Raw genomic sequence first — 288,358 nt, 5'->3', positions numbered from 1 at the left:
ACATGGGCTGGTGTTCCACAGGGATCAGTCTTAGGTCCTATGTTGTTTGAAGTATATATAAATAATCAGAGGAAAATGAAGGGAGTCTGATTAGTAAGTTTGCAAATCACACAAAGATTGGTGGAGTTGTTGATAGTGCCATCAATTGTGAAAGGATACAATAGGAAAGAGATTGGCGGCTTGGGTACAGAAATGGCAGATGGAGTTTAAGCCAGATATATGCAAGGTGATGCATTTTGGAGGATCAAACTTAAATGTGAATACCACTGTAAATGTCAAACTCCTTAGGAACATTAACATACAGATGAATCTGGGCATGCACGAGAATGACACTGTGACACGGAGAATGACACTGCGACACGGGGAATGACACTGCGACAGGGAGAATGACACTGCGACACAGAGTAACACAGGTGTTAACACAGTGGTAACACAGGTGACCAAGGTGATTAAGAAGGCAGATGGCATGCTTGCCTTCATTGGATTGGGCGTATAGTACAAGAATTGACAAACCATGTTACAGCTATATAAAACTCTTGTTAGGCTGCATTCGGAGTACTGTGTTCAGTTTTGGTCACCATACTACCAGAAGGAAGTGGAAGCTTTGGAGAGAGTGCTGAAAAGGTTCACCAGGATATTGCCTGGTTTCAAGGATATTGGCATTGAGTAAAGGTTAAAAAGACTAGGATTTTTTTTCACTGGAAAGACAGTGCCTGACAGAAAACCTGATAGAGGTCTACAAAATTATGAGAGGCATAGATAGGGTGGATAGTCAGAAACCTTTCTGTGGGGTTGAAATTTCAATTACAGTGGGGGTGAGGGGTGGTGGTTGGGGCACAGGTTCAAGGTGAGAGGGCGAAAGTTTAAGGGAGACGTGCAAGGGAAGTTTGTTCATGCAGAGAGTGTTAGGGGCTGGAACGCACTGCCAGAAGAGGTGGTAAAACCAGGCATGTTGGCGACATTTAAGAGGCACTTGGATTGTTCCATCAAATGGGAGGGAATAGAGGAATACAGACCGAATAAGGATAGAAGGTTGTTTTTAGATTGGTTAGGGCATGATAATCAGCACAGGCTTGGAGGGCCGAAGGGCCTGTTCCTGTGCTGCACTTCTCTTTTGTTCTTTGTTCTTCTTTTGTGTCCCAGTACTCAAAGTTCTGAGCAATGAAGGTAAGAATGCTAAACACCTTCTTAATCATCCTATCTATATCTTCCTACCAAAACAGATAAACAAGGAGTAATTACTTGTTACAGCTATGCCTGTCAATAAAAAAGCTAGATTTTATTTGCTTTTGTTTTAGTCAGTAACATAACATTTGGGAGCAGGAGTAGGCTGTATAACTGCTTGATCTTGCTTTGCTATGGATTTAGCAAGTGGTCTCACACACTCAAGTTCTTTCAAATGAATATTCATAATTGGAAATTGCTCTATTGTTACCAAGTAAGAAGGAACCAGCTGCCCTCTTGTTAACCCCTCTCATTTAGTGGCAAAAATATATTTGATTTCCTTTCAGCATATAGTTATCATACTTCAATCAACATATACATTGTTTGAAAATCAAGGAGTCAATTACCTTGGTATTTGAAAAATAGGTGAATTTTGGGACATACAAACCTTTATAAGATTATGACAAGAATCATACATGCAACAAATGCAGGTTATAAATTTAAAAGAGAGAGTGTCTGGCACAGATCGGGAAATGAATAGGGTACAGAAGGATGTACAGTGCTGGTCTGAGGTAATAGATGAACTCCTATGTGACTGCTTGAAGTTGGTGGCCTGATCCATATTCAAGAACTCAGCGGCTAACCTAAATGAACATGCCATTCCCATCACAGACTTCATCAGTAAGTGTATAGAAGACTGTGTGCCAAAGAAGTCAATCCAAGTGTTCCTCATTCAGAAACCATGGATGAACAGAAAGATCCAATCCCTACTGAAGCCCAGGTCTGTGGTGTATCAGACCTATAGAGGAAACCATATTTGCAAAGCCATCATGGACACCAAGTGACAATACCAGACTTAACCAGAATCACAGACTAACCATATGAACACATGTCAACTGTGGCTAGGCCTACATTACATAACAGGTTACAAAGTGAAGCAGAATCACTGACAACAATGCATCCCTTTCTGTTAAGCTCAATGCATTGTATGCTCATTCTGAACAGAAGGTCAGTTAAATGTCACCTGTCGCATCAGCCTCAGGTGCACCTATACTACAGACACCGCTATAGGAGTCAGATTGGCCTTCCTGAGAGTGAGCCCACAAAAAGCAACTCACGTGGATGCTGTCCCTATCCGTGCACTCAGATCCTGGGCTGACCAGCTGGCAGGAGTATTTGTAAACATCTGTAACCTCTAATCTTCAACCAATTTGGGTTAGTAAATTTGCGGATGACACTAAAGTGGATAGAGTTGTGGACAGTGCGGAAGGGTGTTGCAGGTTACAGAAGGGCATAAATCAGCTGCAGAACTGGGCTGAGAAGTGGCAAATGGAGTTTAAAGTGGAAAAGTGTGAGGTGATTTAGTTTAGAAGGAGTTTTAGGAATATAGAGTGCTGGAATAATGGTAGTGTGGATGAGCAGAGAGATCTTGGTGTCCATGTGGATAGATTCTTGAAAGTTTCCACCCAGGTTGATAGGGTTGTTAAGAAGACATACGGTGTGCTAGCTTTTATTGGTAGAGGAATTGAGTTTCAAAGCCATGAGGTCATGTTGCAGCTGTACAAAACTCTGATGTGGTCACACTTGGAGTATTGAGTACAGTTATGCTCACTGCATTATAGGAAGGATGTTGAATCATTGGAAAGGGTGCAGAGGAGATTTACCAGGATGTTGCCTTGTATGGAGGGAAGGTCTTATGAAGAAAGGCTGGGTGACTTGAGGCAGTTTTCATTAAAGAGAAGGTTAAGAGGTGACTTAATAGCGGTATACAAGATGATCAGAGAGTTAGATAGGGTGGGCAGTGAGAGCTTTTTTCCTTGGATGGTGGTGTCTAGTACGAGGAGACATAGCTTAAAATTGAGAGGTGATAGATATAGGACAGATGTCAAAGGTAGATTCTTTACTCAGAGAGTAGTAAGGGTGTGGAATGCCCTCCCTGCAACAGTAGTGGACTTGCTGATATTAAGGGCATTTAAATGGCCATTGGATAAGCATATCGATAATAATGGAATAGTGTAGGCTAGATGGGCTTTAGATTGGTTTCACAGATTGACACAACATCGAGGGCCAAAGGGCCTGTACTTCGCTAGAATGTTCTATGTTTTCTCCTTACTCCAATGTGACGTTCCCATCTGTTTTAAGATGACCACTATCTTCTTGGCGCCAAGGAAAAATCAGGCAACATGTCTTAATGACTATTGCCCAGGCTAACATCCATAAGTTTCAAGAGATTAGTAATGGCACACATCAACCCCAGCCTCACAGATTGCCTTGACCCACTATAATTTTCCTACCATCACAACTCTTCCAAGGCAGACACTATTTCCCTGGCTCTACTCTCATCCTTGGAACATCTGGATACAAGGAAATCCAGGTCAACCTACTATTTATTGACTTAAGTTCCGCCTTCAACACCATAATTCCAATAAAAACCTTCATCAAGTTCTGAAACCAAGGAGACTGCTCTTCCCTCTGCAACTGAATCCTGATCTACAGACTACAATCAGTAAGGATAGACAACACCATCTCTTCCACAAGAACCCACAACACCAATGCACTGCAAGACTGCTTGCTCAGCCTCTTACTATTCTCCTCTGTGACTGTGACCAAATTCAGCTCCAACTCTATTTACAAATTTACAAAAATTACATGACAATAGTGGGTTGAATCTCAAACAATGATGAGACAGAATACAGGAAGGAGCTAGTCAACTTACTGGCATAGTGTAAAGACAACAATCTCTCACTCAATATCAGCAAAATAAAGGAGCTGGTCATTGGCTTCAGGAACAGAGTAGAGGACATGCTGAGGTGGAGATAATCCTATTTTTTTAGGAGTAAATATCACCAACAACTTCTCCTAGTCCATCCATGTCAACATTACAATCAAGAAAGTACACCAATGCCTGTATTTCCTCAGAAGGCTAATAAATTTTGGCATTCCACAATTTTTACAGACATATCATAAAAACCAGTCTAATCAGACATATCACAGCTAAAATGGCAACTGTTCTGCAGAAGACTGCAAGAGACTACAGAGGGTTGTGAACACACCTCAGCCCATCATGACAATCAGCTTTCTTTCCATTGACTGTCAATACTTCTATCTGCCTCTGCAAAACAGCCAACATAACCACAGACCTCTCCCACAGCAGTTATACTCTCTTCCACCATCTTTCATCATGTGGAAGATATAAAAGTTTGAAAAAATGTACCAAAAGAAGTTTCTTTTAATCTTCAAACAATTTTTAAGAAACAACTTGTTTCCCTCATTCCAAATTGTATTGTTCACTTCTGGGAATATCATGGCTGAACCCCGAAATTTGTTATAAACAAGTATGCTAGAGAAATCAACTCACTTCATTTTTAACTCCACATGGTCAGTCGTAAGAATTATTTTTGCTTCTTTTTAGCACACAACTATCAGACTTCAATAAAAATGTTGTTTACTCGAAAATAAAGTTAATTATATACTTTTCTGCAAAATTATCATGCCAAAGTGTATTAATATAGTGGATACAAATTTCTTGATGTTAGTTCAATCGGCTGGTTTGGATATGTTTGGATAAAAGTGGTAATTCCATGCAGAAAGTTTATTCCATGGTTCTCCTAAAGCTTGCCATAATCTGTGATCAGGTGACAACTACAGCCATTTCTGACCAAGTTCTTTCCTTTTCAAAAACATTCTGGTTCATGAAAGAGCTCGAGTATAACAATTACATGATGGTCCACATTTACCATCACTATATTAAGGAGCTGAGCTCTAATCATTGCTACTTTTGTGTGATTGATATCATACTAATCATTAGTTTGCAAATTCTGAAGACTTCAAGGATGCCACAGGCATCCTGCTTATTCATAGATTTCTATATTGTATCCAAAATCATTTGAACTTTTAATACCTGGAAACATAGGAATTAGGAGCAGAAGTAGATCATTTGACACTTGGAGCCTTTTCTACTTTTCAGTAAGACCATGGCTAACCTGATTGTGGTCTCAAATCTATCTGCTAGTCTATCCACTGTCATAACCATTGACTCCTTGTCTAAGAAAAATTTATCGAACTAAACCCTGAATAAATTCAATGGCCAAGCCTCCATTAATTTCTGGCAAAGAAAATCACATGGACAAATGACCCACTGAAAGGAAGGAGATTTATCCTTGATTCGCTCTAAAAATACTCATTTATAAACTACATCTCTGAGTTTTAATCTTGCCCATGCCATGAGGAAGCATTCTCTTGGTAGCCACTCTAACAAGTTCTCTCAGGTTCTTTATCTTATTTATTTAAGAAAAAAAAACATATGGATAACAAGCAGAATTAGAACATTCAGTTTGCTGGCTGGCTCCTTCACTGAGTGTGATTAATCATGTTTTTGGGTGGTGCTGGGATTTTCTTCGGGGAGGTGTCCTGTGCATTCCTAAGAAAGTTAGAGGTATTGTTGACTCTTTTAATTAGAGAAACAAGATTAGTCTTTTTTTCTGTAAACCAGGAATAAATATCTTTCTTTACAATATTAGACTTAAAACAGATAGAACATGAATAGCAGCTTTGAAATCAGCGATACCAGGATTTTCTGAAATTAGTTTGACCTTATGAGAAAGATAGAACATTGAGAAACACCTCTAACGTAAATGCAAAACAGTTTTCTTTGGGAGTGTTATACCTGAGTCATATCTAGATTCGGACCTTGAAGGGATCGTTCTGAGCCTCCTGAAAAAGTCAGTTGTAGTTTTGCTTGAATGTCATGGATTGCAAGCCCAGTAAGATGTCAAAAAGGGGTGTAAAAAGCGGTTGTGCCAACTGCAGACTTTCTTGAATACTTTATAACTTCACTGAGTGTTTAGTTTAAAGATGAGAGCTTTTTCAGTGACATTCACAAAATGTGTGCAATGAGAGATTCTGTGCGCATGCATTCTCTCCTAGATAGTCCTGACTGTAGTTGTCCATTAAAATATTGTATTCAAAGCTGCTGAGCTTCAATGACAACACATAAAACTGTTTTGTTTTAATTGTTCTAGGTTGATAAGTGCAGCATTTATTTCAGCAGATATACAACTTAGGAAAATGACTCAAAATTAGTCAGCATTGAAACTTGGTGAAGAAAAAAAACCCACTCCCAAGGCATTTTGGGTGTGGATTTGACTTTGTGGCCATTGTAAAGATTGCACCTATTATTTATTACACACTGAACCTAAATTACCTTCAATGGACAAAGTAAGGTGTGGTTTTTGGAAAAGTCAGACATGTCAAAACACATCACATTTAGAGATGTAATTTACTTCAAACAAGAAAGGTTTCAAATACTCCTGCATCATTTTCCTTGAGACAGTGCATTCTCACTTATTGCGACCATAATCCTACACCTTCTGGAAAATGAAACGTAAAAAAGTAATATTATTTGTGCATTTAATTATGCTTTGCCTCCATGTGTCAGGTAAGAATTTAAAATAAATGATAATTTAGCTAATACTTGCAATATGTGAATTTATTATTATATTCTTCATTAGTAGTTTGTGAAAATTATTATTACCCTTTTGCAAAAAAGCAAAGTCAATTGGATAATGTTGGAAATTGGTTTAAATGTATTAGATTACAGGTAAACTTTCAGGAACAGAACGATATAACAAAGGGAGTTATGCAGTTGGCATTTGGTTAAAAGTAACATGAGACCTGATACCCAGAAGGTGTGTTCATTGTGAATGTAACTCAATCTATTTTATTCAGTGTTGTCGGTGTTTAGTCAATAAAATGAACTGTCACATTATTGCTCAAGTATTCCCTGTGGGAATCTAGTGAATTGTAAATATTCCTTAATTGTTGAGGTAAATTAGGGGTCATTAAGCATGCTAGACTGCTATTATTTAGTTGAATGGGCATGATTTTTTCTCTTAGATTGCAACAAAATTTCGTTTGGATCCTTACATGTCTAAAATTAGGGATGTATAAATTTTGCAAAGTTTGTTACATCAGCGTGATAAAAATATTAACATCATTGAAAAATTAAGTCAATTACAAAAAGAACAAACATAAAGGCTTCTACAGCTCACTTATGGCATGATTAGTACTGAAGAAGATATTGTAGAACATTGTGCACCATGTACTCTATGTTTGACTAAAGGTATAAAAAGGAATTACAATCATCCTTTTATTTGCATATGATAAAAGCATATGATGCCAGAGAAAATAATTCCAGGTACTCATTTCATCAGCTCAGATTTTTGCACTGGTCATAATGATCAAACTGCGAGTGTTGGCCATCATTATTAATGAAAGCAAATTCTGGAGTTCATTTATACAGTTAAAAGAGAAAATCCAGAGATTGCTGACAGAGATTCTTTCTTTGCTGAAGTGACAAAATAAACCTGTCATTGCACACTGCAAATTTCACTGTAAAATCTCTTGAAAAAGCTGCACTGTGTTGAATGAGATGTTTTAATGGTGTAATAAATTCACAATCCTAATTTTTAATTCTTTAGCTAGCCCTCAGAAAGAGAACATGAAGATCAGAAAGGAGGGGAAATTAACAAACTGCAAGACAACATTTTAATTTTCTGTAGTATTATTAAACATAAAATTCATCATTGATCATTAAGTACTTAGGTTTGGTAATGAGCAATACCAGAAAAAATGATAGAATTGGGCAAAGTGTTTACAAATTAAACCATTACAGTAGTGCTCGAGTACATATGAGTTAAGAACAGGAGAAGGCCATTTGGTAGCTGAATTAATTATTTGAAGAAAGATGTTATGGCAATGGAGGTAGTGCAAGGGAGATTTCCTATGATGATTCCTAGGATGGCAGGACTAACATATGAAGAAAGATTGGATCAGTTCAGAAGAATGAGGAGAGATCTCAGTGAAACCTATAAAATCTGAACAGGACTAGACAGGATAAACACAGGAAGAATGTTCCCAATGACTTGGGAGTCCAGAATTAGAGGTTACTATCTAAGGATATGGGGTAGGCTATTTAGGACTGTGATGAGGAGAATTTTCTTCATCCAAAGAATGGTGACCCTGTGGAATTCTCTGTAACAGAAAGCAGTTGGTGTCAAACTTTTGAATGTTTTCACGGAAGAGTTAAGATATAGCTCTTAGGGCTAAAGGCATCAAAGGTTATGACAAGAAAGCAGGAACAGAGTATTAAGTTGCATGGTGAGCTGCAAACATATTGAATAGCAAAGCGAGCTTGCAAGAGTGAATGGCTGACTCTTGCTCTTTTTCTCGACACTTCTCTAATTATTGCTGTAAAACTCAATTTTTGAAGAAAAATCAGTTTTGATTTGCTAATCAATATGAAATTAACTTAGATGGATAAAGTTTCCTTAAAGTAATAATTCCAAATATAAACTTGTGTTAATCCATTGAGCAAAATGTGTATGATAATTATAGATAATTCTGGTTGACTGACTTTACACGTCAAATTTGTAAAAGAAAAGCCAGTGTTTATAGAAGTGCTATTCATATTGACTAGATCTTTCAAAATGATTTACAGTCAACAAAATACTTTAACAATTGTAAACTTTATTGAACTGGAGGAAAAATAGCAACTGATTCTCTCACACTGTGATATAATAATGTCCAGCTAACTTGTTTTTGTGATGTTGATTGAGGAGTAAGCATAAAATGGAAAGTGGAGATCTGGCTGAAGGAAAATATAACCATCTTAGATGGAATGTAATGCACCTTAAATGTGTTATGTGTCTTCAGCTAGCCCATCAGACATTTGTTAAACATCAGAAATGATGGGCAGGAGGGGGAGGAGTAATTAGCAAGCTGCTAAACTTCACTTTAATTTTCTGCAGTATTGATCAAGTTTAATATTCATCAAAGATGATTAGATGTTCTGGTTTGGTCACGAAAAATTACCAAAAAAATTTTTAGAAATGGGTGAACTGTTTCCAATTAAACCACCGCAGTAGTGCTGGTGGATAAGACCTTAAGACCAGAAGACCTGAAGATATCGGAGCAGAAATTAAAGGCCATTCAGCCCATCAAGTCTGCTCTGCCATTCAATCATGGCTGATAAGTTTCTCAATCCCATTCTCCTGCTTTCTCCCAGTAACCTTTGATTCCCTTGATACTCAAGACCCTATCTATCTGAGTCTTAAATAAATTCAATGACCTGGCCACCACAGCCTTCTGTGGCAATGAATTCCACAGATTCATCACTCTCTGGCTGAAGAAGTTTCTCCTTATCTCCATTTTAAAAAGGTCTTCCCTTTACTCTAAGGCTGTGCCCTTGGGTCCTAGTCTCTCCTACCAATGGAAATATCTTTCCAACATCCACTCTGTTCAGGTCATTCAGTATTTTGCATGTTTCAATTAAATCCCCCTCCTCCTTCTAAACTGCATTGAGTAAAGAGCTAGATTCCTCAAACGTTCCTAATATGTTAAGCTTTTCATTTCTGGGACCATTCTCATGAACTCCTCTGAACATGCTCCAAGGCCAGCACATCCTTCCTGAGATATGTGGCCCAAAAGCGTGGGCTGACCAGAGCCCTATAAAGCCTCAGAAGAATATCGTTGCTTTTAAATTCAAGTCCTTTCAAAATAAATGCCATCATTGCATTTGCCTTCCTAATTCCTGACTCAACCTGCAAGTTTACCTTGAGAAAATCCTGGACTAGAACTCCCAAGTCTCTTTGCATGTCAGACTTCTGAAGTTACTCCCCATTTAGAAAATAATCCATGGTTCTATTCCTTCTACCAAAGTGCATGACCTCATACTTTCTCATGTTGTACTCTATCTGCTACTTCTTTGCCCACTCTCCTAATATGTCCAAATCCTTCTGTAGCCTCTCTGCCTACTCAATGCTACCTGTCACTCTCCCCATCTTTGTATCATCTGCAAACCTAGCCAGCATGCCCTCAGTTCCTTCATCAAGATCATTAATATATAAAGTGAAAAGTTGTGGTCCCAACACTGAGCCTTGCAGAACACCACTTGTCACTGGCTGCCATCCCGAAAAGGACCTTTCCTGTCCCCACTCTCTGCTTTCTGCCAGACAGCCAATCTTTTTTCCATGCCAGCACCTTGCCTCTGGCACCATGGGCCCTTATCTTACTCAGTCGCCTCCTGTGCGGCACCTTGTCAAAGCCCTTCTTGAAGTCTTGTTACTTCCTCAAAGAATTCTAACAGATTTTTCAGGCATGACCTCCCCTGAATGAAACCATGCCTGATTTGAGCATACACTTCAAAGTATTCAGAAGTCTCATCTTTCACAGTGGATTCCAGGATCTTACCCATGACCGAGGTTAGGGCGAATCTGTCTGTAATTTTCCGTCTTTTCCCTTGCTCCCTTTTTAAACAGGGGTGTCACTTTAGCACGTTTCCAGTTCTCTGAACCCTTCCTGATTTTAGCTATATGAGTGTACAAGGATATACGAGTTAGGAGCTGGAGTAGAACATTTGGCCCCTCAAGCCTGTTCCACCATTCAATAAGACCTTGACAGATCTTATCGTAACTTCAATCCTACATTCCTGCATGCCCTTGAAACCCGATAACTCCTTTCTTAGTCAAGAATACGCAATGACTCAGGTTTCATCGTCCTCTTGGGAAGTGACTTCCATAGATTCCTGACCCTGTGAAAGAAATAAGATTTTCCCTCATCCCTGTATTAAATTGGTGATCTCTTAAAACTGTGTTCCAATTCTAGTCTTTTATTGAAGTGAGAAAATTCTTTCTAAATCTACCTGGCACGTTCCCTCAGCTTCTTTCAGGTTTTGCAACAAGATTACCCTTCATTCTCCAAAACTGCAATGATTATTAGTCCAATCTGTCAATGGAACCTTCTCTGAACTGCTTCTAATGCAATTATGGCTTTTCTTTAAGTTGTACACAATATTTGTAGATGTGGTCTTTCCAAAGCCTTGTACACTGTAGTATAACTTGTCTACTTTTATATTCAATTTCCATTGTTTTATACAACAACATTCCATTTACCTTCAAATATCTTGCTATATCTTCATAGTAATTTTTTCTGATGCATGCATTAGGACACAGAGTTCTTCAATCTCTCTCTAATGAAATGATAAGTTGCTTTTGTATCCTTCTGGTCAAAATGCAAAAGTTTCCCACATATAATTATGATTAATAAAATAAACCATTTTGTTCTATATAGCAAAGAAGTGTCACTTTGACTACAGATTAAAGTGAAAGCTCACTTAAATCTGAAAACATGAGTTATGAAACATATTGGTTCTGCGCCAATAGGTGCATTATGCCAATAACTATAAATCTCTTTCCTAATATTATGATTGGACATGCAGACAAAAGAAACTAAAACAAATGTTGATGCCAACAGTGTTATATTTATGTATTATTCTGCGAAATGTGTGTAAAAGCTAATGCCTTCACACATTACGAAAATTCAGCTACAACCCTCCACATTGTTATAAATTACTCTCTTAGGTATTTCCACGAGATGCTAAGTTTTGTAAAGTCATTCTGCACCTGGGTTCCAGAGCTTATGGGAGGACTACATTGTTATATGACTACGTGAATTTTGCACGGCTATAATTGTTCCATCAAACCTCAGGATTAGCAGATTGCAAAATATGACGTGAAGTAAGGCTTGCACTCTTGATTTGTATCATACTTCACTTTATAGCAAACAAAACTTGGAAGAAACAAATTGACTGCTGGGAGACTGAATGAGTCAATTAAAAATATATGAATTAATTACCTCAAATAATTCCCTGGTGTACAGAGAGCAGGGTGACTTTTCTCAGTCCCATGAATGTGGGCTTGGAGTTTGGATTGGGAAATAGCACAATTCCCTGTTTATATGGCTTCCTGACATCATCCTTCTTACAGCAAAGTTTCCTTGCATTGTACTGCCTCAGAAGAGAAGAGCCAATGCAAACAATCAAGGGCCCACAAGAAAGGCTATTTTCCCACAAAGATGTAACTTTTTCAGTGCCACAGAGTCACCCACTGCTGGTCAGGAGTTCAGCAATAATTTAGCACAGGCCATCGGAAGTTGACCAAATGGAAATTACGGCTTCTCAAGGCAATTGACTAAGCCAGGAGCCTGAAAGGTGACAGTTCTATATCATCAAATTACAGCATGAAAATATCCTAAATTGGTGGTGAAATTCATTGCTCAAAAACAAGCTGTGGGCCTATCCAAACCGTTATCCACATCATCGACAATATGGCCATATTGCCTGGGGCTGTCCTGAATATAAAAAGCAGTACTGTCCTAATCTGGCTAGGTTTCATCCTAAAAGACTATTCTTAATCATCAGCAAAGTGATGAAAGGTGTTACTAACAGTGCTATTAAGCCATACTTAGCAATAACCAGCTCATCAATGCTCATATTGAGCTTTACAAAGACCACTTAACTCCAGACCTCATTATAGCCTTGGTCCAAACATAGGCCAAGGAAAAGGTACTGAATTCCAGAACTTAAGTGAGAGCGACTTTCTTTGATATCAATGTAGCACTGAACGAAGTGGAATAGGGAACCCCTGGACTAATTGAAGCAAAAGGGAATGAGGTATAAACCCTTCCTGTTGGGAGTCAAATCTTGAACAAAGAAAAATAGATGTCATTGTTATCAGTCCAAGACATAACTGCAGGAAAGTATCCTTTGGCTCAGCTTATTCACTGGTCATTAAATCTCATTTTTGTTTTAAAATGCCTTCAGAGGTGATGACCTGAAAGCACTCCATATGCTGTGTGGATATGATATTATACCTCTGCCTGGCTGCCAGTTCTGTGCAGTTTTGGGTGTTGCATGCACATGGATCACTTGTTTTACTGTAATGTCAGCTTGATAATTAAAATGTTCATATTTTACATAAACCATGCACTGAGCAGCATTGTGGGCACATTGACAACAGATAAACTGAAACATCTCAAGAGGTTGTCCACTCTCATCTTATGTAATTTGAAACTGACAATAAATGTCAGTGTTTCATTGACACACACATGTGATGAACATGGAAATGATCTCACACAACTGTCAGTCAATGGGTTAACTTTCGAATGCTACGTAATACCAATTACAGTACAACATGTGCAGTATGATAGTGTCAGGCCAATCAATATTTTGCCTGCACAACAGCAATGCTGAGTGTTGTTACACAGTCAACCACAGGAACACAAGCTTGTATATCACCTCCTGCCACCACAACCACAAGTCCTCGAACATCTGCAGGGTGCTCCAGTAAAGCAATTCGCACAACAGTACCTGCACCATACACATTAAAAAAGTTTCACAATGCACCATACCATTTTGTACAACATTTTTCATATATTGATCAATCTATGAATCTGTAGATCTAGGATGATTTTTCATTCATGGTTTTGTGCACCACATTCAGCTCATCAACTTTTCCAGGCAGAACAACAACTAAGAGTGTAATGATACAGGCAACCACAGAAACACAAGTGTGTATATCATCTCCTGCCATCACAATCACAACTCCCCCAATACCTGCAAGACGCTTTATTAAAGTTACAAAAATTCACTCAACAACAGTTCTTGCACCATTCACAACAAGTTTCACAATCGACAACAGCATTTTGTTCAAAGTCTTTCATATCTTGATCAAGCCTCTTCAGTTACCTTAATACTAATGTGACCTTATTCAGCAACAGAAACTTCCACTGCAAGTACGTTGAGCTCAACAACTTCACCGACCTCCACACCAGCTCTTGTCTCAACAAGCACAATACCATCAACATCAACACTGTCCTCGACTGAAGTTTCAACAACTGAAGAATCCACGGTCACTCCAGCGGTTTCTTCAACAACTGGTTTGAAGATTGCTTTTACATAACACTGTTGAACTACTCAAAGATGAAAGCATTGATAGCAAAAGCAACTCTGCAGTCGGGTGCATGTTGCTGCTTGTACTTGCCAGAGGTCTTAATATGCAACATCCTGGGTTGTCTGCTGGTCTTAACAACAGCCCATGTTATCTCTCGTAGTATTTGGCAGTGTACGTAGGAACAATACTTGCAATCAATTCCACATTGATTCCTACAAGTCCATTCCCTAACGTCCATGTAAATTTCTTTTTATCACAGCAACAGAAACATCGACTGTAAGTTCACAGACATCCACAGAAGCTCTGACCTCTACATCGGCTTCTGCTTCAACAACCACAGCAGCAGAGATATCTACCGCAAGCTCCACACAATCATCAACATCTGAAGGAACAACAGTGACATCACTCCCCACGACAAGTGGTGAGTTCGATTGGTCTCTTTTCTATTGCCCCTTTTGGATATTGCTCGATCTCCTGCAAGTCTTACAATGCACAAAGGAGGTGTAGTTGAAGAATATTGATTGTTGACAAGGAGGAGATTTCTGCAGAGTAGATACATGTGCAAATGCAATTTACTGATACCTGCTTTGCAGTATGATCGTGTCAGGCTATTCAGCATGTTGCACGACACCAGAATCGATGAATCTGTCATGTTTAGGTGCTGTTTCATTCATGGTTTAGTGCACCTCATTCAGTTTGTCATCTTTTTCATGGACAACAGCAACTTTCATTGTAATTGTACAACCAACCACTGAAGTACAAGCCTAGACATCATGTCTTGCCACCACAGCCACAGGTCCCCCAACGTCTGCAGGGTGCTCTTGTAAATCACCAACAATTCACACAACAATAGTCCCTGCACCATTCGCAACAAGTTTTGCAGCGTTTTGTACAAAATCCTTCATATCTTGGATCGATTCATTTCAGTTACCTTCATAATAATGTGATCTTTTTCAACTACAGAAACTTCCACTGCAAGTACATTGAGCCCAACAACTTCACCGACCTCCACATCAGCTGGTGTCTCAACAAACACAATATCATCAACACCAACACTGTCCTCGACTGAAGTTTCAACAACTGAAGAAACCACGGTCACTCCAGCGGTTTCTTCAACACCTGGTGGGTATACAAAAGCACACCTTTGAAGATTGCTTTTACAAACATTTTTGAACTACTTGAAGATGAAAGCATCAATACTAAAAGCAACTCTGCATTTAGGTTGCGTATTGCTAGTTGTATTTGACCAGAGACCATATTAGGCAACATCCTGTGTTGTCTGTGTGAGAAACAAAGCTCACACACTTCAATAATTGCAGTCCGAGACAAAATCTGAATCAGCAGTGTCCTTTACTTTTACACTTGCAAGAGGGTGAGATGTCCAGTGCCTATAAGGCAGAGGACATACACACACCAAATTCAATTCATACACAATATTGATATAATTTTTTTTTGTTTTACATTGCTCCTCCCCGCTTACATCGTCCACTTTCCTAAGACCGACCCCCATTACCCCTGTTTATCTCTTGCCTTATCCGGCCTTGTCTGTGACAAAATGCTTATTTCTGGCCTCACAAGGCTGTTTGACCTCATCCTGCTGTAAGTCATTGTTAGGCATATTCTTTCTTCATCATTATCTACCCCCGTCATCTGTGCCGTTCCCGAGGCCGTTCTGATCTCTATGACCCTTTTAATTGGGGTTTTTTCCTGTGTTTCTGTAAAAGTGGGAAACAGATGTTTATACCTACTGTTTGTACAGGCGTATCTCGCTTAACTTCATCCCCTCACAACATCTTATCAATTTGCCCGTAATGTCTACCATTGTTTTGCTGTCACGTTTCATTCTGAAATACAATTTTAGCTAATACAAAAACAATTATATATTTCCTCCACAACGTTTCCATTCTTGTTGACTTAGCTCTTGGCTAAAACAACTACACACTGGTGTGAGCTCATTTACTTTGTAAAATGAAATTGCAGAAGTAACATAATTTCTCCCACATCCCACAATTCCCCCTCTTTCTTTAATTACCATTTGTTATCTTCTGCAAATATTTTGTTTTTAAATCTCACTCATCTCCTCATTATTTAGTCGATAAAGTTCTTCAGCCTGATTCCCTTTTAGGGGCATCTGTTTCATTAAGGCTGTTTCAATCAGTCTTTGGGTGAGCCCTCGTATACAGGGTATGATACAACAGCCAATGGCCACCAATACCCCGACTACTACTATCAGGGAAGTAAGGATAGAAACCACCACTCCCTTCCATTTTCCAAACCATGATTCAAGCCATCCTGTGAGAGATGTATCTACTCCTGAATTCTCAGCCAGTTCCTCTGCTAAGGTAGTCAATCCCCTTAAGGCCCGAGTAATTGTACCATCAGGTGCAGTGTTATTAGGAATAAAGGTACAACAGCTTCCTCCTAACATCACACACACACACCCTTTTTCTGCTAAAATCATATCAAGGGCCATTCTGTTTTCCCATGCCATCCTACTTGTCGCATCAAGCTGTTCTCATATTCCTTTAACCGTATCTCTTGTATAATTTATACATCGCTGTTGATTATAAAAAATGTAATTTATCCAATCTACATTTTTATTAATTGTTACCCACCAAAAGAGAGCTGACCCAAAACCTGCTGCAATCTGGTTACGAGCCGTGAATTCATTAGGTACTCCCCTAGGGACTCCTATCGAATCGAGATAAATCCTGTCATTGAAAGAAGTGTCTAACAGTAATCTCTTACCCCTTCCCTTTTTCACTACTATCTTTTCCTTCTCAAATGCCAGGGTAAATGGAATTGCCAATTGTACAATTGCACATATCCCTCTCCAATCCAGAGGTAGCGTGGGTCTCAATATTTTGCCTCCACAGTCCCACCACAGATCCGTTCGGGGAACCTTTAGTGCTGCGTAGTTCACTCCCTTCTCCATTTCGGTAACATTCTTAATCTCTGTACATAATTTCAGCTCCCCCAAATCTCTCGACCGACTCGTCTATGCACACACGATGTGTGATTTCCAACTGTGGCGGAAAATAGGGGGGGTACTTTTGCATCTTTCTTCTCCAAGGGAGGGAACATCTGAGATAGGGAGGTACAATTCCTATCATTCCATGCAGTCTCATCCTGATACAGGGCTATCATACATCTCATGCCCTTCCTATCTCGCTTCCACCCGAGCGGAAAGGGAACCACCTGGGCCACTGGCCGACCGGAGGCACATACATAGCAATTGCTCTCGTTCAGACTTTTTACAGTATACTTTACCCATTCAACCCAGGCATTTGCATCCCCGTACCCAGTTTCTATTTCAATGGTCTGTTTCAAGTCCTTTACCTCTATAAATTTTACTACTTTAGGATCATCGAGAGGGGTGAAAGATTGTATCTTATTACCCAGTAGTTCTACTCATTTTCCCTGTCCTACAATAATTTGGAAACAACAGCCCAAGAAAACCTTCCCATTTGCTTTCAGTTCTATCCCAAATGTTTCATTTAATATTATCTCATAGGTGCCGCCCCCCAGGATTGTTTCGTGCCATGTGGTTTTCCTTATTGTCAGGTATATTGGGTTACACTTTATATCAGGACAATCGCGAGTTGGTCGGAAGGGGGCCGGGTGTACTGTGACAAGACCATTATACCAAGTACCGGCCCCAAGGCCATCCCCATAGGACTTAAGATGTATCTCTGAGCTGCGGTACTGTCTCTGATTATCTACATCCCCACAATTTACTAAGCTGCATACATCAGCGTCTATTACTTGTGGATTATCAGATTCAGGAACTGTTAATAATACATATGAAAATGATATTTGACGAAATCCCAATACTAAGAGGGCTAGCATCATAACTCTAAGCATCCCCAGCATTCTAAACATCATGCTGAAGCACAAAAAGACTTAATATACAATCCTACAGAAATAATCCCGTGCTCGCGTCGCCACTGTATAATTAGTTACTCAAAGTCTCTTTAGTCTGAGTTTCAGCAGATCTTGCATTGATTCGGCTGTCCAGACTTCTTCCTCCACGGGAGGGTCCACTGGCCCTTTGATCCGAGTGTAGTGAGTCCAGCCTTTCTCTGCTGTCCTTATTGCCGTTTCGGTGGTCAAAAGAGCCTGGTCCGGCCCTTCCCAGTCCGGCTGCAATTTAGTCTCTATCCATGGTTTTACTTAGATCCAATTGCCCGGCTGGATGGGATGAACGGTGAATTCAAAGGGTGGAGTCTTTGCCAATAAACCCTGTTTCCTGAGGAAAGACAAAGAGGAGGACAAGCCCAGTATGTACTTCTTTAAAAACAAATCTTTAGTTTCGGGAATTGGCAATTCTCCATTCGTTCCCAAGTAAGGTAATCCAAATAAGATTTCATAGGGGGATAGTCCCAAGTCTTTCCTTGGGGCTGTTCGTACTCGCAAGAGAGCTCTAGGTAAACATTTGGTCCAAGGGAGTCTGGTTTCTATTATCAATTTAGAGAGTTGTCGTTTGAGTGTTTAGTTCATTCTCTCAACCCTTCCCGATGATGGCGGGTGCCATGGAGTATGGAACTCCCAGGAAATTCCCAACCCTTTCATTACCCTCTGTAACACTTTAGAGGTAAAGTGAGTTCCTTGGTCGGAATCAATATGGTTCACGAGCCCATATCGGGGAATTATGTGCTCCAATATTGTTTTAGACACTCCACTCGCAGTGGCGGTAGCTAGGGGGTATGCCTCAACCCAACCAGATAAATGATCTACTATGGCCAACATATAATTTAGTCTCCCTACCCTGGGGAGTTCAGTATAATCTACTTGTATACTCTGGAAAGGTCTCAGTCCTGGGTCTCTACCTCCCGGGGTCTGTTTTCTCAAGACTTTCTTATTTACCTTTTTGCATATGATACATCCCTCACATATTTGTTTAGCAATTGTATATATTCCTTTACATCCATATTCCCTAAGAACTAAATCACACATTGCTTGTACTCCCCAATGGCTGCCTTGATGTAGGACAGCCATAATCTCTCGCATTATCATTTTGTTTAACATTCTCCTTCCATCAGGTAATCTCCAATGTCTGTCTGCTGTTTTTACAGCCCCTAAATCTCTCAATTCATTTTCTTCGCTTTCAGTAAATATAGGAGCTTCCCTAGGACCTGGGACAGTAGTTATTAGGGAATGAATCACCACTTCTTGCGGGTTCACGGCAGCTTCCCTAGCCACTTCATCGGTTAATCTATTTCCCCTAACTTCTGGTTCATTTCCTTTCTGATGACCATTTACATGCACTACTGTTATTTCTCGGGGGAGTAATAGGGATTCCAAGACCCGTTTAATCAATTCTTCATGTACTAATTCCTTCCCCCGGCTATTGATCAGCCCTCGTTCCTGCCATACCTTGCCGAAAGTGTGCACAACACCAAATGCATATTTAGAGTCGGTGTATACTGTTCCCTCTTTATTTTCTAATGCCCTAAGGGCTCTTTCCAATGCATAGAGTTCGCAAGTCTGAGCTGACCACCCATTTGGCAACCTTCCTGCCTCCACCACACTACCGTTTGTCCCGTCTACGACTGCATACCCATTATGTCTTTTCCCTTCAGTCACCCGGGATGATCCGTCTACAAAAGTCTAGCCCCTGCATGAAGTGGAACATCTCTCAGGTCTATGCGGACCTTAGTTTGGTATTCTATAATGTCAAGGCAGTTGTGCCCTGGATTCTGAGGAGAGTCTCCTTCCCCTTTCCAAAGGAAGACAGCTGGATTTAAACAATTGTCAGTGACCAACACTAGATCATCCTTTTCTATTAATATTGCCTCATATTTCAGAATCCGCAAGTCTGTCAACCATCGCCCAGCTTTTTGGTTTAGGATCGTTCTCACTTGGTGTGGAGTGCTTACTATTAGGGCTCCCCCAAATGTAAGCTTTCTGCTTTCCTCCACCAACAGGGCAGTGGCAGCCACAGCCTGCACACACTCAGGCCATCCCCGGGATACTGGATCCAATAGCTTCGAAAGATATGCTACTGGCTGTCTCATTCTTCCCCACCTCTGGGTTAATACTCCCAAAGCCACTCCCTTATCCACGGTAGCAATGAGGTGGAAAGGTTTATCTAGGGAAGGTAAGGCTAACACGGGGGCATGGATCAGATCTCTTTTGAGTTTCTCAACTAGTTCTTTTTCCTCATCATCCCAACTTAGACATTTTGGTTCCCCCTCTAATAGTTTGAGATATAATTTCTTAGTCTTCTGTGCATAGGAATCAATCCACAATCTGCAATAACCCGTTAGACCCAAAAATATGCGTAACTCCCGTTTAGCGCTGGGCAGCGGCATTCCCACTATTCCCTCTATCCGTTCCGGGCTTATCTTTCGCTTTCCCTCACTAACTAAATGTCCCAAGTATTTCACTTCTTGCTCCACATATTGTAGCTTGTTTTTAGATACCCTCAGTCCCTGCTGGCCCAGGAAATTCAATAATTTGTTAGTGGCTTCTACTACTCTTTCTCTTCTTTTTCATGTTACTAAGAGGTCGTCTACATACTGCAACAGGGTAGTCTCCTTGGGGCTGCTAAATCTCTCCAATATTTGTTCTAACATCTGTCTAAATAAATTCGGGGATTCCGTAAACTCCTGGGGGAGCACAGTACACCGGTATTGCTGTTTCCGTCCTGTCTTGGGGTCTTCCCACTCAAAGGCAAACAAATTCCTACTTTCCTCTGCCAAGGGACAAGCCCAAAAGGCATCCTTTAAATCTATCACACTAAACCATTTGTGGTCATGAGAGATCTTACTTAATAACGTATATGGGTTTGGCACCACTGGGTGCCTGATCTGTACTATTCGATTTAATGTTCTCAAATCCTGCACCAATCGATAAATTCCATTGGATTTTCACACTGGTAGTATTGGGGCATTATAAGAAGACATACATGGCTCCAACAGTCCGTCTCTAATCAATCCTTCAATTACTGGCTGCAGTCCTCGTTTACCTTCTATGGAAATGGGATATTGTCGCTCACAGACAACGTCCCCTTTCCTTTTTAAATTTATTTCAAGGGGAGGGATCTGTAGTTTTCCACGATTCCCTTCTCTAGCCCATACAATAGGGTCTATCTCTCTCTCCACATCTTCTGTCAACATTGCCATTTGGACAACTAATTCTTTTTCCTGAATTCCAATCTCCAATCCTAAGAGGATAATTAAGTCTCTCCCTAGTAAGTTACTTCCTATATCAGGGATATACAGCAGTTCCCCTGTGACTCTATCCTTAGGACCTTCTATCATCATAGGTTCAAATACTGGAACAGTCCCCTTTTACCCCTGAAACAGTAATTGACCGTGTTGACATTTCTACTTTCTTTGGTTTAAAATTCAGCGATGACCATGCTGCCCCCGTATCTACTAGGAAGACTACCTCTTCCCTATAGGGTCCCACCTTCAGGTTTATCAAGGGTTCCTGGTGGGCCCCCGAGGGCAGAAACCCCTGAAACCCCTATTCTTCATCAAAATTCATAAGCGGAATTGCCCTCTCTTCCCCTTTCAGAGCAGGACACTCCCGCTTAAAGTGTCCTATCTTTCTGTAATAATAGCATCCTGCCTGTGGAGACCTCCAGCTCTGCCCCTGTCGCTCGAACCCTCTATCAAACATTCCCCCTTGTCCTCTCCCTCTCCCTCTTCCTCTCTGTCCGACATGCTGCCACCCGCCGCTCCGATTGCTCACTATTGGTTCCATTCTTTTCTTAACTACCTCATCAACCGTAGCTACCATCATTTTCACCTTCTGTTTTTGTCTCTCATCCTCTCTCTTTACAAACACTTTCTGTGCCTCTCTTAACAACTCATCTAATGGCTTTTCACTCCACCCTTCTATCTTCTGTATCTTTCTCTGTATGTCTGGCCATGCCTTTGTCACAAAATGTACTTTCAAAAGACCCTGTGCCACTGGGTCCTCAGGGTTCATTCCAGAATATTTCCGCATTGAGTCTCTTAATCTTTGCAAGAAAGCTGAGGGAGTCTCATCTTTCTCCTGTCTAACTTCAAAGGCTTTAGTCAAATTCTGTGACTTCGAAACTGCCTCTCTTATTCCTTTTAGAATCAGGTCTTTCAATTCCCTCATTTCTTCTCTATGCTCCGGATTTTGATTTTCCCACTGGGGGTCTCTGAGGGGAAACTTCACCTCTCCCTGTCCAGCATCCCCATCTCCAATCGGGTGTTCCCTGTCCCATATTTTAATGGCTGCCCCTCGTATAAGTCCCCTTTCTTCCCCAGTAAATAGTATATTCAAAATAGACATTAAGTCTGCCCAGGTATACAGACTGGGCCCCAAAAATTGATCAATTTGTTCAGACAACCCCACCGGATCCTCAACCAGGACCTTCATTTCTTTTTTAAATGTTCTAACCTCCCCACTGCTGAGGGGGGCACTTTCAAACCCAATCTCTTTGTCCCCTATTGGTACCTCCCGAAAGGGATAAGTCGTTACGTTCTTCCCTTTTTTTTTGTTTTCCCCCCCTTAGGCTTTGGTTTAGATCCTCCGGAGGCCTCCTCTACATCTACTGTAGCGGTCCTTTCTTTGGATTGACGGTCAGGAACAACAACATCCACGTCCACCGCCCCTTCATCCTCCTCTTGTGAATCATCTGTTTCCTGTCCCTGTCTGTCTCTCCTCCTCCCCCATGTTCACCTAACCTGATTTTATGGTACGGGGCGGGGGCAAACAGCCAAGAGGATCCCAGGGACTAGGTGGGGCCAAGGGGGAATCCTTTGACTTTACTACCATCATTCCCAAACTGCCCTTCCAACAGGACGCAAAGTCCGCCTCCTCTTGACTAAAAGGTTGTTTTTTATTCACATACAAACCTAAATACTGACAGACCCAATCCTCGTCCGAACCATACTTTGGCCAGAAGACAGCCGGACGAAGGATTGGGTCTTTGGTCCATACGAAACAACAATATATAATCATTTTCTTTTTATCTTTTGCCCTTGTACAAGTATTACTTGTCCATTCCGCAACATCCTCCCCAACGGACTTTCAGGAGGATTGTTACCAGGGACTATTTCTTCTTCTTGTGCTCCGTGACAGCTACTCTGCCTACCCCCCATTTCCTGGGGCCCTCGCTAGTCCCTCAGCGAGTAAATACCCCTTGTCTCGGCCAACAAGGCAATAATTAAAAGTCAGGTATCTTACCTTGGTCTGTGCACAGAGTTGCCTGGCCCATTTTCGCTGTAGTTTCTATCGAACGCCTATCCCTGTCCGATTCAGATGTCTCTTTTGTGGGATTCGTACTAGTCGCCCAAGGGAGTAGACCAAATCAGGACATGAGACCGCTCCTCAATGGGGGACGGGACCCGTCTGCCCAGTGTCCAAGGCCAGCCACTCCCCCCAGCAATGGAAGAAAATCCCAGACAGCCCCCAATTGTGAGAAACAAAGCTCACACACTTCAAAAATTGCAGTCCAAGACAAAATCTGAATCAGCAGTGTCCTTCACTTTTACATTTGCAAGAGGGTGAGATGTGCAGTGCCAATAAGGCAGAGGACATACACACACCAAATTCAATTCATACATAATATTTATAAAATTTGGGTTCTTTTGTTTTACATTGCTCCTCCCCTGCTTGCATCTTCCACTTCCCGAAGACCGACCCCCATTACCCCTGCTTATCTCTTGCCTTATCTGGCCTTGTCTGCAACAAAATGCTTATTTCTGGCCTCACAAGGCCGTTTGACCTCATCCTGCTGTAGGTCATTGTTAGGCACATTCTTTCTTCATCATTATCTACCCCCGTCATCTGTGCCGTTCCCGAGGCCGTTCTGATCTCTATGACCCTTTTAATTGGGGTTTGTTCCTGTGTTTCTGGAAAAGTGGGAAACAGATGTTTATACCTACTGTATTTACAGGCGTATCTCGCTTAACTTCATCCCCTCACAACATCTTATCAATTTGCCCGTAATGTCTACCATTGTTTTGCTGTCACGTTTCATTCTGAAATACAATTTCAGCCAATACAAAAACAATTATATATTTCCTCCACAACGTTTCCATTCTTGTTGACTTATCCCTTGGCTAAAACAATTACACACTGGTGTGAGCTCATTTACTTTGTAAAATGCAATTGCAGAAGGAACATTATTTCTCCCACAACCCACATCTGTGAGACTTAATAACAGGCCATGTTAACTCTCATGGTATCTGGCAATATAATCTGTGAAAAGTACTTGGAGTACAATATCTGTTCAAATGTTTACACATTGCTTTCCTTAATACTAATGTGACCTTATTCAGCAACAGAAACTTCCACTGCAAGTACGTTGAGCTCAACAACTTCACCGACCTCCATATCAGCTCATGTCTCAACAAGCACAATACCATCAACATCAACACTGTCCTCGACTGAAGTCTCAACAACTGAAGAATCCACGGTCACTCCAGCGGTTTCTTCAACAACTGGTGGGTATACAAAAGCACACCTGTGAAGACTGCATTTACAAACACTGTTGCATTACTCAAAGATGAAAGCATTGATAGCAAAAGCAACTCTGCAGTTAGGAGAATGTTGCTGCTTGTATTTGCCCAGAGGTCATAATATGCAACATCCTGGGTTGTCTGCTGCTCTTAACAACAGCATATGTTATCTCTCGTAGTATTTGGCAATATACGTACGAACAATACTTGCAATCAATTCCACATTGATTTCTACAATTCCGATCCCTAACGTCCATGTAAATTTCTTTTTCTCACAGCAACAGAAACATCCACTGTAAGTTCACAGACATCCACAGAAGCTCTGACCTCTACATCGGCTTCTGCTTCAACAACAACAGCAGCAGAGACATCTACTGCAAGCTCCACACAATCATCAACATCTGAAGGAACAACAGTGACATCACTCCCCACGACAAGTGGTGAGTTCGATTGGCCTCTTCTCTATTGCCCCTTTTGGATATTGCTCGATCTCCTGCAAGTCTTACAATGCAAAAAGGAGGTGTAGTTGAAGAATATTGATCGTTGACAAGGAGGAGATTTCTGCAGAGTAGATACATGTGCAAATGCAATTTACTGATACCTGCTTTGCAGTATGATGGTGTCAGGCTATTCACAATGTTGCACGATACCAGAATCGATGAATCTGTCATGTTTAGGTGCTGTTTCATTCATGGTTTAGTGCACCTCATTCAGTTTGTCAACTTTTTCATGGACAACAGCAACTTTCATTGTAATTGTACAATCAACCACTGAAGTACAAGCCTAGACATCATGTCTTGCCACCACAGCCACAGGTCCCCCAACTTCTGCAGGGTGCTTTTGTAAATCACCAACAATTCACACAACAATAATCCCTGCACCATTCGCAACAAGTTTTGCAGCGTTTTGTACAAAATCCTTCATATCTTGGATCGATTCATTTCAGTTACCTTCATAATAATGTGATCTTTTTCAACTACAGAAACTTCCACTGCAAGTACATTGAGCCCAACAACTTCACCGACCTCCACATCAGCTGGTGTCTCAACAAACACAATATCATCAACACCAACACTGTCCTCGACTGAAGTTTCAACAACTGAAGAAACCACAGTCACTCCAGCGGTTTCTTCAGCACCTGGTGGGTATACAAAAGCACACCTTTGAAGATTGCCTTTACAAACACTTTTGTATTACTTCAAGATGAAAGCTTCAGTAGTAAAAGCAACTCTGCATTTAGGTTGTGTCTTGCTAGTTGTATTTGACCAGAGACCATATTAGGCAACATCCTGGGTTGTCTGTGAGACTTAATAACAGGCCATGTTCTCTCTCATGGTATCTGGCAATATATCTGTGAAAAGCACTTGGAGTACAATCTCTGTTCAAATGTTTACACGTTGCTTCCTCCAAGTCTGTTTCCTAATAACCGTGGAAATATATTTTCATCACAGTGGCAGAAACATCGACTGCAAGTTCACAGACATCCACAGAAGCTCTGACATCTACATCGGCTTCTGCTTCAACAACCACAGCAGCAGAGACATCTGCCGCAAGCTCCATACAATCATCAACATCATCTGAGGGAACAACAGTGACATCACTCCACACGACAAGTGGTGAGTATGATTGCTCTCTTCTCTCGTGCACCTTTTGGACGTCACTCGATCTCCTGCAAGTCTTACAATGCAGAAAGACGGTGTAATTGAGGAATATTGCTTGTTGACAAGGAGGAGATTTCTGCAGAGTAGAAGCATGTGCAAATGCAATTTACTGAGACCTGCTTTGCAGTATGATCGTGTCAGGCTAATCAGCATGTTGCACGACACCAGAATCTATGAATCTGTAATGTCGGGATTCATTTTCATTCATGGTTTTCGGCACCACATTCAGTTCATCAACTTTTCTATGCACCACAGCAACCATGAATGTAATTACACAGTCAACCACAGAAACACAAGTGTGGATATCATCCCCTGCCATCACAATCACAACTCCCCCAACATCTGCAAAACGCTTTCTTAAAGTTACAACAATTCACACAACAACAGTTCTTGCACCATTCACAACAAGTTTCACAATCGACAACAGCATTTTGTTCAAAGTCTTTCATATCTTGATCAAGTCTCTTCAGTTACCTTAATACTAATGTGACCTTATTCAGCAACAGAAACTTCCACTGCAAGTACGTTGAGCTCAACAACTTCACCGACCTCCACATCTGCTCTCGTCTCAACAAGCACAATACCATCAACATCAAAACTGTCATCGACTGAAGTTTCAACAACTGAAGAATCCACGGTCACTCCAGCGGTTTCTTCAACAACTGGTGAGTGTACAAAAGCATACCTGTGAAGACTGCATTTACAAACACTGTTGCATTACTCAAAGATGAAAGCATTGATAGCAAAAGCAACTCTGCAGTTGGCTGCATGTTGCTGCTTGTACTTGCCCAGAGGTCATAATATGCAACATCCTGGGTTGTCTGCTGGTCTTTACAACAGCCCAGGTTATCTCTAGTAGTATTTGGCAGTATACGTACGAACAATACTCGCAATCAATTCCACATTGATTTCTACAAGTCCGTTCCCTAACGTCCATGTAAATTTCTTTTTCTCACAGCGACAGAAACATCGACTGTAAGTTCACAGACATCCACAGAAGCTCTGACCTCGACATCGGCTTCTGCTTCAACAACCACAGCAGCAGAGACATCTACTGCAAGCTCCACACAATCATCAACATCTGAAGGAACAACAGTGACATCACTCCCCACGACAAGTGGTGAGTTCGATTGGTCTCTTCTCTGTTGCCCCTTTTGGAAATTGCTCGATCTCCTGCAAGTCTTACAATGCACAAAGGAGGTGTAGTTGAAGAATATTGATTGTTGACAAGGAGGAGATTTCTGCAGAGTAGATACATGTGCAAATGCAATTTACTGATACCTGCTTTGCAGTATGATGGTGTCAGGCTATTCACAATGTTGCACGATACCAGAATCGATGAATCTGTCATGTTTAGGTGCTGTTTCATTCATGGTTTAGTGCACCTCATTCAGTTTGTCAACTTTTTCATGGACAACAGCAACTTTCATTGTAATTGTACAATCAACCACTGAAGTACAAGCCTAGACATCATGTCTTGCCACCACAGCCACAGGTCCCCCAACGTCTGCAGGGTGCTCTTGTAAATCACCAACAATTCACACAACAATAATCCCTGCACCATTCGCAACAAGTTTTGCAGCGTTTTGTACAAAATCCTTCATATCTTGGATCGATTCATTTCAGTTACCTTCATAATAATGTGATCTTTTTCAACTACAGAAACTTCCACTGCAAGTACATGGAGCCCAACAACTTCACCGACCTCCACATCAGCTGGTGTCTCAACAAACACAATATCATCAACACCAACACTGTCCTCGACTGAAGTTTCAACAACTGAAGAAACCACGGTCACTCCAGCGGTTTCTTCAGCACCTGGTGGGTATACAAAAGCACACCTTTGAAGATTGCCTTTACAAACACTTTTGTATTACTTCAAGATGAAAGCTTCAGTAGTAAAAGCAACTCTGCATTTAGGTTGTGTCTTGCTAGTTGTATTTGACCAGAGACCATATTAGGCAACATCCTGGGTTGTCTGTGAGACTTAATAACAGGCCACGTTCTCTCTCATGGTATCTGGCAATATATCTGTGAAAAGCACTTGGAGTACAATCTCTGTTCAAATGTTTACACGTTGCTTCCTCCAAGTCTGTTTCCTAATAACCGTGGAAATACATTTTCATCACAGTGGCAGAAACATCGACTGCAAGTTCACAGACATCCACAGAAGCTCTGACCTCTACATCGGCTTCTGCTTCAACAACCACAGCAGCAGAGACATCTGCCGCAAGCTCCATACAATCATCAACATCATCTGAGGGAACAACAGTGACATCACTCCACACGACAAGTGGTGAGTATGATTGCTCTCTTCTCTCGTGCACCTTTTGGACGTCACTCGATCTCCTGCAAGTCTTACAATGCAGAAAGACGGTGTAATTGAGGAATATTGCTTGTTGACAAGGAGGAGATTTCTGCAGAGTAGAAGCATGTGCAAATGCAATTTACTGAGACCTGCTTTGCAGTATGATCGTGTCAGGCTAATCAGCATGTTGCACGACACCAGAATCTATGAATCTGTAATGTCGGGATTCATTTTCATTCATGGTTTTCGGAACCACATTCAGTTCATCAACTTTTCTATGCACCACAGCAACCATGAATGTAATTACACAGTCAACCACAGAAACACAAGTGTGGATATCATCCCCTGCCATCACAATCACAACTCCCCCAATATCTGCAAAACGCTTTCTTAAAGTTACAACAATTCACACAACAACAGTTCTTGCACCATTCACAACAAGTTTCACAATCGACAACAGCATTTTGTTCAAAGTCTTTCATATCTTGATCAAGTCTCTTCAGTTACCTTAATACTAATGTGACCTTATTCAGCAACAGAAACTTCCACTGCAAGTACGTTGAGCTCAACAACTTCACCGACCTCCACATCTGCTCTCGTCTCAACAAGCACAATACCATCAACATCAACACTGTCATCGACTGAAGTTTCAACAACTGAAGAATCCACGGTCACTCCAGCGGTTTCTTCAACAACTGGTGAGTGTACAAAAGCATACCTGTGAAGACTGCATTTACAAACACTGTTGCATTACTCAAAGATGAAAGCATTGATAGCAAAAGCAACTCTGCAGTTGGCTGCATGTTGCTGCTTGTACTTGCCCAGAGGTCATAATATGCAACATCCTGGGTTGTCTGCTGGTCTTTACAACAGCCCAGGTTATCTCTAGTAGTATTTGGCAGTATACGTACGAACAATACTCGCAATCAATTCCACATTGATTTCTACAAGTCCGTTCCCTAACGTCCATGTAAATTTCTTTTTCTCACAGCGACAGAAACATCGACTGTAAGTTCACAGACATCCACAGAAGCTCTGACCTCGACATCGGCTTCTGCTTCAACAACCACAGCAGCAGAGACATCTACTGCAAGCTCCACACAATCATCAACATCTGAAGGAACAACAGTGACATCACTCCCCACGACAAGTGGTGAGTTCGATTGGTCTCTTCTCTGTTGCCCCTTTTGGAAATTGCTCGATCTCCTGCAAGTCTTACAATGCACAAAGGAGGTGTAGTTGAAGAATATTGATTGTTGACAAGGAGGAGATTTCTGCAGAGTAGATACATGTGCAAATGCAATTTACTGATACCTGCTTTGCAGTATGATGGTGTCAGGCTATTCACAATGTTGCACGATACCAGAATCGATGAATCTGTCATGTTTAGGTGCTGTTTCATTCATGGTTTAGTGCACCTCATTCAGTTTGTCAACTTTTTCATGGACAACAGCAACTTTCATTGTAATTGTACAATCAACCACTGAAGTACAAGCCTAGACATCATGTCTTGCCACCACAGCCACAGGTCCCCCAACGTCTGCAGGGTGCTCTTGTAAATCACCAACAATTCACACAACAATAATCCCTGCACCATTCGCAACAAGTTTTGCAGCGTTTTGTACAAAATCCTTCATATCTTGGATCGATTCATTTCAGTTACCTTCATAATAATGTGATCTTTTTCAACTACAGAAACTTCCACTGCAAGTACATGGAGCCCAACAACTTCACCGACCTCCACATCAGCTGGTGTCTCAACAAACACAATATCATCAACACCAACACTGTCCTCGACTGAAGTTTCAACAACTGAAGAAACCACGGTCACTCCAGCGGTTTCTTCAGCACCTGGTGGGTATACAAAAGCACACCTTTGAAGATTGCCTTTACAAACACTTTTGTATTACTTCAAGATGAAAGCTTCAGTAGTAAAAGCAACTCTGCATTTAGGTTGTGTCTTGCTAGTTGTATTTGACCAGAGACCATATTAGGGAACATCCTGGGTTGTCTGTGAGACTTAATAACAGGCCACGTTCTCACTTATGGTATCTGGCAATATATCTGTGAAAAGCACTTGGAGTACAATCTCTGTTCAAATGTTTACACGTTGCTTCCTCCAAGTCTGTTTCCTAATAACCGTGGAAATACATTTTCATCACAGTGGCAGAAACATCGACTGCAAGTTCACAGACATCCACAGAAGCTCTGACATCTACATCGGCTTCTGCTTCAACAACCACAGCAGCAGAGACATCTGCCGCAAGCTCCATACAATCATCAACATCATCTGAGGGAACAACAGTGACATCACTCCACACAACAAGTGGTGAGTATGATTGCTCTCTTCTCTCGTGCACCTTTTGGACGTCACTCGATCTCCTGCAAGTCTTACAATGCAGAAAGACGGTGTAATTGAGGAATATTGCTTGTTGACAAGGAGGAGATTTCTGCAGAGTAGAAGCATGTGCAAATGCAATTTACTGAGACCTGCTTTGCAGTATGATCGTGTCAGGCTAATCAGCATGTTGCACGACACCAGAATCTATGAATCTGTAATGTCGGGATTCATTTTCATTCATGGTTTTCGGAACCACATTCAGTTCATCAACTTTTCTATGCACCACAGCAACCATGAATGTAATTACACAGTCAACCACAGAAACACAAGTGTGGATATCATCCCCTGCCATCACAATCACATCTCCCCCAATATCTGCAAAACGCTTTCTTAAAGTTACAACAATTCACACAACAACAGTTCTTGCACCATTCACAACAAGTTTCACAATCGACAACAGCATTTTGTTCAAAGTCTTTCATATCTTGATCAAGTCTCTTCAGTTACCTTAATACTAATGTGACCTTATTCAGCAACAGAAACTTCCACTGCAAGTACGTTGAGCTCAACAACTTCACCGACCTCCACATCTGCTCTCGTCTCAACAAGCACAATACCATCAACATCAACACTGTCCACGACTGAAGTTTCAACAACTGAAGAATCCACGGTCACTACAGCGGTTTCTTCAACAACTGGTGAGTATACAAAAGCACACCTGTGAAGACTGCATTTACAAACACTGTTGCATGACTCAAAGATGAAAGCATTGATAGCAAAAGCAACTCTGCAGTTGGCTGCATGTTGCTGCTTGTACTTGCCCAGAGGTCAAAATATGCAACATCCTGGGTTGTCTGCTGGTCTTTACAACAGCCCAGGTTATCTCTAGTAGTATTTGGCAGTATACGTACGAACAATACTCGCAATCAATTCCACATTGATTTCTACAAGTCCGTTCCCTAACGTCCATGTAAATTTCTTTTTCTCACAGCGACAGAAACATCGACTGTAAGTTCACAGACATCCACAGAAGCTCTGACCTCTACATCGGCTTCTGCTTCAACAACCACAGCAGCAGAGACATCTGCCGCAAGCTCCATACAATCATCAACATCATCTGAGGGAACAACAGTGACATCACTCCACACGACAAGTGGTGAGTATGATTGCTCTCTTCTCTCGTGCACCTTTTGGACGTCACTCGATCTCCTGCAAGTCTTACAATGCAGAAAGACGGTGTAATTGAGGAATATTGCTTGTTGACAAGGAGGAGATTTCTGCAGAGTAGAAGCATGTGCAAATGCAATTTACTGAGACCTGCTTTGCAGTATGATCGTGTCAGGCTAATCAGCATGTTGCACGACACCAGAATCTATGAATCTGTAATGTCGGGATTCATTTTCATTCATGGTTTTCGGAACCACATTCAGTTCATCAACTTTTCTATGCACCACAGCAACCATGAATGTAATTACACAGTCAACCACAGAAACACAAGTGTGGATATCATCCCCTGCCATCACAATCACAACTCCCCCAATATCTGCAAAACGCTTTCTTAAAGTTACAACAATTCACACAACAACAGTTCTTGCACCATTCACAACAAGTTTCACAATCGACAACAGCATTTTGTTCAAAGTCTTTCATATCTTGATCAAGTCTCTTCAGTTACCTTAATACTAATGTGACCTTATTCAGCAACAGAAACTTCCACTGCAAGTACGTTGAGCTCAACAACTTCACCGACCTCCACATCTGCTCTCGTCTCAACAAGCACAATACCATCAACATCAACACTGTCATCGACTGAAGTTTCAACAACTGAAGAATCCACGGTCACTCCAGCGGTTTCTTCAACAACTGGTGAGTGTACAAAAGCATACCTGTGAAGACTGCATTTACAAACACTGTTGCATTACTCAAAGATGAAAGCATTGATAGCAAAAGCAACTCTGCAGTTGGCTGCATGTTGCTGCTTGTACTTGCCCAGAGGTCATAATATGCAACATCCTGGGTTGTCTGCTGGTCTTTACAACAGCCCAGGTTATCTCTAGTAGTATTTGGCAGTATACGTACGAACAATACTCGCAATCAATTCCACATTGATTTCTACAAGTCCGTTCCCTAACGTCCATGTAAATTTCTTTTTCTCACAGCGACAGAAACATCGACTGTAAGTTCACAGACATCCACAGAAGCTCTGACCTCGACATCGGCTTCTGCTTCAACAACCACAGCAGCAGAGACATCTACTGCAAGCTCCACACAATCATCAACATCTGAAGGAACAACAGTGACATCACTCCCCACGACAAGTGGTGAGTTCGATTGGTCTCTTCTCTGTTGCCCCTTTTGGAAATTGCTCGATCTCCTGCAAGTCTTACAATGCACAAAGGAGGTGTAGTTGAAGAATATTGATTGTTGACAAGGAGGAGATTTCTGCAGAGTAGATACATGTGCAAATGCAATTTACTGATACCTGCTTTGCAGTATGATGGTGTCAGGCTATTCACAATGTTGCACGATACCAGAATCGATGAATCTGTCATGTTTAGGTGCTGTTTCATTCATGGTTTAGTGCACCTCATTCAGTTTGTCAACTTTTTCATGGACAACAGCAACTTTCATTGTAATTGTACAATCAACCACTGAAGTACAAGCCTAGACATCATGTCTTGCCACCACAGCCACAGGTCCCCCAACGTCTGCAGGGTGCTCTTGTAAATCACCAACAATTCACACAACAATAATCCCTGCACCATTCGCAACAAGTTTTGCAGCGTTTTGTACAAAATCCTTCATATCTTGGATCGATTCATTTCAGTTACCTTCATAATAATGTGATCTTTTTCAACTACAGAAACTTCCACTGCAAGTACATGGAGCCCAACAACTTCACCGACCTCCACATCAGCTGGTGTCTCAACAAACACAATATCATCAACACCAACACTGTCCTCGACTGAAGTTTCAACAACTGAAGAAACCACGGTCACTCCAGCGGTTTCTTCAGCACCTGGTGGGTATACAAAAGCACACCTTTGAAGATTGCCTTTACAAACACTTTTGTATTACTTCAAGATGAAAGCTTCAGTAGTAAAAGCAACTCTGCATTTAGGTTGTGTCTTGCTAGTTGTATTTGACCAGAGACCATATTAGGGAACATCCTGGGTTGTCTGTGAGACTTAATAACAGGCCACGTTCTCTCTTATGGTATCTGGCAATATATCTGTGAAAAGCACTTGGAGTACAATCTCTGTTCAAATGTTTACACGTTGCTTCCTCCAAGTCTGTTTCCTAATAACCGTGGAAATACATTTTCATCACAGTGGCAGAAACATCGACTGCAAGTTCACAGACATCCACAGAAGCTCTGACATCTACATCGGCTTCTGCTTCAACAACCACAGCAGCAGAGACATCTGCCGCAAGCTCCATACAATCATCAACATCATCTGAGGGAACAACAGTGACATCACTCCACACGACAAGTGGTGAGTATGATTGCTCTCTTCTCTCGTGCACCTTTTGGACGTCACTCGATCTCCTGCAAGTCTTACAATGCAGAAAGATGGTGTAATTGAGGAATATTGCTTGTTGACAAGGAGGAGATTTCTGCAGAGTAGAAGCATGTGCAAATGCAATTTACTGAGACCTGCTTTGCAGTATGATCGTGTCAGGCTAATCAGCATGTTGCACGACACCAGAATCTATGAATCTGTAATGTCGGGATTCATTTTCATTCATGGTTTTCGGCACCACATTCAGTTCATCAACTTTTCTATGCACCACAGCAACCATGAATGTAATTACACAGTCAACCACAGAAACACAAGTGTGGATATCATCCCCTGCCATCACAATCACATCTCCCCCAATATCTGCAAAACGCTTTCTTAAAGTTACAACAATTCACACAACAACAGTTCTTGCACCATTCACAACAAGTTTCACAATCGACAACAGCATTTTGTTCAAAGTCTTTCATATCTTGATCAAGTCTCTTCAGTTACCTTAATACTAATGTGACCTTATTCAGCAACAGAAACTTCCACTGCAAGTACGTTGAGCTCAACAACTTCACCGACCTCCACATCTGCTCTCGTCTCAACAAGCACAATACCATCAACATCAACACTGTCATCGACTGAAGTTTCAACAACTGAAGAATCCACGGTCACTCCAGCGGTTTCTTCAACAACTGGTGAGTATACAAAAGCACACCTGTGAAGACTGCATTTACAAACACTGTTGCATTACTCAAAGATGAAAGCATTGATAGCAAAAGCAACTCTGCAGTTGGCTGCATGTTGCTGCTTGTACTTGCCCAGAGGTCATAATATGCAACATCCTGGGTTGTCTGCTGGTCTTTACAACAGCCCAGGTTATCTCTAGTAGTATTTGGCAGTATACGTACGAACAATACTCGCAATCAATTCCACATTGATTTCTACAAGTCCGTTCCCTAACGTCCATGTAAATTTCTTTTTCTCACAGCGACAGAAACATCGACTGTAAGTTCACAGACATCCACAGAAGCTCTGACCTCGACATCGGCTTCTGCTTCAACAACCACAGCAGCAGAGACATCTACTGCAAGCTCCACACAATCATCAACATCTGAAGGAACAACAGTGACATCACTCCCCACGACAAGTGGTGAGTTCGATTGGTCTCTTCTCTGTTGCCCCTTTTGGAAATTGCTCGATCTCCTGCAAGTCTTACAATGCACAAAGGAGGTGTAGTTGAAGAATATTGATTGTTGACAAGGAGGAGATTTCTGCAGAGTAGATACATGTGCAAATGCAATTTACTGATACCTGCTTTGCAGTATGATGGTGTCAGGCTATTCACAATGTTGCACGATACCAGAATCGATGAATCTGTCATGTTTAGGTGCTGTTTCATTCATGGTTTAGTGCACCTCATTCAGTTTGTCAACTTTTTCATGGACAACAGCAACTTTCATTGTAATTGTACAATCAACCACTGAAGTACAAGCCTAGACATCATGTCTTGCCACCACAGCCACAGGTCCCCCAACGTCTGCAGGGTGCTCTTGTAAATCACCAACAATTCACACAACAATAATCCCTGCACCATTCGCAACAAGTTTTGCAGCGTTTTGTACAAAATCCTTCATATCTTGGATCGATTCATTTCAGTTACCTTCATAATAATGTGATCTTTTTCAACTACAGAAACTTCCACTGCAAGTACATGGAGCCCAACAACTTCACCGACCTCCACATCAGCTGGTGTCTCAACAAACACAATATCATCAACACCAACACTGTCCTCGACTGAAGTTTCAACAACTGAAGAAACCACGGTCACTCCAGCGGTTTCTTCAGCACCTGGTGGGTATACAAAAGCACACCTTTGAAGATTGCCTTTACAAACACTTTTGTATTACTTCAAGATGAAAGCTTCAGTAGTAAAAGCAACTCTGCATTTAGGTTGTGTCTTGCTAGTTGTATTTGACCAGAGACCATATTAGGCAACATCCTGGGTTGTCTGTGAGACTTAATAACAGGCCATGTTCTCTCTCATGGTATCTGGCAATATATCTGTGAAAAGCACTTGGAGTACAATCTCTGTTCAAATGTTTACACGTTGCTTCCTCCAAGTCTGTTTCCTAATAACCGTGGAAATATATTTTCATCACAGTGGCAGAAACATCGACTGCAAGTTCACAGACATCCACAGAAGCTCTGACATCTACATCGGCTTCTGCTTCAACAACCACAGCAGCAGAGACATCTGCCGCAAGCTCCATACAATCATCAACATCATCTGAGGGAACAACAGTGACATCACTCCACACGACAAGTGGTGAGTATGATTGCTCTCTTCTCTCGTGCACCTTTTGGACGTCACTCGATCTCCTGCAAGTCTTACAATGCAGAAAGACGGTGTAATTGAGGAATATTGCTTGTTGACAAGGAGGAGATTTCTGCAGAGTAGAAGCATGTGCAAATGCAATTTACTGAGACCTGCTTTGCAGTATGATCGTGTCAGGCTAATCAGCATGTTGCACGACACCAGAATCTATGAATCTGTAATGTCGGGATTCATTTTCATTCATGGTTTTCGGAACCACATTCAGTTCATCAACTTTTCTATGCACCACAGCAACCATGAATGTAATTACACAGTCAACCACAGAAACACAAGTGTGGATATCATCCCCTGCCATCACAATCACAACTCCCCCAATATCTGCAAAACGCTTTCTTAAAGTTACAACAATTCACACAACAACAGTTCTTGCACCATTCACAACAAGTTTCACAATCGACAACAGCATTTTGTTCAAAGTCTTTCATATCTTGATCAAGTCTCTTCAGTTACCTTAATACTAATGTGACCTTATTCAGCAACAGAAACTTCCACTGCAAGTACGTTGAGCTCAACAACTTCACCGACCTCCACATCTGCTCTCGTCTCAACAAGCACAATACCATCAACATCAACACTGTCATCGACTGAAGTTTCAACAACTGAAGAATCCACGGTCACTCCAGCGGTTTCTTCAACAACTGGTGAGTGTACAAAAGCATACCTGTGAAGACTGCATTTACAAACACTGTTGCATTACTCAAAGATGAAAGCATTGATAGCAAAAGCAACTCTGCAGTTGGCTGCATGTTGCTGCTTGTACTTGCCCAGAGGTCATAATATGCAACATCCTGGGTTGTCTGCTGGTCTTTACAACAGCCCAGGTTATCTCTAGTAGTATTTGGCAGTATACGTACGAACAATACTCGCAATCAATTCCACATTGATTTCTACAAGTCCGTTCCCTAACGTCCATGTAAATTTCTTTTTCTCACAGCGACAGAAACATCGACTGTAAGTTCACAGACATCCACAGAAGCTCTGACCTCGACATCGGCTTCTGCTTCAACAACCACAGCAGCAGAGACATCTACTGCAAGCTCCACACAATCATCAACATCTGAAGGAACAACAGTGACATCACTCCCCACGACAAGTGGTGAGTTCGATTGGTCTCTTCTCTGTTGCCCCTTTTGGAAATTGCTCGATCTCCTGCAAGTCTTACAATGCACAAAGGAGGTGTAGTTGAAGAATATTGATTGTTGACAAGGAGGAGATTTCTGCAGAGTAGATACATGTGCAAATGCAATTTACTGATACCTGCTTTGCAGTATGATGGTGTCAGGCTATTCACAATGTTGCACGATACCAGAATCGATGAATCTGTCATGTTTAGGTGCTGTTTCATTCATGGTTTAGTGCACCTCATTCAGTTTGTCAACTTTTTCATGGACAACAGCAACTTTCATTGTAATTGTACAATCAACCACTGAAGTACAAGCCTAGACATCATGTCTTGCCACCACAGCCACAGGTCCCCCAACGTCTGCAGGGTGCTCTTGTAAATCACCAACAATTCACACAACAATAATCCCTGCACCATTCGCAACAAGTTTTGCAGCGTTTTGTACAAAATCCTTCATATCTTGGATCGATTCATTTCAGTTACCTTCATAATAATGTGATCTTTTTCAACTACAGAAACTTCCACTGCAAGTACATGGAGCCCAACAACTTCACCGACCTCCACATCAGCTGGTGTCTCAACAAACACAATATCATCAACACCAACACTGTCCTCGACTGAAGTTTCAACAACTGAAGAAACCACGGTCACTCCAGCGGTTTCTTCAGCACCTGGTGGGTATACAAAAGCACACCTTTGAAGATTGCCTTTACAAACACTTTTGTATTACTTCAAGATGAAAGCTTCAGTAGTAAAAGCAACTCTGCATTTAGGTTGTGTCTTGCTAGTTGTATTTGACCAGAGACCATATTAGGCAACATCCTGGGTTGTCTGTGAGACTTAATAACAGGCCACGTTCTCTCTCATGGTATCTGGCAATATATCTGTGAAAAGCACTTGGAGTACAATCTCTGTTCAAATGTTTACACGTTGCTTCCTCCAAGTCTGTTTCCTAATAACCGTGGAAATACATTTTCATCACAGTGGCAGAAACATCGACTGCAAGTTCACAGACATCCACAGAAGCTCTGACATCTACATCGGCTTCTGCTTCAACAACCACAGCAGCAGAGACATCTGCCGCAAGCTCCATACAATCATCAACATCATCTGAGGGAACAACAGTGACATCACTCCACACAACAAGTGGTGAGTATGATTGCTCTCTTCTCTCGTGCACCTTTTGGACGTCACTCGATCTCCTGCAAGTCTTACAATGCAGAAAGACGGTGTAATTGAGGAATATTGCTTGTTGACAAGGAGGAGATTTCTGCAGAGTAGAAGCATGTGCAAATGCAATTTACTGAGACCTGCTTTGCAGTATGATCGTGTCAGGCTAATCAGCATGTTGCACGACACCAGAATCTATGAATCTGTAATGTCGGGATTCATTTTCATTCATGGTTTTCGGAACCACATTCAGTTCATCAACTTTTCTATGCACCACAGCAACCATGAATGTAATTACACAGTCAACCACAGAAACACAAGTGTGGATATCATCCCCTGCCATCACAATCACATCTCCCCCAATATCTGCAAAACGCTTTCTTAAAGTTACAACAATTCACACAACAACAGTTCTTGCACCATTCACAACAAGTTTCACAATCGACAACAGCATTTTGTTCAAAGTCTTTCATATCTTGATCAAGTCTCTTCAGTTACCTTAATACTAATGTGACCTTATTCAGCAACAGAAACTTCCACTGCAAGTACGTTGAGCTCAACAACTTCACCGACCTCCACATCTGCTCTCGTCTCAACAAGCACAATACCATCAACATCAACACTGTCCACGACTGAAGTTTCAACAACTGAAGAATCCACGGTCACTACAGCGGTTTCTTCAACAACTGGTGAGTATACAATAGCACACCTGTGAAGACTGCATTTACAAACACTGTTGCATGACTCAAAGATGAAAGCATTGATAGCAAAAGCAACTCTGCAGTTGGCTGCATGTTGCTGCCTGTACTTGCCCAGAGGTCAAAATATGCAACATCCTGGGTTGTCTGCTGGTCTTTACAACAGCCCAGGTTATCTCTAGTAGTATTTGGCAGTATACGTACGAACAATACTCGCAATCAATTCCACATTGATTTCTACAAGTCCGTTCCCTAACGTCCATGTAAATTTCTTTTTCTCACAGCGACAGAAACATCGACTGTAAGTTCACAGACATCCACAGAAGCTCTGACCTCTACATCGGCTTCTGCTTCAACAACCACAGCAGCAGAGACATCTGCCGCAAGCTCCATACAATCATCAACATCATCTGAGGGAACAACAGTGACATCACTCCACACGACAAGTGGTGAGTATGATTGCTCTCTTCTCTCGTGCACCTTTTGGACGTCACTCGATCTCCTGCAAGTCTTACAATGCAGAAAGACGGTGTAATTGAGGAATATTGCTTGTTGACAAGGAGGAGATTTCTGCAGAGTAGAAGCATGTGCAAATGCAATTTACTGAGACCTGCTTTGCAGTATGATCGTGTCAGGCTAATCAGCATGTTGCACGACACCAGAATCTATGAATCTGTAATGTCGGGATTCATTTTCATTCATGGTTTTCGGAACCACATTCAGTTCATCAACTTTTCTATGCACCACAGCAACCATGAATGTAATTACACAGTCAACCACAGAAACACAAGTGTGGATATCATCCCCTGCCATCACAATCACAACTCCCCCAATATCTGCAAAACGCTTTCTTAAAGTTACAACAATTCACACAACAACAGTTCTTGCACCATTCACAACAAGTTTCACAATCGACAACAGCATTTTGTTCAAAGTCTTTCATATCTTGATCAAGTCTCTTCAGTTACCTTAATACTAATGTGACCTTATTCAGCAACAGAAACTTCCACTGCAAGTACGTTGAGCTCAACAACTTCACCGACCTCCACATCTGCTCTCGTCTCAACAAGCACAATACCATCAACATCAACACTGTCATCGACTGAAGTTTCAACAACTGAAGAATCCACGGTCACTCCAGCGGTTTCTTCAACAACTGGTGAGTGTACAAAAGCATACCTGTGAAGACTGCATTTACAAACACTGTTGCATTACTCAAAGATGAAAGCATTGATAGCAAAAGCAACTCTGCAGTTGGCTGCATGTTGCTGCTTGTACTTGCCCAGAGGTCATAATATGCAACATCCTGGGTTGTCTGCTGGTCTTTACAACAGCCCAGGTTATCTCTAGTAGTATTTGGCAGTATACGTACGAACAATACTCGCAATCAATTCCACATTGATTTCTACAAGTCCGTTCCCTAACGTCCATGTAAATTTCTTTTTCTCACAGCGACAGAAACATCGACTGTAAGTTCACAGACATCCACAGAAGCTCTGACCTCGACATCGGCTTCTGCTTCAACAACCACAGCAGCAGAGACATCTACTGCAAGCTCCACACAATCATCAACATCTGAAGGAACAACAGTGACATCACTCCCCACGACAAGTGGTGAGTTCGATTGGTCTCTTCTCTGTTGCCCCTTTTGGAAATTGCTCGATCTCCTGCAAGTCTTACAATGCACAAAGGAGGTGTAGTTGAAGAATATTGATTGTTGACAAGGAGGAGATTTCTGCAGAGTAGATACATGTGCAAATGCAATTTACTGATACCTGCTTTGCAGTATGATGGTGTCAGGCTATTCACAATGTTGCACGATACCAGAATCGATGAATCTGTCATGTTTAGGTGCTGTTTCATTCATGGTTTAGTGCACCTCATTCAGTTTGTCAACTTTTTCATGGACAACAGCAACTTTCATTGTAATTGTACAATCAACCACTGAAGTACAAGCCTAGACATCATGTCTTGCCACCACAGCCACAGGTCCCCCAACGTCTGCAGGGTGCTCTTGTAAATCACCAACAATTCACACAACAATAATCCCTGCACCATTCGCAACAAGTTTTGCAGCGTTTTGTACAAAATCCTTCATATCTTGGATCGATTCATTTCAGTTACCTTCATAATAATGTGATCTTTTTCAACTACAGAAACTTCCACTGCAAGTACATGGAGCCCAACAACTTCACCGACCTCCACATCAGCTGGTGTCTCAACAAACACAATATCATCAACACCAACACTGTCCTCGACTGAAGTTTCAACAACTGAAGAAACCACGGTCACTCCAGCGGTTTCTTCAGCACCTGGTGGGTATACAAAAGCACACCTTTGAAGATTGCCTTTACAAACACTTTTGTATTACTTCAAGATGAAAGCTTCAGTAGTAAAAGCAACTCTGCATTTAGGTTGTGTCTTGCTAGTTGTATTTGACCAGAGACCATATTAGGCAACATCCTGGGTTGTCTGTGAGACTTAATAACAGGCCACGTTCTCTCTTATGGTATCTGGCAATATATCTGTGAAAAGCACTTGGAGTACAATCTCTGTTCAAATGTTTACACGTTGCTTCCTCCAAGTCTGTTTCCTAATAACCGTGGAAATACATTTTCATCACAGTGGCAGAAACATCGACTGCAAGTTCACAGACATCCACAGAAGCTCTGACATCTACATCGGCTTCTGCTTCAACAACCACAGCAGCAGAGACATCTGCCGCAAGCTCCATACAATCATCAACATCATCTGAGGGAACAACAGTGACATCACTCCACACGACAAGTGGTGAGTATGATTGCTCTCTTCTCTCGTGCACCTTTTGGACGTCACTCGATCTCCTGCAAGTCTTACAATGCAGAAAGACGGTGTAATTGAGGAATATTGCTTGTTGACAAGGAGGAGATTTCTGCAGAGTAGAAGCATGTGCAAATGCAATTTACTGAGACCTGCTTTGCAGTATGATCGTGTCAGGCTAATCAGCATGTTGCACGACACCAGAATCTATGAATCTGTAATGTCGGGATTCATTTTCATTCATGGTTTTCGGAACCACATTCAGTTCATCAACTTTTCTATGCACCACAGCAACCATGAATGTAATTACACAGTCAACCACAGAAACACAAGTGTGGATATCATCCCCTGCCATCACAATCACATCTCCCCCAATATCTGCAAAACGCTTTCTTAAAGTTACAACAATTCACACAACAACAGTTCTTGCACCATTCACAACAAGTTTCACAATCGACAACAGCATTTTGTTCAAAGTCTTTCATATCTTGATCAAGTCTCTTCAGTTACCTTAATACTAATGTGACCTTATTCAGCAACAGAAACTTCCACTGCAAGTACGTTGAGCTCAACAACTTCACCGACCTCCACATCTGCTCTCGTCTCAACAAGCACAATACCATCAACATCAACACTGTCCACGACTGAAGTTTCAACAACTGAAGAATCCACGGTCACTACAGCGGTTTCTTCAACAACTGGTGAGTATACAAAAGCACACCTGTGAAGACTGCATTTACAAACACTGTTGCATGACTCAAAGATAAAAGCATTGATAGCAAAAGCAACTCTGCAGTTGGCTGCATGTTGCTGCTTGTACTTGCCCAGAGGTCAAAATATGCAACATCCTGGGTTGTCTGCTGGTCTTTACAACAGCCCAGGTTATCTCTAGTAGTATTTGGCAGTATACGTACGAACAATACTCGCAATCAATTCCACATTGATTTCTACAAGTCCGTTCCCTAACGTCTATGTAAATTTCTTTTTCTCACAGCGACAGAAACATCGACTGTAAGTTCACAGACATCCACAGAAGCTCTGACCTCTACATCGGCTTCTGCTTCAACAACCACAGCAGCAGAGACATCTGCCGCAAGCTCCATACAATCATCAACATCATCTGAGGGAACAACAGTGACATCACTCCACACGACAAGTGGTGAGTATGATTGCTCTCTTCTCTCGTGCACCTTTTGGACGTCACTCGATCTCCTGCAAGTCTTACAATGCAGAAAGACGGTGTAATTGAGGAATATTGCTTGTTGACAAGGAGGAGATTTCTGCAGAGTAGAAGCATGTGCAAATGCAATTTACTGAGACCTGCTTTGCAGTATGATCGTGTCAGGCTAATCAGCATGTTGCACGACACCAGAATCTATGAATCTGTAATGTCGGGATTCATTTTCATTCATGGTTTTCGGAACCACATTCAGTTCATCAACTTTTCTATGCACCACAGCAACCATGAATGTAATTACACAGTCAACCACAGAAACACAAGTGTGGATATCATCCCCTGCCATCACAATCACAACTCCCCCAATATCTGCAAAACGCTTTCTTAAAGTTACAACAATTCACACAACAACAGTTCTTGCACCATTCACAACAAGTTTCACAATCGACAACAGCATTTTGTTCAAAGTCTTTCATATCTTGATCAAGTCTCTTCAGTTACCTTAATACTAATGTGACCTTATTCAGCAACAGAAACTTCCACTGCAAGTACGTTGAGCTCAACAACTTCACCGACCTCCACATCTGCTCTCGTCTCAACAAGCACAATACCATCAACATCAACACTGTCATCGACTGAAGTTTCAACAACTGAAGAATCCACGGTCACTCCAGCGGTTTCTTCAACAACTGGTGAGTGTACAAAAGCATACCTGTGAAGACTGCATTTACAAACACTGTTGCATTACTCAAAGATGAAAGCATTGATAGCAAAAGCAACTCTGCAGTTGGCTGCATGTTGCTGCTTGTACTTGCCCAGAGGTCATAATATGCAACATCCTGGGTTGTCTGCTGGTCTTTACAACAGCCCAGGTTATCTCTAGTAGTATTTGGCAGTATACGTACGAACAATACTCGCAATCAATTCCACATTGATTTCTACAAGTCCGTTCCCTAACGTCCATGTAAATTTCTTTTTCTCACAGCGACAGAAACATCGACTGTAAGTTCACAGACATCCACAGAAGCTCTGACCTCGACATCGGCTTCTGCTTCAACAACCACAGCAGCAGAGACATCTACTGCAAGCTCCACACAATCATCAACATCTGAAGGAACAACAGTGACATCACTCCCCACGACAAGTGGTGAGTTCGATTGGTCTCTTCTCTGTTGCCCCTTTTGGAAATTGCTCGATCTCCTGCAAGTCTTACAATGCACAAAGGAGGTGTAGTTGAAGAATATTGATTGTTGACAAGGAGGAGATTTCTGCAGAGTAGATACATGTGCAAATGCAATTTACTGATACCTGCTTTGCAGTATGATGGTGTCAGGCTATTCACAATGTTGCACGATACCAGAATCGATGAATCTGTCATGTTTAGGTGCTGTTTCATTCATGGTTTAGTGCACCTCATTCAGTTTGTCAACTTTTTCATGGACAACAGCAACTTTCATTGTAATTGTACAATCAACCACTGAAGTACAAGCCTAGACATCATGTCTTGCCACCACAGCCACAGGTCCCCCAACGTCTGCAGGGTGCTCTTGTAAATCACCAACAATTCACACAACAATAATCCCTGCACCATTCGCAACAAGTTTTGCAGCGTTTTGTACAAAATCCTTCATATCTTGGATCGATTCATTTCAGTTACCTTCATAATAATGTGATCTTTTTCAACTACAGAAACTTCCACTGCAAGTACATGGAGCCCAACAACTTCACCGACCTCCACATCAGCTGGTGTCTCAACAAACACAATATCATCAACACCAACACTGTCCTCGACTGAAGTTTCAACAACTGAAGAAACCACGGTCACTCCAGCGGTTTCTTCAGCACCTGGTGGGTATACAAAAGCACACCTTTGAAGATTGCCTTTACAAACACTTTTGTATTACTTCAAGATGAAAGCTTCAGTAGTAAAAGCAACTCTGCATTTAGGTTGTGTCTTGCTAGTTGTATTTGACCAGAGACCATATTAGGCAACATCCTGGGTTGTCTGTGAGACTTAATAACAGGCCACGTTCTCTCTTATGGTATCTGGCAATATATCTGTGAAAAGCACTTGGAGTACAATCTCTGTTCAAATGTTTACACGTTGCTTCCTCCAAGTCTGTTTCCTAATAACCGTGGAAATACATTTTCATCACAGTGGCAGAAACATCGACTGCAAGTTCACAGACATCCACAGAAGCTCTGACATCTACATCGGCTTCTGCTTCAACAACCACAGCAGCAGAGACATCTGCCGCAAGCTCCATACAATCATCAACATCATCTGAGGGAACAACAGTGACATCACTCCACACGACAAGTGGTGAGTATGATTGCTCTCTTCTCTCGTGCACCTTTTGGACGTCACTCGATCTCCTGCAAGTCTTACAATGCAGAAAGATGGTGTAATTGAGGAATATTGCTTGTTGACAAGGAGGAGATTTCTGCAGAGTAGAAGCATGTGCAAATGCAATTTACTGAGACCTGCTTTGCAGTATGATCGTGTCAGGCTAATCAGCATGTTGCACGACACCAGAATCTATGAATCTGTAATGTCGGGATTCATTTTCATTCATGGTTTTCGGCACCACATTCAGTTCATCAACTTTTCTATGCACCACAGCAACCATGAATGTAATTACACAGTCAACCACAGAAACACAAGTGTGGATATCATCCCCTGCCATCACAATCACATCTCCCCCAATATCTGCAAAACGCTTTCTTAAAGTTACAACAATTCACACAACAACAGTTCTTGCACCATTCACAACAAGTTTCACAATCGACAACAGCATTTTGTTCAAAGTCTTTCATATCTTGATCAAGTCTCTTCAGTTACCTTAATACTAATGTGACCTTATTCAGCAACAGAAACTTCCACTGCAAGTACGTTGAGCTCAACAACTTCACCGACCTCCACATCTGCTCTCGTCTCAACAAGCACAATACCATCAACATCAACACTGTCATCGACTGAAGTTTCAACAACTGAAGAATCCACGGTCACTCCAGCGGTTTCTTCAACAACTGGTGAGTATACAAAAGCACACCTGTGAAGACTGCATTTACAAACACTGTTGCATTACTCAAAGATGAAAGCATTGATAGCAAAAGCAACTCTGCAGTTGGCTGCATGTTGCTGCTTGTACTTGCCCAGAGGTCATAATATGCAACATCCTGGGTTGTCTGCTGGTCTTTACAACAGCCCAGGTTATCTCTAGTAGTATTTGGCAGTATACGTACGAACAATACTCGCAATCAATTCCACATTGATTTCTACAAGTCCGTTCCCTAACGTCCATGTAAATTTCTTTTTCTCACAGCGACAGAAACATCGACTGTAAGTTCACAGACATCCACAGAAGCTCTGACCTCGACATCGGCTTCTGCTTCAACAACCACAGCAGCAGAGACATCTACTGCAAGCTCCACACAATCATCAACATCTGAAGGAACAACAGTGACATCACTCCCCACGACAAGTGGTGAGTTCGATTGGTCTCTTCTCTGTTGCCCCTTTTGGAAATTGCTCGATCTCCTGCAAGTCTTACAATGCACAAAGGAGGTGTAGTTGAAGAATATTGATCGTTGACAAGGAGGAGATTTCTGCAGAGTAGATACATGTGCAAATGCAATTTACTGATACCTGCTTTGCAGTATGATGGTGTCAGGCTATTCACAATGTTGCACGATACCAGAATCGATGAATCTGTCATGTTTAGGTGCTGTTTCATTCATGGTTTAGTGCACCTCATTCAGTTTGTCAACTTTTTCATGGACAACAGCAACTTTCATTGTAATTGTACAATCAACCACTGAAGTACAAGCCTAGACATCATGTCTTGCCACCACAGCCACAGGTCCCCCAACGTCTGCAGGGTGCTCTTGTAAATCACCAACAATTCACACAACAATAATCCCTGCACCATTCGCAACAAGTTTTGCAGCGTTTTGTACAAAATCCTTCATATCTTGGATCGATTCATTTCAGTTACCTTCATAATAATGTGATCTTTTTCAACTACAGAAACTTCCACTGCAAGTACATGGAGCCCAACAACTTCACCGACCTCCACATCAGCTGGTGTCTCAACAAACACAATATCATCAACACCAACACTGTCCTCGACTGAAGTTTCAACAACTGAAGAAACCACGGTCACTCCAGCGGTTTCTTCAGCACCTGGTGGGTATACAAAAGCACACCTTTGAAGATTGCCTTTACAAACACTTTTGTATTACTTCAAGATGAAAGCTTCAGTAGTAAAAGCAACTCTGCATTTAGGTTGTGTCTTGCTAGTTGTATTTGACCAGAGACCATATTAGGCAACATCCTGGGTTGTCTGTGAGACTTAATAACAGGCCACGTTCTCTCTCATGGTATCTGGCAATATATCTGTGAAAAGCACTTGGAGTACAATCTCTGTTCAAATGTTTACACGTTGCTTCCTCCAAGTCTGTTTCCTAATAACCGTGGAAATACATTTTCATCACAGTGGCAGAAACATCGACTGCAAGTTCACAGACATCCACAGAAGCTCTGACCTCTACATCGGCTTCTGCTTCAACAACCACAGCAGCAGAGACATCTGCCGCAAGCTCCATACAATCATCAACATCATCTGAGGGAACAACAGTGACATCACTCCACACGACAAGTGGTGAGTATGATTGCTCTCTTCTCTCGTGCACCTTTTGGACGTCACTCGATCTCCTGCAAGTCTTACAATGCAGAAAGACGGTGTAATTGAGGAATATTGCTTGTTGACAAGGAGGAGATTTCTGCAGAGTAGAAGCATGTGCAAATGCAATTTACTGAGACCTGCTTTGCAGTATGATCGTGTCAGGCTAATCAGCATGTTGCACGACACCAGAATCTATGAATCTGTAATGTCGGGATTCATTTTCATTCATGGTTTTCGGAACCACATTCAGTTCATCAACTTTTCTATGCACCACAGCAACCATGAATGTAATTACACAGTCAACCACAGAAACACAAGTGTGGATATCATCCCCTGCCATCACAATCACAACTCCCCCAATATCTGCAAAACGCTTTCTTAAAGTTACAACAATTCACACAACAACAGTTCTTGCACCATTCACAACAAGTTTCACAATCGACAACAGCATTTTGTTCAAAGTCTTTCATATCTTGATCAAGTCTCTTCAGTTACCTTAATACTAATGTGACCTTATTCAGCAACAGAAACTTCCACTGCAAGTACGTTGAGCTCAACAACTTCACCGACCTCCACATCTGCTCTCGTCTCAACAAGCACAATACCATCAACATCAACACTGTCATCGACTGAAGTTTCAACAACTGAAGAATCCACGGTCACTCCAGCGGTTTCTTCAACAACTGGTGAGTGTACAAAAGCATACCTGTGAAGACTGCATTTACAAACACTGTTGCATTACTCAAAGATGAAAGCATTGATAGCAAAAGCAACTCTGCAGTTGGCTGCATGTTGCTGCTTGTACTTGCCCAGAGGTCATAATATGCAACATCCTGGGTTGTCTGCTGGTCTTTACAGCAGCCCAGGTTATCTCTAGTAGTATTTGGCAGTATACGTACGAACAATACTTGCAATCAATTCCACATTGATTCCTACAAGTCCGTTCCCTAACGTCCATGTAAATTTCTTTTTCTCACAGCGACAGAAACATCGAATGTAAGTTCACAGACATCCACAGAAGCTCTGACCTCTACATCGGCTTCTGCTTCAACAACCACAGCAGCAGAGACATCTACTGCAAGCTCCACACAATCATCAACATCTGAAGGAACAACAGTGACATCACTCCCCACGACAAGTGGTGAGTTCGATTGGCCTCTTCTCTATTGCCCCTTTTGGATATTGCTCGATCTCCTGCAAGTCTTACAATGCAAAAAGGAGGTGTAGTTGAAGAATATTGATCGTTGACAAGGAGGAGATTTCTGCAGAGTAGATACATGTGCAAATGCAATTTACTGATACCTGCTTTGCAGTATGATGGTGTCAGGCTATTCACAATGTTGCACGATACCAGAATCGATGAATCTGTCATGTTTAGGTGCTGTTTCATTCATGGTTTAGTGCACCTCATTCAGTTTGTCAACTTTTTCATGGACAACAGCAACTTTCATTGTAATTGTACAATCAACCACTGAAGTACAAGCCTAGACATCATGTCTTGCCACCACAGCCACAGGTCCCCCAACGTCTGCAGGGTGCTCTTGTAAATCACCAACAATTCACACAACAATAATCCCTGCACCATTCGCAACAAGTTTTGCAGCGTATTGTACAAAATCCTTCATATCTTGGATCGATTCATTTCAGTTACCTTCATAATAATGTGATCTTTTTCAACTACAGAAACTTCCACTGCAAGTACATTGAGCCCAACAACTTCACCGACCTCCACATCAGCTGGTGTCTCAACAAACACAATATCATCAACACCAACACTGTCCTCGACTGAAGTTTCAACAACTGAAGAAACCACGGTCACTCCAGCGGTCTCTTCAGCACCTGGTGGGTATACAAAAGCACACCTTTGAAGATTGCCTTTACAAACACTTTTGTATTACTTCAAGATGAAAGCTTCAGTAGTAAAAGCAACTCTGCATTTAGGTTGTGTCTTGCTAGTTGTATTTGACCAGAGACCATATTAGGCAACATCCTGGGTTGTCTGTGAGACTTAATAACAGGCCATGTTCTCTCTCATGGTATCGGGCAATATATCTGTGAAAAGCACTTGGAGTACAATCTCTGTTCAAATGTTTACACGTTGCTTCCTCCAAGTCTGTTTCCTAATAACCGTGGAAATACATTTTCATCACAGTGGCAGAAACATCGACTGCAAGTTCACAGACATCCACAGAAGCTCTGACATCTACATCGGCTTCTGCTTCAACAACCACAGCAGCAGAGACATCTGCCGCAAGCTCCATACAATCATCAACATCATCTGAGGGAACAACAGTGACATCACTCCACACGACAAGTGGTGAGTATGATTGCTCTCTTCTCTCGTGCACCTTTTGGACGTCACTCGATCTCCTGCAAGTCTTACAATGCAGAAAGACGGTGTAATTGAGGAATATTGCTTGTTGACAAGGAGGAGATTTCTGCAGAGTAGAAGCATGTGCAAATGCAATTTACTGAGACCTGCTTTGCAGTATGATCGTGTCAGGCTAATCAGCATGTTGCACGACACCAGAATCTATGAATCTGTAATGTCGGGATTCATTTTCATTCATGGTTTTCGGAACCACATTCAGTTCATCAACTTTTCTATGCACCACAGCAACCATGAATGTAATTACACAGTCAACCACAGAAACACAAGTGTGGATATCATCCCCTGCCATCACAATCACATCTCCCCCAATATCTGCAAAACGCTTTCTTAAAGTTACAACAATTCACACAACAACAGTTCTTGCACCATTCACAACAAGTTTCACAATCGACAACAGCATTTTGTTCAAAGTCTTTCATATCTTGATCAAGTCTCTTCAGTTACCTTAATACTAATGTGACCTTATTCAGCAACAGAAACTTCCACTGCAAGTACGTTGAGCTCAACAACTTCACCGACCTCCACATCTGCTCTCGTCTCAACAAGCACAATACCATCAACATCAACACTGTCCACGACTGAAGTTTCAACAACTGAAGAATCCACGGTCACTACAGCGGTTTCTTCAACAACTGGTGAGTATACAAAAGCACACCTGTGAAGACTGCATTTACAAACACTGTTGCATGACTCAAAGATGAAAGCATTGATAGCAAAAGCAACTCTGCAGTTGGCTGCATGTTGCTGCTTGTACTTGCCCAGAGGTCAAAATATGCAACATCCTGGGTTGTCTGCTGGTCTTTACAACAGCCCAGGTTATCTCTAGTAGTATTTGGCAGTATACGTACGAACAATACTCGCAATCAATTCCACATTGATTTCTACAAGTCCGTTCCCTAACGTCCATGTAAATTTCTTTTTCTCACAGCGACAGAAACATCGACTGTAAGTTCACAGACATCCACAGAAGCTCTGACCTCTACATCGGCTTCTGCTTCAACAACCACAGCAGCAGAGACATCTGCCGCAAGCTCCATACAATCATCAACATCATCTGAGGGAACAACAGTGACATCACTCCACACGACAAGTGGTGAGTATGATTGCTCTCTTCTCTCGTGCACCTTTTGGACGTCACTCGATCTCCTGCAAGTCTTACAATGCAGAAAGACGGTGTAATTGAGGAATATTGCTTGTTGACAAGGAGGAGATTTCTGCAGAGTAGAAGCATGTGCAAATGCAATTTACTGAGACCTGCTTTGCAGTATGATCGTGTCAGGCTAATCAGCATGTTGCACGACACCAGAATCTATGAATCTGTAATGTCGGGATTCATTTTCATTCATGGTTTTCGGAACCACATTCAGTTCATCAACTTTTCTATGCACCACAGCAACCATGAATGTAATTACACAGTCAACCACAGAAACACAAGTGTGGATATCATCCCCTGCCATCACAATCACAACTCCCCCAATATCTGCAAAACGCTTTCTTAAAGTTACAACAATTCACACAACAACAGTTCTTGCACCATTCACAACAAGTTTCACAATCGACAACAGCATTTTGTTCAAAGTCTTTCATATCTTGATCAAGTCTCTTCAGTTACCTTAATACTAATGTGACCTTATTCAGCAACAGAAACTTCCACTGCAAGTACGTTGAGCTCAACAACTTCACCGACCTCCACATCTGCTCTCGTCTCAACAAGCACAATACCATCAACATCAACACTGTCATCGACTGAAGTTTCAACAACTGAAGAATCCACGGTCACTCCAGCGGTTTCTTCAACAACTGGTGAGTGTATAAAAGCATACCTGTGAAGACTGCATTTACAAACACTGTTGCATTACTCAAAGATGAAAGCATTGATAGCAAAAGCAACTCTGCAGTTGGCTGCATGTTGCTGCTTGTACTTGCCCAGAGGTCATAATATGCAACATCCTGGGTTGTCTGCTGGTCTTTACAGCAGCCCAGGTTATCTCTAGTAGTATTTGGCAGTATACGTACGAACAATACTTGCAATCAATTCCACATTGATTCCTACAAGTCCGTTCCCTAACGTCCATGTAAATTTCTTTTTCTCACAGCGACAGAAACATCGACTGTAAGTTCACAGACATCCACAGAAGCTCTGACCTCTACATCGGCTTCTGCTTCAACAACCACAGCAGCAGAGACATCTACTGCAAGCTCCACACAATCATCAACATCTGAAGGAACAACAGTGACATCACTCCCCACGACAAGTGGTGAGTTCGATTGGCCTCTTCTCTATTGCCCCTTTTGGATATTGCTCGATCTCCTGCAAGTCTTACAATGCAAAAAGGAGGTGTAGTTGAAGAATATTGATCGTTGACAAGGAGGAGATTTCTGCAGAGTAGATACATGTGCAAATGCAATTTACTGATACCTGCTTTGCAGTATGATGGTGTCAGGCTATTCACAATGTTGCACGATACCAGAATCGATGAATCTGTCATGTTTAGGTGCTGTTTCATTCATGGTTTAGTGCACCTCATTCAGTTTGTCAACTTTTTCATGGACAACAGCAACTTTCATTGTAATTGTACAATCAACCACTGAAGTACAAGCCTAGACATCATGTCTTGCCACCACAGCCACAGGTCCCCCAACGTCTGCAGGGTGCTCTTGTAAATCACCAACAATTCACACAACAATAATCCCTGCACCATTCGCAACAAGTTTTGCAGCGTATTGTACAAAATCCTTCATATCTTGGATCGATTCATTTCAGTTACCTTCATAATAATGTGATCTTTTTCAACTACAGAAACTTCCACTGCAAGTACATTGAGCCCAACAACTTCACCGACCTCCACATCAGCTGGTGTCTCAACAAACACAATATCATCAACACCAACACTGTCCTCGACTGAAGTTTCAACAACTGAAGAAACCACGGTCACTCCAGCGGTCTCTTCAGCACCTGGTGGGTATACAAAAGCACACCTTTGAAGATTGCCTTTACAAACACTTTTGTATTACTTCAAGATGAAAGCTTCAGTAGTAAAAGCAACTCTGCATTTAGGTTGTGTCTTGCTAGTTGTATTTGACCAGAGACCATATTAGGCAACATCCTGGGTTGTCTGTGAGACTTAATAACAGGCCATGTTCTCTCTCATGGTATCGGGCAATATATCTGTGAAAAGCACTTGGAGTACAATCTCTGTTCAAATGTTTACACGTTGCTTCCTCCAAGTCTGTTTCCTAATAACCGTGGAAATACATTTTCATCACAGTGGCAGAAACATCGACTGCAAGTTCACAGACATCCACAGAAGCTCTGACATCTACATCGGCTTCTGCTTCAACAACCACAGCAGCAGAGACATCTGCCGCAAGCTCCATACAATCATCAACATCATCTGAGGGAACAACAGTGACATCACTCCACACGACAAGTGGTGAGTATGATTGCTCTCTTCTCTCGTGCACCTTTTGGACGTCACTCGATCTCCTGCAAGTCTTACAATGCAGAAAGACGGTGTAATTGAGGAATATTGCTTGTTGACAAGGAGGAGATTTCTGCAGAGTAGAAGCATGTGCAAATGCAATTTACTGAGACCTGCTTTGCAGTATGATCGTGTCAGGCTAATCAGCATGTTGCACGACACCAGAATCTATGAATCTGTAATGTCGGGATTCATTTTCATTCATGGTTTTCGGCACCACATTCAGTTCATCAACTTTTCTATGCACCACAGCAACCATGAATGTAATTACACAGTCAACCACAGAAACACAAGTGTGGATATCATCCCCTGCCATCACAATCACAACTCCCCCAATATCTGCAAAACGCTTTCTTAAAGTTACAACAATTCACACAACAACAGTTCTTGCACCATTCACAACAAGTTTCACAATCGACAACAGCATTTTGTTCAAAGTCTTTCATATCTTGATCAAGTCTCTTCAGTTACCTTAATACTAATGTGACCTTATTCAGCAACAGAAACTTCCACTGCAAGTACGTTGAGCTCAACAACTTCACCGACCTCCACATCTGCTCTCGTCTCAACAAGCACAATACCATCAACATCAACACTGTCCTCGACTGAAGTTTCAACAACTGAAGAATCCACGGTCACTCCAGCGGTTTCTTCAACAACTGGTGAGTATACAAAAGCACACCTGTGAAGACTGCATTTACAAACACTGTTGCATTACTCAAAGATGAAAGCATTGATAGCAAAAGCAACTCTGCAGTTGGCTGCATGTTGCTGCTTGTACTTGCCCAGAGGTCAAAATATGCAACATCCTGGGTTGTCTGCTGGTCTTTACAGCAGCCCAGGTTATCTCTAGTAGTATTTGGCAGTATACGTACGAACAATACTTGCAATCAATTCCACATTGATTCCTACAAGTCCGTTCCCTAACGTCCATGTAAATTTCTTTTTCTCACAGCGACAGAAACATCGACTGTAAGTTCACAGACATCCACAGAAGCTCTGACCTCTACATCGGCTTCTGCTTCAACAACCACAGCAGCAGAGACATCTACTGCAAGCTCCACACAATCATCAACATCTGAAGGAACAACAGTGACATCACTCCCCACGACAAGTGGTGAGTTCGATTGGCCTCTTCTCTATTGCCCCTTTTGGATATTGCTCGATCTCCTGCAAGTCTTACAATGCAAAAAGGAGGTGTAGTTGAAGAATATTGATCGTTGACAAGGAGGAGATTTCTGCAGAGTAGATACATGTGCAAATGCAATTTACTGATACCTGCTTTGCAGTATGATGGTGTCAGGCTTTTCACAATGTTGCACGATACCAGAATCGATGAATCTGTCATGTTTAGGTGCTGTTTCATTTATGGTTTAGTGCACCTCATTCAGTTTGTCAACTTTTTCATGGACAACAGCAACTTTCATTGTAATTGTACAATCAACCACTGAAGTACAAGCCTAGACATCATGTCTTGCCACCACAGCCACAGGTCCCCCAACGTCTGCAGGGTGCTCTTGTAAATCACCAACAATTCACAAAACAATAATCCCTGCACCATTCGCAACAAGTTTTGCAGCGTTTTGTACAAAATCCTTCATATCTTGGATCGATTCATTTCAGTTACCTTCATAATAATGTGATCTTTTTCAACTACAGAAACTTCCACTGCAAGTACATTGAGCCCAACAACTTCACCGACCTCCACATCAGCTGGTGTCTCAACAAACACAATATCATCAACACCAACACTGTCCTCGACTGAAGTTTCAACAACTGAAGAAACCACGGTCACTCCAGCGGTCTCTTCAGCACCTGGTGGGTATACAAAAGCACACCTTTGAAGATTGCCTTTACAAACACTTTTGTATTACTTCAAGATGAAAGCTTCAGTAGTAAAAGCAACTCTGCATTTAGGTTGTGTCTTGCTAGTTGTATTTGACCAGAGACCATATTAGGCAACATCCTGGGTTGTCTGTGAGACTTAATAACAGGCCATGTTCTCTCTCATGGTATCTGGCAATATATCTGTGAAAAGCACTTGGAGTACAATCTCTGTTCAAATGTTTACACGTTGCTTCCTCCAAGTCTGTTTCCTAATAACCGTGGAAATACATTTTCATCACAGTGGCAGAAACATCGACTGCAAGTTCACAGACATCCACAGAAGCTCTGACATCTACATCGGCTTCTGCTTCAACAACCACAGCAGCAGAGACATCTGCCGCAAGCTCCATACAATCATCAACATCATCTGAGGGAACAACAGTGACATCACTCCACACGACAAGTGGTGAGTATGATTGCTCTCTTCTCTCGTGCACCTTTTGGACGTCACTCGATCTCCTGCAAGTCTTACAATGCAGAAAGACGGTGTAATTGAGGAATATTGCTTGTTGACAAGGAGGAGATTTCTGCAGAGTAGAAGCATGTGCAAATGCAATTTACTGAGACCTGCTTTGCAGTATGATCGTGTCAGGCTAATCAGCATGTTGCACGACACCAGAATCTATGAATCTGTAATGTCGGGATTCATTTTCATTCATGGTTTTCGGCACCACATTCAGTTCATCAACTTTTCTATGCACCACAGCAACCATGAATGTAATTACACAGTCAACCACAGAAACACAAGTGTGGATATCATCCCCTGCCATCACAATCACAACTCCCCCAATATCTGCAAAACGCTTTCTTAAAGTTACAACAATTCACACAACAACAGTTCTTGCACCATTCACAACAAGTTTCACAATCGACAACAGCATTTTGTTCAAAGTCTTTCATATCTTGATCAAGTCTCTTCAGTTACCTTAATACTAATGTGACCTTATTCAGCAACAGAAACTTCCACTGCAAGTACGTTGAGCTCAACAACTTCACCGACCTCCACATCTGCTCTCGTCTCAACAAGCACAATACCATCAACATCAACACTGTCCTCGACTGAAGTTTCAACAACTGAAGAATCCACGGTCACTCCAGTGGTTTCTTCAACAACTGGTGAGTATACAAAAGCACACCTGTGAAGACTGCATTTACAAACACTGTTGCATTACTCAAAGATGAAAGCATTGATAGCAAAAGCAACTCTGCAGTTGGCTGCATGTTGCTGCTTGTACTTGCCCAGAGGTCATAATATGCAACATCCTGGGTTGTCTGCTGGTCTTTACAACAGCCCAGGTTATCTCTAGTAGTATTTGGCAGTATACGTACGAACAATACTTGCAATCAATTCCACATTGATTCCTACAAGTCCGTTCCCTAACGTCCATGTAAATTTCTTTTTCTCACAGCGACAGAAACATCGACTGTAAGTTCACAGACATCCACAGAAGGTCTGACCTCTACATCAGCTTCTGCTTCAACAACCACAGCAGCAGAGACATCTACTGCAAGCTCCACACAATCATCAACATCTGAAGGAACAACAGTGACATCACTCCCCACGACAAGTGGTGAGTTCGATTGGCCTCTTCTCTATTGCCCCTTTTGGATATTGCTCGATCTCCTGCAAGTCTTACAATGCAAAAAGGAGGTGTAGTTGAAGAATATTGATCGTTGACAAGGAGGAGATTTCTGCAGAGTAGATACATGTGCAAATGCAATTTACTGATACCTGCTTTGCAGTATGATGGTGTCAGGCTATTCACAATGTTGCACGATACCAGAATCGATGAATCTGTCATGTTTAGGTGCTGTTTCATTCATGGTTTAGTGCACCTCATTCAGTTTGTCAACTTTTTCATGGACAACAGCAACTTTCATTGTAATTGTACAATCAACCACTGAAGTACAAGCCTAGACATCATGTCTTGCCACCACAGCCACAGGTCCCCCAACTTCTGCAGGGTGCTTTTGTAAATCACCAACAATTCACACAACAATAATCCCTGCACCATTCGCAACAAGTTTTGCAGCGTTTTGTACAAAATCCTTCATATCTTGGATCGATTCATTTCAGTTACCTTCATAATAATGTGATCTTTTTCAACTACAGAAACTTCCACTGCAAGTACATTGAGCCCAACAACTTCACCAACCTCCACATCAGCTGGTGTCTCAACAAACACAATATCATCAACACCAACACTGTCCTCGACTGAAGATTCAACAACTGAAGAAACCACGGTCACTCCAGCGGTTTCTTCAGCACCTGGTGGGTATACAAAAGCACACCTTTGAAGATTGCCTTTACAAACACTTTTGTATTACTTCAAGATGAAAGCTTCAGTAGTAAAAGCAACTCTGCATTTAGGTTGCGTCTTGCTAGTTGTATTTGACCAGAGACCATATTAGGCAACATCCTGGGTTGTCTGTGAGACTTAATAACAGGCAATGTTCTCTCTCATGGTATCGGGCAATATATCTGTGAAAAGCACTTGGAGTACAATCTCTGTTCAAATGTTTACACGTTGCTTCCTCCAAGTCTGTTTCCTAATAACCGTGGAAATACATTTTCATCACAGTGGCAGAAACATCGACTGCAAGTTCACAGACATCCACAGAAGCTCTGACATCTACATCGGCTTCTGCTTCAACAACCACAGCAGCAGAGACATCTGCCGCAAGCTCCATACAATCATCAACATCATCTGAGGGAACAACAGTGACATCACTCCACACGACAAGTGGTGAGTATGATTGCTCTCTTCTCTCGTGCACCTTTTGGACGTCACTCGATCTCCTGCAAGTCTTACAATGCAGAAAGACGGTGTAATTGAGGAATATTGCTTGTTGACAAGGAGGAGATTTCTGCAGAGTAGAAGCATGTGCAAATGCAATTTACTGAGACCTGCTTTGCAGTATGATCGTGTCAGGCTAATCAGCATGTTGCACGACACCAGAATCTATGAATCTGTAATGTCGGGATTCATTTTCATTCATGGTTTTCGGCACCACATTCAGTTCATCAACTTTTCTATGCACCACAGCAACCATGAATGTAATTACACAGTCAACCACAGAAACACAAGTGTGGATATCATCCCCTGCCATCACAATCACAACTCCCCCAATATCTGCAAAACGCTTTCTTAAAGTTACAACAATTCACACAACAACAGTTCTTGCACCATTCACAACAAGTTTCACAATCGACAACAGCATTTTGTTCAAAGTCTTTCATATCTTGATCAAGTCTCTTCAGTTACCTTAATACTAATGTGACCTTATTCAGCAACAGAAACTTCCACTGCAAGTACGTTGAGCTCAACAACTTCACCGAACTCCACATCTCCTCTCGTCTCAACAAGCACAATACCATCAACATCAACACTGTCCTCGACTGAAGTTTCAACAACTGAAGAATCCACGGTCACTCCAGCGGTTTCTTCAACAACTGGTGAGAAGACAAAAGCACACCTGTGAAGACTGCATTTACAAACACTGTTGCATTACTCAAAGATGAAAGCATTGATAGCAAAAGCAACTCTGCAGTTGGCTGCATGTTGCTGCTTGTACTTGCCCAGAGGTCAAAATATGCAACATCCTGGGTTGTCTGCTGGTCCTTACAGCAGCCCAGGTTATCTCTAGTAGTATTTGGCAGTATACGTACGAACAATACTTGCAATCAATTCCACATTGATTCCTACAAGTCCGTTCCCTAACGTCCATGTAAATTTCTTTTTCTCACAGTGACAGAAACATCGACTGTAAGTTCACAGACATCCACAGAAGCTCTGACCTCTACATCAGCTTCTGCTTCAACAACCACAGCAGCAGAGACATCTACTGCAAGCTCCACACAATCATCAACATCTGAAGGAACAACAGTGACATCACTCCCCACGACAAGTGGTGAGTTCGATTGGCCTCTTCTCTATTGCCCCTTTTGGATATTGCTCGATCTCCTGCAAGTCTTACAATGCAAAAAGGAGGTGTAGTTGAAGAATATTGATCGTTGACAAGGAGGAGATTTCTGCAGAGTAGATACATGTGCAAATGCAATTTACTGATACCTGCTTTGCAGTATGATGGTGTCAGGCTATTCACAATGTTGCACGATACCAGAATCGATGAATCTGTCATGTTTAGGTGCTGTTTCATTCATGGTTTAGTGCACCTCATTCAGTTTGTCAACTTTTTCATGGACAACAGCAACTTTCATTGTAATTGTACAATCAACTACTGAAGTACAAGCCTAGACATCATGTCTTGCCACCACAGCCACAGGTCCCCCAACGTCTGCAGGGTGCTCTTGTAAATCACCAACAATTCACAAAACAATAATCCCTGCACCATTCGCAACAAGTTTTGCAGCGTTTTGTACAAAATCCTTCATATCTTGGATCGATTCATTTCAGTTACCTTCATAATAATGTGATCTTTTTCAACTACAGAAACTTCCACTGCAAGTACATTGAGCCCAACAACTTCACCGACCTCCACATCAGCTGGTGTCTCAACAAACACAATATCATCAACACCAACACTGTCCTCGACTGAAGTTTCAACAACTGAAGAAACCACGGTCACTCCAGCGGTTTCTTCAGCACCTGGTGGGTATACAAAAGCACACCTTTGAAGATTGCCTTTACAAACACTTTTGTATTACTTCAAGATGAAAGCTTCAGTAGTAAAAGCAACTCTGCATTTAGGTTGCGTCTTGCTAGTTGTATTTGACCAGAGACCATATTAGGCAACATCCTGGGTTGTCTGTGAGACTTAATAACAGGCCATGTTCTCTCTCATGGTATCTGGCAATATATCTGTGAAAAGCACTTGGAGTACAATCTCTGTTCAAATGTTTACACGTTGCTTCCTCCAAGTCTGTTTCCTAATAACCGTGGAAATACATTTTCATCACAGTGGCAGAAACATCGACTGCAAGTTCACAGACATCCACAGAAGCTCTGACATCTACATCGGCTTCTGCTTCAACAACCACAGCAGCAGAGACATCTGCCGCAAGCTCCATACAATCATCAACATCATCTGAGGGAACAACAGTGACATCACTCCACACGACAAGTGGTGAGTATGATTGCTCTCTTCTCTCGTGCACCTTTTGGACGTCACTCGATCTCCTGCAAGTCTTACAATGCAGAAAGACGGTGTAATTGAGGAATATTGCTTGTTGACAAGGAGGAGATTTCTGCAGAGTAGAAGCATGTGCAAATGCAATTTACTGAGACCTGCTTTGCAGTATGATCGTGTCAGGCTAATCAGCATGTTGCACGACACCAGAATCTATGAATCTGTAATGTCGGGATTCATTTTCATTCATGGTTTTCGGCACCACATTCAGTTCATCAACTTTTCTATGCACCACAGCAACCATGAATGTAATTACACAGTCAACCACAGAAACACAAGTGTGGATATCATCCCCTGCCATCACAATCACAACTCCCCCAATATCTGCAAAACGCTTTCTTAAAGTTACAACAATTCACACAACAACAGTTCTTGCACCATTCACAACAAGTTTCACAATCGACAACAGCATTTTGTTCAAAGTCTTTCATATCTTGATCAAGTCTCTTCAGTTACCTTAATACTAATGTGACCTTATTCAGCAACAGAAACTTCCACTGCAAGTACGTTGAGCTCAACAACTTCACCGACCTCCACATCTCCTCTCGTCTCAACAAGCACAATACCATCAACATCAACACTGTCCTCGACTGAAGTTTCAACAACTGAAGAATCCACGGTCACTCCAGCGGTTTCTTCAACAACTGGTGAGAAGACAAAAGCACACCTGTGAAGACTGCATTTACAAACACTGTTGCATTACTCAAAGATGAAAGCATTGATAGCAAAAGCAACTCTGCAGTTGGCTGCATGTTGCTGCTTGTACTTGCCCAGAGGTCAAAATATGCAACATCCTGGGTTGTCTGCTGGTCCTTACAGCAGCCCAGGTTATCTCTAGTAGTATTTGGCAGTATACGTACGAACAATACTTGCAATCAATTCCACATTGATTCCTACAAGTCCGTTCCCTAACGTCCATGTAAATTTCTTTTTCTCACAGTGACAGAAACATCGACTGTAAGTTCACAGACATCCACAGAAGCTCTGACCTCTACATCGGCTTCTGCTTCAACAACCACAGCAGCAGAGACATCTACTGCAAGCTCCACACAATCATCAACATCTGAAGGAACAACAGTGACATCACTCCCCACGACAAGTGGTGAGTTCGATTGGCCTCTTCTCTATTGCCCCTTTTGGATATTGCTCGATCTCCTGCAAGTCTTACAATGCAAAAAGGAGGTGTAGTTGAAGAATATTGATCGTTGACAAGGAGGAGATTTCTGCAGAGTAGATACATGTGCAAATGCAATTTACTGATACCTGCTTTGCAGTATGATGGTGTCAGGCTATTCACAATGTTGCACGATACCAGAATCGATGAATCTGTCATGTTTAGGTGCTGTTTCATTCATGGTTTAGTGCACCTCATTCAGTTTGTCAACTTTTTCATGGACAACAGCAACTTTCATTGTAATTGTACAATCAACTACTGAAATACAAGCCTAGACATCATGTCTTGCCACCACAGCCACAGGTCCCCCAACGTCTGCAGGGTGCTCTTGTAAATCACCAACAATTCACAAAACAATAATCCCTGCACCATTCGCAACAAGTTTTGCAGCGTTTTGTACAAAATCCTTCATATCTTTGATCGATTCATTTCAGTTACCTTCATAATAATGTGATCTTTTTCAACTACAGAAACTTCCACTGCAAGTACATTGAGCCCAACAACTTCACCGACCTCCACATCAGCTGGTGTCTCAACAAACACAATATCATCAACACCAACACTGTCCTCGACTGAAGTTTCAACAACTGAAGAAACCACGGTCACTCCAGCGGTCTCTTCAGCACCTGGTGGGTATACAAAAGCACACCTTTGAAGATTGCCTTTACAAACACTTTTGTATTACTTCAAGATGAAAGCTTCAGTAGTAAAAGCAACTCTGCATTTAGGTTGCGTCTTGCTAGTTGTATTTGACCAGAGACCATATTAGGCAACATCCTGGGTTGTCTGTGAGACTTAATAACAGGCCATGTTCTCTCTCATGGTATCTGGCAATATATCTGTGAAAAGCACTTGGAGTACAATCTCTGTTCAAATGTTTACACGTTGCTTCCTCCAAGTCTGTTTCCTAATAACCGTGGAAATACATTTTCATCACAGTGGCAGAAACATCGACTGCAAGTTCACAGACATCCACAGAAGCTCTGACATCTACATCGGCTTCTGCTTCAACAACCACAGCAGCAGAGACATCTGCCGCAAGCTCCATACAATCATCAACATCATCTGAGGGAACAACAGTGACATCACTCCACACGACAAGTGGTGAGTATGATTGCTCTCTTCTCTCGTGCACCTTTTGGACGTCACTCGATCTCCTGCAAGTCTTACAATGCAGAAAGACGGTGTAATTGAGGAATATTGCTTGTTGACAAGGAGGAGATTTCTGCAGAGTAGAAGCATGTGCAAATGCAATTTACTGAGACCTGCTTTGCAGTATGATCGTGTCAGGCTAATCAGCATGTTGCACGACACCAGAATCTATGAATCTGTAATGTCGGGATTCATTTTCATTCATGGTTTTCGGCACCACATTCAGTTCATCAACTTTTCTATGCACCACAGCAACCATGAATGTAATTACACAGTCAACCACAGAAACACAAGTGTGGATATCATCCCCTGCCATCACAATCACAACTCCCCCAATATCTGCAAAACGCTTTCTTAAAGTTACAACAATTCACACAACAACAGTTCTTGCACCATTCACAACAAGTTTCACAATCGACAACAGCATTTTGTTCAAAGTCTTTCATATCTTGATCAAGTCTCTTCAGTTACCTTAATACTAATGTGACCTTATTCAGCAACAGAAACTTCCACTGCAAGTACGTTGAGCTCAACAACTTCACCGACCTCCACATCTCCTCTCGTCTCAACAAGCACAATACCATCAACATCAACACTGTCCTCGACTGAAGTTTCAACAACTGAAGAATCCACGGTCACTCCAGCGGTTTCTTCAACAACTGGTGAGAAGACAAAAGCACACCTGTGAAGACTGCATTTACAAACACTGTTGCATTACTCAAAGATGAAAGCATTGATAGCAAAAGCAACTCTGCAGTTGGCTGCATGTTGCTGCTTGTACTTGCCCAGAGGTCAAAATATGCAACATCCTGGGTTGTCTGCTGGTCCTTACAGCAGCCCAGGTTATCTCTAGTAGTATTTGGCAGTATACGTACGAACAATACTTGCAATCAATTCCACATTGATTTCTACAAGTCCGTTCCCTAACGTCCATGTAAATTTCTTTTTCTCACAGCGACAGAAACATCGACTGTAAGTTCACAGACATCCACAGAAGCTCTGACCTCTACATCGGCTTCTGCTTCAACAACCACAGCAGCAGAGACATCTACTGCAAGCTCCACACAATCATCAACATCTGAAGGAACAACAGTGACATCACTCCCCACGACAAGTGGTGAGTTCGATTGGCCTCTTCTCTATTGCCCCTTTTGGATATTGCTCGATCTCCTGCAAGTCTTACAATGCAAAAAGGAGGTGTAGTTGAAGAATATTGATCGTTGACAAGGAGGAGATTTCTGCAGAGTAGATACATGTGCAAATGCAATTTACTGATACCTGCTTTGCAGTATGATGGTGTCAGGCTATTCACAATGTTGCACGATACCAGAATCGATGAATCTGTCATGTTTAGGTGCTGTTTCATTCATGGTTTAGTGCACCTCATTCAGTTTGTCAACTTTTTCATGGACAACAGCAACTTTCATTGTAATTGTACAATCAACTACTGAAATACAAGCCTAGACATCATGTCTTGCCACCACAGCCACAGGTCCCCCAACGTCTGCAGGGTGCTCTTGTAAATCACCAACAATTCACAAAACAATAATCCCTGCACCATTCGCAACAAGTTTTGCAGCGTTTTGTACAAAATCCTTCATATCTTGGATCGATTCATTTCAGTTACCTTCATAATAATGTGATCTTTTTCAACTACAGAAACTTCCACTGCAAGTACATTGAGCCCAACAACTTCACCGACCTCCACATCAGCTGGTGTCTCAACAAACACAATATCATCAACACCAACACTGTCCTCGACTGAAGTTTCAACAACTGAAGAAACCACGGTCACTCCAGCGGTTTCTTCAGCACCTGGTGGGTATACAAAAGCACACCTTTGAAGATTGCCTTTACAAACACTTTTGTATTACTTCAAGATGAAAGCTTCAGTAGTAAAAGCAACTCTGCATTTAGGTTGTGTCTTGCTAGTTGTATTTGACCAGAGACCATATTAGGCAACATCCTGGGTTGTCTGTGAGACTTAATAACAGGCCATGTTCTCTCTCATGGTATCTGGCAATATATCTGTGAAAAGCACTTGGAGTACAATCTCTGTTCAAATGTTTACACGTTGCTTCCTCCAAGTCTGTTTCCTAATAACCGTGGAAATACATTTTCATCACAGTGGCAGAAACATCGACTGCAAGTTCACAGACATCTACAGAAGCTCTGACATCTACATCGGCTTCTGCTTCAACAACCACAGCAGCAGAGACATCTGCCGCAAGCTCCATACAATCATCAACATCATCTGAGGGAACAACAGTGACATCACTCCACACGACAAGTGGTGAGTATGATTGCTCTCTTCTCTCGTGCACCTTTTGGACGTCACTCGATCTCCTGCAAGTCTTACAATGCAGAAAGACGGTGTAATTGAGGAATATTGCTTGTTGACAAGGAGGAGATTTCTGCAGAGTAGAAGCATGTGCAAATGCAATTTACTGAGTCCTGCTTTGCAGTATGATCGTGTCAGGCTAATCAGCATGTTGCACGACACCAGAATCTATGAATCTGTAATGTCGGGATTCATTTTCATTCATGGTTTTGGGCACCACATTCAGTTCATCAACTTTTCTATGCACCACAGCAACCATGAATATAATGACACAGTCAACCACAGAAACACAAGTATGGATATCATCCCCTGCCATCACAATCACAACTCCCCCAATATCTGCACAACGCTTTCTTAAAGTTACAACAATTCACACAACAACAGTTCTTGCACCATTCACAACAAGTTTCACAATCGACAACAGCATTTTGTTCAAAGTCTTTCATATCTTGATCAAGTCTCTTCAGTTACCTTAATACTAATGTGACCTTATTCAGCAACAGAAACTTCCACTGCAAGTACGTTGAGCTCAACAACTTCACCGACCTCCACATCTGCTCTCTTCTCAACAAGCACAATACCATCAACATCAACACTGTCCTTGACTGAAGTTTCAACAACTGAAGAATCCACGGTCACTCCAGCGGTTTCTTCAACAACTGGTGAGTATACAAAAGCACACCTGTGAAGACTGCATTTACAAACACTGTTGAATTACTCAAAGATGAAAGCATTGATAGCAAAAGCAACTCTGCAGTTGGCTGCATGTTGCTGCTTGTACTTGCCCAGAGGTCATAATATGCAACATCCTGGGTTGTCTGCTGGTCTTTACAGCAGCCCAGGTTATCTCTAGTAGTATTTGGCAGTATACGTACGAACAATACTTGCAATCAATTCCACATTGATTCCTACAAGTCCGTTCCCTAACGTCCATGTAAATTTCTTTTTCTCACAGCGACAGAAACATCGACTGTAAGTTCACAGACATCCACAGAAGCTCTGACCTCTACATCGGCTTCTGCTTCAACAACCACAGCAGCAGAGACATCTACTGCAAGCTCCACACAATCATCAACATCTGAAGGAACAACAGTGACATCACTCCCCACGACAAGTGGTGAGTTCGATTGGCCTCTTCTCTATTGCCCCTTTTGGATATTGCTCGATCTCCTGCAAGTCTTACAATGCAAAAAGGAGGTGTAGTTGAAGAATATTGATCGTTGACAAGGAGGAGATTTCTGCAGAGTAGATACATGTGCAAATGCAATTTACTGATACCTGCTTTGCAGTATGATGGTGTCAGGCTATTCACAATGTTGCACGATACCAGAATCGATGAATCTGTCATGTTTAGGTGCTGTTTCATTCATGGTTTAGTGCACCTCATTCAGTTTGTCAACTTTTTCATGGACAACAGCAACTTTCATTGTAATTGTACAATCAACTACTGAAATACAAGCCTAGACATCATGTCTTGCCACCACAGCCACAGGTCCCCCAACGTCTGCAGGGTGCTCTTGTAAATCACCAACAATTCACAAAACAATAATCCCTGCACCATTCGCAACAAGTTTTGCAGCGTTTTGTACAAAATCCTTCATATCTTTGATCGATTCATTTCAGTTACCTTCATAATAATGTGATCTTTTTCAACTACAGAAACTTCCACTGCAAGTACATTGAGCCCAACAACTTCACCGACCTCCACATCAGCTGGTGTCTCAACAAACACAATATCATCAACACCAACACTGTCCTCGACTGAAGTTTCAACAACTGAAGAAACCACGGTCACTCCAGCGGTCTCTTCAGCACCTGGTGGGTATACAAAAGCACACCTTTGAAGATTGCCTTTACAAACACTTTTGTATTACTTCAAGATGAAAGCTTCAGTAGTAAAAGCAACTCTGCATTTAGGTTGCGTCTTGCTAGTTGTATTTGACCAGAGACCATATTAGGCAACATCCTGGGTTGTCTGTGAGACTTAATAACAGGCCATGTTCTCTCTCATGGTATCTGGCAATATATCTGTGAAAAGCACTTGGAGTACAATCTCTGTTCAAATGTTTACACGTTGCTTCCTCCAAGTCTGTTTCCTAATAACCGTGGAAATACATTTTCATCACAGTGGCAGAAACATCGACTGCAAGTTCACAGACATCCACAGAAGCTCTGACATCTACATCGGCTTCTGCTTCAACAACCACAGCAGCAGAGACATCTGCCGCAAGCTCCATACAATCATCAACATCATCTGAGGGAACAACAGTGACATCACTCCACACGACAAGTGGTGAGTATGATTGCTCTCTTCTCTCGTGCACCTTTTGGACGTCACTCGATCTCCTGCAAGTCTTACAATGCAGAAAGACGGTGTAATTGAGGAATATTGCTTGTTGACAAGGAGGAGATTTCTGCAGAGTAGAAGCATGTGCAAATGCAATTTACTGAGACCTGCTTTGCAGTATGATCGTGTCAGGCTAATCAGCATGTTGCACGACACCAGAATCTATGAATCTGTAATGTCGGGATTCATTTTCATTCATGGTTTTCGGCACCACATTCAGTTCATCAACTTTTCTATGCACCACAGCAACCATGAATGTAATTACACAGTCAACCACAGAAACACAAGTGTGGATATCATCCCCTGCCATCACAATCACAACTCCCCCAATATCTGCAAAACGCTTTCTTAAAGTTACAACAATTCACACAACAACAGTTCTTGCACCATTCACAACAAGTTTCACAATCGACAACAGCATTTTGTTCAAAGTCTTTCATATCTTGATCAAGTCTCTTCAGTTACCTTAATACTAATGTGACCTTATTCAGCAACAGAAACTTCCACTGCAAGTACGTTGAGCTCAACAACTTCACCGACCTCCACATCTCCTCTCGTCTCAACAAGCACAATACCATCAACATCAACACTGTCCTCGACTGAAGTTTCAACAACTGAAGAATCCACGGTCACTCCAGCGGTTTCTTCAACAACTGGTGAGAAGACAAAAGCACACCTGTGAAGACTGCATTTACAAACACTGTTGCATTACTCAAAGATGAAAGCATTGATAGCAAAAGCAACTCTGCAGTTGGCTGCATGTTGCTGCTTGTACTTGCCCAGAGGTCAAAATATGCAACATCCTGGGTTGTCTGCTGGTCCTTACAGCAGCCCAGGTTATCTCTAGTAGTATTTGGCAGTATACGTACGAACAATACTTGCAATCAATTCCACATTGATTTCTACAAGTCCGTTCCCTAACGTCCATGTAAATTTCTTTTTCTCACAGCGACAGAAACATCGACTGTAAGTTCAAAGACATCCACAGAAGCTCTGACCTCTACATCGGCTTCTGCTTCAACAACCACAGCAGCAGAGACATCTACTGCAAGCTCCACACAATCATCAACATCTGAAGGAACAACAGTGACATCACTCCCCACGACAAGTGGTGAGTTCGATTGGCCTCTTCTCTATTGCCCCTTTTGGATATTGCTCGATCTCCTGCAAGTCTTACAATGCAAAAAGGAGGTGTAGTTGAAGAATATTGATCGTTGACAAGGAGGAGATTTCTGCAGAGTAGATACATGTGCAAATGCAATTTACTGATACCTGCTTTGCAGTATGATGGTGTCAGGCTATTCACAATGTTGCACGATACCAGAATCGATGAATCTGTCATGTTTAGGTGCTGTTTCATTCATGGTTTAGTGCACCTCATTCAGTTTGTCAACTTTTTCATGGACAACAGCAACTTTCATTGTAATTGTACAATCAACTACTGAAATACAAGCCTAGACATCATGTCTTGCCACCACAGCCACAGGTCCCCCAACGTCTGCAGGGTGCTCTTGTAAATCACCAACAATTCACAAAACAATAATCCCTGCACCATTCGCAACAAGTTTTGCAGCGTTTTGTACAAAATCCTTCATATCTTGGATCGATTCATTTCAGTTACCTTCATAATAATGTGATCTTTTTCAACTACAGAAACTTCCACTGCAAGTACATTGAGCCCAACAACTTCACCGACCTCCACATCAGCTGGTGTCTCAACAAACACAATATCATCAACACCAACACTGTCCTCGACTGAAGTTTCAACAACTGAAGAAACCACGGTCACTCCAGCGGTTTCTTCAGCACCTGGTGGGTATACAAAAGCACACCTTTGAAGATTGCCTTTACAAACACTTTTGTATTACTTCAAGATGAAAGCTTCAGTAGTAAAAGCAACTCTGCATTTAGGTTGTGTCTTGCTAGTTGTATTTGACCAGAGACCATATTAGGCAACATCCTGGGTTGTCTGTGAGACTTAATAACAGGCCATGTTCTCTCTCATGGTATCTGGCAATATATCTGTGAAAAGCACTTGGAGTACAATCTCTGTTCAAATGTTTACACGTTGCTTCCTCCAAGTCTGTTTCCTAATAACCGTGGAAATACATTTTCATCACAGTGGCAGAAACATCGACTGCAAGTTCACAGACATCTACAGAAGCTCTGACATCTACATCGGCTTCTGCTTCAACAACCACAGCAGCAGAGACATCTGCCGCAAGCTCCATACAATCATCAACATCATCTGAGGGAACAACAGTGACATCACTCCACACGACAAGTGGTGAGTATGATTGCTCTCTTCTCTCGTGCACCTTTTGGACGTCACTCGATCTCCTGCAAGTCTTACAATGCAGAAAGACGGTGTAATTGAGGAATATTGCTTGTTGACAAGGAGGAGATTTCTGCAGAGTAGAAGCATGTGCAAATGCAATTTACTGAGTCCTGCTTTGCAGTATGATCGTGTCAGGCTAATCAGCATGTTGCACGACACCAGAATCTATGAATCTGTAATGTCGGGATTCATTTTCATTCATGGTTTTGGGCACCACATTCAGTTCATCAACTTTTCTATGCACCACAGCAACCATGAATATAATGACACAGTCAACCACAGAAACACAAGTATGGATATCATCCCCTGCCATCACAATCACAACTCCCCCAATATCTGCACAACGCTTTCTTAAAGTTACAACAATTCACACAACAACAGTTCTTGCACCATTCACAACAAGTTTCACAATCGACAACAGCATTTTGTTCAAAGTCTTTCATATCTTGATCAAGTCTCTTCAGTTACCTTAATACTAATGTGACCTTATTCAGCAACAGAAACTTCCACTGCAAGTACGTTGAGCTCAACAACTTCACCGACCTCCACATCTGCTCTCTTCTCAACAAGCACAATACCATCAACATCAACACTGTCCTTGACTGAAGTTTCAACAACTGAAGAATCCACGGTCACTCCAGCGGTTTCTTCAACAACTGGTGAGTATACAAAAGCACACCTGTGAAGACTGCATTTACAAACACTGTTGAATTACTCAAAGATGAAAGCATTGATAGCAAAAGCAACTCTGCAGTTGGCTGCATGTTGCTGCTTGTACTTGCCCAGAGGTCATAATATGCAACATCCTGGGTTGTCTGCTGGTCTTTACAGCAGCCCAGGTTATCTCTAGTAGTATTTGGCAGTATACGTACGAACAATACTTGCAATCAATTCCACATTGATTCCTACAAGTCCGTTCCCTAACGTCCATGTAAATTTCTTTTTCTCACAGCGACAGAAACATCGACTGTAAGTTCACAGACATCCACAGAAGCTCTGACCTCTACATCGGCTTCTGCTTCAACAACCACAGCAGCAGAGACATCTACTGCAAGCTCCACACAATCATCAACATCTGAAGGAACAACAGTGACATCACTCCCCACGACAAGTGGTGAGTTCGATTGGCCTCTTCTCTATTGCCCCTTTTGGATATTGCTCGATCTCCTGCAAGTCTTACAATGCAAAAAGGAGGTGTAGTTGAAGAATATTGATCGTTGACAAGGAGGAGATTTCTGCAGAGTAGATACATGTGCAAATGCAATTTACTGATACCTGCTTTGCAGTATGATGGTGTCAGGCTATTCACAATGTTGCACGATACCAGAATCGATGAATCTGTCATGTTTAGGTGCTGTTTCATTCATGGTTTAGTGCACCTCATTCAGTTTGTCAACTTTTTCATGGACAACAGCAACTTTCATTGTAATTGTACAATCAACTACTGAAGTACAAGCCTAGACATCATGTCTTGCCACCACAGCCACAGGTCCCCCAACTTCTGCAGGGTGCTTTTGTAAATCACCAACAATTCACAAAACAATAATCCCTGCACCATTCGCAACAAGTTTTGCAGCGTTTTGTACAAAATCCTTCATATCTTGGATCGATTCATTTCAGTTACCTTCATAATAATGTGATCTTTTTCAACTACAGAAACTTCCACTGCAAGTACATTGAGCCCAACAACTTCACCGACCTCCACATCAGCTGGTGTCTCAACAAACACAATATCATCAACACCAACACTGTCCTCGACTGAAGTTTCAACAACTGAAGAAACCACGGTCACTCCAGCGGTTTCTTCAGCACCTGGTGGGTATACAAAAGCACACCTTTGAAGATTGCCTTTACAAACACTTTTGTATTACTTCAAGATGAAAGCTTCAGTAGTAAAAGCAACTCTGCATTTAGGTTGTGTCTTGCTAGTTGTATTTGACCAGAGACCATATTAGGCAACATCCTGGGTTGTCTGTGAGACTTAATAACAGGCCATGTTCTCTCTCATGGTATCTGGCAATATATCTGTGAAAAGCACTTGGAGTACAATCTCTGTTCAAATGTTTACACGTTGCTTCCTCCAAGTCTGTTTCCTAATAACCGTGGAAATACATTTTCATCACAGTGGCAGAAACATCGACTGCAAGTTCACAGACATCCACAGAAGCTCTGACATCTACATCGGCTTCTGCTTCAACAACCACAGCAGCAGAGACATCTGCCGCAAGCTCCATACAATCATCAACATCATCTGAGGGAACAACAGTGACATCACTCCACACGACAAGTGGTGAGTATGATTGCTCTCTTCTCTCGTGCACCTTTTGGACGTCACTCGATCTCCTGCAAGTCTTACAATGCAGAAAGACGGTGTAATTGAGGAATATTGCTTGTTGACAAGGAGGAGATTTCTGCAGAGTAGAAGCATGTGCAAATGCAATTTACTGAGTCCTGCTTTGCAGTATGATCGTGTCAGGCTAATCAGCATGTTGCACGACACCAGAATCTATGAATCTGTAATGTCGGGATTCATTTTCATTCATGGTTTTGGGCACCACATTCAGTTCATCAACTTTTCTATGCACCACAGCAACCATGAATATAATGACACAGTCAACCACAGAAACACAAGTATGGATATCATCCCCTGCCATCACAATCACAACTCCCCCAATATCTGCACAACGCTTTCTTAAAGTTACAACAATTCACACAACAACAGTTCTTGCACCATTCACAACAAGTTTCACAATCGACAACAGCATTTTGTTCAAAGTCTTTCATATCTTGATCAAGTCTCTTCAGTTACCTTAATACTAATGTGACCTTATTCAGCAACAGAAACTTCCACTGCAAGTACGTTGAGCTCAACAACTTCACCGACCTCCACATCTGCTCTCGTCTCAACAAGCACAATACCATCAACATCAACACTGTCCTTGACTGAAGTTTCAACAACTGAAGAATCCACGGTCACTCCAGCGGTTTCTTCAACAACTGGTGAGTATACAAAAGCACACCTGTGAAGACTGCATTTACAAACACTGTTGCATTACTCAAAGATGAAAGCATTGATAGCAAAAGCAACTCTGCAGTTGGCTGCATGTTGCTGCTTGTACTTGCCCAGAGGTCATAATATGCAACATCCTGGGTTGTCTGCTGGTCTTCACAGCAGCCCAGGTTATCTCTAGTAGTATTTGGCAGTATACGTACGAACAATACTTGCAATCAATTCCACATTGATTCCTACAAGTCCGTTCCCTAACGTCCATGTAAATTTCTTTTTCTCACAGCGACAGAAACATCGACTGTAAGTTCACAGACATCCACAGAAGCTCTGACCTCTACATCGGCCTCTGCTTCAACAACCACAGCAGCAGAGACATCTACTGCAAGCTCCACACAATCATCAACATCTGAAGGAACAACAGTGACATCACTCCCCACGACAAGTGGTGAGTTGGATTGGCCTCTTCTCTATTGCCCCTTTTGGATATTGCTCGATCTCCTGCAAGTCTTACAATGCAAAAAGGAGGTGTAGTTGAAGAATATTGATCGTTGACAAGGAGGAGATTTCTGCAGAGTAGATACATGTGCAAATGCAATTTACTGATACCTGCTTTGCAGTATGATGGTGTCAGGCTATTCACAATGTTGCACGATACCAGAATCGATGAATCTGTCATGTTTAGGTGCTGTTTCATTCATGGTTTAGTGCACCTCATTCAGGTTGTCAACTTTTTCATGGACAACAGCAACTTTCATTGTAATTGTACAATCAACCACTGACGTACAAGCCTAGACATCATGTCTTGCCACCACAGCCACACCCCCAACGTCTGCAGGGTGCTCTTGTAAATCACCAACAATTCACACAACAATAATCCCTGCACCATTCGCAACAAGTTTTGCAGCGTTTTGTACAAAATCCTTCATATCTTGGATCGATTCATTTCAGTTACCTTCATAATAATGTGATCTTTTTCAACTACAGAAACTTCCACTGCAAGTACATTGAGCCCAACAACTTCACCGACCTCCACATCAGCTGGTGTCTCAACAAACACAATATCATCAACACCAACACTGTCCTCGACTGAAGTTTCAACAACTGAAGAAACCACGGTCACTCCAGCGGTTTCTTCAGCACCTGGTGGGTATACAAAAGCACACCTTTGAAGATTGCCTTTACAAACACTTTTGTATTACTTCAAGATGAAAGCTTCAGTAGTAAAAGCAACTCTGCATTTAGGTTGTGTCTTGCTAGTTGTATTTGACCAGAGACCATATTAGGCAACATCCTGGGTTGTCTGTGAGACTTAATAACAGGCCATGTTCTCTCTCATGGTATCTGGCAATATATCTGTGAAAAGCACTTGGAGTACAATCTCTGTTCAAATGTTTACACGTTGCTTCCTCCAAGTCTGTTTCCTAATAACCGTGGAAATACATTTTCATCACAGTGGCAGAAACATCGACTGCAAGTTCACAGACATCCACAGAAGCTCTGACATCTACATCGGCTTCTGCTTCAACAACCACAGCAGCAGAGACATCTGCCGCAAGCTCCATACAATCATCAACATCAGCTGAGGGAACAACAGTGACATCACTCCACACGACAAGTGGTGAGTATGATTGCTCTCTTCTCTCGTGCACCTTTTGGACGTCACTCGATCTCCTGCAAGTCTTACAATGCAGAAAGACGGTGTAATTGAGGAATATTGCTTGTTGACAAGGAGGAGATTTCTGCAGAGTAGAAGCATGTGCAAATGCAATTTACTGAGACCTGCTTTGCAGTATGATCGTGTCAGGCTAATCAGCATGTTGCACGACACCAGAATCTATGAATCTGTAATGCCGGGATTCATTTTCATTCATGGTTTTGGGCACCACATTCAGTTCATCAACTTTTCTATGCACCACAGCAACCATGAATATAATGACACAGTCAACCACAGAAACACAAGTATGGATATCATCCCCTGCCATCACAATCACAACTCCCCCAATATCTGCACAACGCTTTCTTAAAGTTACAACAATTCACACAACAACAGTTCTTGCACCATTCACAACAAGTTTCACAATCGACAACAGCATTTTGTTCAAAGTCTTTCATATCTTGATCAAGTCTCTTCAGTTACCTTAATACTAATGTGACCTTATTCAGCAACAGAAACTTCCACTGCAAGTACGTTGAGCTCAACAACTTCACCGACCTCCACATCTGCTCTCGTCTCAACAAGCACAATACCATCAACATCAACACTGTCCACGACTGAAGTTTCAACAACTGAAGAATCCACGGTCACTCCAGCGGTTTCTTCAACAACTGGTGAGTATACAAAAGCACACCTGTGAAGACTGCATTTACAAACACTGTTGAATTACTCAAAGATGAAAGCATTGATAGCAAAAGCAACTCTGCAGTTGGCTGCATGTTGCTGCTTGTACTTGCCCAGAGGTCAAAATATGCAACATCCTGGGTTGTCTGCTGGTCTTTACAACAGCCCAGGTTATCTCTAGTAGTATTTGGCAGTATACGTACGAACAATACTCGCAATCAATTCCACATTGATTTCTACAAGTCCGTTCCCTAACGTCCATGTAAATTTCTTTTTCTCACAGCGACAGAAACATCGACTGTAAGTTCACAGACATCCACAGAAGCTCTGACCTCTACATCGGCTTCTGCTTCAACAACCACAGCAGCAGAGACATCTACTGCAAGCTCCACACAATCATCAACATCTGAAGGAACAACAGTGACATCACTCCCCACGACAAGTGGTGAGTTCGATTGGCCTCTTCTCTATTGCCCCTTTTGGATATTGCTCGATCTCCTGCAAGTCTTACAATGCAAAAAGGAGGTGTAGTTGAAGAATATTGATCGTTGACAAGGAGGAGATTTCTGCAGAGTAGATACATGTGCAAATGCAATTTACTGATACCTGCTTTGCAGTATGATGGTGTCAGGCTATTCACAATGTTGCACGATACCAGAATCGATGAATCTGTCATGTTTAGGTGCTGTTTCATTCATGGTTTAGTGCACCTCATTCAGTTTGTCAACTTTTTCATGGACAACAGCAACTTTCATTGTAATTGTACAATCAAACACTGACGTACAAGCCTAGACATCATGTCTTGCCACCACAGCCACACCCCCAACGTCTGCAGGGTGCTCTTGTAAATCACCAACAATTCACACAACAATAATCCCTGCACCATTCGCAACAAGTTTTGCAGCGTTTTGTACAAAATCCTTCATATCTTGGATCGATTCATTTCAGTTACCTTCATAATAATGTGATCTTTTTCAACTACAGAAACTTCCACTGCAAGTACATTGAGCCCAACAACTTCACCGACCTCCACATCAGCTGGTGTCTCAACAAACACAATATCATCAACACCAACACTGTCCTCGACTGAAGTTTCAACAACTGAAGAAACCACGGTCACTCCAGCGGTTTCTTCAGCACCTGGTGGGTATACAAAAGCACACCTTTGAAGATTGCCTTTACAAACACTTTTGTATTACTTCAAGATGAAAGCTTCAGTAGTAAAAGCAACTCTGCATTTAGGTTGTGTCTTGCTAGTTGTATTTGACCAGAGACCATATTAGGCAACATCCTGGGTTGTCTGTGAGACTTAATAACAGGCCATGTTCTCTCTCATGGTATCTGGCAATATATCTGTGAAAAGCACTTGGAGTACAATCTCTGTTCAAATGTTTACACGTTGCTTCCTCCAAGTCTGTTTCCTAATAACCGTGGAAATACATTTTCTTCACAGTGGCAGAAACACCGACTGCAAGTTCACAGACATCCACAGAAGCTCTGACATCTACATCGGCTTCTGCTTCAACAACCACAGCAGCAGAGACATCTGCCGCAAGCTCCATACAATCATCAACATCATCTGAGGGAACAACAGTGACATCACTCCACACGACAAGTGGTGAGTATGATTGGACGTCACTCGATCTCCTGCAAGTCTTACAATGCAGAAAGACGGTGTAATTGAGGAATATTGCTTGTTGACAAGGAGGAGATTTCTGCAGAGTAGAAGCATGTGCAAATGCAATTTACTGAGACCTGCTTTGCAGTATGATCGTGTCAGGCTAATCAGCATGTTGCACGACACAAGAATCTATGAATCTGTAATGTCGGGATTCATTTTCATTCATGGTTTTGGGCACCACATTCAGTTCATCAACTTTTCTATGCACCACAGCAACCATGAATGTAATTACACAGTCAACCACAGAAACACAAGTGTGGATATCATCCCCTGCCATCACAATCACAACTCCCCCAATATCTGCAAAACGCTTTCTTAAAGTTACAACAATTCACACAACAACAGTTCTTGCACCATTCACAACAAGTTTCACAATCGACAACAGCATTTTGTTCAAAGTCTTTCATATCTTGATCAAGTCTCTTCAGTTACCTTAATACTAATGTGACCTTATTCAGCAACAGAAACTTCCACTGCAAGTACGTTGAGCTCAACAACTTCACCGACCTCCACATCTGCTCTCGTCTCAACAAGCACAATACCATCAACATCAACACTGTCCTCGACTGAAGTTTCAACAACTGAAGAATCCACGGTCACTCCAGCGGTTTCTTCAACAACTGGTGAGTATACAAAAGCACACCTGTGAAGACTGCATTTACAAACACTGTTGCATTACTCAAAGATGAAAGCATTGATAGCAAAAGCAACTCTGCAGTTGGCTGCATGTTGCTGCTTGTACTTGCCCAGAGGTCATAATATGCAACATCCTGGGTTGTCTGCTGGTCTTTACAACAGCCCAGGTTATCTCTAGTAGTATTTGGCAGTATACGTACGAACAATACTTGCAATCAATTCCACATTGATTCCTACAAGTCCGTTCCCTAACGTCCATGTAAATTTCTTTTTCTCACAGCGACAGAAACATCGACTGTAAGTTCACAGACATCCACAGAAGCTCTGACCTCAACATCGGCTTCTGCTTCAACAACCACAGCAGCAGAGACATCTACTGCAAGCTCCACACAATCATCAACATCTGAAGGAACAACAGTGACATCACTCCCCACGACAAGTGGTGAGTTCGATTGGTCCCTTCTCTATTGCCCCTTTTGGATATTGCTCGATCTCCTGCAAGTCTTACAATGCAAAAAGGAGGTGCAGTTGAAGAATATTGATCGTTGACAAGGAGGAGATTTCTGCAGAGTAGATACATGTGCAAATGCAATTTACTGATACCTGCTTTGCAGTATGATGGTGTCAGGCTATTCACAATGTTGCACGATACCAGAATCGATGAATCTGTCATGTTTAGGTGCTGTTTCATTCATGGTTTAGTGCACCTCATTCAGTTTGTAAATTTTTTCATGGACAACAGCAACTTTCATTGTAATTGTACAATCAACCACTGAAGTACAAGCCTAGACATCATGTCTTGCCACCACAGCCACAGGTCCCCCAACGTCTGCAGGGTGCTCTTGTAAATCACCAACAATTCACACAACAATAATCCCTGCACCATTCGCAACAAGTTTTGCAGCGTTTTGTACAAAATCCTTCATATCTTGGATCGATTCATTTCAGTTACCTTCATAATAATGTGATCTTTTTCAACTACAGAAACTTCCACTGCAAGTACATTGAGCCCAACAACTTCACCGACCTCCACATCAGCTGGTGTCTCAACAAACACAATATCATCAACACCAACACTGTCCTCGACTGAAGTTTCAACAACTGAAGAAACCACGGTCACTCCAGCGGTTTCTTCAGCACCTGGTGGGTATACAAAAGCACACCTTTGAAGATTGCCTTTACAAACACTTTTGTATTACTTCAAGATGAAAGCTTCAGTAGTAAAAGCAACTCTGCATTTAGGTTGTGTCTTGCTAGTTGTATTTGACCAGAGACCATATTAGGCAACATCCTGGGTTGTCTGTGAGACTTAATAACAGGCCATGTTCTCTCTCATGGTATCTGGCAATATATCTGTGAAAAGCACTTGGAGTACAATCTCTGTTCAAATGTTTACACGTTGCTTCCTCCAAGTCTGTTTCCTAATAACCGTGGAAATACATTTTCATCACAGTGGCAGAAACATCGACTGCAAGTTCACAGACATCCACAGAAGCTCTGACATCTACATCGGCTTCTGCTTCAACAACCACAGCAGCAGAGACATCTGCCGCAAGCTCCATACAATCATCAACATCATCTGAGGGAACAACAGTGACATCACTCCACACGACAAGTGGTGAGTATGATTGGACGTCACTCGATCTCCTGCAAGTCTTACAATGCAGAAAGACGGTGTAATTGAGGAATATTGCTTGTTGACAAGGAGGAGATTTCTGCAGAGTAGAAGCATGTGCAAATGCAATTTACTGAGACCTGCTTTGCAGTATGATCGTGTCAGGCTAATCAGCATGTTGCACGACACCAGAATCTATGAATCTGTAATGCCGGGATTCATTTTCATTCATGGTTTTGGGCACCACATTCAGTTCAACAACTTTTCTATGCACCACAGCAACCATGAATGTAATTACACAGTCAACCACAGAAACACAAGTGTGGATATCATCCCCTGCCATCACAATCACAACTCCCCCAATATCTGCAAAAGGCTTTCTTAAAGTTACAACAATTCACACAACAACAGTTCTTGCACCATTCACAACAAGTTTCACAATCGACAACAGCATTTTGTTCAAAGTCTTTCATATCTTGATCAAGTCTCTTCAGTTACCTTAATACTAATGTGACCTTATTCAGCAACAGAAACTTCCACTGCAAGTACGTTGAGCTCAGCAACTTCACCGACCTCCACATCTGCTCTCGTCTCAACAATCACAATACCATCAACATCAACACTGTCCTCGACTGAAGTTTCAACAACTGAAGAATCCTCGGTCACTCCAGCGGTTTCTTCAACAACTGGTGAGTATACAAAAGCACACCTGTGAAGACTGCATTTACAAACACTGTTGCATTACTCAAAGATGAAAGCATTGATAGCAAAAGCAACTCTGCAGTTGGCTGCATGTTGCTGCTTGTACTTGCCCAGAGGTCATAATATGCAACATCCTGGGTTGTCTGCTGGTCTTTACAACAGCCCAGGTTATCTCTAGTAGTATTTGGCAGTATACGTACGAACAATACTCGCAATCTATTCCACATTGATTTCTACAAGTCCGTTCCCTAACGTCCATGTAAATTTCTTTTTTTCACAGCGACAGAAACATCGACTGTAAGTTCACAGACATCCACAGAAGCTCTGACCTCTACATCGGCTTCTGCTTCAACAACCACAGCAGCAGAGACATCTACTGCAAGCTCCACACAATCATCAACATCTGAAGGAACAACAGTGACATCACTCCCCACGACAAGTGGTGAGTTCGATTGGTCCCTTCTCTATTGCCCCTTTTGGATATTGCTCGATCTCCTGCAAGTCTTACAATGCAAAAAGGAGGTGTAGTTGAAGAATATTGATCGTTGACAAGGAGGAGATTTCTGCAGAGTAGATACATGTGCAAATGCAATTTACTGATACCTGCTTTGCAGTATGATGGTGTCAGGCTATTCACAATGTTGCACGATACCAGAATCGATGAATCTGTCATGTTTAGGTGCTGTTTCATTCATGGTTTAGTGCACCTCATTCAGTTTGACAACTTTTTCATGGACAATAGCAACTTTCATTGTAATTGTACAATCAACCAGTGAAGTACAAGCCTAGACATCATGTCTTGCCACCACAGCCACAGGTCCCCCAACGTCTGCAGGGTGCTCTTGTAAATCACCAACAATTCACACAACAATAATCCCTGCACCATTCGCAACATGTTTTGCAGCGTTTTGTACAAAATCCTTCATATCTTGGATCGATTCATTTCAGTTACCTTCATAATAATGTGATCTTTTTCAACTACAGAAACTTCCACTGCAAGTACATTGAGCCCAACAACTTCACCGACCTCCACATCAGCTGGTGTCTCAACAAACACAATATCATCAACACCAACACTGTCCTCGACTGAAGTTTCAACAACTGAAGAAACCACGGTCACTCCAGCGGTTTCTTCAGCACCTGGTGGGTATACGAAAGCACACCTTTGAAGATTGCCTTCACAAACACTTTTGTATTACTTCAAGATGAAAGCTTCAGTAGTAAAAGCAACTCTGCATTTAGGTTGTGTCTTGCTAGTTGTATTTGACCAGAGACCATATTAGGCAACATCCTGGGTTGTTTGTGAGACTTAATAACAGGCCATGTTCTCTCTCATGGTATCTGGCAATATATCTGTGAAAAGCACTTGGAGTACAATCTCTGTTCAAATATTTACACGTTGCTTCCTCCAAGTCTGTTTCCTAATAACGGTGGAAATACATTTTCATCACAGTGGCAGAAACATCGACTGCAAATTCACAGACATCCACAGAAGCTCTGACATCTACATCGGCTTCTGCTTCAACAACCACAGCAGCAGAGACATCTGCCGCAAGCTCCATACAATCATCAACATCATCTGAGGGAACAACAGTGACATCACTCCACACGACAAGTGGTGAGTATGATTGCTCTCTTCTCTCGTGCACCTTTTGGACGTCACTCGATCTCCTGCAAGTCTTACAATGCAGAAAGACGGTGTAATTGAGGAATATTGCTTGTTGACAAGGAGTAGATTTCTGCAGAGTAGAAGCATGTGCAAATGCAATTTACTGAGACCTGCTTTGCAGTATGATCGTGTCAGGCTAATCAGCATGTTGCACGACACCAGAATCTATGAATCTGTAATGTCGGGATTCATTTTCATTCATGGTTTTGGGCACCACATTCAGTTCATCAACTTTTCTATGCACCACAGCAACCATGAATGTAATTACACAGTCAACCACAGAAACACAAGTGTGGATATCATCCCCTGCCATCACAATCACAACTCCCCCAATATCTGCAAAACGCTTTCTTAAAGTTACAACAATTCACACAACAACAGTTCTTGCACCATTCACAACAAGTTTCACAATCGACAACAGCATTTTGTTCAAAGTCTTTCATATCTTGATCAAGTCTCTTCAGTTACCTTAATACTAATGTGACCTTATTCAGCAACAGAAACTTCCACTGCAAGTACGTTGAGCTCAACAACTTCACCGACCTCCACATCTGCTCTCGTCTCAACAAGCACAATACCATCAACATCAACACTGTCCTCGACTGAAGTTTCAACAACTGAAGAATCCGCGGTCACTCCAGCGGTTTCTTCAACAACTGGTGAGTATACAAAAGCACACCTGTGAAGACTGCATTTACAAACACTGTTGCATTACTCAAAGATGAAAGCATTGATAGCAAAAGCAACTCTGCAGTTGGCTGCATGTTGCTGCTTGTACTTGCCCAGAGGTCATAATATGCAACATCCTGGGTTGTCTGCTGGTCTTTACAACAGCCCAGGTTATCTCTAGTAGTATTTGGCAGTATACGTACGAACAATACTCGCAATCTATTCCACATTGATTTCTACAAGTCCGTTCCCTAACGTCCATGTAAATTTCTTTTTCTCACAGCGACAGAAACATCGACTGTAAGTTCACAGACATCCACAGAAGCTCTGACCTCTACATCGGCTTCTGCTTCAACAACCACAGCAGCAGAAACATCTACTGCAAGCTCCACACAATCATCAACATCTGAAGGAACAACAGTGACATCACTCCCCACGACAAGTGGTGAGTTCGATTGGTCCCTTCTCTATTGCCCCTTTTGGATATTGCTCGATCTCCTGCAAGTCTTACAATGCAAAAAGGAGGTGTAGTTGAAGAATATTGATCGTTGACAAGGAGGAGATTTCTGCAGAGTAGATACATGTGCAAATGCAATTTAATGATACCTGCTTTGCAGTATGATGGTGTCAGGCTATTCACAATGTTGCACGATACCAGAATTGATGAATCTGTCATGTTTAGGTGCTGTTTCATTCATGGTTTAGTGCACCTCATTCAGTTTGTCAACTTTTTCATGGACAACAGCAACTTTCATTGTAATTGTACAATCAACCACTGAAGTACAAGCCTAGACATCATGTCTTGCCACCACAGCCACAGGTCCCCCAACGTCTGCAGGGTGCTCTTGTAAATCACCAACAATTCACACAACAATAATCCCTGCACCATTCGCAACAAGTTTTGCAGCGTTTTGTACAAAATCCTTCATATCTTGGATCGATTCATTTCAGTTACCTTCATAATAATGTGATCTTTTTCAACTACAGAAACTTCCACTGCAAGTACATTGAGCCCAACAACTTCACCGACCTCCACATCAGCTGGTGTCTCAACAAACACAATATCATCAACACCAACACTGTCCTCGACTGAAGTTTCAACAACTGAAGAAACCACGGTCACTCTAGCGGTTTCTTCAGCACCTGGTGGGTATACGAAAGCACACCTTTGAAGATTGCCTTTACAAACACTTTTGTATTACTTCAAGATGAAAGCTTCAGTAGTAAAAGCAACTCTGCATTTAGGTTGTGTCTTGCTAGTTGTATTTGACCAGAGACCATATTAGGCAACATCCTGGGTTGTCTGTGAGACTTAATAACAGGCCATGTTCTCTCTCATGGTATCTGGCAATATATCTGTGAAAAGCACTTGGAGTACAATCTCTGTTCAAATGTTTACACGTTGCTTCCTCCATGTCTGTTTCCTAATAACCGTGGAAATACATTTTCTTCACAGTGGCAGAAACATCGACTGCAAGTTCACAGACATCCACAGAAGCTCTGACATCTACATCGGCTTCTGCTTCAACAACCACAGCAGCAGAGACATCTGCCGCAAGCTCCATACAATCATCAACATCATCTGAGGGAACAACAGTGACATCACTCCACACGACAAGTGGTGAGTATGAATGCTCTCTTCTCTCGTGCACCTTTTGGACGTCACTCGATCTCCTGCAAGTCTTACAATGCAGAAAGACGGTGTAATTGAGGAATATTGCTTGTTGACAAGGAGGAGATTTCTGCAGAGTAGAAGCATGTGCAAATGCAATTTACTGAGACCTGCTTTGCAGTATGATCGTGTCAGGCTAATCAGCATGTTGCACGACACCAGAATCTATGAATCTGTAATGTCGGGATTCATTTTCATTCATGGTTTTGGGCACCACATTCAGTTCATCAACTTTTCTATGCACCACAGCAACCATGAATGTAATTACACAGTCAACCACAGAAACACAAGTGTGGATATCATCCCCTGCCATCACAATCACAACTCCCCCAATATCTGCAAAACGCTTTCTTAAAGTTACAACAATTCACACAACAACAGTTCTTGCACCATTCACAACAAGTTTCACAATCGACAACAGCATTTTGTTCAAAGTCTTTCATATCTTGATCAAGTCTCTTCAGTTACCTTAATACTAATGTGACCTTATTCAGCAACAGAAACTTCCACTGCAAGTACGTTGAGCTCAACAACTTCACCGACCTCCACATCTGCTCTCGTCTCAACAAGCACAATACCATCAACATCAACACTGTCCTCGACTGAAGTTTCAACAACTGAAGAATCCTCGGTCACTCCAGCGGTTTCTTCAACAACTGGTGAGTATACAAAAGCACACCTGTGAAGACTGCATTTACAAACACTGTTGCATTACTCAAAGATGAAAGCATTGATAGCAAAAGCAACTCTGCAGTTGGCTGCATGTTGCTGCTTGTACTTGCCCAGAGGTCATAATATGCAACATCCTGGGTTGTCTGCTGGTCTTTACAACAGCCCAGGTTATCTCTAGTAGTATTTGGCAGTATACGTACGAACAATACTCGCAATCTATTCCACATTGATTTCTACAAGTCCGTTCCCTAACGTCCATGTAAATTTCTTTTTTTCACAGCGACAGAAACATCGACTGTAAGTTCACAGACATCCACAGAAGCTCTGACCTCTACATCGGCTTCTGCTTCAACAACCACAGCAGCAGAGACATCTACTGCAAGCTCCACACAATCATCAACATCTGAAGGAACAACAGTGACATCACTCCCCACGACAAGTGGTGAGTTCGATTGGTCCCTTCTCTATTGCCCCTTTTGGATATTGCTCGATCTCCTGCAAGTCTTACAATGCAAAAAGGAGGTGTAGTTGAAGAATATTGATCGTTGACAAGGAGGAGATTTCTGCAGAGTAGATACATGTGCAAATGCAATTTACTGATACCTGCTTTGCAGTATGATGGTGTCAGGCTATTCACAATGTTGCACGATACCAGAATCGATGAATCTGTCATGTTTAGGTGCTGTTTCATTCATGGTTTAGTGCACCTCATTCAGTTTGACAACTTTTTCATGGACAATAGCAACTTTCATTGTAATTGTACAATCAACCAGTGAAGTACAAGCCTAGACATCATGTCTTGCCACCACAGCCACAGGTCCCCCAACGTCTGCAGGGTGCTCTTGTAAATCACCAACAATTCACACAACAATAATCCCTGCACCATTCGCAACATGTTTTGCAGCGTTTTGTACAAAATCCTTCATATCTTGGATCGATTCATTTCAGTTACCTTCATAATAATGTGATCTTTTTCAACTACAGAAACTTCCACTGCAAGTACATTGAGCCCAACAACTTCACCGACCTCCACATCAGCTGGTGTCTCAACAAACACAATATCATCAACACCAACACTGTCCTCGACTGAAGTTTCAACAACTGAAGAAACCACGGTCACTCCAGCGGTTTCTTCAGCACCTGGTGGGTATACAAAAGCACACCTTTGAAGATTGCCTTTACAAACACTTTTGTATTACTTCAAGATGAAAGCTTCAGTAGTAAAAGCAACTCTGCATTTAGGTTGTGTCTTGCTAGTTGTATTTGACCAGAGACCATATTAGGCAACATCCTGGGTTGTTTGTGAGACTTAATAACAGGCCATGTTCTCTCTCATGGTATCTGGCAATATATCTGTGAAAAGCACTTGGAGTACAATCTCTGTTCAAATGTTTACACGTTGCTTCCTCCAAGTCTGTTTCCTAATAACGGTGGAAATACATTTTCATCACAGTGGCAGAAACATCGACTGCAAGTTCACAGACATCCACAGAAGCTCTGACATCTACATCGGCTTCTGCTTCAACAACCACAGCAGCAGAGACATCTGCCGCAAGCTCCATACAATCATCAACATCATCTGAGGGAACAACAGTGACATCACTCCACACGACAAGTGGTGAGTATGATTGCTCTCTTCTCTCGTGCACCTTTTGGACGTCACTCGATCTCCTGCAAGTCTTAAAATGCAGAAAGACGGTGTAATTGAGGAATATTGCTTGTTGACAAGGAGGAGATTTCTGCAGAGTAGAAGCATGTGCAAATGCAATTTACTGAGACCTGCTTTGCAGTATGATCGTGTCAGGCTAATCAGCATGTTGCACGACACCAGAATCTATGAATCTGTAATGTCGGGATTCATTTTCATTCATGGTTTTGGGCACCACATTCAGTTCATCAACTTTTCTATGCACCACAGCAACCATGAATGTAATTACACAGTCAACCACAGAAACACAAGTGTGGATATCATCCCCTGCCATCACAATCACAACTCCCCCAATATCTGCAAAACGCTTTCTTAAAGTTACAACAATTCACACAACAACAGTTCTTGCACCATTCACAACAAGTTTCACAATCGACAACAGCATTTTGTTCAAAGTCTTTCATATCTTGATCAAGTCTCTTCAGTTACCTTAATACTAATGTGACCTTATTCAGCAACAGAAACTTCCACTGCAAGTACGTTGAGCTCAACAACTTCACCGACCTCCACATCTGCTCTCGTCTCAACAAGCACAATACCATCAACATCAACACTGTCCTCGACTGAAGTTTCAACAACTGAAGAATCCACGGTCACTCCAGCGGTTTCTTCAACAACTGGTGAGTATACAAAAGCACACCTGTGAAGACTGCATTTACAAACACTGTTGCATTACTCAAAGATGAAAGCATTGATAGCAAAAGCAACTCTGCAGTTGGCTGCATGTTGCTGCTTGTACTTGCCCAGAGGTCATAATATGCAACATCCTGGGTTGTCTGCTGGTCTTTACAACAGCCCAGGTTATCTCTAGTAGTATTTGGCAGTATACGTACGAACAATACTCGCAATCTATTCCACATTGATTTCTACAAGTCCGTTCCCTAACGTCCATGTAAATTTCTTTTTCTCACAGCGACAGAAACATCGACTGTAAGTTCACAGACATCCACAGAAGCTCTGACCTCTACATCGGCTTCTGCTTCAACAACCACAGCAGCAGAGACATCTACTGCAAGCTCCACACAATCATCAACATCTGAAGGAACAACAGTGACATCACTCCCCACGACAAGTGGTGAGTTCGATTGGTCCCTTCTCTATTGCCCCTTTTGGATATTGCTCGATCTCCTGCAAGTCTTACAATGCAAAAAGGAGGTGTAGTTGAAGAATATTGATCGTTGACAAGGAGGAGATTTCTGCAGAGTAGATACATGTGCAAATGCAATTTAATGATACCTGCTTTGCAGTATGATGGTGTCAGGCTATTCACAATGTTGCACGATACCAGAATTGATGAATCTGTCATGTTTAGGTGCTGTTTCATTCATGGTTTAGTGCACCTCATTCAGTTTGTCAACTTTTTCATGGACAACAGCAACTTTCATTGTAATTGTACAATCAACCACTGAAGTACAAGCCTAGACATCATGTCTTGCCACCACAGCCACAGGTCCCCCAACGTCTGCAGGGTGCTCTTGTAAATCACCAACAATTCACACAACAATAATCCCTGCACCATTCGCAACAAGTTTTGCAGCGTTTTGTACAAAATCCTTCATATCTTGGATCGATTCATTTCAGTTACCTTCATAATAATGTGATCTTTTTCAACTACAGAAACTTCCACTGCAAGTACATTGAGCCCAACAACTTCACCGACCTCCACATCAGCTGGTGTCTCAACAAACACAATATCATCAACACCAACACTGTCCTCGACTGAAGTTTCAACAACTGAAGAAACCACGGTCACTCTAGCGGTTTCTTCAGCACCTGGTGGGTATACGAAAGCACACCTTTGAAGATTGCCTTTACAAACACTTTTGTATTACTTCAAGATGAAAGCTTCAGTAGTAAAAGCAACTCTGCATTTAGGTTGTGTCTTGCTAGTTGTATTTGACCAGAGACCATATTAGGCAACATCCTGGGTTGTCTGTGAGACTTAATAACAGGCCATGTTCTCTCTCATGGTATCTGGCAATATATCTGTGAAAAGCACTTGGAGTACAATCTCTGTTCAAATCTTTACACGTTGCTTCCTCCATGTCTGTTTCCTAATAACCGTGGAAATACATTTTCTTCACAGTGGCAGAAACATCGACTGCAAGTTCACAGACATCCACAGAAGCTCTGACATCTACATCGGCTTCTGCTTCAACAACCACAGCAGCAGAGACATCTGCCGCAAGCTCCATACAATCATCAACATCATCTGAGGGAACAACAGTGACATCACTCCACACGACAAGTGGTGAGTATGATTGCTCTCTTCTCTCGTGCACCTTTTGGACGTCACTCGATCTCCTGCAAGTCTTACAATGCAGAAAGACGGTGTAATTGAGGAATATTGCTTGTTGACAAGGAGGAGATTTCTGCAGAGTAGAAGCATGTGCAAATGCAATTTACTGAGACCTGCTTTGCAGTATGATCGTGTCAGGCTAATCAGCATGTTGCACGACACCAGAATCTATGAATCTGTAATGTCGGGATTCAATTTCATTCATGGTTTTGGGCACCACATTCAGTTCATCAACTTTTCTATGCACCACAGCAACCATGAATGTAATTACACAGTCAACCACAGAAACACAAGTGTGGATATCATCCCCTGCCATCACAATCACAACTCCCCCAATATCTGCAAAACGCTTTCTTAAAGTTACAACAATTCACACAACAACAGTTCTTGCACCATTCACAACAAGTTTCACAATCGACAACAGCATTTTGTTCAAAGTCTTTCATATCTTGATCAAGTCTCTTCAGTTACCTTAATACTAATGTGACCTTATTCAGCAACAGAAACTTCCACTGCAAGTACGTTGAGCTCAACAACTTCACCGACCTCCACATCTGCTCTCGTCTCAACAAGCACAATACCATCAACATCAACACTGTCCTCGACTGAAGTTTCAACAACTGAAGAATCCTCGGTCACTCCAGCGGTTTCTTCAACAACTGGTGAGTATACAAAAGCACACCTGTGAAGACTGCATTTACAAACACTGTTGCATTACTCAAAGATGAAAGCATTGATAGCAAAAGAAACTCTGCAGTTGGCTGCATGTTGCTGCTTGTACTTGCCCAGAGGTCATAATATGCAACATCCTGGGTTGTCTCCTGGTCTTTACAACAGCCCAGGTTATCTCTAGTAGTATTCGGCAGTATACGTACGAACAATACTCGCAATCTATTCCACATTGATTTCTACAAGTCCGTTCCCTAACGTCCATGTAAATTTCTTTTTCTCACAGCGACAGAAACATCGACTGTAAGTTCACAGACATCCACAGAAGCTCTGACCTCTACATCGGCTTCTGCTTCAACAACCACAGCAGCAGAGACATCTACTGCAAGCTCCACACAATCATCAACATCTGAAGGAACAACAGTGACATCACTCCCCACGACAAGTGGTGAGTTCGATTGGTCCCTTCTCTATTGCCCCTTTTGGATATTGCTCGATCTCCTGCAAGTCTTACAATGCAAAAAGGAGGTGTAGTTGAAGAATATTGATCGTTGACAAGGAGGAGATTTCTGCAGAGTAGATACATGTGCAAATGCAATTTACTGATACCTGCTTTGCAGTATGATGGTGTCAGGCTATTCACAATGTTGCACGATACCAGAATTGATGAATCTGTCATGTTTAGGTGCTGTTTCATTCATGGTTTAGTGCACCTCATTCAGTTTGTCAACTTTTTCATGGACAACAGCAACTTTCATTGTAATTGTACAATCAACCACTGAAGTACAAGCCTAGACATCATGTCTTGCCACCACAGCCACAGGTCCCCCAACGTCTGCAGGGTGCTCTTGTAAATCACCAACAATTCACACAACAATAATCCCTGCACCATTCGCAACAAGTTTTGCAGCGTTTTGTACAAAACCCTTCATATCTTGGATCGATTCATTTCAGTTACCTTCATAATAATGTGATCTTTTTCAACTACAGAAACTTCCACTGCAAGTACATTGAGCCCAACAACTTCACCGACCTCCACATCAGCTGGTGTCTCAACAAACACAATATCATCAACACCAACACTGTCCTCGACTGAAGTTTCAACAACTGAAGAAACCACGGTCACTCCAGCGGTTTCTTCAGCACCTGGTGGGTATACAAAAGCACACCTTTGAAGATTGCCTTTACAAACACTTTTGTATTACTTCAAGATGAAAGCTTCAGTAGTAAAAGCAACTCTGCATTTAGGTTGTGTCTTGCTAGTTGTATTTGACCAGAGACCATATTAGGCAACATCCTGGGTTGTCTGTGAGACTTAATAACAGGCCATGTTCTCTCTCATGGTATCTGGCAATATATCTGTGAAAAGCACTTGGAGTACAATCTCTGTTCAAATGTTTACACGTTGCTTCCTCCAAGTCTGTTTCCTAATAACCGTGGAAATACATTTTCATCACAGTGGCAGAAACATCGACTGCAAGTTCACAGACATCCACAGAAGCTCTGACATCTACATCGGCTTCTGCTTCAACAACCACAGCAGCAGAGACATCTGCCGCAAGCTCCATACAATCATCAACATCATCTGAGGGAACAACAGTGACATCACTCCACACGACAAGTGGTGAGTATGATTGCTCTCTTCTCTCGTGCACCTTTTGGACGTCACTCGATCTCATGCAAGTCTTACAATGCAGAAAGACGGTGTAATTGAGGAATATTGCTTGTTGACAAGGAGGAGATTTCTGCAGAGTAGAAGCATGTGCAAATGCAATTTACTGGGACCTGCTTTGCAGTATGATCGTGTCAGGCTAATCAGCATGTTGCACGACACTAGAATCTATGAATCTGTAATGTCGGGATTCATTTTCATTCATGGTTTTGGGCACCACATTCAGTTCATCAACTTTTCTATGCACCACAGCAACCATGAATGCAATTACACAGTCAACCACAGAAACACAAGTGTGGATATCATCCCCTGCCATCACAATCACAACTCCCCCAATATCTGCAAAACGCTTTCTTAAAGTTACAACAATTCACACAACAACAGTTCTTGCACCATTCACAACAAGTTTCACAATCGACAACAGCATTTTGTTCAAAGTCTTTCATATCTTGATCAAGTCTCTTCAGTTACCTTAATACTAATGTGACCTTATTCAGCAACAGAAACTTCCACTGCAAGTACGTTGAGCTCAACAACTTCACCGACCTCCACATCTGCTCTCGTCTCAACAAGCACAATACCATCAACATCAACACTGTCCTCGACTGAAGTTTCAACAACTGAAGAATCCTCGGTCACTCCAGCGGTTTCTTCAACAACTGGTGAGTATACAAAAGCACACCTGTGAAGACTGCATTTACAAACACTGTTGCATTACTCAAAGATGAAAGCATTGATAGCAAAAGCAACTCTGCAGTTGGCTGCATGTTGCTGCTTGTACTTGCCCAGAGGTCATAATATGCAACATCCTGGGTTGTCTCCTGGTCTTTACAACAGCCCAGGTTATCTCTAGTAGTATTTGGCAGTATACGTACGAACAATACTCGCAATCTATTCCACATTGATTTCTACAAGTCCGTTCCCTAACGTCCATGTAAATTTCTTTTTTTCACAGCGACAGAAACATCGACTGTAAGTTCACAGACATCCACAGAAGCTCTGACCTCTACATCGGCTTCTGCTTCAACAACCACAGCAGCAGAGACATCTACTGCAAGCTCCACACAATCATCAACATCTGAAGGAACAACAGTGACATCACTCCCCACGACAAGTGGTGAGTTCGATTGGTCCCTTCTCTATTGCCCCTTTTGGATATTGTTCGATCTCCTGCAAGTCTTACAATGCAAAAAGGAGGTGTAGTTGAAGAATATTGATCGTTGACAAGGAGGAGATTTCTGCAGAGTAGATACATGTGCAAATGCAATTTACTGATACCTGCTTTGCAGTATGATGGTGTCAGGCTATTCACAATGTTGCACGATACCAGAATTGATGAATCTGTCATGTTTAGGTGCTGTTTCATTCATGGTTTAGTGCACCTCATTCAGTTTGTCAACTTTTTCATGGACAACAGCAACTTTCATTGTAATTGTACAATCAACCACTGAAGTACAAGCCTAGACATCATGTCTTGCCACCACAGCCACAGGTCCCCCAACGTCTGCAGGGTGCTCTTGTAAATCACCAACAATTCACACAACAATAATCCCTGCACCATTCGCAACAAGTTTTGCAGCATTTTGTACAAAATCCTTCATATCTTGGATCGATTCATTTCAGTTACCTTCATAATAATGTGATCTTTTTCAACTACAGAAACTTCCACTGCAAGTACATTGAGCCCAACAACTTCACCGACCTCCACATCAGCTGGTGTCTCAACAAACACAATATCATCAACACCAACACTGTCCTCGACTGAAGTTTCAACAACTGAAGAAACCACGGTCACTCCAGCGGTTTCTTCAGCACCTGGTGGGTATACAAAAGCACACCTTTGAAGATTGCCTTTACAAACACTTTTGTATTACTTCAAGATGAAAGCTTCAGTAGTAAAAGCAACTCTGCATTTAGGTTGTGTCTTGCTAGTTGTATTTGACCAGAGACCATATTAGGCAACATCCTGGGTTGTCTGTGAGACTTAATAACAGGCCATGCTCTCTCTCATGGTATCTGGCAATATATCTGTGAAAAGCACTTGGAGTACAATCTCTGTTCAAATGTTTACACGTTGCTTCCTCCAAGTCTGTTTCCTAATAACCGTGGAAATACATTTTCATCACAGTGGCAGAAACATCGACTGCAAGTTCACAGACATCCACAGAAGCTCTGACATCTACATCGGCTTCTGCTTCAACAACCACAGCAGCAGAGACATCTGCCGCAAGCTCCATACAATCATCAACATCATCTGAGGGAACAACAGTGACATCACTCCACACGACAAGTGGTGAGTATGATTGCTCTCTTCTCTCGTGCACCTTTTGGACGTCACTCGATCTCCTGCAAGTCTTACAATGCAGAAAGACGGTGTAATTGAGGAATATTGCTTGTTGACAAGGAGGAGATTTCTGCAGAGTAGAAGCATGTGCAAATGCAATTTACTGAGACCTGCTTTGCAGTATGATCGTGTCAGGCTAATCAGCATGTTGCACGACACCAGAATCTATGAATCTGTAATGTCGGGATTCATTTTCATTCATGGTTTTGGGCACCACATTCAGTTCATCAACTTTTCTATGCACCACAGCAACCATGAATGCAATTACACAGTCAACCACAGAAACACAAGTGTGGATATCATCCCCTGCCATCACAATCACAACTCCCCCAATATCTGCAAAACGCTTTCTTAAAGTTACAACAATTCACACAACAACAGTTCTTGCACCATTCACAACAAGTTTCACAATCGACAACAGCATTTTGTTCAAAGTCTTTCATATCTTGATCAAGTCTCTTCAGTTACCTTAATACTAATGTGACCTTATTCAGCAACAGAAACTTCCACTGCAAGTACGTTGAGCTCAACAACTTCACCGACCTCCACATCTGCTCTCGTCTCAACAAGCACAATACCATCAACATCAACACTGTCCTCGACTGAAGTTTCAACAACTGAAGAATCCTCGGTCACTCCAGCGGTTTCTTCAACAACTGGTGAGTATACAAAAGCACACCTGTGAAGACTGCATTTACAAACACTGTTGCATTACTCAAAGATGAAAGCATTGATAGCAAAAGCAACTCTGCAGTTGGCTGCATGTTGCTGCTTGTACTTGCCCAGAGGTCATAATATGCAACATCCTGGGTTGTCTCCTGGTCTTTACAACAGCCCAGGTTATCTCTAGTAGTATTTGGCAGTATACGTACGAACAATACTCGCAATCTATTCCACATTGATTTCTACAAGTCCGTTCCCTAACGTCCATGTAAATTTCTTTTTTTCACATCGACAGAAACATCGACTGTAAGTTCACAGACATCCACAGAAGCTCTGACCTCTACATCGGCTTCTGCTTCAACAACCACAGCAGCAGAGACATCTACTGCAAGCTCCACACAATCATCAACATCTGAAGGAACAACAGTGACATCACTCCCCACGACAAGTGGTGAGTTCGATTGGTCCCTTCTCTATTGCCCCTTTTGGATATTGCTCGATCTCCTGCAAGTCTTACAATGCAAAAAGGAGGTGTAGTTGAAGAATATTGATCGTTGACAAGGAGGAGATTTCTGCAGAGTAGATACATGTGCAAATGCAATTTACTGATACCTGCTTTGCAGTATGATGGTGTCAGGCTATTCACAATGTTGCACGATACCAGAATTGATGAATCTGTCATGTTTAGGTGCTGTTTCATTCATGGTTTAGTGCACCTCATTCAGTTTGTCAACTTTTTCATGGACAACAGCAACTTTCATTGTAATTGTACAATCAACCACTGAAGTACAAGCCTAGACATCATGTCTTGCCACCACAGCCACAGGTCCCCCAACGTCTGCAGGGTGCTCTTGTAAATCACCAACAATTCACACAACAATAATCCCTGCACCATTCGCAACAAGTTTTGCAGCATTTTGTACAAAATCCTTCATATCTTGGATCGATTCATTTCAGTTACCTTCATAATAATGTGATCTTTTTCAACTACAGAAACTTCCACTGCAAGTACATTGAGCCCAACAACTTCACCGACCTCCACATCAGCTGGTGTCTCAACAAACACAATATCATCAACACCAACACTGTCCTCGACTGAAGTTTCAACAACTGAAGAAACCACGGTCACTCCAGCGGTCTCTTCAGCACCTGGTGGGTATACAAAAGCACACCTTTGAAGATTGCCTTTACAAACACTTTTGTATTACTTCAAGATGAAAGCTTCAGTAGTAAAAGCAACTCTGCATTTAGGTTGTGTCTTGCTAGTTGTATTTGACCAGAGACCATATTAGGCAACATCCTGGGTTGTCTGTGAGACTTAATAACAGGCCATGCTCTCTCTCATGGTATCTGGCAATATATCTGTGAAAAGCACTTGGAGTACAATCTCTGTTCAAATGTTTACACGTTGCTTCCTCCAAGTCTGTTTCCTAATAACCGTGGAAATACATTTTCATCACAGTGGCAGAAACATCGACTGCAAGTTCACAGACATCCACAGAAGCTCTGACATCTACATCGGCTTCTGCTTCAACAACCACAGCAGCAGAGACATCTGCCGCAAGCTCCATACAATCATCAACATCATCTGAGGGAACAACAGTGACATCACTCCACACGACAAGTGGTGAGTATGATTGCTCTCTTCTCTCGTGCACCTTTTGGACGTCACTCGATCTCCTGCAAGTCTTACAATGCAGAAAGACGGTGTAATTGAGGAATATTGCTTGTTGACAAGGAGGAGATTTCTGCAGAGTAGAAGCATGTGCAAATGCAATTTACTGAGACCTGCTTTGCAGTATGATCGTGTCAGGCTAATCAGCATGTTGCACGACACCAGAATCTATGAATCTGTAATGTCGGGATTCATTTTCATTCATGGTTTTGGGCACCACATTCAGTTCATCAACTTTTCTATGCACCACAGCAACCATGAATGTAATTACACAGTCAACCACAGAAACACAAGTGTGGATATCATCCCCTGCCATCACAATCACAACTCCCCCAATATCTGCAAAACGCTTTCTTAAAGTTACAACAATTCACACAACAACAGTTCTTGCACCATTCACAACAAGTTTCACAATCGACAACAGCATTTTGTTCAAAGTCTTTCATATCTTGATCAAGTCTCTTCAGTTACCTTAATACTAATGTGACCTTATTCAGCAACAGAAACTTCCACTGCAAATACGTTGAGCTCAACAACTTCACCGACCTCCACATCTGCTCTCGTCTCAACAAGCACAATACCATCAACATCAACACTGTCCTCGACTGAAGTTTCAACAACTGAAGAATCCTCGGTCACTCCAGCGGTTTCTTCAACAACTGGTGAGTATACAAAAGCACACCTGTGAAGACTGCATTTACAAACACTGTTGCATTACTCAAAGATGAAAGCATTGATAGCAAAAGCAACTCTGCAGTTGGCTGCATGTTGCTGCTTGTACTTGCCCAGAGGTCATAATATGCAACATCCTGGGTTGTCTCCTGGTCTTTACAACAGCCCAGGTTATCTCTAGTAGTATTTGGCAGTATACGTACGAACAATACTCGCAATCTATTCCACATTGATTTCTACAAGTCCGTTCCCTAACGTCCATGTAAATTTCTTTTTCTCACAGCGACAGAAACATCGACTGTAAGTTCACAGACATCCACAGAAGCTCTGACCTCTACATCGGCTTCTGCTTCAACAACCACAGCAGCAGAGACATCTACTGCAAGCTCCACACAATCATCAACATCTGAAGGAACAACAGTGACATCACTCCCCACGACAAGTGGTGAGTTCGATTGGTCCCTTCTCTATTGCCCCTTTTGGATATTGCTCGATCTCCTGCAAGTCTTACAATGCAAAAAGGAGGTGTAGTTGAAGAATATTGATCGTTGACAAGGAGGAGATTTCTGCAGAGTAGATACATGTGCAAATGCAATTTAATGATACCTGCTTTGCAGTATGATGGTGTCAGGCTATTCACAATGTTGCACGATACCAGAATTGATGAATCTGTCATGTTTAGGTGCTGTTTCATTCATGGTTTAGTGCACCTCATTCAGTTTGTCAACTTTTTCATGGACAACAGCAACTTTCATTGTAATTGTACAATCAACCACTGAAGTACAAGCCTAGACATCATGTCTTGCCACCACAGCCACAGGTCCCCCAACGTCTGCAGGGTGCTCTTGTAAATCACCAACAATTCACACAACAATAATCCCTGCACCATTCGCAACAAGTTTTGCAGCGTTTTGTACAAAATCCTTCATATCTTGGATCGATTCATTTCAGTTACCTTCATAATAATGTGATCTTTTTCAACTACAGAAACTTCCACTGCAAGTACATTGAGCCCAACAACTTCACCGACCTCCACATCAGCTGGTGTCTCAACAAACACAATATCATCAACACCAACACTGTCCTCGACTGAAGTTTCAACAACTGAAGAAACCACGGTCACTCTAGCGGTTTCTTCAGCACCTGGTGGGTATACGAAAGCACACCTTTGAAGATTGCCTTTACAAACACTTTTGTATTACTTCAAGATGAAAGCTTCAGTAGTAAAAGCAACTCTGCATTTAGGTTGTGTCTTGCTAGTTGTATTTGACCAGAGACCATATTAGGCAACATCCTGGGTTGTCTGTGAGACTTAATAACAGGCCATGTTCTCTCTCATGGTATCTGGCAATATATCTGTGAAAAGCACTTGGAGTACAATCTCTGTTCAAATGTTTACACGTTGCTTCCTCCATGTCTGTTTCCTAATAACCGTGGAAATACATTTTCTTCACAGTGGCAGAAACATCGACTGCAAGTTCACAGACATCCACAGAAGCTCTGACATCTACATCGGCTTCTGCTTCAACAACCACAGCAGCAGAGACATCTGCCGCAAGCTCCATACAATCATCAACATCATCTGAGGGAACAACAGTGACATCACTCCACACGACAAGTGGTGAGTATGATTGCTCTCTTCTCTCGTGCACCTTTTGGACGTCACTCGATCTCCTGCAAGTCTTACAATGCAGAAAGACGGTGTAATTGAGGAATATTGCTTGTTGACAAGGAGGAGATTTCTGCAGAGTAGAAGCATGTGCAAATGCAATTTACTGAGACCTGCTTTGCAGTATGATCGTGTCAGGCTAATCAGCATGTTGCACGACACCAGAATCTATGAATCTGTAATGTCGGGATTCATTTTCATTCATGGTTTTGGGCACCACATTCAGTTCATCAACTTTTCTATGCACCACAGCAACCATGAATGTAATTACACAGTCAACCACAGAAACACAAGTGTGGATATCATCCCCTGCCATCACAATCACAACTCCCCCAATATCTGCAAAACGCTTTCTTAAAGTTACAACAATTCACACAACAACAGTTCTTGCACCATTCACAACAAGTTTCACAATCGACAACAGCATTTTGTTCAAAGTCTTTCATATCTTGATCAAGTCTCTTCAGTTACCTTAATACTAATGTGACCTTATTCAGCAACAGAAACTTCCACTGCAAGTACGTTGAGCTCAACAACTTCACCGACCTCCACATCTGCTCTCGTCTCAACAAGCACAATACCATCAACATCAACACTGTCCTCGACTGAAGTTTCAACAACTGAAGAATCCTCGGTCACTCCAGCGGTTTCTTCAACAACTGGTGAGTATACAAAAGCACACCTGTGAAGACTGCATTTACAAACACTGTTGCATTACTCAAAGATGAAAGCATTGATAGCAAAAGCAACTCTGCAGTTGGCTGCATGTTGCTGCTTGTACTTGCCCAGAGGTCATAATATGCAACATCCTGGGTTGTCTGCTGGTCTTTACAACAGCCCAGGTTATCTCTAGTAGTATTTGGCAGTATACGTACGAACAATACTCGCAATCAATTCCACATTGATTTCTACAAGTCCGTTCCCTAACGTCCATGTAAATTTCTTTTTCTCACAGCGACAGAAACATCGACTGTAAGTTCACAGACATCCACAGAAGCTCTGACCTCTACATCGGCTTCTGCTTCAACAACCACAGCAGCAGAGACATCTACTGCAAGCTCCACACAATCATCAACATCTGAAGGAACAACAGTGACATCACTCCCCACGACAAGTGGTGAGTTCGATTGGTCCCTTCTCTATTGCCCCTTTTGGATATTGCTCGATCTCCTGCAAGTCTTACAATGCAAAAAGGAGGTGTAGTTGAAGAATATTGATCGTTGACAAGGAGGAGATTTCTGCAGAGTAGATACATGTGCAAATGCAATTTACTGATACCTGCTTTGCAGTATGATGGTGTCAGGCTATTCACAATGTTGCACGATACCAGAATTGATGAATCTGTCATGTTTAGGTGCTGTTTCATTCATGGTTTAGTGCACCTCATTCAGTTTGTCAACTTTTTCATGGACAACAGCAACTTTCATTGTAATTGTACAATCAACCACTGAAGTACAAGCCTAGACATCATGTCTTGCCACCACAGCCACAGGTCCCCCAACGTCTGCAGGGTGCTCTTGTAAATCACCAACAATTCACACAACAATAATCCCTGCACCATTCGCAACAAGTTTTGCAGCATTTTGTACAAAATCCTTCATATCTTGGATCGATTCATTTCAGTTACCTTCATAATAATGTGATCTTTTTCAACTACAGAAACTTCCACTGCAAGTACATTGAGCCCAACAACTTCACCGACCTCCACATCAGCTGGTGTCTCAACAAACACAATATCATCAACACCAACACTGTCCTCGACTGAAGTTTCAACAACTGAAGAAACCACGGTCACTCCAGCGGTTTCTTCAGCACCTGGTGGGTATACAAAAGCACACCTTTGAAGATTGCCTTTACAAACACTTTTGTATTACTTCAAGATGAAAGCTTCAGTAGTAAAAGCAACTCTGCATTTAGGTTGTGTCTTGCTAGTTGTATTTGACCAGAGACCATATTAGGCAACATCCTGGGTTGTCTGTGAGACTTAATAACAGGCCATGCTCTCTCTCATGGTATCTGGCAATATATCTGTGAAAAGCACTTGGAGTACAATCTCTGTTCAAATGTTTACACGTTGCTTCCTCCAAGTCTGTTTCCTAATAACCGTGGAAATACATTTTCATCACAGTGGCAGAAACATCGACTGCAAGTTCACAGACATCCACAGAAGCTCTGACATCTACATCGGCTTCTGCTTCAACAACCACAGCAGCAGAGACATCTGCCGCAAGCTCCATACAATCATCAACATCATCTGAGGGAACAACAGTGACATCACTCCACACGACAAGTGGTGAGTATGATTGCTCTCTTCTCTCGTGCACCTTTTGGACGTCACTCGATCTCCTGCAAGTCTTACAATGCAGAAAGACGGTGTAATTGAGGAATATTGCTTGTTGACAAGGAGGAGATTTCTGCAGAGTAGAAGCATGTGCAAATGCAATTTACTGAGACCTGCTTTGCAGTATGATCGTGTCAGGCTAATCAGCATGTTGCACGACACCAGAATCTATGAATCTGTAATGTCGGGATTCATTTTCATTCATGGTTTTGGGCACCACATTCAGTTCATCAACTTTTCTATGCACCACAGCAACCATGAATGCAATTACACAGTCAACCACAGAAACACAAGTGTGGATATCATCCCCTGCCATCACAATCACAACTCCCCCAATATCTGCAAAACGCTTTCTTAAAGTTACAACAATTCACACAACAACAGTTCTTGCACCATTCACAACAAGTTTCACAATCGACAACAGCATTTTGTTCAAAGTCTTTCATATCTTGATCAAGTCTCTTCAGTTACCTTAATACTAATGTGACCTTATTCAGCAACAGAAACTTCCACTGCAAGTACGTTGAGCTCAACAACTTCACCGACCTCCACATCTGCTCTCGTCTCAACAAGCACAATACCATCAACATCAACACTGTCCTCGACTGAAGTTTCAACAACTGAAGAATCCTCGGTCACTCCAGCGGTTTCTTCAACAACTGGTGAGTATACAAAAGCACACCTGTGAAGACTGCATTTACAAACACTGTTGCATTACTCAAAGATGAAAGCATTGATAGCAAAAGCAACTCTGCAGTTGGCTGCATGTTGCTGCTTGTACTTGCCCAGAGGTCATAATATGCAACATCCTGGGTTGTCTCCTGGTCTTTACAACAGCCCAGGTTATCTCTAGTAGTATTTGGCAGTATACGTACGAACAATACTCGCAATCTATTCCACATTGATTTCTACAAGTCCGTTCCCTAACGTCCATGTAAATTTCTTTTTCTCACAGCGACAGAAACATCGACTGTAAGTTCACAGACATCCACAGAAGCTCTGACCTCTACATCGGCTTCTGCTTCAACAACCACAGCAGCAGAGACATCTACTGCAAGCTCCACACAATCATCAACATCTGAAGGAACAACAGTGACATCACTCCCCACGACAAGTGGTGAGTTCGATTGGTCCCTTCTCTATTGCCCCTTTTGGATATTGCTCGATCTCCTGCAAGTCTTACAATGCAAAAAGGAGGTGTAGTTGAAGAATATTGATCGTTGACAAGGAGGAGATTTCTGCAGAGTAGATACATGTGCAAATGCAATTTAATGATACCTGCTTTGCAGTATGATGGTGTCAGGCTATTCACAATGTTGCACGATACCAGAATTGATGAATCTGTCATGTTTAGGTGCTGTTTCATTCATGGTTTAGTGCACCTCATTCAGTTTGTCAACTTTTTCATGGACAACAGCAACTTTCATTGTAATTGTACAATCAACCACTGAAGTACAAGCCTAGACATCATGTCTTGCCACCACAGCCACAGGTCCCCCAACGTCTGCAGGGTGCTCTTGTAAATCACCAACAATTCACACAACAATAATCCCTGCACCATTCGCAACAAGTTTTGCAGCGTTTTGTACAAAATCCTTCATATCTTGGATCGATTCATTTCAGTTACCTTCATAATAATGTGATCTTTTTCAACTACAGAAACTTCCACTGCAAGTACATTGAGCCCAACAACTTCACCGACCTCCACATCAGCTGGTGTCTCAACAAACACAATATCATCAACACCAACACTGTCCTCGACTGAAGTTTCAACAACTGAAGAAACCACGGTCACTCTAGCGGTTTCTTCAGCACCTGGTGGGTATACGAAAGCACACCTTTGAAGATTGCCTTTACAAACACTTTTGTATTACTTCAAGATGAAAGCTTCAGTAGTAAAAGCAACTCTGCATTTAGGTTGTGTCTTGCTAGTTGTATTTGACCAGAGACCATATTAGGCAACATCCTGGGTTGTCTGTGAGACTTAATAACAGGCCATGTTCTCTCTCATGGTATCTGGCAATATATCTGTGAAAAGCACTTGGAGTACAATCTCTGTTCAAATGTTTACACGTTGCTTCCTCCATGTCTGTTTCCTAATAACCGTGGAAATACATTTTCTTCACAGTGGCAGAAACATCGACTGCAAGTTCACAGACATCCACAGAAGCTCTGACATCTACATCGGCTTCTGCTTCAACAACCACAGCAGCAGAGACATCTGCCGCAAGCTCCATACAATCATCAACATCATCTGAGGGAACAACAGTGACATCACTCCACACGACAAGTGGTGAGTATGATTGCTCTCTTCTCTCGTGCACCTTTTGGACGTCACTCGATCTCCTGCAAGTCTTACAATGCAGAAAGACGGTGTAATTGAGGAATATTGCTTGTTGACAAGGAGGAGATTTCTGCAGAGTAGAAGCATGTGCAAATGCAATTTACTGAGACCTGCTTTGCAGTATGATCGTGTCAGGCTAATCAGCATGTTGCACGACACCAGAATCTATGAATCTGTAATGTCGGGATTCATTTTCATTCATGGTTTTGGGCACCACATTCAGTTCATCAACTTTTCTATGCACCACAGCAACCATGAATGTAATTACACAGTCAACCACAGAAACACAAGTGTGGATATCATCCCCTGCCATCACAATCACAACTCCCCCAATATCTGCAAAACGCTTTCTTAAAGTTACAACAATTCACACAAGAACAGTTCTTGCACCATTCACAACAAGTTTCACAATCGACAACAGCATTTTGTTCAAAGTCTTTCATATCTTGATCAAGTCTCTTCAGTTACCTTAATACTAATGTGACCTTATTCAGCAACAGAAACTTCCACTGCAAATACGTTGAGCTCAACAACTTCACCGACCTCCACATCTGCTCTCGTCTCAACAAGCACAATACCATCAACATCAACACTGTCCTCGACTGAAGTTTCAACAACTGAAGAATCCTCGGTCACTCCAGCGGTTTCTTCAACAACTGGTGAGTATACAAAAGCACACCTGTGAAGACTGCATTTACAAACACTGTTGCATTACTCAAAGATGAAAGCATTGATAGCAAAAGCAACTCTGCAGTTGGCTGCATGTTGCTGCTTGTACTTGCCCAGAGGTCATAATATGCAACATCCTGGGTTGTCTCCTGGTCTTTACAACAGCCCAGGTTATCTCTAGTAGTATTTGGCAGTATACGTACGAACAATACTCGCAATCTATTCCACATTGATTTCTACAAGTCCGTTCCCTAACGTCCATGTAAATTTCTTTTTCTCACAGCGACAGAAACATCGACTGTAAGTTCACAGACATCCACAGAAGCTCTGACCTCTACATCGGCTTCTGCTTCAACAACCACAGCAGCAGAGACATCTACTGCAAGCTCCACACAATCATCAACATCTGAAGGAACAACAGTGACATCACTCCCCACGACAAGTGGTGAGTTCGATTGGTCCCTTCTCTATTGCCCCTTTTGGATATTGCTCGATCTCCTGCAAGTCTTACAATGCAAAAAGGAGGTGTAGTTGAAGAATATTGATCGTTGACAAGGAGGAGATTTCTGCAGAGTAGATACATGTGCAAATGCAATTTAATGATACCTGCTTTGCAGTATGATGGTGTCAGGCTATTCACAATGTTGCACGATACCAGAATTGATGAATCTGTCATGTTTAGGTGCTGTTTCATTCATGGTTTAGTGCACCTCATTCAGTTTGTCAACTTTTTCATGGACAACAGCAACTTTCATTGTAATTGTACAATCAACCACTGAAGTACAAGCCTAGACATCATGTCTTGCCACCACAGCCACAGGTCCCCCAACGTCTGCAGGGTGCTCTTGTAAATCACCAACAATTCACACAACAATAATCCCTGCACCATTCGCAACAAGTTTTGCAGCGTTTTGTACAAAATCCTTCATATCTTGGATCGATTCATTTCAGTTACCTTCATAATAATGTGATCTTTTTCAACTACAGAAACTTCCACTGCAAGTACATTGAGCCCAACAACTTCACCGACCTCCACATCAGCTGGTGTCTCAACAAACACAATATCATCAACACCAACACTGTCCTCGACTGAAGTTTCAACAACTGAAGAAACCACGGTCACTCTAGCGGTTTCTTCAGCACCTGGTGGGTATACGAAAGCACACCTTTGAAGATTGCCTTTACAAACACTTTTGTATTACTTCAAGATGAAAGCTTCAGTAGTAAAAGCAACTCTGCATTTAGGTTGTGTCTTGCTAGTTGTATTTGACCAGAGACCATATTAGGCAACATCCTGGGTTGTCTGTGAGACTTAATAACAGGCCATGTTCTCTCTCATGGTATCTGGCAATATATCTGTGAAAAGCACTTGGAGTACAATCTCTGTTCAAATGTTTACACGTTGCTTCCTCCATGTCTGTTTCCTAATAACCGTGGAAATACATTTTCTTCACAGTGGCAGAAACATCGACTGCAAGTTCACAGACATCCACAGAAGCTCTGACATCTACATCGGCTTCTGCTTCAACAACCACAGCAGCAGAGACATCTGCCGCAAGCTCCATACAATCATCAACATCATCTGAGGGAACAACAGTGACATCACTCCACACGACAAGTGGTGAGTATGATTGCTCTCTTCTCTCGTGCACCTTTTGGACGTCACTCGATCTCCTGCAAGTCTTACAATGCAGAAAGACGGTGTAATTGAGGAATATTGCTTGTTGACAAGGAGGAGATTTCTGCAGAGTAGAAGCATGTGCAAATGCAATTTACTGAGACCTGCTTTGCAGTATGATCGTGTCAGGCTAATCAGCATGTTGCACGACACCAGAATCTATGAATCTGTAATGTCGGGATTCATTTTCATTCATGGTTTTGGGCACCACATTCAGTTCATCAACTTTTCTATGCACCACAGCAACCATGAATGTAATTACACAGTCAACCACAGAAACACAAGTGTGGATATCATCCCCTGCCATCACAATCACAACTCCCCCAATATCTGCAAAACGCTTTCTTAAAGTTACAACAATTCACACAACAACAGTTCTTGCACCATTCACAACAAGTTTCACAATCGACAACAGCATTTTGTTCAAAGTCTTTCATATCTTGATCAAGTCTCTTCAGTTACCTTAATACTAATGTGACCTTATTCAGCAACAGAAACTTCCACTGCAAGTACATTGAGCCCAACAACTTCACCGACCTCCACATCAGCTGGTGTCTCAACAAACACAATATCATCAACACCAACACTGTCCTCGACTGAAGTTTCAACAACTGAAGAAACCACGGTCACTCCAGCGGTTTCTTCAGCACCTGGTGGGTATACAAAAGCACACCTTTGAAGATTGCCTTTACAAACACTTTTGTATTACTTCAAGATGAAAGCTTCAGTAGTAAAAGCAACTCTGCATTTAGGTTGTGTCTTGCTAGTTGTATTTGACCAGAGACCATATTAGGCAACATCCTGGGTTGTCTGTGAGACTTAATAACAGGCCATGTTCTCTCTCATGGTATCTGGCAATATATCTGTGAAAAGCACTTGGAGTACAATCTCTGTTCAAATGTTTACACGTTGCTTCCTCCATGCCTGTTTCCTAATAACCGTGGAAATACATTTTCTTCACAGTGGCAGAAACATCGACTGCTAGTTCACAGACATCCACAGAAGCTCTGACATCTACATCGGCTTCTGCTTCAACAACCACAGCAGCAGAGACATCTGCCGCAAGCTCCATACAATCATCAACATCATCTGAGGGAACAACAGTGACATCACTCCACACGACAAGTGGTGAGTATGATTGCTCTCTTCTCTCGTGCACCTTTTGGACGTCACTCGATCTCCTGCAAGTCTTACAATGCAGAAAGACGGTGTAATTGAGGAATATTGCTTGTTGACAAGGAGGAGATTTCTGCAGAGTAGAAGCATGTGCAAATGCAATTTACTGAGACCTGCTTTGCAGTATGATCGTGTCAGGCTAATCAGCATGTTGCACGACACCAGAATCTATGAATCTGTAATGTCGGGATTCATTTTCATTCATGGTTTTGGGCACCACATTCAGTTCATCAACTTTTCTATGCACCACAGCAACCATGAATGTAATTACACAGTCAACCACAGAAACACAAGTGTGGATATCATCCCCTGCCATCACAATCACAACTCCCCCAATATCTGCAAAACGCTTTCTTAAAGTTACAACAATTCACACAACAACAGTTCTTGCACCATTCACAACAAGTTTCACAATCGACAACAGCATTTTGTTCAAAGTCTTTCATATCTTGATCAAGTCTCTTCAGTTACCTTAATACTAATGTGACCTTATTCAGCAACAGAAACTTCCACTGCAAGTACGTTGAGCTCAACAACTTCACCGACCTCCACATCTGCTCTCGTCTCAACAAGCACAATACCATCAACATCAACACTGTCCTCGACTGAAGTTTCAACAACTGAAGAATCCTCGGTCACTCCAGCGGTTTCTTCAACAACTGGTGAGTATACAAAAGCACACCTGTGAAGACTGCATTTACAAACACTGTTGCATTACTCAAAGATGAAAGCATTGATAGCAAAAGCAACTCTGCAGTTGGCTGCATGTTGCTGCTTGTACTTGCCCAGAGGTCATAATATGCAACATCCTGGGTTGTCTGCTGGTCTTTACAACAGCCCAGGTTATCTCTAGTAGTATTTGGCAGTATACGTACGAACAATACTCGCAATCTATTCCACATTGATTTCTACAAGTCCGTTCCCTAACGTCCATGTAAATTTCTTTTTTTCACAGCGACAGAAACATCGACTGTAAGTTCACAGACATCCACAGAAGCTCTGACCTCTACATCGGCTTCTGCTTCAACAACCACAGCAGCAGAGACATCTACTGCAAGCTCCACACAATCATCAACATCTGAAGGAACAACAGTGACATCACTCCCCACGACAAGTGGTGAGTTCGATTGGTCCCTTCTCTATTGCCCCTTTTGGATATTGTTCGATCTCCTGCAAGTCTTACAATGCAAAAATGAGGTGTAGTTGAAGAATATTGATCGTTGACAAGGAGGAGATTTCTGCAGAGTAGATACATGTGCAAATGCAATTTACTGATACCTGCTTTGCAGTATGATGGTGTCAGGCTATTCACAATGTTGCACGATACCAGAATTGATGAATCTGTCATGTTTAGGTGCTGTTTCATTCATGGTTTAGTGCACCTCATTCAGTTTGTCAACTTTTTCATGGACAACAGCAACTTTCATTGTAATTGTACAATCAACCACTGAAGTACAAGCCTAGACATCATGTCTTGCCACCACAGCCACAGGTCCCCCAACGTCTGCAGGGTGCTCTTGTAAATCACCAACAATTCACACAACAATAATCCCTGCACCATTCGCAACAAGTTTTGCAGCGTTTTGTACAAAATCCTTCATATCTTGGATCGATTCATTTTGGTCACCTTCATAATAATTCTCTTATTATCTGACATTATGTGCTGGAAAAATACTTGGAGTCCAGTCTCTGTTCAAACGTTTAGACATTGATTCTTAAATGTCCGTTTCCTAATCAATGTATAAATACATTTTCATCACAGTGGTAGATACATTGACAGCAAGTTCACAGACATCCACAGAAGCTCTGACATCTACTTCGGCTTCTGCTTCAACAACCACAGCAGCAGAGACATCTACTGCAAGCTCCATACAATCATCAACATCTGAAGGAACAACAGTGACATCACTCCCCACGACAAATGGTGAGTTTGATCGGTCTCTTCTCCATTGCACCATTTCGATATTGCTCAGTCTACTGCAAGTCTTACAATGCAGAAAGAAGGTGTAGTTGAAGACTATTTCTTGTTGACAAGGGGGAGATTTCTGCAGAGTAGAAGCACGTGTAAATTCAATTTACTAATACCTGCTTTGCAGTATGATCGTGTCAGGCTCATCTGCATGTTGCTGGACACCAGAATCTATGAATCTGTAATGTCAGGATTCATTTTCATTCATGGTTTTGGGCACCACATTCAGTTCATCAACTTTTCTATGCACCACAGCAACCATGAATGTAATTACACAGTCAACCACAGAAACACAAGTGTGGATATCATCTCCTGCCATCACAATCACAACTCCCCCAATATCTGCAAGACGCTTTGTTAAAATTACAACAATTCACACAACAACAGTTCCTGCACCATTCACAAGTTTCACAATCGACAACAGCATTTTGTTCAAAGTCTTTCATATCTTGATCAAGTCTCTTCAGTTACCTTAATACTAATGTGACCTTATTCAGCAACAGAAACTTCCACTGCAAGTACGTTGAGCTCAACAACTTCACCGACCTCCACATCTGCTCTCGTCTCAACAAGCACAATACCATCAACATCAACACTGTCCTCGACTGAAGTTTCAACAACTGAAGAATCCTCGGTCACTCCAGCGGTTTCTTCAACAACTGGTGAGTGTACAAAAGCACACCTTTGAAGATTGCTTTTACAAACACTGTTGAACTACTTGAAAGTGGAAGCATCGATACTGAAAGCAACTCTGCATTTAGGTTGCGTATTGCTAGCTGTATTTGACCAGAGATCATATTAGGCAACATCTGTGTTGTCTACAAGACTTAATATCAGGCCATGTTATCTCTCATGGTATCTGGCAATATATCTTTGAAAAATACTTGGAGTACAATCTCTGTTCAAATGTTTACACACTACTTCCTACAAGTCCGCTTCCTAATCGCCTTGTAAATACATTTTCATCACAATGGCAGAAGCGTTGACTGCAATTTCACAGACATTCACAGAAGCTCTGACCTCTTCTTCAGCTTATGTCTCAACAACCAGAGCAGCAGAGACATCTACCGCAAGTGATGCGTTTTTAAAATATTCTTTGCATATATTCCTTTCACAGGTCTATCGAACTATTGGAAGTGATGAAATCATCATTTCTGAATTATGGAAGGGTCCCTTGACCCAAAACATTTACTCTGATTTATTTCCACAGATACTGTCTGACGTGCTCAACTGTTCGAGCTTTGTCTGTGTTTGTTTCTGATTTACAGCATCCACAGTAATTTCAGTTATCATTGAGTATAGGAGTATCAGAGTTGGGATATCATGTTATATCTGCACAGGACACTTGTGTGGCCAGTTTTGGTGTTCCACATGCAATTCTGATCATCTTGTGAAAATAAGGATGTTATTAAACTGGGAATTGTGCAAAGAAGATTTATCAGTAAGTCAGCAAGTCTGGAGAGTTTGACTTTTTCAGGGGAAAGTGGATAGGCTGAGGGCACTTCTGGTTAGATACATGAATAGAAAAGGATTTAAGGGATGTCGTGACTAGTTCAGTTTACAAAACCCAGATGAGTTAGAACTAAGTGTCCATTCCTATGCAGTATGATTCAACCAGTCTTTACATGAATGTGTGTGTCGCAGTCTTTAACATTTTGTCTTCTGTGACAGAATCACCAGCTATTCCAACAACAGTAACAAGCTCAGCAACACCAGTGACCACCAGTGAAGCATCCACAACACAAATAACCACCTTACTGACAGGTACAGAAAGATGCATACTTTGTCAAGATTACATCAATTATTTTAATGCTGTCTCTATATTGTACTTTTCACCCGTGGTTTGAAATTATTTTCATCTTTTAACTTTGAAATATTCCCTAATATTTTGATGTATAGAGGGATGGAGTTGGATGTCTCTCCTGAGCTGTCTTAGGGTTGTGAACTAATGGAATTTGTAAATTGACTTTGCTTTGTACCTTTTCTTTTTTAAAGTGGAGCCTCCCATTGTACCTGTGACAGTTAAACCAGATGAAGGAATTCAGGAAAAACAATTTAATATTACCTTCACCGTGCTCAAGCTACCTTTCACACCAGCTCTGCAAAATCTCAATTCCTCATTGTACACAACTGAATCAACCAACATTCGTGATGCAGTAAGTCTGTTATCTAAGTATTCTGGTTAGAAAAAGTTATATTTAATTGCAATCATCACACTGATTGCGACACTTTAATTTTCTACAGCTCAGTAATCTGTATTCCAATCAACAAATGTCAACATTCCTGCATTGTCGGTCTGTGTCCTTCAGGTAAGAAATTAACTATTACTCAGAGTAATCTTTCTCTGAATCCACAACATGCATTGATGCTTAAATGACAGATTCATTACTTAAAACAAAAAAAACCTCTATAAGATTTTTTTCTTCAATGGCACACTCTAATCAGGAAATTTCCTAATTGCACCAACAAACGTAACCTGTATCAACATAATATGACTAAACCCATATGTAAATCACCCAAATTGCCAAAATTGTATGCTATACATCATGGCTCTCACAGAATGGCTTTGTCGAAGTAACTGAATAATGTAACTGTGGACGAACAGGGAATGCAGTGAAACTTCACCTTATAAACTTGCAAATGCTCTGAAACAATAAAGGAGAGAAAGCCGTTTGAATACTGAGCTCAACAGAGCCAAGCCAATACACTTGCTAATTAGATATTATGCCTAGAATTGTATGTGTCCTCCAGCTCTCAAGATGAGTGGGCACTTGAAGGACATGTACTCATGGGTGGAGATGGTGTAAAATTAGTTCCCATAATGGCATAATCCATGACCACTTATATCTTCTAAAAACAGCGGAGACATGTTGGGCAGCCCACTCACCTGTACACCAATATGATTCTTGAGAGCCTACTTAAAGGCCTCTTCCTACCGCTGCTGACATTTTATCAGTGATACAGGGTGACCATGGTAATGACAAGGTAATCCAGAAAACCCAGCAGCATTGTTGGCAGCTAGGTCAGGTTCCTTCCATCCAATCTGGCCCTGGTGGAAACCCAGTTTTATCAGGGTGTCGAGTTCCATGGCTCTTTGCTGCATCTGTCCTCATGGTTCAACTGAAAATCAAGCTGTATCCGATTGTCCAGCAGCTCAGTATGAGCATTAAATAGTTTGACCTTAACTGCATGAATATGTCTCAATCTTTTTTGCCCCCAATAATTTGAGTATTCATTTCCTAGTTGACAGTCTATGAAAACTCTTTAACGTAACTGGCTATGAGGATAATTTGTGATGTTACTGTTGTTTTACTCTGGGAATCAACAGCAAATAATGCTACAATCACCTGACATTGAGAGAGTTAAATACTTCACCATAGCGCTCATGAGAGTTGTCAACAAAACTCGCTATGAAGTCAGTGGCTGGTGCTCTTACTTCGCCATTCACCATCAAATCTCAACCATTCAACTTTGCAATGTAATGGTTAACATTTGAAAATAAATTAATCACTTGGTATTTGTATGTGGCAGGCCTGCAAGTGATGGCAACAGTACGGTTGAGGCAATCTGCACCTTCAAAAAGAGTGCCAATAACCAGCAAGTTGATAAAATTCAAATCTACCGTGAATTCCAAAACAATACAAGGGGTATTACCACTTTAGGAACACATACACTGGACAGCAATAGTCTCTATGTAGATGGTAAATATTCATTTTAATTCAATATTCATTCAATTTTACTTCTACCGTAGATAGTTGAAACATAATTTCAAACACATTCTCTTTCCTGCTGCTGTCATTTTGCCACCAACTATCACAAGCAATGTTCCACCTTTATTCATTTTTTTGCTCAACCTCAAACATTGGATTATTGATTACAAATCAGTTTTCATCTCTTTACTCACCCTTGCTATTGCTTGTTGTCTGCTTATTCATTGGTAAAGCAAATCAAAAAAGGAATCATAGGTTTATTTTTTATATTAAAACAGAAAATGCTGGAGAAACTCAGTAGCTCTGGCAGCATCTATGGACAGAGAAACAGAATTAACGTTTTGAGTCCAATTTGACTCTTTGTCAGTCATATTTTAACTGTTATTCCCTCCACAGATAGTGCCAGACCTGTTCAATTTCTCCACTATGTTCTGTTTTAATTCAAATTTACAGAATCTGCAGTATTTTGCTTTTACTTTTACTTCCATTTGAGAACTTTGCAAAATCAAATTTCTTACAAAATGTGAAACATCTAAGCCATCATATCAATCTGACATTGGTCTAACTTAAATCTAACATGTAATGAATTGAAATTATAAAGGCAAGTGTTTTAACTAGGTTAAGTAATTCTTTCCAAATATATTTGTTTTTCAGGTTACCATGAATCAGCGGTTGTTATCAGTAAGTATGATGACTTTCTTTGTTAAGTTAATGTTGTTAGCATCTCTACAAAGATAGCATCCAATCAGTTTTACATGCAATCTTACAACAGCCAGACTTGTGGCAAGAAGCATGCTTCTCTCTGTGTCAAGCATTGAAAAATTGTATGCTCATTCTTTAACAATCTAAGATTCTGTTAGAACTAGTATGTTGGTCAAACTTCCATTATTGTTTGAGCTATGACTCCACTGGACATACTGTTGCCTCAGAGTCAGAAGCTGTGGTTTCAAGTCTCACCATGGGACTCGAGCTCAATAAGAGAGAATTTTGAGAATTCTAAGCGATATGTAAAACTGAAGCCCAATCTGCTTTCTCAAATAAATATGAAAGATCTCAAACCCTAATTTGAGAAAAAGCAGCAAGTTAACTCTTAACTGATATCACAAAAGCAGATGTCCTGGTCATGATCACATTACTCTCAGTGGGGTTTCTACATTATAACAGTGACTATATTTTAAAAAGTACTTTGTTGTTAATACATTACTTTGGGCCATCCAGTAGTCATGAAACGTGGTATGCAAAAATCCTTCCTTTTTACTATAGTATAAGATTTAAACTAAATGCTACAATTGCCTATAGCACAATAATGTACAGTTGAGATGTGCATTGAGTGACTCAGTTCCATCGTACTTGATTCTAAGGAGTTTACGTTTGGACTAGACTGTTATTATGCTATTCCCTGCATTGGCGCACACAAATTTAAGTCTACCTATTTTAATAATAGCTCCAACAGAAATTTCAACTGCTAATACACAAAGATCTACAACAGCACAAACCTCCACATCAATTCATGTATCAACGAACACAGTAACGCAAAGAACTTCAGGGAGCTCAAGTAAAGCATCAATATCGGGATCAACCACAGTTACTGCACCGCTCTCAACAAGTGGTGAGTATACAGAAGCATGCTTTGGAGCCAGTTCATTTTCAGCCCTCTCAAACTATTAGAAATTAGAAGGACAAACTGGAAATCTAACAAAAAAAAAAGCAGTACACTGACCACAACTATGCATATGTGAGTCATGTGCTGAAGAGTCTGGGTGCTTTCACTCTGTTACAATAAGGCTATGTTACTTTGTAACTTGCAATATATACGAGTGTAAAACACAACCTATGTGCACAAATATTTAACCATTTGTTCCATGCATTTTGATTAACTCAATAAATAATGTAGCCTGTTTCAACAACAGGCACAGAAATGCAGACTACAAATACACAAACATCCAGAGCAGCTCTGACCTCTACATCAGCTCTTGCCCCATCAAATGCAGTAGCAGAAACACCGACAGCAAGCTCAACTGAAGCATCACCTGAAGCAACAACATTGATAACATCACTCCCATCAGCAAGTGGTGAGTACCAGTGTTCTTTTTTCTCAGTTGTGCCATTTTGATTTCTTTCACTCTCCTGCATGTTTAAAAAACTGTCAATGGAAAGTTAGCAAAAAGAATATGTTAAGATATTGGCTACAATTACACAGAACAGAATAATAAATAAATAAAATTTGCCAAACACTATTTTGTAACATAACCAAGTCATTATATACGGAACTACAGAAGCAATATTTCGGCCACACTTTTAGGATGTTGCTCAATGATTTTATTACACACCTCATTAAGTTGTTTGGCTATTTAATAATAGCAGCAACAGAAACTTCAAGTGTAAATGCACAGACATCCACTGCAGCCTCAGCTCTTCCCTCAACAAGTACAATAAGCTCAACAGCAGTATTGACAACAACAAAAACATTAGTCACAACATCACAACCTTCAACAAGTGGTGAGTATGCAAGTTCTCCCTCAATAGTTTTACCACTTGGATCCCTTACCTTGGATTTAGCCACAATTAATAGGATCAGGAGTAGACCATATGATCATATCCAGAGTTTAGATCAGAGTGGTGCTAGAAAAGCACAGCAGGTCAGGCAGCATCCTAGGAGTAGGAAAATCGACGTTTCGGGCAAAAACCCTTCAGCAGGAATAGAGCTCGGATGCTGCCTGACCTCCTGTGCTTTTCCAGCACCACTCTGAACTAAACTCTGGTTTCCAGAATCTGCAGACCTCACTTTTGCCATATGATCATATCCAGCATCCTCTGCCATTCAATATGCTCATGGCCAACAGTAGGCATCAATTCCATTTTCCTGCCCTCCTCCTATATCTCTTGAATGCTTGAGACCTAAAATCTGTCTAACACAGTCTTAAAACATATTCTGCAATGAAGAACTCCACAACCCTCTAACGCACAGAATTACAAATATTCACAATCCCTTGAGTGATTAAATTTCTGCTCATCACAGTTCTACATGCTCAACCATATATTGGGGGACTATGGCTCCATGTTTCAAATACTTTGACCAATGAAAAAAATCTTTGTGCATCCACCTTACCAAGCAATTGAATTCTGTTAATTCCCAAGGACACAGGCTTTCTCTTTGTAAATGCATACCCATTTTATGCAAACTTGACATTGCTTTTTTTTAAGGAACCATAGCCTGTCTGTAAAAAAATTACAAGACTAGTATCCAGATTGATACTTAGAAAGAGCAGTTTCTCCTTTGAGGAGAGGTTGGACAAGACAGGAAATCTATTGTTTCCACCACAGTTTCGAAGAGTGAGGACTAACATGGTTGAACTATATTAAAAACAAAATGGGCATAACATGGTAAACTTAAATTGGAGATGCCAGTGTTGGGCTGGGGTGTACAAAGTTAAAAATCACACAACACCTCATTACAGTTCAACAGATTTATTTGGAAGCACTAGGTTTCAGTGCACTGTCTCTTCATCAGGTGGTCGTGGAGTACAAGAACAGAATTTATAGCAAAAGTTTACAGTGTGGTGTAACTGAAATTATATATTGAAAAAGACCTGGATTCTAAAAGATGAGAGACTTAACAAACAATGCAGGTCTTTTTCAATATATAATTCAGTTACAGCACCCTGTAAACTTTTGCTATAAATTCTGTGTCTTACAATCTTATACTCCACAACGACCTGATGAAGGAGCAGTGCTTCCAAATAAACCTGTTGAACTATAACCTGGTGTTGTGTGATGTTTAACAAAATGTGGGAATGTTGTTCCTCTTTTGGGTGCATCAAGTACTAGTGGGCACTATTTAAAATGTTTGAGTTACGCATTTTGGACAGAGATGAGGAGATTATTTTTCTCTGAGAGATTGTGCAACTATGGAACTCTCTTGTCTCAGAAGATATTGCCTCAGAAGGTAATGGATACTGGTTCATTGAATTTTTATTTGTTTTAACAGAAGGCAAAAATTATATTACTATGTTGCTGCCCAGAATTATTCATGGAAGAATCATGTTAAGATCACTCTTGATTGATTTTCATTCTGTTAGCACAAGGCTTTATCACATTAAGTGTTAACTTGTCTTATATTTTGCATGACAAAATATCAAGTGCAATCTTCTAGTAAAATCATTAATGCTTTGTACTATACTGTCTGGTTATCCCAATAATAATATGATGTTAATAACCAGTAGACTCCAATAATAATAACTGTTTCAACAACAGTGGCAGAATTATTAACTGCAAATACACAGAGCCCAACAACATTATCAACACCTTCATCAGCTCCTATCTCAACAAGCATAACAGCATCAACATTGTTCTCTTCTGAAGTTTCAATACTGAAGCAATGACATTCACTCCATCAGTCTCACCAACAACTGGTGGATAAACAAAAGTACACTTTGCAACCTTTCTTTTATGAATAGTTTCTAACTGCTGGAAGACAAAAGTATGTATTGGAAGAGCATTAAAATATTATATTACTATGTTGTTGGTAATGTTCATGGAGTGCTAAAGAAATGTAGAATTCACTTAGTGATCTAAGCTAAACAAGCAGATCGTGTTGCATCATAGTATATATCATTATATAAGAGCCAGATCAAGACTTAAGGCACACATATTGTACAAAAAGCAATGCATTCTTCCAAATTTTATACTTCCCCTAAAAATATTAGTTGAATGTATCATGACTACAATTTTGTAGCATAGGAAAATGCAATTTTCCCTTTACTGATGTGCAACATGAACACGTCTCTTAGTCAACAAGTTGTATTATGTGTGAAACTAAGAAGCTGGCAACTTGGCTATAATGTTGGCTGGTGTTCAAAGCATTTTATGCAGCTTGTTCAGTCTAACAACTAATTTAATAACACTAGCAATAGAAATATCGAATGTAAATACACGGACATTCACTGCAGCACAAAATTCTACATCTTTCCATTCTCAATCCTGTCAAACTTGGAAGACAGAAACAGAGAATGGAAATGTGACAAAGGTTTATGTGTTATGCTGTTGACCATAATGATGACTGGGAAAAACATATACTAATGATTCGTGTTTGGCATTTGTTCAGTTTCAACAAGATTATGCTGTTATGCAGCAAGTCGTGTTACATGAATGTAATAATATGTCAAGCACAACCTGTGCAGGTGCGAAATGGGTCATACATTGTCCCATCCTCTCGTAACGTCAATAATAACACTACCTATTTCAATTACAATGGTCAAAACATTGACTTTGCAATGCACTTTAACAAAAGCACATGGCAAAAATTAAATGCCTAATAAAACAACTCAAAGGTTGACACACATATTGGAAGATTGCAAAAGATTGCAACAGTAAATTGTTGAAAGAATTATGTATTTAAGAATCATTTTGTGCTTGGTGCTTTGCAATGGGTCACAGCATTTTGTGCTTAAACTTTCATATCTTGATCAATTCTCTACAGTTACCTTAATATCAATATATTCTGGATTAGTGGTGCTGGAAGAGCACAGCAGTTCAGGCAGCATCCAAGTAGCTTCGAAATCGACGTTTCAGGCAAAAGCCCTTCATGTATTCCTGATGAAGGGCTTTTGACCAAAACGTCGATTTCGAAGCTACTTGGATGCTGCCTGAACTGCTGTGCTCTTCCAGCACCACTAATCCAGAATCTGGTTTCCAGCATCTGCAGTCATTGTTTTACCTCGTTAATATCAATATAACCTATTTCAGCAACAGAAATGTCGACTACAAGTACACAGGGCCTGACAACATCACCGACCTCTTCATCAGCTCCTGTTGCAACAAGCACAATATCATCAACAGCAACACTGGCCTCTACTGAAGGGTCAACCACTGAAACATTGACAATCACTCCATTAGTCACATCAACAACTGGTGAGTAGACAAAAGCACACTTTGCACCCGTTTTATTATGACTTCTTAAAAAGATAAGGAATATAAAAGCACACAATGTAAAAACACTAAAAGATTAGATTAGATTAGATTAGATTATTTACAGTGTGGAAACAGGCCCTTCGGCCCAACAAGTCCACACCGCCCCGCCGAAGCGCAACCCACCCATACCCCTACATCTACCCCTTACCTAACACTACGGGCAATTTAGCATGGCCAATTCACCTGACCTGCACATCTTTGGACTGTGGGAGGAAACCGGAGCACCTGGAGGAAACCCACGCAGACACGGGGAGAATGTGCAAACTCCACACAGAGAGTCGCCTGAGGCGGGAATTGAATCCGGGTCTCTGGCGCTGTGAGGCAGCAGTGCTAACCACTGTGCCACCGTACGGCCCACAATTATACTTGACAATGTGCATGGAGTGCAAACAAAATAGAGAATATGATTGGACTCTTAACAGACTTAACTGACTCTTAACAGAATTGGAACTACAGAATTTCGTGTGATGTTGACTACAAATACACAATGTAGAATGTACAAATATAATTTGCTGATTGCTGCTTTGCAACATGACCATATCACATTGGGTAATAAGTTGCGTTATATATAAAACTGAGACGGTGATGTATTGGCAATAATATTTGATGTTGTCCAGTGCTTTTCATACGCTTCATTAAGTGTTCATCACTTATTTTACCAAAAGCAGAAAGACAAACTTCAATTGCAAATACACAGACGTCGACAGCAGTACAAACCTCTACTTCTGCACTTTTATCAACACTGACTAGTACTTCAAATACTACTGTGAGCTCAAGTGAAGCACCAACAACTGAAGCAATAACAATCACTACGTTACTCCCCTTAACAAATGGTGAGTATGTGAGAGCATTCTTTGAGCTATTTCATTCTCAATCCTATCAAAATTGGAAGCTTCTAGCTGTTGCAACATAAAAATACAGACAGGAAAGATGTAAAGATATAAACAAATGTAAAGATATTGTAATATATTGTTGGCTTAATACATTGAGTGTTAAAGATATGCAAAACACTCCTGGTGATGTTCTGCTGTTACAACAAGGTCAGGATACCTCTTAGTACTTCCTTTTTAGTTAGAGTTTTGAACAAAACCTGGAACCATTCTATGATCTATGAACCACAGACTGTATGCATTAAACTAATATAGTATCCCATAACCAGCATTTCTTTCTCAATAACAAGTATGCCTATTTCAAAAACAGCCACAGAAACAGTGAGAACAAATACACAGACATCAACAGAAGCTCTGATCTCTACATCAGCTCATGCCTCAACAAGTACAACAGTAGAAACATCTACAGCAAGCTCGACAGAAACATCAAAATTTGAAGCAACAACGATGACAACAACACATCTTCCAACAAGTGGTGAGTACAATTTCTCTATTCAGTATCAAATCAATTCTGATTATTTTCACTCTATTGTGATTATAAAAAGGCATAACAGAATTGTAACAGTAGAGTTTGATATTGACTCCAAAAATACAGTGCAGAATAACGTCCAAATACAGTTTGCTGATTGCTGCTTCACAACATGACCATGTCACATTGGGTAACAAGTTGCATTTATAGTTCAAACTGAGAAGATGATTTTTTTTGTAGCTCTAATGTTTTTATATTATTCAATGATTTTTGTACACCTCATTAAGTTCATCACCTATTTTAGCAACAGCAGAAAGACAAACTTCAACTGTAAATATACAGATATCGACAGCAGTTCAAACCTCTACTTCTGTACCTTTATCAACAAAGACTAGTACATCAAAAACTACAGCGAGCTCAAGTGAAGCACCACCACCCAGACAAGATAGATCGATTGAATCCTTAGAAGAATATAAAGGCAGTGGGAGTATACTTAGAGGGAAATCAGGAGGGCAAAAAGGGGACATGAGATAGCTTTGGCAAATTGAGTTAAAGAGAATCCAAAGGGTTTTTACACATATATTAAGGACAAAAAGGTAACAAGAGAGAGAATAGGGCCCCTCATTGACCAGCAAGGCAGCCTTTGCGTGGAACCACAGGGATGGGGGAGATACTAAACGAGTATTTCGCACCAGTGTTTACTGTGGAAAAGGAATGGAAGGTATAGAATGTAGGGAAGTAGATGGTGATATCTTGCAAAATGTCCAGATTACAGAGGAGGAAGTGCTGGATGTCATAAAATGCATAAAAGTGGATAAATCCCCAGGACCTGATCAGGTATACCCTAGAACCCTGTGGGAAGCTAGGGAAGTGATTGCTAGGCCCCTTGCTGAGATATTTTATGTCATCAATAGTCACAGGTGAAGTGCCAGAAGACTGGAGGTTTGCTAACGTGGTGTCACTGTTTAAGAAGGGCGGTAAGGACAAGCCAGAGAACTATAGATCAGTGAGCCTGATGTCAGTGGTGGGCAAGTTGTTGGAGGGAATCCTGAGAGACAAGATGTACATGTATTTGGAAAGGTAAAAACTGACTTGAGATAGTCAACATGGCTTTGTGCGTGGGAAATCATGTCTCACAAACTTGATTGAGTTTTTTGAAGACGTAACAAAGAGGATTGATGAGGGCAGAACGATGGATGTGATCTATATGGACTTCACTAAGGCATTCGACAAGTTTCTCTATCGGACACTGGTTAGCAAGATTAGATCTCGTGGAACACAGGGAGAACTAGCCATTTGGATACAGAACTGGCAGATGGAGTTTAATTTAGATAAATGTGAGGTACGGCATTTTGGGAAAGCAAATCTTAGCAGGACTTACACACTTAATGCTATGGTCCTGGGGAGTGTTACTGAACAAAGAGACCTTGGAGCGTAGGTTCATAGCTCCTTGAAAATTGAGTCGCAGGTAGACAGGATAATGAAGAAGACATTCGGTATGCTTTCCTTTATTGGTCAGAGTATTGAGTACAGGAATTGGCAGGTCATGTTGCAGCTGTACAAGACATTGGTTAGGCAACTTTCGGAATATTGCATGCAATTCTGGTCTCCTTCCTGTCGGAAGGATCTCGTGAAACTTGAAAGGGTTCAGAAAAGATTTATAAGGATATTGCCAGGGTTGGAGGATTTGAGCCTTGGGAGAGGTTGAATAGGCTGGGGCTGTTTTCCCTGGAGCGTCGGAGGCTGAGGGGTGACCTTGTAGAGGTTTATAAAATCATAAGGGGCATGGATAGGATAAATAAAAAAAGTCTCTTCCCTGGGGTGGAGGAGTCCAGAACTAGAGGGCATAAGTTTAGGGTTAACGGGGAAAGATATAAAAGAGACCCTAGGGGCAACCTTTTCACGCAGAAGGGGGTACGTATATGGAAAGAGCTGGCACGGGAAGTGGTGGAGGCTGGTACAATTGCAACATTTAAAAGGCACCTGGATGAATATATGAATAGGAAGGGTTTGGAGGGATACGGGCCAGGTGCTGGCATGTGGGACTAGATTGGGTTGGGATATCTAGTCAGCATGGACAAGTTGGACAAAAGGGTCTGTTTTCATGCTATACATCTCTATGACTCTATCACTGAAGCAATAACAGTCACTACATCACTCCCCTCAACAAATGGTATGTAACAGCACTCTTGTGAACTATTTCATTCTCAAACCTGTCTAACTTAAGGCATGGAATGTCAATGAAATGCAAGACACTCTTGATGATGTTCTGCTGTTACAAAAAGGTCAGGATGCGTCTTAGTTTTTTTTATGTGAGTTTCAAATAAAATCCAGAACCACAACTCTTATAAATTAAATTAATAGTCTTCCATAATCAGCATTTTTCTCAATTACAAGTCATGTCTATTTTACTAAAAGTGTCTGAAACATCAACTGCAAGTACAAAGGTCGCCACAGCAGCAACAACACCATCCTTGATTCGTGCCTCAACAAGATCAACAGCATCAACATCAACTCTGGCCTCTACTGAAGGGTCAACAACTGAAGCAATAACATTCAGTCTGTCAGTCTCAACAACAACTGGTGGGTATACAAAAGCACATCATGCAAGTATTCTTTTATGAATTCTTTCAACCTGCTGGAGGATAGAAAGCTGTACTGAAAAACGGTGAAATCCTTTTTTGTGAGATATTGTTGGCTATATGCATGGGGTGCTAATGATTGGTAAGACATCCATAAAACATAAAGCAGAACAAGACAGTGCAGAAACAGGCCCTTTGGCCCACTATATCTGTGACGATTATTATGCTATTCTAAACTAACCTGATCTGTCTGCACATGGTCTGTATTCCCTGTCTGTTCATGTGCCTGTCAAAATGCCTCCTAAGCTTTGCTATCACATCTGCTTCTAAGTGAGTTTCTGCCATTCCAATCAGGTCAGGATGCTTCTTAGTTTTAACTTTTAGTATGAGTTTGAACATAAGCTACAGCCAACTATTATACAAAAAAAACCACATTCTTCCATACACTATTATTATGTGAGATTCAAACTTTTGTGCAAAACCAGACACATTCTTCCATCCTCCACATTTCCATCAATGATAGATCTTGCCTATTTTAATAACTGCAGCAGAAACATTGACTACAAGTTCACAGACATCTACAGCAGCACCGACCTCTCCATCAGCTCCTGGATCAACAAGTACTGTAGCAGAAACATCTGCAGCAAGCTTGACTGAGGCAAAGACAACGATAACATCACTTCCTTCAACAAGTGGTAAGAACCTGATTGGTCTTTTCTCTATTCTACCATTCTGACTTCTTACATTTGACAGCAAGTTCAACAATACACAATACAAATGTAACAGCTGAGTACAGTAAGCTGTCAATGACAGTGTGCAGTGTAGAAAAATGTACAAATACAATTTGCTGACTGCTGCTTTGCAACATGATCGTGATACACTTGTTAATAAGTCACATTATATACAAAGCTAAGAATGTGACTTTTTGGCTATATTGCTAGGATGTTACAATGTACACCTTTTTGTACACTTCATTAAATCTAACAACTATTTTAATATCAGTAGCAACAGAACATTTGACTGTAAGTGCACAGACATCCACTGCAACACAAACCACCACCTCAGCTCCTGCTGCAACAAGGAGCAAAGTATCAACGCCAGCTGTGAGCTCTACAACAGGATCAACAACTGAAGTAACATCAATTACAATTTCACTATCTTCCACCAGTGGTGAGTTTGCAAGTTCTGTTATTAATTCTACCATTGTCCTTCCACAAGGACTCAGAAAATAGGAGCAGGTGTTAACTGTATGATCTATTAAGCTAGCTTCACCATTCAATATGATTATGGCTTATCTCTGGCTTCAAATGCATCTTCCTGTGTGCTCTTCATATCCCCTAACCTCCTAAGTGCCCTGAAACCTCTCTTTCCAAATTTTAAACATGTTCAACAATACACATTCTTGAACCTACTGGGGCAGAGAATTGCACAGATTCACAAAATGTTTGTGCAAAACATTTCTCACCTAAATAGCCCTAAATTTGTGGCCCCACAATGTGAGACTGCCCTCACAATTTAGATGCCCTGTTCAGTGGAAGAAATCCCTCAACATCTATCCTTCCAAGCTGCTTTCGAACCTCATATGGTTCAATGAGCTCACCTCTCATTCTTCAAAACTTCAGAAATACAAAACCAATTTTCTCAGCCACTCATCTCGGGACACCCTATGCAACCCAGAAAATAGTTAGCTGAAACTTTTCTTTTTACTTCCTTCACTGCAGGCATTTTGTTTGTTAAATGTTGAAATTACACTCAATATTTCAGATGTGATTTCATCAAAGCCCCATGCAAACTTTAACAAAACGTCTTCATCCCTGTGTTCCGATCCCGTTGGCATTTGGCTTCATAGTTATTTGCTGTTCTTTTCCAGCTTACTCCAAGTTTATAAACCCTTAATTCTGTCATACTACGAGAAACTAGAATTGGAAATTAGGAATGTGCTAAAAGTATGTGCTGTTGGCCATAATTATGTGCTAATTACTTTTGTTGCTTTATGTCTGTTAGAATTCTATTAGACTTTGTGACTTTATTCACTACGTTGCATTATATGTGACCATAACAAATCACTTAGTGCAACCTCTATTCAAGATTTTTGATATATTGTCTGATATTCACTTTTTAACTTCAATAATAATGCAACATTTTTCAACAATAACAGCAAAAACATTGATAAATACACAAGTGTCCACAGAAGCTCTGACCTCTACATCAGCTTCTACCTCAACAGCTACAGCAGCAGAGACATCTACAACAAGTTTAACACAAACATCAACATCTGAAGTAACGACAGTGACATCACTCCCCATGACAACTGGTGAGCATGGATTCTCTTCTCTTCTCTGCTGTATCATTATTGATTTATTTCATTCTACTTCAACTGTAAAAATTCACAACAAATAGATAACATCAGGACCTAGCATGAGGTTGGCTGTGATTCCACAAAGTAGAATAATGAACATATGCAATTGGATCAGTCCTGATTTGTCACGGAGTTGCATCACCGACAAGTTGTATTAAAAATGAGCCTGAGAGAAAAAAAAAATTTGGCGAAAGGTTTAACAAAATGTTCCATGTTTTTTGTACATCTCATTAATTTCATGACCTATTTTCATAATAGCAGCAACACAACCATCAACTGCAAATGCACAGTCATCCACGACAGCACAAATCTCTACATCAGCTTCTGCCTCTACAAGCACAAGTCCCCCAACAACTGTCGGGAATTCAACTAAAGTATCAACAACTGAAGCAATGACAGTCACTGCGTCAGTACCCTCAACAAATGGTAAGTATGTGAAAGCTCTTTCTGGAACTATTCAATTCTCAATCCTGTCAAACTCAAAATCTAGAACAACATGCCAGAGAAGTGACTATGTTGTTGATCATAATGATGCATGGGGAAAACACAGACTAATGGTTCTCAGTACATGTGTGCTCTGTTTCAACAAGGCTATGTTACATTTGCACTAACTTGTATTATATATTTATGTAACAAAATATCAAGCACAACATTGTACAACATGGTTAATACATTGTCCTGTGCACTCTAGTAAGCTCAATAACATTAAAACCTGTTTCAATAACAATAGCAGAAACTTCAGTTGCAAGTACGGGTAGCCTGACAACATCAATGACCTCTTCATCAGCTGCTGCCTCAACAAGCACAATAGCATCAACATCAACACTGGTCTCTACTGAAGTTTCAACAACTGAAGCAACGACATTCACTCCATCAGCCTCATCGACAACTGGTTAGTAGACAAAAACACACTTTGCAATCATTCTTTATTGACATTTCTTAAACCACTGGAACTTAAAAGCACACAATAGAAAACTGTCAAAAGATTATAGTAATATATTTTTGACAATGTGCATAACATACTAACAAAATACAGACATGTTTGAACACTTACGTTTGTTATAATCAGGGCATTTTCCATCCTATTATCTTTCATTATGTATGACTTTGATCAATATTTTGAGCACAACTATTCAACATCAACACCGGCCTCTACTAAGGGCTCAACAATGACATTCACTCCAGCAGTCTCATCAGCAACTGGTGGGGAAAGAAAGGCACACTTTTCTATCATGCTTTTATGTTTTTTCAAATTGGTGAAAGAAAGAAGCACATACTGCAAAAGCATGGAAGGTTAATCACAACACGTTGGTATGTCTGTGCAATTACAATTTAAGTTTTTATTACTCTCATTAAAATAGGTGACAAACTCAATAAGGTATTAAGGGTTTTTAAACTCACAGTACGCTGATAAATTTAAAAATCATACAACACCAGGTTATAGTTCAATAGATTTATTTGGAAGCATTAGCTTTTGAAGCATTGCTCCTTCATCAGGTGGTTGTGGAGCTTAAAATCGTAGGACACAGAATTTATAGGAAAAGTTTACAGTGTGATGTAACGGAAATTATATATTGAAAAAGACCTTGATTGTTTGTTACGTCTCTCATCTTTTAGAATGGGCATGTTGCTTTCAGTTCTTTCATATGTAAATTCCAGAACTTTCTTAAAGTTACATTCTCATGTGAACTTTAACAATTGGTGGCATGTTGGCCCAGATAATACACTGAAGGTGTAAGGTGCCTCGTGTGAGGCTGTCTGTGCCCCAATGTTCAGACTGATTCTAATCTAAAAAAGAATCTTACATGGATTACAGCAGTTTCTGAGCAAAATAAAATGTAATTCTGCAATGTGTGTGTGTGTGTTGGGGGGGGGGGGGTTATGAGTGTCTGTGAGAGAGTCTGTATATGTGTGTATGTGTGTGAGTGTAAGTGTAAAGAGATATAAGTCTGTGAGAGGGTGCTTGTGTGAGTATGGGAGTGCATGTGTGAGCGTATGAGAGAGTGCTTGTGTATGAGAGGATCTATGTGAGTGTATGGGACTGTAGGAGTGTGTGTGTGTCTGCAGGAGAGTGCATGTGTGTGTGTCTGTGTGTGTGTGTAGTGCAATGGGGTTACCTGTAGTGTGATATAAAGTCCCAGTTGAGGCCATTCCCAATGGTTATCAGTCTCTGCTAGACCACTGTACATTGTTGTTGCCTAACCTGAAGTCCACCTTGGAGGATGGTCACCTGAAGGTCTGAGGTCGAATGTCCCGGACCGCTGAAGTGTTCTCCAACTGAGAGGGAACACTCCTGTCTGTTGATTATTGTGTGGAGTTCATTCATCCGTTGCCGTAGCCCAAGCCTCCACTCGGTCTCACCAATGTACCATGCCTCAGGGCATCCTTGCCTGCAATATATGAGTTAGACAATGTTGGTCGAATCACATGAGTACCTGCCCCGTATATGGTGCAGGTGTCCCCACACGTAATGGTGGTATCTGTGTCGACACTCTGACACATCTTGCAGCATCTACCTTGACAAGGTTGTATGGTGTTGTCCTGAAAGCCAGGCAGTTTGTTCGAACAAATAACTCCTCACCATGGGTCCAGAGGAAGAAAATGTTGTCAATGTACCTGGTGTATCGTGTTGGTTGGAGGTCCTGCATAGAGAAAACATCTTGTTTGAATCTGGCATATTAGGGGTGCAAATGTGGTCCCCATAGTTGTTCCGTGTGTTTGGATGAAGAACTGGTTGTCAGAGGTGAAAATGTTGTGGTCAAGGATAAAGCAGATGAATTGTAGAATAGTGCTCGGAGATTGGCAGTTGTTGGTGTTGAGTACTAAGGCTGTTGCCGTGATGCCGACATTGTGGGGGATGCTGATGCAGAGTGCTGAAATGTCCATTGTGATGAGGAATGTTCCTGGTTCGACTGGTCCGTGGGTGCTGGGTTTCTGTAAGAAATCTGTAGTGTTGCAACAGAAGCTGGGGGGTGCTCCCAATACATGGAATTCAAGATGCCTTCAACATAGCCAAAGAGGTTCTCACACAGGGTCACAATGCCTGATACGATGGGACGCCCCGGTTTGTTGGCTTTGTGTATCTTTGGAAGGCAGTAGAAGTCATCTACATGAGAAGTACATGGATCAAGGGAGCGTAAAGAACTCTGAAAGACTGGATCCAAAGTCCTGATCAATGTGTTTAGTTCACGGTGTGTTCTTTGGTCGGATCAACTGATAGTTGCCTGTAGTGTTCCTGGTTGTTCAGTCATCAACTTCCTTGCAGTAATCTGTTCTATTCTGAATGATAATGGCTCCTCCTTTATCTGCTAGTTTGATGACAATGATGTGATTGGTTTTGAGAGCATGGATGGCATTGCATTGTGGTCGGGTGATGTTTTGCTCTACATTGGGCTGCAGTTGATGAATCTGACATTTATATATTTCCTGTCGGTTTGAACACACATGTCAAGCCCAGGGCAGCGGCCCTCTGGAAGGGTCCAAGTTGACTCCTTCTCTGGTTGCCCCTCTACGGACCCTTCAGAGCTCCGAATGGTTCAATTAGATCCTGTCTTATTCTTCTCAGTTCTCGAGAATATGGATCCAATTTTCTCTGCCACTCATCACATGACAAACACTTACACCAGGGAATAACTTAATGACCTTCTCTGTGCTGTCTCCAAAACAGACATGCTGCTTATTAAGGTGGAGATTACAATATCGAGATTTATTTATCCTTCTACTCCCAACCCTTTGAAAAAAATTAGCAACATCTCATTTGATTAGATTAGTTTACTTACAGTGTGGAAACAGGCCCTTTGGCCCAACAAGTCCACACCGACCCGCCGAAGCGTAACCCAGCCAGACCCATTCCCCCCTTCACCTAACACTACGGGCAATTTAGCATGGCCAGTTCACCTAACCTGCACATTTTTTGGATTGTGGGAGGAAACCATAGCACCCAGAGGAAACCCACGCAGACACAGGGAGAATGTGCAAACTCCACACAGTCTGAAGCGGGAATTGAACCCCGGTCTCTGGCACTGTGAGGCAACAGTGCTAACCACTGTGCCACCATGCCACCCACAGTGCTTTCATAATTGCTTCCTGTACATTTACCAGCACACTGTGAGTTTAAAAATCCTTAATACGTTATTCAGTCTGTCACCTGTTTTAATGAAAGGAGTAATAAAAATAATTTTTATCTGTTTGTAATTTTTATTAATGACTTAGATGAGGGAGTCGAAGGGTGGGTCAGTAAATTTGCAGATGATACAAAGATAGGTGGAGTTGTGGACAGTGAGGAGGGCTGTTGTCGGCTGCAGAGGGACTTAGATATGATGCAGAGCTGGGCTGAGGAGTGGCAGATGGAGTTCAACCCTGCCAAGTGTGAAGTTGTCCATTTTGGAAGAACAAATAAGAATGCGGAATACAGGGTTAATGGTAGGGTTCTTGGTCAGGTGGAGGAACAGAGGGATCTTGGGGTCTATGTACATAGATCATTGAAGGTTGCCACTCAGGTGGATAGAGTTTGTAAGAAGGCCTATGGAGTATTATCGTTCATTAGCAGAGGGATTGAATTCAAGAGTCGTGAGGTGATGTTGCAGCTGTACAGGACTTTGGTTAGGCCACATTTGGAGTACTGTGTGCAGTTCTGGTCGCCTCACTTTAGGAAAGATGTGGAAGCTTTGGAGAGGGTGCAGAGAAGATTTACCAGGATGTTGCCTGGAATGGAGAGTAGGTCATACGAGGATAGGTTGAGAGTTCTCGGCCTTTTCTCGTTGGAACGGCGAAGGATGAGGGGTGACTTGATAGAGGTTTATAAGATGATCAGAGGAATAGATAGAGTAGACAGTCAGAAACTTTTTCCACGGGTACAACAGAGTGTTACAAGGGGACATAAATTTAAGGTGAAGGGTGGAAGGTATAGGGGAGATGTCAGGGGTGGGTTCTTCACCCAGAGAGTGGTGGGGGCATGGAATGCGCTGCCCGTGGGAGTGGTAGAGTCAGATTCATTGGCGACCTTTAAGCGGCATTTGGATAGGTACATGGATGGGTGCTTAATCTAGGATAGAAGTTCGGCACAACATCGTGGGCCGAAGGGCCTGTTCTGTGCTGTATTGTTCTATGTTCTATGTTCTATGTTCTATGTTCTATGTAATTGTATAGACATCCACCTTAGCACAAATGTCTACATCAACCCCTGCCTTCATAAGTTCAAGTCCCCCAACAACTACAGAGAAGTCTAATGAAACATCAACAAGTGAAATAACAAGAATCCCTAAACCACTCACAAGTTTCTAGTATTTGAAAGCACTTATTTCAATAACTCCATTCTCAATCCTGTGTAACTATTAGAAGTTAGAAGCACAATTTGAGAAATGGCACAAATTTTCAGCAGTATGATATTGACATAATTGTGCATGTGAAAATCACATGCTTAGAACTCTTAGTACTTTATTCCTTTTTACAGAGTATGCCAATGTACTCAAAATCTGCAGTATATATGTGTGCATTAAACCATAAAGCCAACTAGTGCCCAAAATTTATTTTTAATACACTGCATCATAACCTCTTTTCTCCTCAAATGTAATGTAATCTGTTTCATCAACAATAGTAAAAACGTTGAATGGAAGTGCTCAGAGGTCCACAACAGCAGCAACCTCTGCATCAGCTTCACCAGTAACTAAAAAGAGCTTGACGGAAGTATCATCAACTGAATCAACAACTGTGTTTACAACACTCCCATCACCAAGTGGTGAGTATACAAGAACACTCTTTGCAGCAATTTCATTCTCAATTCCGTCACACTACTGAGTTAGTATCTTTCATTGAATAAGAACTTTTAACAGAACTTATAGCCCAAGTATCATGAAAAAATTTAAGATATTATTTAATTATTTTCCTGAGCTTTTTTCCTCGTTAGTTTTGTTAGATGCTGCAGGCTGTTAACAAGCTTGGTTATTGGTGCAGACGAACAAGTTATTCATGGAAAGGGGCATTGAAATTCCACAACTAGAGTACATTTTGGCCTTGCTATCCCTTTGCTTCTTCACAGTGGTGTTTAACTCAGACATGGTCTGATATCAGTTCAGGCTGTTGCTTGGTTGTAATCAGCAGGATTTCATTGACCATTGCAATCTTGATGCCATGAAAATATGTGAGATATGTAGTAAACATTAGCTGCAAAATGGCTCACTTCCTTTTGTAGATAACCTCCTATGAGAGATTGGGTTCTCTCAGAGTGCAGGGCAATATGCTTGAATAATGTTCTGGATTAGTGGTGCTGGAAGAGCACAGCAGTTCAGGCAGCATCCAAGGAGCAGCGAAATTGACGTTTCGGGCAAAAGCCCTTCATCAGAAATAAAGGTAGTGAGCCTGAAGCGTGGAGAGATAAGCTAGAGGAGGGTGGGGGTGGGGAGAAAGTAGCATAGAGTACAATGGGTGAGTGGGGGAGGGGATGAAGGTGATAGGTCAGGGAGGAGAGGGTGGAGTGGATAGGTGGAAAAGGAGATAGGCAGGTAGGACAAGTCATGGGGACAGTGCTGAGCTGGAAGTTTGGAACTAGGGTGAGGTTGGGGAAGGGGAAATGAGGAAACTATTGAAGTCCACATTGATGCCCTGGGGTTGAAGTGTTCCGAGGCGGAAGATGAGGCGTTCTTCCTCCAGGCGTCTGGTGGTGAGGGAGCGGCGGTGCAGGAGGCCCAGGACCTCCATGTCCTAGGCAAAGTGGGAGGGGGAGTTGAAATGTTGGGCCACGGGGCGATTGGTTAATTGGTGCAGGTGTGCCAGAGATGTTCCCTGAAGCGCTCTGCTAGGAGGCGCCCAGTGGATCTTGGGAAGGAGGTAGAACCGGGCAACACATCTCGTCCACATCCCGCACCTCCGCCCTCAGACCCCACCCCTCCAACTGTAACAAGGACAGAACAGCCCTGGTGCTCACCTTCCACCCTACCAACCTTCACATAAACCAAATCATTCGCCGACATTTCCACCACCTCCAAACAGACCCCACCACCTGGGATATATTTCCCTTCCCACCCCTTTCCGCCTTCCGCAAAGACCGTTCCCTCCGTGACTACCTGGTCAGGTCCACGCCCCCCTACAACCCACCCTCCCATCCTGGCACTTTCCCCTGCCACCGCAGGAACTGTAAAACTTGCGCCCACACCTCCTCCCTCACCTCTATTCAAGGCCCTAAAGGAGCCTTCCACATCCATCAAAGTTTTACTTGCACATCCACTAATATCATTTATTGCATTCGTTGCTCCCAATGCGGTCTCCTCTACAGTGGGGAGACTGGGCGACTCCTAGCAGAGCGCTTCAGGGAACATCTCCGGGACACCCCGCACCAATTAACCACACCGCCCCGTGGCCCAACATTTCAACTCCCCCTCCCACTCTGCCGAGGACATGGAGGTCCTGGGCCTCCTTCACCGCCGCTCCCTCACAACCAGACGCCTGGAGGAAGAACGCCTCATCTTTCGCCTCGGAACACTTCAACCCCAGGGCATCAATGTGGACTTCAACAGTTTCCTCATTTCTCCTTCCCCCACCTCACTCTAGTTCCAAACTTCCAGCTCAGCACTGTCCCCATGACTTGTCCGGATTTGTCCCACCTGCCTATCTCCTTTTCCACCTATCCACTCCACCCTCTCCTCCCTGACCTATCACCTTCATCCCCTCCCCCACTCACCCATTGTACTCTATGCTACTTTCTCCCCACCCCCACCCTCCTCTAGCTTATCTCTCCACACTTCAGGCTCTCTGCATTTATTCCTGATGAAGGGCTTTTGCCCGAAACGTCGATTTCGCTGCTCCTTGGATGCTGCCTGAACTGCTGTGCTCTTCCAGCACCACTAATCCAGAATCTGGTTTCCATCATCTGCAGTCATTGTTTTTACCTGCTTGAATAATGTGCCTGACATAGATGAATAGCTGGTGGTGTATGTGACCAGAAATTGAACGAAATAGATATGTTCAATCAGTTCTAGTTAAGACCCACTTAGAGCCAAATAAAGGTTCTCGGCATTTCCTACTTTGGGGTTGAATGGCAACATATCCAGTGTAAGTGCAGAGCTCAGAACCCCCATCACATTCCTTATGCCTCTCCCCTACCACTGTATAAATACAGCTTTAAGGTGCAGCACTTGGAGAACTCAGCAGAGAAACAGCCAGCTTGTATGTTTAGGATTATGTGTGAACTGAACAAGTAGAAATGTAGCAAAACTGATGCATGCTTTGATTTTAAATTCATTTCCTATACTGTGTTAACGTCAGAATTCTAATATTATACAACAGCTTCATATTCTAAAAGCAAAAGGAAAGGCTGACTATTCAATCTGGGATCACTCCTGTGAAGTTTTAACATTCTATCTTGTGCAGTAGAATCATCTTCTATTTCAACATCTTCAGGATCAGAAACATCTACTCAAATCTCCACAGCTTTACCTTCAACAAGCACAGCAACACCGGTCACTACCAGTGAAGCATCCTCAACACAAACAACCAAAATAATGACAGGTATCAAGACGGATGTGTATTTATGTCACAATTCGATCAATTACTTTTGTTATCTTTGTCTATGTAGTGTATTTTTCTGATTTTTTTATATTTGAAGTATTTCCAATGCTTAAATATATAGGGAGTGGGAGGAGAGTTCTCTGCCAGGCAGATGCTGCACGCATGACAATAAATAAGTCAACAGATTTCGTTGTGAGCTTTTGGAATATATGATCTAAATGATCTAACATGAGGTTGGGTATTGTTTGAGGGGGAGACTTCATTATCATTGGGTGAGTGGGCTGCAAGTGGAATGGAATGAAATCTTGAATAGAATGGATGGACATATTTTAATTAGCCTTCATTAGTTGCAACGCATTATCTCGATACAATGGGAAAATCAAACAAATCTGAACTCGTAGCTGCAAAGGAAGCAAATGGTTAGCTCAACCATGGGTATTTTCACCAACCTGGCCAATTTCTGATTCTTAATGCATTTGGCTGCACATACAGTGAAACCTCCCTTAATTAAGGTATTAAGGTTTGCTACAGGGTAAGCCATTGTAATATTCCCAATTGATGGCAATACTGGAAAAGTCAGATCCCAGAGTTAGATCATATTATGGCCTGTTAGATCATACGTTCAATTTTTGTGGTTGATTGCTGCCGTGGTTAGTCATTCAACAAATACCCACAAGGTTGCAAATGTTCTTTAATGAAAAAATACAAGTTTATTCCATAAATGAAAAAACACAAACATGTTTTACAAATACAAACAAGCAAAACAAGTTTCAACCTTTTCCCCAATACAGAAAATACCAGAAAAATATCACTCCTCTTTCATCACTTTACTTTCTCAGTTAATTGACACATTTCAGGACTTCTTGGACCAATCAGAAAGTTCTACAACTTCTTTTTCAGTTTCCATGACATTTTTCAATTCTGATGGCCAATTTATCTTTTCAGTTCTGATAGTGTATAAAAAATGTCAAACTTTCACAACCTGGAGATTGTGGTGGTTCCACTGAACCGAAGATATATCTTTTTTCTGCTCTGAAGTCGTGACTAACCTAAAGTCCCTGTCTGATTTTTCTCTCTGTGGATGCAGCAATGTAAACATTTTATTCATTAACACCATGGTGTTGTGTTGGTGGTTGACTGAATCACATCTTCCTGAATTTTATTATCTTGTTCACTATTCTAAATCATTGACTTCCCCCCCCCCAAAACTACCTCCTTCACAGAACTGAAGACAGGCAACTGCCACTATTTTAGCAACCCAAATCTGAAAACTAAAACAAATTTTATAAAGCTTTTATCATACCACCACCTGCAGGTTCCTGTTTAAGGCACACACCATCCTGACTTGGAAATATATTGCTTATTCCTTCATCGTCACTGTCTCAAACATTCCTGGAACTCCCTTCCTATCGGTGGATGGTCCTGCAACATAAAGGCGGCTGAAGTTCGAGAACCTTCTCCAGGGCAATTAGGACTTGGGAATTAATGCTGATCTCCAAATCACATGTTGAATTTTTTAAACGTGCTGCCAGCAACTTCTGGAGTCTTCATTCGTGGAACTGAGTACAAAACTGACGACATTATTTGTCAGTTAAATTCAATGCCCGTCTGCACGCGGCAGAACCTTCCGGAACTGACATCAATGCACGGCTCCAGTATGCCGATACTATTGAGCATGCGTACAACCTTTATAAACTGCACAGTCACTCAACAGAGATTAATGTAATAGACTCTGTTACACAATGCAATCCATCCAGAAACTACTGTTACACCACATACTTAAGCTAGTTACAACTACAATCATGCTGAAGAACTGTTGAAAAATCTGAGGCTTTTTGAACTTGAACAAGTTTAGATTTTAGTGAGGAATATGCTGGAATTATTCCTGAACAACCTCTAAAGCCCTGAAAAATTATATTACAAGTATGGTACCCGAATACTTCAGACAAAAGAAATAGATATTGAGATATATACAATCCAAACAAACAGAATATAGCCTTTGTGTTCTGCAATGGCATGTCTTTTCCTTAACCTTTGCATTTGAGAAAAGCTTTATTTAATTTTCTGCACACTGATTTAAATTTGATATATATTTCCTATTTATTATTTCCTGCTTTGTTTCTATGAAGATGCTTCAATCTATTTGGCTAAATAGCTTTCCTCCCCACAGATGCTGTAGAGGGTGCAAAATTGAGACAGTAGAAAAGAAGAATCCTCCACAAAAAAGACTATCAATCATTTGTGGGCAACCGTACATGAGGTGAACAGCAAAAGCTGTTCTTTCATTGTTATTTTCTAAATCTGGGCTAAAAACATTGTAATCCTCTGCTTTGTATTTTTCTGTATTACAGTGGAGCCTCCCATTGTACCTGCAACAGTCAACCCAAATGAAGGAATTCAGGGAAAAGAGTTCAACATAACCTTCACTGTTCTCAAACTGCCTTTCACACCAACTCTGCAAGATCACAATTCCTCTTTGTACATTAGTGAATCAAACAACATTCTTGATGCAGTAAGTATGTTATCTATGTCATTTGGAAAGAAAATGTTATATTCCTTTGCATTCTTGACACTAAATGGAACATTTTAATTTTTTTGCAGCTCAGTAAGCTGTATGCCAAAAGCGAAGTCAAGTCATCATTGTTACATTGCCAGTCCATATCTTTCAGGTAAGAAATTAACTTTACTGTAAACATTTAAGCTGGATATACAAAATAGGTTGATGTTTAAGTGATCTGGATTTATTACATAAGTCAAAAGTAAATTTATTAACATATTAGAAAAGGATTTCCTCAATATATTTCCCTGGTGAGGTAATATCCCAACTGCATAAATGCTGCAATCCCACCTTTGTCGACTTATCAGAACTGTTTCTGCTATTGAAGAGGAGAAAGTGAGGACTGCAGATCCTGGAGCTATCACCAATATCAAAGTGAAAGCCACCTCATATTGACATAACATGTGAAACTGTGATATGTTTTCTACTTCTTGGCATCCAGAAGATGACTGTGTCTTAATAATTGAATGGTGGATGGATAGGCACTGGATGCAGTTGAAACATTGCCTTCATTACATTAAACAGCCTGAAATATGAGAGCAAGGAAACCCTCTGAGTTATGCCCATGTACTTGTTAATTATTACCTTGTCCAAGTTAACAAAAAAATCTTGGAGATTATGGTCAGGACGTTAAGTGTCCACTCTCTGAGCTGGGAATCAAGATAAGCTGGCAGGTGGCAGCGAGGGTTACAAAACCATATGCCATTGTGTTGGCACATTACTGTTATTACTGATAGTTTGCCACTGCTGAGGAAGCATTTACACAGCCTGTTTACAAGATAATTAAGATACTTAAATGTTAAATTAGTAGATAATTAAGATAATTAATTTCCACTGCCAATGGTATTTTACCAGTGGTATAGGGTGACCTGACCAGGTGGCATCCTGGTAAAACATGGCAGCAATTTGCCAATAAAGGAGGGTGGCCTATGCCCAATGGATATTCACAAAGGTCCTTTTCCCTCACTGCATGAGCCTCCATCTTTCTTGTCAAGCCCCATGGCTCCTCTTGGTGTATCTGTCCCAGACGTATTTGATCGCAGGCAGTTCTTGAAGATAGGACATATTCCATGATGGAACAGAAGTCGTATCATAAGCCAAAAAAAACAGGCCAACAGCCATTAATCTGGCTAGATGCAACTTCAGCAACCAGAACCTGATGTTTAACCCAGGATACAGAGCTGCTACCTCCATGTAAAATTTCCCACATACCATGTTAGTAGGTTCTTTGAGTCAAAGATAATAAAGTGACAGGTGCGCAGGATTTTGAACAAACTGATGCTATTCACACATGTATTGAAAAATGATGGGACCATTCAAACAACATGCCTCGTCAACTTTAATTGAGGGGTGAAAACTGATTCCACTGAAAGGCTTCAGCAGTTTTTTGTTAATTGATTGATTTTGTTCGAGGCCCAGTGCAACTTATCAGTATTGATTTCTGGAGTAAACATCCTTCCATTGAATAACCTCAGCCTTCTCAATGTGCAGAGCCACCAAAACACTTGACTTTTCAAATACCATCATTCAAAAAACACTAATTATTCCATTGTCTTTAGAAATCTGTTCTGCAAACAAATTATGAATATAGCTTTATAATATTGATAACGATTGACCTGGAACTTGCACGGGGCCATCATCAGTAACTTTGAATTGGACTCAGGATTAAATTTCTTTCCCTTGGGTATAGTTTATGATTCATTATTCGATGAGGTTAGTATCAAAGGCAGATAAACTTGCACAAACACCACCCTTGTACTTTTCGTTGTGCCCCACCAAGCACCTAGTGCCAGCATTCAATGAACTTAACTGATTTGGCTAGAAATTCTCAGTTTTAACTCTCATATTACGGTACATCCCTCCACAAAATGTTAAGTCTTACGCAATGAGGTATAAGTATTTTTAATATCAATACAAGTAGTGAGTACTTCAACGTATTCTTCCCAATCATTTTCATTTCCTGGTTGCCTGTTTATGGAACTATTCAATGCAATGAACAGCTTAATGACTTTACAAGAATGTGACACCAGGAATTTCCATTAAGTTATGACTCTATCAGCTGTAAACTGAAAGAGTTTGACTTTTTGTTAGACATCACAGAAGCTCAAAATGAGGTCAATAACTCATGCTCTTACTTTACAATCATCACAATATCCTAGTGATTTAATTATTCAATCATTTGTAATCTTTAACACATTTAAACAAATTAACCATCTGATATTTGTCTGTGGCAGACCTGCAAGTGATGGAAACAGTACGGTTGAAGTAATCTGTACTTTCAAAATAAGTGCCAATACCCCACAAGTTGATAAAGTTGGTCTCTACCATGAATTCCAAAACAATACAAAGGACATCACCACCTTGGGACCGTATACACTGGACAGCAATAGCCTCTATGTAAATGGTAAATGCTCAACTTGGTTCTGTATCAATTCAATTTTTCTTATGCTTTTAATCAGTGGAATATTCATTTCAAAGCCATTCTCTTTCTTATTGCTCTGTTGTGCTGCCACAACCTCTCTCAAAACAAATGCTCTGTCTTTAGTAATCACTTGAGTCAATTTCAAACTCATTCCTGATGAATGGCTTTTGCCCAAAAGGTTCCTCAGATGCTGCCTGACCTGCTGTGCTTTTCCAGCACCACACTCTTGACTCTAATCTCTAGCATCTGCAGTCCTCACTTTTGCTCAATTTCAACCGTGGTCCATCTGTTCTAAACTCTTCTTCATCTATTGGCTTCTTCACTCTTGATCTGTTGCCCATCGCTCAGTCCTGATCATTTGACCCCAATTTGCTATTGCCCTGTGGGTCTTGCTTAAATATAGATAAAACAAGAAGATTAAAAAACTAAATCAAAAGTTACTTCTAATTTAGAAATTCTAATAGCTCAGTTTCTTACAAAATGTGAAACATCTTATTCAAACCATCACATCTAACTGACACTGGTTTAATTTATATCTAACTTGTAATTAAATGCAATGTTGAAGAAAAATATTTTAACTAGCTTAAATAATCTTTTCCAAATGTATTTGATTTTTCAGGTTACCATGAATCAACTGTTGTAACCAGTAAGTATGATGACTATTGTTGCTCCGTTGATACCTTGAGATATCTTTATAAAGGTGGTTGGCAGCCAACAGCATGGCTTCAATTCCTGCACAAGCTGAAGTTCTCTTCTTCTCAACCTCTCTCCTCCTTTAATGCGTGATGATCCTCAGATTAAACCATCACCAGTCAATTCTCTCCCTCTCTATCGAGAGAAGCCCTCTAGGTCAGACTATGGCATGTTTACTTTTGGTGTTCAATTAGCTCAGTCAGCTGAACAGTTGGTTTTCAATGCAGAATGATGCCAACAGTGAGGGCTAAATTCCTGCACTGGCTGAGATTATCATAAAGGACTTTCCTTCTCTACCTCTTCCCTTGACTGAGGCATGATGACCCTCAGGTTAAACCATCACTAATCATCCCTCTCTCTTCAGTGAAAGAACAGCCCTCTCGTCCTCCAAGACTATGGTGGCTTTTTATATAAAGATACCATTGAGTAGTTTCAGTTATTTTCGTAACATCATGGCCTACAAGAATTATATTGGTAATGATTTCTCTGTGATATCCATCATGAAATTGTAAATATGTTTAGAGACCCTGTTTCACTAATGTCACTTGGTACCGCTCTTACTTCTGGGTCAGAAACCTAGTTTCAAGTCCCACTCCAGTACTTAAGCACAACAGTCTACCCTGATGTCTCAGTGGAATGCAACTCTGTCAGAGTCAATATCTTTCAACTGATTTGTCAAAATGAGATCTTATTGACCCTCAAGTGGTAAAATAAGATGCCCCAGCTCTATTTTGAGAAAGAGCAGCAAAGTTATCTGTCAACCAATATTACAAAATAGAGATTATCTGTTATGATCGCATTGTCATCTGTGGATTACTACATTACAATAGTAAGTACAATTCATGAAATGTGCTGTATAAATGCAAAGTTTCCATTTGATCTTATTAAATGGCATAACTGCTAAAACTTGATATCTTGAAACAAATTGATTAATATTTAGAAATTCCAGTTACTGAAGGATCAGTTGAGGAGGTAAGATAGAAATTAAGAGTAAAATTCTCAGAGCCCTAAATGCATGGCCTATAAGACTATGCCCTTATGATTTAAAGGGCATGACTACTGAAAATAATCTCTCTGCATCTCCCTTCTCAAGCAGCAATAGAACCATATATAGTTCAATGAGATCACCTCTCATTTTTCAGAACTCCAGAGAAGATAAACTCAATTCTTTTCAGCCATTTATCACAGTTCATCCAAAAACTCCAAGGAGAAAATTTACCAAGTCCTCTTGTACTGTCTCCAATATAAGCATATTGTTTCTCAAATGTGGAGACAAAAACTGTATACAGTACTTCAGATATGGTCTCATCAACCTCCCAAGCAATTGTAATGATGCTTCTTTATTCCTGCACTCCTAACCCTTTGCAATAAATGCCTTTGTGCCATTTAGGTTCATAATTGTTTGCTGTCACTTTTCCAGCCGATTCCAAGTTTAGACATCCTTAATTCTGTCAAACTCCTAGAAGTTAGAATGTAAACTGGAAATATTCTATAATATTACAGCAGTATGTTGTTGGCCATAATTGTATGCTGATTAATATTGGTACTTTGCTTATGTTATAATTCTGTTAGGTCACGTTACTTTTGTTACTCACTAAGCCAGACCACTCAAAAAAAATTCTTAAGCAGGCAGTTCAGACCATAAATTTGCAATTTGTTTCGATAAGTGTACAGTGAAAATTACCCGGATTAAGTTAGCGAGGTTGACTACTAGATTTTAAAACAGACTAAAAATGTATTCACAAAATTACACAATGAAACACAAAGAACAGAATAAAGAACTCCTACAGAGCTCTACCTATCCAACTCAACTTAATTATGCTGTTCCGAATGCGCACAACAGTCCCAATAAGCAAATTCACTTTAAAAACCAGTATAAATGGAACACATGCTTACAGGTTGAAGTTGAAGGGCAGAAAGAGTGAGCAAGTCTCCACACAGCTCTCTGTTGAACTTCCAACCAGTTCAAGACTGAACTAAGACTGCTCAGCTCAGCTAGAGAGCTGACCACTCCCCTGTCTTTTAACAGGTCACTTCTAAAACATGCCCACTTTGGATTGACGTCTCATCTGTTTACATATAAACAAAAAGCCTCTCAAAATCCTTTTCATCTCTATACCAAACCAGACTTATCGGAGCCCTGCCCAGTTTATTGCCCCTCTGAAAAAAATCAAGGACAGAGTATCCTTGAGACAAGAACAGCTTTTAGAAAAAAAGGGACTAGCTTTGTAACACTTTGTCAAGAAATTTGCCTTATATGTAGGTTAAATAAAACATAATCTGTGTGCAAAGACTTTAATATTTTGTTCAATGCTTTCTTTTTCTTCACTACTAACGTATGTTTCCAAAACAGCAACAGAAACATTGATAGCAAATACGCAGACATCTACAGCAACTCCAACCTCTACATCAGCCTCTGCCTCAACAAGTACAGCAGCAGAAACATCTGCAGCAAGCTCAATGCAGACATCAACATCTGAAGCAACAACAGTGACATCACATCCCACGACAAGAGGTGAGTACAAATGTTGTTTTCTCTGTTGTACCATTCTGATTTCTTTCACTACTGCAATGTCAGAAACATATAAAGTAGGTAAAGATAATAGCAGAATGTTGGCTACAAATATAGAATAGCATGATAAAATCGACTCACTAAGTTGTATCAAATACAAGTTGTAAGAAGACATAAGTGGTTACTTTTCTGGTTGGCAAAATGTAGTGAGTTGAGAGTGTGTTGCTGGAAGAGCACAGCAGGTCAGACCGCATCCAAGGAGCAGGAAAATTGATGATTTGGGTCGGAGCCCTTGGACATAAAGAACATAGAACATAGAACATAGAACAATACAGCACAGAACAGGCCCTTCGGCCCACGATGTTGTGCCGAACTTCTATCCTAGATTAAGCACCCATCCATGTACCTATCCAAATGCCGCTTAAAGGTCGCCAATGAATCTGACTCTACCACTCCCTCGGGCAGCGCATTCCATGCCCCCACCACTCTCTGGGTAAAGAACCCACCCCTGACATCTCCCCTATACCTTCCACCCTTCACCTTAAATTTATGTCCCCTTGTAACACTCTGTTGTACCCGGGGAAAAAGTTTCTGACTGTCTACTCTATCTATTCCTCTGATCATCTTATAAACCTCTATCAAGTCACCCCTCATCCTTCGCCATTCCAACAAGAAAAGGCCGAGAACTCTCAACCTATCCTCGTACGACCTACTCTCCATTCCAGGCAACATCCTGGTAAATCTTCTCTGCACCCTCTCCAAAGCTTCCACATCTTTCCTAAAGTGAGGCGACCAGAACTGCACACAGTACTCCAAATGTGGCCTAACCAAAGTCCTGTACAGCTGCAACATCACCTCACGACTCTTGAATTCAATCCCTCTGCTAATGAACGATAATACTCCATAGGCCTTCTTACAAACTCTATCCACCTGAGTGGCAACCTTCAAAGATCTATGTACATAGACCCCAAGATCCCTCTGTTCCTCCACCTGACCAAGAACCATTAACCCTGTATTCCGCATTCTTATTTGTTCTTCCAAAATGGACAACCTCACACTTGGCAGGGTTGAACTCCATCTGCCACTCCTCAGCCCAGCTCTGCATCATATCTAAGTCCCTCTGCAGCCGACAACAGCCCTCCTCACTGTCCACAACTCCACCTATTTTTGTATCATCTGCAAATTTACTGACCCACCCTTCGACTCCCTCATCTAAGTCATTAATAAAAATTACAAACAGCAGAGGACCCAGAACTGATCCCTGCGGAACTCCACTTGTAACTGGACTCCATGCTGAATATTTACCATCTACCACCACTCTCTGACTTCAACCGGTTAGCCAGTTTTCTATCCAATTGGCCAAATTTCCCTCTATCCCATGCCTCCTGACTTTCCGCATAAGCCTACCATGGGGAACCTTATCAAATGCCTTACTAAAATCCATGTACACTACATCCACTGCTCTACCCTCATCCACATGCTTGGTCACCTCCTCGAAGAATTCAATAAGACTTGTAAGGCAAGACCTACCCTTCACAAATCCGTGCTGGCTGTCCCTAATCAAGCAGTGTCTTTCCAGATACTCGTAAATCCTATCCCTCAGTACCCTTTCCATTACTTTGCCTACCACAGAAGTAAGACTAACTGGCCTGTAATTCCCGGGGTTATCCCTATTCCCTTTTTTGAACAGGGGCACAACATTCGCTACTCTCCAGTCCCCTGGTACCACCCCAGTTGCCAGTGAAGACGAGAAGATCATTGCCAACGGTACTGCAATTTCCTCTCTTGCTTCCCACATAATCCTAGGATATATCCCGTCAGGCCCGGGGGACTTGTCTATCCTCAAGTTGTTCAAAATGTCCAACACATCTTCCTTCCTAACAGGTATCTCTTCTAGCTTAACAGTCTGTTTCACACGTTACAACGTTCGGTTAAGTAAATGGCCAAAATCTGTCAAATGAAGTGTAATGTGTAAAAATGTGAAATTTGACAATTTTAACAGCTTAGAGTGGTCAAAAAACATATGTAAGTGATGAGAGATCACAGAGCTCTGAGATGCAGAGGAATCAGGGTGTTGTCATGCAACGGTTAAATAAGAGTAACTCAAAAATTGGGAAAGCCGGAAGATTGTTACCTGGAGTGCTATGTATAGTTTTTAAATTCACTCACGGGATGTGGACATTGCTGGTTGTTGAGAATTTATTGCCCATTCCTAGTTGTCCTTGAGAAGGTAGTGGTGAGCTCCCTTCTTGAGCAGATGCTGTCCACGTATTGTAGGTTGACCCACAATGATCTTAGGGAGGGAATTCCAAAATTTTGACCTAACTACACTAAAGGAATGGCATTATATTTCCAAACTATGATGGTGAGTAGCTTGGAGGAGAACTTGCAGGTGTTGGTGTTCCCATGTATTTTCCTTCCAGATGTCAGTGGTTGTGGGTTTGGAAGGTGCTTTAAAGATCTTTGAGAAATTTATAGAAGGCGTCTTTTAGAGTATACACTGCTGCTAATGAGCATTGGTAGTGGAGGGAATGGATGCTTTGGGTGCAGTGCCAAACAAGTGTGTTGCTTTGCTTTGGATGGTGTCAAGCTTTTTGAGTCTTGTTGAAGCTGACTCATCCAGGCAAGTGGGGAGTATTCCATTACAATCCTGACTTGTGCATAGTAGATAGTGGAAAATAAGGAATGTAATGTAATTTTAATGTAAGGAATGGTGTAAATGCATAGAAAACAGTTCAGGGAAAGTTTACTAGGTAATACCTGGAATTGGTAAGGTATCCTGTGAGAAAAAGTTGAAAAGTCTAGGCTTGTATCCAGTGAAGTTTAGAAGGGTAGAAGATGATTTAATTGAAACATATAAGGTCTTGAGGGTGCACAATGGAGGGATTTCTCCTCTTGTGGGAGAATCGAGAACGAGGGGTCACCCATTTAAGATAAAGTTGAAGAGAAACGTTTTTGAAACTATCTTCAAAAGGCAGTGGATGCAGAGTTCTTGAATACTTTTAAGACAGAGATATATATTTTTTTCATAAGATAGGAGTGAAAGGCTTTTGACAGAATGTGAGCAATTGATGCAATCATCATCTTAGTGAATGGAAGAGCAGGTTTGAAAAGCTGAGTGGCCAACACCTGCTCTTCATGTGTATGCTTATATGTGACTTTTGTGCTATATGGATGTTGTTCCATGCTTTTTATATACTTTATTGCATTGATTTTTATTTTACTAATAGCAGCAACAAAAGCTTTGACTGCAAATAAACAGCCAACCACTGCATCATCAACCTCTTCATCAGTTCCTGCCTTGACAAGTACAGCAGCAGCAACATCTACAGCAAGCTCAATACAAACTTCAATATCTGAAGCAATGACAGTGACATCAATCCCATCAACAAGTGGTGAGTGCAAGAGTTGTTTTGGTTATAGTTGTCCAAATTCGATTCCTTCTATTGTTCTGCAGATTTAGGAATAGATGATGGCAAGTAACAAAAGGTAAGAAGGTCATGCTAGCTGTAACTATAGAGTGTAACATAACATGCAAATGGCACATGGTTATCGATGCTTCATTGTGACTCTAATAGGTTGCTGAGTATTTTGTATTACCTATAAGTTTAGATGGTGACATTTGTCCTGTAAACCTAATAGTTTGATCAATGATTTTGCATACCTCACAAATCTATCACCTATTTTAACACCAGCTGCAGAAATGTCAACTACAAATTTATAGTTAACTATAGCAGCACAATCCTATACATCAGCTTCAGTCTCTGCAAGTACAATAATGCAAACAACTCAAGTTTACACTGCTGAAACATTGACATCTGAAGCAACAACAGTCACTACACTATGCCTATCAACAAATGGGCTGAATAAAATTTTCATCCATTCAATTCTGATTCTGTTAGAGCTACTGGAAGTTAAAAATGCACGCAGGAAAAGTGACAAAAGATTAGAGGAGCATATATTTGGTTATGGTATGAATGGATGAATCAAATGCAAATGACTATTGGGTTTATATATCCACGTCCTGCCATCTGAAGAGTCAGTGGGAGTCTCTGTGCCCAGTTTCCATCTTAGCTGTTTGTTATGCATATCCTTGTCTTCAATTACTCTCTTACTATCTATTCCTACTGCAACAATAATGCACGTTATCTTTTACAGGCCTCATCCTGATTTTAGGGACTGTCAACCTTAGTAACCTTGGTAGACTAATGTTATTTCAACATGCCATTGTTGCGTTACTGAATATATGACTATTAACCAAATGTAGAACACTACATTCATGTTTTCTGTTTACCTGAATATCTACATCATCTCTTTTCATAATAGAAACATTGATTGAAAGTACACAGGCCTCCACTGCAACAGTGCACTCTACGTCAAGTAAAATAACATCAGCAACTACCGTGAGATTTACTGAAGTATCGACAACTGAAGCGACAACAGTCACAAAATTAGCAAGTGGTGAGAAGAATAATGCTTCCTAGTCAGATGTTCCATTCTAATTTCTTTCAATTCACTGCAAATAGATTAGAAAAGTTACAACAATTGTCATAGTTTGTCATCAGCAGAGAAAATCAAGCGCAAATTACATTTGGTGTTTCTTTGCTGATGTGATCTGTTATGAGTTGTGTTTTTTTTTAATTCCTAGGATTAGGGCATCACTGGCTGGACCAGCATTTATTATCCATCCTAAATTTCCCAGAAGCGAGTTAAGAATAAACTACATTACTGTGGATCTTTTGTCATGTATAGGCCAGACCAGGAAAGGACAGCAATTTCCATCCCTACAGGACATTACTGAACCAGATGGGTCTTTCCAACAATCGAGTTATCATTATACTCTTAATTCCAGATTTTTTTTTAATTGAAATTCCACCATCCGCCATGGTGGGGTTCACTAGGCCATTGCCACCCCGTAACATTGTGGAGGAGAGATAGTAACAAATTTCAGATTTAATTGCAGATATACTAGTTTTGATAACATATTGTAGTTGACTTCAATGCATATTTATTTGTAAAATGTTAGGAGCAAAAAGATGGCCTTAAGTGAACATTGGCCTATCTGATCAAGATCCAGTTGTAATCTGATGTAACCCTATTCGCTGTCAACAACACCTCCAATCTGCAAACTTACTAACTATACCTCTTACGCTCATATCCAAATCATTTATATAAACAACAAAAAGTAGTGGACCCAGCACTGATCCTTGTGGCACTCCACTAGTCACATGCCTCCAGTCTGAAAAACAACCCTCCACCACCACCCCTGTCTTCTACCTTTGAGCCAGTTCTGCATCCAAATAGCTAGTTCTCCCTGTATTCCATGAGATCTAATCTTGTTAACCAGTCTCCCATGGGGAACATTGTCGAATGCCTTACTGAAATCCATATAGATCGCGTCCGTTGCTCTTCCCTCATCAATCCTCTTTGTTACTTCTTCAAAAAACTCAATCAAGTTTGTAAGACATGATTTCCCACGTACAAAGCCATGTTGACTGTCCCTAATCAATCCTTATCTTTCCAAATACATGTCCATCCCAGCATCGCCTCCAGGAGTAGTATGCACTTCTGATGATAGAGGGAGTCCTGCCTCGGCAGCAACCCTTAGTAAATTCAGTGTTTGGGATCTCACTGAGGCCTGCTATCCTCAAGACGTGATTAAGGATCAAGAAGATACCTACACAGTAGTTGAAGTGGGAGAAAGCCTCCAATGGATCTGTGGTGCTGTCAAATGGGACTGCCACTTAGCTTGACAACAGCCCATGCTGATAAAAAAGTCGGTCTTCCCATGTGGTAGGAAGTGATCCTGAAAATTTACAAGTGACATTTATAAAATGTCAGGAGCAACAAGATGAGGGCCTTAAGTGAACATTAATTGGGTTTGTATTACTATCAAATTTCACACAGGATGTATTTGATTCCAATGTGTCTTCAAACCCACCAGTGAGATAATATAATATCCAACCATAGAGTTACACAGCATGGAAACAGACCCTTTGGTCCAATGCTGAACATAATCCCAAACGAATCTAGTCCCGCCTGCCTCCTCCTGGTCCATATCTCTCCAAACGTTTTCTATTCGGGTACTTATCCAAATGTCTTCTCAATGTTGTAATTGTGCCCACTACCTCAGGAAGTTCATTCCACATGCGAACCACCTTCTGTGTAGAGAATTTGCCCCTCATGTCTTTTTTAAGTCTCTCTCCTCTCACCTTAAAAATGTGTCACCTAGTCTTGAAATCCCCCACCTGAGGGAAAAGTCACCTACCGTTAATCCTATCTATACCCCTCATGATGAACTTCAATAAGGCCACCTCTCAACCTCCTACGTTACAATAAAATAAATCCCAGCCTGTCCAGCCTTTCTTTGTTACTCAAACTTTCCATACCCTACAGTGTCCTAGTAAATCTCCTTTGAACCATCTCCAGCTTAATAATATCCTTCCTATACCTGGGTGACCACAACTAGACACAGTACTCCAGAAGAAGCCTCGCCAATGTTCTCAACCTGAATATGACTTCCCAACTCCTAAGCTCAAAGGACTGATCAAGAAGAGCAAGTGTGCTGAACACTTTCTTAACCACCCTGTCTATATGTGTTGCACACTTCAAAGAATTATGTACTTGAGCCCCTAGGTCCCTCTGCATTACAGCACCTTAGGCTCTAATGGAATAATATTTCAAAGTTATTTCTGAACAACCTCCTTGGTCTCGTAAATTATCCAGTGTGGAATCCCATTCCCTCAATCTAATGTTGCAGAGTAATATAAAACTGTAACAGGAAAACTTTTGTGTTTTGCTGTTTTATACTTTCCCTTAATTCCACATGACTAAATGTTTTTCTCATTTTGTGTACAATGGTTGAAATTTAATTGTGTTTGCTCTATGATGTCTCTTTTTTTAAAAATGAACAATCTGATTCATTGAATCTGCTTTGCTTTGCATCTTGCTCTGTTACAGTAGAACCCCCGATTATACCTGCAACAGTCAATCCAAATGAAGGAACTCAGGAAAGAGAATTTAACATAACCTTCACTGTACTCACACTGCCATTCACACCTAATCTACAAAATCTCAGCTCCCCATTATACCTGGCTGTATCAAGTAACATTCTTGACAATGTAAGTATATTACCAAAGTCATTTGGGAAGAATACATTATATTTCGTTCCATGTTTTATGCTAAAATGCAATGTTTAATTTTCTACAGCTCAGTAATCTGTATGCCAATAGCAAAGTGAAATCAACGTTCTTGAAATGTTGGTCTGCGCGTTTCAGGTAAGAACTTAGTTATTAATGACATATAAAGAGACAAGAAGAATCATTTCCTCAGTGTTATTGTCTGATGATTTAATTTTGCAACTGCGTTCCCGCAATCCACAACCTTGTATCAGTTCAGCAGAACTGATCCCACTAAGTGCATCACAAAGTGAATGCCACACAAAATACCCTATGTGTGAGATTGTGATATCCTTCCGACAAATTTCTTTTACAGGATGAATATATCTCAGTACTTGAAAAATGCACCTGTTAATGGTAGTTGATGCCAAAAAGGCTCTGTCTTTCTTTTGGTAACAAACAACTAATATTTGAACAGGAACAGCCACTGGCTATTGAGCTTGACAGAGCCACATAAAGATGTTAATTATTGACAACTGAGCTGTCAGTGAAGGGCATGCAATCAGACACTAAAGAGATGGTGGGAGTGATGTCAGATGGCCTACTTGACTCTTGGCTAAATTGAGGTGAGAGTTCTTCTCTGATGGGAACTGATGTCCCACCATGGCCAGGCCTGTCAAATTGCTTTGTGCCAATCCAGTGATGTGGAGGCTGAAAGGCTTTAGCTATCCTCTGTTGATTCGGTCAAGTCAATTGCACTGCATCAACCAATCTAGCTCGGAATTCTGGAATAAGCAGAATTCTCAATACGCAGAAGTTTAAAATTTACAGAACTTTGAAAGGTGCTCACGATCCATTCAAGTAGCATATCACTGGAATTCAATGTAAATATGCATTATCAATGCTAGTTAATTTGGACTGAAAATGTACTTTTATGTTTGTGTAAACCTGTTAAATTATTATTAATTACTAAACTTCTAAAAGTACATTTTTAAGTAATAATTATTTATTATTGAGGTTGTTAATGATATTTCAATCTCTGTGTTAATGCCATCCATATGACGAATCTTTACTTCACTCTTCATAACATGTTGTAAATGTTATCTGATTATCAGAGCTTTTCATTTCTGATTAGCTGTCTATAAAAATTATGAAATGCTCTCTTGACATCTTTCTAACATCATGCAGCCTGACACTGGGAAATTCCATTGCATTATGTTCCAATGAGCCACACATTGAGAAAGTTTAAGTTCTTGAATCAGAGATTGCAACAACTCTCACCAAACCTCTCTTTGAAGTCAGCAGCTTGTGTTTTTGCTTTGGTGTGAACAGATTTCAGTCCATTCAGTTCTTCAGTGTAATGCATATAATATAAAATAATAATAACAACTTCCTGTTTATGTGGCAGGCCTGCAAGTGATGGCAACAGTACAGTTGAGGCAATTTGCACCTTCAAAAAGACTGGCGATACCTCTCAAACTGATAAAGTTAAACTGTACCGCGAATTCCAAATCAACACAAAGGGCATTACCACCTTAGGAAATTATACACTGGACAGCAGTAGCCTCTACATAGATGGTAAATACTCACTTTGATTAAATATCACATTCTAAGTTCATATTTATTTTTCAGAACATTGCTGTAGTTATTTGTTTTTTCACACGTATTCTCTTTCCAGGTCACCTGTCAAACTGCTACCCTCTCACTCGCAAACAATTTACGAATTACTTGATTCAACTTCAACAATGGTCTATTTGCATTCTGCTACTCTTGATGTTCCTGATTCTTCACCCATGTTGTGTGGCCTCTCTTTCACTCACTCCAATCTCTTGTTTCCATCTTGTTGTTTTGTTCGCTCTTGATTATTCACTTCTATAAATTGAAGAAAAAACAAAACCAAACATTATTATTCTTTCTATTTTCACATGATCAATTTCTTACAGAATGCTGAACATCTTATCCAAGCAGTCACAGGCTGATTCTGGTTTACTTTATATCAACATCTCTCTCAGCAAAGCTTTCTTTGAAGCCATCAGCTCATGTTTTTGCTTTGCTGTGAACAGATTTCAGACCATTCAGTTCTTCAGAGTAATGTAATTAATTGCAATTTCATGAAACAGTTTTAGAAACAACTTAAGCAATCCTTTCCAAACATTTCTTTCCAGGTTACCATGAATCAACTGTTTTAACCAGTAAGTATGATAACAATCTTTACTATTATTGTTGATCGGTATCTCTCCAAATATTCCACTGAAGTTGTTTCACATCTAAGACTTGATAATTACATGATCTCCCAGTTGCACCTCATTACCTCAGCTGAACAGCATGCCATAAATTTGGAGACTGTCTTGCTGCCTTGTTCATTTAATTTGATGGTCTGTGCTTGACAATAATTAAAAATTATATTACAAGGTATAGCCAAGCAAACACCAATTCAGGTTTCATTGAGAATAATATGATGTGAATTGAGTTAATTTCCCGAGGTAGAAATTTATTGAAATTCCTGTTTGAAGTAGGTGAGACACTTGTATTCCAATCCACAGTAAACACATAAACCACATTCAAAATTAGGCTATGGGCTCAAATATCAAATGTATAGACTTCAAGAATAAATTCACCCAGCAAGGTTTCTTTCAGTTCCTATGTTTATTTAATGTTTGAAAAGGATGGAGACAGAAAGCAGGAAGCAATAGGCCAGTTAGCTTTACATGCGTCAAAGGGAACATGTTGAAAGCTATTATTTAAAAAAATTACGTCAGGGTACTTAAATAAGTCTGAATGATCAATGTGCAAAACAAAATTCCTGGAAATACTCAGCACATCTAGCAGGATCTGTGGAGAGAAAGCAGAGTTAAATTTAAAGGTTCAGTGACCCTTCTTCAGAACACAGAGTCAAAGTGGTTTTGTGGAGGTAAAATCATGTTTAACCAACCTGTTGGATTTATTCAAGAAAGTAACAAATGCTGTGGGTAGAGGAGAACTGGCTAGTACTAAGTATTTAGATTTTCAGAAGGCTTTTCAGAAAATTCCACAGCAAAGATATTTGTGGAAAATAAAATTTTAAGACAGCAAGGGTAGCATATTGGCACAAATAGAAGATTGGCAGGTGAACAGAAATTAGAGAATAGAAATTTTCAGGCTGGCAAAATATAATGAGTGATATGACATGGGAATCAGTGCTGTGACGCCAACAGTTTACAAATAATATGAATGATTTGAATGAAGGGGCACGGAGTATGGCTGCCAAATTTTCTGATGATACAAAAACATTTAAATAATTAAATTGTGAAGAGAACATTAAGATGGGAACCTAAATTGTAGATTGAGTATACAGGAGGATGAGAGTAGTGAGGTCAGAGATAAGGTTGCAAAGTCATAAGAAGGCACCAGCAAGCAAGAAGTTGGTTTGAAGTGTGTCTATTTCAACATCAGGAGCATCTGGAATAAGGTGGGTGAACTTGCAGCACGTGTTGGTACCTGGAATTTCGATGTTGTGGCTATTTCTGAGACTTGGAGAAAGCAGGGACAGGAATGGTTATTGCAGGTTCTGGGATTTCAATGTTTTAGTAAGAACAGAGAAAATGGTAAAAGAGAGAGGGGAGGGCAGCATTGTTAGTTGAGACAGTATTATTGTTGCAGAAATGACTTCTGAGGACTCATCTACTGAGGTAGCATGGGCTAAGGTTAGAAACAGGAAAGGAGAGGTCACCCTGTTGGGGGTCTTCTTTTGGCCTCCGAATAGTTCCAGAGATGTAAAGGATAGGATAGCAGAGACAATCCTCGATAGGAGTGAGAGTGACATGGTAGTTGTTATGGGGTCTTTAACTTTCCAAATATTGACTGGGAATACTATAGTTCAAGTACTTTAGATGAGTCAGTTTTTGTCCAAAGTGTGCAGGAGGGTTTCCTGGCACAGTATGTAGACAGGCCAACAAGGGGCAAGGCCACGTTAGATTTGGTACTGGGTAATAAACTCGGCCAGGTGTTAGATTTGGAGGTAGGTGACCATTTTGGAGATAGTGACCATAATTTGGTTATGTTTACTTTAGTTATGGAAAGGGATAGGTATATACTGCAGGGCAAGAGTTATAGCTGGGGGAAAGGCAATTACGATGTGATTAGGCAAGATTTAGGCATAAAAGGGGAAAGTAAACTGCAGGGGATTGGCACAATTGAAATGTGGAGCTTATTCAAGGAACAGCTACTGCGGATCCTTGTTAAGTATGTACCTGTCAGGCAGGGAGGAAATTGTTGAGCACAGGAGCCATGGTTTACTAAGGAAGTTGGATCTCTTGTCAAGAGGAGGAAAGCTTATGATAGGATGAGATGTGATGGCTCAGTTGGGCACTTGAGAATTACAAGTTATCCAGGAAAGACCTAAAGAGAGAGTTAAGAATGGCCAAGAGGGGACATGAAAAGTCATTGGCAAATTGGATCAAGAAAACCCTAAGGCTTTCTATGGATATATTAGGAATAAAAGAATAACAAGAGTAAGATTAGGGACAATCAAAGATAGTAGTAGGAAGTAGTGCGTGGAATCAGAGGAGATAGGGGAAGCGCTAAATGAATACTTTTCATTAGTATTCACACTGGAAAAAGACAATATTGTCAAGGAGAATACTGAGATGCAGGCTACTAGACTAGATGGGATTGAGGTTCATAAGGAGAAGGAGTTAGTAATTCTGGAAAATGTATAAATGGATAAGTCCCCTGGGCCAGATGAGATTTATCCTTGGTTTCTCTGGGAAGCCAGGGAGCAGGTTGCTGAGCCTTTGGCTTTGACTTTTATGTTGTCATTGTCTATAGGAATAGTGCCAGAAGACTGGAATATAGTAAATGTTGTCCCCTTGTTCAAGAAAGGGAGTAGAGACAACCCTGGTAATTATAGACCAGTGAGCCTTACTTCGGTTTTGGGTAAAGTATTGGAAAGGGTTTTAAGAGATAGGATTTATAATTATCTAGAAAGGAATAAGTTGATTAGAGATAGTCAACATAGTTTTCTGAAGGGTAGGTCGTGCCTCACAAACCTTCTTGAGTTCTTTGAGAAGGTGACCAAACAGGTGGATGAGGGTAAAGCAGTTGATGTGGTGTATATGGATATCAGTAAGGTGTTTGATAATGTTCCCCACAGTAGGCTAATGCACAAAATATGGAGGCATGGGATTGAGGGTGATTTAGGAGTTTGGATCAGAAATTGGCTTGCTGAAAGAAGACATAGGGTGGTGGTTGATGGGAAATGTTCATCCTGGAATTCAGTCACTAGTGGTGTACCACAATGATCTGTTTTGGATCCAATGCTGTTTGTCATTTTTATAAATGTCCTGAATGAGGGCATAGAAGGATGGGTTAGTAAATTTAGTAAAGAGTTGTGGATAGTGACGAAGGATATTGTAGGTTGCCAAGGGACACAGATTAGCTGCAGAGTTAGGCTGAGAGGTGGCAAATGTGGAAAATTTAATGTGGAAAAGTGTGAGGTACTTCACTTTGGAAAGAATAACAGGAATAAAGAGTCGTGGGCTAATGGTAAGATTCTTGGTAATGTAGACAAGCAGACAGATCTCATTGTCCAGGTACATAGATCCTTGAAAGCTGCCACCCAGGTTGATAGGGTTGTTAAAAAGTTAGTAATTCAGATGGCTAATCGATTGTTCTCATTTGCGTGAAAGAGAATTGAATACAAAAGTGAGGATGTTCGGCTTTTGTTCTGTGGCAATGAATGAGAACACATAAGATGTACAGGATAAAGTAGTGGTCACCTTATATAGGGAAAAATGGAAAGACGTTGAAAGCAGTTCAGCAAAGGATCACAATACTCATACCTGGAAGGGCTGGGATGTCTAATGAAGCAATGTCAGATAAACAAGGTTTGTAACGACTGGGTTTTTGAATAGTAAGAGGCAACTTTGATGAAACATAAAAGATCGTGAGGGAACTCTTCAGGGTAAATGTGGAAAGAATATTTCCTGAGAAGGGAAAATATAGAACAAAGGTTCAGAGAAGAAAAGTAAAGGTTACATACTAAAATATAGGTGGGGTAAAAAGATTTCTTAGAACGGTTTGTGAATCTTGGAAACTGTTTTCCTGAAAAGAAGATGGCAGCAGAATATCTGAATGGTTTGAAGGCAGAGGTGAAAAGTTATCAAAAGTTATCTGGAATGTGCATTTGAGGCAACAATCAGATCATTTATAAACATATTGTATGCTGCAGCAGGCTTGTGAGGCTGAGTGGATTACCCTGCTCATTGTTCCGATACTCACTTCTTTGATTTTATTAAAATGATAACAAATCAAAACAAATTCATGACTGATACCACATCATATATGGCCAGTTTATATCACATCATTGTAAAAGTAATGTACTGATGTGGAGCTACATGATTCATAATTGCCCTGCATAATCATTTGTTGAAATTCTGAAATGCTTATCAATGAAGGTGCAAGAAGCAGTTATATCGGATCTTCTCTGTCCTGTATCTTTGAAGTGAGGAAAATTAAGACACTGATCCGAAGGGGAATCTGTAAACAGCACATGAATGGAATAGTGTATCTGAAACCAAACCTTTCAACCAAATTCAAGATTCCAAATTGCTAACTGATTCACCGAAATAAGCAAGACTTAGAGCCTTGATTAAAAAGGCAAGGCATTACAAGAGTTAAATAAAGCTCTTTGTTCGGCATTGACACAAATGACATTGCAAAAAACATTGCGATTTCGAATTGACATGCATCTATTTCTGGACTTCAAGACAACAATTTATTTATCAAATTAAGTTACTTTTTGTGCAATTAAACTATTGGAAAATGATGTTCTTACAACTTGTTCTATTCTCTGCCTAATATTTCCCGATTGTTTGGTCATCTGTAGTTGTAGAAAACATCATGATGTCTAATGGACTAGCATGCATGTCTGAATTTCATGAAAATCTCATGGTTGTCGGAGAAACAAGTCAATTTATCTGCATATTGCTGTCACTGCAAATAATGTTCTTACAGCTTGTTTTATTCTCTAACATTTCCCTTATGTTTACTAATAGCAACATTACCAACTGTGACCACAACACAACTTCCAAGCGGTGAAGGGGAGCCCGTTGAATTCAATGTGACCTTTGTCATCACCAACTTAGAGTTTACAGAGAGTCTACAAAATTCCAGTTCTTTGCTGTATAACTCTGTGTCAAGTAATATTTCCTATCAGGTAATCAATACATTAGACTGTGAAAATACATCACTTTCCAGACACATTTGTGTTGTGACGCAGAATGAAAGTAATACCTGATATAATTATATCAGCCATCAATGAGAGCTTCTCCCTCAAACATTGATCCTGTTTTTTGCAGCTCACTGACCTGTACAACAAGAGCAAAATCAATAAAAGATTTTCAGATTGTAAAGCTGTTTCCTTCAGGTGAAGTATTTCAATATTCGACACCAAAAATATGTATCAACACTAATTATAAATGTGAACCTGCATCATGGAAGGGGAACTTGAAAGACATGAAAACCTTTTAAATTACTCATAGCTGCATACATTTACAGTTTATGTTACGATGTGAATCTCATGTTCGTTTGCCTTGACATTCAGTTTACCTACAGACACAGTGTTGGAGAGCAAACAATTGTGTTCAAAACTAAATTACTGATATATAAAGGATGTGTGCAACTTCAATAATTGAAATGGGAGGGTTTAAAGTTTCTAATCACAAAGATTAATAATCAGATCAGAACAATTCATACCATTTGGTTGAACACTTTTTTCCATTTTGATTTAACAGCCCAGCAGATGTTGGTAATACCCGTGTGTACGCAATCTGTACATTCAGAAATGATTCTGATCCTCCGGAGGTGAACAGAATTACTGTGTACCGAACATTCCGAGACAACACCAAGAATATCTCCACTTTAGGAATATATATATTGGACAACAACAGCCTCTATGTTAATGGTATATCCATTAAAAAAAGATATAATAATAATTTATTTCAATATGTTATTTGGATTGAATTTAGCTATGAGTTTTAAAATGATAACATTATTCTATTCTATGTTGATGGTTTTTCACCCAATACATACCACTCTAAATGTAAGACTTTAATCTTACAGGTTACCATGAAACAACTCCTTTACCAAGTAAGTGATATTCAAGAACCTTTGTTCTGTTTGTACATATTTCGATTAACAAGAATAGAAGGAAACAACATCCTTACTAATGTCCCTTCATTTCTTGTCAAAAAGAATCAGGTTATTTCCAAATGATGATTTTCACTTGCATCTCTTACACCCTATAATTCCCACTTAATCACTGTTTGAAATTCTGAAATTGCTGATTGATGAAAGTTTAGCTCACATTTCTGAAACAGTCGTACTCATCTCTCTTCAATTTGAAAAGTATTTGGCCAGAACACTGAAAATATATGAACCGACAAGATAAACTGCATTTGAATCAGAATTTGCACCTAAATATAAAATTACACATCACAAATGGACACACAAAATAAGCAGGCTATTGTTACTCCATATAGAGTCATACAGATGTACAGCATGGAAACAGATCCTTCAGTCCAACATGTCCATGCTGACCAGATATCCTAGATTAATCAAGTCCCATTTGTCAGCATTTGGCCAATAGCATTACATTTCAAGAGCAGAGATGACTGCATAATCTAACCTACTCACTTCATGTTAAGGAAAACTGTAAGATTTCTAATAAGTAAACATGTATGTCAACATTTCAAGAACATTTGATTTGTTGTAGGATGTATAAAGGTAAATTATCTGCAGTTGGGTCTCATAACATTCTTACACATTATTCTATTCTTTATCGAACATTTCTCTTATGTTTGCTAACAGCGAAATTACCAACTGTGACCACAACAGAAACTCCAAGCATTGAAAGAAAGCCCATTGAATTCAATGTGACCTTTGTTACCACGAGCTTGGAGCTTACAGAGAGTCTGCAAAATTCCAGTTCTTCACTGTACAACTCTGTCTCAAATAATATCTCCTCTCAGGTAATCAATACTTTACACTAGCCTGTGAAAATACATCACTTTCCAGACACATTAGCATGGTGACATGAAATGAAAGTTGTTGTGATTATATCAAACGTCAGCGAGAGCTTCTCCCACAAATACTGATCAATTTTTTTGCAGCTCACTGACCTGTACAAGAAGAGCAACATTAATACAAAATTTTCAGATTGTAAAGTTGTTTCCTTCAGGTGAGATATTTCATTACACTATCAGCATCAGTTATAAATAAGAGCTTGCATCATGGAAGGGCCACTTGAACAACATGGAAATATTTAAAATTAGTACTGGCTGTATAGTTTGACAGCATTATATCACTATGTGGCATGGAACTGATTTTATGCATTTCACATTGGTTTGCCTTGAAGTTCAGTTTGTCTTCTGACTCAATGTTACGGAGCAAGCAACTATGTTCAAAACCAGTTCTTTCGAAAATCAATTGAACTTTTAGCAATTATATAAATTACTGATAGACAGAATATACACAACTTCAGTGGGAGGGTGTTTGCATGTTCTCCCCATATCTGTGGTTTACTCTGGGTGCTCCAGTTTGCTCCACAATCCAAAGAAGTGCAGAATAGGTGAATTGGCCATGTTAATTTGCCCATATTGTTCAGGGATGTGTAGGTTCGGTGCATTAGTCAGGGGAAAATGTAGATTAAAGGAGAATGGGATGGGGTAGGATACTCTTAGGAGCATTGGTGTAGACTTGTTGGGCCGAATGGCCTGTTTCCACATTGAAGGGATTCTGTGCAATGCAACATCAGTGATTGAAATGGGAGGGTTTTAGATTTCTAATCAAAAAGTTCTATAATCTGTTCAGAATTATCGGTGCCATTTGGATAAACACTTTATTCCGCTTTCTTTTAACAGCCCTGCAGATGATGCTAGTACTCGTGTGTACGCAATCTGTACATTCAGAAATGATTCTGATCCTCAGGAGGTGAACAGAGTTACCGTGTACCGAACATTCCGAGACAACACCGAGAATATATCTACATTAGGACAACATACATTGGACAATAACAGCCTCTACGTAAATGGTATTTCCATATAAAGAGATAGAATGTTCATACTTTTTCACTGTGTAATTTGGATTGAATTTAGCTATGATTTTTAATACTGCAAATGTATTGAATTCGATGTTTATAACTTTCCACCTCACAAATAACAATCTAAACACGTGACTTTAATCTTACAGGTTACCATGAAACAACTCCTTTACCGAGTAAGTAATATTCATGAACCTTTGTTCTATTTGTATTTATTTTGATTAACATGACAAGATAGAAGAAGTTCCTTCCTATTATCTCTTTAAATATTATCAATGAGCTTCATGTTATTTCTGAAAGAGTGTTTACATTTGCATCACCTGCATCCTAGTCTTCCCTATTAATCACTGTTTGGTATCCTGAAATTGCTGACCTATGAAGGTTCAACTCATAATTTTCTATGAGGTCTTAATAATCTCTCTCTTTGACTTGAGGAATAATAAGACAATCACGGTGCATATAGTTGCACCAAGCTGACTGCACTGAAGCCAGAATTTCTTCCCAAGTATAAAATTCCACATCACTGATGGACACACAGAATGAAAACCGTTTTAATTCCTCCATATCAATGAAATATAATTCAAAAGCAGACATGGTTGCATAATCTGCACCTATTCATCTTTTGTTGACAAAACAACATTGGCATCTGTAATGGGCAAGCATGTATGTCTGTATTACAAAAAGATTTGACTGTTTGTAGGAGAACAAAGATAGTTATCTGGAATTAGCTCTCATACAAATGATGTTCTTACACCTTGTTCAATTCTCTGTCTAATATTTACCTTATGTTTGCTAATAGCGACATTACCAACTGTGACCACAACACAACCTCCCAGTGTCGAACGGAAGCCCATTGAATTCAACGTGACCTTTGTTATCACTAACTTGGAACTTACAGAGGACCTACAAAATTCCAGTTCTTCGCTGTACAATTCTGTGTCAAATAATATTTCCTATCAGGTAATCAATACATTCCAAAAGCCTGTGAAATTATGTCACTTTCCGGACGCAATTGTATCGTTACACATCATGGAAGTAATAGATGATACAATTAGATCAAGTGTAAATGAGAGCTTCACCCTCAAATATCAATCCACTTTTTTGCAGCTCACTACCCTGTACAACAAGAGCAACATTAATGCAAGTTTTTCAGACTGTAAAGTTGTTTCCTTCAGGTGAGATATTTCATTTCTGTATGTTGAAAATATATATCAACATTAATTATAATTAAGAGCTTGTATCATGGAAGGGTAATTTGAACTGTGTGAAAACATTTAAATTTGCGAATTGATGTATAAATTAAGAGGGATATTCTACCATGTTCCGTAGACCTGATTTCTATGCATGTCATGTTCAGTTCAGGCATTGAGGTTCAGTTTACCTTGGAACACGGTGTTGGAGGTCAAGGCACTGTCTTCCAAATCGTTCTTTTTAATCAAGTGAATTTTTAATATGTGCATAAATTACTAATGTATGTGTGTGAATCACTAATGGTGGCATGGTGGCTCAGTGGTTATAACTGCTAACACACAGCGCCAAGGATGTTGAGTTCAAGTCCAGACGGAGGCCATTGTCTGTGTGGCGTTTGCACATTATCCCCGTATTTGTGGGCTTCCTCCAGGTGCTTTGGTTTCCTCCTGTAATCCAAACATGTGAAGTATAGGTCAATTGGCAATGCTAATTTGCCCACATTCTACGGGGACGTGTAATTTTGGTGCATTTATCAGAGGTAAATGTAGAGTAAAAGGGAATGGGTTTGGGTAGGATACTCTTTGGAGAGCCGTTGTGGACTTGTTGGGCCGAACACCCTGTTTCTACAATGTAGGGATTCTGTGTAACGCACATCAGTGATTGAAATGGGAGGGTGTTAGATTTCTAATCACAAAGTTCAGCAATCTATTCAGAAATATCGATGGCATTTGGATAAACACTTTTATTCTGTTTTCTTTTAACAGCCCAGCAGATGATGCTAATACTCGTGTGTACGCAATCTGTACATTCAGAAATGATTCTGATCTTCAGAAGGTGAACAGAGTTACCGTGTACCGAACATTCCGAGACAACACCGAGAATATATCTACATTAGGACAACATACATTGGACAATAACAGCCTCTACGTAAATGGTATTTCCATATAAAGAGATAGGATGTTCATACTTTTTCACTGTGTAATTTGGATTGAATTTAGCTATGATTTTAAAACTGCAAATTTATTGAATTCTATGTTGATGGCTTTCTACCTCACAGATAACAATCTAAACACATGACTTTAACCTTACAGGTTACCATGAAACAACTCCTTTACCGAGTAAGTAATATTCATGAACCTTTGTTCTATTTGTATTTATTTTGATTAACATGACAAGATAGAAGAAGTTCCTTCCTATTATCTCTTTAAATATTATCAATGAGCTTCATGTTACTTCTGAAAGAGTGTTTACATTTGCATCACCTGCATCCTAGTCTTCCCTATTAATCACTGTTTGGTATCCTGAAATTGCTGACCTATGAAGGTTCAACTCATAATTTTCTATGAGGTCATAATAATCTCTCTCTTTGATTTGAGGAATAATAAGACAATAACGGTGCATATAGTTGCACCAAGCTGACTGTACTGAAGCCAGAATTTCCTCCCAAGTATAAAATTCCACATCACTGATGGACACACAGAATGAAAACCGTTTTAATTCCTCCATATCAATGAAATATAATTCAAAAGCAGACATGGTTGCATAATCTGCACCTATTCATCTTTTGTTGACAAAACAACATTGGCATCTGTAATGGGCAAGCATGTATGTCTGTATTACAAAAAGATTTGACTGTTTGTAGGAGAACAAAGATAGTTATCTGGAATTAGCTCTCATACAAATGATGTTCTTACACCTTGTTCAATTCTCTGTCTAATATTTACCTTATGTTTGCTAATAGCGACATTACCAACTGTGACCACAACACAACCTCCCAGTGTCGAACGGAAGCCCATTGAATTCAACGTGACCTTTGTTATCACTAACTTGGAACTTACAGAGGACCTACAAAATTCCAGTTCTTCGCTGTACAATTCTGTGTCAAATAATATTTCCTATCAGGTAATCAATACATTCCAAAAGCCTGTGAAATTATGTCACTTTCCGGACGCAATTGTATCGTTACACATCATGGAAGTAATAGATGATACAATTAGATCAAGTGTAAATGAGAGCTTCACCCTCAAATATCAATCCACTTTTTTGCAGCTCACTACCCTGTACAACAAGAGCAACATTAATGCAAGTTTTTCAGACTGTAAAGTTGTTTCCTTCAGGTGAGATATTTCATTTCTGTATGTTGAAAATATATATCAACATTAATTATAATTAAGAGCTTGTATCATGGAAGGGTAATTTGAACTGTGTGAAAACATTTAAATTTGCGAATTGATGTATAAATTAAGAGGGATATTCTACCATGTTCCGTAGACCTGATTTCTATGCATGTCATGTTCAGTTCAGGCATTGAGGTTCAGTTTACCTTGGAACACGGTGTTGGAGGTCAAGGCACTGTCTTCCAAATCGTTCTTTTTAATCAAGTGAATTTTTAATATGTGCATAAATTACTAATGTATGTGTGTGAATCACTAATGGTGGCATGGTGGCTCAGTGGTTATAACTGCTAACACACAGCGCCAAGGATGTTGAGTTCAAGTCCAGACGGAGGCCATTGTCTGTGTGGCGTTTGCACATTATCCCCGTATTTGTGGGCTTCCTCCAGGTGCTTTGGTTTCCTCCTGTAATCCAAACATGTGAAGTATAGGTCAATTGGCAATGCTAATTTGCCCACATTCTACGGGGACGTGTAATTTTGGTGCATTTATCAGAGGTAAATGTAGAGTAAAAGGGAATGGGTTTGGGTAGGATACTCTTTGGAGAGCCGTTGTGGACTTGTTGGGCCGAACACCCTGTTTCTACAATGTAGGGATTCTGTGTAACGCACATCAGTGATTGAAATGGGAGGGTGTTAGATTTCTAATCACAAAGTTCAGCAATCTATTCAGAAATATCGATGGCATTTGGATAAACACTTTTATTCTGTTTTCTTTTAACAGCCCAGCAGATGATGCTAATACTCGTGTGTACGCAATCTGTACATTCAGAAATGATTCTGATCTTCAGAAGGTGAACAGAGTTACCGTGTACCGAACATTCCGAGACAACACCGAGAATATATCTACATTAGGACAACATACATTGGACAATAACAGCCTCTACGTAAATGGTATTTCCATATAAAGAGATAGGATGTTCATACTTTTTCACTGTGTAATTTGGATTGAATTTAGCTATGATTTTAAAACTGCAAATTTATTGAATTCTATGTTGATGGCTTTCTACCTCACAGATAACAATCTAAACACATGACTTTAACCTTACAGGTTACCATGAAACAACTCCTTTACCGAGTAAGTAATATTCATGAACCTTTGTTCTATTTGTATTTATTTTGATTAACATGACAAGATAGAAGAAGTTCCTTCCTATTATCTCTTTAAATATTATCAATGAGCTTCATGTTACTTCTGAAAGAGTGTTTACATTTGCATCACCTGCATCCTAGTCTTCCCTATTAATCACTGTTTGGTATCCTGAAATTGCTGACCTATGAAGGTTCAACTCATAATTTTCTATGAGGTCTTAATAATCTCTCTCTTTGATTTGAGGAATAATAAGACAATAACGGTGCATATAGTTGCACCAAGCTGACTGTACTGAAGCCAGAATTTCCTCCCAAGTATAAAATTCCACATCACTGATGGACACACAGAATGAAAACCGTTTTAATTCCTCCATATCAATGAAATATAATTCAAAAGCAGACATGGTTGCATAATCTGCACCTATTCATCTTTTGTTGACAAAACAACATTGGCATCTGTAATGGGCAAGCATGTATGTCTGTATTACAAAAAGATTTGACTGTTTGTAGGAGAACAAAGATAGTTATCTGGAATTAGCTCTCATACAAATGATGTTCTTACACCTTGTTCAATTCTCTGTCTAATATTTACCTTATGTTTGCTAATAGCGACATTACCAACTGTGACCACAACACAACCTCCCAGTGTCGAACGGAAGCCCATTGAATTCAACGTGACCTTTGTTATCACTAACTTGGAGCTTACAGAGGACCTACAAAATTCCAGTTCTTCGCTGTACAATTCTGTGTCAAATAATATTTCCTATCAGGTAATCAATACATTCCAAAAGCCTGTGAAATTATGTCACTTTCCGGACACAATTGTATCGTTACACATCATGGAAGTAATACATGATACAACTAGATCAAGTGTAAATGAGAGCTTCACCCTCAAATACCAATCCACTTTTTTGCAGCTCACTACCCTGTACAACAAGAGCAACATTAATGCAAGTTTTTCAGACTGTAAAGTTGTTTCCTTCAGGTGAGATATTTCATTTCTGTATGTTGAAAATATATGTCAACATTACTTATAATTAAGAGCTTGTATCATGGAAGGGTAATTTGAAGTGTGTGAAAACATTTAAATTTGCGAATTATTGTATAAATTCAGGGGGATATTCTACCATGTGCCGTAGACCTGATTTCTATGCATGTCATGTTCAGTTCAGGCATTTGAGGTTCAGTTTACCTTGGAACACAGAGTTGGAGGTCAAGGCACTGTCTTCCAAATCGTTCTTTTTAATCAAGTGAATTTTTAAAATTTGCATAAATTACTGATGTATTTGCATGAATTACTGATGGCAGCATGGTGGCTCAGTGGTTGGCAATGCTGAATCACAGTGCCAGGGATGTTGAATTCAATTCCAGACTCAGGCGATTGTTTGTGTGGCGTTTGGACAATGTCCCCATATTTTTGGGTTTCGTCAAGTTGCTTTGGTTTCCTCCCGCAATCCAAACATGTGAAGTATAGGTCAATTGGCGATGCTAATTTGCCCATATTGTTCAGGGACGTGTCGTTTTGGTGCATTAGTCAGGGGTAAATGTAGAGTAAAAAGGAATGGGTTTGGGTAGGATACTCTTTCGAGAGTCGGTGTGGACTTGTTGGGCCGAACATCCAGTTCCAACACTGTAGGGATTCTGTGTAACGCACATCAGTGATTGAAATGGGAGGGTGTTAGATTTCTAATCACAAAGTTCAGTAATCTATTCAGAACTTTCGATGGCATTTGGATAAACACTTTTATTCTGCTTTCTTTTAACAGCCCAGCAGATGATGCTAATACTCGTGTGTACGCAATCTGTACATTCAGAAATGATTCTGATCCTCAGGAGGTGAACAGAGTTACCGTGTACCGAACATTCCGAGACAACACCGAGAATATATCTACATTAGGACAACATACATTGGACAATAACAGCCTCTACGTAAATGGTATTTCCATTTAAAGAGATAGGATGTTCATACTTTTTCACTGTGTAACTTGGATTGAATTTAGCTATGATTTTTAAAACTGCAAATTTATTGAATTCTATGTTGATGGCTTTCCACCTCACAGATAACAATCTAAACACATGACTTTAACCTTACAGGTTACCATGAAACAACTCCTTTACCGAGTAAGTAATATTCATGAACCTTTGTTCTATTTTTATTTATTTTGATTAACATGACAAGACAGAAGAAGTTCCTTCCTATTATCTCTTTAAATATTATCAATGAGCTTCATGTTACTTCTGAAAGAGTGTTTACATTTGCATCACCTGCATCCTAGTCTTCCCTATTAATCACTGTTTGGTATCCTGAAATTGCTGACCTATGAAGGTTCAACTCATAATTTTCTATGAGGTCTTAATAATCTCTCTCTTTGATTTGAGGAATAATAAGACAATAACGGTGCATATAGTTGCACCAAGCTGACTGTACTGAAGCCAGAATGTCCTCCCAAGTATAAAATTCCACATCACTGATGGACACACAGAATGAAAACCGTTTTAATTCCTCCATATCAATGAAATATAATTCAAAAGCAGACATGGTTGCATAATCTGCACCTATTCATCTTTTGTTGACAAAACAACATTGGCATCTGTAATGGGCAAGCATGTATGTCTGTATTACAAAAAGATTTGACTGTTTGTAGGAGAACAAAGATAGTTATCTGGAATTAGCTCTCATACAAATGATGTTCTTACACCTTGTACAATTCTCTGTCTAATATTTACCTTATGTTTGCTAATAGCGACATTACCAACTGTGACCACAACACAACCTCCCAGTGTCGAACGGAAGCCCATTGAATTCAACGTGACCTTTGTTATCACTAACTTGGAGCTTACAGAGGACCTACAAAATTCCAGTTCTTCGCTGTACAATTCTGTGTCAAATAATATTTCCTATCAGGTAATCAATACATTCCAAAAGCCTGTGAAATTATGTCACTTTCCGGACACAATTGTATCGTTACACATCATGGAAGTAATACATGATACAACTAGATCAAGTGTAAATGAGAGCTTCACCCTCAAATACCAATCCACTTTTTTGCAGCTCACTACCCTGTACAACAAGAGCAACATTAATGCAAGTTTTTCAGACTGTAAAGTTGTTTCCTTCAGGTGAGATATTTCATTTCTGTATGTTGAAAATATATGTCAACATTACTTATAATTAAGAGCTTGTATCATGGAAGGGTAATTTGAAGTGTGTGAAAACATTTAAATTTGCGAATTATTGTATAAATTCAGGGGGATATTCTACCATGTGCCGTAGACCTGATTTCTATGCATGTCATGTTCAGTTCAGGCATTTGAGGTTCAGTTTACCTTGGAACACAGAGTTGGAGGTCAAGGCACTGTCTTCCAAATCGTTCTTTTTAATCAAGTGAATTTTTAAAATTTGCATAAATTACTGATGTATTTGCATGAATTACTGATGGCAGCATGGTGGCTCAGTGGTTGGCAATGCTGAATCACAGTGCCAGGGATGTTGAATTCAATTCCAGACTCAGGCGATTGTTTGTGTGGCGTTTGGACAATGTCCCCATATTTTTGGGTTTCGTCAAGTTGCTTTGGTTTCCTCCCGCAATCCAAACATGTGAAGTATAGGTCAATTGGCGATGCTAATTTGCCCATATTGTTCAGGGACGTGTCGTTTTGGTGCATTAGTCAGGGGTAAATGTAGAGTAAAAAGGAATGGGTTTGGGTAGGATACTCTTTCGAGAGTCGGTGTGGACTTGTTGGGCCGAACATCCAGTTCCAACACTGTAGGGATTCTGTGTAACGCACATCAGTGATTGAAATGGGAGGGTGTTAGATTTCTAATCACAAAGTTCAGTAATCTATTCAGAACTTTCGATGGCATTTGGATAAACACTTTTATTCTGTTTTCTTTTAACAGCCCAGCAGATGATGCTAATACTCGTGTGTACGCAATCTGTACATTCAGAAATGATTCTGATCCTCAGGAGGTGAACAGAGTTACCGTGTACCGAACATTCCGAGACAACACCGAGAATATATCTACATTAGGACAACATACATTGGACAATAACAGCCTCTACGTAAATGGTATTTCCATTTAAAGAGATAGGATGTTCATACTTTTTCACTGTGTAATTTGGATTGAATTTAGCTATGATTTTTAAAACTGCAAATTTATTGAATTCTATGTTGATGGCTTTCCACCTCACAGATAACAATCTAAACACATGACTTTAACCTTACAGGTTACCATGAAACAACTCCTTTACCGAGTAAGTAATATTCATGAACCTTTGTTCTATTTTTATTTATTTTGATTAACATGACAAGACAGAAGAAGTTCCTTCCTATTATCTCTTTAAATATTATCAATGAGCTTCATGTTACTTCTGAAAGAGTGTTTACATTTGCATCACCTGCATCCTAGTCTTCCCTATTAATCACTGTTTGGTATCCTGAAATTGCTGACCTATGAAGGTTCAACTCATAATTTTCTATGAGGTCTTAATAATCTCTCTCTTTGATTTGAGGAATAATAAGACAATAACGGTGCATATAGTTGCACCAAGCTGACTGTACTGAAGCCAGAATTTCCTCCCAAGTATAAAATTCCACATCACTGATGGACACACAGAATGAAAACCGTTTTAATTCCTCCATATCAATGAAATATAATTCAAAAGCAGACATGGTTGCATAATCTGCACCTATTCATCTTTTGTTGACAAAACAACATTGGCATCTGTAATGGGCAAGCATGTATGTCTGTATTACAAAAAGATTTGACTGTTTGTAGGAGAACAAAGATAGTTATCTGGAATTAGCTCTCATACAAATGATGTTCTTACACCTTGTACAATTCTCTGTCTAATATTTACCTTATGTTTGCTAATAGCAACATTACCAACTGTGACCACAACACAACCTCCCAGTGTCGAACGGAAGCCCATTGAATTCAACGTGACCTTTGTTATCACTAACTTGGAGCTTACAGAGGACCTACAAAATTCCAGTTCTTCGCTGTACAATTCTGTGTCAAATAATATTTCCTATCAGGTAATCAATACATTCCAAAAGCCTGTGAAATTATGTCACTTTCCGGACACAATTGTATCGTTACACATCATGGAAGTAATACATGATACAACTAGATCAAGTGTAAATGAGAGCTTCACCCTCAAATACCAATCCACTTTTTTGCAGCTCACTACCCTGTACAACAAGAGCAACATTAATGCAAGTTTTTCAGACTGTAAAGTTGTTTCCTTCAGGTGAGATATTTCATTTCTGTATGTTGAAAATATATGTCAACATTACTTATAATTAAGAGCTTGTATCATGGAAGGGTAATTTGAAGTGTGTGAAAACATTTAAATTTGCGAATTATTGTATAAATTCAGGGGGATATTCTACCATGTGCCGTAGACCTGATTTCTATGCATGTCATGTTCAGTTCAGGCATTTGAGGTTCAGTTTACCTTGGAACACAGAGTTGGAGGTCAAGGCACTGTCTTCCAAATCGTTCTTTTTAATCAAGTGAATTTTTAAAATTTGCATAAATTACTGATGTATTTGCATGAATTACTGATGGCAGCATGGTGGCTCAGTGGTTGGCAATGCTGAATCACAGTGCCAGGGATGTTGAATTCAATTCCAGACTCAGGCGATTGTTTGTGTGGCGTTTGGACAATGTCCCCATATTTTTGGGTTTCGTCAAGTTGCTTTGGTTTCCTCCCGCAATCCAAACATGTGAAGTATAGGTCAATTGGCGATGCTAATTTGCCCATATTGTTCAGGGACGTGTCGTTTTGGTGCATTAGTCAGGGGTAAATGTAGAGTAAAAAGGAATGGGTTTGGGTAGGATACTCTTTCGAGAGTCGGTGTGGACTTGTTGGGCCGAACATCCAGTTCCAACACTGTAGGGATTCTGTGTAACGCACATCAGTGATTGAAATGGGAGGGTGTTAGATTTCTAATCACAAAGTTCAGTAATCTATTCAGAACTTTCGATGGCATTTGGATAAACACTTTTATTCTGTTTTCTTTTAACAGCCCAGCAGATGATGCTAATACTCGTGTGTACGCAATCTGTACATTCAGAAATGATTCTGATCCTCAGGAGGTGAACAGAGTTACCGTGTACCGAACATTCCGAGACAACACCGAGAATATATCTACATTAGGACAACATACATTGGACAATAACAGCCTCTACGTAAATGGTATTTCCATTTAAAGAGATAGGATGTTCATACTTTTTCACTGTGTAATTTGGATTGAATTTAGCTATGATTTTTAAAACTGCAAATTTATTGAATTCTATGTTGATGGCTTTCCACCTCACAGATAACAATCTAAACACATGACTTTAACCTTACAGGTTACCATGAAACAACTCCTTTACCGAGTAAGTAATATTCATGAACCTTTGTTCTATTTTTATTTATTTTGATTAACATGACAAGACAGAAGAAGTTCCTTCCTATTATCTCTTTAAATATTATCAATGAGCTTCATGTTACTTCTGAAAGAGTGTTTACATTTGCATCACCTGCATCCTAGTCTTCCCTATTAATCACTGTTTGGTATCCTGAAATTGCTGACCTATGAAGGTTCAACTCATAATTTTCTATGAGGTCTTAATAATCTCTCTCTTTGATTTGAGGAATAATAAGACAATAACGGTGCATATAGTTGCACCAAGCTGACTGTACTGAAGCCAGAATTTCCTCCCAAGTATAAAATTCCACATCACTGATGGACACACAGAATGAAAACCGTTTTAATTCCTCCATATCAATGAAATATAATTCAAAAGCAGACATGGTTGCATAATCTGCACCTATTCATCTTTTGTTGACAAAACAACATTGGCATCTGTAATGGGCAAGCATGTATGTCTGTATTACAAAAAGATTTGACTGTTTGTAGGAGAACAAAGATAGTTATCTGGAATTAGCTCTCATACAAATGATGTTCTTACACCTTGTACAATTCTCTGTCTAATATTTACCTTATGTTTGCTAATAGCAACATTACCAACTGTGACCACAACACAACCTCCCAGTGTCGAACGGAAGCCCATTGAATTCAACGTGACCTTTGTTATCACTAACTTGGAGCTTACAGAGGACCTACAAAATTCCAGTTCTTCGCTGTACAATTCTGTGTCAAATAATATTTCCTATCAGGTAATCAATACATTCCAAAAGCCTGTGAAATTATGTCACTTTCCGGACACAATTGTATCGTTACACATCATGGAAGTAATACATGATACAACTAGATCAAGTGTAAATGAGAGCTTCACCCTCAAATACCAATCCACTTTTTTGCAGCTCACTACCCTGTACAACAAGAGCAACATTAATGCAAGTTTTTCAGACTGTAAAGTTGTTTCCTTCAGGTGAGATATTTCATTTCTGTATGTTGAAAATATATGTCAACATTACTTATAATTAAGAGCTTGTATCATGGAAGGGTAATTTGAAGTGTGTGAAAACATTTAAATTTGCGAATTATTGTATAAATTCAGGGGGATATTCTACCATGTGCCGTAGACCTGATTTCTATGCATGTCATGTTCATTTGCATTGAGGTTCAGTTTACCTTGGAACACGGTGTTGGAGGTCAAGGTACTGTCTTCCAAATCGTTCTTTTTAATCAAGTGAATTTTTAAAATTTGCATAAATTACTGATGTATTTGCATGAATTACTGATGGCAGCATGGTGGCTCAGTGGTTGGCGCTGCTGACTCACAGTGCCAGGGATTTTGAATTCAATTCCAGACTCAGGCGATTGTTTGTGTGGCGTTTGGACATTGTCCCCATATTTTTGGGTTTCCTCAAGTTGCTTTGGTTTCTATGCATGTCATGTTCAGTTCAGGCATTGAGGTTCAGTTTACCTTGGAACACGGTGTTGGAGGTCAAGGCACTGTCTTCCAAATCGTTTGTTTTTAAACCAAGTTAATTTTTAATATGTGCATAAATTACTGATGTATGTGTGCGAATCACTAATGGTGGCATGGTGGCTCAGTGGTTAGCACTGCTAACACACAGCGCCAAGGATGTTGAGTTCCAGTCCAGACGGAGGTCATTGTCTGTGTGGCGTTTGTACATTGTCCCCGTATTTGTGGGCTTCCTCCAGGTGCTTTGGTTTCCTCCCGCAATCCAAACATGTGAAGTATAGGTCAATTGGCGATGCTAATTTGCCCATATTCTACGGGGACGTGTAATTTTGGTGCATTTGTCAGAGGTAAATGTAGAGTAAAAGGGAATGGGTTTGGGTAGGATACTCTTTGGAGAGCCGGTGTGGACTTGTTGGGCCAAACACCCTGTTTCCACAATGTAGGGATTCTGTGTAACGCACATCAGTGATTGAAATGGGAGGGTGTTAGATTTCTAATCACAAAGTTCAGTCATCTATTCAGAAATATCGATGGCATTTGGATAAACACTTTATTCCGTTTTCTTTTAACAGCCCAGCAGATGATGCTAATACTCGTGTGTACGCAATCTGTACATTCAGAAATTATTCTGATCCTCAGGAGGTGAACAGAGTTACCGTGTACCGAACATTCCGAGACAACACCGAGAATATATCTACATTAGGACAACATACATTGGACAATAACAGCCTCTACGTAAATGGTAAATTTTATTCATTTTTTTCGTTTGTTATTTAAATTGAATTTGTTACCTTCAAAGGCAATGTTTCAATTGTATTTTACATTAAATGAGATTTTTCAAATGCCTGAGATGATGCAAATTTATGCATTTAATTTTGCAGATTATCACGAATTGATCTTTTCATCCAGTAAGTATTCTTTTTGTTCTTTGTTTATGAACCTTTCTTTTGATTAAACTGGGTGCTAACAAATAACACCCAAAACCAACCCAATTTTACTTTATATGTTATCAAACAGCCTGCTTTTGAATTACAATGTTTTCATTTCTAATTGGGGTTTCATTCCTTGTATGTTGGATGTACCAATGAATCTTTGGAAGTTTCACCCGAGCTTCTGTCTTTGTACCCGGCTTTTCCAAAAAATAGGCAACAATACTGTTCATTCTGTTAAACTAATGTAACCCCAAAGTATATGCCTGCCCTCCCCCTTTCTTACTTGCTGATCTGTAGAGGTGACAGCACAGTTGTATACAGACTGGAGGGAGTTGCCCTGGGAGTCCTCAGTATTGAATGCAGACCCTATGAAGTCTCATGGCTTCAGGTTAAACATGGTCTAGGAAATCTCCTACTAATTACCATGTATCGCCTCCCTCAGCTGATGAATCAACATATCTCTGTATTAAACAACATTTGGAGGAAGCACTGAGGAAGGCTAAGCCACAAAACGAACTCTGGTTGGGGGATTTAAATGACCAGCACCAAGAGTTGCTTGACAGCAACACTACAGATTGAGCTTGGCGAATCTTAAATGACACAACTACTAGACTGAGTCTGCAGCAGGTGGTGAGGGAACTAACAAGAGGGAAAACATACTTGACTTCATCTTTACCAATCTGCCAGCTGTAGGTGCATTTGTCCATGACAGTATCAGTAAGAACGATCACTGCACAGTCCTTGTGGAAACAAAGTTGTGCCCTAACATTGAGAATATCCTCCATAATGTAGTGTTCTACGATCACTATGCTAAATGGCTCATTCTATGAACAGATCTTGCATCTCAAGACTGGCATCCATGAGTACCATGGGCCATCAAAAGCAGCAGAATTGCATTCCAGCACAATCTGTCACCTCATGGCCTGGCACATCATCCCCCTCAACCATTACCATCAGGCCAGGTGATTAACCCTAATTCAATGGCGGGGCATGCCAAGAGCATACCTGAAAATGAGGTGTCAGCGTGGTGAAGCTACCAAACAGGACTACTTACATAGAAAACAACATAAACAGCAAGTGATAGACAAAGGTATGCAATCCCACAATCAGCAGATCAGATCTCAGCTCTGCAGTCCTGCCACAATTAGTCGTGAATGGTGGTGGATAATTAAACAACTCACAGGAGGTGGAGGCTCCACACATCTCCCCATCCTCAATGATGGAAGAGCCCAGCACAGCAGTGCAAAAAACAAGGCTGTTGCTTTCACAGTGATCTTCAGCCTGAAGTGCTATATGGATGATTCATCTCACTCTCCTCCAGTGATTCCAGCAGTACAGATAACCCTCTTCAGCCAATTTGATTCATGCCACGTGATATCAAGAAACAGTTGTTGGCATTGGATACTACAAAGGCTATGGGCCCTAATAGCATTCTGGCAACAGAACTCTAAGCCTTGTGCTCCAGAATTTGCCAGTACAGTTGTAACACTGGCATCTACCAGGCAATGTGCAAATTGCCCAGGTATGTCCTCCATGTAAAATGCAGGACAAATCCAACCCAGCCAATTACCACCCCACCAGTCTACCCTTTATCATTTAGCAAGTATAGCATGTGCCATCAGTAGTGCTGTCATGCAGCATCTGTTGAGCAATAACCTGCTCAGTGAGACGCAGTTTGGATTCCACCAAGGTCTTTTAGTTCCTGATGTTATCACAGCTTTGGTTCAAACATGGACAAAAGAACTAAGTTCCAGAGATGAGGTGAACGTAACAGCACTTGATATCAAGGCTGCACTCGATCGAGTGTGTTATCAAAGAACCTTAGCCAAACAGGAATCAGTGGTTATTGGGGGCAAACTTTCTGCTGGTTGGAGTCATACTTGGCACATTGAAAGATGATCACAATTGTTGGAGGTCAGTCATGTCAGCTCTTGGACATCTCTGAAGGAGTTCCTCAGGATAATGTCCTCGTCCCAAACATCTTTAGTTGCCTGATCAATGACCTTCCCTCCATCATAAGGTCAGAAGTGGGGATGTTCGCTGATGACTGCACAATGTTCAGCACCATTCATGACACCTCAGATACTGAAGCAGTCCATGTTCAGATTGAACAAGGTCTGGACAATGTCCAGACATGGGCTGACAAGTGGCAAGTAATATTCACATCACGTAAATGCCAGTCTAAGACCTTCACCAATAAGAGATAATGTAACCACTGTCCCTTGACATTCAGTGGTGTTCCCATCACTGAAACCTCCATTATCAATATCTGAGGGGTTACCATTGACCAAAAACTCAACTGAACTCACCACATAAACACAGTGGCTACAAGAGCAGGTCAGAAGCAATGAATACTACGACGAGTCACTCAACACCTGACTCCCAAATCCTGTCTGTCATCTACAAGGCACAAGTCAGATGTATGATGAAATATGCCCCACTTGCCTAAATGGGTGCAGTGCTGAAAATGTGTTACTGGAAAAGCGCAGCAGGTCAGGCAGAGTCCAAGGAGCAGGAGAATCGATGTTTCGGGCATGAGCCCTTCCAACAACACTGTAGAAACTTGAGATGATCCAGAAAAAGCAGCCCACTTGAATGGTATGACATCCTCAAGCATCCATTCCCTCTGCCACCAATGCTCAGTAGCAGCAGTATGTACTATTTGCAATATGGACTGCAGACATTCACCCAAGATCCTCAGGCAGCACCTTCAAAACCCATGACCACCTTCCATCTAGAAGGACAAGGGCATTAGATACACAAGAACACCATCACCTTCAAGTTCCCCTCCAAGCCACTCACCAACCTGACTTGGAAATATATCGCTGTTCCTTCACTGTCACTGGGTCAAAATCCTGAAATTCCTTCCCTAATGGCATTGTGGTTAACCTATACCAGGTAGACTGCATCAGTTCAAGAAGGCAGCTCACCACTACCTTTTCCAGGGCAACTAGGGTCAGGCAATAAATGCTGGCCAGCCAATGACACCCACATCCCACAAATGAATGAAAAGAAAGTGACCATCTGGAACAGAACCAGTGGATTTGGACTAATGGCATGACTTTTAATATAAACTGCATCAGTAACTAACTTTCTGAATATTGTCAGACCTCACTCGTAAAAATAAATCTACTGCATGTTCAGTTACTAAGACAATTTCAGTGTAATTGCACATTCAGTAGAAAGGAAAGTTGTCCCTGCCTCTGAGTCAGGAGGTCCTGGTTAAAGTCCCACCAGCTCCAGAACATCCCTGCATAGGTTTATCAGAAAATACCTGAAAAGGAAACATCTGTTGACTGTGAGCTTTCAGCCCCGCTCAAAGAATTCTCAAATTGGCAAGATATTATTTTGGTATTCTTAATCAGTGTTGTGTTCAACATTTCTAACACAAATTATGCAATCAGAGAAGTATGCTCTGTTTGATTTAATACTTCACTAATTCTTCTTAATAGCAATATCGCCGATCATGAGTACCACTCCAAACCCAGAAACGAAGACCTTTGATTTTAATGTGACCTTCATTATAACAAACCTGGCCCCGACAACAACTCTACAAGAGTCCACGACTGCACTGTATAAATCTGCAGCAAGTATAATTGCTTTCCAGGTTAGAGGTTGATTATAATTATGAAACCAAAATCAAGTGATCTTTAATACTTCATTTATCTATCAACTTTCAATATGTTTCTGTCTAAAACCCATGCTTGATCTTTTCCCTTAGCTGGATTCATTATTTAATAACAGCAACATCAACACAACATTCTCAAGCTGCAGAGTTATATCTTTGAGGTGAGGAATTTCAGTATTAAACCTCAATGCAATTCATCTTAAGATCATTTAAATGTATGAGAAAATAGGTAATATTGAAAATTGCTAAACTCCTTAAAATTTCCAGTTATTGTTCAGACAAGTTGTTTTTATGCTTAAATCATTAATATTATTAAAATGTTGTTTGTTTGTTCTATTTAACTGTTAAAACTCCTACTGCTGTCAGCAACATTAGTCTCAATCGACTTGTTTAGGGCGTTTGATTTAAATTATTGCACAGACTGATGGGGAAGTTTTCGTAATCACGGATTCAAGAAAATGTTCTTTCATAGGACACTTGTCCATTCAAAGTTTCCCCTTAAGTTAAAAGTTTACCTGCTTTCTCAACTTATCTTTTGATCCTCGAATTGTCTCATACCCATGCCTGAGCCATTTCTTTGCAGTAAAACTGCAATAACTTAAAGTTTGAATTTTTTGTACTATGTTCATTTTTTACAATATACTCTTACATACAAGGGCGGAGACTGAACACCAATTGTGTAATTGCTGTCAGCAGCCCTTCTGTGTACCCAACAGATGTGTCCTTGCAATTTAGGTTCCTGACCATTCTAATTCTGCCTCCCACTTTGACCTCACCCTCCCACACACTTCCAATAAAGATTGTAACCAAAATTCCAAATTATGTTTTCTCACTTATTTACCATTTATTTTGCAGTCTAGCAAATATTGATGACATCGGTGTGTATACAATCTGCACATTTAGAAATGATTCTGCTGCTCAAGAGGTTAATAAAGTTACTGTGTATCACGAGTTCAGAGACAACACAGAGAGCATTTCAACCTTAGGAAGCTATTTACTGGACAATAACAGCCTCTACGTAAATGGTATTTTGCATTTAATTTTAATATTTTGAGCTCTTAAGTTTTATTCTGTTTATTTAAATTAAATTGAAATGCATTCAAATTGAAAATGGAAGCCCCATATTTCAATATTTAGCAATGACTTTTCACCGGACTCATCTCATAAAAATACTAATACTTCAAAATATTGATTTTTCAGGTTACCATGAATCAACTCCTTCTTCAAGTGAGTATTGCTTCTGTTTCTGTTTCTTCTCACAATGTCATTTATTATTGTGGATAACAAGGCAAATTCAATACAAAAAGAGCTATACCTTACTAGCATTATAATGTTTCTCACTTAAAATTGATACAGCATTTCTTAATTTCTGTTGAAAAATATTTTGAAGGATTTATCAGCTGAATTTCCCAGCTTTGCATTGTCAGAAACAGAATGAATGGGTCCTGAAAATTATGAGATAGGCCCTGAGCCCTGTCCCAACAGCATTAGCCATTTTGATTAACATAGGTTGGGATGTTGACAAGATTGCCCACTCCCACAAGACGTCAAGGCACTTGGGTCCATTAAGAGTCCAATTAACTTGAGATTAAGGAGGCTATCTGGAATTTTACAGTTGATTTCCAATTTCCTATTATGTCAAGGGTCAGTTTTACTGCTTAAAAGATGGTCACTCAGCACACCCAGCAAGTCTATTGAGTTTCGCCTGCCTAGATGGGGGTGGAGCAAGATGATGCTTTGAAGCTACCCTCATTTTCCACAGTGTCCAAACTCATGAACACACAGTGGAGCCTTTTCTTGTTCTCTATCTATTCATAATAATGTTTTTAACAAAGAATCTGAGAGGGCAGCTTCTTTTTGAAGCACTCCCTCAGTTACTTGTCGGAGCAGTTGTTAACACGTTGGGGATTGTTCAGTCCGTGCTGTCCAATTATAGGTTCACATTGAACTGTCAACATCGGTCAATTGATTTTTCATACATTGTCGTGTTGAGTATGGCCTGTACTCTTGATCGCTCAAAGTCTGTACATCATCTACAAGGCAAAGTTAGAAATATAATGCAATCTGCCTGGATGAGGCAGTTCCAATGACCCTCATGAAGCTCAACACCATCTAGGACATAGCAGCCTGCTTTTTGGCACGACATGCAGCAGCTTAAATGTGCACTCCCTGCACATGGGTGTGACAGAATCCATGGATGCTGTCAGGCCCACTGTGATCTCCAGTATTTGTTGTTTTCAGTTCAGATTCCAGCATCCGCAGTAATTTTCTCCTGTACTGTATCAAAGACACACTGGTGAAATCACCAACTTATTTTACCACCATCTTCAACACATGTGAATTCTATCCCCTAGAAGCAGATATATGGGAACGCCACCACCTGCAAGATCCTCTCTAAGCCACACACAATTCTGCTTTGGAACAATATCACTGTTCCTTTTCTAACACTAGATCAAAATCCTGGAAGTCCTTTCCAAACAATACTGCGCATACACCTACACCACGTAGAATGCAGGGGTTTAAGAGGGTGGCTCACACTACCATCTCATAGTCATAGAGATGTACAGCACAGAAACAGACTGTTTGGTCAACTTGTCCATGCCAGCCAGATATCCTTAAGAAATCTAGTTCCATTTGCCAGCATTTAACCTATGTCCCTCTAAAACCTTCCTATTCATATACCCAGCCAGATGCCTTTTAAATGCTGTAACTGTACCAGCTTCCATCACTTCCTCTGGCAGCTCATTCCATACACACACCACCATCTGCATGAAAAAGTTGCTCCTTAGGTTCTTTTTAAATGTTTCTCCTCTCACCCTAATCCTATGCCCTCTAATTTTGGACTCCCCCATCCAAGAGAAAAGATTTTGCCTATTTATCCAAACATGCCCTTTATGATTTTATAAACCTCCATAAAGTCACAACTCAGCCTTCACACTCCAGGAAAAAACAGCCCTGGCCTATTCAACCTCTCCCTATGCTTAAACCCTCCAACCCTGGCAACATCCTTGTAAATCTTTTCTGAACCCTTTCAATTTTCACAACATCCTTCCTGTAGTAAGGAGACCAGAATTGCATGCAGTGTTCCAAACGTTGCCTAACCAATGTCCTGCACAGGCACAACATAACCTCCCAACTCCTGTATTCAATGTACTGGCCAATATAGGTAAGCATACTAAACATTTTCTTCACTATCCTGTCTAGCTGGGACTCCACTTTCAAGGAACTATTAACCTGCACTCCAAGGTCTCTTTGTTCAACAACAATATCCAGAATCTTACCATTAAGTGGATAAGTCCTGCCCTGAATTGCCATTCCAAAATGCAGTACTTCATATTTGTCTAAATTAAACTCTCAACTGTCACTCCTCAGCCCATTGACCAATCTGATCAATATCCTGTTGTACTCTGAGGTAACCTTTTCAAAGGCTCTTAGGAGTAGACAATAAATGCTGATCTAGTCAGTGATCCTCACATCTGTGAAACATCTTTACCTATTATGAACTACCAGAGGAACAAGTTGATTGACTCGATCAGTCAATTGTTGGAAATTACCTATCTGAAATCATGATGGTGTCTACACTACACGTTAACTACACTAACAACCAATTTAAGATTATCACTGGAATTCTTAATTCATGCTTGTTATTAGTGATACATTTTCAAATTATAAGGAACTGTTCTCTGCACACAAAAGGGATACATTCAAGCTTGAACCCTTTGAATTACTTGCTCAAATGGAAAGGCCATTGCTTTGTCCATGGCAACATTCCAGCCAGTCAGAGTTAATGTGCCAATGAATCAAGATTGCTTTTCTCCTGTAACTTAAATAGTTGTGATCATTTGGAATTTGGCATCCCTGAGTACAAGGCAAAATCTTTACAACTTGTTTCATTTCATCAATATTCAACTTCATTTACAATGCTATCTAACTTAATGAGATCAATACGTGTGGATTCATGATTCTTAAGCATTCATCGAAACCATAAAGTCACTGAAAGGTCTAAGGCATCAATCAGTGCGGGTGGGACACATCTTGTCAAAATGAACACAAATCTATTATTCAAAACTTTTCTCCTATGTCTTAACCAATTTCCTATCAAAGTCAACTGGTTAAACCCAATACTCATATCTGTTATCAGGTTCTTGTGTGAAATCTTATCAATATCCTTCTGGATATGTCATCATTTATTGTTTGAGTACCTTCTCAAAAGATGGATTAATAGATTGATACTTCAGCTGTAAATAAATGGAATAGGAGAGGAGTTAATGTTCTGAATTAGACTTGCAGCCCAAAATTAAAAATGGCAGAAAACTCCAATTCAATGAAACACTCAGAGAATCAGGAACACTTCTCAGACAAATAGACAAACAGCTTCATGAGCAGCATTTTCTATTTACTTCTGTACGTGATGGAAACAGGTTATTGTGCAGTCTTTTGATTGAGTGGTCTCTAAATTTCTCAGAGCTCTAGCTCCGATTTGAAATATTCTACTACAATTTCTATATTGTTGAAGATTTTGCCATCACTGTCTTAAATACAAGTGATGCAGTCGCAGAGATATTTTATTTTCAATTTAATGTTTTTCATGTTTCTTGACAGCGGTATCACCAATTGTGAGCACAACTCCAAACCTGCAAACAGAACCTTTTGATTTCAATGTGACCTTCATTATTACTAACCTAATCCTGACTGAAACTCTACAATCTCCCAATTCTGCGCTGTACAGATCTGCTACAAACATAATTAATTATCAGGTCAGTCCACAACTTAATTATTGCAAATATGTAAATTTAAATTTGTTATGATACCCCGGTCCTTAAAACTGTGATTGCTACTTTCCTTTAGATGAACAACCTGTTTACTAACAGCAAGATCAACAGAACATTCTCAAGCTGTAGAGTTCGTTCTTTCAGGTAAGGAATGTTGACATGAATTAAATGCTCCTGAGGTTTAAGATTACTTCAACATTGGGTGGTGCAGTGGTTAGTATTGCTGCCTCACAGCACCAGGGACCTGAGTTTGAACCCACCCTCAGGCGACTGTCTACGTGGAGTTTGCACATTCTCCCCGTGTCTGCTTGGGTATTCTCCAGTGGTCCAGTTCCCTCCCACAGTTCAAAGATGTGCAGGCTAAGTGGATTGGCAATGCTCAATTTCCTAGAATGTTGAAGGATGTGTACCTTAGGTGGATTAGCCATGGGAAATGCAGGTTTATAGGGATATGTTAGGGGGTGGGTCTGGGTGCGATTCTCTTTGGAGGGTTGGTGTGGACTTGATGGGCCAAATGGCCTGTTTCTACACTTAGGGATTCTATAATTTAGTAAATTACTTCATTCCACAGAAATGTTACAGTGGAAAAATGTTCCAATTATTGTACAAAATTCCTATTGTTGTTTTTATAGTCAGATGATTAGCATTATTAATTGTTTCATTGAGATGTCAGTAGACTTTTCCTTTTCTAATCAAATGGTTTGGGTCATGGGATTTAATTGGTTGATTAATTTCCTTAAAAGAGATAGGTCACACGTTCTTGCACAACCAGAAATAAAGGGGGAGTTAACATTTCTAATGTACTTTTGTGAACATTCTCAGGGATCTACCTCTCTATTGTATCTCAAAGCTAAGATAATGAAAGCTTTTACACTGATTATGTAACATCTGTACCTTCCTTGAGCAGCTAACTGTTCTGTTTCTGAAAACATTCTGACATTACACATGCTGGAATGATAACATTCAAGCAGTTAATAGTACAGAAGACTGATATCTTTTCCTTAGCTGTAATTTTTATCATAGTGAAGACATAATTCACTTATGGTGTCATTATTCATAAAAGATCATTCACATTGACCCTTAGTGAGATTACTGCTACTCTGCATCCTGGGATTCTAACTGTTAGCTTTCTTTGGCTATGTGCTTCTCTCATTGGTTAATTCATTCAGCAAGATGGCACATTTTCAGTTCACAACAACAGCAACAGTATGCAGGTTTGATTTCCATTCTAGCTGAGGTAGACTTACGGCCTGCCTTCTCACCCTGCACCTCAGTAAACCATGATATAAGCCATGGCATGGTGGCCTTCCTTAATCAAGGCTGCTACCTGAAGAAGAAGAATGTGTCAAAAACTAGTTATCATGGAGCAAATCAGATTTAATTTTGAGAACATAAGCATAAATATGCTGTCATCTCATAAATATTATGGGAAATTAATATATCATTTTATATGAACAATATCCATTTACAGAGGAATTTTAATGTACATGTTAGTCAACTAGAATAATCAAATGCCATTTACTTTGAATCAATTCACTTTAGTACACAGCTGATATACGTCTAAGATACACAACATTGAGGAATTTCTGCCCTAGTATTTTAATATGTCCTGAGGCACCCATGAATGCTTAGTGCTCCTGTCTTGCATTTCAGGTTATGTTTTCTAACTCACTTTATGATTTATGTGTTTATTTTACAGTCTGGCAAATATTGAGGACACCAGTGTGGATGCAGTCTGCACTTTCAGAAATGACTCTAACCCTCAGAAAGTTAATAAAGTCACTGTATATCATACGTTCAGAGACAACACAAAGAGCATCTCCACCCTAGGAGCATATTTGCTGGACAGTAACAGTCTCTATGTGAATGGTATTTAGTATTTCAAGGAGATATTTTTGTTTGATACATTCTGTCAACTTGAATGGATTAATCTGATAAAATTGATGATAAACATTCTTTGATAATAATTTTCCACCAGGCATTTTTCATTGCAACACTTGATTTTGGTTTTTTTAGGTTACCACGAATTTGTTCCTTCTTCCAGTGAGTATGGTTTATATTTCTGTATTTCTTTAACTCTGCATTTTAATGCAATGGATAACATTGAGGAAATAAAAATGCTTGAATTGCCAAAAATTACCTGAGAGGCAATAGTTACTATTGAGACTACTCTTTCACTTATCTCATGGGGCTGTGCCATTGATGGCAAGGCCAACATTTCTTGTTCATCCCTGATTGCCCCTGAGGGAAGTTAAATGTCAATCATATTACTGTGGTTCAACTACTTTGATTAGTTTTATGTTCATAATTTATTGGACTAAATTAAATGCTACCAGATTCCATGATGAGATTTGAAACCATGTCCCTAGAGCATTTGCCTGAGCCTCCAGAATATTAGTCCAGTAATATTACTACCATTTCACCATGTCTATTGTTAATAGATGATCTTATTTAAAAAAAAACAAACACCTCGAATTGCAAAATTTTTGAAGTTTCAGCCAGAGAGTGTACGTATGCTATGTTCATTCTGAACTTATATGTGAGTTATATTGATGTGCTGATACTAAAATAGAACAGAAACTGCATTTTGTGCATTAAATTAGACATGTAGCTCAATTTTATAATAAGCACTGGACTCCAAATCAGAAGATACTCAACAAAACTAGGAGAATTTTCAGAGTACAGGTAAGTAAACTGCTTCAACATCATCAAGTAATTTTTTTATCCAGCTGTGTAGGTGATTGCAAATATATGCTGGATGGCACTTTGAATGAATGGTATCTCCCAAATATCAAAAAACTCTAACTCCAAGTTCAAAAAATCTGCAGTAACACAGATTTTGATGCATTTTGTCTTATTGACTTTAAAACAAATGATACAGATACAGGAATGTTTTACTTATGATTCAATGTTTTTCTCATAGCCATATCACCAATCATGAGTACCATTCCAAACCTGCAAACAGAGTCTTTTGATTTCAATGTGACTTTCGTTATTACTAACCTGAACCTGACTGCAACTCTACAGTCTCCCAGTTCCGCACTGTACAAATCTGCAGCAAATATTATTGCTAATCAGGTGAGTCTACAACTTAATTATTAAAAATATATTCTAATTGATTGAATTGCATTTCTCTCTAAATTACTGATTATCACCTTCGTTCAGATGAACAACCTGTTTACTAACAGCAAGATCAATAGAACATTCTCAAGCTGTAGAGTTCGCTCTTTCAGGTAAGGAATGTTGATGTGAATTAAATGCTCCTGAGGTTTAAAGATTACTTAAACATTTAGTAAACCATTCCTATGACAGAAAAATTACAATGGCAATCTTTTCTGGTTACTCTACAGGCTTTTGACAGTTGTTTTTGTGACCAGATAGTTCATATTATTAATTATTTCATTTAGATGGCAATAGAGTTTCAAGGTCTTCTTTTTAATCAAAAACTTTGGGTTTTGGGATTAAATGCCTGATAAAAGAATAGATTTCCTCACAAGACTACAAGCCATCAATAAGTCACATTCTTGCACAGCCAGGCATAAAGGAAAAGATAAACCTTCTACCATACTTTGAAAACATCCTCATCGATGCAATCTCAACTGTTTCACAAAGCCAAGATAATGAAAGTTTTTACATTGACCATGCAACATCTGCATGGTCCTTCAGCTAGTTTTTCTGTTTTCGAAAGCATTCTGACATTGCACGTGCTTGAACGACTATTCACGCAGTTGATAGCTCAGACGATTGATGCTTCATCTAAGCTGCCATTTTCTTCATGGTGAAGGCACAGTTCACTTGTAATGTGTTTGAGACAAAAAATCATTCATATTGACCTTCAGTGAGGTCAGTGTTGCTCTACATCCTCGGTTCTTTGGCTATATGCCTGTCAAGCTGGTTAACTCATTCAGCAAGATGGCTCATTTGTGGTTCGCAACTACACCACCATGTTCAATCTGTCTGAGGTAGACTTGGGGCCTGCCTTCTACACCTGCACCTTTGTAAAACTTTGATATAAGCCATGACATGGTGACCCTTGATTAATCAGGTTTGCTGCTTGAAGAAGAAAGGACCAGTTTTCATCACCTTGAATGGATCAGAATTGGTTCTGGAATCATAAATAAAAATGTACTGTCACTTTATGAATACTATTGGACATTAATGCACCACTTTACACAAATAATATCCTTGTACAGAGAAAATTCCATGACACAATAGTCAATCCACATGATAAAATCCTATTTACTTTTAACCTATTCACTTTAACACACTGCTGAGACTGATATATTTTAAGATATGCCTCATTGAGAAATTTCTGCCCCAGTATTATAAAAATGTACACAAGCACCATGAAGTGCCCCTAACTTGCATTACTGATTATGTTTTCTAATTCACTTTGTGTATACGTGTTTATTCTACAGTGTGGCAAATATTGAGGACACCAGTGTGGATGCAGTCTGTACTTTCAGAAATGACTCTAATCCTCAGGAGGTGAATAAAGTCACTGTATACCATACGTTCAGAGACAACACGAAGAGCATCTCCACCTTAGGAGCATATTTACTGGACAGTAACAGTCTCTACGTAAATGGTATTTAGTATTTAAAGGAGATATTCTGTCTATTACATCCCATCTCATTAATTTGAATATTAATCTGATAAATTGAGGAAGACTAAACCAACCACGAATTTATTTCATTATTCAGTGATAAGTTTTCACCCAATTTCTATCATAGAAACATTTGACTTTTTTTTTCAGATTATCATGAATCTGTTCCTTTGTCCAGTGAGTATAGTTTATATTTCTGTATTTCTTTAACATTGTGATGGATAACACAGAGAAAATTCAAACGCCTGCACTGCCAAAAATCATTTGTGATGCAATATTTACATTTAAAAAAAAGAATGTCACTGTCTGTGGCCATTGATGTCATGGCCAATATTTGTTGCCAATGAATTGAGGACAGTTAAGAGTGAACCACATTGCTGTTTGCCTGGAGTTGCATGTAGGCTAATCATGTATGGTTTGATAGATTTGTTGTTGCCATTGTTTTTACCAGACCACATGGCTGCTTTCTCATTAGAGAGAGAGACAACTGGTAGTGATTTAACCTGAGGGCTACCATACCCCAGGCAAGGAGAGAGGTTGAGAAGAAGGGTCGTTCGTTGTAACCTCAGCTGGTGATGGGAATTGAACCAACATTATTGACATCACACTGCTTCACAAATCAACCATCCAGCTAATAGACCTCAACTGACCCCTGATCGACACATTTACTTCCTAAAGGACATTAGTTAAACAGTTGGGTTTTTGTGACAATCCACGATATGATTATCATCATCACCATTATTGAAATTAGTTTTATTTTCCAGATTTATTGGATTCAATTTAAACGCCACAAGCTACGGTGTTAGGACATGAATCGACATCCCTAGTCCAATGATAGTACTACTATTAAACCATCTACCCTGTAAATAGCTAGTCCTAGTTTTAAAAAAAAATCCCATTTAGTTATATCCTGGAATTAAGAAGTTTTGAATTTCAGCTATAGACCCTCTGTGTAGTATGTCATCCTGTCCGTTTGTGCGTGTCGTATTCATAGACTGATGCAAATACTCTGAGCAACAAGAAGAGAAACAGCATTTTTTAAAACAGAATTAAACCTATAGCCCAAACATAAACCAGGATAGCAACAGCTTTAACAAAATCAGGACAATTTTGTACAGAGAGGAAAATTGATGCAAGATAATCAGTTAGATTTCTAATTACAAATGTTATCAAATAGCCCTTTAAAGGAAAATATATAACCAGGCATTAAGTTCTCCAGTTTGAAACAATTTGCAGTAGCTTCTACCTTGAATAATTTATCATACTGTCTTTAATACAATGGTGCAGTCACAGGGATATTATGTTTTCAAATTCAATGCTTTTTACATGTTCCCTGACAGCGGTATTGCCAATTGTGAGCACAACTCCAAACCTTCAGCCTTTTGATTTCAATGTGACCTTCATTGTTACTAATTTGGCCCTGACTGCAACTCTACAATCACCCAATTCTGCACTGTACAAATCTGCAGCAAATATTATTGCTTTTCAGGTTAGTTGGCAACTTAATTATTACAAATATATATTTTAATTAATTGTATTGCCTTTGTCCCTAAAACTGTGTTTGTTACTTTCTTTTAGATGAACAACCTCTTTAGTAACAGCAAGATCAACAGAACGTTCTTAAGCTGCAAAGTTCGCTCTTTCAGGTGAGGAATATTGACAATAAACTTCAGTATTTATTTCAAGATTACTTTAACATTCAGTAAATTTATTTCATAAAGCTTGCAATGACAGAAATTTTTTCTTATTTTCTGGAGTTCTGCTTAATGATTCTGATCAAAACATTAATATATTTTAATGTTTCGTTTATAACTATCAAGCATATGCAGTTGCTTTAAGTGCCAAGGTTTACCTATATTTCATGAAACTATGAGATGTGAGATTTAAATGCCTGACTAATAGAATTTCCTAGCAAGATCCAAAACCATCAATAGGTCAGAGATTCTGGCATGTAATCAAACATAAAAGAGATATCATAAATACTCCCATATTTTTTGTAAGCTGGTTTGAAAATGCATACCTTTGCTCTCTCCTATTTTTGCAAGGGTAAGATAACAAAACACTTGATAGTTTTTGACAGTGATTATGCAACATTTGCACGTCCTTCGAATTGCTCACTCATGTTGAAAGCACTCAAAGGTTATAAGTGTTTGAGTAACAATATTAGAGCAGATAATGGTAATGATAATCCTGGGAACAAAAGCCCAGTCAGTCTTATGTCTGTGGTGGGCAAATTATTGGTGAGGATTTTGAGAGGCAGAATTTATGACTACTTGGAAAACCATAGCTTGATTAGAGATAGTCAACATAGCTTTGTGAGGGATAGGTCCTACCTCACAAACCTTATTGAATTGTTTAAGGATGTGTAAAAATACATTGATGAAAGTAAAGCAGTGGATGTAGTGTACATGGATTTTAGCAAGGTGCTTTATAAAGTTCCCATGGTAGGCTCATTCAAAACGTAAGGAGGCATGGGATACAGGGAAATCTGGCCATCTGGATACAGAATTGGCTGGCCAACAGAAGACAGAGGTTGGTAGTAGATGAAACATGTTCAACCTGGAGCTCAGTGACCAGTGGTGTTCCACAGGGATCTGTTCTGGGACCTCTGTTCTTTGTGATTTTTATAAATGACTTGGATGAGGAAGTGGAAGGATGGGTTAGTAAGTTTGCCAATGACATGAAGGTTGGTGTAGTGGTGGTTAGTGTAGAGGGCTGTCATAGGTTGCAATGAGACATTGACAGGGGGAGAACTGGGCTGATAATTGGCAGATGGACTTCAACCTGGAAAAGTGTGAAGTAATTCACTTTGTAAGGTAGAATTTGAATACAGGGTTAAAGGCAGGATTCTTGGCAGTGTGGAAGAACAGAGGGATCTTGAAATCCATGTCCATAGATTCCTCAAAGTTGCCACCCAGGTTGATAGAGTTGTTAAGAAGGCATATGGTTTGTTGGATTTAATTAGCAGGGGGATTGAGTTTAAGAGCCGCGAGATTATGCTGTAGCTCTATAGAGCCCTGGTTAGACCACACTTGGAATATTGTGTTCAGTTCTAGTCACTTCATTATAGTAAAGATATGGAAGCTTTAGAGAGGGTGCAGAGGAGATTTACCAGGATGCTGCCTGGACTGGGAGCGCATGTCTTATGAAGAAAGGTCGAGGGAGCTAGGGCTTTTCTCATTGGTGCAAAGAAAGATGAGAGATGATTTGATAGAGGCATACAAGATAATGAGAAGGCATAGATAGAGTGGATAGGCAGAGGCTTTTTCCCAGGGCCAAAATTGCTATCATGAGGGACGGTAATTTTAAGATGATTGGAGGAAAGTTTAGGGAGATGTCAAAGGTAGATTCTTTACATAGAGTGTGGTGGGTGCGTGGAATGCACTGTCAGCAGTGGTAGTAGAGACAGATACATTAGGTACATTTAAGCGACTCTTGGATAGGCACATGGAAGATAGTACAATAAAAAGTATGTACATTAGTTTGATCTTAGAGTAGGATAAAAGGTTGGCACAACATCGAGGGCTGAAGGGTCTGTCGTGTTCTCTGTTCTATAATACCACCAATCACATAAGCTGCTGTCTTGTGAAAAAGTAGTCACGCTTCGCTTGTTATTCCTCTGAAAAATTCATCAGTCACATTAAACTGAAAGAATTCAATGCTGCTCTGTATCCTGGGTTTGTGGTTTCCAGCAGGTAGCTTCTGTTTGGATATGCACTTCCTGGCCAGTTAACTCAGTTGTGTAGATGGCCAATGTGTAGTTTACAATTACACCAACAGCATTTTGATCGTCATTCTGACTGAGGAAGCCCTGGAGGCAGACTTCTTGCCCTGCAGTAAAATCTTTGATTTTGCAATGGTTCAGTAACCCTCAAATAATCAAGGAAGCTACTGTAAGCACAAGAATACACAAGAAATTAGTTATCAGCACTGTGAGATGAATAGCTTTGATTCTGCAAAGAGAAACAAAAATATGTTTGTGCCTTGCAAATACCAAATAACTATTTGGAATATTATATATTTCTTTTAAAAATAGATCCCTGTAAAAAGCTAATTCAGTGAAAACAGTAGTTAATCAGCATGATAAAAACCAATTTAATTTAAACCAATTCACTTCAGCACACAATTGACATATAGTTTCGATGTACCACAGCAAGGACATTTGCACCCCAATTTATTTAGACTTCACTGAAAAATATACTTGCATTTCTGATTATGTTGTCTAACTCACTTTGTTGTTTATATGCTTATTTTACAGCCTTGCAAATATTGAGGATACCAGTGTAGATGCAGTTTGTATTTTCGGAAATAAATCTGATCCTCAGGAAGTTAATAAAGTCACTGTATATCGTACATTCAGAGACAACACAAAGAGCATCTCCACCTTAGGAGCATATTCACTGGACGCTAACAGTCTCTACATAAATGGTACTTTACATTTAAAAGGAGATATTATGACTATTACATTGTATTCTATGAATTTAAATGTGTAAATTTGATAAAATTCAGAATGTTTAATCTAAACGCATGAACTTTATTTCACTTTTTAATGATAACATTAAATGTATTTCACAAAATATGTGATTTTGATTTTTCAGATTACCATGAATCTGTTCCATCTTCCAGTGAGTATTGCTCATGTTCCTTCATTTCTTTAAAGTTTCCTTTTAATATAGTAGATAGCACAGAGGAATTGGTTAGTTAAACCTGGCTTAAGTTGTTGAAAGCATTAAGTGCACAATACTTACTGATTAAAGCTATTAGGTATTTTTAATTCTTTAAACCATTCCTTCTCGGAATTGAGAATTCTCGAAATTTTAGCCAGATGTCGTGCATGTGCAATTAGAATATAATGAGCAGTACTTAGAATCTGGTATCTAAGAGGAAATTGAAAAAGAATTCAAAGCTCCAAAAAGATTCAACAAAACATGACAAATTATTTTAACAATATACAGCTGAAGAATCACCAGTTCATGAAATGTTGTTCAGTTGCACAGAGAATAGCAAATGTTGTTGAAAGGCCTTTGAGTGCACGGTATTGCCAAACATCGAAAAACCCTAACTCCAACATTAAATAGTTTATGGTGGTTTGAATGTTTGGCTTGTTTTGGCCTATTTATTTTAAAACAGATGATTGCTACATAGAAATGTTTTATGGACATAGGTTTGCTCGCTCAGCTGGAAGGTTCATTTTCAGATGTTTCATCACCCTACTAGATAACATCTTCAGTGGGCCCCAGGCAAAGCACTGCTGAAAATTCCTGCTTTCTATTTGTATGTTTTGGTTTCTTTGGGTTGATGATGCCATTTCCTGTGATTATGTTATTTCCTGGAAATTATATCACCAACCCAAAGATGCCCAAACATACAAATAGAAAGCAGGAATTTTCAGCAGTGCTTTGCCTGAGGCCCACTGAAGATATTACCTAGTGGGGTGACAAAATGTCTGGAAATGAGCCTTCAGCTCAGCGAGCAAACCTACAACCAAAACCTCAACCTGAGCTACAAATCTTCTCAAAACTCGCTAAGAGATGTTTTATTTTCAATTCACTGTGTTTTTGTTGCTTCCTGACAGCAGTATCACCAACTGTAAGCACAACACCAGACATGCAAACAAAACCTTTCGATTTCAATGTGACCTTCATTGTTACTAACCTGGCCCTGACTGCAACTCTACAATCATCCAGTTCTGCACTGTACAAATCTGCAGCAAATATTATTACTTATCAGGTCAGTCCACAACAAAATTATTTTTAAAAGTATGTATTCTAATTAATTGAATTACAATTACCTCTAAAACAATGATTATTACCTTCTTTCAGATGACCAAGCTATTTACCAACAGCAAGATCAACAGAACATTTTTAAGCTGTGAAGTTCACTCTTTCAGGTGAAAAATGTTAACAGTAAAGCTTCATAGTAGTTATTTAAAGATTCCACTAACATTTACTAAATTATTTTATACTACAAAAATATTACAATGTCAACTTTTTTCCAGTTATTCTACAGAATTCTGATTGTGGATTCTGTGATGAGTGCAGTAGCAGTATTTAATTTTAATTTGTTTCTGTTAGATAGCTTTGGGTGTTTTAAGGCCATAAGGTATTTCCATACTTCCTGAAACACTTGGTGTTGAAAAGTTTACGTAACATATTAAAAGGAGAGGTTTTCTTGATCCAAGACCCAAAGCATTAACAGGTCACAAATTCTAACAAGACATGAAAGAGATGTTCCACTTTCTACCATATTTTCATAAACACTCTCCGGAATATACACCTTTGCTCTCTACGGTTTCTGTAAGCTAAGTTGCCTTCAAGCAACTTGCTTGTCTCTTGTTGAAAGCATTCAGACATTGGAAGTGCTTGAATTACGGTATTAGAGCAGATAATTGCACTGAATCTTGATATTCCTCCGAAGATATAGATTCTTACTGATGAGGACACAAATCAAATTATTTCTTTGAAAAATACACCATTCACAAGGAATGGTGAGGCCATTGTTGTTCACCGTCCTGGAGTTGTGTCTTCCAACAGCCACCCTGTAATTGATATGAACCTTCCTGGCCATACAATTTCTGTTGTTTAGATAGTTAGTGTGCGTCCCACAACAAGGTCAACAGCACGAAGTTTGATTTTGTTCCAGCTGAGGTAGACTTCAACACTTGGAGATAGTGAGGCCTGCAGATGCTGGAAAGTCAAAGTTGATAAAATATAGAGCTGTTTAAAGCACAGCATCAGAGGAGCAGGATCTTTTCAGGAGAGTCGATGTTTCAGGCAGGACCCTTCAACAGGACTGGGGAGGGGGAAGGGAGCTGAGAAATAAATGGAGGGGAGTGGGACTTGAGGAAAGGTAGGTGGGATGGTGATAGGTGGATGCAGGTAGGATGTGAATGAGAGTGGTCAGTGGGAAGAGAAGAGCAAATAGGTGGGAAGGAAGATGGACAGGTTAGGTCAGGTCAAGGGTGGGGGGGGGCAGGGTAGAGATGGAGGACTGGACCTGGGATGAGATGGAGGGTGGGAAGATTTGGAAGCTGGTGAAACCTATGTTGAGGCCATAAGGTTGTAAACTCCTGAGGCAGAAGATGCAGTGTCCTTCCTCCAGTTTGCATGTGGCCTTACTTTGACAGTGGAGGAGGCCCAAGATGGACATGTCATTAGGGGAGTGGGAGGGGGAGTGATGAAATGGCTGGCAACCAGGTAGTGGGGTTGATTGAAGTACGTGGACCAGAGATGTTGCCTGAACCGGCTCTTGAGTTTGCAGTCGGTCTCTCAGATGTAGAGGAGACCATCGGGAGCAACAGATGCAGTAAATCAGGTTGGAGAAAATGCATGTGCATTTCTGCTAGACTTGGCATGAATCTTTGGGGCCTTGGATGGATGCGAGGCGGGGTTGGGGAAGTGATGGGGCAGGTGTTGCACCTCCTGCTGCTGCAGGGAAAGGTGCCAGGTGTGAAGGAGAGGTTGGTTGGGAATGTGGACTTAGCAACGGTCCTGATGGAAAACAGATAGGGGTGGGGAAGGAAATATGTTTTTGGCGGTGGGGTCAGACTGCAGGTGGCAAAATTGGAGGAGGAGGATGCATTGAATTTAGTGATTAATGTGGTGGAATGTGAGGACCGGGGACTCTGTCTTGTTGGGGTGGTGTGATGGTGGTTTGAGGGCAAAGTTGTGGGAGATGGGAGAGATGCACTTGACGGCAGCATTGATCATGAGGGTGGGGAAATTACATTCCTTGAAGTAGGAGGACATCTTAGACATCCTGGAATGCCAGACCCGTAGATTTAGTTAGCCTTCAAATAATCAAGATGCTGTCTGAAGAAGAAATGCAACAGAAACCAGTTACCAGTTCTGACGTTTTATGATATTTGATTCTGTGAACATAGAATGTGTTGCTTTGTGAATATCATTGATGCATTATTTTAAGTAAGTAATCATATCTCTCTGCAAATGAATTTCAGTGTACATAACACTCAGTCAGCATGATTAGATCTCATTTAATTTGTACCACTTCATTTTAACACATAAGAGAAATACATATTAGATATACCACAGTGAGGAATTTCTGCCTCAGGATTTTGATCAGGAACCCATGCAAAGTAATGGGCCCCTACTTGCACTTCAGGTTATGTTTTCTGATTAATTTTGTCGTCTGTATGTTTATTTTACAGCCTGGCAAATATTGAGGACACCAGTGTAGATGCTGTCTGTTCTTTCAGAAATGACTCCAATCCTCAGCAAGTTAATAAAGTTACTGTGTACCATACATTCAGAGACAACACAAAGAGCATCTCTACCTTAGGAGCATATTCACTGGACCACACCAGCCTCTATGTCAATGGTATTTAGCATTCTGTGTTTTTATATATTGTTTTTTTTTTCAGCTTGAATGTGTGAATATGTTCAAATTGAGGATGATTAATCCATTTTCATGAAATTTATTTCACTCTTTAAAAGTAACTTTCCATCAACCCTACATTACAAAAAATATATGATTTTGATTTTTCAGATTACCATGAATCCGTTCCTTCCTCCAGTGAGTATGGTTTATATTTCTCTGTTTCTTAGACATTTCTTTTCATTACAATGGGGAACACACAGGCCATTTTTATTTAAGCCCAGCTTATTTATTGTTACAAACATTAGACCTGCCATATTTACTGTTTAAAGTCAATCGGTAATTCTACTTCTAAAAAGAAGTCATGAACCTTGCAATTGAGAATTTATGACGTTTTTAACCAGGGAACCTGTTTATGCTATATCATCCTGTCTACATCCAAGAACCCTATTAATACATTTATACTAAAGCCGTGAGCAATAAGAACAGGAGCAGCAGTACTTCAAAATAGAGCTGTTATCCAAATTTAAAACAAACTAAAGATAATACGAAGGTTAGAGGAGACACAACATTTGGGCAATTTTCTACAGATAAACAAATAACTGCAGAATCACTTGTTCAGTAATTTTTCTCCCGTTGGTCATTTGATAACGTGCAACCTAGCAATGTTTGCTATCATCAAAGATCTAGAAATCCGAACTCCAACTTGAAATATTCTGTGGTGGTTTCCATATTTTTGGTTTGCTTTGTTTCACTCTTCAGGACAAATGATGTACTCGCAGAGATGTTTTATTTTCAATTCAGTGCTTTTCTGTTGTTTTCTGATAGCTGTATCTCCAACCGTGAGTGCAACTCCAAACCTGCAAACAAAGCCTTTCGATTTCAATGTGACCTTCATTATTACTAACCTGGCCCTGACTGCAAATCTACAATCTTCCAGTTCTGCACTGTACAAATCTGCAGCAAATATTATTGCTTACCAAGTCAGTTCATAACTTAATTGTTAAAAACATCTATTTTTAAGTTATTGTATTAGATTTGTCTCTAAAACTCTGATTATTACTTCCCTTCAGCTAAATAGCCTGTTTACAAACAGCAAGATAAACAGAACATTCTCCAGCTGTAGAGTTCATTCTTTCAGGTAATGAATGTTAAACCTCAGCAGTATTTATTTCAAGATTGCTTTAACATTTAGTAAGTTCTTTCATTTTATACATGTTACAATGATATAATATTCCAGTTATTCTACAGAATTCTGAAGATATGAACATAAAATTAATAGCAGTACTCAGCCATTCATCCCTGCAAGACTGTTTCTATTTGATATGATCATTGCAGAACTGATAGTGGCCTCTTTCTACTTGCCTCTTACCCAATGTATACCATTTTACTTACTTGTCAATGTAGAAACAATCAGGAATCTATCTAACTCAACTTCAGTAACATCCAATGATCCATTGCTCTGTAGGTAACAGAATTCTACAGAAAAATGACCCTCTCAAAAGAAAAAAAAATTCCTTTGATTTGCTCATATTTTTACATTGTGTCCCTTATTTGTAGTCTTACTCATAAGTCAAAACATCCTTTCAGCATCCAGCGTATCATATTTATCCAGATTGTTATATGTTTCAATAAGATCACCTCAATTGTTTGTAAACTTCAACTGATAGTGGTCTAAGCTTTTCTCATAAGATGTATTGCTTTTATTATCAGATTATTAGTATTATTTATTTGTTCCTGCTAGATACCTACAGATTCATTAAGCAATGATTTTTCTATTCTACACTAAATAATTTGAGTTGTGAGGTTTAAGCTAAGACGGTAAAATTTTTGACAGTAATCAAACAGCATTAGTTGCTACTAGAACAGCTTGCATTACTTCTTGTTCAGAATATTCAGATGCTATAACTGTTTGAATAACCATATTAAAGCAAACAGTCATTTTGGAGTACGGAACTTGAATATTGTTGAAAAGAGAATACATATTGTTAAAGTTTTTCATCTCACTCATTCGGACAATTCAAAGAAATACAATAGCAAAGGGAAAACAACATTTCTACTGTATGAGAGGAGAGTGCTGAATGGTTGGCAAGTGGTCCTTTGTCAATCCTGAAGTAAACAGCTGACACCTGTATCACCTCAACAAAATTCTGTCTATTGTTTCTTGCTCAGTTAACTCAGTTGGTTAGCTAAATGGCATGTGTTTTTTTAATAAGGCCAATAATTCGATCTCCATTCTGGTTGAAGTGGATTTGGAGCTAACATCTTCACTTTGTAAAACCAAGATACAAGTCATGATGGTCCTTGAAAAATCGAAGATGCTGCCTACAGAAATACACACCAATACCCAGTTATCAGCTCCATGTGCTGAATAAATTTAGTTCTGGCAACATAAGCAAATATGTGCTGTTTCCTTGTGAATAGAATGGGAAACTAATCGCTATTTTAAAGAAATAGTAATATCCCTATACAAATGGAACCTCAATGTATCTGATCATTAATGAGCATGAATTAAATTCCATTTACTTTAAACCTATTCACTGTCATACATAGACGTTCATTTTATATAAATAACATTGAGAAATTTCTGCTCAGACACCTATGAAAGTTTACAGTCATATTTGGATTTCAGATATAGTTTCTACCTCACTTTGTTGTATATGTGTTTATTTTATAGCCAGGCAAATATTGAGGACACCAGTGTGGATATAATCTGCAGTTTCAGGAATGACTCTGATCCACTGGAAGTTACTAAAGTTACTATATACCACACATTCAGAGACAACACAAAGGGTATTTCCACCTTAGGAGCATATTCACTGGACCACACCAGCCTCTATGTCAACGGTATTTTGCATTTAAATTACATAATCTGTCTTTTTAATATTCAATTCTTTCAACTTGAATGTGTGAATCAGATAAAATCAATGATGATTAATCCACTTATAGAACATTTTTTCACTCTTTAAAGATATTTCTCCATTAGACATATATAATAGCAAATACATGATTTTGATTTTTTCAGATTACCACGAATCTATTCCTTCCTCCAGTGAGTATGGTTTATACTTCTTTAATATTGCTTTTCATCATAATGGGTAACAGAGGATATTTTCAATTCAGCCCAATTTCTTTATTGTTGTAATCATTAGGCATGGAATATTTACTGTTTAAAGTCAATAAGTAATCTTACTTCTAAAAAAAGTGATGAAGCTTGGAATTGAGAATTCATTAAGATTCAACTAGAGATCCTGCTTGTGCTATATCATCCTGTCTACATACATGAACCATACTAATGTATTTACACCAAAGCTGTCAGCAATGACAACAGGATCAGAAATGCTTCAAAATCAATCTGTAATCAAAATGGAAAACAAATTTAAGATAACAAGAAAAGAGACTCAACAACACCCAGACAATTTTCTATAGATAAACAAACAATTGCAGGAACACTAGTTCAGTAATTTTCATCCAAATGCTCATATGATAGCAAATATTGTTAGGGTGAATGTTATCATCAAATATCTAGAAGTCCTCTCTCCAACTTGAAATATTCTGTGGTGGTTTCCATATTTTTAGTTTGCTTTGTTTCACTCTTTAGGACAAATGATAGTCACAGAGATGTTTTTCTTTCCAATTCAATGCTTTTCTGTTGCTTCCTGACAGCAATATCACCAACTGTAAGCACAACACCAAACATGCAAACAAAGCCTTTCGATTTCAATGTGACCTTCATTATTACTAACCTGGTCCTGACTGCAAATCTCCAATCTTCTACCTCTGCACTATACAAATCTGCAGCAAATATTATTGCTTATCAGGTCAGTTCACAACTTAATTACGAAAAATATTTATTTTAAGTAATTATATTAGATTTGTCTCTAAAACTCTGATTATTAATTCCCTTCAGCTAAATAACCTGTTTACAAACAGCAAGATAGACAGAACATTCTCCAGCTGTAGAGTTCGTTCTTTCAGGTAATGAATGTCAAACCTCAGCAGTATTTATTTCAAGATTGCTTTAACATTTAGTAAGTTCTTTCATTTTTCATATGTGTGACAATGATATAATATTAATTATTCTACAGAGTTCTGAAGTCATGAACATATAAATTAGTGGCTGTTGTAGAACAGAATGGGAAATTAATCACTATTTTAAAGTAGTAGTAATATCCCTGTACAAATGGAGTCTCAATGTGCTTGATCACTAATCAGCATCAATTAAATTCCATTTATCTTAAACCTATTCACCGTAACACATAGACGTACATTTTAGATAAATAACATTGAGAAATTTCTGCACACTAGTATGAAAATTTACAGACCTTACTTGCACTTCAGGTTATTTTTTTCTGACTCACTTTGTTGTCTACGTATTTATTTTACAGCCTGGCAAATATTGAAGACACCAGTGTAGATGCAGTCTGCTCTTTCAGAAATGACTCTAATCCTCTGGAAGTTAATAAAGTTACTGTATACCATACATTCAGAGACAACACAAACAGCATCTTCACCTTAGGAGCATATTCACTGGACCATACCAGCCTCTATGTCAACGGTATTTAGCATTTAAATTACATATTCTGTCTTTTTAATATTCCATTCTTTCAACTTGAATGTGTGAGTCAGATAAAATCAAGGATGATTAATCCATTTACAGAACATTTTTTCACTCTTTAAAGATATTTCTCCATTAGACATATATAATAGCAAATACATGATTTTGATTTTTTTCAGATTACCACGAATCTATTCCTTCCTCCAGTGAGTATGGTTTATATTTCTTTAATATTGCTTTTCATCATAATGGGTAACAGAGGACATTTTCAATTCAGCCTAATTTCTTTATTGTTGTAATCATTAGGCATGGAATATTTACTGTTTAAAGTCAATAAGTAATCTTACTTCTAAAGAAAGGGGTGAATCTTGGAATTGAGAATTCATTAAGATTCAACTAGAGATCCTGCTTGTGTTATATCATCCTGTCTACATACATGAACCATACTAATGTATTTATACCAAAGCTGTCAGCAATGACAACAGGATCAGAAATGCTTCAAAATCAATCTGTAATCAAAATGGAAAACAAATTTAAGATAACAAGAAAAGAGACTCAACAACACCCAGACAATTTTCTATAGATAAACAAACAATTGCAGGAACACTAGTTCAGTAATTTTCATCCAAATGCTCATATGATAGCAAATATTGTTAGGGTGAATGTTATCATCAAATATCTAGAAGTCCTCTCTCCAACTTGAAATATTCTGTGGTGGTTTCCATATTTTTAGTTTGCTTTGTTTCACTCTTTAGGACAAATGATAATCACAGAGATGTTTTTCTTTCCAATCCAATGCTTTTCTGTTGCTTCCTGACAGCAATATCACCAACTGTAAGCACAACACCAAACCTGCAAACAAAGCCTTTCGATTTCAATGTGACCTTCATTATTACTAACCTGGTCCTGACTGCAAATCTCCAATCTTCTACCTCTGCACTATACAAATCTGCAGCAAATATTATTGCTTATCAGGTCAGTTCACAACTTAATTACGAAAAATATTTATTTTAAGTAATTATATTAGATTTGCCTCTAAAACTCTGATTATTACTTCCCTTCAGCTAAATAACCTGTTTACAAACAGCAAGATAAACAGAACATTCTCCAGCTGTAGAATTCGTTCTTTCAGGTAATTAATGTCAAACCTCAGCAGTATTTATTTCAAGATTGCTTTAACATTTAGTAAGTTCTTTCATTTTACATATGTGTGACAATGATATACTATTAATTATTCTACAGAGTTCTGAAGTTATGAACATATAAATTAGTGGCTGTTGTAGAACAGAATGGGAAATTAATCACTATTTTAAAGTAGTACAAATGGAGTCTCAATGTGCTTGATCACTAATCAGCATCAATTAAATTCCATTTATCTTAAACCTATTCACCGTAACACATAGACGTACATTTTAGATAAATAACATTGAGAAATGTCTGCACACTAGTATGAAAATTTACAGAACTTCTTGCACTTCAGGTTATTTTTTTCTGACTCACTTTGTTGTCTATGTATTTATTTTACAGCCTGGCAAATATTGAGGACACCAGTGTAGATGCAGTCTGCTCTTTCAGAAATGACTCTAATCCTCTGGAAGTTAATAAAGTTACTGTATACCATACATTCAGAGACAACACAAAGAGCATCTTCACCTTAGGAGCATATTCACTGGACCACACCAGCCTCTATGTCAATGGTATTTCACATTTAAAGGAGACAATCATTGTTTTATATTTTATTCTTTCAGCTTGATCATGTTAATCTGAAAAAATTGAGCATGTTTCATCCAAATTCATGAACTTCATTTCACTCTTTAAGGATATCATTCCATTAGATGCATTTAACAAAAAAAACATGGTTTTTATTTTTCAGACTACCACGAATCTGTTCCTTCCTCCAGTGAGTATGGTTTCTATTTCTGTTCCTTTAATATTTCATTTTAATGCAATGGGTAAGACAAAGGAAATTCCCAGTTAAAGTCAATTTATATTCTGTTCAAAAATATTTGGGAGACAGTGTCTATTATTGAGGTCAAAATTCGGTTTAGTTTTTTATATTTCAGTAAAACTATTTAGGTATACTCTTAGTATTCTGAATTATTTGAAACTTCAACCAGAAAACCTATATGTACTCTTTCATCCTTTGTACTTATGTGAGCCATATTAATAAACTGATACTAAAGCTGTGAGCAACTCGAGCAGGAGCAGAATTTTACACTTGAATTAAACCTCGTGGCCAAATTTAAAAAGAGCTCAAGATGCCAATTTGGCAAATGTTGTAAATCTGAAATGAAAACAGAAACTTTTGAAAATGCTCTGCAGGTGAAGTGGCATTTGTAGGCAGAGCATCATGCAGAAATGTAATTATGGTTAAGCAAATGCAAAGACATTGAAAGGCAAGAGGAGAAAATGGTAAAAGACAAGGTCTGTGATAAATTGGAAAGCCGGGGAGTGTAATTGGCAGAAAGAAGTGATACTGCAAGTAAAACATAAATAGTAATGAAATAAGTAAAACAAAAAAAAATGGTCCAGAGAATTTGTAGCTGCAAGAAGCAAAATTGTCATTAAACAGCTGATGTGAAAAATATCAAGTTCTACATGTTGATAATTATGTCCAAACTGCCTCACCACCATCTGTGACGATTCCTCCACTGAATTTGACTTATCACATTGCTTGTCCAACACCTAGTATTAGATTAGCAGAAATCTTTGCCAGTTAAATATTAAGGTGAGCGAAGTAATTGATTCTGGTCATTGATTTGGTCAAATGCTGCATGCCCTAGTCTCCAACACTATCAGTCTTCTTGGCAATTGTCTGCGGCGGAAACGGATCCTTCAACATCTTAGTCCTGAATCTGATCCCAGGATGAAATTTGAACTTTATGGCTTCTCCATCATCAAAGCTCTCTACTTGCATTTCTATGATATACATCACTGTCCATTACCTCAGTTCATCTCTTGTTGAAGCCCTCAGCTATGGCTCTTTACCTTTAGTCTTGTCTATTCTGATGATCTGCTACCTGGCTTGGCACCTCACACCCTTTTTAACTTGCTGCTTGCTTCCTAACTCAGATTAACCTGTTTGTCTACCGTCCTCCCACTTGTTGACCGTTGTGATCTGGCAATATTTCAGTTTTAAAGTTCTCTTAAATCCCTCCTGCCTACCTTTAAAATTACCTTCAGCCCATTGATAATTGATGGATAAACATAAGGATGCCACTTGTACTCCAGTCCTTGATAGTGTAATTAACGTGCAAATATTTATTCTTGGGAGTTGACATTGCAGTATCATATTCCCTTGCCCTAGATCCTATCCACTCAGATCCAAAATATCATCAAATATAGACAAATCCTCTATGAGACATACAATACCATTACCTCAACTGGACCTTGTGAAGGTGTATGTTCAGAAAGGTTCATCTCCTGTTCCTCCAGCAGAAGCCTAGTCAGACATACCAGCAATAAACAAGAGGAAAGAAAAGTTTGCTTGTGGAAGAATAGAAAGAGCAAAGTTGGCAGTGCATATGCAGCTTCTCATGCAAAATTTGTGGGAGTGAAATAGGTGCCAGAAAGAGCATAAACAACTAAGTCCGACATGAAATCTTCTTGAGTTTTATCAGTCACCATGGCCTTGACACTGCCCATACTAGTAACTGGAATATGTTCTTCAAATGACGAGTAGGTGTATTGTCTGACTTTTGTACTCCAGTTTCAGCTTGCTGTCTTAAATTGTGTGCATTGTAATCCTGCCAAAATTAAAGAGGTGTGTTAATTGGTCTTGTGAGGTGCTAGAAAAATTCCTGATGAAGGGCTTATGTCCAAAACATCGACTCTCCTGCTCCTCAGATGCTGCCTGACCTGTTGTGCTTTTCCAGTGACAAACTTTTTGACTCTACTTGAAAAACATTGTCAATTATGGTAAACCAGCTAATGCTTCGTACATAAGATCTGGGTAAATTAGAGTTGAAATAGTGGTAATTTGAGAAAGGATATACCCTGTATTGATGGAAAAAGATTCACAAGATTAGTTCTGGATTGAAAGCCTGAATAAATTGGAGTTATGTTCTCTAGAGGAGGTCATGTGATGCAATGAGAAGTGTCTCTGTCATCGAGCATAAGTTCTGGGTTCAAGTCCCACTCTAAGACTTGATGGCCAAGGAAGGCGCATATTTCATGTGGCCAGATATTTTGGGTATCAACTTGCAAATCCTTCTAAAACATGCCAATGGCAGATGGAAGAATGGGAGAACGTCCTGGTCAACCATGTTATAAAAAGGCTACTCCACACTACAACATGCACGTACAAGTGCATGTTTCTACTCAGACTCCATGAGTGAATTGTCATGCACCACCATCACATTCTGTCTGGAGTTCAGAAGAACGAAGGGTGATCTTCATGCAACATAAGTTTCTAAAGAGCTTGCCAGGATAGAAAGAGAGAGAGAGATAGATAGAAACATTGAGTGCTTGATAAAATCAGCAGGTCTGGCAGCATCTGTAAAGAGAGAAACAGAATTAACGTCCGATATGACACTTTTTTGGAACTGAAAGGAGAGACGAAAGTGTGATGTGTTTTGTACAATAGAAAAAGTTAGGAGGAGTAAATGGAAGGTCAGACAAAGTTTAGGGATTAGGTTGTTTCGACATCACAGGTGGCACAGAACAAAAGGAAAAAGGGTGTGGTAATACATGCAGAAGAGGGATAGGTCTGGACTACATTTTAATGTGTTTAATAGTGGAACTTAGATCAGTTGTTCTGAAAGTAAAACAAGGAAAACCAGATACTGGGTGGGGGAGAAAAAGAGAGAGCAAGAGAGAGATACACCACAAAACGAAAGTTGAATTCAACTTTGAGTCCAGAGGTTATGTTGTTTTAACTTTTGTGGGTCTTCAAAGGAACATTGCAACAGTCCTATTACAGAAATGTGAGCACGAGAGCAGGACGGTGTGTTAAAATGGTATGCGTGTGCACAGAAAGGTGGTGCTCCACTTTGAAAATCACAAATGTCACAGCACAAAACAATCTCTCTTGCCCTGTAACCTTCCCCTTACCTTCCTTTCTTTTCCCTTGTACATTCCCATCTTTTTCCCCAGTTAAAAAAAATCACTTTTCCACCTATCCAGTTTTGAGACCATTCCCTCCGTGAATCCCTTGTTAGGTCCATGCCCCACACCAGCCCCACACCTCCCCCTTCACTTCCATCCAAGGCCCCAAAGAATCGTTCCACATCCAACAGCAATTTACCTGTACTTTCACACACGTGATTTACTGTGTCCGTTGCTCTCAGTGTGGCCTCCTATGCATTGGGGATACAGGAAGCCAACTTGCGGAACATTTCAGAGAACATCTCTAGGACATATGCACTAAATGGCCCACCACCCTCATGCTCGAAACATCGACTCTCCTGCTCCTCAGATGCTGCCTGACCGGCCATACCTTACCAGCCTCACGCTTTTCGACTCTGTTCTCCAGCATCTGCAGTCCTCACTTTCTCTGAGAATTTTCCTCAGCAAATATATTCCCTTTCAGACATTCTTACTGTAGATCAGTGCTATCACAAATACTGGATATGTGTTCTCCTGCTCTCCTAAACTCCCAAGTCCCATTACCGGAATGATGTGTGTGACGTAAATGAAAACCTAAATTGCGTGCCCCAAATTTCAGACAGTTCTCACTGATTTCTAAGCCAAGATGTTTTAAATATTAAATGAAGAAAAATCATATTTTAGGTAGTTAAAAATTAGTTCCAACATAACGTGAGGTTCGGAAATGTTTTATTACATAATTCTGATATTTATTTATTCCTTATAGCTGAAAAGCCAGTTGTGATAGTGACGCAATCTCCAAATGAAGGGACAAGATCCACTGACTTTAATGTCACTTTCACGATTAGTAATCTGACATTCATTCCAGATTTACAAAACCTGAATTCCTCTCCGTATAAAGCTACATCAAGCCATGTTATTAATTCGGTAAGCCAAGACTGGAATTATACATTGTTGATTGATATCAGTCAGAATATATTGACAGTGTGCTTCTATCTCTAAAAGATTTACTCTGAATTTTTTTTTTAAATAGCTCAGGAGTCTCTACAGAAACAGCGAGATAAAGAAAGAATTCTTACATTGTAAACTTGCAGGTTTCAGGTAAGACTAGTATCTATTAACTGCTCATTGTTTGCAAAGTATCTCAATAGATGTCTGTTGAGAGTACACTAATGCCTTTCATACACAATTTAAAATGATTTAAATGTGAAGCAGGGAATGCTGGAAATTCTCAACAGTTCAATTAAGAGTTTTTTGTCAAAAGTCAAATCTAGTTTAGATGAATGTTAGTTTCAAAAAGTACACGCACACAATAATGCACACATGTACCCACATAGACAGAAAATGGAAAACAGAAATTAGTTAAGCAACGGAAACAATATTAACATGAAACTGTAAGAGGCCAAAAGGAAAATATTTTAATCAAAGAGATTGGCAACATGCAGGAACAACGTGGAAGTATATCTGCAGTCTGTAGTTGAAGACAATATTAAGACTGGAGAGTAGTAAAATGCCCAAAGGAAAGAAAGCATGCTTTTCCTTGAATATGAATTAACTTCATTGGAACAGTGAAAAGATCAATAGTAGAGAACTCAAGTGAAGCAGAAGAACTAACTGAAATGGTAAGGGGTATAATACGAGAGGTATACTCCACAGATTGGAAATATTCAACCAAGTAATTACCTGTCATTAAAAGATGTCCTTATTTCAGTTCATTGAGATTTCAGATTTCCTATTGGAAATAAAGGCTATGACCAGATCCAACCATCAACTTCCATTTGCAATGTGCACAGTGGAAATCATACTGAGATATAACTGTTTAGGAAATTAGATTATATCCATCACCGGAATCTATCAACTTAACATTGTTGGGGGTCATGAGCTAGGCCTTAATAACCTATGAAAAATGCACAACAGGAGCTCACCAAGCCAAGGAATGGTTGCTGACTCCCCCAGAAAAATAGCTGATTATAGCCCTGGTGGATCCATGTACAGGAACTGGCTTTAACAATTGTTTGGATTTGTTTGGATGAGGCAGTGTATAGTGCTGATACTACACCAGATCACAGATATGGTATGAAACCAGAAACTCTCAAAACAGGCAGTCCCTGTCCTAGACGTACATCCTACTTCAATGGTCTTGTGATGAAAGTATAATGTCTTGGGCAGGAGGCCACCATAATGAATACATTTTCAGGAAGATATCAAAGAATATATAAGCCAGTGTCAAGAAAAGACAAGCAATATGCCTTTTGCTAGTTCAACCTTCAATACATAACTAATTATTTGTTTAAAACTTTTATTTTTTTTAGTTAAATGGCCACGTAGTCACATTAACTTTTAATATATCTGATATATTTTTTTCTACAGAAACAATCAATGCTATAATTCAAAAGTACTCTGTAAAACACTTCAATGATCCCTATATATTGTTAATACAAAATATTGAGAATTGTTAATATTTTAGTGAATCATTGATGTATTTGGTGGTGATTTTTCTTTTTACAAATTGTACAATCCCTTTACACAGGCCTGGAAATGAAGGCAATACTAAGGTTGAAGCAATCTGTTCTTTTAAAAATAATCCCAATGTGAATGAAGTTGATAGAGTCACTGTTTATAATGAGTTCAGAGACAACACTGAGAAAATCACTGCATTGGGAATATATGCACTGATCGAAGACAGCCTCTATGTAGATGGTATGTACTGACTCAATAATAAAGCTTAAACGGCAACATAATGCCATACACCATATTTTTTCAGAGCTTATATTAATAATTGGTTGAATTTGAATGGTATTATGCTGTGCTGTCTCCTGCTTCTCCCCAATTTTTATAAATTGTAATGAATAATCAGGATGTAAATGATGAGTGCTAAAGAAATCATTCAATATGGATTACTCTCCAAAAATGAATTGATGATCAAAAGAAAAACTAATCTTGAATGCTTTCCTTGGAACTAGTACATTTCAGATTCTCAATTATAACTGAATTTCTTGTTGAAGCCTTGGGCAACATATTTACATTTCATACCTTAATTTTAGGTTATCAAGAATTGAAACCAACTGTAACACCAACTATAACGGTACCTGCAATCCGGGAAGGAGACTTGCCATTTGAGCTTAACTTCACAATAATAAACAGAAATTTTACTGAAGCACTTAATGATACAAATTCCCCTGAATACCAAAGCATTACAGCCAATATTACCAGGATGGTAAGGATTATTTTTTTAGTCTGTTTTAAATGTAAACTTCTTGTCCAGAAGATAAAATACATCACTTGCCTTTTGTTATAATCCCACTTGATGGCAATTCTGGATGAGTCAAATCTCAGAGTGAAATGTAGCTTGATAGATTATAAATTTCATTTTTACAATTGGTGGTTAGTCACTGAATTGTTATATTCTTTAACACAAGGATACAGGCTAATTACACAAAAGAAAAAAATTAGGACATATAAGGTATGTCATAAAGATCTTAATAGAAGCAGCAAAATGAAGTTTCTACCTGTTTCCCACCAATATCCTTTGTAGCTATTAAGTCCCAGAGAAATATCATTCCTTTCTCAACTCATTCTTTCTTACTTAACTGACTGTGTGCATTTCCATCTTCTTGGGCTGCTGTGACAGTTTTATAGCTGCTTTCTACTTATTCTGGCTTGACCTCCTTACAGTTGTGATGGCTCTTTTCAGTTCTGAAAAATTGAAAACTTCTCTGCAAACTCTCACAGCATTGAAACTTCACAAACTGGAACTCTTTTGCTAGGAGGAACTGTTCCTCATGAACTGATTTCCTGATTTTGCTGAACAGAAACAAAACAGTGTAAACATTTTATTAATTCTGGCCGCCACATTACCAAAAGGATGGGGACGCTTTGGAGAGGGTGCGGAGAAGGTTTACAAGGATATTGCCTGGTATGGAAGATGCATTAGAAAAAAGGAGATTGAGGGGGGAGCTGATTGAGGTCTACAAAATCATGAAGTGCTTAGACAGGGTAGATAGTGATAAGCTTTTTCCCAGGGTGAGGGATTCAATAGCGAGAGGTCATGCGTTCAAGGTGAGAGCTGAAAAGTTTAAGGGAATACACACAGAAAGTACTTCACACAGAGGGTGGTAGGTGCCTGGTAGTAGAGGCAGGCACGGTAGATTCATTTACGATGCATCTGGACCGATGCGTGAGTAGGTGGGGAGCAAAGGGATACAGATGCTTAGGAATTGGGCGATAGGTTTAGACAGTGGATTTGGATCAGCTCATGTTTGGAGTGCCGAAGGCTGTAAATTTTCTTTGTTCTTTGTTCTAATTAACACCACTCTTATCAGCTACACACTGAATTGAATCCCATTCTTTCTTGGAAGTAATGTATATATGTCACTTTTTGACACCTTTAAGAAATCAGGACCTTCACAGAATTGAAACTAAAACCCATCTGATTCAATTTGAACAGTCCAAAATTCATAACTAATAGTATTAATTATGCACCTTTTTCACACTTCAAATGCATTTTATTGGTGGAGTGTTATTCAATTCTTAATATGTGCTCTTTTTAGTAAGATCAATTCAATGGATCTTTGACATTTTCAGGAATATTTAATTCAGATTTCTTATGAAGTATTCAATCTGTGCTTACTATGGTATATATTTTTCAGCTTTCAGGATTGTTTAAGAAGAGCTCTTTAAAGAAGAGTTACCGCACCTCTAAAGTTATAGGATTGAGGTAAGAGGTTTGTTGTACCATTGAGATGAAACAAAGTGATGACCTTTAGTCATAAGGAAAACCTTCCTACCCCATTTACAATCCTGGTCTTTGATTCCTCCCACCCAATTACTTTGCCAGTCTGACCATGGCCCAGAATGCTGCCCACTCATATTGCTGGTGATTATTCTGACAGCTCCTGCCACCCTCCTGTCTGTAGTTATTGGTCTAATCATCTGTACAGACAGTTTGTCTAGCCAGCAATTGAGCGGAATCTGTATGCTTTGTTCAAGGTACTCTGGGTCAACCTCCAGCAACACAAGAAATAAATATTTAATGTAAAGAGATGTAAACACAGCTATATTGTTCAAAACAGTTTCCTGATACATTTTGCTCTGTGAGTTCTGCCCTATGGGGAACAACTGAGATAAAACCTGGTCACAGAATGTGTCCTATGCATTACAAAATCCTGAACATCTCTAGAGAACATAATGGCGCAGCAAAAAGTACAGTCCTATTACTACAATGTTGTACTCGCAAAGGTATTTTGAAAGGATAAGATAGTTTGATTCAAACTTGATATGCAGGTACTGAATCACTATATCTTTAGTATTAAATCAGAACATCATTAGCGTATTGTCAAGTTACTCATCCATTTGGGTTGTGCACATTTATGGAGAGAAAAAGATTCAAATTTTCTTTTATTTTGAATTTTCTCATCAGACGTGGATCAGTTAAATGCACCTGCTTGAGCTACTTCAACCCTGACGATGCAAATGAACTAGTAACAGCAGAAAAAGTCAGAAAAGAATTCACTACTGGAACAAATGCAACAAACTTACTTGGAAATGTCTATCAGCTAAAAAATAACAGCTTGACAGTGGGTAAAGTATCAACTCTAATTGGATTATTCCTAAATATTTCATTTGAAGTACCAAATAAAATGAATCAAGGCTGGATCACTGTCGTATAAAAAATGGATGCATCTGCCCATGGCCTATCTCGAAATCTTGAGAAAATCAATGGCTCTTAACTTTTTTTGACATATGTATGGCATGAAGAAATATAATCTTGTTTTAAATTGCCTGGCTGACATGCTAACTGACATGTTTAACTCCTGCCATGCATTTAGTTATGTCTAAATGTTCCCCATAGAGTTTCTTGTAAAATCTATCATCTCATTGACCTTAATCAAACAGTCAAATACAAATAAAGCTTCTATTATTGACTAGTAGCAGTTTTATAGGAAAAAGCGAGGGCTGCAGATGCTGGAGATCAGAGTCGAGAGTGTGGTGCTGGAAAAGCACAGCAGGTCAGGCAGCATCCGAGGAGCAGGAGAATTGATGTTTCAGGCATAAGCCTGATTCCTGACAAAGGGCTTATGCCCGAAATGTCGATTCTCCACCTCCTCAAATACTGCCTGACCTGCTGTGCTTTTCCAGCACTACACTCTCGACTCTATTACTGTTTTTCAATACATTTCAGCACTTGGTCTGCTGGGCTAAGTTTTAACCACCTTTGCAGATAGCTTTGTCCGACTTTTGTGCTCTCCTTATCAAATTTTTGATCTGCAGGAATTGCTCTGAGTTTTCTTTCAGTTGCCAGTAGAGTGTTAGCAATTGCTTTAGAATACAACTGCATTTCTTCTACAAGAATAGATCTTCCTTTTCTGTTTGTTCCACTGCTGCTATCTCCTGTTATAAGCGTGTTGCCTGCAATGTAGCCTGTGACATATTTGTATCTCATTAGTCTAATTCTGAATCTTTGTCTATGTAAAGGCATTTTTCAGATTCTTTCAATCCCAATAACATTAGCAGGAATAAAAGCCCCACAAGAAAGGCTATAAAACTTTTGCATCCCTGCTAATGGTTCTTTCCCTGTGGTTGTCTACCTCAGTCCAGTTTATATCAAAACTCTTGATCTAAAATGTATAAAGGTTTTCTTCTTCCATCAGTTTCCACTTAGGTAAGGACTACTCCAAGTCCCGGATTGTATTGTGCAAGTTTATCAGTAGGAAAAAGCTTTGTTTTCATCTTCTTAAAAGCCGCAATCTGTTCCTGACTCCAATACCAATGCTGGCCTTTCATTGAAAGCTCTCTGATGGGTTGGATAAAACTGATAAATTAGGCATAAAGATTCCCACTTGATTCACCATGCCAAAGAAGCAATTTACATCATTAATACACTTCAGTGCTTTAAATTCATTACTGGTCTTCCTTGAATTCTCTCTGATGCCTTGATTTTTGGATTAGTATCCTTAGAATGTAATCATCATTCTGGAGAACTGGCATATCTCATAAGGTGTATAGCCTGCATTTTGTATTGCCCTAACATGTACATGTCTTTTTGGTCATGTCCTTCTTTGTTTTACGATGGATGAGGATATCATCCAAATTGCCCACAGCTTCCCTTCTATAATTCCAGACATTCCTCTTTTGGGAATCTCTACTACACAGGAGATCCTAAATGGCAAATAGAGTCATGGAGTCATAGAGATGTACAGCATGGAAACAGACCCTTCGGTCTAACCCATCCATGCCGACCAGATATCCCAACCCAATCTAGTCCCACCTGCCAGTACCCAGCCCATATCCCTCCAAACACTTCCTATTCACATACCCATCCAAATGCCTCTTAAATGTTGCAATTGTACCAGCCTCCACCACATCCTCTGGCAGCTCATTCCATACAAGTGCCACCCTCTGCGTGAAAAAATTGCCCCTTAGGTCTCTTTAACATCTTTCTCGTCTCACCCTAAACCTATGCCCTCTAGTTCTGGACTCCCCAACCCCAGGGAAAAGACTTTGCCTATTTATCTTATCCATGCCCCTCATAATTTTGTAAACCTCGATAAAGTCACCCCTCAGCCTCCGACGCTCCAGGGAAAACAGCCCCAGCCTGTTCAGCCTCTCCCTGTAGCTCAGATCCTCCAACCGTGGCAACATCCTCGTAAATCTTTTCTGAACCCTTTCAAGTTTCACAACATTGGTAGGGTTAATGGTAGGGTTCTTGGTCAGGTGGAGGAACAGAGGGATCTTGGGGTCTATGTACATAGATCTTTGAAGGTTGCCACTCAGGTGGATAGAGTTTGTAAGAAGGCCTATGGAGTATTATCGTTCATTAGCAGAGGGATTGAATTCAAGAGTCGTGAAGTGATGTTGCAGCTGTACAGGACTTTGTTTAGGCCACATTTGGAGTACTGTGTGCAGTTCTGGTCGCCTCACTTTAGGAAAGATGTGGAAGCTTTGGAGAGGGTGCAGAGAAGATTTACCAGGATGTTGCCTGGAATGGAGAGTAGGTCGTACGAGGATAGGTTGATAGTTCTCGGCCTTTTCTCGTTGGAATGGCGAAGGATGAGGGGTGACTTGATAGAGGTTTATAAGATGATCAGAGGAATAGATAGAGTAGACAGTCAGAAACTTTTTCCCCGGGTACAACAGAGTGTTACAAGGGGACATAAATTTAAGGTTAGGGGTGGGGGCATGGAATGCGCTGCCTGTGGGAGTGGTAGAGTCAGATTCATTGGCGACCTTTAAGCGGCATTTGGATAGGTACATGGATGGGTGCTTAATCTAGGATAGAAGTTCGGCACAACATCGTGGGCCGAAGGGCCTGTTCTGTGCTGTATTGTTCTATGTTCTATGTTCTATGTTCTAACATCTTTCCGATAGGAAGGAGACCAGAATTGCACGCAATATTCCAACAGTGGCCTAGCCAATGTCCTGTACAGCCGCAACATGACCTCCCAACTCCTGTACTCAATACTCTGACCAATAAAGGAAAGCATACCAAACGCCTTCTTCACTATCCTATCTACCTGCGACTCCACTTTCAAGGAGCTATGAACCTGCACTCCAAGGTCTCTTTGTTCAGCAACACTCCCAAGGACCTTATCATTAAGTATATAAGTCCTGCTAAGATTTGCTTTCCCAAAATGCAGCACCTCGCATTTATCTGAATTAAACTCTATCTGCCACTTCTCAGCCCATTGGCCCATCTGGTCAAGATCCTGTTGTAATCTGAGGTAACCACTACTGTCCACTACACCTCCAATTTTGGTGTCATCTGCAAACTTACTAACTGTACCCCTTATGCTCGCATCCAAATCATTTATGTAAATGATAAAAAGTAGATGGTCCAGCACCGATCCTTGTGGCACTCCACTGGTCACAGGCCTCCAGTCTGAAAAACAACCCTCCACCACCACCCTCTGTCTTCTACCTTTGAACCAGTTCTGTATCCAAATGGCTAGTTCTCCCTGTATTCCATGAGATCTAACCTTGCTAATCAGTCTCCCATGGGGAACCTTGTCGAACACCTTAATGAAGTCCATATAGATCACATCTACTGCTCTGCCCTCATCAATGTTCTTTGTTACTTCATCAAACAACTCAATCAAGTTTGTGAGTTTTCTTTATTCCCTAATGGGATGTGGGCATCATTTATTGTCCATCATACTTCCTCTGAGAAGATGGTGGTGAGCTATGTTCTTGAAATACTACAGTCCATTTGGTGTATATGTACACACAATACCTTTTAGGAAGGGAGCTCCAGGACTTTCACCAGCAACACAGAAAGAACAGCGATAAGTTTCCAAGTTTGGATAGTGTGTGGGTTGGAGGGAATTTGCAGATGGTGATGTTTCCATGTATCTGCTGCTCTGTCTTTCTAGATACTGGTAGCCATGGATTTAGAAAATGCTGTCTCAAGAACCTTAGCGAATTTCTGTAGTTCATCTTGTAGCTGGTAGACACTGCTGTAACAATACTGCTGAAACAATGTAGTAAACACAGTCAATAATCTTGACTCATGGTGTAAGGACATATGCTGAAATGAACTGTTTTCTTCCAATTTTGTGAAAGGCATGTTTGTGGTCAATTTGGCCAAACTAACATCAACAGACAAAATAAGGTGGACATTTAACTCATTTATTCAATAGTGAGATCCATGCATAATCTTAGTTCTCCATTTGTCTTGGGGATAGTCACTAGCCTGGGCATTGTGTCTAGTGATGTGTCTCCACTTGCATTCATGTAGCCTAAGTGTAATTTTACCTTCCTCATCAAAGGATGAGGAATTTTCCTGACAGCATAAAAATAGGTGGGCTTAAATCTACTTGCAGAGTTACATGATAATTATGCTTCAATTTGCTTCAGACTTCGAATAATTTTGCAAATTCTGGCTGGGATTCTGTCCTGTCTTAATTCTGAAAAATTGCATCCACTCTCTCCAACAGACGTCGACAAATATATGCATTGCTGCTTAACAATGGAATATGATTCTTTAGTATATGGAGTCACACATCAACACCTCATCTTTTATAACCACATTTTGTGATGGTTTGCCCACTAACATGAAGATCTGCACTTCCTGGACATTTTTTTTAATTTCACTGACTGAACTTGCAGACTTCAACCAAGGCAAGATGTTTCCCCATATCAAAATATCTGTTCCCACATTGAGATTGACTTCTGCTTCAAACCCTTGCATCTTCAGATTCATGATCTAAAACCTGCATTTATTCTCTTCGACCTCACCTCAAAATGTTGTCTTTATATTTTTATTTTTCTAAACCTTACCTGAACCTGATTTTCATTTCTCTGCAAAATTTCCTTTTGCAGGACATTTCCTTTGTTTTTGAGCCAATGAAGTACCTTACACTCCCAGGAAGGGGAGAAGAGGCAATATGAGCATGCTCACAGCAGGCAGGGTTGGGAATGAGGCAATGTGTGCATGCTGTCCAAAATGGTGCCAGATTGTGGCGACAAACACTTTTCAATGTATTTCTCCAAATACATGTGACAATAAAAATCATTCATTCATTCCTGCTGGACATTCACATCACTCGTAGTTCTGTTTTTTTACCCATATCTTGTAAAACTTAATTTGGTCAATGATGTTGATCCCCACTCTTTAGGCCTTTTGGTTGTCTTTGGGAAGGTGATGGCACCACCTTGGGGCCTATTCATCTGACTGGGTCAAAAGAATACCTAATACTTCTTTTCAAAACTGATTAATTTTGAATGCCTAGTTTTTAAGTGTAAGTGCCTAGTTTTGAAGTGTAACATTGCTGTCTTTTTTTAATAGTGAGTAGTGGGTTCTTTCTGGTTATGTGTTTTATTGAGATCTGTCTCTTGATTAAATATAAAACAAAGATACTAACTTAGCCTGCAGCAGTGTTTTTTAGAGTAGTAAGACTGTGCTATTTTCTGTAGATTGTTAAGGTGCAAAGATGGCCTATAGTAGAGCGATGTGCTCTTCGTGTTGGATGTGAGAGATTAGGGAGAATTTCCATGGTATTGATGATTATGTCTGCAGTATGTTTGGTTGTGAATCCTATCAGATCGTATGGATCGGTTGGAGCGGTCATTAGAGGCAATGAGGAATTTACAGGAGATGGGGGTGTGATGGATAGGATGTATGAAATTATGGGAAAGAAGAAAAACTGCAGATGGGTTACTGCCAGGAAAGATAGGAGAGGGAGGCAGATAGAGCAGGAGCCTCCTGTGGTTATCCCCATCTCAAAACAAATATGCTGTTTTGGAAAATGTAGCGTGTGACAGATTCTCAGGGGAATGTAACATCAACAGTGAAGTTTCTGGTACCAAGACTGGCTCTAATGTCATGAGGGGTACGTCAGGTTCCAAGCAATCGATTGTGATAGGGGTTCATCAGGTTCCAAGCCATCTAGTCAGTGGTATAACAGAAGTTTTTGCATCCAACAGCAAGAAATAAGAATGGTGTGGTGCTTCCCTGGTGCCAGCATCAAGGATATCATGGAGAGAGTGCAGAATATTCTCAAAGGCAAGTGGGACCAGCACAAGGTCCTTGTACACATTGGAACTAATGACATAGGAAGGAAAAAGGATGAGGTTCTGAAGAGAGAATATAGAATGTTAGTCAAGAATTTGAAAAGGAGGTCCTCAAAGGTAGTAATATCTGGATTACTCCCAGTGCTATGAGCTAGTGAGGGTAGCAATAGGTGGACAGAGCAAGTGTATATGATTGAGGAGCTTGTGCAAGGGAGAAGGGTTCATGTTTTTGAATCATTGGAATCTCTTCTGCAGTAGAAGTGACCTGCATAAGGAGGACAAATTGTACCTGAATTGGAAGGAAGATTTGCTAGAGCTGCTTCGGAAGATTTAAACTAGTAAGGAGGCAGGAACAAAACAAAAAACGACATAAATTAAACTGCATTTATTTCAATGCAACAGGCCTAATAGGGAAGGCAGAGGAACTCAGGGCATGGTTAGGAACATGGGACTGGGATATCATCACAATTACAGAAATGTGGCTCAGGGATGGATAGGACTGGCAGCTTAATGTTCCAGGATACAAATGCCACAGGAAAGATAGAAAGGGAGGCAAGAGAGGAGGGGGAGTGGTGTTTTTGATAAGGGATAGCATTACAGCTGTACTGATGGAGGATATTCCCAGAAATACATCCAGGAAAGTTATTTGGGTGGAACTGAGAAATAAGAAAGGGATGATCACCTTATTGGGATTGTATTATAGACTCCCTAATAGTCAGCAGGAAAGTGAGAAACAAAATTGTCAGGAGATCTCAGTTATCTGTAAGAATAATAGTTTGGTAATGGTAGGGGATTTTAATTTTCCAAACATAGACTGCCATAGTGTTCAGGGTTTAGATGGAGAGAAATTTGTTAAGTGTGTACAAGAAAATTTTCTGATTCTATATGTGGATATACCTACTAGAGAAGGTGCAAAACTTGACCTACTCTTGCGAAATAAGGCAGGGCAGGTGACTGAGGTGTCAGTGGGGGAGCACTTTGGGGCCAGCAACCATAATTTTATTTGTTTTAAAATAGTGATGGAAAAGGATAGACCAGATGGAAAAGTTGAAGTTCTAAATTGGAGAAAGGCCAATTTTGACGGTATTAGGCAAGAACTTTCAAATGTTGGTTGGGCGCAGACGTTCGCTGGTAAAGGGACGGCTAGAAAAAGGGAAGCCTTCAGAAATGAGATTACGAGAGTCCAGAGACAACATATTCCTGTTAAGGTGAATTGCAAGGCTGGTAGGTGTAGGGAATGCTGGAGAAATTGAGGTTATGGTAAACAAAGAGAGGAACCATATGTCAGGTATAGACAGGATAGATAAAAAGTCTCCTTAGTAGAAGAGTTTAAAAGCAGTAGGAGTAAGAGGGAAATCAGGAAGGTAAAAAGGGGACATGAGATAGATTTGGTAAGTACGGTTAAGGAAAATTGAAGGGATTTTATAAATACATTAAAGACAAAAGGGTAACTGGGAGAGAATAGAGCTCCTCAAAGATCAGGACAGCAGCCTATGTGTGGAACCACAGGAGATGGGGGAGATATTGATGCAAAATATTCATTTAGTGTTTACTGTGGAGAAGGACATGGAAGATCGAAGTTGGGAGGTCATGTTGTGGCTGTACAGGACATTGGTTAGGCCACTTTTGGAATATTATATGCAATTCTGGTCTTCCTGTAGAAAGGATGTTTTGTAACATGAAAATGTTCAGAAAAGATTTCCAAGGATATTGCCAGGATTGGAGGGTTTGTGCTGTGGGGCGAGGCTGTTTTCCCTGGAGTGTCAGAGACTGAAGGGTGACCTTCTGGAGGTTTATAAAATCATGAGGGGCACAGATCGAGTAAATAGACAAGGTCTTTTCCCTCGGGTGGAGGAGTCTAGAACTAGAGAGTTTAGGTTTAGGGTGAGAGGGGAAAGATTTAAAAAGGGGCCTCAGGGGCAACTTTTTCACGCAAAGAGTGGTGCGAATATGGAATGAGCTGCCAGAAGAAATGGCAAAGGCTCTTACAACAATAATTCCAACATTTAAATGGCACCTGGATGGGTATATGAGTAGGAAGGGTTGAGAGGGATATGTGTTCAAGTGCTGGTAAATGGGACTAGATTAATTTAGGTTACCTGGTCAGCATGGACAAGTTGAACCAAAAGGTCTGTTTCCATGCTGTACATCTCTATGACTCTATGTCACTTAATGGTAAATTAACACTCTGTATCTCTTAAAGGTGTAGCCTCATACTGATTGTGAGACATAACAGATTATCATCACTACTGTCAATATACTAGGCACCAATCTACATGTTTCACTATCTATACTCAATATATTGCCCAATGGGCGCAAACAATCCTAAATTCTTACCTGATATATTAAATGCTGACTGAGCAGCCGTTCCTGCTCAGTCTCTGGTCAATTTATAATTTAAATTCCCAGTCATGCTTGGTCTGTTCTAACCTTTTTGATGACAATTGAGATTTCTTAGGCTTCTTGTGGCATTGTGGTAGTGTCCCCACTTCTGGGCTAGAATACCCAGATTCAAATCCCACCTATTCCTTAAGTGTACCATAACATTTCAGAACAGATTGATTAATAGTATCTCACATAATTTAATATTTGTCCATTAAAAAAATTGCTTTATGAAATGTTATGCCAGACTGCAGATTTGTTGTGATGCAGATAGTTTTGATACCTTTTCCGTCTGCATATCTTTATCTCTGGCTGAGTGAAACAAGTACTTCTGTACAATGCATCAGCTAGATTGTTTTAATTTGTTCTTGGGATTTGGACATCACTAGCAAGACCAGTGTTAATGCCCAACTCTCATTATATTTGAGAAAGTGGCAGTAAGCTGCCTTTACAGCCTTTCTCGTTCCTTCAGTGTAGGTAAACCAACAGTGCTGTCAGGGGTGGTATTGGCAACACAGCCACTATCTGACACCATCACTGGTACATTTGAATGCTTTATCCAGTCTTTCATAGTTGGACTAATGCTACTGAGGCTATTTACCAAAGCTATATGACACATTTTGGATTCATCTGAAGTTGAAATTAACACTTCACCCAATATATAGTGGACAGTCTTTTCAAAATAGTCTGTTATGAGTTGCATGGTTGAATTCATTCAAATAAGGCCATATAAGGGACGGTTCCTTACTTCCAACAGAAGTCTTGCTCAGAGAAGCAGAACTATGATGTAGTTCTCTCTCTCTGAGCCCAATTGCTTTTAACAATAGTTGTCCTCATCCAAAATTTAAAAAAATGTAGAATGACCCCATATAGTTTCCAACTTACTGACAACTTGACTGAACAGGGCACACAATAAGTTATTGTACATCACATGCACTGCAAGATTTAATTCACATATATTTCACATTTAATTGTTTTGCAACCTGTGTTTTATTTATCTAGAAGCTAAAGCACCAATTTCTGACAGCAAAGTAGAAATTCCATACTGGGGAATCATACTCATCGTTCTAGGCATACTCCTCATTCTATTCCTGTTCATCCTCGGAGCTTTACTGGTATGTACAACAGATTATTCAATATTGTGCATAGTGCTGAACTCTGGAAATATAGAGTATACGTTGGAAAATTGCAGAAGGTCAGAATAAAGGCATGCTATATAACATCATGAGCCAAATCAATTATAAGAATCACTTGTCTCCAAGATTCAACAGTGCATAATTGTTGTTGTAATGCAGAACAAATTCTAATGCTTCCTCTAAAGATCTCCTCAAGCATAAATGCACTTAGCATGAAAAAGAAGAGCTGGATCAAATCCGCATTTGTGGAGAAAAATATCTGGCCATTGTTCAAGATAGAGCCTTTCTTCAGAAAGAAAGAAACATGAGCAAATAATGGAGGAAAGGCTTCTCCAAACCACATCAGATCACTAACATCACCTGATAAAAAGAAATTTAAGATTATATAGAAATTCTGAAGTCACATTGGTCAATATTCAGATCAGAGATTCACCTCTCAATACCCAAGTGAAAATTGGGTGGAACAGATCAGGGGCCAAAGGTTCAGTGGTCAGAGTGGTGATAGAGAGGGAATCATATTTTACTAAATAGGTTATGATACTTCTCATATGTTTAGTAACCAGCATTTTAATCTTTCAGATTGCATTGTGCTTGAAAAAGAAGCACCAAGGATTCTACAACATGATGCAAAACCCTGCAGGCTTTTACTTTCCACATCAAAAATTCTACTGACAGAAAACATTAACAATAAAAGAAATTAGTGATAAACAGCAAACATGCAAATTAGTGATTAAAGTAGAAATAACATATTACAATTATGTAGCTAAACAGAACCAATCCAAATTAATTATTCGTTGCAACTCTGAATAGTCCTCGAAGAAACTTTTAAGACTTTACTTGAAGAAAAGCACTAAAGAAGAAAAACGTTGTCAAAGAATATTATATTGATGACAAAATGTTCAGGTATTAAAGTTAAAATAAAATCAAAATAACAAATGCTTGTCATGCTTCTGTGTCTTGAATGTTTGGTTTGTGCATCAGTTGCAATAAATTATTGTCATCAGTCAGACATCTGTATTATGTTATATGTTATATTTATCTCTATTATCTACATGAATCTCAATGGTATGAACTTTAATAATAAATAGTACTGTGGTGATCTAATAATTCTATTAAATGATTATTGGAAACTATTTAAAATATTCAAATGACAGAATAAATAGGTTAATGTATTTATAAAATTATTTTTTCTTGGGTGATGAACATTTACAAAGCTGTCTATTTTTGTAAATCATGTCAAAATAATGAAAACCTAAATTAAACTACTCATAACAAGTTTTCATTTTGTATTTCATTTTTAACAGCACTACATGCTGAATGTTGCAACCTACATTAAAACTACACATTCTCAATCAAAATTGATGGTATATAGAACAAAGATAGCAACTCAGCTTTTCTCCCCAGGGTAATACACAGTGCAGTCTCACCTTAGATAAGGGCTTTTGCTGAATTTTGGGAAGCAGGAATCCAGCTCCAAGAGGCAGGAAGCACTGATTAATGAGCAAGGACCTTTTTATTCATTCATGGGAAGTGGGTATTGATGGCTGGGCCAACATGTATCACCTATTCCTAGTTACCCTTTGAAAAGGTGGCAGAGAATTGTTGTAGTCCCTGTGCCTTAAGTAGATCCACAATGCTGTTAGAGAGGAAATTCCAGAATTTTGACCCAACAACACTGAAGGAACTGTGATATATTTCCAAGTCAGGTTGTGGAGTGATTTGAAGTGGATCTAGCAGGTAGCAGGTACAGATATTGTTTAAGGAGCTTTGGTGAATTTCTGCAGTGCATCTTGTCAGGTAAGTGCAGCTGCTACTGAGCATCGATGGTGGAGGATGTGGATGTGGTGTCAATCAAACTAACTGCTTTGGCCTGGGTGGTGTCAAGTTTCTAGAGTATTTCTGAAGCTGCAGTCTAGCAGTCAGTGATCAGACTCCTGACTTGTGCCTTGTAGATGGTGGACAAGATTTGGAGAGTCAGAAGAAGAGTTATTCACAGGATTTCTAGCCTTTAACTGGCTCTTGTAGCCACTCTATTTGTATGGCTAATTCAATTTCTGGTCATTTAAACCCCAGAATTTTGATAGTGGGGGATATCGTGCGAGCACCATTACAAGTCAAGAGGCTGTGGGTAAATTTCTTATTGGAAGGGGCCATTGTCTGGCATTTGTGTCTGTGATAACGCCTACAAGGCCAGTGGAGAAATCACTAATTAATCTTGTGTAGAGCTTGTTGAGTATGAGTTCCCTTGGAAACAGACAATGGCCTGCCCAGCTAGAACAACCACCTGAACCCTTTATAAAGGTGGGTCTGTGCAAATTTCTTTCCTGGGCAAAGATTAGCCTGCAAATGCCATGAGTATTCATGCTATTTTGATGTTTAATAATAAATTATGTTACTTTCCAGTCTGGCTTCCTGGGTTATTAAATCAGTGACAAGAGTAAAGAAAAGTTTCAGATAGTTTTGCCCCTCAACGAATTCTGTAAGACTATGACAGGAAAATATTAGAATACCATTGTTTGAGAAACTGCAACCTAATGATGTGGTTGTGGAGGGTTGGCCCCAGTACGCCAAAAGAATGAGATACTTCTTGCAAGCAAATGGGATAGAAGGGGACCACCATTAAAAAGTCATTCTCCTGACCACTTGTGGGGCCCTGAGTTTCAGCACCCAGCTTCAAAATCTTCTGACTGATAGATCTGGTAACAGATCAGTAATGACCCCAAATCACAGAACTAGCCGTTTCCTGCAAAAACACAGAAAAAGGGACTCGGGAATTTCAGGGGTCCAGAGATGATACCATCGTCAGCCTTAAAAATCACACACCAGGTTATAGTCCAACAGGTTTAATTGGAAGCACACTAGCTTTCGGAGTGACGTTCCTTCATCAGGTGATAGTGGAGGGCTCAATCCTAACCACAGAATTTATAGCAAAAATTTACAGTGTGATGTAACTGAAATTATACATTGAAAAATTAATTGTCTGTTAAGCCTTTCATCTGTTCGAATATCGAGATAGTTTCACTTCTTTCATGTGTAAGTCACAAAACCTTTTTTTAAAAAGTTGCATTCTTAGCTTAGCTGTTAACAATGGTGATAGCTAGACAATATGTTGAAGGTGTTAGCCCCCTGTGTTCTCTGTCTATGCCATGATGTTTAGATTGATTCTAATCTAAAAAGTGAGATAACGGAGTTTTACATGAATTCATGCAGTTTTTGAGCCAAGTACAATGTAACCCTGCAAGTACAAATTCACCCCACAAAATATATGTGTGCATGTGGGTCTTTGTCTGTCTGTCTGTGTGTCTCAGGGTTGGGGGTTGTGAGTGTGAGAAAGTGTATGTGTATGTGTATAGTGAGTGCAGAGTATCTTAAGTCCATGAGGGGGTGCATGTGTGAGTGTGGGAGTGTATGTGTCTGTAAGGGTGTGTGTGGGTGTCTGTGTGCGCGTCTGTATGTATGTGTGTCCGTGTGTATGTGTGTATAGGAGTGCCTTAGTGGGTGTGCAGGAGTATATGTGTGTTTGTATAATGTAATATGGGTACCTCAACCAGGACCTTGGGTTCATGTCATATTTCAGGTGACCACCATGCACATATATTTTGTGGGGTGAATTTGTACTTGCAGGGTTACATTGTACTTTGCTCAAAAACTGCATGAATTCATGTAAAACTCCATTATCTCACTTTTTAGATTAGAATCGATCGAAACATCATGACATATACAGAGAACACAGGGGGCCAACACCATCAACATATTGTCTAGCTATCACCATTGTTAACAGCTAAGCCAAGAATGCAACTTTTTAAAAAAAGATTTTGTGATTTACACATGAAAGAAGTGAAACTATCACAGTATTCGAACAGATGAAAGGCTTAACAGACAATTAATTTTTCAATGTATAATTTCAGTTACATCATACTGTAAATTTTTGCTATAAATTCTGTGGTTAGGATTGAGCCATCCACTATCACCTGGTGAAGAAGCGTCATTCCGAAAGCTAGTGTGCTTCCAATTAAACGTGTTGGACTATAACCTGGTGTTGTGTGATTTTTAACTTTGTACACCCCAGTCCAACACAGGCATCTCCAACTCATCCTCAGCCTTGTGTTTCTCACATACTGTAGAGCCAACTTCTGGATTAGTGGTGCTGGAAGAGCACAGCAGTTCAGGCAGCATCCAAGGAACAGCAAAATCGACATTTTGGGCAAAAGCCCTTCATCAGGAATAAAGGCAGAGAGCCTGAAGGGTGGAGAGATAAACTGGAGGGGGGTGGGGGTGGGGAGAAAGTAGCATAGAGTACAATGGGTGAGTGGGGGAGGGGATGAAGGTGATAGGTCAGGGAGGAGAGGGTGGAGTGGTGAGGTGGAAAAGGAGATAGGCAGGTAGGACAAGTCCAGACAAGTCATGGGGACAGTGCTGAGCTGGAAGTTTGGAACTAGGGTGAGGTGGGGGAAGGGGAAATGAGGAAACTGTTGAAGTCCACATTAATGCCCTGGGGTAGAAGTGTTCCGAGGCAGAAGATGAGGCGTTCTTCCTCCAGGCATCTGGTGGTGAGGGAGAGGTGGTGAAGGACGCCCAGGACCTCCATGTCCTCGGCAGAGTGGGAGGGGGAGTTGAAATGTTGAGCCACGGGGCAGTGTGGTTGATTGGTGCGGGTGTCCCGGAGATGTTCCCTGAAGCGCTCTGCTAGGAGACGCCCAGTCTCCCCAATGTAGAGGAGACCGCATCGGGAGCAACAGATACAATAAATGATATTAGTGGATGTGCAGGTAAAACTTTGATGGATGTGGAAGGCTCCTTTAGGGCCTTGAATAGAGGTGAGGGAGGAGGTGTGGGCGCAGTTTTTACAGTTCCTGCGGTGGCAGGGGAAGGTGCCAGGATGGGAGGGTGGATTGTAGGGGGGCGTGGACCTGACCAGGTAGTCACGGAGGGAATGGTCTTTGCGGAAGGCAGAAAGGGGTGGGGAGGGAAATATATGCCTGGTGGTGGGGTGTTTTTGGAGGTGGCGGAAATGTCGGCAGATGATTTGGTTTATGCGAAGGTTGGAAGGGTGGAAGGTGAGCACCAGGGGCATTCTGTCCTTGTTACAGTTGGATGGGTGGGGTCTGAGGGCGGAGGTGCGGGATGTGGACGAGATGCGTTGGAGGGCATCTTTAACCACATGGGAAGGGAAATTGCGGTCTCTAAAGAAGGAGGTCCTTCTGGGAGCAGATACAGCGGAGGCGGAGAAATTGGGAATATGGAATGGCATTTTTGCAAGAGGTAGGGTGGGAAGAGGTGTAATCCAGGTAGCTGTGGGAGTCGGTGGGTTTGTAAAAAATGTCAGTGTCAAGTCGGTCGTCGTTAATGGAGATGGAGAGGTCCAGGAAGGGGAGGGAGGTGTCAGAGATGGTCCAGGTAAATTTAAGGTCAGGGTTGGTAAAGTTGATGAATTGCTCAACCTCCTCACAGGAGCACGAGGTGGCACCAATGCAGTCATCAATGTAGCGGAGGAAGAGGTGGGAAGCGGTGCCAGTGTAATTACGGAAGATCAACTGTTCTTCGTAGCCAACCAAGAGACAGGCATAGCTGGGTCCAATAAGTGCGCCCATGGCTACCCCTTTGGTCTGGAGGAAGTGGGAGGATTCAAAGGAGAAATTGTTAAGAGTGAGGACCAGTTCGGCCAAAGGAATGAGAGTGTCGGTGGAAGGGTACTGTTGGGGACGTCTGGAGAGGAAACAAACGGAGGGCTTGGAGGCCCTGGTCATGGAGGATGGAGGTGTAGAGGGATTGGATATTCATGGTGAAGATGAGGTGTTGGGGGCCGGGGAAGCTGAAGTCTTGGAGGAGGTGGAGGGCGTGGGTGGTGTCTCAAATGTATGTGGGGAGTTCCTGGACTAGGGGGGATAGGACAGTGTCAAGATAGGTAGAGATGAGTTCAGTGGGGCAGGAACATGCTGAGACAATGGGTCAGCCAGGGTGGTCAGGCTTGTTGATCTTGGGAAGGAGGTAGAACCGGGGCAGTGCGGGGTTCCCGGACTATGAGGTTGGAAGCTGTGGGTGGGAGATCTCCTGAGGTGATGAGGTTCTGTATGGTCTGGGAGATGATGGCTTGGTGATGGGGGTGGGGTCATGGTCGAGGGGGGAGGAGGAAGAGGTGTCCTCAAGTTGACGTTTGGCCTCAGCAGTGTAGAGGTCAGTGCGCCAGACTACCACTGCGCCCCCTTTATCCGCTGGCTTGATGGTGAGGTTGGGATTGGAGCAGAGGGATTGGAGGGCTGCGTGTTGTGAGGGTGAGAGGTTGGAGTGGGGGAGGGGGGTAGACAGGTTGAGGCAGTTAATGTCCCTGCAGCAGTTGGAAATGAAGAGGTCGAGGGCAGGTAATAGGCCAGCGTGGGGTGTCCAGGTGGACGCAGTATGTTGGAGGTGGGCAAAGGGGTCCACGGAAGGAGGGCGGGAATCCTGATTGTGAAAGTAAGCTCAGAGGCGGAGGTGACGGAAGAAGTGTTCGACGTCACGGCATGTATTAAATTCATTGATGCGTGGACGGAGGGGGATGAAGGTGAGTCCTTTGCTGAGGACTGATCGTTCATCCTCAGCGAGGGGGAGGTCTGGAGGGATGGTGAAAACTCGGCAGGGCTGGGAACTGGGATTTGGTGTGGGGTGTGGAGCTGGGAGTGGGGGCAGAACCTGTAATTGGAGTGGGTGTGATGGTGGGGGGAATGGGGTTGGAGTCATGAGCAGGGGTAGTGTTCCCCTCGGGGTTCTGGGGGGGTGGGGATAGTGACAGTGGGGTCTGTGGGGGGGGGCGTGTCAGCAGAATGCAGGTGAGTGGCACTGGTGGGGGCGGAAGTGGTGGTGACCACAGCAGTAGAGGTGGAGGAAGCCACTGAGCGTGTGGCATCAGCGATGATGTGAGGGGCGGAAGTGATGTCACATGTGATGCATGAGGAATTGTGAGGGACAGAAGTGGTTGTGGGAGTGGCCGTGATGGGGGCAGAAGTGACATCATCAATCAGCGTGGGGGTGGCAGCTGCATCAGCCGCATGGCTAATGGCGTTTGAGTAGTTTCTGAGGCCAGGGGAATCTTCTGGAATGTTTGAGGAGCGCTGGTTATGGAGTTGGGTAGATAAAAGTTTGTTGTACTTACAGTTTTTGATGTTTGAGATGGAATTGAAATACTGTTTGTTGAGAGTATGAATTCTCCTGAGGATGTAGTACAGAGTGGAGAGCAAACTCCCCAGTGGATAAGACTCATGGCTCCCATTGGTTGCTGAGGAAGGACAAGTAGACTTGGAAGCTGCAAGATTCCAGAACTCGTCCAGAAGTTTCTCCACAAACACTGAGGAGCAAGCACACCCATGTCGTATTTGTAGTCATAGGATCTGCCCCCGACAAAGCTACCAAAACAGGTGAAAGTGTACTGTCCATGTCAAAGGGTGAAGCAACCTCATGACAGAGCGATGCAAATAAATCAGCTGAAGGATGAGGAATTGATACAGCTAAATTACATCACTGCTTCAAAAGTGACCGCAATTAAGATAAAACTCCAGGTAAATAGCAACCCCGTATACAAGGAGTTCAACATATGTACCGCTGTATCTATTGGGAGAAAACCTTTAGGAAACTCTGATAGGTATCATGTCTTTAAGCCAGCAAGGCTCAATGGGGAGCCCTTATGTATTATTACTGTAACTCCAGTTAAGTATTAGCAACAGTCTGCCTCCCCTTCCTGGTGGTGCAGGGGCCAGGTCCCAACTTTTGGGAAGGGAAGGGCTATTAAAAAATCCACACGGGTTGGCAACAGATCTATAAAATGGATACTATATGAAGTCATCAGAAAGTATCTTGAAGTATTCCAAAGGGCTTCATATTTCATTGTCTTGTGAACAAATAATAGGGATAACACTCTGAAGATTAGAAGACTCAAGAATGAAATAGTTACACGTGGCTAGAACAAGAAACAATGTTTACACAAAAGAAATTTTAAGAAGACAACCTAATGGGAACGGTCCATGTCCCCAAACCCTACGCTGAGACCTCTCACCCCACAACTTCTACTCTATGAATCCTCCACAAAAATCGCTTACCTTTTGACTAGTCCCAGTCTTGATGGCTGCTTCTTTGGCAGTCGTCTGTGCCCAGGATGCCTTGCTACTGAGGGCTGCCTCCCTCCAGCTGATTGGTTGAGAAAACTGCCAATCAGTACCTAGATCCCTGATTGAGACTTGCTCCTGCGAGCTTTCTCACTGGTAGGGATTAGTGGGGGGGGGGCTATAACTCACCTCTAAAAACACCTGCCCCATACTTGGCTGAAAAAAATAGAAAATCCTGGCCAATATCAATATTATTTATGTAACAGCAGGTCTTATGAGGTTGACTGTGATCAACTTGGTGAGCATAGAGCACAGTGCAACAGTCAGAAATGAAGTGCAAGTAAGTGAGTGCTGCTTAACTGAAATTTAGCCTAACTTTTTAGTTTTAATTTAAATTTAAGCTTAAATCTGAGTTTAAAATAAAATTTTACAAAGTGCAGAAAAGTTCACCAGGGTTAACCTGGTGATAGTCAACTATCAACAAGCTGAATTTATTGCCTCAAGTGGTGTCAATTAATGAGAAAGCTACTGAGTCAATAGTTGTAACTTGGGTGAGGCTCAAAGAAGTGTCCAAAAGTCAGCAAAATCTACAATAGCATGAGAATGGACATCATTGAGCAAACACAGTACAAAGTAGAAATTGTTGAGGGAAGGACCATTTGACTCCATATTCCCCATTGCTTTTCCTATCCTGTGGTTCCCTCTGAGACCAATTATATATCTATCTCAGCTTTAAATATAGTCAACAAAGAAGCACAATCCTCTAGGGTCGAGAGTTTCAAAGCTTCCCTTTGAGTGAAGAAATATCTCATCACCTTAAGTCCTAGATGACTGAACTATTATCCTTATCTAAACTTATCTTAGATTTGTCAGCACAGGGAAACAATTTTTCCATGTTTATCCCCTTAAGCCCCTTCAGAATCTTGTATGTTTCAATGAGATTACTTTGAATCTTCTAAACTTTCTGAGAATACAGGTTTAATTTAGCCAATCTCTCCTCAAAGGACAGCCCCCTTCTTTCAGGGCATATCTAATGAACCTTCACTTTTCAAAGCAAGTATATCCTTCCTTAAAATGGAGACCAAAACTACACACAACTCTCCATGTGTGGCCTCAGCAACATTCTGGATAATTATATCAAGACTTCTTTATTCTTTTACTCTAATTCCCATACAATAAAAGCCAATATGGCATTTCCTCCTCAATTGCTCGCTGTAACTGCATGATAATATTTTGAGTTGCTTGTACAAGCACATCCATGTCTTTCTAAACATCAACATTTACAAGTTTCATACCTTTTAAAAAATATTCCTACATTCCAAAAGTGGATAATCTCACACTTCTCCACATTATAGTCTGGCAACTTGTTGCCCACTCTTTCAACCTGCCTAAATTATTTGCACTCAGCTTTGGTCCTTCTCACAATTTACCTTCCCTCATAGCTTTGTATTGTCAGCAGACTTTGATGCATTATTCTGTGCCTCTTTGTCTAAGTGATGTAGATTGTGAATAGCTGCAGTCCAATATTTGATCCTTGAACACCGCCAAGTTGAGAACGTCAAACTTTGCCCACTTTTTGTATCTTTTGCCAATCACAGTGATCCTGGTTGGTCAAGAAATTCAGTCACTTTTATTATGCTGGTCTGCCACATTACGTTTATAATATGTGTCTAATCATTGGAATTATGCAATTTAATATTTCACAGCTGCTGTTAGTGATCTATACACAACAGCCCTTAATGTTGTAATTTTTTTTATTTCTTAGGTTTACCTGTGAAGTCTCCACTACCTGCTAGCCTCTTATTAGATACACTTGTAGCATTGAAACTATTTCATCATTAATAACCAAAACTACTCCTCCCCACTATTGAATCTCTCTTGTTTCCAGTTGATGTTAAAACCTTGATATAATTAATTCCCAGTTCTGATCATCTTCAAACTATGTCTTAGTAGTGCTATGTTATAGCCTCCAAGTTGAATTTGCAACAGTAATTCATTCAGTTTTATGTTTCTACTGCACACAGTTGTGCAAAGGCTCTGTTTTTTTCTGTTTTTATAATCTGAATCTAGATTTAGACATGGTTGGTTTGAAAATAATGATACATACTGCTCACATTAATCGGTCCAGATCTTTTCATGGATAAAATGACAGGTAACCAAAAGGTAATATGATACAGAACCAGTTTATCCTGAGGCAAAAGTTTTACTTGCCAAAAAAAGCAGAGTGGATGACTAAGTTAGGAGATGGCATACAACAGTCAAAAAGCTTACGAAAGAGCAAAGTAAAAAGCACTCACCCAGTTAAATGAGAAAGATACAATGAACAATGAACAGTGGGCAATTTGATTATCAAAATAAAATTACAAGGAATTCAAAGAAAAAGTTTTGTTTTTAATTACAATTATGTTAGGGAATAGAGAGCGGCTAGGAGGACCTGTTTAAAAACTTATAAAAATGATACTGGTATTCAAAATAAGGACAACATGGACATTTTGAACAATCATGATGCATTGACAATCAGTAGAAGGAGGGGTTAGCATGGCAGAAATCATTAGAGGCAGGGACTCCTAAAATTAACAGAAGGAAAATAATAGTAATGAAGAAAAGCAGAACATCACTGATGCACTATCTATTACCTCGCAAAGTTTTCTCAATACAAGAGCCATTTCTTTACATTAGTATAGCATACATGTCATTTCACTATCTAAGAAAAATGAGACAGGAAAACCAGGGGATTGTAGGCCTGTAAGCCTCCCATTTGTTATGTGAAATTCTTAAATTAAAGATGGCATGGCCAAACATCTTGAAAATGTTCAGTTGCTCAGAAAGAGCGAGCATAAAATTGTAAATAATTTGTAGAGTCATGTGTCTGACAAATATAATTGGATTAAAGTAACAGGTACAGGAATGTCTATGGTTGTTAAATGTATGGACTTTGAGAAGGCATATGACAAAATCCCTCAAGAGATTATTAGCTAATGCTGAAATAATTGAAAGCAATTATTTGCTTTTTTTTTTAACAAAGTTGACTATGTGTGAAAAGACAGGGAATAAGTGTAAAAGGCAGATATTCTAAATGGCAGGATGTGCTCTCGGTACAAAGGATACAAATTCACTTCATTTACTAATGACAAGATGATGAATCAGAAAGCCACATATCTAAATATGCTGGTGGCACGAAGGCAGATATCATAAAAAGCAATGGAGTTGAAGACGTGTTATTACAGAGAGATATTGACAAACTATGTGAATGAGAGGAACTATGACAATGTAGGGAAATGTAGTCAGACAAATTACACTTAAAATAGATAGAAAAGTTGCATTTTCTAATGGTGAAAAGCGAGAAACAATGAATGTCCAAAGAAATATAGGATTTCAGGCATGTTGCTCATTACAATGTTATGAAAAAGTACAAGAAAATGTTCAGGGAGCAAAATGGAATGCTGGCCTTTATATCTAAAAGGTCTAGCATACCAGTAGGTAGAGATCATGCTACAAATATAGATAGCTGTGGATAGACTCCACCTAAAATACTACCTATCCTATCTGTTCGCTTTAACATGTTCCCTCAATACTAAAATACTATGTGCAGTTCCGGCACCACATTGTGGAGGGCTAGATCATGGAGGGAGCCCAAAAAAAAGGATGAAAGGATAACACCTGCAATCCAAGGTTTAAATTCCTGATCACATTACACAAACTGGGATCATCTTCCCTGGAATCTAAAGCATTGAGGGGACATGTGAATGAAGTCTTCATACTGTTAAAGTGAACGGATAGGATAGGTAGTGACAAACTAAGTCTGCTGTCAAGGATTAGGTGCCATTGTCTGAAAATTACAGTCAGATCTATCAGGAGTGAAGTCAGGAAATACTTGTGTGCACATAGGATGGAGGAAGTTTAAAATTCTCTTCAGCAATACAGAAATTGATGCTGGACCAATTGTAAACACGAAACCTGAGACAGATAGATTTCTATCATCTAAAAGCATTAAACAAAATGCTGCAAAACCAAGGGTATTAAACTAACAGATTCAGCATGATCTCATTGAATGACAAAATGGGCAAAGACAGGATGCTTTCTTGTGGATCGTTTCAGAGAACATCTTTGGGACACCCGCACCCACCAACCCCAACGCCCTGTGGCTGAACACTTCAACTTCTCCTCCCACTCCGTCAAGGACATGCAGGTCCTGGGCCTCCTCTACCACCAAACCGTTACCACCCAACGCCTGGAGGAGGAACACCTCATATTCCGCCTTGGGACCCTGCAACCACATAGGATAAATATGGATTTCAACAGCTTCCTCATTTCCCCTTCTCCCACATTATCCCAGTCCCAAGCCTCCAACTCGACACTGCCCTCCAGATCTGTCCATCACTGCCCCCTTTGACCTATTACCTTCTCCCTCACCTTCATCCACCTATCGCTTTCCCAGCTACCTCCCCCTAACCCACCCCCTTCCATTTATCTCTCAGCCCCTACCCACAAGCCTCAGTCCTGATGAAGAGCTTATGCCCGAAACGTCAATTCTTCTGTCCCTTGGATGCTGCCTGACCTGCTGTGCTTTTCCAGCACCACACTCTCGATTCTGGTCTCCAGCATCTGCAGTCCTCACTTTCTCTATCGTGAGGTCAATGGCGCACTCCTGATTGAATATTCCCAAACAGGAATTATATGGAGAAGTCTTCTTTTAATAATGTGTCATTTCTTTTGACAAAATGTGAATTTTCAAATAGAAGTTGGAAAAAGTTGTGGATAGATGGAACATGTAAAAGATATGGAGACTGTTTAATGCTGATTAATGCCAAGAAGATGTAAAAACAAAATGAGAAGCCCAGTTTCTGATAGGAGCTCATTTGTGAAAAAATATGACTACACCTATTGCAGTTTCAGCTTTTACCCTGATAATAACCATCTTGATTAAACTTGATGGCAAACATGATAGAGGTGTAGATGTCAGTTTCTAGCTGTACTGGAGCAACTTGATTAGGGGCACAACTGGTTCTGGATTATAAATCTTCACTACTATTGCTAGAATATTGTCAAACCCAATAGCCTTTGCTATATCCAGTGCCGTCAGCAATTTTTTGATATGCTGTGGATTCCTGAAGAAGGGCTTATGCCCGAAACATTGATTCTCCTGCTCCTCGGATGCTGCCTGGCCTGCTGTGTTTTTCCAGCACCACAAGTTTCAACTCTGGTCTCCAGCATCTGCAGCCCTCACTTTCTCCTCCATGATGTGGAGTGAATCAATTCAGCTAAATACTAATACTAAAGGTGGGGATTGCTGGAGGAGCATGAGATGAATCATCCACTCTGCACTTTCACCAAGGTCTTACTGAAAGGTCAACAGGCATATAATTTTATATGTTTCAATAAAATCTCTTATTCTTCTGAACTCTAATGAATATAAGCCCAACCAACGCAACCTCATCTCAAAACAAAGCCTCCATACTTGGAATCAACCTAGTGAACATCCTCTGCACAGCCTCCACTGCCAGCACATCTTTCCTTAAATAACAGGACAAAACTGTGCACGCATTCCGGGTGTGGCCTGACTACTGCTTTAGATTAGATTACTTACAGTGTGGAAACAGGCCCTTCGGCCCAACAAGTCGACACACCGACCCGCAACCCACCCATTCCCGTACATTTACCCCTTTTACCTAACACTACGGGCAATTTAGCATGGCCAATTCACCTGACGCGCACATCTTTGGACTGTGGGAGGAAACCCACGCAGACACTGGGAGAATGTGCAAACTCCACACAATCAGTTGCCTGAGTCAGGAATTGAACCCGGGTCTCTGGCGCTGTGAGGCAGCAGTGCTAACCACTGTGCCACTTAGGTTTAACAACAGCTTCCTGTTTTTTTATTTATTCCTTTGAATAAAAGGTCAACAGTTTATTTGCCTTCTCTATTACTCATTGAACTTGCATGGCAGCTTTGTGAAGTTCATTCAGGAGGATACTTAAATCCCTCTGTGATGCAGGTTTCTTTCATGTGTCCTCAGTTAAATAATATTAAGCTCTTCTATTCTTCCTGCCAAAGTAAACATCCCATTTCCCCCAGTATATTCCATCTAATAAGTTTTTGATCATTCACTTAACCCTTCTATATTCCCCCTGTAGACTCATGTGCTCCTCAGTTTGTCTTCCTATTTGTTTTGTGTCTTCCACAAACTTGTCAATAGTGTATTCATTTCTGTCATCTAGTCATCAATATGTATTGTAAATAATAGAGGGCTCAGCATTGATTTCTGTGGGACTCCGCTAGTTACAGGCTGCCGAAAGTTCCCCTGCATCCCAACTCTGTTTTCTATTAGCTAGCTAGGCAAACGTGGTGCCACTGTTTAAGAAGGGCGATAAAGGCAAGCCAGGGAACTATAGACTGGTGAGCCTGACTTCGGTGGTGAGCAAGTTGTTGGAGGGAATCCTGAGAGACAGGATGCACATGTATTTCGAAAGGCAAGGACTGATTCGGGATAGTCAACATGGCTTTGTGCGTGGGAAATCATGTCTCACAAACTTGATTGAGTTTTTTGAAGAAGTAACAAAGAAAATTGATGAGGGCAGAGCAGTAGATGTGATCTATATGGACTTCATTAAGGTGTTCGACAAGGTTCCCCATGGGAGACTGATTAGCAAGGTTAGATCTCATGGAATACAGGGAGAACTAGCTGTTTGGATACAGAACTGGCTCAAAGGTAGGAGACAGAGGATGGTGGTGGAGGGTTGTTTTTCAGACTGGAGGCCTGTGACCAGTGGAGTGCCACAAGGATCGGTGCTGGGCTATCTACTTTTTGTCATTTACATAAATGGGTGGGTAACTCTTCGGAGGGTCAGTGTGGACTTGTTGGGCTGAAGGACCTGTTTTCACACTGTAGGGAATCGAATCAAATCTAATCTGTGATTTCTGAAATTTCAAAACATGTTTAAAAATTAATTTATGAAAATCCATAGCAATATTTTTGTAAATGTCAGCTGGTTAACTGATAAAACTATAATCTTGCTCTCCCAAAGTATTTTCAGAATAGGCTGTAGGATTCTTGGCTGGCTTTCTGCTGAGCTGGGCAGTAAGGCAAGTTCAGCACTTTAACTGAAGAGAAATTAATGATGATTCAATCTGAAAATTTCCTAGTGTGGAGCTCCTTTACTAGGTCCTTTGCTCCTCCATTTGTGATGTCAGCAATGTCTAGCTGCCTGGCCCACAGCACTTTATATAAGTACACTACGTAAGTTCCTGAAAGTAAATCATCTAAGTTATTAGCGCAATGCATAAACTCTCACAATTTAACGTAAAATATTACTCTGAGGAAGAACTCCATAGGCATGGATCTGAGCAACATGTGTTAAAGTGAGATATATGATAAAATTGGAGAGAAGTCCAACAAAGTCCATCTCAAAATTGGAAGCATCTCACTCAATCTTTTATGCTTTTCTTGTTGGAGGGTTAAGTCCCATTATTATTCTGCTTTTATCCTAAGTGTGAGGTTCCAGGGTTGGAGGGCTAGCAGGCAAGATAATGATGGAGTGTCTGAGAGGACACTTTGTACGGACTGGTGGGTGGTTCTTCCTCCAGTTGGTTGACTCCTGGCACTGGCCTGTCTCCTGATGAAAGGGACACTTGGAATGCAGTCAGGTTCCCTGTGCCTCTGTCACAATGCCTTCAGTCCTGAGCACCAATAGCTGGGCTAATGGAGTCGAAGTATCTGTGCCTCTCTGGTAGACTCTGAGGGAGATGGGCCTGGTTCTCCATGGCAGTCAGCAACACTGTCTGTGAAGGCAGACAGACAGTTGTGTGATTTGCATCCACATTCCAGTCTGGCGCTCGCAATCCTCCTCCCTATGCATGTGGACGAAGTCCCTGATTGTTGACACAACAGGGTCCTCTCATGCATGTGTCTGAGTAGATGCTTGGTTCCTGCAGTCCTTCACATGCCAGTGACCTTGGGCATTTCTTCATCATCCAGCTGAGGAGCTATTGCAGTGATGAACTCACCAGATTGTAGCCCTACACTTTCTCAGCCCATTGATCTCATTGTCTCATCCTCAGAGCTCCAGCAGGTGTCTTCTGGGGGAGTTGAGCATTTCACCATAAAGGTGGGGAAGATGCTGGTGGTATCCAAGATAAAAGACAGAGAGGGCTTTAGCAGTGATGTGCAACAAATGAGACTGACAGTGGGGTTTATGTGAGAGTTACAGTGGAAGGCAGAGTCATACTTACTTTTGACAGGACATGGGTTCTCTGCAACTCGATAGCAGTAGTCCCAGTCTTTCCCTGTGAGGGTCAGGAGTATGATGCTGGAAGAGCACAGCAGATCAGGCAGCATCCGAGGTGCAGTAAAATTGACGTTTCAGGCAAAAGCTTCATCAGGGCTTTTCCTGCGAGGTCCAGGATTCTACCCTCGTAGAGGTTAAGGAGCCAAATGTAGGGCACCGCTCCACTTGTAAGCACTCAGTCTGCCCTGTTATGGGTTGTCTCTTCAGGAGAGAAAAGGAGAATTGAGAGTTGAGTGAGCTGAAAGTCGGTGGCAAGCCTATTAATCCTGGTGCAGGTGATTGAATGTTGGTGAAGTGTTGCAAGAGAGTGAGGAGGTTGCACACAGGCCATGCAGGATATGGGAGTCTGGGAGGTTGGGGTGTGAAAGAGTGGATGAGGATGTTGTTGCAGGTGACAGTGAGAGTGGTGGAGCCAAGTGTAGGAGGTGATGCAGAAGCACAGATTGAGTGATAGCAGAAAGAGGAGTGTGGTACCTACCCTGGAGCAATGGAGAAGATCATTGACCTACTTCTGGCATTGTTGGTCATTCCTCCTGGCCAAAGGTGTGCCACAGACCTGAGTGGTAACCTCTGAACAGATTGCTAAGGTCTGGTGACATGGCTTCCTCTTCTGCCCTCATTTGCGCGACCCCGTCAACCAAGACATCCAGACTTCTATCAGAGAACTGTGGTGCTACGTCCCCTTTTCTGAAATCTTTCACGAACATTATTGAGTGAGCAGTGTAGTTTTAGAATGCTGGCACATGTTCGGGTACCCAGTGGCCTTTTAAAATTGGCACAGCCATGAGGGATGCCAGTCATTTGGCAAATATCTATTGAGTGCTGAGTTACCCTGGGAATAGCACATAGTAAGATACCATTGGAATTGGACATGACGGATGCAATAGAGGTAGGGTAGATAATTCATTAGTTGAGTTTGGCAGATACAGTGAGAGAACTCACTAGGGTGTCATAGTGAAAAAAACCTCTGAAAAACTCAATGCAACTTGGACACAACCAAAACAAATGTGAGATTATGCCCTATGTAAAAGAAGAAAATCAATCTTTTTGGTCCAGACACAAAATATTTAATCAACGGCAATCAAAAGATTATGCAATATATTGTGCCATTCTAATGTTACATGAGACAGTTTGAGCAACATGTTAAACTCTCCGAATTGCTTCACAAAGGGAGAAGCAACTGCTGCTACTCCCTTGATAGTTCATCAAGGCAGTGACAGGTTTCCAGAAAACGCTTTTCTTTTAACCAGTAAGGGCAAGAGTGCTATTACATTTATGTTGTGGACAGGAAAATGAATACAGTAGACCAGAAAAAGAGGTTTGGTCAACTGCAGCATCTCAACACCTCAAAGAGCACTTGGCCAATGCTAAAAGTGAATACATAGCTAAAGCTGGGTGCTACTGAATTTAGAATTGTAATTTGCATAAAGCACCACAGAATTGTGAATGTAGCTCATCTATTGCATAGATAGACAAAGGATGAGTGTACTTTCCTTACATTACAATATACCTTTTCAGTCTGACATCAACGCAGTCAGGTTGATCCACTCAATATACAATTTGTCTGTCAGCAACTTATGATTGATACAAATATCTTAATAATCAGCATCTGAGGTGGCAGCCATCTGCACATATAATGAGGACGTCAATTATTACTGTGAAACTGCAAGTTTAGGTCATCTGAAAGAGCAAAGATATCTCCAGAGTACATTAATCACCAGAAGTTGTGTCACACGTGGCAAGGCTATAAAAAGGAAACCAAGCTCAAGGTGTTATTTCTAGAGTGATAGAATTGAAAAGTATGTTAAATCTGTATTGAATCCAGGTTAGACAAACCTTAAAATATTGTGTGCAGTTCTGGTTGCCATATTAGAAAGTGGATATACAGGCATTTGTGAGGGAAGATTTGCAAAGATGACAACAGAAAACATTAACAGGCTGGCTCTCTTTTCTCTTGAAAAGAAAGGCTGACTGAATGACTGAATAGAGTGCTTAAACTTATGAAAGGTTTTGATAAAGTAATTACATAGATAATTTTTCATCTCCTGGGAAGGTAGACAACCACATAATAAAAAAAAATGGATAGGTTCAATGGAGAAAAATGGGAGGAGGCTTGCATGGAGAAACACCAGCATCTATTGATTTGGGCAGATTGGATTGTTTCTATGCTGGGTGCAGTCTGCATTATTCACCCAAATATAGATTCACATTAGTCAGTACAGGCTATAGACAGCCAATCATTTCTGCCATGTTGCCACCATATTATAATTACATTCACCCTAATATTGACTGTATGCAATTGGTTTAGCAATCATAGCAATTTTGATCACCAATTTAGCGATAAACAAAAATACACAGCTTTTGACAAAAACATTCAGCATTTGATATGCTGTTGCAGTAGATGCAATCCTGGTCTCGTTCCTATCAGAAAGATGTTGTGAAACTTAAAAGGGTTGGAAGATTTGAGCTATAGGGAGAGGCTGAACAGGCAGGAGCTGTTTTCCCCTGGAGCATCGGAGGCTGAGGGGTGACCTAATAGAGGTTTAAAAAATCATTAGGGGCATGGATAGGATAAATAGACAAACTCTTTTCCCTGGGGTGGGGGAGTCAGAACTAGAGGGCATAGGTTTAGGGTGAGAGGGGAAAGATATAAAAGAGACCTAAGGGGCAACTTTTTCACGCAGAGGGTGGGTACATGTTTGGAATGAACTGCCAGAGGATGTGGTGGTGGCTAGTACAACTGCAACATTTAAAAGGCATTTGGATGGGTATATGAACAGGACGGGTTTGGAGGGATAAGAGCTGGGTACTGGCAGATGGGACTAGATTGGGTTGGGATATCTGGTTGGCATGGACGGGTTGGACCGTATGGTCTGTTTTCGTGCTGTACATCTCTATGACTCAGACCTGCTGTATATGATGTAATTGTATCAATTATGCCCTTGAAGGCTATAAAGAAGAATTATTAAGTGCACAAAGACTCTGGTGAATCATAATTCTATTTAGAGCTGTGTAGTGAGATTAGTGTGATTCCATTTCTCATGACATTTTCTTTATGTCTATATGCAGCAGGAAGCAACAATAATGGAGTAGGCTATTGCTAGCATAAGTGGAGTCATGAAGTAAGGTGGTACTGCCCTGCAGCTCACAGCCTGGAGTATCCAGCAGCTTCAGACATACTCACAAAGGCTTCGGAGACCGAAATAACCCAAAGGGATATGCGGGTTGCTGTCACTGAGTCCATGCATGAAAGCCTGCAAACGACAATCTCATTGGTCTCAAATCCTTTGGAATATGGCTGAAGACAACTTGACCTTGTGCCTTGCAGGATTTGACAGTCAACAGTAATTTGACCATCCTGCAAATCAATTATAGCTAATGGCTTGTCATGCCTGGCAGCTGATGGCCTGATGTTGCCTGTCACTCTGGATAGCAATGCATGCAATCACCCTGGTCAGCCCCTTAGAGATGGTCTACTCAAGGACTCAGCTGCCCCATTACATGATTTGGAAATGCTGGTGTTGGACTGGGGTGTACAAAGTTAAAAATCACACATCAAGTTATAGTCTAACAGGTATTGCTTCCAAATAAACCTGTTGGACCAAGCTATTTGCCCTAATACAAAGGCTCAACAGTTTGAGAAATTCAGCGTTGTATTTACTCACCTTAAACCTCATATGTAACCTAGCCTGTATATAGTAACTATAGGAACCTGAATACAATTAAGAACAACTGAGGAAAACCACATTGGCAATAACCTGAAAACACATGAATCATCAAGGAGGGACAGAAAAAAAAACACATTGTTTGATTCATGCTGTGTTGCGTGAGAAGTGTGTTTTAGATGAATGAATGGGTGAAGAAGAATAAATGAGAGCTGGGTTGCACACAATAGAGAGGTGGGAACATACCAATGATGGACAGGGAGAGAGTATAGGCAGGGCATTTAACTCATGTCAGGGAGAGCCAGAGATCAACAGTTTGTCGTAAAGGTGTCTTGCAGTTTACAATAGGTTTCCTATTATGTTCGTGTTGATGCAACAGCTACTGCTCTGCACAGTCACTGTGCAAACATTGATAACAGGTCTCATCCCTTGCCAATCTACATTAAAGCCTCTTTGTACAGCAAAACCATGCCACATGCAGCCACTCCCTCAATCCAAGAGATTCAATACTGATTTTGCTGTCACTATCAGCACCTCCCAAACCTATGTTCGGTGTTTGATTTGAACCCACAACCTTGAGGTTGCTAATCCAGTATCAAAACTTAAAGACTTTCTGTTCTTTACTCAATAATGACTGGCAGGATGAGACCTTCTACTAGTACTTAAGAAGGTTTAGATGGAAGCTTTTCTCCCCAGGAACCTATCCATATACATTTCTTTCAAAGTGAAACAATCCAGTAAGAAAAAATTAATTTAACTGGAATGGTTGAACTATTATGGTAATTGGTATGTAACACCCATCAGAAATAATTGATTCCAGGAGCTTTTCCCAGTTGGAAACAATGAACATTGTTGCTATAACTTCTTAAACAGCCAACAATGGTCAACTTTATCAAATCAAAAAAATCCTCATGTATCAGCACAGGCCCATCATATTGTCTTCATGTGAGTTCAATGTGTAAAAGTCAAGGTACAGAGGGAATTTTCACAGTCACAGCAGGAGAGAGGGCAGGAGGGATTTAGCAAGGTAAGAATGGTCACATTTGAGGTAGGGATATGCAAAAGTCTCATAGGGTGGGTCAATGTAGACAGTTCAATTAGTAAGTTTGCAGATGACACAAACACATGTGTTGTTGGTATTGGGGTGGATGGTCTTAGGCTACAGTCTGTTATTGATCAGTTGGTAAATTGGGTAGAGCAATGGCAGACAGAATTTAATCTCAATAAATGCAAGGTGACGCAATTTGAGAGGTATTTTAAGGGCAGGATCTGCACAATGAATGGTAAGTCATCAGGGAGTCTGGAGGAACAAAGGGACTTTGGTGTATAAGACCATAGATTCCTATAGATAAGAGCACAGATGAACAAGGTAATGAAGAAGGAATGTTTGCCATCATGAGCCAGGGCTTAGAATATAGGAATAAGGAAGTCTTGTTACAACTTTATAAAACATTACTTTGACCAAATGGAATATTGTGTGCAGCTCTGGTTACTACAATATCAGAAGATATGATTGTACTGGAGAAGGTGCAGGATGTTGTAAGTGATGAAAAGTCTTAGTTATGAGAAGAGACTGGGTTTGCTTTCCTTGGAGCAGAGGAAATTGAGGAGGCGATCTGGTTGAGACATTATGAATTACAGAATTATGAGAGGCACAGGCAGAGTCGATCTTCCCTTTGGCAGATACGGTCTAAGGCCAGAGGTCATAAGTTTGTGGAGTAAATGGTTTAAAGGAGACCTGAAAAAAATGCACTTAAATGGTGGTAGAAATATGGCAAGTGCTGCCTGAGAGAGTGCTGGAGGCACTATTCTTGCAACATCTGGATGAGCACTGAACATGCCAGGACATCTTCACCTATGGACCAAATGTAAGTAAATTAGTTTAGTGTAGTTTTATACTTATTGGTCAGCATAGACCTGGTGGGCTAAAGGGCCTGTTTCTATGCTGTATGACTCAATGTTCTACATAGAGATTAAATGAGGTTGCAACATTCTATATATTTTTTATTCCCAGTGGAGTAATACATGCTGGTTCAATTCAAAAGTCAGCCGTAGGCGTGGGAACAAGAGAAGTTTTATGACAAGTACATGTCTTAACAAGTAAGTTGCTAATCATATTATGCTCTGCCAACTGATCTGCAGGTTTTGCAGGTCTATTCAAAATATATTGCTTGTGAGACTGACATATGAAAAATTAGTTCACATTAATTTCCCTTCTTAGAATTCTCTATCGTAGACTTGCCTCGAGACTGTTTTACATTGAAGACAGAGACAAAAGACTTAATTTTCTTAAATGAGTGTTAGTTGTGTCTATGTAATTAAGAACTGGAATAAATATCACCAGATTAGTGACCTGCTAAGAGGAAGTACTTTTCTGGTATTAGGCAATTCTGCGTATTGACTCAGGTCGAAGTGCATATCTGAACAGTGCAGGAAAGTAGCCTTATGGTGGGATAAGAAAATTACATGCAATTAAATTGTTAATGAATGTGAACAATGGAAGGTAAGTTGCAAAACTTAACTTTTGAGCCATTGCAAGAGCTTCATAGAAATTTCAATTCAATAGCATACCCTGACAACGAAAAGGGAACTAAATGGTAACATAAGAAAATATGGGATGCGACACCCAATTTGTTAATAGGTGAAAAATAGTTTAGCAAATGAAATTCAATTAAAGTGAAGGAGACTCTGCCTGGTGTATCATATGCCCTGCCCTCAAATCTCATTACTGAAGGTCACTGCTCACTGGTTACACCAGAACTAGAATACAAATAACTGCAGATGCCCATTGGCCTTCATACACCTAATATTGAAATGTGATTACCTTTTTAGGCACCATTGGTGGCATTAAATTTATTGGAATCAGACGACTAGAAAGCATCTATTTGTTAGATGCTTTGGAACTGGAATAAGGAATTGCAACTTATTGTTGACATACAAAACATTTTGACAAAAGGTAGAGGATGGTAAAATATTTTAAAACATTATAAGCAGGTTAGTGGAATTGACAGACATTTGATTGGAGTAATTTACTGGAAAGGAAAGTTGAGGTGCTACATTTTTGGAAGAACGAGAATATTTTTTTCACTCAGGATTGTAAGTTCAGCCAAAAGATATTGAAATGTATCAATTAAGTGCGAGACTTTGTGGCTCAAATACATTATTCTTTGAAAGTACAAGTGTATACAGCCAAAACCATGAACAAGGCCAATAACATTTAGAACTTTTAAAATCTGACACAAAGGTGATAGATATCTATGTGGCATTGGTTAGGGCATAGCATTCTTTTGTAGAGTTACAAGTGGAGGGTGCAATCAGATATATTCTGACAAGGACACCAGGATCTCATACTGAAGCACTTATCTATGAAGCTGAAACAATGAAGATGCATTTATACACAAAGTGAAGAAAATGACTGGCTATCTACTGTTTACACACTATTCAATGTCCATTAAATTGAAAAGTGTCATTAAATTGAAAACTGACAGACATACAGAAATGCATTTGTAAACTTCTTTCTTAAGTTATTTTTGCTTCTCAAAAAAAACCCCTGAATTTTAAATGATCTAATTATCTATGCTATCTTCTAACAGACAGCTTTCATTTCTAAGGCTGGTCTTTTACACCTTTGCAATGGGCTTGCAAATGATTGAGCGATCCCTACACCTTTCAGTATATTCTAAATACAGGTTTCAAATACAAACAGGCAATGCATTGACACATGTTTGAATCTTAATCAACACCCTTTACAGATCCAGAAGCCACTCAGAAAGTAGTTGAGAAACATTTCTTTTAGTGGGGCAGGAGCAGACAACTCTATTACAATCTGTAACATTTCTTCCAAACTCTACTAATCTTAGTCCAGATTCGGAGATGCCGGTGTTGGACTGGGGTGTACAAAGTTAAAAATCACACAACACCAGGTTATAGTCCAACAGGTTTAATTGGAAGCACACTAGCTTTCGGAGTGACGCTCCTTCATCAGGTGATTGTGGAGGGCTCAATCGTCACACAGAATTTCTGTGTTATGATTGAGCCCTCCACAATCACCTGATGAAGGAGCGTCGCTCCGAAAGCTAGTGTGCTTCCAATTAAACCTGTTGGACTATAACCTGGTGTTGTGTGATTTTTAATCTTAGTCCAAGCTGCTAATCAGCTCTGATTGGCATAAAGACTATTTTTATCTTCTTTAACGGGTGAATTGTAATGGTGAGCACATTAGACACCTACGGCTTACAAATGAAAGACTAATGAAACCCACGCCTCCAGCTAGCTCAGTTCTGAATAACAGTAGTACTGGATTCAAACTGTTAACTCTCTCAAAATGTTGCCAGGCCTAGTGAGCTTCTCCTTCATTCTCTGTGTTTGTTCCAATGAGTTCAGTCTTCAATTAGGTTGAGAGTGGAGCAGAGTAGATACTAATTTGGCATTCAGTCATGGTTCTGTGTTGAAATTGACCCCAAAGAGTCAGAGCAAAAATGCAAAGGCAGATGCAAAGTAGAAATGTCCTGGAACCAATCAGAAAACACTAATTTTGTTGTTCATGGAGAGTCATGAAACATCAGAAGACAGTGATACCAGGCATGGTGTGTAACTGCTATCAGGTAAAAACCTCCACCTTCCCTCACTGCTGACACATACCAGCTGTCCATCATTAATTAATCCCTACTATCAGGTTCCCTTCTGAAAACCAGAGTTCCCTTCAAAATTGATGCTGCATCTAAGGATCACTGCAGCCCTTCACATTGCCAAACTTCAGAAAGCTTCCAGCTATTTTCAGACATTATAACGATTGTGTCAGTTCCATCAACTTGTCAGATCATTTCTACTGCTACCAAAGCTTAGGACCATTACCCAGTAGCACCACTTGTAGGTCTCTATCTCATTGTTACTAAAGAACAGGACTGCTATCTATCACCTTTATTGTGCTACTAAATATATTGCATAACAGTACACATCTTGAATCCTGCATTCTTTTAGATTTTCAATTTTAGAAATGGAAACACATAAAAAGTTAAATACAGCAGTATAAAGTTGCATATTGATTGATATTTATTTCCATCTTTTTCCATATTCTCAATTAAAATAACACTTAACAGTGCAGAGTTGCCGAGCTCAGTCATTAAAACTCAAGAAATAATTCCAGAATACATTTACTCACAAACACAAAAAAACTACACCCGAACTCTTCCCTTGGGTGGAATGATATTCTGTCATTTTTAACAGCTAAATGTCAAGCAATCAATCCGTTTTAAAGACCGACAACTTAACGATGGTCAATCTTCAGAATTACATTCTGAAACTATTTAATGTTTGTAATTCCTCACTTTAGTTTCAATTAAAATCTATCAAAAGATGTTGGAAATGTTTATAGATTGTCAACAATTAGAAATGAGCAATGCTCATTCACCCTATTCACCCTAAAAATAAGAAAATAATGCTAATCAAGAACAATATGGTTAAATGAGTTACTCACAAAATGTTCTTCATCTGAGATTAAAAATTGCTTTGTGGGCGTTACATCTAAATACAGATATGTATTAAAAGGGATTTCACTCCCTAAATGCACAGTTTAAATGTGACCCTGCTTAGCACAGAGGCAAATGTGTGGTATTTTGCGATCTTTTTGCTGCCAAAGATCAGTTCAACCCACTATGGTACCTGTGAACACAACCCTATTCATTAATCAATTTCCACACTCTCTGCTCTTACTTTCCCACTATGCTTTTAATCATAATTCTGAAATAAATTCTACAGCGGCACAGTGGCTCAATGGTTAGCACTGCTGTCTCACAGCACCAGAGACCCAGGTTTGATTCCAGCCTCAGGCAACTGTCTGTGTGGAGTTTGCACATTCTACCCATGTCTGTGTGGGTTTCCTCCCACAATCTAAAGATGTGCAGGTTAGGTGAATTGGCCATAATAAGTTGCCCTTTGTGTTTAGGGATGTGGAGGTTAGGTTCATTAGTTCAGGGTAAACATAGGAGAATGGGCCTGGGTGGGACTCTTTGGAGAGTCAGTGTGGACTTGTTGGGTTGAAGGGTCTTTTTCCACACTGTGGGAATTCTATGAAAAGACATCACAAATTAAACAGATATCCTTTTATCTAACAAACCATCCTATAATTTTACCAACAAATACCCTCTGGACGCATTAGTGGAAGGGTGGGCACTTAACATTGATTAGGTATTAACTTCAATATCAGGCCCAACCTTGATCTTAGCTCCTTAGTCCTCAAGGCAGATGAGTGCTGAAATTGGCTGTCCATCTGCTATATTGAAGGGTCAATTACTGATGTGAGCAATACACTGCACTTATTAAGACACTGCTGGCATGGGCATTTGGACAGGAATGGGCAGATTCTTTTTAATGATCTGTATAAAGAAATGGCAGATTACTGGATATTTTTGTTTGGGAGGGGAGGGGCTATCTATGTGCAGCAAGGCACACCCTCCCCTCTCCCCACAAATATGTCATATCCCCTTAACTCCAGTCAGCTACCTGCCAGAAAACAGTCTCCAAACTCCCTCTTCCCTGTATGTGGACTCTGGGATAACCATACTGCCCTAAAATCCTAGATCATCTCTGGGACACTCCTCCATTCCCAGCTCTGATGATGCCGGAAGCCCCTGAGGGCAGGACCAAATGAGAGGTGGAAATCCCACTGTCAATCAATTATCCCTCCCACAGAGTGGTATATCTACAGGGTGTGCTTTTAAGAAGCAAGTTGGATTCCAGTTGATTCTCCTACTGAGGAGAGGATTGAAAAGCACCCCCACCTTCCCCCAGATCCCACAAACCCTTGTAAATGCAGTGCCAACTCAACTAATCTGCCTCCTGCATTCTCTTAGAGCCTGTCTTCTTCTGCCTTTGCATGGCCTCATGGTGCATACACCACAAGCTTCAGCATGCCTGGTGGAACATTGCTGACTTTCAGTGGAAAAGTCTGCAGGAGGCCTTGCACAATGAACTCAAAGAGCAAAGAGCCATTGCCACACCCATAGGGCAGCACTTCAGCAAGTCTAGAGGAGAACAGAATGCTGGACTGCTGAGAGCTCTCAAATATCGCAGCAGTTTGTTGCACTGGTATGATCACAAGCTGAACTTCTGAGACATTTGTCTGAATTTCTAGTACACAGCTGAGATGACTGATGTTCTGTGCTGCAATTGAAACTGAAACTTTGAACATCAGACATGAGATCATTAGGTCTGTAAATTTCTGTGGCACTGACCTCCCTGCTTCCATGTTGGAAAGGATGAATTCTGAGCTCCACAGAAAAACTGCACCAATAACTACAAGCTATTTAACAGGCACTAAGCCTTTCTTTATACATGTCAATTAGCCTTTTCCTATCTCATCAATATTCTCATCTGAATCTCTTTAGCAGAACTCTTTTCTTATCTCACCCCTGGCAAATTGGCAAATGCATGACCTTTTATTTCTCTCTTAACTGCAGATCACATGCCTGATGTGTCTATCACAGGCATGTCTCCCCTCTAAGGTATGCAGAGTGCCAGTATCTGTGGGTGTACCTGTATATCGTCTAATAACACACAGTGGCAGTATTTCATCATCAGTGTCTTCCCGACCCACTGCCTTGCTGTCAGGTTACAATTACAAACATCTAAAAAGAGAAGCAGAGGAGAGGGCTGTGATGGGGGGAACAACAGAAAGAAAGAACAGCAGCTTGAAAATCAGTGGAACCTTGATGAGGCTGAAGTACCAAGAAGATTAGGTGTGACCGTGCATTATCTTTGATCATTTCAACCTCACTGCTGGCCACATCCTCAATCACAACTGCTGCAATGACAGTGAGCACCATTCCTGATGAAGAGCTTATGCACGAAACGTTGACTCTCCTGCATGCTGCCTGACCACTGTGTTTTTCCAGCCTTCCACGTTTTAACTCTGAAGACATACACCAATGCCTGAAGACATACACCTACACCTCCCTCCAAGTAGCTGCTGCTGCTGCCTTTAGTTGTCCACCATCCTGTCCTGCATGACACAGGAAAGTGTAACTCTGAATGTGGTACTACATGTTTGGCTAGCGTGTCATGATTGAACAGCTAGCACTGCAAGCAAGCTATGAAACTGGATGTGAAGCTTGCAAGGTGAAATGAAGCTATGAATGTTAAGTATAAGATGTGGTCAATGAGGATTGCTGTTAGGTCATAAATGAACCAGTGGTGCAATTGGTAGCATTTGTCATGTGGAAATGTGTTCTCTAATATTGGCCTTCATTTGGCACTGAACCCAGGCCCTTGCAGATAAACTGCTGAGACTGACCTGGATAGTTATTTGTTCTTATTGCCTTGTCAGTTTTTGTTTGGGGGGCTGCCTATGGATAGGGAACCTCTGCTCCTATCAACCCCCTAATCAAAGAGTGACATTGCCATGTCACAGAAGCATACATCCCATTCTCTGCTATCTTGTACCATTCCTATGTGCTCCCCATAACATACTAAAATGTGCAAGGAATTCCAACACCTGCTCCAGCCCTTTATATCCCCTTTACAAAATGCAGGTTGTTTTGCACTTACAGGTCCAGCCAATGCAATCTTAGAAGGAGCAGGCAGATTTAAGTTCATATACTGCATGCTTCAGAAACAAATAGCATGAATGAATCATCCATTGTAATTCTTGCATTTACTTTCAGTCTGTATCCAAGTTTCCCCAAACAATGTACAAAAAAGGAAGATGAGATTCCACATTTTTGGTTCTACCCATTAGACATTAGGTTCCCAGTGTTAGGTAAGAGGCTTCATGCAGCACAGAAATGTAGTCTATCTCAATTAAGGACTTTCCAGCCAAGCTTCTCCATGTTCCAAATAGAAAGCTGACATTCTGAAGACAATATTCAAAATTATTCAATTCAGCAACAATTTCAGCACTAATATTCTCACTGGAAAAAGTGAACTTCAGTGTTTTTCTGAGTGGATTGGGAACTTTTTTCCCCATAGTACTCAACTGAGTAACTTTAGGTGATTCATCTCAGATATTCCATATTCACAAAATATATGACTGAACTCAACTCTAATACATTCTGCTTCTAACAGGGCTTCTTTATTATTCTCCTCTTCAACATCGTGTTGGTTATAAAACCTCTGTAGGAAATATGAGAACATAGCAGAATATAATTAATTGCTGTATAGAAAATAACAAATAAAACCATTTTATGCAAAAAAAGGGAAATAGAAAACTGTAAGCTACAGGGCAGTTAGCTTAAATGTTGTTATAGGGAAAATATTCAACCACTATTAAAAAGGTTATGGCAGAAGACTATTTCATTGCAATGAGGAAAAGTCAACATCCTTTTTAGATTAGATTACTTACAGTGTGGAAACAGGCCCTTCAGCCCAACAAGTCCACACCGCCCCACCGAAGCACAACCCACCCCTTACCTAACACTACAGGCAATTTAGCATGACCAATTCACCTGACCTGCACATCTTTGGAGTGTGGGAGGAAACCGGAGCACCCGGAGGAAACCCACGCAGAGAGTCGCCTGAGGTGGGAATTGAACCCAGGTCTGCTGGCGCTGTGAGGCAGCAGTGCTAACCACTGTGCCACCGTGCCGCTCTTTGACCAATTTATCATTTTATGCAGGCAAAAAACAATATGGATAACGGGGAATATATCAATGTGGTGCCTGAAAGCATTTGACCAGATGCCACACTGAAGGTCACTGAACAAAATAGGCTACTTGAGTGGGCAAACATCTGGCAGACGAGAGTACAATGTGGGAAAAATGTGTTCATTTTAGCAAAAGGAATGAAGAAGCATACTATTTAAACGGTTACAGATTGCAGAGCTCTGAGATGCAAAAGAATTTGGCTGTCCAAATGAATTTATCTCAAAAGGTTAGCAGACAGATACAGCAAGTAATTATGAAAGTTAGCAGAGTGCTATTGTTTATTGTGAAGGGAATTAAATTGAAAAGTGGCAAACTTATGAATCAGAGTCGAAAAGTGGCACTTTTTGACTCTGATCTCCAGCATCCGCAGTCCTCACTTTCTCCAAGAAGTTATGAATCAGTTATACAGGGCATTTTGAGACCAAATCTAAAGTACTACGTACAGTATTGGGTTAATAGCTTCTTACCTAAGGAGGATGTAAATGTGTTGGAAGTAGTTCAGAGAATGTTTGCTGGACTAATACTTGCATTGGGCAGGTTGCCTTGTGAGGAAGGTTTGGACAAGCAAGGCTTGTGCCTGCTTTATATTCAAGTTTTGAACTGGAAGAGAGAACTTGATTGAAACATGTAAGATTAGTTCCGAAGAAGAGTTATATTGGACATAAGACATTCACTCGGTTTCTCTCTCTACAGATGCTGCTAGATCTGCTGGGTTTCTCCAATATTTCTGTTCTTAATGTAGTTTCTGAGGAATTATGATATAATGGATGGGAAAAGAATATTTCATTCTGTGGGGAAGCCCAATGCGAGAGTTCACCGTTTAAAAATATGGAATTGTCCATTTAATACAGAGATGAAGCTCAGAATTGTTACCCAACAGAAGGAGGCTATTTGGTTCACTGTGTTCACCATTTTTCAAATAAGAATTATGACTTAGTGCCATTCTCTTGCTTTTTCTCCACAACCCTGCACATCCTTCTCTTCATAAAATCATCAAATGCCATCTTGAATGCCGAAATGGAAACTGCCATTCCTACACTTTCAGAAAGTACATTCCTTTTCTCATACTGCATTTGCTTATTTTCCAAATTAATTTCAATCTTTGCCCTCTTGTTATCAACCCTTGTTTTTCTCTCCAATGGTTTTGAACTCTCTTCCTCAAAAGGAAGCAGAGTCTTTGAATATTTGAGTCTTCGAAAAGTTATCAGGGATAGGCAGGGATAATCAGAGCCACCACAATTTTACAGAATGGTGGACTGATCTTGAGGAGACATGGCCCACTCTTTCCTGCTCCTAATTTATATAAAGATGATGCTCTATGTAACCGAGTTCTCGATTTTACTACCCAAATCACTGAGAATCTGCTTTTTAAATAACTTTACAAGAGTATGATACTTGAAGAACAAGTTGTTTATGGGTGTTACCTAACTACATAGTTTGAATCACATTAAAATCAATTACCTATTCTCCCCTAACACAGGCATTCCATCATGATAAAATAAAGTTCACCTCATTTTTTAGGGTTGCTTTCCTTCCACCAAGAGGGACTTGATATTTGTTATTGCCATCAGTATGAACACTAATAGCTTCTATTATTTATTAACATGCTAGTGGAAGGCATCATCAGTTTTCACATTTTCCACTTTTTTGAGAATAAAGAGTTACTGATTTTTCAGCAAAATTCTCTTTGGCGTTTCAGCTTAGTGTTCTAACTGTAAGTGAAATAGCAAAATTTTAAGCTTTAATTCACTGGCTAAGAAATTGAAACTTTCCACCTGTGTTTTTAATGAAAATTTTGAGGCTAATAAGATTAGGATTTGAAATGAGGAGCCACCAACTTACATGTGGTGGCTTTACTTGCCATCCTCCCTTAAGCACAGGGCACTAAGATGTGCGAGATTCACTGATGAGATCACCTTTGGGTAATAAATTCCACTAACTTCCTCACAACAAATGAGCCTATAATTTGGTCATTTATCTGTCTTAAATAGTTTACTGTCTTTGAGAACCATCTAGTGTAAAGGAACAATTTGTGATTTGAGAGAGCTCAGCAAAATCACGTCTGGAGCACCTGCAATTTCCACAACTGCATGTTTTAATAATTTAGGGTGATGATTTGCCTTTTAAATAAAACACTTGCCTGTCATATTAACACAAAAGCAAAACCCACTAACTACTGGAAAAGCTGAAATAAAAACAAAAACCACTGGTACTGTTTGACATGATGAGCATTTCCAATATCATATTGTTTTCATATTTTGCATATTGCTAGGAAGTAGATTTTAAAAGACTTTGATTATAACTAAAAATAAAATCTGGTGAGTGAAACATGTAAATAGTTAAATGGGTTTCACGATAGTGAACTAAAGCTGACACATTCTGTCATTACTGTCATCACGTTGTCATTTATACTTTGTGTTGAAAATCGGAATAACTGACAGTGTTAATGTTTTTTGTTTGTATAAGGAGAATAAAGGGAGTGTCAATACTACCTTCCCACCCAAAGTAAGCTGCCTCTGTGTGCTTCTTACCATTATAAATTACATTAATATTGAACTCCGACTGAAATATTCAAAGACCATACTAGTTACAAACCCAAACCAGTAGGGAATAAAACTGTTTGATAATATCCAACCTTTCTAGATAGTTTGACAAATTAAATAAGACTGTTTCCATTGGCAGGGGCCTTAATACCATAGGTTGGTGATGCCCCTACCAAAGTAATTGGCAAAAAAAGGAAGATGAGAATATATTTTACACAGCAAATTTTTAAGGTCTGGAATACACTGCATAAAAGGTGCAATCTAGGGCAGAAGAGTCAATTGCACAATAGTCAATTGATTCATTCAAGGATAAAATGACAAAGGAAATTGCCAAATCTTCCTTATGTAATGAAGTCATACAACAAAAAGGAGGTCAGTCATGCCTGTGCACACTATTTTTGTAAGAAACATCCAATTAGTGCAGCTCCCCTATTCTTTCCGAGTCACTTTGCAAAACTGTCCCCTTCAAGTATATGTCCAATTGCTTTATGAAATTTACAATTTGACCATCTACCAATCTTTCAAGCAGTGCATTCCAGCTCATTACAATTTGTTGTAAAAGAAATTCTCATCTGTCTTTTTCTTTTGCCAATTACCTTGAATTTCTATCCATTGGTTACTGATGCCATGCCAATGGAAACAATGTCTCCTTATTTACTGTATCAAGCTATCTACAAAGATAGGAAAGAGTAAAAATATTAAAAATAAATTTGTTAAAATAAACCACAAACATTTTTCCAAACTATTGGCAATGAAGTGAGCTTAATTCAACATTACACAAAACTAGCTATTAATGTACTGCTGGACTAAAGTAAATATACATTCAATTTGTGATCAAAACCTGCAGTTCCTAAAGCCAAACAATCCTTCAATCACTTTTAGTTTTGTTCATAAGTTAATAATTTGCACATCCAAAACACTGTTCAGTTATACAAAGTTTTTAGATTAAAGATTCAACAGTAATGTCACATACTGTATCACTGAAGCATTGTACCACACAACATTTATAAGTTGTCATGAGAATTTGTATGAGAATCACCACTGTATCTTGCATATGTGTCTCTATGGTGCCACCTGGTGTATTTCTTAAGTATATGAAAATGTATGACATTTTCAGCTACTCCAGATTATATACTTTAGAAAGATAAAAGCAAATGTAGGCCATTCAGCTCTTTGAGTCTGCTCTGCCACTCTAGATCATGGCTGATCATCAATCTCACAGGCATTTTTCCCATGCTATGTACATATCCTTTGATCGCACTGGTTTCTAGAAATCTATCAATCCTTTTTATGCTCATAACAATGATTGAGATTTCATTGCCGTCCAGGACAGAGAAGATTCAACATCTTCCAAGTGAATACATTTGTCTCCATCTCATCCTAAATGATTCACACTCCTTATTCCAACATTGTTGTCTGGTTTTAGGAGTCCCAGTCAGAGGAAAGATTCATTCTGTCAAGCCCTTTAAGGATTTTGCAAGTTTTAATGAGGTCATGTCTCATTGTTTTAAACTCATAGAACAGTCATGTTATTCCCAGGATAAATGTACAAAACCACTGCTGTACTCCCACTATTCCTACAGCATGAAATATTTCATTGATATTCCCTAATTTAGTGAGGCCAGTGCAATGTCTCATTTAGATACTGTTTATTTAAAAGTTTAACAAACGAATCGTATGCAGTTTCTGCCACATAACATCAGGTTCACATTTCAAAAGCTGTGAAACAGGTTTAAAACTGTGAATGAACAATGGCTAACATGCAAAATGATTACTTCATGGGAGTATTACTTACAATTTTAACTTAATATAAGATTTATCAAGATGCACAAAAAACTAACCATTTCTATCCATTATCATTAGGGAAGTGAATGCCTCTGCATTTGGGAAAAATTATGTTACCTAACATTGTAAAGTGCTAAGATATAATACTCTAGAATTGTTAGATTGAGGATATTTTCAATTTTTGTTTCTTTTAGGTTGTTTAAATATTTATATCTTGGACAACTTTCACAGGCAGATCTCAACTCTCCATTCTATCAGCAAGATTTATCATCTGCCTTTGTTTCTTTGTCTCTGGCCATGATATTGACAAACGTAAGAGGCACCCTAAGTTCCCTGATAATATCCAGGATATCCTCAAACTGGATATTCACTGCTCGGAACACTGTGGAGATGTTAAATGCATCCCTGGCCTCATGTAAAGAGACCTATGTCATCTCAAAAGTTTTTCTGGAAATTATTATTGAGGTAAAATTTGATTATGATTATGTTAGCACTCATGGCAGTGATCATTCCTTCCAATATTGTCATGGATAGATACATTTGTAACAGTGATGAAAACATCAAACAGGTTTTTCCTTTATGTTGGCTCTCTCATAACGTCATAGAGATGTACAGCACAGAATCATATCCTTTGGTCCAACTCGTCCATGCCAACCAGATATCCTAAATCTAGTCCCATTTGAAGCACTAATCCTGGAAATAACAGAACTCTCTAAACCCCTCCTATTCATATACCCATCCAGTAGGAATGAGCTGCCAGAGGATGTGGTGGAGGCTGGTACAATTGCAACATTTTAAGAGGCATTTGGATGGGTATATGAATAGGAAAGGTTTGGAGGGAAATGGGCCAGGTGCTGGCAGGTGGGACTAGATTGGGTTGGGATATCTGGTCGGCATGGACGGGTTGGACCGAAAGGTCTGTTTCCATGCTGTACATCTCTATGACTCTAAATGTTGCAATTGTATCAGTCTCCTCCACTTTTTGCATCATTTTTAGCCACTGTATTGGAGGGTAGAGAATATTGTGCAATTATTCAAGAAGGACTGTAAAGAAAAGTCTGGGAACTATAGACCAGTAAGCTTAACATCTGTGGTGGGTACGTTATTTGAGAAGATTCTGAGTAAGATATACATTCATTTGGAAAGACATGGTTTGATTAGGAGTAGTCAGTATGGCTTTGTGCGCAGGAGATCATGTCTCACAAATTTGTTAGAATTCTTCAAAGTGACCAGGAAGGTTGATGAGAGAAGGACAGTAAATGTAGTCTATATGGATTGCAGTAAAGCGTTTGATAAGGTTCCACGTGGTAGGAAGATTCTGGAAGGTTAGATCACATGGAATCCAGGGCGAGCTGGTAAGTTGGATACAAAATTGGCTTGATGGTAGGAAGCAGAGGGTAATAATGGAAGGATGCTTGTCGGTTTGGAGGCCTGTGACTAGTGGTGTGCCTCAGGGGTCGGTACTTGGCCCATTGCTGTTTGTTATCTATATCAATGATTTGGATGAGAATGTACAAGGCATAATTTGTAAGTTTGATGATGACACTAAAATAGGCAGTGTTGTGGAGAGTGAGGAAGGTTATCAGAAATTGCAGCAGGACCTTGATCAGCTGGGGAAATGAGCTGAAAAATGGCAAATGGAGTTTAATATAGATAAGTGTGAGATCTTGCAATTTGGAGTTTCATGGTGAATGGAAGGGCCTTAAGGGGTGTAGTGGAACAGAGGGATCTTGGAGTTCATGTTCACAGTTCTCTGAAATTGGAGTCACAGGTAGACAGATCAGTGAAGGCGGCTTTCAGGGCATTGAGTATAGAAGTTGGGAAGTTATGTTGCAGTTATACAGGATGTTGGTACAGCTACGGGTTAGGGTATTGTGTTCAGTTTTGGTCACGCTGTTGGGAGCTCAGTCCACTGAATGATGTTATGAAATTGGAAAGAGTGCAGAAAAACTTACAAAGCTGTTACCTGGACTCAATTGCCTGAGTTATAGGGAGAGATTGGACAAGCTAGGACTTTTTACTTTAGTGCGTAGGAGACTGATGGGTCCCCTTTATGGAGGTTTATAAAATCATGTGAGGCATGGATTGGGTGAATGCACTCAGTCTTTTTCCCAGGGTTGGGGAACTGAGTACTAGAGGGCATCAGTTTAAGGTTATAGGGGAAAGAATAAAAGGGAACATAAGGGCAATGTCCTTATGGAATGCATATGGAATAAGTTGCGAGCAGAAGTGGAATTTGATAGGTGTATATTCACCATAACTAATTGTCTTTTGAAACATTTCAGACTCATTTAATTAATTGAACTTCATTTCCCAGCTGCCATGGAGGGATTTCATGGAATCCCTACTGTGTGGAAACTGACCATTTGGCCCAACAAGTCCACACTGACCCTCTGAAGAATATCATATCCAAACCCATTCCTCTACCCTATTCATTGACATTTCCCATGGCTAATGCACCTAACCTACACATCTCTGAATACTACGGGCAATTTAGCATGGCTGATTCACCTAACCTGCACATCTTTTGACTGTGGGAGGAAACCGGATTTAAACTGCAGTAATCACTACTTATCCAGCAATAAACATGATGCTACTGTTTCCACTGAACCACTCTTCTACCCCATCAGCCATTTGTTCCAATGTAGTCTACGCAACTTTTGCTCCTACAAATTTCCATTTAGTAAATGGTCAGAATAACAGTTGCTTTAATCTGCCTTTGCTGGGCTTCTCCCTCCTCCACCACCCAACAATTCACACACACACACACGCACGTATGCACACACGCACACACACATCCCACATGGTCCTAGGGTGTGACATAATCCACATAACCAATTTTACTTTACAAAGTATTACAAAACTTAGACTTTTGAGTGTTCAACTCTGGTCTTCCGTTTAGTCTTTGCCTTCTTAGAGACCTCAAATCTGATATCATGAAGGTTTTCCAAAGGTGCAAGACGATGGCCGTTTGAACAGAGATCACCAGGTGAAAGTGATGTCCCCCAGAATCACTAGACATGTATGAGACAGACATTTAGTGGTATCTGAAGATGCATTAAGTGTATGTGAGCCTGCAGACATATTACTGTTTTGAATATAATCCAAAAACATCTGTGCACCAAGCACTATCAGAGTAATAATAGAATCCAAGTTATTTCTTTTGCTACAAGCTTCTGTTGTACAGCCACAGTAGAACACACAAACAGTACTTAGGAAAATAATAATCGCACAACAGAAGTGAGTCAAATTTTAACATAATAACTCCAATGTGACCCAAAGCCTTCAGACCAATAAACACAACTGGTAAGATTCACTCTGTCCACCATATTTTTGTCATCTAATATCTGTCACAGTCATACAGCACAGAAACAGACCTTTAAGTCCAACCTGTCCTTGCCGAACATAATCCCAAATTAAACTATTCCCACCTGCCTGCTCCTAGCCCATATCTCTCCAAACCTTTCCTTTTTATGTACCTGTCCACATGTTTTTTGAAGATCCCAGGTGGGGTGTGTGTGTGTGAGAGAGAGAGAGAGAGAGAGAATGTGTGGGAGTATGTGTGTAGGAGTGCCTGTGTATGTGTGTCTGTATGTGTGGATAGTGCAGTGGGGTCACCTGTAGTATGACATGAACCCAAGGTCTCGGTTGAGGCCATCCCCATGGGTATCGAACTTGGCTATCAGCCTCCGCTTGGCCACATTTCATTGTCACCTGTCCCAAAGTCCGCTTTGGAGGACTGTGATCTGAAGGTCCAAGATCGAATGTCCCGGATCGCTGAAGTGTTCTCCTGTCTGTCGATTGTTGTGCGATGTCCATTCATCCGTAGCTGTAGCCTCCACTCAGTATCACCAATGTACCATGCCTCAGGGCATCCTTGCCTACAGTGTATGAGATAGACAACGTTGGCTGAGTCACATGAGTACCTGCGGTGTATGTGGTGGGAGGTGTCCCCATGCATAATGGTGGTATCTGTGTCGACACTCTGACACGTCTTGCAGTGTTTACCGTGACAAGGTTGTATGGTGTTGTCATGAAAGCCAGGCAGTTTGCTACAAGCAATGATCTGTTTGAGGTTTGGTGGTTGTTTAAAGGCGAGAAGTGGAGTTATGGGGAAGGTCTTGGCAAGGTGCGCATCCTCATTGACAACGTGTTGCAGGCTGTGAAGAACATGGCATAGTTTTTCGGCTCCTGGGAAGTACTGGACAACGAAGGGTACCCTGTCGGTTGCAGCTCATGTCTGTCTCCTGAGGAAGTCATTACAGTTCCTCGCTGTGGCACATCGAAACTGGTGGTCGATGAGTTGAGCATTGTAATCTGTTCTTATGAGGGCATCCTTGAATACAACCAAGTGTCCGTCAAGTTCCTCCTCATGCGAACAGATCCTGTGTATGTGGAGGGCTTGTCCATAGGGGATGGCTGTTTTAATATGTTTTGGGTGGAAGCTGGAGAAGTGTAGCATTGAGAGGTCATCCGTAGGTTTGCGGTAGAGTGAGGTGCCCAGTGTGAGGTAGTTGAACAAGTTACTCAGGAGTTTAAGGCTGAGACAATAAGAAAGTTACGAACCGATGAAATTCTCTGTTTTGAGAGCAAGACTTAGAATGTTTTCAAGGTGTTGGGCAAACTTCTTGGTGCTAAAGGGATCAAAGGACTTGAGGAGAAAGCAGGAAAAGGGCACTGAGTTGGATGATCATACTGAATGGCCGAGCTGGCTTGAAGAGCCGGATGGCTTACTCCTGCTGACTGTTTTTACGTAGCTATTTGCTAAATTTCACTGAAACTTTCCTGATTCTCCCACACTTTTCCAGGCATGAGGAACTTGACCAGTGGAGTCTTGGACTTCCCAGGCAATTCCTCTGGAGTTGGAGATGGATATCCCCAATGCTCAACACTCAGTTGCGCTGGAATAAGGACCATCAGGCCATTGGAAAATCCAGGCTGATCTCTTCTCTCTCTCCACAGATCCTGCCAGACCCGGTGAGTACTCCCAACTGGTTATAAAACATAGAGTATTACAGCGCAGAACAGGTCCTTCAGCCCTCGATGTTGCACGGACTGTGGAACCAATTTAAAGCCCATCTATCCTACACTATTCCATTTTCATCCATACATCTATCCAATGACCATCTAAGTGCCTTTTAAAGTTGTCTACTACTGTTGCAGGTAGTGCGATACATGGCCCTACTACTCTCTGAGTAAAGAAACTACCTCTGACATCTGTCCTACATCTATCACCCCTCAATTTAAAGCTATGTCCCCTTGTGCTAACCATTGTCATCGAGGAAAAAGGCTCTCAATGTCCAACCTATCTAACCCTCTGATTACCTTATATGTGTCAATTAAGTCACCTGTCAAACTTCTTCTCCCCACCAAAAAAAAATTCCTCACGTCCCTCAGCCTTTCCTCGTAAGACCTTCCCTCCATACTAGACATCATCCGATCTCTTCGGAACCCTTTCCAAAGCTTCCACATCTTTCCTATAATGCGGTGACCAGAACTGTATGCAATACTGCAAATGTGGCCACATCAGAGTTTTGTACAACTGCATCAAGACCTCATGGTTCCGAAACTCGATCCCTCTACCAATAAAAGTTAACTCACCTTATGCCTTCTTAACAACCCTATCAACCTGGGTGGCAACTTTCAAGGATCTATAAACCTGGACACTGAGATCTCTCTGCTTATCTACACTACCAAGAATCTTACCATTAACTCTACATTCCTGTTACTCCTTCCCAATGAATCACCTCACATTTTTCTGCATTAAGCTCCATTTGCCATCTCTCAGGGAACAAACAAGACTCACGGTTGGTGTATTGCCTCCCAGGTGCTAGAGTCCGTGATGTCCGTGATGTCTCAGATCAAATCTTTGGTGTTCTGAAGGGACAGGGTGACCAGCCCCAAGTCGTGGTCCGGGTAGGTACCAACAACATAGGTAGAAAAAGGGATAGAGTGGATTTCAGGGAGCTAGGGTGGAAGCTGAGAGCTAAAACAAACAGAGTTGTTGTCTCTGGTTTGTCACCCATGCCACGTGATAGTGAGGCAAGGAATATGGAGAGACATCAACTGAACACACGGCTGCAAGGATGGTGCAGGATGGAGGGTTTCAGGTACTTGGATAATTGGGGCTCATTCTGGGGAAGGTGGGACCTCTCCAAACAGGACAGCCTTTCACTGAACCAGAGGGGTACTAATAACCTGTGTAGGAAATTTGCTGGTGCTATTCGTTGGGTTTAAAGTAGCTCAGCAGGGAGATGGGAATCTGAAGTGTAGTTCCAGTGCACAGGAGGATGAGAGTAGGGAGGACATGGTCAGGATTTCATGGTTGCAGGAAGGAGCTGGCAGACAGCAAGCTGTTTTGAAGAGTGTCTACTTGAACGCCAGATGTTTGCGAAATGAGGTAGGTGAGCTTGCAGCATGGATAGGTACCTGGGATTTCGATGTTGTGGCCATTTCGGACACATGGATAGAGCAGGGTCAGGAATGGATGTTGCAGGTTCCAGGGTTTAGATCTTTCATTAAGAACAGGCAAGGCAGTAAAAGAGAGGGAGATGTGGCGTTGTTAGTCAAGGATACTATAACGGTGGCTGAAAGAACTTCTGATGAGGACTCGTCTACTGAGGTAGTATGGACTGAGGTTAGAAACAGGAGAGGAGATAGTCAACATGGTTCTGTGAAGGGCAGGTCATGTCTCACGAGCCTCACTTGAGTTTTTTGAGAAAGTAACCAAGCATGTGGATGAGGGTAGAGCAGTTGACGTGGTGTACATGGACTTCAGTAAAGCCTTTGATAAGGTTCCAAATGGTAGGCTATTGGAGAAAATGCAGAGGCACTGAATTGAGGGTCATTCAGCAGTTTTGACTGGAACTGGCTTTCTATAAGAAGGTAGTGAGTGATGGTTGATGGAAAATATTCAGCCTGGAGTCCGGTTACTAGTGGTGTGCCACAAGGATCTGTTTTGGGACCACTGCTGTTTGTCATTTTTATAGATGACCTGGGATGCAGGCATAGGTGGATGGGTTAGTAAGTTTGAAGATGCCACTAAAGTTGGTGGAGAAGTGGACAGTGTGGAAGAATGTTGCAGGTTGCAGGGGGACTTGGATAAACTGCAGAATTGGGCTGAGAGGTGGCAAATGGAGTTCCATGCAGCTAAATGTGAGGTGATGCACTTTGGGAAGAATAACAGGAAGGCAAGAGTACTGGGTCAATGGAAAAATTCTTGGTAGTGTGGGTGTGCAGAGGGATCTTTGAGTCCATGTACACAAATCCCTGAAAGTTGCCACCCAGCTTGAAAGTGCTATTAAGAAGGCATACGGTGTGTTAGGTTTTATTGGTAGAGGGATTGAGTTCCGGAGCCGTGATGTCATACTGCAACTATACAAAACACCAGTGCAGCCGCACTTGGAATATTGTGTACAGTTCTGGTCGCCCCATTACAGGGAGGATGTGGAAGCATTGGAAAAGGTGCAGAGGAGATTTACCAGGATGTTGCCTGGTCTGGAGGGAAGGTCTTATGAGGAAAGGCTGAGAGACTTGGGTCTGTTCTCATTGCAAAGAAGAAGGCTAAGAGGGCATTTGATAGAGACATTCAAGATAATCAGAACGTTAGGTAAGGTAGACAGTGAAAGTCTTTTTCCTAGGGTGATGGCGTCAGCATGTATGAGGGGGCATAACTACAAATTGAGGGATTGCTAGATTTAAGACAGATGTTCGAGGCAGGTAGTTTACTCAGAGATTAGTAAGGGCCTGGAATGCCCTGCCTGCCAATGTAGTTAACTCAGCTACACAATGGAGGTTTAAACAATCCTTGGATAAGCACATGGATGATGATGGGATAGTGTTGAGGGATGAGCTTAGATTAGTTCACAGGTTGGCGCAACATCGAGGGCCGAAGGGCCTGTTCTGCGCTGCATTGTTCCGTGTTCCCGGAATTCTCCAGAAGTCTTCAACCTTCTGAAGGGAAGGGGCATTTCAGTTATAATTGTGCTTGTATTCCATCAGTGTCGTTTTGAACTTGGGCATCATGCTGGTTTTACATATCACGGCACATGTATGTGTTTTATCACTAGAATGGGCAAAAAAAAATATTCACCGACCCACGTCACAATCGGTCCGATTCTTGACTTTGTGATGTACCTCTTTCTGATAATGAAAAGATTTAACTCCTGCATTCTTTCTCCGCTGCACGAAAGGAAATGTCTAAAGGTTATTGGAAGTGTAAAGTATCGAAGTCTCTATCGTTGGCGATGGGCCAGGAGCGGCACACACACTCTGAGATGAAAGCGGAGAGCAGATTCAATCCGAATTGCTGCACCCGGAGGACGGGAGCACTGGTCATTGACATGGGATCGGGCGTCTGTAAAGTGGGCTACGCCGGGCAACCTAGACCCGACTCGGTTCTCGGATCAATAGTGGGCTACCCGAGAGGGAGGAGTAAGCGGAACAGCATCACCGTGGGCAGAACGGTCTCCACCGAGCCTGACCTCAAACTGATCCGGCCAACTCGCCAAGGAATCATCGTGGACTGGACCGCGGCGGAAGATCTCCTCCGCCACGTGTTCTATGAGGATCTGAAGGTGTCTCCGGAGGAACACGCCGTCCTGATCTCAGACCCTCCCCTCAGCCCCACCACCAACAGGGAGAAGATCGCCGAGCTGTTGTTCGAGCGCTTCAATGTCCCCGCCATGCACGTCTCTCACCAGTCGGTGCTGGCCGTCTATTCTTACGGTAAAACCAGCGGGCTGGTGGTCGATTCTGGGGACGGCGTGACCCACTCTGTCCCCGTCCATGAGGGCTACAACATGCCCGATGCCATCAGTCGAATCGACCTGGGGGGGCACGACCTCACCACTTACCTGATCAAGCTGCTGAGTGAGGCTGGCAACGCGTTTCATGAGAAAGGCAGGTACATTGTCGAAGACATCAAGCAGAAATGCTGCTATGTGGCTGTGGATTATAGAAATGAGGGAACCCGCCTTGTGGACTATGAGCTCCCAGACGGGCATCTCATTACCATTGGCAAGGAACGATGTAAGTGTCCAGAAGCTCTCTTCAAGCCATCGGTCATGGGGTCAAACCAAGAAGGTATCCACGTGATGACCAGCAATAGTTTGAAACGGATCGAGCCCCAGATTAGAAAGGTAATGTACGATAATGTTCTGCTGAGTGGAGGCACCACCTTATTCGATGGCTTTAATGTACGTTTCTGCAAAGAGATTTTTCCTCTGACCCCACATGACATTAAACCCAAAATCCACGCTGTCCCAGAGAGGAAGTATGCTGTCTGGATTGGTGGCTCTATACTGGCCTCATTACACTCCTTCCAGTCTTTATGGATTCGCCAAAAGGATTATGAAGAAGATGGCCCGTTAATAGTGCACCGGAGATGCTACTGAGAGCGATGTACCTGTTTTGACCTATTATCGTTTCAAAAGTATTCAAGTTTGTCATTTTTGTGTTAGGATTATTTTTTTAAAAAGATAGTAAATCAGCTTTCTTTTTAATTTTAGCCATCAAATATTCAGAACTAGTCATATCACACTCAAATATATTTCTTCATATATTCAAGTGAGCTTCCATATTACTGTATTATTTAAAAATACTTTGTTAGAAATTATATTTAAGGAATTAAATCATCAAAGAAATGCACACAAAATAGCTTGCTTATTTCCTTGCTGAATGTAAGATTTTCCAAGGTTTGAGAAGCCTGATCTGACACTCAGAGTAAGTGCTCAAATGAGGTTTGAAAGCCTAGCTGTCAAGTAAAATTTAACATTACATTTTAACTCAAGCAAAAGTGACCTCCTTCAGTGTATTCAAAGTGTTCATTGATTCAAGCAGTGGTCTACGTTTAATGTGGAAGTTGAGGTCTTGTTATGTACACGGGACTCTGATTGCCATTTCAGATACCACCTGATTTAAATAGTTCCATTGCTAATGAGAGAACAGTGGTGCTGTAAGGGTAAGTCTGGACATATTTCGGATGATTTCAGTGGCGCAAGAGTGGACTTCCAGGGAACAGAAAAAAAACCAAACTATCATGTATGCTGGAGATCTGAAATATAACCAGAAAGTGATTCAGATATTCAGGTCTGGCAACATCTGTGCGGTGAGAAACACCCAAGTTAACATTTCAAGTCTGGTATGATACTTCTTTGGAAATGAAAATATTGTCCTGTGGTTACAATCCACACTCCACTGCTCAGAGCTTTACTGGCAGCAGCTCCTGGTGACCTCTAGTTTTTAATCTGAGAAGCTGCAACAGTTTGTTCAATGCTGTACAATTCCGGTGATAAATTATATGTGCCAGACTTGAAAAATCATGGCCACTTTGTTACCCAAATGGCCAATCAAACTCAGTACATAGTCAGTCAGCTCTGCAAAAGCCTTAGTTGGGTTGGTTAACTTAGTAGGTTGAAATTCAGGACCATGTCAACAGTGTGCGTTTCATTCCCATTCTGGTGAAGGTAGATGTGAAGTGTGCCTCCTTGCCATGCCTCTAAGAAGATAATGGAATACCACCACTGGCAAAAAGGTGACAAGAAATCAGCTCAGGATGAAGTATCAGCAGGCAATGGGCCAAAAACCTGTCCTCAGGCAGAACACATAAACCATACTTTAAATTGTACTCTGTTCACTGTATCAAGTAAGTTATTATGCAAATTAGGTGAAGTACCAGACTGAAATTGCAGCAACAACTGCAATTTATCTCACAGCACAAAGGTGACATAACATTCTAAAATGCTTTATGGAGACATTATCAAACAACATCCTACTTACAACATACAGAGGAACCTAATAAGACAGGTGACCAAAAGCTAGATCAAAGATTTTAAGGAGTTTCTTAAAGAAAGGAGAAGAAGCAATAAGGAGGTTTAGGGAGGGAATTCCAAAGCTTAGTTCCTAGACAGTCAAAGTCATAGTTGCTAATGCTGTAATTAAGCAACAAGCCAGAATTGGAACAATGCAGAGGCGGCAAATGTTTAATGAGCTGAAGATATTTCACAGAACATGGAAACCTGGGACATAGAAGGCATTAAACACAGAAATAAGAATTTAAAATTAGAATCATTGTTGAACTGGGAATCAATGTACATCAGCAAGCATTGAGTTGACTGATGGATGGGACACTGTGTAAGTTAGGACAAAGGCACTTGTTTATTGAATGTGGAATATATGACACCAGTTAGGAGATTTGTGGGATGACCAAGTTTAGAGCTAAGTGTTTGGACAGCAGATGGACCAATGCAAAGGTGGGGAAGATTGACATTAAGGAGCGGAAATAGTATTTGAAATGGAGAGGATGTGAAGTTGGAAACGAATCAGTTCCCTCATATTAATTTGGAACATATTTCTACATGTCTAATACTAGATGTCTTCATTATGAAAAATCTAATGCAATAGAGGTGTCAATAAAGATGCTGGATAGACAGCTGTGTGTTGTCATCATGCACGTGGAATCGTATTTTTTTGGAATGGTATTCTCGAGGGGCAACTTGTAAATGAGAAATGGCAAATCATTGTGTAAATTCCAGAAGTAAATATGGGGAAGTTACTGGATTCTGTCATCAGATACAGATTGACTTCATTGTGTAAAACGGTATGGCTTGATTAAAGAGAATCCACATAAAATCAAGTCACAATAGTTCTGTCAGAGCATAGACCTGCCCTCTTGTTAAAGAGAGCTGATGGGTGAAAGTTTAATGGGATAGCCTCAGGAAAGGAGATGGGCTGAGAAGGAGAGTCTTTCGTGGTAACCTTAACTAATGCAAGAATTGAACCAACACTGTTAGCATCACAAATCAGCTATCCAGCTAACTGACCCCCTGCAACTGTCTCTGATTAATTAAGATTTTTCATGGCAGTCACTAGCGTGGTGGATTATAAAGTATGCTTCGATGCCTGTATATCATGAGTAATTAAATAGGATTTTGCATATTCGCAAAAATGAAACAACAAGGAATCGGACGTAACCTTGTGACACAGATTGGTAACTGGTTGGGAATTGGGAATCAGAAGATAAGTTTAGAGGAAACAGTTTCTGATTTGCCTTATTCTAATACTCATTGCTGGATTTTCAAATCCTTATTCTGTGTCAGCATTAGCAATTTCTACATCCAAAGGAGAGACCATTTAAGTTGTCAATTAGCAGCATGAGGGGGAACATGGAGGTAAGGCAGAGTTAAACAAAGGCCATTTGAAACAGTGAATGGCAGTCATGATGGAGCAGCAGGGTCCTCAAAGGTCACTGTCAGTTTGGGCATAGGTCCTCAAATAGTACCAAGTTCTCATTGTATTCTTGAGCTGTTAATTGATATGGTGCCAGCCCATTAAAGATATCTCATTTCTATTGCTGTCGGTAAATAGTCACAAGCTATCTTTAATTATTCTACTTCCTAAGAAATCTCACAGACAATTAAGTACTGAAACAATGATTTAAACTTTGTTGCATGTAACAACCAAAATAAGACCTCTCAAGTAGGCTAGTTAAGCAACACAAATCAACTTGGCTATTACCTGATTAATGGTGGAATTTAGCTACGATTCTAACCAACAGTGTCTGTCTCAGATGTCCAGGGTTTGATCCTTGTGCAGTGTTGTTCTTCAAAGTTCTGCTAATGAAGGGTTCTGGAGTTGCTTTCTTATACAAATTTTCATTTTTCAGGTCTATAGTGTGACAATATTGAAAATTTTAGATTCTTTCATCCTAAATATTGATTATTCCTTTGGAATCCCCGAGTCTGCTGTTGCTTCCTTATCAGAAGTAACTCCTGTATTCCTTGTTACATTTGGTGTTCACTGTTTGAAGACAAATTTTCCTGCAGTTAACTCCTTAAATTCTTCTGCAAGGCAATCAGTTGTCCTTGTGGCATAGAGCAGTCATTCATCAAGCAGATGTCAAAATGTTTTGTTTATGTAGCCTCAACTACTTCTTCCGTTGACATGGCTAATTGTTTTCAATTGCTTTATAAGTTTGTCCCTGTCCTTTAATAGTTTATTCCAGACAGAGTTATTGTTTCTTCTTTCAATCAATGAGCAATTATTAAAGTTCTGAAGTTTATGATATCACACTATCCTCTAGCAGAAGAAATGTATCCACAGGAACAAAGAGGCTGAGTTGGCAATGGATGTCAGCAGCCAGCGAAGGACACAGGTCTGGTACAGAAAGAGATTCAATAATCTGACACATCAGGAAAGGTCAGGAATAGGTCTCTAAGCCTGCACAAATGGATGTACATATGACCTAAGCAGACTGATTTCCCACTGTTCTCTTAAACTTTGTCAGATTATGTGACATCTCTGAGACAACAGCAACCTTTTCATTGGAGGTGAAATTGAGAAGGCAACATCACTGAGGGGAACAACCTGTGTTTTGATGTCATTTCTGGAAGCGGTGAATTGTGAGATTGTGGTGTGCAGGATCATTTGACAGGTTTATCTTCATGTGCGCTCTAATCATCTGTGATATTGGTTGTGCCAAGATATCTATGCCATGGCCCAACTTGTCATCATTGCCTCCTTGTGTGATGGGAGCAGTTTTGATAGGGGAGCAGAGTGTCCCAGCCATGAATTATCTGGCTCCCTCCGCAAGGACACGTGCTTCAGAGGTTGTTTGATCCCATTATTCCTCTGCACTTACAGCTGCACTCAGTTCACCCTTAGCTTTAATCAAGACTAGGATGGGCCACTGGTGTGAAGCCAGTTTTGAATTTAACAAATTGTACACATTCCCATACAGCCACCGTAATGTACATGTATTTAGATTATGATTGAACTATAAGATTGTTATGGCAATCTAAAAGTAACATTAAAATTAAGTTCACCACTACAAAAAAAGAGTACTTTTTTGTAAAGTAAATTATGAAATATTTTTCCAAAAGTTAAAAATCACAGAGGGGAGGGAGGGGGGGGGAGGGTGTTGGCATTGCATCGGGTCATGCAGAGTGTTGAAGTGCAAGATTGTGGTGTGCAGAGTTATTTGATAGGTTTATCTTCATGTGCCAAAGGTTAAAAATCACAGAGCAGCTTTGTGGTTAAAATAGCAGCCCTCTCTCATGTCTTCAGCATTTTGTATGTGAAAAAAAGAATCGATTTTATAAATATTTTCGAGGTATTAGATGCACGTTAGAAACAGTAGATTTTGATCAGATTAAGGCGGCGTTTTATTTCAGCAAAAAGTAACCCATTTTCTGATATAAAGATTAAAGACAGCAAAATGTTGCCCCCAGAATGGCCTGAGGCTGTAAATTGCATCTCAGCACCGTCATAATTGATGAAATAAATTGCGACTGTGATGTCCGGCCTTATAAGGGTGGATTTAACAAATGTCACACCGAGACATCTAGTGCTTTAACCAAAGTGATACCCCTGGCTATCAAATACAGCACGGCCTGCCCGGTTGTCCTTTGAAGACTCCGAAAATGTTACAGAAAATACAACGGCCGCCGTCTCGCACAGTGGACAAGGCGAAAATCTCAAGACCGCCTTCTTTATCCGGAACAATTAAGGATGTCAAACCGAAAGATAAGCCAGAAACTGTGAACCAGCCCCGGATCTCAGTGATAAGGACGGGAGCACTGGTGGTGGACATTGGCTCGGGCTGTTGTAAAGTGGGCTACGCCGGCGACCCAATGCCACAGTCACTGGTTGGGTCCGTGGTGGGCTACCCGAGAGGGAGGAGTAAGCGGAACAGCATCACCGTGGGCAGAACGGTCTCCACCGAGCCTGACCTCAAACTGATCCGGCCAACTCGCCAAGGAATCATCGTGGACTGGACCGCGGCGGAAGATCTCCTCCGCCACGTGTTCTATGAGGATCTGAAGGTGTCTCCGGAGGAACACGCCGTCCTGATCTCAGACCCTCCCCTCAGCCCCACCACCAACAGGGAGAAGATCGCCGAGCTGTTGTTCGAGCGCTTCAATGTCCCCGCCATGCACGTCTCTCACCAGTCGGTGCTGGCCGTCTATTCTTACGGTAAAACCAGCGGGCTGGTGGTCGATTCTGGGGACGGCGTGACCCACTCTGTCCCCGTCCATGAGGGCTACAACATGCCCGATGCCATCAGTCGAATCGACCTGGGGGGGCACGACCTCACCACTTACCTGATCAAGCTGCTGAGTGAGGCTGGCAACGCGTTTCATGAGAAAGGCAGGTACATTGTCGAAGACATCAAGCAGAAATGCTGCTATGTGGCTGTGGACCAGGACAAACAGACCAACCTGTCTGAACAAGAGTACCTTGTGGACTATGAGCTCCCCGATGGTCATGTCATTACCATTGGCAAGGAGAGAATGAAATGTCCAGAAGCTCTCTTCAAGCCATCGGTCATGGGGTCAAACCAAGAAGGTATCCACGTGATGACCATCAATAGTTTGAAGAAAACTCAACCCCAGGTTCAGCAAATCATGTACGACAACATCCTGCTGTGCGGAGGCTCGACCATGTTCGAGGGCTTTTACTCGCGGTTTTGTCGAGAGATATTTGCAATGGTTTCCAAAGACACCAAGACCAATGTGCACGCTGTCCCAGAGAGGAAATACGGCGTCTGGATCGGCGGCTCCATCTTGGCCTCTCTCCACGCCTTCCAGTCCTTGTGGCTTCGCCAAGAAGATTATAAAGAACGAGGCCCATTCATTGTGCACCGTCGCTGCTACTGAGATTGGTTCGCTGGCGTGCACTTAGAATTGAGAGAGGGATGGTTGATTCATTCATGAAAAAAATGCGAAACTGCATAGATAGAAAATGTCAGTAAAGGCAATAAATAGTTTTACAACGGTTATCCGTAGTGTGTTTGTTTATTTTGCCATTATACCGATCTGATTGGCATCATTCTTCAGAAGCCAACTAACAATATACTCTGGGTCTTTTAAGGTCTGTATTCAAATACACCAAAGCCAAAAAGCAAATATTAAATCAAGGTTATTTTCAATAAGTGATCATCAGAAAACTAACATGCATTTGTTACAACCAGCTGAGAAGGGGAAAGTCTTTTCTTCTCTTTAATGCTGTCTCAGTTGCAGTAAATATGTTTATTTCTTTTAATCACACACTTAAAATGTACGAGCCAAAGTTAAAGAGTCAATTGCAAAATTTTCTTCAGTGAACAAAAGAAGAATAGTATTATTTACTCACCCTGAGAAGAAATTATCAAAGGCAATGTCACTTTGTCTCTCACATAGATACACATTAGATAATAGATATTTTTATTTTTTAAAGAAGTCTGAAAGAGATAGGAAGAATGGAGATTTCAGTTGTTTATTTGTTGACTTGTATTCTCTGTGTAGCGAAGTTTGTAGATTTTTTGAGTTTTTGGTAAATGGTTCGCTAATTGCATTTTCATCAGATGTGATTTCTTCAAAGTTTGAAAGAAATAAAGAGAGAGAGAAGCATTTCAACTTATTGTCGTTGCAACTTGAAGTTTTCTCCTCTATGATATGCTGCTCAAAACAGTTACTGAAATATAGTTAATTTGTGTATTACCAAGTCGGCTCCATTGTCTTTCCAAGCTGGCAAAATGGCAAGTGAGCCTTTCGTTTCTGAATATGTAACATTAACATACAAGTGTGAATTAAAATAAGATGGTGCAAATTTCTTGATACTTAGTTGATTGGTTTCAATATCTTCAGATAAAATAGTAAATTCAGTGCAGATGGTCTCATTTATTCCACATTATCTTCTGGACATGCCTCAAACTATGGTCAGGTGACCATAGCAACCATTGTTTGTCAATATTTGTCCTATTTTGAAACCACTTTAGCCCATAAATGATCTCAGATTAAACAATCAGATGATGGAAGAACATTGGATTGTCCATATACAGTATATCATTGTTGTAAGACACTGGATATCTTTCCTTTGGCACATGAACAAAATTCAGAATCAAACTCTAGATTTGCTTTGTGGCAGTGTGAAACTACGGTAAAGGGTGTTCTGCACTGAGATGTCTGCCACTGAGCTTACTGATATGTCACCATCTTCATCATGGACATCTGTTTTTGCATAATGCCCACATTGATGATCTACATTAAGCAATATTGAATCAGCCATGTATTTCCTAATGGAGTATGATGTCTAGAGCATAATTTTGGCTAAAAGACTGGAAACGTTTCTGTGCAAGTCATTCCACCAGAAAATTCTATTAAATTAGTGATGAGAAGACTGACTGGAAGAATAATTGAGGGTTATTTCATGGTATTTCTAACAGGAGGGTTCTGAGAACATCCGTGATTAGTCTTTACCTGTAACAGGCCCTAAACGATGCTGAGTTGGTTCTGTGAAAGGAAGGAAAGTTATTTTTTCATTATAACTGGAAAACATTAAATCTGTAAAAGGTTACAAGCAAGAGAGCAGAAAAAACAGTGAAAGGTGGAAAGGTCATTAGGTAAAATCTGTGATAATGCAGAAGACCGGAAAGATTAAATATTGAAAAGGAATTCTGGTACAAGGCATTGGGGTAAAGAAATAACATATTCATTTAGTGGAGGTGTAAGTGATAATAGCAAAAAAAAATCTGCTGTGTAAAATAAGATTGATTATGATTTGAACTCAATACTAAGTCTGCTCTTGAAACTTTCCTGTATGAGAATTTTTACAGTATAAATCCTACATGTTAAAGTGGTTGTCCCTTATCTGGTTTCTCAGCATAAACACCAAATTTTGTCCATAGGTCTAATTCCTTTCATTTGCCTCTGTTATTACTTGATCCTCAAGTTTATTGGCAGCCACCAAAACTTGTCATATGAGAAGCAGTTGAGAACTCTCAGTGTGTACTCAGTGGAGTTCGGAATGATGAGGTGGTGGGGTGGGATCTCATTGAGATTTATAGAATCATGAGAGGCCTGGATGGAGTGGATATAGAGATGTTTCCATAGTAGGAGAGACCAGGACCAAAGGCACAACCTCAGAGTGAAGATGACCCTTTGGAAATGAAGAGAAATTTCTCCAGCCAGAGAATGGTGAATCTGTGTAACTCATTACCACAGAAGATTGTGGAGGCAAGGTCATTGTATTTAAGACAGATATAGATAGGTTCTTGATTAGTAAGGGAATCAAAGAGAGAAAGCAGAAGAATGTGGTGGAGAAGCATATAAGCTATGATGGAATGACAATGTCGACTTGATGGGCTAAATAACCTGATCCTGCTCTTATAACTTATTGTCTACGGCCTTATGGTCTTAATTATTATTAGGACTTCTGTTTCTACTGTCATAATCTTAATCCCCTTGTCTGACCTCTTAAAGGCTGTGGCACCCAAATGCACTTTTATGGTTCTCAATATCTCAGCAATGAGATCTCCCTACTGCAGGAAGATTTTCCCCCAATATGTGATTGTATCCTGACACAAGAGTCACATCCAAATAAATTAACAATATTTGCACTTTTTCACCAGTCACTGAATAATTGTCATTTGCTATAATAACCAGTCCTGCTAAAAGTACTTTCATTCTTCATTCTTCCTGTCCTTAAAATGTTGTGTTCATTATTTTGAAAGCTGGAAACCAATGAGTTTTTTTTTCTCAGTGTGACTGCAGAATGCCCTTTTGTTCTGTAGAAGCTGAAGAAAATAATTACTTCCTGAGAAATATTTTCAAGTCAGCAGGCATCTGATCTAACAGATCTTTTCCCTCAGAACTAAACTCATTAGAACCAGTAACATTTCGGTGTAAATTGTATCAAGATGCAAAACTAGGGAAGTAGTTAGGGCTTTAAACTTTAAACTACATAGTGGGAACAAAGAATTAAATTTGGAATGGGGATGTAGTTCAAAAAATGGAGACAAGGCAAGAGAGAAAGTTATCGATATTGGAAATGATAAATAGACCATGAGAGGAACGAATAGCAAGTACATACCTAAGAGTGAATTAAGAGTTAACGCTGGAAGTTACAAAGATAACAAAAAGGCAATACTAAAGGCTCTGTATTTGAATGCACATGGCAGCCGAACCAAAACAGATGAATTGCTAGCTCAAATAGAAATATTTAGTACAATCCGATGGCCATTATAGATGCAAGGCCCCAGGATGACATAGATTGGGAGATAAATATTGAAGGATACAGGAAATTTAGGAAGGACAGGAAGGTATGGAATGGTAGAGCAGTTGTTCTATTAATTAATGATGACATTTAGGTATGGAATGGTAGAGCGGTTGTTCTATTAATTAATGATGACATTAATATAATTGAGGGGAATGACCTAAGCTTAGGAAACCATGGTTTGGATAGAGATGAGGAATGACAATGATAAATGTCACTTATGAGAGTGATGCTCCCCACTGCTGCTCAACAGTAACCACACAGTAAACAGAGTATTAAGGAAGAAATAATATGATCTTGTCAGAAAAGCAATAACCCTAGAAGATTTTAATTAACATTGACTAGAAAAATCAGGGAAAAGTAGCCGAGAAAAGGAATATAGAATATTTTTGAATAGTTTCTTAAAATATCATGTTGTGGAACTGATCAGAGATAAGGCTATAGTAGATCTAGTGTTGTGCAACAAGGTAGGATTCATTAATGAACTATAGTGGAAGTACCCATAGGTCACAACAGACATGATATGATTGAATTTCACATTCAGTTTCCGAAAGAAGGGATTGGGTTCAAAATTGGTATTTTAAACTTAAGTGAAAGTAATCATGATTACAGCTAGTTAATGTGATCTGGCATATTAAGTTAAGGAATAGGTCAATCGAGATGAAGTGGCAAACTTTTCAGAGAATATTTCAGAATGCACAGAACAAATACATTCTAACAAGAAAGAAAAATTCCAAGGGGAGAGCTACCATCTAGTTGATTAAACAGAATATTTAAAACAACAAAGATGGATGAAAAAATTAATGAGGGCATCATGAGACAAAGTAGGGTTGAAATATAAAAGCAAATAGAATTTTTATAGCTACTTAAAAGAAAAGAATTAATGAAGTGTTGGTCCAATTGAAAGTGAGCTTGGGAAAATAGCAAGATGACAGATGACTTGAATAATTGTTTTGCACTGGTCTTCACTGGAGAGGACACAAGCAAAATCTGAGAAGTCGCTATGTTTCAGGAAATGGAAGGGAGGGAAAATCTCTCAAGAATTAGAGAAATGGTATTAATGAATTGGTGTAGCCATGGGTTAACAAGTCCCTGGGACCTAATGGACTTCATCATAGGGTCTTAAAAGAATGAGCAAGTGAGATAGCTGATACATTTAGTGGAATCTTCCCAGTTTCTGAGCTACATTGGCAATGGTGACTCAGTGAGGAAGATAGTGTGAGATTGGCAGAAATGAGATTCTCGATATTGAGATGACAAAGTTAAATTCTCCCACCAAGTTTGAACAGTGAGACAAGAATGTTGCTCATTACGCGTGGTCAGATGCCAATTGCATCCATTTGCCTGTGTAAACATGCCAGTATTACTACATTTCACCACATTGATATGCAGTCTCCTGTGTTCCCCTACCCCCACCCCCCACCACCCCCCCCCCCCCAGATAGAAACTGTACAGCAACAATTCTCACCTGAAAGTCAGCGCAGTACCTGATGACTCCAGTTCACCACTTGTTCCTGTGGACCCTCACCTTGGACAGCAGTGACCAGCATCTCAAGGTATACTCCACAGGCAGTTACCACCTGTACATTCTCTCTGTCCACAAACATTGGCATCAGATATGTGCCAGCTTCTCCACACCCTTTTGTCATATTCCTGGTCAACTTGCACTATGATTCTGCACTTCAGTGCTGCACTTTAGAGTGCACTGTATCTCTTATTGTAATGTTGCTGCAGGACATTTAGTGTGCCATGTCACTCACGCATCTCACATATACAAAAGTGCATCTCAGACCTCCTTTCTTGCTGTCTTAGCACTCACTTACTCGGCTATGTAGATTTTCTCAGCATCTTTTCCTGCCTTGCCTTTTTGTGTTTGACCTGCTCAGGCAGAGCTTGAATATATACAGTACGTCAGTACTGACTTCTTGACTTGCCTTTTAGCACAGACACAATCCAGGCAGCTGGCCATGGTTGTCAACAGTGATCAGTCACAGAGTAGAATGTTACTGTAATAGCAATGTGGTACATCAATGCACCATGTTCTAGAAGCTTATTGTGGCTAGCACTGTTCCTTCACAGTACCGGGGACCCAGGTTCAATTCCAGCTTTGAAGTGAAGTGTCTGCGTGGGTTTCCCACCAGCCCACAGTCCAATTTTAGAAGGATTGGCCATGATAAATTGCCCCATAGTGTCCAGGGGTGCGCAGATTAGGTGAGTTAGCCATGATAAATGTGAGGTTAAGGGATTAGCATGGATCTGGGTGGGATGCTATTTGGAGGGTCAGTACAGACTCGATGAGTCAAATAGCTTCTTTCTGCACTGTGCAGCAGATGCACTGAACATGCTACAACCAAATGGGCATGCCTCAAGATCTAAGGGGTTGTAGTGCTGATCCAAGCCAAGGAAGAGAACCTTCATTTGGAGGGGGGTAGTCTGAGCACAGTGAGGCAAGGACACTTTCTGATAATAGCCCAAGGACTTGGGCATGTTCAGTTGCTTGGAGCTACCATGGTTGGAGGTTCTGTATCAATATACTCTGCAGCGTGGGTCACGGCCAGTCCTGCTGCTCCCGTACAACCAGGTTGGGGAGGTGCAGTCCTTGCAAGTCAGTCAGAGAGGTAGGTCAAGGTCAGTCCTTTGGGTTAGCTCAATGAAAATTACAGAGGTGTTATCGAGGGCCATTCTTCTGGTGGGGCAATTGGGCAAATAAGTTCTGGAAATTGGGGGCAGCATACAGGGATACCAAGGGGGCAATAATTATGAGGGGCAGAAATTCAACTTAAAGAGGAATAGATAATAGTGCATTGGAAGACATGGTTACTTCAGGAGGATGGGTCACTGTCAGTCACAACCTGCTTGCTCTTAAAGTGGGGGAGATTGTGTAACACAATAATAAAACCAGGAAATGCTAGAGAAACTCAGGAGGTCTGGCATCATCTGTGGTGGGAAAAACAGTGTCTTGAGTTCTATCTACAGTAGGTGTTACTGTCATTGTTTCTACAATACAACAAAGGCACAGAGAAATTGAGGATTAGCAGACCCGCCAGCAATCCAAAGGCTAGCAGCAACCTCCAGCATCTCTTAAAGAGCCTCCAAATGAAGAGGTTGCAACTGAAGGACCCCTAGGGATGCACAAAAGATGCAGGAGGCCAAGAGTCCATTGTCCATTACGGCTTTCCACCAGATAAGCGAGACACAGTGTTGCCACAGACTGAGAATGTGCTGGATACTGTCACAGAACTATCTCCAAACTCTTTTGGAGCTTGACCTATAGCATGAAAGAGTGGGAGGGCTATCCTATCCTGGTAGACATCAAGGTGAATATTGAACTAAATTTTGATGCAACCAGCCACTTCCAAGGCTGCACTGACTGGGGTCTCATAAACCCTTGAAGCACAAATGAATCAAGTCTGCTCCCGATGCAATTAATGTTGAAACACATCACTTCATCTTGTTTACCCATGATGAGGTCTCTGCTGCAGCCTGGGCAGTAGTCTTTGCTAAATTAGCTGGCTTCTCATAAATAGAAAGGATTATAGACTGGATAAACATTGCATTGAGGGCAACATATTAGAGCACAGCTAACTTCATCAACAAAAATGGGTTCCATTCAGTTTCAGCAATGCATAAGTCATCCATGATCATCTGTACCACATATTAGAATTCTGCACCAGGTACCCTGGAAGCTGTCATGCCACTGTATCCCTGAGAACTATCATCTTACTGCTTTGTTTCAAGGGTGAAATGTCTTACAAAGATGGTTCCTGCAAGACAAGGCTACTGTCTGTGACCATGGCTGCTGGCTCTTAAGCAAACCATTAACTGAGGCTGTGCATAGTTACAATGTAGTCTATTATTCCATCAAGCCAATCATGGAGCAAATGGTAGGCTTGGTGAAGGTGAGGTTCCAGTGCATGAACTGAATTGGGGCGACCTTGCACGACATCTCATACAGGATGTGCTATCCTTTGTACAACAGGAACAAAGAAAGAGAGAATGCTGAAGATGTGCAGGTCAGGTGAATTGGCCACGCTAAATTGCCCATAGTGTTAGGTGCAGAAGTCAGAGGGGAATGAGTCTGGGTGGGTTACTCTTCAGAGGGTCAGTGTGGATTTATTGGGTTGAAGGGCCTGTTTCCACACTGTAGGGATCTCATCTAACCTAATCTGATCAAGAGTTGTGAGACGGGTAGCATTTTTCTGAGGAGGAGAATGAGAACAATGCGCAGGAGGAACATTATCTTCTGCATGATAGAGTGTTGCAGGATCAGGTATAATAAGCCAGATAAGACTTAATTGACACCCAGTTTCAGTAGATGTGAATGGGTTCAGCGATGTTTGTTGTTGCTTGAAACATATGCAATGCTATCTGTTTCCAAAGGCAAATACAGGTTCTGTGTGTGTGTTTATTCATCACTTTTGCTGTTTTTCATTAAAAGTGAATGTATTCAATTGTTTGAGGGCTTTCCAATCTGTGACATCACACATTGAACAGTGGAAATATGTTATGCCATACTGGCTATTGAGGAAATTGTAGCACTTCCTCAGATAAGTTTCCACGATGGGACAACACTGAGGAATGGGTGACCTGTGTAGCTTGTTTTTTAAATAGCAATACATTTACGAATGTGCACTTGTCCTTGCAACAAATTGTCAATCATGCCACTTATGTGCCTTGAGAAGCATTTGCTTTTGATTCCTTTCCCACTATGCACGTGGTGAAGGACAGTATCTGACAGATAACTGGCAGTGTTTGACTTGGTTCATGGCTGGCCTTAAAAAAATGGCATTGGCACTGGGAGTCCCAGGAGATCCAGATAGCAGTGAGTATTTCCACCTCTGGTGCGTGGGAAGATTGGATGGTTGGGGCATCATATTGGTGCGGTGCATTGTTAACATGGGAGGAATCTTGCTAGAGCTCAGGCAGAGAAAACATTTACAAAACTCATAAAAATTTATACTTAGCTGCTTTCTGGTAAAATTCAGTCTGTTGGTTCTAATGTTCAAAAATTCCCTCAATTTCAGGTTGGAATACTGCAAAATGGGACTCCTTTATTCAAACATTAAAGAGACAGAAGCAGGAAACCACAAGTCGGTTGCTTAACATCTATCATCGGGAAAACATTGGAAGCTATTACCAATGACTTGAGGTAGCACGGTGGCTCAGTGGTTAGTACTGCTGCCTTACAGCACCAGGGACCCAGTTCAATTCCAGTCTTGGGCAGCTGTCTGTGTGGAGTTTGCACATACTCCCTGTGTCTGCGTGGGTTTCCTCCGGGTGCTCCAGTTTCCATCCACAATCCAAAGATGGGCAGGTTAGGTAAATTGACCATGCTAAATTGCTTGTAGTGTTCAGGGACGTGTAGGTTAGGTACAATAATCAGGAGTAAATATCGGATAATAGGGGATGGGAATAGGCCTGGGTGGGTTACGTTTCAGAGGGTCGGTGTGGACTTTTTGGGCCAAAGGGCCAGTTTCCACACTATAGGGATTCTATCTATCTATCTATCATGATTTTATAACACGTATTTCAAGGTAATTTGGTCAAAACAACTTGCCTTTGTGAAAGGGAGATCTTGTTTAATCATGTCCATTTAATGGAGCTGTCTGAATAAGTAATATGCTGTCAGGGAACTGGTCAATATACTGTACTTAGATTTCCAAAAGGCCTTTGATAAGGTGCTACAAAGAAGGTGTCTGATAACATATTGGGGTGGAGCTAACAAAAACAAAGAGTAAACATAGATGATCATTTTCTGGTTAGCAAGTTGTAATGGGTGGTATGTCACAGGGATTGGTGCTAGTGCCTCAATGTTGACAATTTACATAAATGACTTGGAAGAAGAAACATTGTGCTCCTTATTTCTATTTTTGTATTAAGCTGTGTATGTCTTCAAACAATCCAGCAATACAAACTTTAATATTGCTGCATGGATCCCAAAATTAAGTTTGTCAATCTTTTAAACTAGAAACAGAGGAACAAAATTAGACCATTTGCCCCTTTGAGTCAAGTGTAACTTGGGAAATGGTAGATCCACTTGAGGACAAAGGAGAGAATTTATGCATGGAGGCAGTGGAAGTGACTGAGGTCCTTAATGAATACTTCATATCAATATTCACCAAGGAGAAGGACATGGATGAGGGTGAGAGTTGGGAGGGACACGTTGATATTCTTGGACATGTCGATAGTAATGTAGTTAAGTCTCCAGGGCCCGATGTGATCTATTCCAGGATACTGAAGGAGGCAAATGAGGAGATTGCTGAGGCCTTGACAGAGATTCTTGTATCCTCTTTTCATCAAGGTGAAGTCCCAGAAGATTGGAGAATAGACTACATTCTTCCTTTGGTTAAGAAGGGAAACAGGGTTAACCAGGGAATTATAGGCTGGTGAGCATTATGTCTGTGGTAGGGAAATTATTAGAGAAGATTCTTAGGGACAGACTTTAGTTGCATTTGGAGAGAGAGACTTAGGAATAGTTAGCATGGCTTTATGCAGGAGAAGTCTTGTCTCACAAACTTGATTGAGTTTTTTGAGGAAGCGATGAAGATGAAGGCAGTAAATATTGTAAACATGGATGTTTACTTTACTAATAGAAGAATCATTTTCTTATTCTCCCTCTCCAGATTAAACTGGCATTCTTTTCCATTCTCCCATCTCCAGATCACAAAGTTAAATTTCTACAGTTCTCTTACATCCCAGTTCATTGTGCTATTGTTCAATGGAATTCCTGACCTTATTACATAGCTATAATGTCACAGGATGTAGCAATATTCTGATCCTCTCAAGCAGACCTTTTAGATAGAGTAAGATGTTTTAGTGTCAAATGTAGATAAGTAGTGGCTATCTATGTAAAAACCAAATATCAGATATGTTTCAGAAAGAAAATGATATTGATTCACTGTAATGTTTAAGTTGTAAGATAAATTATTTATGGTATAATTAGAAAATTGTATTGAATTTTAACAGAAATCAGCTAAGTGGCAATTTTGGTGAGTATCATGTCTCTAAAGTATACCAATTTTCTTTTGTTCTTTCTCACCATGGCGGAAGTACTCACCACTGCTATTACCTCCTGGGATTCCTGGCACTGATGCAATTTTAAAAGCCTAGCCACACACCAGATTAAGCACTTCCAGCCATGAGTTGCCCTTGACCATAAACATTATGGGAAGGGAATCAAAAAGAAGCACTCTTAGGGCACATTGATGACACTGCTGTTGCTCCATTGTGACTTTAAGTGCACATTTGTCAATGTATGGTTAGTTAAGAACTAAGCTTACATGTCAATTGATCTATCCCTTCTTGGAACTTAACTACTCCTCTCCCAATGGCCAGTGGGGACTACAGCTTTGTCATACCAACTGTCATGCTGCAGTATCCTCCCGTCAACAGTAGGGTGGTTGTGACTGTCAGCGACACCCCCTGTCACTGTAACCAATATCCTCCCATTATTGTCTCTGTGCCACCTCCCCTCCCCCATTTATTGTCCCCGCTGCCTCCTTGCATGCTGATTCCAATCCCAGTTTCCCTACACCAGTGGCCTCTGATAATCCCTCTTTCCTTGCATTGAGATGACTCATAAAACTGACCATGGTTTATCCCCCTGATGGACAGCCCTGTCTAATGTGTATCCAGACCTCAATTTGATCCCTGTGCAATTCCCTGACTTATCATAACTCTTCAGACTAGTTTCACAGGGACCTGAAGGACTGACTGGGCCACCCTCTGGACTCTATTCATACTGACTGCCATGACCTTGAAAGCCCCAAGTAGCTGACTGACTGTGTCCAAGCCTCTGAAATGGTAATGGGTGCTCCCTTGACTTCATGTGCAGGGCTCCCTGACTGAACACTGTCCTCTTTGGCATAACCGAGGACCATTCCCTCAGACTTTGTAATATAGTCATTTGATTAAAGTTGTGTGAGCTGCTGGCACATGGTGTGCAGCATGATGCTACCTACCCTTTGACTAATCACTGCTGTCTGGCTTTGTGCCTGTGTTAAACAGCAAGGCAAGGCAGGTGAGTATTTAAGCTCTGGCTGAGAGGGCAAGGCACAGAAAAGGCAAGGGAAGGCAAGGTGGAAATGCTAGGAGCATCCAAGTAGATCCAAAATGAATGAGCACTAAAATAATAAGCAGGGAGTCCTGCAAAGCAACCTGGTCAAATCCATGAGATTGGTGCCTGTCCCTCAACCAAAATATCCTTGCAGCAGAAATACAATGAAACGTGTCGGTGTACTCCAAAGTGTAGCAGTGAAATACTAAACTATATTGTAGATGGATCAAAGATGTGTCATGAGGGTACAATGAGACTGGTATGTGCCCAGTGCCAATGTTCATGGATGTGAGGTCCAGGCAGTGACTCCCAAAGAGCATGCCCTGGGATGTTGATAACTGCTATACAAAATACAGGCCAAGAGGAGCAAACAAAGAGCTGGAATCACCAGATACCTGCTCTGATTAACATACTTAGAATTGGTGCCTTTCAATTTCTGTCAGAATAATAATAGCATAACAATACATTCAAACGTTTGCAAATATGCCTCTTGCTACTCACTATAGAGAATCTCATCTTGCTGTTCATGGCCATTCTCTTGATTTTCTCATAACTGCTGATGTCACAATTTTGCACAGTTTCTCTGCAATGCCCACATTGTTCAGGGGCTGGGAACATTTTTCTCATTGATTCAATTTCAGTTTAATCTATTATTTTGCCTTCACATTTGCTCTTGACTCAATTATAAATGCTTAAATCCAACAGGAGTGGAACACTTTACTTGTCTGAAATTAGCAACAAGTTATCTCATTTACTCAGAGAAGCCATAGGGATAATTAATGTGAAAAGTGCAAAAAAAAACTACTCCATTAGAGGGTGCTGTTAAATCGATTAATTGATATTGAAAATATCAGAGAAAATGCTGCATGATACACCTGATTTGAAAGTGCTTGATATTGACATTTGGTGCTGAAAAAGGAAAAGTACTGTGTTTCTAGTGTTGACAGGTTTTATTCTTCACCTAGTACGGTGGAAATGAAGTCGAGAATCAGAAAAGGCTTTGGAAAACATTATAGCAATTTTATGCAGTAGATGGCAAAGTTGTTCTATGGAAAAATGTGCAAGTGCATTACTGGCTGCAAACATTTAATGAGAATACGAAAACTCTTAAAGATGTTTTCTTGCCACAGAAATAATCAAAGCTTTTTGATATTTCCCTGAATCTATTTAAGAGAAATTGTTAAGTGGTGAATAAATTTTGGTATATGACATGTAAAATCCTGTGTCACATTCATGGCTCCTCCATGTTCCGTAGTTTTGAATGACGGCTTTCTTAAAGGCTGCTAAATGTACCAATTAGTTGGTTTTCTATTTTCATCAATCATCTTCTGTAAATTGTGCACATACAACCTTGTCCTCTAAAGTTTTTGCCTGGGCTATCCTTGCCCCTTGCCCAGGCTGTACAGCACATTCATGTTTGGATTCTCATCATGAAGAATCTACCTCGAACCTATCCTCTAAGGAATGAGTCATATTAGTAAAATCAAGTGATTATGCGTCTTCATCATTTCCCTTTTTGGTTTTTCTACAGTTTGCAATTCTTAGTGTAAGGAAAGTGTCCAGCTAAATAAAAAGAAATTAAGATGTTTATTAAGTTCATGAAAATTAACTGAAATAAGACACACCCTAAGTAGCATTGAATCACATGCCAAGAAGCTGAAAGAAAACGCTATTGTCACTCACTAACAACCTTGAAGGCCTTGCAGCAAGAGGGTAGCAAAACAACAGTGAAGCCAGATGAGAAGACCAGTTGAACCTTAAAGAAACAGGATAAGTAAAGTGATAAGACTTGATTTGATAGACTTACACTCGACAATGAAAACCTATTCAGACTGCCATAAACTATAAGGCTGAAACAATAATGCACATACAAACACGAACAGAGAGATAGATCAGTTACTCGAGGAAGCAAAAGCATCAAATTTATCACCAACTCTACTTTGAAGATTGAAACAAAGATATTGTCAAGAAATTATACTGTATTGTGAGTATCTTTTTATTTTAATTTTTTCATTTGAATACCAAAATTGGTTTTTAAAGTGGATTTAAATATTGCATATATATTTGAGGTAGAATCGTCATGTTACAACTATCTTTGACTAGATAAAATTTGGTATGTGTGCATGTAAAATCCTGTGTCACATTCATGACTAGATAGTTGTCACTCATGATTAAGGGGATACAGCATTAAATACTTCCTTTTCTTAGTGTACTTATCAGTCTGTATCAGTCAAGTGCTTACCTTCAAGTATTACATATTTTATGGTACAGTATCCATTCATATATTGAAAATAGATTTGATACTTATAATAAAGATTCGTAAGGAATGTTTAAAAAAAGTAGTCACATGAGTCCACATTTAAGTATCAATATACAAGAATTCATAAGTTAGGGTTTTAAATACAGTAGCGCTTCGACTTACGAACTTAATCCGTTCCGGGACACGATTCGCGAACCGAAAAGTTCGCAAACTGAATCAATTTTTCCCATTGTTCGGATAACGTAAGAATGCTTGGACAGCTGTTCACAGCGCATGCGCCAAAGACTAACTGATGAGATCACGCGGGGCCCGAGAGTTTTTGCGTTCAACAAGCGCGTAGCAAAGCAGAACAATGAAACCACGTGGTCACACACGGGCTTTTTGTGCTCTTACCTTGAATTTTGTACGTACGTTGAAGCAAAATTTTACGTACAATCCTGTTTGTAAACCAATTTGTTTGTGAATGGGGTTGTTCGTATGTCGAGGCGCTACTGTACTGGTATTGATAACTAAAAAAATACATTGTTTCTGCCACAAACATTTTGCACTTTGAGATTTTTTTTGCTGTTTGGAAAACTTTTAAGGGGAGGACATTTCATAATAGGACCCAGTGCATCGATAGTGAAATTAACAAAGTTCCATTGCTATGTTCCACAAGTTTTATACACTTCCTGCATGACTCCCAGCACATGGTCCAGCCATAATGATAATTAACAAACTCCTAATTGTCAAAAACAAAATGGTCCTGGTTTATGAGTGTCCTTCAGGGAATGTTATCCAATTACTTTGTCCAGTGTGGAACACATACAACTTTATAAACACGGGTTTTTGTGGTTGATCTTTAATTACGCAGTGAAATTGCATCAAACCATTGGAGAAGGATTGGCTATGAATCAAATTGGACAGACCACCCATCATTAACCTAGGCACAGGAAACAACACAAGAAATTCTATTCCATTGAAGACTTAAAGCCTTCCTTGCAAACATCTGAGGACTTGGGCCAAAATTGGGAGAGCTGCTCTACACACTAGTTAGGCAACTGCCTTACATTAAAATAAAATAAAGAACTGTGGATGCCGAAGATCTGAAATAAAAACAAAAATTGATGAAGAAACTCAGCAGGTCTAGCAGCACTTGTGGAGAGAAAGCAGAGTTTGTGTTTCAAGTCCAGTTACCCTTCTTTAGAACAGTGATGACAGACCTGCTAAGTTTCTCCAACAATTTTAATTTTAGTAACAGCCTAACATTGTCATACTCAGAGACTCATACAGCCAATATCCTAGACTCATTTGCTACAATTCTTAAGTATTTTCTGTTGCACTGGTAGAATAGACATATGGACTGGTGACACAATGGTATGTATTCAGGAGGGAGTGATGCTAGGAGATCTCAACATTGACTTTGAATTCTTTCATGGCATCAGATAAAACATGTCCAAGGAAACTTGCTGCTGATTAGCACCTAAATTGAACTGGCCAAAGATGAGTGATTGCAATTAATCTACTTGTTTGTAATTGTAAGCTGGTGGACCCTCTTGTTGTGCAAAGGTAGTGTCGGGTTCAAGGTCTACCTGCGCCAGAGATGTGTAATATCTCTGAACAGGTTGTTTAGAAAAATAGGTTAAATAAATAAAAAGGCAAACAAAGGAACCACCTTGCAGCCCAGTGGTAGTGTCCTTACCCATGGACCGTGAGGCCCAGGTTCAAGTACCACTTGTTCCAGAGCTGTGTAACAACATCTCTGAAGACAGTGATTAGAAAGATAGACTAAATAAAAACAAGTAATTGCAGGCTATTTGAAGTCCTGTAACTAGAGTACATTCTATCCCCTGTGCTTAACAAAGTGTTGTTTAACTTGGTGGACTTCTTTGATTAGGTAAGGGAAGGCAGTAAGTGATAATGAGCAGGAAGTTTCCTGGTCCATGCTTAACCATGAAGCATTACGTGTGGATTCAGTCAACGTGGAATGGGCCTCAATGTCCTCCCTACTACATTACTATTCTGCCTCAACTGGTAGGCTGTTCATCAGTAGGACTGGTTATCTCTTGGCTGAAAGCTAGGAGCCTATGAGAATGATTATATCAAACTGTTGCTCAACTAGTCTTTAGAACAACTTGTTAATTTTGACACAATTCCTCAGATGTCACTGGGAAGGTCTTTGTGACATTGACTAGACTAGGTGTTCTTCAGTCATTTTCAAGGGGCCTAGGTCAAAGGACAGTCTTTTTGAGTTTATTTGACTTTTATGGAACAGTTTAATGCAAGTAATTTGCTTGCAAGGCCAATTAAATGGACAACTAAAAGCAAAAATGTCAAGAGTTTGTATTTATCATTGCACTTCTGTGTGCACAAAGTAATCACTGTAATTATGTATATTTTCTCCCTTCTCAATTGAGAATGGATGTAGTGAGAATCTTCCACTTTCTTTAGTAAGCACATTTTTGTATGATTGGAACTTTTATTTCCTTCTTTCATAGGATGTGGGCTTCACTGGCCAGGTCAGTATTTGCTTCCCATTGTAACTACTCTGTGTGGCAAGCCATTTCGGACGTCAGATAGGAGTCAGTCACATGCAAGCCAGAGCATGTAATCATAGCAGATTCCTTTCTCTAAAAATACATACTGAATTAGACGGACCTTGAACAAAAATTTGTCGGTTTCATGGTCCAGTCACAAGATTAATTTCATTAAATTTCAGTTTCACAACAGGCTTGATAGGATTTGAATTCATGTCTCCAGTGAATTAGTGCTCTTTCCAGGATTTCCTGATAAAATAATTTTGCCATGCTGCTTCCATTACCATTTTGTTTTTTGGGTTCTGAGGAAAGATTGAGACTGAGCAATGGAGGCTTGAGAAATGGGATTGAAATTAGCCAATAGCATGTCAATACAGTGAAGGGGGAACAGTGATCAAGAAGTTTGATCTTGAATGAAGGCAGCATGATCTAATAAGATTCAGATAAATCACGGTGATGTAATTGATCTCATGACACTGGCATCAGCAAGAGAGAAAACGCCAGTGTGGAATGAATATGTGAGGAGAGAGGTCTTAAACACTGCATTAGATAGTAGTCTCTGATAATCAACCATTCAGAATAGTATGTAAAGGAGCATTACAATACATAATCAGTTGAAGAGTTGGCTTTAAAATGTTGACTCTGGTTCTCTGTCCACCGATTCTGCGAGACCTACTGATATTCCCCAACACCTTCTACTTTTATTTCAGATTTCCAGCATCCACAATATTTTGCCTTTATTATTGAAGAGCCTTTGTTAGTGATAAGAAGCAAACAGCCTTGGCAATAGTGTATTTGTCCCAAGATACCCCAGGCTTCAATACACAATTCTCCTAAAGAATATTGGCTTAAAGTACACCATAAAGCAAGGGGAGGACAAGGGGAGGAATGCATTGGGGGTTGGGTTGGGGACCAATATTTGGCATAGATCAAACAAAGTCATGAGTGACATAGAGAATAGAAGCCTGATAAGGCATAAGTGAAACCAAGAGAAATTACTGTGCGTGAATATTGAAGGATTATTTCCAATGATGGAAAAGTAGGAACTCTCTTGGTGTGGCATGCTGATTTTCCAACAGTTGCTAATCATAGCTTATGCACAAATTTCTATTTCATGTAATCAAAGCTGGCAAGGAGAAGGGACAACACCAAGAGCTGCCTCTACTAATGCTATTGGGATTGTTAAGCAACATGCCCATAGCCAATCAATTCACCAGTCCTGTAGGGAAATAGGGATTTCCACTGGATGGAACAAATGGGAAAGGAGGAAGAAAGCTTTTGAACTTGGGATTCTTAAACTGTGAAATACTTTATTGCAAATGGCAACTGAGGTACAGAGTAAAACATTATTTTGAATGGAATGGAATGCATATTTGCAAAGACGATATATGAATAGAATCTCTGGGGGATGGGTGAGAATGGGCTTACAGGAGAGAGTTTAAGAAAAGTTAACGAACAGAGTTTATGAACAGAGGCAGTCAGAAGAGGTGGGAGAGAATAGTAACCTTTTATATATTCTGTTCTAATAACTTGACTGGAAATGAAAATTGGGGCAGTGGGTATAACCGGGAGATAATCCATTGACACCCACTTTGATGATGAATTGTACTATACTCGATTCTTAAATAGTCAAGAAAATTTAAGATAAGCTTTAAAATTTAAAGCAATACTAATGGGGCAACATTATATTGTATCAATGTTACAGGAATATTTCAAAATGAGATGTCAACTGGTGAGGCTACAATGAACTTCCATGCCAAACCTTGGGATCAGCTGGAGATAAACAGCCCAAAGAGATCCCACAATTAGCAGTCCTGCCATGTCCACTTGGGAAAGGTGATGGACTAATAAACAGCGAACAGAGGAGCAGGTTTCCCACATATCCCCATCTTCAAAGATGGGAGAGCTGAGCACACTAAGCCATGTAAGGGGGTGCGATGGCCAAAGTTTGGTTGAAGACCTAGATTTTAAGGGCTATTTTCAAGGAAGAAAATGAAGTCAAGAAACAAAGAGGTACAGGAACAGAGCTCCAGAGCTTGTGTCCCAGCAGCTGAAAGAATAGCTATCCCCAGTAGAACAATGAATCTTGGGAATGCACAAAATGCCAGAATTTGAGAAATGTAGATAGTTCAGAGGATTGATGGATTAAAGTAGATTACAGAGATGGGAGGGGCAAATGTATGGAGAGATTTAAAAACAAGAAAGAGAATTTTAAATGATGAGTAATCAATGTAGGTCAGCAGCACAGTTCGGGGAATGGGACATGTGAGTTAAGACGAGGACATGTGAGCTAAGACAGGGACAGCAAAGTTTAAGATGACCTCAAGTTTACAGAGGATAGAATGTGGGAGATCACACATCAAAATAGTTAAGTTTAATGATAATAAAACCATGAACTAGGGATTTGATAGCAGATTAACTGAATGATAATGTCCGACAGTATTATGGTGGTGGAAATCAACAGTCTGTGATGTCACAAATTCAAAAACACATAAAATCATAGATCATAGAATCCCTACAGTGTGGAAACAGGCCATTCGGTCCATTGAGTTCACACCAACTCTCTAAAGAGAACCCCACCCACATCCAACCCACCTATCCCTGTAGTCCTGCATTTCCCATGGCTAACCCTTGTTCCTAAACACTGTGGGCAATTTAGCATGGCCAATCCACCTAACCTGCACATCTTTGGATTCTGGGAGGAAACCGGAGCACCTGGAAGATACCTACACAGTCATGGGGAGAATGCGCAAACCCCACACAGACATTTGGGAACAAACGTGACACAAGACTTCCTCTTAGACATATTCCAGAGAAAAGGACAGAGTCTGTGAATTAGGAATGCAGTTTGGAGCCAGGATTAAAAAGAATGCTTCAATGCTTCAGTCTTCAGCCTTCCCGATATTTAATTGGAGAATTCTTTGTTGATAAATGGTTGTCTGACAAGCAGTCTGATCTCAATAGTGGGGGAGTTGATATTGGTGATGATGAGGTATATCTAGATTTTTTTATCAGTTTATCTATGAAAACTAATGATGTGCCTTTGGATGATGTCACAGAGTGGCAGCATGTAGGTGAAAAATAGGAGGAAGTCAAGGATAGTTTGTAGGGAGTACTCTAGGTAGATGACAGAAGCTGGAATTTAGCCGTTTGAGATTGATTCTCTGGCTACAATTAGATAACTAAGAATGGATCTACGTGAAACTTAGCCTGGTAGTATGACTGCCAGAGACACCCTTATTTTACCTTCTGATCGCCTAAGAAGAAATAGGGAAGTTACCTATGAGTGGATAGATCACCAGCCCCAAAGCAAATCCCAATTAGTTGCCCAATTATTAGAAATAAAGGTGCTTGAATGGTACCAGCACATAAAGTGTAGTAAAGAGAGTATGCTGGTGGTGGTATTGGTGACAGTAGGGGTAATAAAGAAGGCACAAGATGATCAACCCCTTCCCTGTCTAGAGGATCTTTACCCATCCTGTTTGGTCTCTTTAGAAAGCATTTTACTCTTCAGAGTGTGAAGTTGATGGGGAAGACTGCATCAGCTGATCATGCAGCTGTAGAAGAGCACCCCAAGGAAAAGTATTGGGAGACATAGTACCAGCCAAAACAGGGATTTAATGCAAATAGAAGTGACCCAATTTGGAAGAAAATGCCAAATATAACTTATATATCCAAAGAAGCAAGGACAGAACCTAATTTTAAGCAGCAAAGGACAGGTTAATGCTCTTACTGTGCCAATGTGGCTGATCCTAAGTGTAAGTCAATGCAGGTTAATAGGGTTAGAAAATATCTGAGCCCTTAAAGGAAACATAAATTTCATTTACCAGTCTTTTGGAAAGCTAACACGAGAGAACCTGACTTATAGCAGCTGTAATTGTTGATTGGTTTGAGAATCGCTTTCTGCATGAGGGACTAATTTGAGAAAAAATTACTTGTCCTTCAAGGTCTTTGAAAGTGCTCCTGGATATCCATCCTCTCTTTTAAGAAAGCATGCAAACTTTGTTTTAACCTTAAATATGGCCTCAATCAGCCAGTCTATGGACCAGAGCTTATTGTGGCTTCAAAGCCAACAACACACAGGGAGGTTTCCGCTACATTCTCAACTTCATGGAAACAAACTCTTCAACCACTTGTCCATGTTCATTGGAAAGAATTCAAAATCCTAATAACAATAGGGCTAATTAAGGATTAATGGGATGAGATGAGAGAATCATCTATGAATGTGTAGCAAAAGGCTGTTGTGTTGCAGTGGGAGTATCCCTACATTTGAACCAGAAAACATGGGTTTGAGTTCCACCCATTACAGAGGTGTGTAAGAACATATCTGAAGCTTGATTAGGAAATACAGAAATACCTGCTGAAATAAAGTTTGACTGAGGCTGTGAAGGGTTTGCAGATTCCCCAACCTGGATGCTAAACAAGATTGTTGAGTTGGCAAAACAAGTTGGAGGGAAGGGACTGGAAAGCCTTATCACAAAGCAGGAGGAACATTGCTTCAGTATCATCAAGCAGAACTCTCTGCAGAAAAACTGAGGATAGCAAGTGAATGCAAAAAGGAAGAGGAAGAAGGGCTTCAGATAGCTCAACTTACAACTAAGATGATGACACACCTAATGAAATCAGCTGAAGAATTTAAAATA

The 288,358-nt window shown here is 40.4% G+C and overlaps 3 protein-coding genes across 3 annotated transcripts; all 3 read left to right on the top strand.

The window, feature by feature from the left end:
- The first annotated feature begins 106,867 nt into the window (after window positions 1-106,867).
- Window positions 106,868-219,000, top strand: LOC140494427 (mucin-16-like). The gene is made up of 106 exons (XM_072593610.1): window positions 106,868-107,042; window positions 107,277-107,441; window positions 107,735-107,896; window positions 108,542-108,703; window positions 109,246-109,410; window positions 110,420-110,512; window positions 110,744-110,904; window positions 110,993-111,057; window positions 112,280-112,449; window positions 113,113-113,139; window positions 113,903-114,067; window positions 114,369-114,530; window positions 118,204-118,368; window positions 119,094-119,261; window positions 119,629-119,793; window positions 122,206-122,370; window positions 122,918-123,064; window positions 123,372-123,539; window positions 124,528-124,683; window positions 124,987-125,154; window positions 125,459-125,620; window positions 130,325-130,465; window positions 133,096-133,230; window positions 135,582-135,742; window positions 135,832-135,899; window positions 138,022-138,191; window positions 138,829-138,855; window positions 141,256-141,417; window positions 144,645-144,809; window positions 145,741-145,875; window positions 148,375-148,535; window positions 148,624-148,691; window positions 149,941-150,110; window positions 150,698-150,724; window positions 155,567-155,727; window positions 155,870-155,937; window positions 156,305-156,474; window positions 156,633-156,659; window positions 157,380-157,540; window positions 157,682-157,749; window positions 158,432-158,601; window positions 158,760-158,786; window positions 159,410-159,570; window positions 159,718-159,785; window positions 160,566-160,735; window positions 160,893-160,919; window positions 161,543-161,703; window positions 161,851-161,918; window positions 162,699-162,868; window positions 163,026-163,052; window positions 163,676-163,836; window positions 163,984-164,051; window positions 164,833-165,002; window positions 165,161-165,187; window positions 165,811-165,971; window positions 166,119-166,186; window positions 166,968-167,137; window positions 167,296-167,322; window positions 167,946-168,106; window positions 168,254-168,321; window positions 169,103-169,272; window positions 169,431-169,457; window positions 170,081-170,241; window positions 170,389-170,456; window positions 171,530-171,699; window positions 171,839-171,865; window positions 175,342-175,496; window positions 175,611-175,678; window positions 176,373-176,542; window positions 176,718-176,744; window positions 180,120-180,274; window positions 180,366-180,433; window positions 181,989-182,158; window positions 182,306-182,332; window positions 183,213-183,367; window positions 183,455-183,522; window positions 184,708-184,877; window positions 185,046-185,072; window positions 186,236-186,384; window positions 186,474-186,541; window positions 189,154-189,323; window positions 189,494-189,520; window positions 190,471-190,625; window positions 190,718-190,785; window positions 193,063-193,232; window positions 193,401-193,427; window positions 194,058-194,212; window positions 194,303-194,370; window positions 195,907-196,076; window positions 196,255-196,281; window positions 196,896-197,050; window positions 197,140-197,207; window positions 197,618-197,787; window positions 197,967-197,993; window positions 198,608-198,762; window positions 198,852-198,919; window positions 199,315-199,484; window positions 199,661-199,687; window positions 203,600-203,760; window positions 203,867-203,934; window positions 205,364-205,533; window positions 205,878-206,050; window positions 207,483-207,550; window positions 208,253-208,413; window positions 217,726-217,838; window positions 218,439-219,000. Exons 1-106 carry the CDS (start codon window positions 106,868-106,870, stop codon window positions 218,529-218,531), a joined length of 12,495 nt encoding a protein of 4,164 aa, XP_072449711.1. The 3' UTR covers window positions 218,532-219,000.
- Window positions 219,001-260,475: 41,475 nt separating this feature from the next.
- On the top strand, window positions 260,476-261,261 carry LOC140494636 (actin, adductor muscle-like). The gene has a single exon (XM_072594034.1). It carries the CDS (start codon window positions 260,536-260,538, stop codon window positions 261,244-261,246), a length of 711 nt encoding a protein of 236 aa, XP_072450135.1. The 5' UTR covers window positions 260,476-260,535; the 3' UTR covers window positions 261,247-261,261.
- A 5,193-nt stretch (window positions 261,262-266,454) lies between these two features.
- On the top strand, window positions 266,455-267,507 carry LOC140494634 (actin, cytoplasmic-like). The gene has a single exon (XM_072594033.1). It carries the CDS (start codon window positions 266,482-266,484, stop codon window positions 267,505-267,507), a length of 1,026 nt encoding a protein of 341 aa, XP_072450134.1. The 5' UTR covers window positions 266,455-266,481.
- Window positions 267,508-288,358: the final 20,851 nt, after the last annotated feature.

Source organism: Chiloscyllium punctatum, chromosome 24 (genome assembly GCF_047496795.1).
Source record: "Chiloscyllium punctatum isolate Juve2018m chromosome 24, sChiPun1.3, whole genome shotgun sequence".
In the NCBI taxonomy this organism is placed as follows: domain Eukaryota; kingdom Metazoa; phylum Chordata; class Chondrichthyes; order Orectolobiformes; family Hemiscylliidae; genus Chiloscyllium; species Chiloscyllium punctatum.
Note: the sequence above shows the minus strand (reverse complement) of the source record. Positions and strands in the feature narration are given on the sequence as shown.

What these genes read in the sequence shown, in the direction of transcription:
- LOC140494427 (XM_072593610.1), top strand. Translation starts at nt 106,868, where the DNA reads ATGTGCAAATGCAATTTACTGAGACCTGCTTTGCAGTATGATCGTGTC. An exon ending in AGCGGTTTCTTCAACAACTG is followed by an intron (nt 107,442 to 107,734) that starts GTGAGTATACAA and finishes TTTTTTTCACAG; the next exon opens with CGACAGAAACATCGACTGTA. An exon ending in TGAAACAACTCCTTTACCGA is followed by an intron (nt 167,323 to 167,945) that starts GTAAGTAATATT and finishes GTTTGCTAATAG; the next exon opens with CAACATTACCAACTGTGACC.
- LOC140494636 (XM_072594034.1), top strand. Translation starts at nt 260,536, where the DNA reads ATGCACGTCTCTCACCAGTCGGTGCTGGCCGTCTATTCTTACGGTAAA.
- LOC140494634 (XM_072594033.1), top strand. Translation starts at nt 266,482, where the DNA reads ATGCCACAGTCACTGGTTGGGTCCGTGGTGGGCTACCCGAGAGGGAGG.